Raw genomic sequence first — 288,358 nt, 5'->3', positions numbered from 1 at the left:
TGCTCAGTTCACCCAGTGAGATAGGCCTGGGCCTCTTTTTTTCCCTTTTGTAGTTTATGTCTCAACCAAGCGATGTGGTTGGGCACTAGCTGTAGTTCAGGCCCAAGCCAAGATAGGCCTGACCTTTCCTCTGAGCTCTTTTGCAGCTTTCTGCTGAGCAGAGCTGGGATTGGGACTAGGAATTTTGGGGTGCGGTGTGCTGACAAAAGCTGCAGTTAAGCCTTCAAAGCCACCATGAGGAAGTGGAAGTCAGTGCTCTACCACTTTTCCAGGAGCAATGGAGCCCCTTTCAATGCAGAAGGACCCACATTCTTGATCAGCTCCCTGCAGCTCAGAGAAACCAAGGAAGAGAACAGGGCTCTCCAGTGTGGGCCCCACTCTCCAGCCCATTGTTGAAGGGAAGGTATAGAGGTGAAGGCCCCTAGAACTACCCGTTGGGGAACCCCAAGTCCCAGATGGCCTAGCTATGGTTGAAGCCTCCCCCAAGATGGTACTACCTATAGACTTTGCTCTGTGGTTAGTAGTGCTTTAAATTACATTTGGGTTTTCCTCAGTTTTCTGTAATAAATTTGTTTTTTGTATTTACACGTCTTTCAAGGAGGGGATTTTTGTTTATGTGGGACACCTTAGTAATTCATTTAGCATTTCCCAGGTGGCCTGGGTCGGGGCTTGAGGCAAGGTAAAATATATTAAGTACTCCAAAATTGATCCCAGGCCTTGTTGCTCCCAACCAGTGCCTGGCAGAAGGGTTACAAAAATTAGGGGGGAAAATTTCAATATATTATTCATTTGAATTTAAGTCAGGGGAAAGTGTTAGTATCCAATGGCAAATGAATCAGATCTAACACTTCTTGCAACACATAATTGATTTTTCCAAAAAATGATAAAGGAAGGAAAAGAGCAGTTCCCATATATAGGGATTTTAAATACTCATCACTTTTAATAAGAGAAACAATACTTCTATAGTGACTCTTTACTCAGTCATCCCCTCAGCCAGAAAAAAAAAATCTTAGCATGGATAGATAGGGAACATTCATTACCTGCATATACACTGAAGCAAATGTCACCATCATTTTTTTTCAGTAGTTCCTGAATTTCTCGGCACAGGACATCCAGGTTCCATTTTCAAAATCTCCTTTCTCCCTCATCAGCTCCCAGGGTATTTACCAAAATCTTGCTGGACAATAACCATATTATAGCTGTACCCACATTTAGAAATTTACTTTTCACAGTAGAGGCAATCTCTAATTAAGCATGTCATGGCTTAAGGAACATATCTGGACTTGACTAGACTAAGGGTATTTTGTCTTTCCCGTGGTCAGTAGGGCTATGCATACATGATTTCTAGAGTAAGCCAGAGACCATTGCCAGGAAATAAGCCTCCTTCCCTTTCATCTTTGCTATGTACCCATGACCCTGCAAACTAGGCAAGTGTAAATGACTCAGCAGGGGGCCTGAGTAACTCAGAGTAATTCTCAGCATGTGGCTAGTACTCAGGGCTGCTCTGAGCCACTCAAGCCTACTCCTAAAATGGCTACACTGATTTATAGGCTTGTAGGCTCAGCCATATACAAGGCAGATAGGACTTTTTTCCTTAGATTATTCTGGAGGCCACATAGATATAATCTAGATTGGGGCAGCCAATTTGCAGCATAGATGCCTACAAGTGGGATGTGGCAGATTGGGAAGGGGACAAGCAGTGCAGTGGTAGATAAGGCAGGAATCAGAAAGCAGAGCAGCAGGTTGATAAGGGAGCAGGGAGCAAGAAGCTATGTAGCAGATCAGATAAGGGAAAGGGATCATAGTTGTACCTGGGGAGGGTGCTGGCCTAAATTGTGGCATACCTACCAATGAGTCAAAAGAGAAGCAGGGGGTAAATGCAACATGCTCTAAAGCTGTTCTAAATCATAACAGGGGCTAGGCAGGCCCCTGAATGACCTCAGAATATGAAGATGGTTTAAAGCTGTGTTTTCCTTTCCTGCTCCCAGCTCTTCATCTTTGCACCAAATACAAGAATGGTCTGACTGATCAGGGTTTCATATTCCTCTACTAGACCACATTCCTCAGACTGGATGTATTGAGACTTATCTTCCACTCATCCCAAGATATGCATATCAGGAGTATATTCCTATCCTAGCAAGGAAGCACTGTGCTCTCCTGTTGTTTCAGTGGGACTTTTTTCTACCTGATGAAGAACATAGCTTTTCACTTTTTCATTGGATAGCCTTAGCACAGGCTTAGGAATATATTGTGTTAGGACCTAGCTGGCTAAGAGGGGAGGTGCCTATTGGGATACAGTTCCTCAGAGGGCAGACTCTATCTGAATCGCTTCATCTAATTGATGGAGAGAAGTACTGACTCAACAGGGAAGGATCTTTCACTGCTCACCTTGGCCATATCCACACATTGTGTGGACCTTTGGTTTCCCAGAGATAACTAGCGGTGGTGTGCCTTGCGCTGCTGCTGCTTATCCTCGGGGAATGCCCGTGTCATGCACTCTCTGGCATGCATCAAGTTACCCCAGGAATGGTAGGTGAGGCTGAGGCTAGCACTGGCCTGGCCTCAGCAGCCTTGGCTGAGATCCTAGGGGCCTCCCAGGGCTGCAGCAGTGGCAATTCTGCCACACAGAGACTGGCGGGCAGCCACAGTAGGGCTGCTGCCAGCCAGGCTCCTGTTTTGAGCAGCGCAGGCTGCCCCTATGTGTGCTGTTCCACTTTTTTTTGCTGCAGGTTTTTTCTACCCCTGGATCGTGGCCAAGGTGAGCAGTGCAAGATTCTTCCCTGTTGAGTTAGTACTTCTCTCCATCAATTAGATATCCAGGAGTTAACCCTCCCTCCCCTCCTCCGTGTTTTTCCCTTGCACTGCATAGAACAATTGAATGTGCGGTATGTGGTGCCACAGATGTGTCTGTGGCACAACATACTGCATGGCCGCACTCATCTGGACACAGCCAAAAGCCTAGTGTCCAAAATCCTTATGTCCAAAAGCCTAGTTGTTAAAAGCACTTGCCTAGTGAAAGATCTGGATTCTAGGTGACCCTCAGCCTTAGGATTCAACCTACATCTCAGGTTTTCTTGGTGGATACCTTAACTATCAGGTAACAGCCTAAGTAGGGCTAATTGCACTGCGTGCAATTCTGGGCGCCACACTTCAAGAAGGATGCGGATAACCTGGAGAGGGTCCAGAGAAGGGCCACTCGTATGGTTAAGGGCCTACAGACCAAGCCCTACGAGGAGAGACTAGAGAAACTGGACCTTTTCAGCCTCCGCAAGAGAAGGTTGAGAGGTGACCTTGTGGCTGCCTATAAGTTTATCACGGGGGCACAGAAGGGAATTGGTGAGTATTTATTCACCAAGGCGCCCCCGGGGGTTACAAGAACTAATGGCCACAAGCTAGCAGACAGCAGATTTAGATTGGACATTAGGAAGAACTTCTTCACCGTTAGAGTGGCCAAGGTCTGGAACGGGCTCCCAAGGGAGGTGGTGCTATCCCCTACCCTGGGGGTCTTCAAGAGGAGGTTAGATGAGTATCTAGCTGGGGTCATCTAGACCCAGCACTCTTTCCTGCTTATGCAGGGGGTTGGACTCGATGATCTATTGAGGTCCCTTCCAACCCTAACATCTATGAATCTATGAATCTATAAGAGCATCCTCTACTTCTCCAGTGGAAGCCAAGAGTGAAAGACTCATGGGTCCAGGAAAGCAAGCAAGAGAGCCTAAATCTGGGCTCCACTGAGGTGGTCACTGCTCTAAGAGTGAAGGACCTCTGAACTCTGGCCCCCATTCATAATACATCAACAGCAAAGGGAATTCAGGGCAGTTCAAAAAGTGGATTTAGTCTAAGACAGCCATTCTGCATCTTTTCATCTACATAAGGATTTGAGGATTTATGTAGGTTTTGTGTTTTCCCCAGACATAATAGGATTACAGCAGACCGTAGGGGAAGGTATGTGCTCAGGTGGCTGTTCTAGATCACTTCTGAGCCTGCACAGTAGATGATGTGTCTTATCACTGTAGATAAGATCACATAGGGATCTTATGCTAGATATTCTTCCCATTGAACAACCTTTCCAAAAATATCAAATGATATGAGATTGCACCTATCTGATGTTTATGGGTATTGTCATATCACAAATTATGATTCTGGTGTAAACATGTACCTGATGATGGTATAGAACAGTGGTTTTCAAACTTGTGCAGGAGTACCCCCAAGGATATATGGCAGTTTGTCAAGGGATATGTGCCTAAATTATACCAATGGAAGATCTAGAATCTATAATATAGTAGTTTCACTTGCCTTTTTCACAGATGCATCTGGTCAGAAACTAATATACTTCCAGGTAAGCTACATTTAGTGGTAACCAATTTAGTTTGGAAGAATGAAGTCAGAGGGCATATAGATCCACAGAATAAGGCAGGGTGGTGACATTGCCAACAATGAGTGTCTTATAATGGGCAATAAAAATCTGGTAATAGAGCTTCTGATTGGTCAACATGTGGTGAGTAATAGTATTGCTACATATTGGAATCATTGTTGACACATCCTAAACAATGAATATACAGGGATGTATAAAAAAAAAGTTTGAAAACCACTGCTTTAGGGCACAATATGCCTAACCTCTGTACATGTGCACAAAGAGAAAAAAAGGCAAATTTAGCCCTAGGGTGCATTCAGATGAGTGTCGATATTTGATTCCTTGGGGACAAGTGGCGTGGGCGCACCTTGCACTGCTGCTACTTGTCCCTGGAAACACTCGTGCCACATGTGCTTTGGCACGCAGCAAGTTACCCCAGGTTAGGTAGGGGAGGCTGGGGCCAGCACTGGGTTGGATCCAGAAACCTTACCTGGGATCCTGGGGCCCTCCTGGGGCTGCAGCAGCAGCAATTCTGCCATACAGAGCATGGCCAGCAGCCAGGGCATGCCAAGGATTTCATCATTTGCATCTATTTCTAGCAAAAGCACAATACAACTCAACATCTTAAGACACAAGCAGGCTATTTGCCCTCCCTGTGATTGCATGATGTAGTCAGCCTCCTTTATACACAAGTTCTGTATTTTTTTTTTAATTTATTGCATGTCCTATCTTCACTTAGAAAGAATAAAAGGGAGCAGGAACAAATGACAAAAACAAAAAACAGGGATAGCAAAGATTCTCAAGTAGAGCCATATGTGCTGAAGGAGCAGAGTATCAATCCACAGCCTCTAGTCAATGTCTGTGGTCAAATACTGCTCACCATACCATTATTCTCTTTGGTCCCAAGTATGATGACTTTTGTGGTCTGCCACAAGTCCTATCTGTTTTTCTCAGCTTTTCTAGAAAGAGGGACAAATCACTGAATGATGACCAAGAGGATGATTGGGAAAGATGTGCTAGAACATGTTATTAAAAGTAGGGCTGACTAGGAGAATTAACCTTTTTTTCTGTAATTTCAAGAAACAGTGGAGCCACTCTCATAAATGTAGAATATCTAAATGGCAGAAGAATGTCCATTTTTAGTTGTGAAAGGTATGGTTCTTTATGGGTGAACTAATTAAGAATGCCTTCTATTCAAAAGCTTGTTTAACTATCTCAAGCATGTAGTTAGTCTTATAAAAGATATCACTCACAAAGACCCTTGCCTCTCTCATAATTCCTGGACCATCACAGCTACAACACCACTCTGACACTCGTAAAATGTGGAAGGTATCAAAATGCATCATTTATATTAAGTTACTGATTTGCACTTCTAAAATCCGTTTGCACAGAATCTAAAAGGTTGTATGAACACTTTGGGAATATAAAGAAAAGGATTATCATAAATAACTTATCTAGTCATTTGCATATAACGTGTTCTGAGTTAGATATTGATTCTCTCCAACCAGGTAAAAACTTGGCATGAAAAGACCTCAGGACTGTCTTTTAGTATTTGCTATGACTATGCTCAGACTATTCAAACTACTCTGAGGGCTCTTAAAAAAAAGTGGTTTATGAGTTTTGGTTTTTTTCAATCAACTCCTCTCCTAAAATTAAAAAATAAATTAATTGAAGAGCAGCTCGCAGGCCTTTGGAGCATTCACAAATGAGGGACAGCTTCTGAGAAGTGCTTAAAGCACCCTCATAGGAAGTGCCCAGTACACTGCAAGATTCTTTTCTTTGTCTACAAATTGACTGATTTACAAATAAAAAAAAAAATAGACTGCTAAATTGGCCACACTACTGCAATTTTGAAAACAGCTTTTAAAATATACCTGTCAAATCAAGTTCAAAATAAAAAATACAGAGCTTTTAACCTTCTCTCTGAACTGTCCCTGACGCATCATTTCCTGATCACTGTAAACAACCTCACCATCCTGCCCATCCCCAAAGCCCTAAGTCTGGATGACATCTTACTGTTAGTATGCTCTTTAAGTCCACACATCAAAACTGTGCCTAAATATTGCATATTTCCTTTATAGGTGGAAACCCTTCTCTGCTTATGTCTGCATAGAGTCTTTAAGGTGCATCCTCTTCTATCCATCCATGGAACTAAGACTCTTGCTTAGGCATTTGTCATCTTATATTTTGATTATTGCAACATCCTTTATTCATCTTTGTCAAGTATTCTTTGTCAACTATCTTCTATTCGTCTTTGTCAACTATTCTTTTCCCAGTAATATCTATCCAGAAGATCGCTAGCATCTTGTTTGACTGTGTTACTCTATCCCTTTGTTTTTGTTACTCCACTATTTCCTTTGAATTCTCCCCATTCTCTGCATCAAATATATTTGTTTTTACTTTCAAGGTCCTTCATAACTTGTCTTTCTAGATTGATTCTTTATCCCAATCATCCATAAATGAGTGATTCCATTTGCCATTTGGCATTTGCTAGATTTTCAAACACATTCATGCTTTCTATGATTCTGTAAAAATATTCCATTGATCTCCTCCAAATCTCTTCTCAAAACTTTATTTTGCTAGTATATCTACTGAACGCTGGACTGGTATCCTAGGTTTAGATTAGAATGCTAAAAGTTGTTAGTAGGAACTCCCCCCATCAAACAATTCATAGAAATGAAGGAACATTAACCTGGAAATCTCTTATTCAAATGCAAGCACCTTGCATAATATGTTGGATTCCAAAACAAAAAGATTTTCATCCAGGTAAACTGGTTGCCAAGCAATGGATTATCTGAAAAAGGACCTGAACTGTTTTTCTATGATCACCTGATAAAGGATGCTTCAACTTTTCAAAAGGAAGTCTCTCTCATTGGCCTTCCTGAGACAGGAAGGAGGATAGAACTAGTGGAAAGAACGCTACAAAATCCAATGTGAGCAAAAGCACCTGCCTCATCCTGGGTAAGCTCAAGGACCTGTTGTTCCTGGGATTTTCTGTCCCTCAGGAGGGGGTAAAAATCCTTGGGGTAGAGTTTGGCGCAGAGCTGATGGGGCAGAGGTCATGGGAAAAGATGGAAGCCAAGACCAGATAGAGACTGGAACTATGGCAATCACGCTGCCTATCAATGGGGGGAGGGGGATGCGTGGTATTGATGAAGGCAGTGCTCTTGCCAGTGCTGCTACACACCACTCTAGTCTCCCCCCCTCCCCCCCAGATCAATGGAAATCAAGGTAAAAAAAGTCAAGAAGGTCATTGGTGCATGACATGAGTCATTCACTTGCTGATGAGCATGAGCCCATCCCTGCAATATGATGAGTCATCATATAGGGACTACTAAAAGGACTGAGCAAACCAAAGAACTTTTGGAAGGGTGAGAATGGTGGAGAGAGAGTTTGAAATAAAGATTGTTATTTTTTGATTAATCTGTACCTCCTATACTTTCTTTCCCAGTAAACTGTATTTGAGTTTGCAGATTCCTTTGCACTGTCTGTTACTAGCTTACACTTTCAAGCAGAGTTCAAAGAAGAAAACGGTAAACCAGAGGGTCCACAGTTTCAGCAGAACTCAGGAAAAATGCAGCATTGGCTCAAAAGACTTGGATAAGTCACCATTACTTTCACAGCTTAAGCTATAGAACTCTTCTGCTTCCTGAAAAAAAGTAAGTCAGACCTGGAATCTGCACGTAAAGTTGTCTCTAAGCTATATAAAGAGTCATGGGCACAATATAAGATATTCACCAACAACCTAGTGAGTCAAGAAGAACCCAGGCTGCAATCTTGGGTCCAGAAAGGGGAACTAAAATCAGGTTGTAACATCTCTGGATAGTGCTGGACTGCCTGAGTCATGAGGAACATCCAACCTTCACAAAAAAAAGCAGATGAACGTACACATTAAAAAATGATTGTAATAAGCATGTTTCGCCATCACTGTTAACACTTCATTCCAAATCACAATAACTGTGTTGCTGCTGCATTGTGCGAAAATTGTGTTGACTAAGGAATTTTTGTAAAACCACAAAACCACTTGGAAGTTCAATCGAAAGAAAGCCTTTGTGTTCTGGCTGACAACATTCCGGTAATGAAAGGTTTGTATCCTGTGTATTCTGTCTGAGGTCTGTGACTCAGAAGGGCCTAGTATAAAATACAATGGGCTTAAAAGAAACCATAAGCTGCATCTGCTTTTCAAACAAAAATAAAAAAACAACTAAAAAAAACCCCAAACCACTTTGCAAATACCACCACAGTTTTCCTAAGTTAAACAGAGTTTACCTGGGTCAGCTGTATGATTTATGTAGGTAAATATGTCATATTCACAAAGCAGGCTGCAATGCTGAGCAGCGTGTACTAGTCACAACACAAAAAACCACACGCATATAATAGCAAGAACATAATCATATTAAAACATGAAGAACTAGATTCCCTCTGCTGGTAGAACTCTTCTTAGAACAAGCAGGGATGAGGGGTTCCAGTTTTCTCAAGGACTGCTCTAACACCACATAGACACATGGATGTGAAATGCGCCACATTGTAGCAAGGCAACTTCATGCCCTGGGCAGCAGTGGCTGCCCCATTCCCCACTTCCCCAACACAGTTATACTGGAAAATATGGCTTTGCTCTGGCATGATTTCCCCCCACCTGCTTCTTTTTTCCTCCTTGTCATGGCCTCTGTTCTAGATACAGGGACAGGTTGGAACAAACTTTACAGGATTAACTTTTTCTCCATTTCACGATTTTTTTTTGCTGGGTATTTATGGCAACCTTACTTACTACACAGGACATTGTAACAGGTGATCATTCTGTCCAACAGATGATAACTATAACAAATTGATGTTTGTATTAGAGATCAGATCTAATCAGATCTACCTCTAATCAGTGCAGTGCAGTGGGTTTTTTCCCCATATTCTGATCTAGGAAGAGGAAAAACAATAATTAGCTTTCATAAAGCAATCTTCATCCATGGCCCTCAAATTGCTTTAGGAAGGTAAGCAAACATTATCCTTCTTCAAATAGGGAAAGTGAGACACAAAGATCTTTATCCCAGGCTCCCCATGCACTGGCAATAAGGCATACTGGGATCTGATGCTAGATCCCACAGTCATGCCTCTGGCCATGCACATGTGGTGTGGCAGGAAGCACGACTGCGAGGATCATGTATCAGATCCCATCATGCCAAGATCTAAAAGACGTGAAATGACTTTCCAAGTGTAACAACCCCACACACATGGGTTGTATATGGCAGTGTGCACTTCTGGTTGTTGTGCATTGTGGGGTTTTTGTGGGTTTTGTATGTGGGCAAGATGGCCCCTGTTGTTCCAGCCATGTGCTCTGGACATGGAAAACTGGGGTCTGTATCTGGGCAAAATATGTAAAAATCCTCTGGCCTGATTGGCCAGAGGGAGCAAAGACTTTTCAGGCAGATTAGTTAAGAGAAAGATTGGAGTGTGGCACTCCCTGACTGGACAAGGCCAGAGTGATGTCACGTGGAGGGACATAAGGTGAACTAGGCTGGTGTGGGGAGGGGGAGAAGTTGGTAGGGGCTGCTGAAGAGTGAAGTCTCCTTCAAGGGAGAAGAAACTTGCAGATAGCAAAAGGGGAAACTTGGGTAAAGGATGTGTTATTCTCAAAAGACCAAAGAGTTAAACTTCTAGAACGATAAAGCTTGTTTATTCAGAAAGCCTTCTTAGCCTACTGACCTGCTGTTCTCTCCTGTTCCCTCCTGCAATCCCTGGGCCAATGTAACAACTTATACATAATACTCGTAAAGGTATCCACACATCTTCCCCGTTTACATGTAATATATCCCCATGTAATACTAACATTGGAAGTTTTGTTCAACCCACTGTTAACAGGTCTATATTACTCTTTGTGTTGGCTTTTTAGCTCTATGTAACCTTGTCACTTTGTCTGCATTCTCAATCCTTATTGGTTCAGTTGTTTGGTTTCCTTGTTCAGATGTCTCTATTTCTGTCATTTTCAATCTTTGTCATTTCTTGTTGCTGTGTTGCTAGCTGTGTTTCCTTTGGTGAATCTCATGATGCTGCTTCTTTTCTCTCCTTTATGAGCTACAAGTAGTGTTGTCTGTTCCTTCTTAAGACCTGTCCTTCCAGTGTGCTACTTGATAGGATCTGGGAGCTACTTGATGAGAAACAAGTGTTTTTTGTTACCATGTTTGTCCATCAGAAATAAGCACCATATCTTTGTTGTGCAGTTGTGGTAACTGCCTGGAACGCCTGCCATAGTACCATTTTTGTTTGAGTTTATCGAATTTCTAAAATGTTTTCATGTTTTGCTGTTCATTCTGAAGAGCATCATCCACAAGATTTGGCAGCCTGGTTCTGAGTTTCTGTTAAACAGTATTTCTGCTGCAGACAATCCATGTTTCATGGGTGTTGCCCTGTAATTTAAGAGTGACAAGTAAATATCAGTATGTGAATTTGTAGCTTTTTCCAACAATGTCTTTACTATTTGCACTCCATTTTCCACCAGACCATTAGATTATGGATATTTACGACTTGTAGTGTTGTAATAGAATCCATATTTATTTGCAAACTCTTTAAAATCAAGACACTTGAATTGAGGTCCATTGTCTGTTCTCACAATTTGTGGAATTCCATGTCTAAAAAAAAAAATGATCTGAGGTGAGTTATGACATGGTTTGCTGTTGTGCTTTCGAGCAATACAGTTTCAGGATAGTGAGAATAATAATCCAGCACTAATACATATTTTTTTCCTGCATGTATGACTATGTCAAAGCCTACTTGATACCACAGAGCTATGGGCTCTTCCATGACTATCATGAGTTCTTTTCTTTGTGCCATCTGTACTTTAGGCACATTGTATAAGCCTTTACAGCATCTTCTATGTCACTGTTTATGTTGGGCCAATATAGAGCATCCCTTGCACTGCTGAAACAACAAGTCATTATACACTGAACAAAATGCCATCCCCTACTGACAGCTTTTCCTAGAACTGACACTAGGGGCTAGGTGTATGTTTTTCAGGCCAACCAGCACAAACAGCTGTTATAGCTTTTTGCAGTGTGGTATCCTGAGCAGTAGCTTCTGCAATTAGTACCCACATTTTATCTGTGGCAGGAATCACTCTTTTAATTAGATCAGAGATTCCCAACCACCAGGCCACAGCTTGGTATTGGGCTGTGAAGGGTTGGCTGTCGGCCACAGCACAAGCTTTAACCAGCTCCCAGCAGTGACGGCTCAGCCCTCACTTGCTCAGGTGCACTCCTCAGGTGTGCATCACCCCTGGCTGCATCCCCTGCCCCGGCCCGGCCCCATGACCCCTGGCTCCCTCCCAGCTCCACTGCCAGTCCACAGTATAAAAAAGGTTGGGAACCACTGAATTAGATTAACATGTACTATGTCTGAGTCTGAAATTCTGTCATTTTCTGTTGTGTTGTATGTTCTGGACAACATATTTGCAATAACCAGCTGTTTCTTTGCGTGTACTGTATATCTGGATCATACATTTGAAGCTGAAAAAAAAGTCTCTGTAATCTGGGTAGCATGTCTGATAACCCTTTCTTTGCTATAGTTACCAAAGGTTTATCATCAGTTTCATCTACCACAGGTTTCCCATAGATGAATATATACAATTTCTTACAGCCATATACCAGAGATAAAATTTCTTTCTCAATCTGTGTACACGGTCACTTTGACTTACAGAGTGCCCCAGATACATATGCTAACGGTCTCGAGCTATCCCCATGCTTTTGAAGCCAAGCTGTTCCAGTGTGTGCTTTAGAAGCATCTGTTGACAATTTAATGGGCCAGTTAGGGTCATAGTATTTTAGTACCAGAGCTTTCATTATTTTTTCCTTCAATTTTTTAAACTCAGTCTTGTGTTCATGTTCCCATATCCACTGACCATTCTTTTTGTAGGAATGATCTAATAAGGTGTTTGATCTGCTCTGCTAAGATAGGTCAATATTTCCCTACAAAATTGATCCTTCCCAGGAATCTTTGCACTCCTTCCTTATCTGTAGGGGTGGCATATTTGTAATGGCTTTAACCCTTGTAGGATTCATTTGTACCCCTTTCTATGAGAGCTTTTTCTCCCAGATATGCTATTTCTTTAACCCTGAATTTGCATTTTTTTCTTCAGTTTCAAACCTGCTCTGTAAACTCTTTCTAGTGCCTTTCTTAGCCTCAAGTCATGTTCTTCTCTAGTATTTCCTCAAAGTAATACATCATCAATATAAACCATAGTTCCATTAAGATCTTCAAAAATTGTTGCACCTTTCTGTGAAATACTTCAGATGCAGAGCAGTCCATGAAAGCAATACCTTCTGAAGGGTGTATTGAAAGTGCATAATCTAGTGCTATTCCTTTCTAGGGGAACTTGCCAAAACCTAGAAAAGGCATCCAAAGTGCAGAAATATTTAGCTTCTGCCACATTGCCAGAAACCTCTTCTCTGATGGGAATGAGAAAATGCTCCCTTTTGATGTACCTGTTCATTTGCTTAGGATCCAGACACAATCTCAAGGATCAATCTTTTTTTGCTATTATGACCAGTGAATGAACCCAATCAGTTGGTTGCTCAACTTGTTTTATTATGTCCATGTTAAGTAATTTATCTAATTCATTTTTCAGTTTCTCCCTTAGTACAAGGGGAACATTTCTTGGAGCATGTAAGATAGGAGTATTTGGTTCTCTTAATTCTATCTTGTACTCAGTTGACAGTTTCCCTATGCCTTGAAAACATCATAAAACTCTTTTTTCTATGTTTTTGCTTTCTAGTCTTTTAATGGCATCCATTCTCTTAATCAAACTTAGCATTTTACACATTTACAATTGGCACTAGCTTTCCTGGGACTGTTGCAAACTGAACTTTTATGTATTTCCTTTGGCTGTGTCCACATATGCGTGGATGTTGGATTCCCTGGGGACAACTAGCAGTAGCACACTTTGTGCTGTTGCTATGTGTCCCTGGGGAATGCCTATTAGGGCGGTGCAAAGCTTTGGGTGCTGACTTGATTTGGAGGAGATTTGGCCCAAATCAGAGGACCAATTAAAAGGTCCAAATTTATTTGAAGCTTTCTGAATTAATTTGGAAAAGATTTGGAGAGCTTCAGTGATTCAGGCAGTCCCCACCGGCTGCAGCAGGGAGCTGGACCCAGACTCCATGCTGGTAAGTAGGGGGCAGGGGAGGGGAAGCTGAAGGAGGGGGGAGGGGACCATGGGGGGGACCCCTGTCAGGCCCCATCCCCTGCCTGCTTTCCCAGTCCCCCCAAGCACCTCCCAGCCCCTGCCCACTCTCCCAGTCCCCTCCCCATGGCTGCCCTGCCCAGCCCCAACTCCTGGTTGTTTAAAAAAACCCACACTCACCAGGTGTTGCCAGGTGGAGGGGCAATCCCCGCTGCCCCCCACTGCATGAGGGGCTCTGCCACAAGCCTCCCAACCCCCACCCGCTCTCCCAGCCCCGCCATGGCTGCCCCACCTGCCCCAGCTCCCGGATCTTAAAAAAAAACAAACAAAACCCTGGTCTCACTGGCTGCTACAGCATCCTTGGGTCTTCTGGGGGCTTGTGGAAGAGCCCCCCCATGCAGTGTGGGGTAGTGGGGGGCAGCAGGGATCATCCCCCTGCTGGGCAGGATCCAGTGAGTCCAGAGTTTTTTGTTTTTCTTTTTAAAGGGCCGGGAGCTGGGCAGCAGGGCAACCATGGGGGGGCTGGGAGAGCGGGTGGGAGTCAGGGGGCTCACAGCAGAGCCCCACCACATGGCGTGGGGCAGTGGGGGGCAGCAGGGATTGCCCCCTGGCTGAATCAATTCGGGACAGTGATTTGAATCACCCAGTTGAATCAATGTCCCCCGAATTGGACAAATCCAAATCCAAAGCAGATACTAGCTGCTTTGCACACGCCTAATGCCTATGCTTCATGCGGTCTGGCAGATGGCAGTTACCCTGGGTGGATTAGAGGAGGCTGGGGCCAGCACTGGGCTGGCCCCAGAAGCCTTACCTGAGGTCCTGGGGGCCTCCTGGGGCTGCAGCAGCCATGATCCTGCCACATGGAGCCTGGCTGGCAGCTGGAGCACAGTTCTAGACGGCTCAGCTCCAGTTTTGAGCAGTGCATGCTGCCCCCACATGTGCTACTCTGCTTTTTTTTGTGCGGGTTTTTTTTTTTTCCCTTGGATATCTGGGGGCCAACCCCACCTTCCCCTGCGCTGCTCCCGTGCAGCAGGGAAAACCACTGAATGTGTGATATGTGGCACCACAGATGTGTCATACCGTGTGGCCGTGCTTGTCTGGATGTGGCTCTTGTGTCTAACATGAAGTGTAGAAACATCCTTGGTTGCAGTCATGTTCCTATTATATGCTCTAAATTTCCCTTTCTTATTTTCATAGTACACAGGTTTAGTTTTCATTTTTTGAATAATGTATTCCTGTATTAGATTGACCTGTGCCCCTGTATCTAATTTAAAATTTACAATTAGTCCACTGGTGTCCAAGGTGATTGTCCAATCTTCACAAGAATGAACTTCTTCTTCTTGCATTGTGCCAATGAAGAATTATTCCTCTTCCTTGTTGTATAGAGCATTCACCTGCTGTTTCTTGTGTGGTGTGTCCTGCTTCTTTCTGCAAACTCTTGGAAAGTGACTGAATCTTTTGCATTTGTTGCAGGACTTACTAAATGCAAGGCATTGCATGGGTTTGTGGTAACCCGTAAAGCATCTGCAGATGACCATTCTTTCTTCAAGAAATTCTCTTTGGCCTCTGCTTGCCTGCTTCATAGTGAAGTCGTCTTTTCTGTATTGTTTGTCTGCTAACTTAGGTTTTTGCAGTCTTGTAATCCTGTCTAGTTCAGCTTATTCTGCTTTTTCCTCCCACTTCTATAGCCTGGCATTTGTTACCTGAGCCACTTGGCACATTCTAGCTACCTTTTCCAAATTAAGCTCAGGATTGTCTAGCAGTCTCTTCCTGAGGCTTGTATCCCTTATACCTTTAGTCTCTGATCATGGACTCGTTTAGGTCTCCAAAACTGCATGTCCGGCCCAACAATCTGAAGTCTTTGACAAACTCCTTTGTTGTCTCATATTCTTTCTGCTGTCTCATGTGGAAATTATACCATTCAAAGGTTTCATTTTGTTTGGGTATACAATATTTTTCAAACTTTTTTATTACTGTGCCACAACTTTTCTGCTTTGTTTCTTACAGGTGTAGGCTATTATAAAGAGACAGAGCTTCTGGGCCTGATATATTTAAAAAAAAAAAAAAAAAGCTATCTTGAGTGGATTTTCCTTCTCTGTAGCTCCACTGGCCAACATATATATGGTGAAGCGCTGCTTAAATTTCTTCCAGTTTTCTGATGCCTTGTTCGACAACTTTAACTGCTTTGGAATCATGAGATGCTCCATTTTTCTGCCTTTCTTCACAACCCACTCCCAGTTCCATGTGTTATTCTCAAAAGACCAATGAGTTAAATTTATAGAATTATAAAGCGTGTTTATTCAGCAAGCCTTCTTAGCCTACTGATCTGCTGTTCTCTCCTGTTCCCTCCTACATTCCCTGGGCCAATGTAACAACTATACATAACACACGTAAAGGTATCCACATGGAGAAGAGAAAGAGGGAGAATCATTCGAGTGTCTAGGAACTCCTCTCTCCTCCTTTTCTCCCCCCCCCCCCCTTTTATGAGGTTTTAAGAGATTAATACTAGGTAGGAGGATATTGATTCTTTGGCCTGTCTGGCCAGGAATTAGGCCTGGCAGTTCTAAACAGGGTTGAAACTTGGGTGTTTCTAATACTGCCAGCTTTGGACCAGGGATGAGGTTTGCAACTTCTTGCACCCAGTAGAGCTGTGTGACCCAAACTACCTGCAGCCCAGGCCTAGAGGGTAGGTCTGGCTTTTCCCCTTTGTTTCTTTTGATGGTCCTTTGCACCAGCCAAGCTGTGTGGTTGGGCAAGCTGTAGCCAGTAATCAGCCTGGCTCCCTTTTGAGTTTGTCTTGCAATTTCTGTTTCAGCAGGCCATATAATCCATCCCAGAAGTTCTGGGGTGCGTGCAGGTTGGCTGGAGCCACAGTCACCCCCATTTCTGTCCCCATACAACATAGCCTCTCCATGGGAGCAAAGATCAACACACTACCACTTCTCCAGGAGGCATGTTGCTCTCTATGTGAAAGAGCAGTACATTTCCTTGGAGGCTTACATCAGTTCCAAAAATGGACAGCTTGAAACCCTATGGGTCAAGTTGCAGGGGATGGGGCATGGTGAGAGAGACCTAGCTGTAGGTGTATACTACAGACCACCAAACCAGGGTAAGCAACTTGATTTGGAGTTCACCTGAGAATTGATTGAGCTCACACATGCATGTGACATGGTCATCATGCCTGATTTTAATTCTCCAGACATTTCCTGGGAGGAACACTCGGCCAAGTTGGATTGGTTGCAGTTCTTCCTGACCTATGTTGAGGAGCTCTTCCTGACTCAGGAGGTGCATGGGCCAGATAGAGGTGACACCCTGCTAGACTTGGTCCTGGCCAAAGGGAACAACCTGGTGACCAACCTAGAGGGAAGTCTGGGCAACAGCAACCATGAAACCATCATGTTCATTCCGACATAAGGCAGACAAAATGGGTATCAGTATTGAAGTTTTGGACTTTAAAAATGCAAATTTCAATAAGCTTATGTCACTAATAGGGCAAGTGCTGTGGGATCAGGGACTGAAGGTGAAAGATGTGCACAAAGAGTGGTTGTTCCTTAAGGACATGATCCTTGAAGCACAAAGGAAATCCATTCCCATGTAGAGGAAAGGTAACAGAAGGGCTGGGCAGCCCTCTTGGCTAAACAGGGAAATCACGGTTCTCTTAAGAAAGAGGAAAAAGGTTTATAAACAATGGAAGCTCAGGGTGGGCCCCAAGGAGGACTATTACAAAATGGCCCATATTTGCAGGGAACAGATAAGACAGGCTAAATCAGTGACTGAACTTAGATTAGCAATGGGACTCAAGGACAACGAGAAGTCTCTCTTTAGGTACATAGGGAACAGGAGAAAAACAAATGGGAGGGTGGGGCTATTGCTCAACAACTCAGGAGAGCTGGTTACTGGTACCCAGGAGAAAGCTGAACTCCTGAATTAGCCTCCTGAATCTGGTCTTTCACCAGACCAAGGGGAAAATCATGCCAGGTAGAGTAGAGGATGAGCACAGTAGGAATAATTGCCTTCCTGCTATTGGTGTAAAATTAGTGTATGACCAATTAAAAAAAAAAATAGATGTATGCAAGCCAGCAGGACTGGATGATCTTTATCCAATAGTGTTGAAGGAGCCGGCTGAAGTCATTGCGGATTGTGGTCTTAACTCCAAGACAGTCAGGTGGGTGAGAAACTGGCTGCAGGATAGAACCCAGAGACTTATAGTGAATGGATCTGTGTCATCCTGGTGGGCAGCCGTGTCCTGCAGGGTTCGGTGCTCAGTCCAGTACTTTTCAACATTTTTATTAATGATTTGAATATGGGGGTGAAGAGCTCACTGGCCAAGTTTGTGGATGACACCAGGTTATGGGGGAGAGTGCTCATGCTTGAAGATAGGCTACAGCTACAGGTAGGCCTAGACAGCCTAGCAAGTTGGGCAGATTGGAATCTGATGAAGTTCAATGTCAAGAAATATAAAGTGCTCCATGTCAGGATGAGCAACCCCCAACACACCTACAGACTTGGTGTCACCAAGCTGACTAGCACCATGAATGAAAGGGACCTGGGGGGGTAATAATAGACCACAGTATGAATATGAGCCAGCAGTGTGATGCTGTAGCTGGTAGGGCAAATAATACTCTGGCATGCATTAATCGATGTATCTCTAGAAAAACCAAGGACGTGATTCTTCTGTGCTACTCAGCACTGGGGAGACCACAGCTGGAGTACTGAATCCAGTTCTGGGCACCACACTTTAACAAAGACATGGACAAGCTTGAAAAAGTCCAAAGACAAGCCACCCATATGATCAGAGTCTTATATGGCAAGCCATATGAGGAAAGGCTGAGGGATCTGGGACTTTTCAGCCTGAGGAAAAGAAGGCTGAGAGGGGACCTGGCAGCAGCTTACTGCTACACCAGGGGAGTACATCAGTGGCTTGGTGAGCAACTGTTCACCAGGGCATTCAAGGTGAAAACCAGGAGTAATGGCCACAAACTCCTGGAAGATTGATTCAGGGTCAACATTAGGAAAAATGTCTTCATAGTCAGGGTGTCCAGACTGGAATAAGCTTCCTCCAGAGGTGGTACAATCGCCCACCCTGGAAATCTTCAAGAGAAGACTAAATAGTCACCTTGCTGGGTTCACCTGACCCCCAGTTCTCTTTCCTGCTTGGTGAAGGGGGCTGGACCCATGATCTTCTGCAGTCCGTTCTGGCCTTACAATCTATGAATCTATGAAACAGAACCCCTTGTAATGCAGAAGGACCTACCCTCTTGAGCAGCTCCCCACAGTGCAGTGAATCCAAGGAGCAGCTCATAGGAGTCTCCAGTGTGGGACCCCCTCTCCAGCCCATTGCTGAAGGGCAGGTATAGGGGTGCAGGCCCCCAGACCCAATGGGAAACCTCAAGTCCTAGACGGCCTGGACATCGGTGAAGCCTTCCCCAAGAAGGTGCCACCTATAGGCTCTGCTTTGTAGTTAATAGAGTTTTAAAATTCTATTTAGTGTTTTCTTTTGTTTGGTTTTTTTGTTTGGTTTTTATTCTCTGTAATAATTTTTGTGTGTTTATACTGCCTGCAAGGAGGGGATTTTATTTATATGGGATGCACCAGTAAACTTAGCGTTCCCAGATTTCTGGGTGGGAGGCTCGAGCCACTGGTATAATTTCCCAAAATGTGAACCTGGCCCTTCTTGCTGCTGACTGGTGCCTGATAGAAGGGATACACACGATTACAGCATAAGTCAATGGCAGAATTGAAGATACAGCCTTTTTTTTCAGAGTAAGGAAATAAGCAAACAGCAATTACGGTGAGATAAAAAGGAGAGGAACTTACTGTGAAACAACTGATGCATAATAACTGTTCTTATTCCCATTCTCATCTTTCTTCCCTTAAATGAAAGCAAAATGATGGTAGCTTAGCCCCGTTTCATTAAGCAGCATGATTTTACTAACCATGAGTAAGAGGGGGAACACAGCCAGTTATCATAGAGTGGATGATACACTGTAGATTCTCAGATACTTTTAACTCTCAGTAAACTGTTTGTCTATATCCTCATTTCAATGGTTTACTGGCAATCTAAGTTCTGTGACTCAGGTATTTCCCTATAATATGCCAAACCAAAAAGCCAAATGGAGACATTTTCAAGCCTTGTGGAAGTTCATATTTGGATCTGATTATTAACCCAAATCTTGTGCTTAGGCAGGTACTAAATTCTAGTAATATAAACATGAATAAGAACAAGACAGTGAAGTAAAATAGCTGCAGTTACTATGCTGAAGGTACCAGATATCAATACACATAAGCAAGGGCATGAAAAATTAAGCCACCTAACTATTATAGTGCAAAACTACCCTACAGCACAGACTGCATACCGTCTTGACTTCCCCATATGGAAGCAAGGCTTGAAAAAAGCCCTTTTTACAAAACTATTTCCTCCAGCAACAACACTACATGTCAGTCTTCCTTCAATTTTGTACAATTTCTATTCCCCATATTATGCCGTCTTTAACCTTTCCCTTTTTTTCTTTGGTGTAGCAATTTGGTTAAGCAACCTTAAGTATTTCACAGCCATGATTGTTTGTGTTAATTTCCTTAGTTTTTAGACATTCAGATATTGGATGTCCCAGTGACATTCACACTCACATAGTTTCACTTTTATTTTTACCTTTGGCCTGCTCCATCCTTAGAATAGTAGTTAAATGACCCATGGGATGTCATAGGGTCAACTCACCTTTCTGGATCCATCTATATGTAACAACCTACAAGATGACTGATTTGTTTAATAAGAAATCAGGAGAGCCAAGGAAACCTAGAAAGTGTAAAATCCTTTGTATTGCTGCATTGTATAAATCCATACTTGAGTAACCTTAAATTCAAAATGTATTTGGATTTTGCCCTAAGCTACAAAAAAGTGTAAGTCTGTTTTGGGAGGGGGGGTGTTGTTTGTTTTTTAGATTTGTACATATAAATAAAAGCAGAATATTGCTGGTGTCCTTATAAAATATCTGCCAGTTATAGTTTTATTTCATCTTGTACACAATAAAAGTATTGATCTCTTTCATTTAAACTAAAGCATGCATTTCCAGTGGTGCTCAACAATACAATATTGTTAAAAAGTCGCCTAGGGCAAAAATATTACTAAAGTGCCACAAACCACATACTACTCACTTTGTTCAGGAATGTCATCCAATTCTTTTGAATGGAAGTATCCAGATACATAAAAGGGCCTGGTTCCACTTCAATGCATTATTTATTTGATGAAAAAAGTCAGGTGATAGATATGAAGGTTTGAGTTTTGTTAACAAAATTTCTGAGTCTTTAAAGCTATATTTTGACCACTTACCATTTAGTAACTTGAATTATTTTTTTTTCTTTTAAACATATCTAGATAGAGATACAAAGAGCTATGATTCTAAAAAAGAATAGGGATATGTTTAAAGTCTATTTATTGTCTCCTGTAGTTGAAAAGTGAGCACAGCAACAGGGTTTTTGGATTAACTCAACATGTATATAATAATGTCATTGAAGATATACCCTTTCAAAAATGTAGTGGCATAATGAAGAATGACGATTAGTGTTGTGTGGAAGGTTAACGTATTCCAGAGCAATGCTGATGTGGAAGTAAAGAAGGGAGGATGCATAGCAGGAGAAGGTATGTTAAAAACTGGCAGCATAAGATAAGAATTTTTCCAGGAAATCCTGATTCCATTAACATTAATTTATGGCACAGTTTATCTACTGCACATGTTCATGATTCCTTTCTCAGTCAACCAAATCAATATCACATGTGATTTCTATCTTCTTATACATGTTATTGTCTCAACTATAAAATCAAGACTGTTATAAATTGGACAGCTGCAATAAGTATGATAGATCATAATTTCACAACAAAAAATCACCTTTTAAAAAAGAGTCTGCCTGCCTTGTCAGGTTTTTTTATATTGTTTTGGTTCAAACAGTCAAAAGTTTCATTGTGGCCACATCTACATGAGTTGCTCACTGCACAGTTGTTACTGTACTTTCATTTAATACTTGCATACACAAGTACTAAATGACTGCTCAGTAACCAGTGTTGCTGTGCAGTAGCATCCCCGCATCGCTTCTTGGTGATGTTGACTGCACAGTAGCTTGGTGCTACTGCACAGTAGCTCGTTACTATTGCACAGTAGTAATAATGAGCTACTCTGCAGTCATCATCTCATGGCCATGGCTAGTATCTATTTACGCATAACTTCTTTTAACAAAACCAACTTTATTTTATGTAGAGAGCTAGGCACCATGGAACCTGTTGTTTTACTTTTAAAAAATAAGTCTTTCTTTTTTTATTTTAAAAAAGCACTTCTATTTTGAACCACTCTTTTGTACCACTGGGCTTTTTATTCATGTCAGAATAAGAGACTGGGGGAAACAGCTTCATATTGCTATCTTTTTTTTTCTGTGTCAAGAAGCTCCCTGGTGGCCCAGCAGTTCCATGATTACCTTGTTATGAAACAGTTAGCAGACTGAAAATCTGACTGATAAGCCAGCAAGCTTTCTGTTGGCAACACGGTTAGCTTCACATTTGCATAATTTCCTTAAAAGAGACAGCCTTCAAAGATGGATGGAAAAATACTGGCAGTATACACATTCAAATCATCTGAGAAAAATCTCCTGGGTTTGCTCTCCTTGTAGAAAAAACTTACAAAGAGACATCTGAACAGACATTCAAATCTGAGCATCTGAGTAGCAGAGAGCTTAAAGTGCTGACACACAGCCAAGGTAGGGGACTGTGTACATAATTTAGCATGCTCTTCAGGCTCCATCAGTCTACCTGGAGAGAAAATGGCAGCAGTGCACAGGGCCGCCCTGACCGTCTGACCCAGACTGACCGTCTGACCCAGACTGACCCTGACCCTGACCCAGAGACAGGGTCAACCTGTCTCTCCCTGCAGCACAATGTAGGGTCATGAAAGGGGGGAGGTGTTTTGCTTCCTCCTTGGCTGGAGTAATAGAGTCCAGCAAGTGACACAGTCTCCCTAGGGGAGGCAGGGGATGAGGGGAGGAAGCACCCTGAGGTGCTGGAGTAATGTACTGTGGTTTCTGTCAGAAGAAAACGTGTACAGACATTCAAACTCCCAGGAGGAACTCTTGGGAGTGATTTAACCCTTGCTGTTCCTAGGTTATTTTTCTCCCAAGGAGGTCATTTTTACTCTGGGAGAAAAATCCTGAACATCTGTACACTCATGATTTCTCCAGGGAGAGCAGTCACTCTTCCAGGAGAAACTCAATATCTGTACAATGCCACTGTTCATAACTTAGATATCCAATTAATGTAACATACTCTAAAACAGTCAAATGCCTTTTTTCTCCATCAACTAGAAAGTATTTGAGATGCAGAAACTTATCCTAGGCACTTGGATTATCCTTGTTTTAGAATATTTACTAGTGAGAGGAAAATATGAAGTCACTTTTTCTTAGATACATAGAATCCATTCTTATGGGCTATTTTAAGGTCTATCCTGTCATTATTTCCTCACTGTAAGTTTGTGTTTTGTTCAGAGACACATTCAGATCTAAATGAAAACCATTTTCTTAGTTTCTTTTTAGCAGCTTTTCATGAAGCCTCATTGTACAACAGTGCTATCCACAATTTTAATGATGACATCTCATGTTGAACAGGCATGAGTTGAATCCCAATGAATAAATTCATGAAGCTTAACCTCTCTGTGACCCCATTTCCACCAGTTTTTGATCTAGTCCCACCCCAGCTCATTAGCTCTCTTGACAAAGACAGCCATAAAGCTTCACATCTGATCTCACCCATCCTTAAAAAAAAGAGAGAGAAAGGTGGAGAAGAGCATTGTGTTCAGTCTGGAAACAATCTGCTGTGTTTTTGAAAACAAGCCATTTTTTACTGAAAAAGAGACATGCCAGGATTTTTAAACTGAATAATGCATCCTGGATTGGCAACTACAATGACATTATAATTATGCTCAGGCCTAATTATTATTATTTTTTTAAATGCACTGTCAGTTCAGTCAAGCTTATTAAGATGCAGACTCTGTCTCAAGGACATCCTGAAGATACTGAGTAAGCCAATGTGTGTCATGCTCCCATTTTCAGATGTGCTTTCACTGTCAATATTAACACATTATTCAGTGCCCCAAAAAATAAAACAGCCAGTTTTATAATCCCTTTGGCATTCTGCCAACTTTTGGTCCCAAAGCCAAACCATTTTGAGATGCCCCCTGTTTTTACTTGCATTCATGCTGACATTTGTGTTTGTGCAGGTAATTTCTTTGCCCTTTTAGCTCTAACCAAGATTAATACTGTCTGTATTAACCACAAAGCAGGGAAAGCATAGTCTAAAATTCACTGAAGACAGTAAAAGTTTCTCCACTAGTAGCCTATGGATCAGGCCTGTGGATGCTGATGTAATTGGCACAATGAAAAAGCAGAAGGCAGGGTAGATTTGCATTTTATAAACGAACTGTATCAGAGATGCATAAGCTTTCATAAATAGCAGCTTACTTCATGATATCAGATGAAGTAAGCTTCTGCTTACAAAATCTTATGCATTTCTGATTTAGTTAGTTTATAAGGGGCAAATCACAAGAACATGGCTACCTCTCTCTTTCTATCTCCTCCACCCCTCCTCCTAACAATGCAAATGCTCGGATAGACTGATTTCTCAGCTACTATCACAGCCTATGCAATGGTGGTTCCCAGGGTGAAAACATTTTATTATCTGTAAGGGCTTGTTGGTCATCCTGACATGCTCAGTTGAGTCCTAAAAACCCTGTGTTAAGCATGACATTTTCTCTTCATTTTCTTTTACACTATGCTTTCCCCTCATACAGAAACAAACAAACAAACAATAATCCAGGACAATTATCTTTTTTTCTAACAGCTGTAAAACCTATATCCTAAAACTAATATTTAATAATGTGGGAGATAGTTAAGTATCTCATGAAATAAGCTTTGAATAACCAATCATTATATTAGTTTCATGTGTTTTGTAGTAATTAGATTTATTAAGTCAAATTAATATCTATTGTAACTGGAATTACTACAATGAACTAAAAAAAATGGAATTCTGATAATGCTTATTGATGCACAAATTCTGCCTTGTAACATATAAACTCCTAATTCTGTGGCAAGAGAATAGGAATTTTTCTTGTTGGAAGAGTAAGAATTTTTCTTGTCCTGTATCAGGAAGTAGATATGAAAGGAATAAAGGAAATGGGGTGTTTGTTGATTCTGGTTGAATTTATAGTGAAATACTACGACATTAAATTTGTTTACAGGAGGTATATCCTGTTTACAAAGTGATTTTTGTGGGAAGTATTCAATTTGTATTCAGACCATGTGAATTATAAAGGAAATCCCTCCCAGCCATGCAAAACAAAAAGATATGAAAAATATAACATATCTTCAGGCTGTTTCTGATTAATTGTAGAAGATTTAGAGGTCTATGCTTTGAGAAAAAAAATCAAGACTAAAATAACACTCACCAAGCTGTGGAAAGATTTCACACAGAAAAAGATTATCCCATTGTTAGTTTGTTTCTTTTTCTCTCCTTGCAAAAGTAACCTGTATATAATGAACAACTACAAAAGACTGAGGCACACTTTTTTTTTCCATCTTATGGTAGCTGCTTCATCTGATTCCTGTCCTCAGGCAACTTCTGTCATATATCTTAATAGGGAAGATGAATTCTGTAGCAGCCTAATGGAATCTGACTGCGAGCAGCCCCTCCTAAAGATCTGCTCTGATTTAGTAACATGTCCTTAGGTTTTCTAATAAGACAACAGAAGAATCACAGACATGAAAAAATAGGGCATCTTACTTCAGGGTATGTCTTGAATTTGCAACAGTAGGTTTTAGGAACCTATTCTGTAGCTCTAGGCCTCAACAATCCATACATCAAAACACTGGCTCTTTGTCTTTTGTGGCTCTAAATGGGATTCCCAATAGGGATTCAATGACCTCTTGGCAATCGAGACAGCATTTGCGATACTGTAGCTTCAGGTCTGATTCCCTTTACAGGGTATAATAGGTGTTATTTGTGTGTGTGTCGAGATAGGGGAACTATCAGTAAAGGAGTTTTCAGTGAAATAAAGGGAATTAGAAATCCAGTCATGCAGCAATGTATTTCAGGAGACCACTAGCTCTGCTATAGTGACGATTGAGAAGTCCCGTCTATAAAGGTAGACTGATCCGAATGCTTTAAAAATCAGTGTGTTTACGTGCATTGCCTTGAATTTGTTGTGGCTCATGAAAGCAGAAAGGAGGGCCAGGGATCTAAATTTGGTGTTTTTCAAGCAGCCCCTAACTATAATGGCATTTTCTTAAGGGTCATGGATTCTAATATCTTTCTCTCCTTAAACCTAGTGCTCAAATTGTGGTTCTTTCTAAACTTGATCTCAGTCATTTAACATGTATCCCATTTAGTGCATGACACCTACAGCTCCCTTGGGGAAGTAATATTGAAAATATTATTGAAGGAAGAGCACAGAGCTCCTTAGATTTCAATGTGCTAAATACTCGAGCACCACACAAATTGTAGTATTCATGGTTAGAAAATGTATCCATAGGAATTTAAGGCTGGAAAGTGTGCGGGCCGGGAGTAGTCCGAGGCCCTTTTTTTCGCGCGGTGGGCTGTGGCCAGCAGCCCGGACACGCCGGGTCGGGGAAGGCAGGTGGCACGCTAGAATTAGGCACGGACACTTAATGGTTGTTTAAGATTGTTTACTTACACCGTAGATGGTCGCGGTGCAGGCTGGAAAACTTCCAGGAATACTTCGCTTAAGTCCCAGTTTAAGGACTCAGACAGAGCTCTGGATTCACTCACACGAAGTTTGCTAGGCTCCATTGAACTTGCGCGCAGGGAAGGGTACGTCGAGGGATCATTCGGTGACGGGGAGAGGCGAGAGGCTGATCAGACCCCTGTTGCTTTCTTGATATTCACGCTGGGTCAAATAGGCTCCGCAGCGCTTAGAGATCTTCACGAGATGTGAAGTTTCCTCCTCCTGATGTTTGTGGAGTCCTCCAACTTGGGCGGAAACCACTCAAGCCTCTTATACGGCTAGCAAGCCAATCGCTAGCCGCCATGTAGGAATAATTTAGAACTGACCAATAGTGGGGCACGAATCTGAATACAAATGGCGGGAACTCCTTGCAATGTGCATTTCTGTGTTGCAACGTAGAAATGCACCCTGCAAAGAAAGCTACAAACGGCGGGAAAATAATTTAGCAGTGCCGAAGCGCACACACACAAAAATCACACCCTTGGGTTGTGACATCCCCCCTTGCTGAAGGCATAGCTAAATTATGTTACACGCTCGTCACTCAAGTAATCAAGAGCTCTTATCACAGGTCGCTGAACAAAACGGGTAAACACAAAATCCACCAACATAAGAAGTTCGTCCTCAAGGGATCGAACCAAATAATAACCAACACAAATACATATACACATAATTAGATTCATAACAAAAAACTGCATGATCAGGGCTTCAGTGGGCGTCATGGCGAAGTTGCGTGTCAGGCCCTCACTTCTTCTGATGATGTTATCCTTCTTGGGGATTCTCTTCACCACGCACTCTAAATTCCGGATCTGTAAACAAAACTCTCAAAAAATAAGTTAACTTATCTCAAAATATTTACAAAAATTCTTACACAACAAGGCGGTTAGTCAAACTCGAACTCCATGGACATGAGTTCCAGCCATGAGCCTATAGCCTCATCAGACTCCATTTCAGATTCTCTGTACAGCTCCTGTAACTCTGTCCAAGCATGAATGCGACTGGTGGTGGCATCTTGTGCATCAGTCACTGGGTTGATCGTTGTTACAGGACGAGCTGCTTTTTTTGGAGTCGATGTTGTTACAGGCTGAACTATTGCTGCGGGAGTCATTGCTGCTGTTATTGTTTCAGGCAGGAGGGGCGGAAGCACTCCTCCGCTTGATTCTCCCTTCCGTCGGCAAGAAGGCATGGTCGCCGGAAGCGACTCTGCGTCGGTGGGCAGAGTCGCTGACCGAACTTTCGCAGGTTCCTCCGAAGCTCCACCCTTCTCTTCCAGTTCTTCCACGCGGTCTCCCTCTTGCTCGGCGCCATCTTGTCGTGGCGTTTCAGAATTCTCTTTCGCAGCCACTTCTTTGACCGCTCGAACGGCCAAACGCAGCTGGGCTTTCAAACTTAAATTCTTATGCATTAGATCGGTTACAGTACGAAAAGTTGCAGTTAACACTCCCCCCTTGTGGTATTGTGGGGCCACCCTCTCATCCGCGGTGCGTTCCTCCGTCTCCAGATCTTCGCAGAGCTCGGATGGAAGCTCGCAACCCCTTAATCTAGATGCCAGCATAAAGGGGGCGAACCGGTCGATCGGCACCAGTTCTTCACTCTCCCGAGCACATCTTAGGCAACGGGCACACTCCTGGGTGAGGGTCGGGTTTACTTCACCCGCCGGGTTGACTCTGGAGAGGGACACAGTGTTGAGGGGCCTGAACAGGACCCGCTCATCACTCATTATACACCCGAATGCCGCAGGGTGAAAATACACTTCCCTCTCTTTCGGGGCTCTGTCTTCGGAAGCTCTCTCTTCTCCCTTCAGCGAAAGGCGTCCGCTGATAAACCTCTCACCCGTTCCACCTGCCTGGTGGTAAGCGATATGCGCCTCCAGTTCCATAAAGCTTTCTACTTGGCGTTTTCCACTGTGCCAAAGGCAGTTCTTAACTAATTCTAGCTCCAGCGTGCTTTCCCCTGATCCCATCCTCATCGCCATGTGCGGGCCAGGAGTAGTCCGAGGCCCTTTTTTTCGCACAGCGGGTTGTGGCCAACAGCCCGGACATGCCGAATCGGGGAAGGCAGGTGGCATGCTAGAATTAGGCACGGACACTTAATGGTTGTTTAAGATTGTTTACTTACACCGTAGATGGTCGCGGTGCAGGCTGGAAAACTTCCTGGAATACTTTGCTTAAGTCCCAGTTTAAGGACTCGGACAGAGCTCTGGATTCACTCACATGAAGTTTGCTAGGCTCTGTGGAACTTTGCGTGCAGGGAAGGGTACGTCGAGGGATCGTTCGGCAATGGGGAGAGGTGAGAGGCTGATCAGACCCCTGTTGCCTTCTTGATATTCACGCTGGGTCCAATAGGCTGCGCAGCACTTAGAGATCTTCACGAGACGTGAAGTTTCCTCCTCCTGATGTTCGTGGAGTCCTCCAACTTGGGCGGAAACCACTCAAGCCTCTTATACGGCTAACGAGCCAATCGCTAGCCTCCATGTAGGAATAATTTAGAACTGACCAATAGTGGAGCATGAATCTGAATACAAATGGTGGGAACTCCTTGCAACGTGCATTTCTGTGTTGCAACGAAGAAATGCACCGTGCAAAGAAAGCTACAAACGGCGGGAAAATAATTTAGCAGTGCCGAAGCACACACAAACAAAAAATCACACCCTTGGGTTGTGACAGAAAGGACCTCCCAGGTCATTGAACCCAGTTCCCTGTGATCACAAGTAGTTATATCATAAACATTTACCCAGAAAGACCCATGAGAACTTCCACTAAAACTATTCCAGGCAGCACACAAAGGTGTCCAAAGGAAAAATTAGGATGTTTAGTATGAAGAAAGAAAAAACCCTATAATGTGCCACAGAAAGTGAGCAGGAGAGATAGGGGCACAGCCAATGGGGTTTGCAGCCAGTTAGTTTTCATGTGATTTAGGTGTCTTATGGGAACGTGTTATAGCCATTGGACCTTTGTTATACAATATACTAAAATGTGTGCACATGTACTATATTTTGGTGGGCCCTCTTCCTCCTATTCCACTATACACAAGCTAGGATCCAGGGGACTTACAGCTTACAGGTAAAACAAATTAAAATTCTGTCAAGCAAGAAATGCAAAGAGAAGATACACAGCCTTTTATAGCGGAAGCAAAAAATAGTATGAAGCCTCTCTTAAAGGTGTAACAGGGCACCTAACCCATTACTAGGGAGACTGAATGGTTTCGGGTTTGCTCTCCCTGCTGCCCCCCTCTTTTCCGCCCATCATTTTCATCTCCATTTCTCTCCCAGTACACACACATGCTCTATCCCTTGACCTTAACACGTGGTCTGAGTTGGTGGGTCTGTGGGTACTGCCACAGTTTGCACACAGGCTGAGCACGTGAAACAAGATGATCACCAACTCCAGGTGCGGACAGAGACCAATGACCCAGGAGGTAGAAGTGAAGCGACAGGTAGCCCAGAGCCTGCTACATAAGCCCAAGCCTGGGCCAGAGAGGGATAGTCTGCCTGGGGAAGCTGCCAAGGGCAGAAACACAGACTGTGGCAGGAGAAAGCAGCAGCTGGTACCAGAGGAGGAGAGCCTCCTAGGAGTTGCAGCAGGCAGGGGGCATTCACCCCTCACAGAAGAGTGGAAGCGGTGCCTGCTGAAGTATGATGGGAAATGTCATGCAGAGGAGCAAGCGACGTTTCCAGACTTGTGTTTGTTTCCTTTACTTTTGATGAGACTCAGGTGCAATTGCATTGGGTGGAGTGAAACATAGTGGAGTACATGTGCCCCAAATCAGGCAGAGGGGGAGGAGAGAGGCCCAGAGAATAGCTGAGAGACGCTGGCACACACTGGGGCAGTGGGACCAAGGACTGGCTCTGAGCAAAGTACCTGCTGAGCTGCGTAAACAGCAAACCTGCCCAACATGGTAGCTAGAAGCCTGGGATGAATTATGCTGGCTCTGAAGCCTGTGGCCTTGAATAGTGGGCCCAGAGCTACAAGACACAGAAGAAGTAACAATGGATGGGGGCAGTCAATGTGGACCCTTGTCCAGACAAGGGCCAAGTACCCCAGAGCCTATTCTGCCAGGGAGACTGTCATTGTCAGCATATTCCATCAAGCCATGTTGGACAACACCTCTGACAGCTGCAAGTCCATGGTTGATGTGAGGTGGCTGATGTAGAAGGGCCTAGAGGGTCAGCACACAAGCCTCTGCATGCAAGTGAGGGTACAGCAGGATGGTGAACTGGATGAGCCAGGTGCATAGTTTGGGAGGTCAAGCCCAAGAAAGGGTAGAGAATTCAACTGGAGGAAGCATGCAAAGGCTTTATTTGGTTTGTTCAGCTGAGGCATAGAAATGTGTTATCCTATACCATGTTGCTGCTTTTGATAGGGGTAGCATTAGACATGAAGGAACAACTTTTAACATACATCTAAAATGGTTAATGGGTCAGGAAGGAGAGGATTTCCTGAACAGTTTGGCAGAAGAGGGTTATATATTGTAGGGGTTTGTGAGGCAAGGAAGTAGAGAGATCTACCAGTATACTTTTGTGTGTTAAGTTCCTGTAACTGCCAAGTAAAATAAAATTTTAGATTTTTCAAGGTAGGCCATGTATATGATTTCTCTCATTTCTCTGATTTCTATCAGGAACTGAACCTTACAACTATTGCTAAATGTGACCATTAACTTCTTCCTAATAAATAAAAGGGACCACAAGAAAAAAAAAAAGTACTCAGAAATTATATAATATCTTTAATCTTTAGCAAGACATAGTGATAACTGAACTGTATGCCTATGTAAGAATCACAGTCATGTGATCAAATGATCAGTAACATATTGTAGTGCTTCTGGTGCTGGGGCAAAGTCATCCCCTGATGCTTCCTGGACCCTGCCTTGTTTGCCCCCTTGGGCCTTCCAGGTTCCCACCTCTTTGTCTCATCATGCCATGCCTTTGATGTTATGATTGGACAGGGAGGCTGCCCCTTGTGGGTAGGTGTTAGGCTTTTGTCTGGGTTAAGGCTCCCTGGCCTCGGCCCAATTTACTCCAGTTGGGCCCCTCCAAAACCTCCACTTGAGGTTCACTGTTTCAGGACCAAAGGCTTATGGGCTCCCGAGCCCCTTGGCTTACACTTGCAGGCTCCTGGACTTTGCTGTCTGACATCACAGTCCTGCTAACAGCAGCACCAGATCCTGGAAAAGATCTAGGGCCTGGGGTGCTCTTGGCATGCTTTTTGATGGCCTCTTCCACATCTACAGCCACAACCTAGTCCTCTGGTATTTTAGACACAAATGAAAAGACGTGAGCGTCTACTCTCAAACAAAAGGTTCCCCATCCTGCATTAACACCACACCTCGGTAAAACTACCATGCAAGGCCCCAAAATACTTCTTTGGCTGCCTGGCAGTGCAGAATGGCTTATGCTTTTCTGGAACACAGAGATCAACAATATTTGAAGATAGTACAGAATATTTGGGAAGTAGTTTACGTGACTACTATGGCACAGATTCTAAGGCTTTCCCTCCAGAAAGGGACAGCATGTATTTAGGTAAATTGTACAGATTAGGAGCCAGTTGAATTTATTCTATACTCTAATGCTGAACTTATACCCAAGGAACAACTGAGAATTAGTTCAATTTTAGAACTGCCAATGCCCCTTACAGGATCCTATCTGATATTATTCTTTCACTTATTCATCTACTTTACTACTACTTTACTACTTTACATCCACATTTACTTGATATCCTACCTCCCCATTGTTAGTCCCCAGGGCAATGAGATCTCAGTGCACTGTTGTAGACAAAACCTATGGAACTTGACTCTGAAATGAGACACTGGATCTCTTAATGTACACATATACATTTTTCCTTTAACCATACACATGGGACAGGGGTTATGCATGAAAAACAGTAGTACTGCAATGAAAAATGTTCAATTTTTGGAACTTTTTGCTTTTTTGCACAAACAGATTAGAAGAACTGAAAACAAATTCAGAAAATATTTTGAAATCTGAAAAAATGGCAGCAAAGTTTTCATTTAGTTCTACTTCCAGCTTACTCCCAGATCTCTACATCTGCAATTATAACTCTGACAAGCTACTCTGTCTTATCCTGACGGTATTCAATTTAGCTTGATAACACATTGCATACAGATCACTTCTAGTAGATATTACCCACCACAAGAGGGCAAAGTTAAGGTTGCACAGTCATGGATCTTTTATTTCCTCATTTTTAGAGGTTTGAATTTTTCTGAAGTCAGTTCTCTAGAAGGGCACAAGATAATATAGGCAATCTTTATTCTGTGTTAAAGTATTTTTGCCATTGAATAAACTTGTATTTATCTTTGGGACTGGAGTACAACTAACATCTATGGGCCAGGTTCAGATTCCTTCAGTTCACCACCCATGGGAAAAGGCACCACTCAGTGTATGGGTATCAGAAAGAGCAAAAGACTAATTGTTAGGCTGTGCGCACCATAATAGTTGTAATGATATAGTCTATTAGAGAGTTTATCTTCCAATTCAGGGGTAAGCAAATGATAGAAAGAAAACTGGCAGATGATAAAATTCAAACAGGAAAAATGGGGAGTGAGGAGATGTAGAGGGAAAGGAAATAGGGAAAACTCTGTTGGAGTTTAGAGTGAGCCAGCCAATAGGAAGGATAGATGCATGATATTCCTCAATCCTGACCTCTTTTTAGAAGTTTCTGATCCTTATAAATTCATGTATGAGTCCTATCTTGCTCTGGATATCAAACAGGAGTTGTGCATATGAGCCATAGGCAGAACATGACCCTAATTCAACAATGTGGATAGCGAAACAAAACAAAACACTGCCACCACCAACAAAACGAAATATTGTAAGGAACATGGTTAATGTTATACCCTGTGCATGTCAAATTAAGAAGTGGTAAACCTTGCTTTTGCAAAAAAAATGGCTGGCCCAATGTAACTTATTTTACCTGAGGAGGTGCACCAAGTAGATTGGGCTAACTCGTGCCTGATTTAACCGAACATGTATATGCCTTTGGAGTGCAGCCTGAGGGCTGGGAAAGCCCAGCTGCTCATCCCAGCTCTGAGGCTGCACTTTTCTTCCCTTCCTTCCCCCCCTGGTTCTTTTTAGCCCTCTGACCCTTCCACCCCTGGCAGGACAACGCCCCCCCCCCCCCCGCATACACCCAGCAGACCCACCAACCCTCCACCATAGGCTTGCCAGCCCCCCTGATCTCACCAACCCTCATGAAGCTCCCAAGCTCCCTCATGGACCCACTAGCTCCCTACAATTCCTCCGCTCCTGCCCTGGTCACAACTTTACTTGGATCTCATTTCTGGTGTATCTCCTGGAACTGGCTAACATCTGTATAAGTGAGACCTGATCTATAATCATGCAACTTAAAGGAAAGTGTGTGATCATTGACTGGGTCCCATGAATGTTTGCATATGCCCTATGTCAATGCATTGTTGCCATTTAGATCCTGGTATATATTTAAATCAGCTACAAAAAAAAGGTTTCCTTCCAAAGGAAAAAGTAGTGTTCAGGCACAAAAAACCTTGATAGGTAATCAGAATATGCCACTGCAGGAACTGTAAGCTGATATCAGATATAACTATCCTTTTGGGACTGATATGTTTGGTATTACAAAGGCCAGATGCCCAGAGAAAGTGTCACGTTCCAAGTAACCACAGCAACAGAATATTGATAGAAAAGGAGCAAACCTAATGACTGCACTTTTTAGAGATTAGGTCAGTTAAAACATTTCAAAGTTGTATATCTGAGAAAGCAATAAATACAGGAGCAAGTCCTTAAGTCCTTGATCCATCAAAACAATGTCAACTGAAATTGGAGTTTTGACAAAGTAAGAGCTGAGCAAGAATAGCTGATTTAGGTTCATATGTGGTAGAATGAGTATTTTGTTGGCTTATGTTGTTTTACCTCCTTTGGATGTTGTGACTTTTAAGCTGTCTGTCTCAAATTAAGGGTGCTCTGCTAAAGATATTATTACTATCACATGAGCAACAGTATTTAATAGCAACCAGATTCATGGCAATTTAAAGGATTTTAGGGCCATGGAAATTCTTTTCTTCATTCTATTTTTTCATCAGTGCTCAAAATATGTCAAGTGAATCCAAGAATAAAATTCAATTCCCCAGAACACAATCAAAACCAAAAATTATTACAGACTTTCTTATGTTAATAGCTATCCACTGCTGGAATATCCCATCCCACAGAACTATGACATAAAGCTATCAAAAACAAATGCAGGTCAAGGGAGAAAGCCTAATGCCATTGGGGCCAAAGGCAATTCTCTTCTTTTCTTTGGTGGAGTTAAGATTTCATCCCAACCCTCTCCCTTTGTTCACATTAGAGTCTAAATTTAAATCTAACCCTGAATTTTGCAAGTGACATTTCCTTTCCAAAGACAGAAAGGCTGTTCAAAATCTTAAACTGAAACTGCATAGCTCCAACTCAGAGTTTATAATTATGGAAATATTTGCAGTGACAAATGAGTGAACTGTTTTCAGCATCTATGAAGAACATGTAAACCTGAATCTCTTTTGCTGGGCAATTTGACTCAGGGCAAAAAGCCAGAGGCAATCCAGGGGTTCGGGAGCCAGAGTCACAAATAATAAGCAGGAATCAAACAAGCATCAGGAGAGAAAAAATCAGGAATCAAGAGACAGAAGCCAGGAGCAAAACAATCAAACTGCAAGTCGTAGCTATTAAGCACCCTGGAGACCATTGTCACAGGTGTGCGCAAATAGGGCTCTGTTGCTCTTTTCACACAGTCAACTGACACACCTCAGCTGGCCAGGAAGACTGAGTAGAATGAACTGTTAGGACTCATGATTCAGAGTCTTTGACTAATACGTTAATTTGGAGGTCAGATTAAATGAGAAATGTGATTAGTCAGAAGTTCTTCATAGCAGCTGTCCCAAACAATGTAGTGTTACAGTGCTGGTGACCTCATCTCTCCAAGAGGTTATGTTAGGAGCACTTCTCTCCTAGAAGTGAATGGATTAAGAAGTGTGGTAGTCAAGGCTTTCTGTTTTAGTTCAGTTATTATTGATTCAGAGACACTGATAGAGCAGGGGAGTGGTGACCAGCAGCAAACCATGTTTCCAGTAGAAGCGTTTTGGAAGGAGGGAAAGGAAAGTTTGTGGTAGCACCTGTTTATTTTCCAGTCTTCTTGTGCATGTTAGATTAAGAAAAGAGACTATAACCTTTGTACTGAGCAGCGAGACACTTTTGCAGGAGATCTTATTCCACTGAGGCACTTTTCCTCCTTATTGTGCTTGTTCTCTCTCATATCATCTGCAATTAAATTTTTCACTTGGTATTGAAACCAAGAGCCCTGACATTGGGGTCTACTAGATATTTGAGCTGAAAGTTTATTAAGCGGGGAGACAATTCTTATTATTAAGAATTGAGGGGAGAGTGGTGATAGGAGCAGGGGAAAAAAAGAAAGGGCACAACTAAAGTAAGAGCAATGATTACAAAGCAGCAGCATCCCACACTAGAGAGAAAGATTAGGACAGGATATGACTGTTGTTGTCAGAGGAGAACACCATTCACATATAAACTCCTTCTATGAAACAGTCCTCTGTGGGGGAATGGCCAGAAACTAGTTACTGGGTATTTGGAAAACTCTATGGCCATTTCCATTGGGAATCATGCCCATTTTATTTCAGGAGAAAGATCTGGAGATCTTTTTCTGACTTTTTCATTCAGGAGGCTGGAGGCCAAATGTCTACTAAATTTAAATATCAGCACCCATGATGGGTGACAGGTGGCAGCAATATGAAAGAAAACTTGCTTGCTGTGCAGATAAGAGGTCATGATTTAGAATGGCTTGAAAAGGGTGGGAGGACTTGAATAGCTAACATCCACTAATATAATGCTTGCTAGCATGTAGAAGTAGGCCTTGAACATGGGACTTTCCTTGATTGAAGCAAGACCAGCATTACAAGAGTAGGTCTAGACATTGGGTACTTGTGTACAAGTACTCATGGAAACACAATCATGCATATTCAGGTGTGTACAAAGGCACATACATACAGACATATGGAAATTGCATTAGGGTAGAGCAACTTACAGGTTACAGAGAGACCTTGTTTGGTCCTATTCTCATATATTGCCAGCTCTTAAACCTCCCTCCTTTTAAAATTCATAATGTAATTCTGTCTTATGCTTCTTTTCATGACTCTCAACTCCTACTTCTGACCTTCCTTAAGATCCTTTATCTTCTGCCACTCCCCTTAATCTCATCCTCTTCTCTTCACATTACCCCTCAGTCCAATCAGACTACATTTCCCTTTCCTCCCTGCTACCTACATCCAGCAGGTTTGTATTTAGAGGACAGAAGAAACAATCTTTCTGCTCTCTATGCTTACACACAGTTACATAGAGGAAGTGAAGTCCTCCTTGGTCTCTTTAGACTCAAGGTGGAGTGAACACAGTTCAGTTCATTTAAAACTGGGTAGATTATTTTGTGAAGGACAACACATACATGCATGGATGCTATGATGATTCTGCTGTCAACTTTCAAGCCCCTACTTCAAAGTATGGAAGCAATAAATTTTTTCAACAAATAACGTGCAAAATTATGGTTTTTTATCATGACAAAGCAATATATTTTTTGCTAACATAAAGTCTCACAAACCATTGAAATGTTTGGGCAAAAGCCTTTAAAACAAATAAATAAACCTACTCCAAGGTGGATGCCCTGCATGTAAAATTGCAACATTAAAGGATTAAAATTTTGAGCAATTGAAGAGTAAATGGAAATATATATTTTTAATGGAAAATAGCAGGTGACTTTAACTACAGATGTTGCTAACTCTGACACTTAACAAGCATTTTAGGAAGCATACTAAATTGAAGAATGTTTAGATGCACCATCTTGAAGAATACTAGGGGCCATAATGATCATAGTTTGATCTCCTGAATAACAAACATGGGTCATTTTCCACCCATAATACCTGCACTGAGCTATAACACTAAGCATTTATGGGATAGAGATTCCATATAAAAATAACTCCTCCTGTACTCCTAAAGAGTTGAGTGAACCCTGCAGATATTTTAGGAAAGACGTCTACAAAATCAAAACTGGTCTAGTTTCCTCTGCCTTGAGATAACTAAAATACTTCCTTTGGCTCTAGATTGCTTTTTGCACCTTTTTTCTTGGCTTTGTGCCTGACTGCTTTTCTTCAGTGTGGCTGGCAATTCTGTTTACTTGTTCTTTTTAGTTTCCTATTTACACTGAGAGTCTTTAGTTATTTTAAGGGTAACTTTTACAATTAGCATTCAGCTGTACAACAAAACACACACAAATCTAAATATTGTGAGAAATTAGAAACAAATGCATGACTAGACAGGCCCTGTTGCTTAACAAAGGTCATTCTTGGGAAAAAAATAAGGACACCAATTTTTCAACTATGCTGTTTGTTTCTTTTTCTATTAATGTCCAGAGAGTTCTGAGAAGCAGCCTTCTTCTATTGCAGCAAAACAATGAAGGCTACATTTTGTCTGAAGGCTGCTGCCACAGCATGTTACCCGACCAATTTAGGTACTAATCCAATGGCCAATTCCACCTGACATCAGTAACCCAGGCTCAAGTCCTTTCTCTGGCCCTTTCTAACTTGGTTGAAGTAAGTTTTAAGAATGATTTTGGTACCCTTTGTTCTTAAAACAGTGTTTCTGAGGACCAGACTCCCCCTATATAAGCTCCCTTTCTTCAGTAACAGCCTTCCTTGGCTAGGAGTAATCTCCACGTACTGACCAGGTAGGCAATACATGAAATGAATAAAGTATCAAAGTAGCTTAATCTTTATTTTCTAAATAGCAGCATAACTACAAATCTCAATTAATTTTTTTTACACAGCCCTTTCTTCCCCCTGTACCCTCATCATTTTCATTGCTAAGGAAAATTTAAAATTTCAACTTTTCACTTGGTATAGATTAGAAAATAAAAGTATATCTGCTAGCTGTTAGCAATATCCAGCATCTTTACTATTCCACACATTTTAAAGCATCCCAGAACCAATAACTGACAGCTCGGCCTCAAAACTGTATAAAATACAATCACAGAATTAATAAGGTGGCCACATTGTTATTAATAATTAATATTTAGAGAAACTAGTGTATATATTACTTAGGTATTTTGTTCCTTTCTTTTTTCCCATTGAGAGAACTCAAGATTTTTGTTCAGTCTGATAAGGACTGAAAAAAAGTAAATAAAAAAGTCTCAGATATAGCCTATATACAGATTCAAAAGTAGATAAGGTACTTCTTAAACGGCAGTTTACTGGAAGGTTTAATTTTAATATTCTGTTCAAGGCCAACTGTTATTCCCAGTGAAGCTGATTTCAAATGATCCATTGACATGAACAAACACCTTGTTCACCACCTATGAAATGGTAGCCTAGGCACATAGATTATGTCATTATTTGTTTATTACTGAGGAAATTCATGTGAATGCATGTTTTTAAGGTTTAAAATATCAGACTATGAACACAGTATTAGCTTTTCTAGGGGGTCTTCATAGGGAAAATGGACAGAGTTAAGACAAATACAGAGTTAATAATAAATTAAGTTCACTATTTCCTCTCGGACACGCTCTTCTACGTAAATTTGGCAGTATGTCAAATGTCTTTGGGTCTATTGATAAATCTGATGCCTAGGTTCTAAGTGGAAATCTGATGGATACCTTTAGCATTTGGGGAAATGCCTAACACAGCTAAGATGTGACAAGATTGAAGTAGTTTATTATTTATAAATATTTTCCAGAGCTGGTGCCTTATGCAAATTTTTGACTTTCAGTCTTCCAGAACTCCTTTTCTCTACCTCTATTTTTTCTTGACCATTTTTTACTCTTAAATATCTTGTCTCAACTAACCATATTCCACTGCATTTTGTGTCTTGTTTTCCTTAAAATGCCATAGTCTCATATATTAAGCTCCCATGCATTTAAAAATGGCCGCAGGATCCTTTAATTAAAGCTCATTCAATGAGCTAGATGCTCTAGCAATCTTTGAATTTTCCTTTGCCTGATGAAGGGTGTTTGGACCAGACGCTTGCAAAGAAGGAAATTCTTTTGCTACTTTTTAGTCGGTTTAATAAAAGATATTGCCTCTAACCCAAGAGTTTTGTCTGCCTCTGCTATTTAGACCAACATGGCTAAAACCTAAATCCCTAGCAATGTTAGAGCATTCTAATTAAAACATGGAGTAGACTTGCAAGCTCAATTAATTAAGTCTGCTCCAACACATTCTAATTAGAATGCATCAGAGTACATGTACAGGCACCCTCAAATTATGTTGTTTTTTCTTACATGACTCCCTTAGTATTAGCAACATGAGAAATAGAATAACAGAAATAGAATTTCATGACTATGCATGTGAGAGAATATATATCTTTTTAGATTAGATTTTGGGGGCTGAGGTTTTGGGCTTTGAATAGGAATAAAACTATTTCTGGATTCCGTTTTGGCCTATTGTATCCTCCGGTTTGAGAGAATTATCTAGGCTTCCTATCCAATGTGGGAAGAAAAAGAAATCCAGTGGGATCCACAAAACTTGCATGTTGCACAATGCCCAAGTTAGTTGATAAGAAACTGCAAAGGGAATTTACAGGAGTTGAGCCTTATTCTATGCTGCAAGAAGATGCCTATATCTGATCAAGGGGATTCATGCCCCCTAAAGTCTAGCATAGAGTTGTGTGCCTATTGTGGCCCTTGCTCACAAAATGCAGGCAGAAAATGAGATGGTGCTCACCTTTTGATCTAAAACCCAGTGGGGGTTAAAGTACTCAGGTTCAGTCCCCTTCTCTGCCTTCAAGAAGAATGACCTAAAATCACTACAGTGCACGTTATTCTAGGGAAAGGCCAGGTGGCTCTCAGTTCTATTCCATATTGTCCAAAAACAATACATTGGACTACAGACAGCAAAAGCAAACACAACCCTATAGCTTAATGATTAGGGCATTTACATGGGAAACGGGAAACCTGGGGTCTAGTCCCTGTTAGGGTGACAATATTTGGATCTTGGGAAGCATTGGATTTGCAGCTGAATAAAAGGCTGTAACTGTGGTCAGCAAAGCTGCTGACCACAAGGCAGAATGATATATTAAACATAATATTGCAAGATCCTTAAGCAAGCATTTTCTTAACAATATAGTAGTGTTTTATATATATATATATATATATATATATATATATATATATATATATATATATATGTATCACTAGGAGTGATACATATATTATGTATCATTATGTATCACTAGGAGGTAAGGCAGATTTTGCTTATGAATGCTTATGTTAAGCCAGCCATTTGCTTATGCTAAGTAACCATTTTAACTGTGCCAACCATTTTCTGAGAAAAAGCGGCAAGTGAGTCTGTGTATGTTTGTGTGCTGTGAATGAGGTAAAGTCTTAGGAATGTGGAAGATGGTACAACAGGGGACTGAAAAACAGACTGGAATGTGAAAAACAACATGTAACTCTTAACAGAATCCAGGATAAACTTATGCAAAAAGGTGAATGGTGATTGGTGAAGAAGCTTCCAGGTTTTGGTCAAAGTCCGCCCAGTGACTGAAGAAGTGGAGTCAAGGCCTTGGACATGCGTTCATAGCAAAAAGACATGTAAATAAGTTAAATGCATAGGAAATTTCATGCTAATGAAGTAAACAGTAAGCAGAGGCGGAGCTTGAAATAGGAGGTAATATGGGTGGAACAAAGGCAGGGCAAAGGTGGAGTAAATGCTAATGAGTATAACCCAAAGTGTATAAATATGGAAAAAACCTAATGTTCACTGCATGTCCCTGGTTTGTTGGACCTTCGCTGGAAGCTGTCTCCATTCTGAATAAAGCTGTTGGCTAGCAATGTGTGCTGGTGTTTGCTCCCTGCTTGCTCCCTGAGCAACTGGATCCATGAGCGATTGGATTGTCATCTCCCTAGTCATTGGGCACTGCATTGAGTTGGGGTCTAACAGTCCCCACACAAATATTAGTGGCAGCTGAGTGGAAGTTTTGAGAATCTAAATTTTGGGTTCAGTTGTGTCAATGATAGGTGCTATATGGCTTTGGTCCTTGGTGTGTTGATGTTTTCCCTATCTGTTTGAGGGCTAGAGAGGTATGACAATTACCTCCTGCAGCCCCTCCCTGATGTTGTATGGTTCCTGCCATGCCTTTGATGTTTCAGATTATTATTATTGTTGGGAGATAGTTCAAACAGGGAGAAACACCTGAGACCACCTATAGAGTCAAGTCCATGTGGCTCCGCCTCCCCTTCAACCCCAGCTAGACCAAGCCTTCATTGTTAAGTCAGTCAAAATAAAGGAAATGAAGGTCGGGGTGTCTTCCCCAACCGGGCCGTCTGAAAACTCTGCCTGGCCAATGTTCTGCAGTCCAATCCAGAGCCCTCAAACTGACCCCACTCGGGCCACCAGCCAAAAAGAAAAAAAAAGCAATAGAAAATCAAACATAACCCTTCTTACTCCACAGAGCAGTCTTATCCACACTAGGGCTGAAACAGAGCCTCTGCTGGCTCCAAAGAGCCATCCTGCCCTCACTAGGCTGACTGTATTGGCACTTCCCTTCCCCCTTTTACCATCTACTTCTGATCCTGGCTCCGGTCCGACCAGTCTTGCCATTCCCATCTCTTCATGCAGTACTTCCTTACCCAGAGTTCCTCTAATGTTCTTTGCCTGCTACTCATAGCTATGCACCTGCTTTTCTGGCAGCAGTCTGGCATCCAAGGGAGAGCTCCCCAGCATCTCTAGCTCCTTCATGTCGGGAGGACTCTGACTGCTGCTCCTCTGGGGCTGGAAGTATTTGGCATCACTCACCCTGCAACAGTCCAGAGCGAGTACTCATTCCAGAAGTGAGGTTTCTTGATGTGCACACCTTCAAGGATATTCCAGTAGTCTGAGGTGAGTACTGGCAGGTAACCACTGTGTTCAAGAGGTTTCCTCACTTTAACTTTTTAACCCTGACACATTGATTGACACAATAGATGCATAATCCCCCTAAATCCTATGTGGATCTAGCCATTAGCAGCTAAGCTAGGAAGCACTTTTTATAAAACACTCTTAGGGCCTTGTTACATGCTATGCTGTGAGCCATGCAAATATTGATCAGTGGTACTGCTGGCTCAGGTATGGAGCAGTCACACGTTCAGGCCAGCAGGGGCCTGGAGGACTGAAAGGTAAGAATCTCCCCCCCTTTCCAGGCTTTCTCCCTGCCCCACACCCCTGGAGCTATCCTCAGGTTTCCAGGTTTCCCTCTTGCCCCTTGGTGTTCCCCCTCTCTGCCTCCTGCATCACCCCACCCCCAGGGCATTACTTACTTGTGGCTGCCTATGCTCTCTGTGTAACAACACTGGCAATGTCAGGACAGACCCCTTCCCAGCCTGCTCCCCTGGGACAGACAGCATGGGCAACCACAAGTAAGTGGGGTAGAAGGGCTTGGGGGTAGTGTACAGGGATCTGGCATGCCAGGAAAGGGCAGTGGGCCTAATCTGGGCCATCGGGTGGGGTGGGGGGGAGGAGGGAGTGTTTACACTAAGGTGTAGCCTGGAGGGGCTACACCTTAATGTAATGCAAGCTGGGTAACACGGATCAGAGATAATCCTGCCCTTGAGTGGCATAACTTTGAGCTGCATAATGCATGTTTAAAACCAATTTCAGGTGTTAATGTGCAGACAATCCAGGGGTTAAGAGGTCCAGGAACTGCCCAAAATTATAATATAACAAGGCCCTTACCTAATATGGATTTTCAGTTCCCCTTATGATATTTATCTCCATCCTCTTCACCCCTAAATTACCACCTGAATTACCCAAATATCCAAGCTTCTACCAAAAGTTCAATGTTAATAAATGTTTTTATGCTTAGGATTTTGTATCCTATCTGAAAAAACACTTAGATGTATCAGGTTATTAAAGACAGTTGTATATTAAAGTAACATTGTCCTTTATTAGTGTAATGTCATACCAGATAAATATTAGAAAATGACCCATTTTGAAACCTCATGATTCTTGGAAACAAACTCATGCACAAGTACGTTACTCAAATAACACTTAACAGTTAAGGGCTTTACAAACTGATCAGTTAAGATACTGTAATTTAAAAGGTGTGAAGTAAAATTAAACATACTTCTATATTTTGATGAACTACTCTGTATGTATTGTTACTTCTCTGCCAAAAAATCCCAATGCCAAGCAAAATAAATTCCAAGATGTCAGTTTGAGTCTGGAATGCGAAACAACTAAGTTCTGGCATACACAAACCATTTTCTTTTATAAAAATAACAAATTATTTATTCCTTCATCAGCTTCAGCATATAGACAGTCTCCTAGATACTATTAATCATTTTGTGCACAGGACAGCGCCAGCAATGAGAAAAGTTTCCTCACACCACCCCATGGGTGTACTCTAAGAACATTTTGGATGGATCACTGATAGGCATCATGAAATAATTTGTTCTCCATGCCTATTCAATCCTTGACTACTGTGCTGCTGAGGCTGCAATTGTAGCTGGAATATTTATGATGCTCCTGGGAACATCAGCTCTTTAACACAGACCTTTTTACAGCCACCACAAGTATCTACCAATCTATGATGAATTCACTAATGTAGCATAGGAGGAGCATACATCGAATAGCCAAGTTTCTTGAGCCATCAAGCTCCCTTTAAACCGACTTTTGTAACTACAGAGCTACTGACAGAATAGCATTCAGTTATTGCTTAGTGTCCATCTAAAGTGCTTGGATTTTAGTTAGTTCTTTGTACAGAATAAATTGTTTCTAGACCCTGCTAAGGGCCTGCTTTTGTTAAAATAAACAACAAGAAAAGAAAAAAAAAAAGGTGTTCAGGATCAGGGGTTTAATTTCCTTTCTCTAAACTGGCCTAAAAGATCCATTTTTAACATTCAACAGGTTACTCCCTCGCAGATACAAGGGACTGGGAGAATGATATCATTAAGGATAATAAGGACCTAAGAGCTTGCATCAGAGAGCCTTTATAAATGATTTAGTAATGGAAAGAAAAGGAAGAACTACTTTTGCAGCATATGGTCTTCAGTGAAAGCAGGCTTCTTACCTAAGCATTAGGGAAAGATATTTTTTCCCCCCTGTTGTTCCTTTGTTCCATTGTTCTCTATGAATTTAGGCCAGTGGGATTAACATTGTTGTTGAAGTCTCTTCAACTCAAATTCCTGTGAATATGAATGAAAAGAGAAAATCCCTCTGTGAACCACCTGGTCCAGCTCCCTGAACCTGTTGGTTTGTATCACCTTTCTATGGTTGTGAGCACTTATCCAGATGTCTACTTAACGCTTGGAATAGATTTTTACAATAGGGCTTAGTCTAAGACAATGGTTTTAACATGCAGTGTACAATGAATCATCCATTTGTACTGTTGGGGCTCCACTCCTAGACTAGCTGCTAACCAGGGTTAAATAGCCCAGTTACCTATCATGGATTAGCCTTCCTTTGCTCCAGCAGCTCCCGAGGCCAAGCTGATTTCAAACACACTGACACCTATCTTTCCTTAGGATTAAACCAGCAAGGCTGACGGGGGCAGTGGTGTGTAGACAGCTCAGTTTTTCCATATACACTGCCCAGGCTTTTGTGCCCTGAGGAGGTCACTCCAGCTTTGCTTTATCTTTCAAGCAAGGATTATGTTCAGTGAGTGGATGTTTCACTTGGTGTAATTCTATTGTCTAGTGAGACAGACAGATGCTTACTATTATGGTTGCTTCATTTTCCACGTTTTCATTCTGCCCAGCCTCCGCTCAGGGAAAAGAACAAGTGTTGGCAGGGTACCCACATCAGCTCTTACAAATGTGATAATCAATTAACTTGAACCTAAGAAGACCATTGTAATTATTCTGTGAATTAGTACACTAGGTTTTAATCCATCAATTGGCTGAAACAGGGGGGACAGCATCTGCTTAGTCTATGAAACCTAACAGGGCCCTTTAATTTAGCATCATGTAAAACTTGATTTATCTAATACAGGCATGACAACCTCACCTGCATCCCTGGGCTGGATCCAGGCCATGGGGCTGGATCCAGACAACAAGAAGCCTCCTGGGTTGGATCCAGACCCAGCAGTTATAATGGGATGAATGACAGAACGGTGGCTAATAAAGTCATTGCTTGCCTCCTGCCTCTGACCATTGTCCCCAACAGGGGTCCGTAGCAGACTCCACCCCTACTTGTCCCACCTTTGAATTGCCTCTAGGAGCCCTGTGGGCCAGGGGAAATGGTCTGATACCCCTGAACCAATAATTTTCTTTTTCTTGCCTTCATAACATGAGCATGCCCTATCTTCCTTTCAGTGTTTTGTCACCATTTTGTCAGATGCCTTTGAAGCACAAGTCAAGGTCAATGGACAAAAAAAGTTGTAATATATTTACTCCATCTTTTCTTTTTATTTCTGAAATATCATGTGTCATTCAGACTAAATAAGGTTTGGATAGATTCTTAAAAAATTGTCAGGTTTACAGAAGTAGCTCTCAAATATCTTTTGAAATACATTTCCTCCCTATTTATCCCTTTAAAATGTTGGCATCTTGTGCAGGGTTACCAGAACAGCTTTGGCAATTATTTTGGATTCATTGTGTTAATAGATGGATGAGATTACCATATGACAATTCCTGTTGTTGAAAATCTTTTTATTTTGAACTGCCAAAATGCAGTGTTAAACTGAAAAGATGCATCATTAAATTATGCAGTGACAGTGATGAACAAAAATACATTTCAAACCTTCTTCAAACTTCATTGTCAAACAAATGTAATATTGGCAATGCTGCTCAATTTGTCATTTGAGGGGAGTAACATAAAGCCAGCCTTCTGTCAACTTCTCCTGTGGTTGATAATTAAGCATCATGTTGTTTTTTTTAACTGAAGTAAAAGACTATTCCATTTTCATTGCTACAACATATAAGTTTACAGAAGTAAAAAAAAAAAACCAACAGCCAATGTTTGTAAATGTATTTACTGCTACTAACTGATATTTTCAGTTTGTCTGTTAGGATGGAATTAGTAAAATTATTTCTTATTTTTATTGTGTTTAGTGAGATACATTTCACTGAAGAACTATTAATGAAAAATGAATATCTTGATTTTATTAGTATTAAGGAAAAATAATACACAGTACACTGAATATAGTATAGAAATGATACCACATACTGTTTAAGGAATTCATACGAGTATAAAGCAAAATAATCTGTTTATAAAAATTCCAAAGATTAATGCACCTATGGGACTTGTCAAATGATAGTTCAACAGATTATTTTCTTTTGTAGATACCATACCAATTGTCAAGACTTGGGCAGGATTCCACCATACCATGCATTGTAGTACTGGAAAATTGGCAGAAAAAGTGACATAAACAAGGAATCTTTTCTGAGTGGCTTTGTTTCTATTGGAGTCCCACAGGCATTTTGATTTGGCTCTTAGCTACCAACTTAACACTTTTTATTAATCATTTTTGTTTTTTCTTCAAGTAATCATATTGCTGATAAAAGTTTCACATGACAAAAAGGCTTGAACAATGGTTAGTGAAGAGGATAAATTGCTAATATAAAATAATTGGATTGTTTTATAAGATGGCTTCAATCAAGGATTTATATTCCAGTGGGCATGTCTTCAGAAGATGCTACTGCACAGCAGCTTGTTGCTACTGTGCAGTAGCATTGGCAAGCACTAACCATGATGCAACACTCCTGCGCAGTGGTAACAAGCTACTATGCAGTGGATCCTATATAACTAAGGGGATATCAGTGGGAATATACAGGTTACAGAACCCTGGACACTAAAATCCCTATCTATGCTTCTGCTTATTGGAAATAGAAATGTGATATTCCAAGGGATTTCAACCTATTAGAGAGACTAGAAAATTAACCACATAATGGTTACTAAGCACTAGAACTACTTCCTAGTGTTGTGGTAGATTGTCAAACAACTGGATTTTTTTTTAATTAAAAAAACATGAAACTGGTTGACTTAGGTGAAGTAAACTGTTGGACTTTAAGCAAGGAGTAAAGCAAGGCAGTTTTATGGCCTTTGCTCTGTGAGAGGTCAGACTTGATGACCACTCTGGTCCCTTGTCATCTTAAAATATATGTATCGGTGATACTGATTTTTCTGTGAATCAAAAATAAACACCTTAATCATGTAGGTGTAGTCAAGCAAGACCAGGACTTAAGTGTACTAAGTTAAAACTCGTTTATTTTGGCCACATAGATATTTTTTGTTTCATAGAGCATTTCACTCAAATGTTAATCCAGCAGGTGAAATATTATCTGACCACTGGATATATTCCTCTCTGTTTAGCCCCCCAAAAACAGTAATACTTTGTGTGATAATCGTGTACATATGTTTCCAATTTCATATTTGAAACATTATATCTAATTTGTAAAAGCAACAAAAACACATTCTATTTAAGCTTACTAAAATGGATGGATATACATGTGAATGTATATTCTGATGAATAAGAACTGAACATCTATATGTTTCTATGCACATAGAAATGCAATCTGTGATGTGTGGGAAGAATCCTGCATTAACTTGTCCCCCAAAAAAGTCTTTCATTCCTTTTTAAGAAACAGTGTAGCTTCAACAGGAGAGATAGAGAATGTCCTTAGCATTACCCAGCCCATAGCCTAATCACACTGATCATGGAATAGTACAGAAAAAAAGTCATGGAAGTCAACTAGGGATCACACTGCCTGCTACAAGTCCCTCAAAAGATTCTTATTTCACAAAAAAAAAAAAAAAAAAAAAAAAAAAAAAATTATAGGCTCAAATTATTTTAAACAGTGAGGATAATTAATCCAAGGGCTGTGATGGATTCTTCATCTCTAAAAGTTTAAGCTGGCTATTAGACTTGAAGTCTAGTCCTTTGGCTAGTTTTATTATCCATACAAACAGAATTGATGATATATTGGTAAGAAATTGTTTTTAATCTAAGTGAATTAATCTAAGGAAGGTAAAATGAGCATTTCAGGAGCAATACTGCATTAAGCCCTGAAAATATTAATGAGTAGCAAGTGGTAAAAATGGCTTTTATGGTGATATCAAATATATACAGGAATATCATCATTCTTCAGGGAAAAGCTTAAAAATATATATAGGAATATCATCATTCTTCAGGGAAAAGCTTCAACATATTTAAGACACTAATGGCCACAAGAGAAAAAGAAAACACTGCAATGTACCAGTTTGTCTGGGACTCTTCTTTAATTTGCTGTAAAACAAACGTGTATTCAAACTAACAAAAAGCTCCAAGAAAAAAAAAAAGCCCCCAACTCAGCAGTTTGTTACCCTGCTGCACATTCAAGGTAAAGCTGGACATAAACCAACTATAGAGTTTTACACATTTTCAAGCACTAACTTTATAGCTAGTTAGCTTGTTTTATAGCTGGACAGTCATTTTTATCATGTGATAATTACTTGGCACATGTGGCTGATCTAAATTTATTGTGTGATTAAATCAGTTAATTGTGTTATAATTACTTTGCACTTGTGGCTGGTCTAAATTAATTGCTAGATTAACTATTTAATTGTGTAATACATGTCACATGTAGCAGGAGCCTTAGAGTCTAGGTTAGTCACCTGGTATGCAGCTCTTTTTACTATCATATAAATGACTCAGGTTTGATTCTTAAGTATAGATTCACCCAATCCTCCTATGTTGAGTAGCTTCCTATTATGAAGCACCTTGGAGAGTGATGAGTGAAGGAGGGGAGAAATAGCAGAAGTCAGGAAAGCGATTGTGTGAGAAGGACAGCAAATATTAGTAAATAGAAGGAAAAATAGGAATAGTTGGTAAAATAAAAACATGACTTGAAACTCTTGGCATACAGTTTTTGGGTGAATATATTTTTTATTAGACCAACTTAAACAGTTAGAAAAAAAAATTATAGCAAGCTTTCGAGTTTAAAAACCCTTCTTTTCTAACTTAAATAGTTGGAAACCCCCCTCAAACTTTTCCAACTATTTAAGTTGGTCTAATAAAAGAGATCATATTCACCCAATGCACCTTGTCTGCCTGTGTCCTTAGACCAACATGGCTACAACCTACACCCTTGAAACTCTTCTGCATTCTTATTTATAAAGAAACTGTCTTACAGCTTATGTTGTGCTGGTTTTTTTTTTAAAGAAAGGATTTATTAAGACAGACATTTACTGGTTTGACTTTGAGATTTTCCATACACTCTGTCTCACAGGTTCTCAATGAGATGGAGATCCCATACCATTATTTTCAAGGGCAGGAAGAAATAAATGAAGACGGTGATTCCAATATTTGCATTTATCAAGACAAATTGATTAAATGCTATTTCATTTCTCTCTGACTTGCATTTTATTCCAAACTTGTTTAGTGGGAAAACACGACGAAACTTTTCTGGAATTGTCCAAAATAGAAAATGTGACAGATGGCAATAAAAAACATAATGGGTCCTATTTTGTTTTATTTTATTAGACCAAGGTTATTGCTACAGTTATGATCTTAAACTGTTTTATTTTTATAGCGATGATGGTAGTTTACATTGCCTTTGCTTAGCCAGCTGCCTGTACTGAATCAAATGTCCTTGGCTGCTTAGTGCAGTCAAGCAGTGGAGCAAATAATATGGTTATTGCTCCACTGCTGGTTCAAAATCAGAAAGGGAAATAGACTGAATTTATTTTTTAAATATCAGGGAACAAAAAAGTGACAGATACTGAATGGGTTCTTTGAAAAGCATATTGAATTGACAGAATTATTTACATCAGAAATCAATATTAGTGAAAATGAGGGGATTTTCTGTGTGTAGTGTTCTTTTCCTATAGAAGAAATGGAACAAAATATTTGAGACTGTTAAATGAAAGGCAAGTCAAGGGAGACAAGCTAATTGTTATGTCCTCATGACAAAGACATCTATTCATATTAATAGATGAACATTCTTCTTTTTATGTTTCTGCACTACATTTGACCATTTTTGTAACACATGCTTGTGCTCATTTATTGTACTTTGCAAGATCTTTCATTGTACATGTGCCTGCAAGCAGCAGGCATTGCAGCAAGTGTTGCATAGTATGAGGCTCTGTGCCTCAGTCACAGGTGGTTGAACCAATGGTATAGCCCCATCACTTTAGTTCCTTGGAGCATCTGACTCCAAGGTGCATAAGCAGTTGAGACATTGCCACCTTTGCTGTGGTTCATCAGCCACTAGATGAATATTATTAATGGCATAATAGATTAATATTATTCATGGATAATAACATTATAAGACTCCACATATACTACATTATAAAGCTACCTACGAGGTCTTTATAACATGTGAAATGATCATTTACAGATGGAGGCAATACTTAAACACTTCTAAGAAAAGCCACTGTAGATGCCACAATAAATATATTAATTCTTTAATATATTAACATCTTTCCTTTTCTTTTGATATACAACTAGCATCCTATTGTGCAATTAGATGTTACTGTGATGTTGCTACCACATTTCAGCAGATGTCCTGATTATCTGAGACTATAAAACATATCATAGTAAAATTAGATAATTAACAGATTACAGAGGCATAATAAACTATTGATCATTTTCCTTCATTATGCTTCAAGAAGGACAGTATACTTGTTAGATATACCTACCATTATGTTGTTGTTCTTCAGCTATTTTGGTCCTGTCCAACATAATTCACTCATGCCATCTTGATTCTATTTGGATACAGACTCACATTGTTACCTGTGCTATGCGTGCAGTCTCTGAGTGGTGCAATCTGGAAGAAATATGTTGTTATAGATACTGGAAACAAGATAGTACTTCACCACTGACTAACTCTGCCTACTTCACGAACAGAATAGAGCAAGAAGAATGCGATGCTTTGTCTTAGTACTTGACCATGGTGAGCTGCTGATAGGAATTGCTTCAGTTTTTATCTCGCTTTTTACAGAAAACAGCCTTTGCTAAGTTTCCTGTTAGTTCCTCTCAAAGCCACTGTGAGGTCTTTTCTTCATCTTTTCCTCCATAAGGAGCACATGCAGATGAGTGTGGGTGTGCAGCATGTGGCGCTGCAGAGCCATCTCCGGCACTGCACACCACACGTGCCGCACATGCAGGCATTCCCTGCATTGCTGATTTGTAGCCAGTGGGGGGGGGAGTGGTTTTTGACTGGGAGATCCTGGTATCAAAAAACCCCTATGCCTTAAAAAAACGGGGTGGCTTGTGTAGCAGCAGCATGCACCATCAGAACCTGGCTGGCCAGAGCCATGCTCCAGCTGCTGGCCAAGCTCCATGCTGCTGGATTGCTATAGGTAACAATCCAGTTGTTAGGACAACAATCTAACAAGTTGTTAGGACGCCAAGTCCTAACAACTTGGCGTGTTGAGGACTCAAAGGTCCTCAACACGCCAAGTAAGGCTACTGGGGCCAGTTCAGGTGCTTGCTCCAGTCTTCTCAGCCCCACCCAGAGCAATGTGCCAGAGAGCGTGTGCATGGACGTTTCCTGGGGACAAGCAGCAGTGGCACATATTGTGTGAAATGCACAGTCCTGCTCGTGGGGACCTGCCGAAGGTAGGTAAAACTTATTGCCCATAATGCCCTTTTCAATTTTTTGAAAAGTCTTTTTATATTGATTTTTTTTTTAAATTCATGATCACATAACTCATAATGCCAGGAGCTTTGCTCCAATAACTCTAGCAAATCAAGATATTTTGCCCATGTTGAGCTGAGCCCTTCAATGTAGAATACAGCATCTGAAAATCTCATGCAAGAGAAGGATACAGTTTGGCAGAAGTTTCACATTTGAAATAACTGAAGCTTATGGCAAGTAAAATGAGGGGGATATATTACTATTTTATAAGGTGTAGAAATCTCTCTCCTTGACAGAAATTTCTATTTACCAAGTTTAACGAGGCTCAGCTCTGCAATAAGGTATTTCATGTATGTTATTATGGACACCACACATACATTTCACAAATTGCTAGTGGCAACCCATATAAATAATTTTAGGCAGTGTCCTATAACTTCAAACTAATTATGCAGCATGTGAAGACACATGACACAAACAGTCATAACTTCAAATAAGTCAAGCCATTTCCATCTCACTGCGCACAGATTTAAAAAAAAAAAATTGCAGAGACATTCTCTAAGAGCTTCTCAATCCCCATTGTTCAAATTGTCACCTTTTCATTTTCCATGCAAAAATACCTATCAGTCTGAATCAGTAAAAACTAAATGTTGGCAAAAGTAGGAATGGATATGTAATTCTATCCCCTGAACACTCAGACAAGCAATTTTCCTATCCCTGTGAACAATTCTTAGCATCAGAGCTCTTGTATTCTTTGTGGTGATGCAGTCTATTAATTGGTTTTTGTTCCCTGCATTCTTGGTTGAATCTCTGCATCAAAATTTCGATTGCAGAACTGTTTCCCTCAAGTTCTCTTTAAGTGATTAAATTTCAAAACATTTATGAATTAATGAATACTTAATGAAAGTTTTGCACCTTTCATCTTGCTATTTGAAAACATTTCTCCTAATATTAATGAAACTTCACCCCCCACTCTGTAAGGTGAGTAGTAATACTTTTTTCATTTTACAATCTGGAAATGTGACAAGTAGAGTGAGGTGGTCTCCAGTAAAGAAAAAGTTCATTCCAAGTCAGGTATCCTTAGTTTGGAGCAAGTAATCACAAGAAGGGCTGCTTGAAATATTGTATTACTGCATGCAATGCAATAAGCCCAAACAGGTGATTTTTCCTTCAGTCGACCCTATTCTGGAAAAAAATTAAGTTTTGTTGAACCCAGTTGCTGATTACACAAATTGCAAATGAAATGGTCTTTTTGAGATGGGGGGCAATATGTCCTGTGAGTTATAGGGCAGAATCCAAAAATGTCTGTTTCCAGTACACAAATGTTTGCTCCTCTCTGAGTGTAATAGCATTAGTATAATTTCATCTCACTGAAGGAAAATTAATTTCAGCATGTAAGTTCAAATCACATTTAGTTTTTTTCATAAGCAATTAAACCAGATGTTAGCACCTGTCTTATATAACCCATATATTTTTAAATTGGAAATAAACCACAGAAAGCAATAAAAGAAGTAAATTTAAAATGCTGTTCTCCTTTCTGTTGGTTATGAATGATCTTTGTATACATTTAGACAGGAATGCAGACCCATAACTCTACTAGGCAGATCAAATTTTATATTACCTTAAAATAAGTTAGCATATGGTAAATTAGTATCAGCTTAATGAACACTGTGCTGTTGTGGTGCACTGAACTCAGTAGCACTAGTCTGCATCATGAAAGTTCATTCCATTGGTTATGTGTGTAGGCTGGAGTTAATAGGATATAAAATAAATGTTTAAAGAATATCTTGTTCTTAGTAATGGCAAAACTAACTTTGGTATGAAAGGGACAAAAAATAAAATAAAATAAAATAAACCTGACTTGAGAGAGTGGCCAAACAGAATGGAGCAATTTGTATGTGTGTGTTAGGAAACCCCCAAAGCAAAATTAATTTGATTTAAAGAACTGTCTGTCTAGAGCCACACTAAAGAGTGTGGTAAGCCCTGCTCCCTTTGTTCCCAGGAGGTGGAATATAATCAAAGGTGGGGAAACTATTTAAGTTTGGAGGGAAGGAACAAAGGGCACAAATGAGCTACAGTGTAAAAATTGATGTGGGTGGTCAGGGGAAAATAATTCAGGTGGCCTGATGGACATTGTGAAAACCTGAAAATCATATAACTGAGCATTATGAAAAGTAGAGGTAGAGATGTTGTCTTGGGAAAGGGCATCAGAACCAGGCTAGCGACTTGAGAAATGAAGATGGAATTGAAAAGTCAGGAACAGGGAAATATAGATTGTGAAATAGAATATGTTCAGACAAAGAAAAATGGGGAGGGAAGGAGAAAGAAAACATATAAAGGTTGGAGAATAAAAAGTGTTTGCTGTAGTTAATTTTAGAAACAGTGTTTTAAGGTTAAGAAGGCAATTTTGAATCTTTCTCCTTAAACACATTGAACCACAATTGCTCTGATTCTCTCTTCTCTATATCAGTTTTAGAGCTAGACTAACTTGTCAGCTCTGGCCCTGGGCTTATATGCTTCCAAGGCCCTGCCCAATTCTGGTCAGGAGGCTACCCTGTCCTCCTGAGGTTCTGGTTGAATTTCACCCCCCACATTTTTGTTTTTGATCACCCCATCCATGGCCCCACCAAGTCCTGGGACCTCATGGTCAACTTCCTCCTGGCCCTGGCCCTGGCCAAGTGGGCCCTGTAATTGGCCAGGAAGGTGCCCAGAAACTGTGGGGCCACTTTCCTCTCACTTGTCTGTGCGTGGCGTTTGGGGGCACCGACCCTGGCGCCAGACAGGGTGCAGCGACAAGAGGCTGAATTATAACAAGGCCTAGGCAAGACAATGTCAATACCATCTGCAAGGCTTGGGGCATGGTAAAGGAGCGGTTAGAGCCATGCATATAGCCCATAAGGCTGGGGTGTCTCAGAGCACCTATTTTGAAATGGGACCCGCAGGGTTCAGGAAAATCCATCGAGTCCATGTCCAACAGGACATGAAGGCAGCCTCTCTGTATTATAAAAATCCATCAGGATGTGGCAGGTGAGAATAGAAGGTGCCCATTGGCCCAAATTGGCATGGTCGAGGGGCCTTAGGAGACCCCATCCCATGACATGCAGCAAAGGTGTAACAGGGCAGCTTCACTACACAGGGAAGTGCCAGCTGCCAGCAGCAGTGGCACAGTCAGCCACCAGCTGCAGCAGCAACTATTTCTGCTCTCCAACCTTCCCCCAAAAGCAGTGCCAGGGGCTACTGCCTCAGTTGCCCAAGCTCAGTTATGCTACTGATGTGCAGCATTTGGAGAACAATGTTCTGGAAAAATGAGGGAACCACAATAAGCTCTTCTCAACTAAGAGCGTACAAAAATTGAGATTTATGGTGTAAAGTCTGTGATGGGAGAATATTTTCATAGGGCACGTCCACACATGCAAGCACATGCACTTGCAGCTCAAATAGAAGCGGTGCAAATTTGAGCTGGGGCTTTTTGCTTCAGCGCACATGCTCGGACATGCACTTTGTTGTGGAGCTATATGTGCCACTGCTGCTTGTCCCCAGGCAACATCCATGCAAACGTGCTCTGGCACATTGCTCTGGGTGGGGCTGGGAAGACTGGAGCAAGCACCTGAGCTGGTCCCAATAGCCTTACATAGGGTGTTGAGGGCCTTTGGAAGCTGCAGCTATAGCAATCTAGCAACATGGAGCTTGACTGGCAGCTGGAGCATGGCTCTGGCCAGCCAGGTTCCGATGGTGCATGCTGCTGCTACATAAGCCACCCTACTTTTTTAAGGCATAGGGTTTTTTTGATACCAGGATATTCCAGTGTCAAACAGCACTCCCCCACCGGCTACAAATCAGCAATGCAGGGAATGCCTGCATGTGCGGCACGTGTGGTGTGCAGTGCCAGAGATGGCTCTGCAGCACCACATGCTGCACATCTGCAATCATCTGCATGTGCTCCTTATGGTGGATGCGCCCATAGAGTTTGCAATGCTGACAAGAGTTTACAGTGCTAGGGCCAATGTGCGAATTGCACTCCATTTAAACCTGACTGAAAGGTATGTTGGAGTATAACTCTCTTGAAAAGGTGTCTTAATCAACCATTTGACAAGAAATTCTGAAAAACATTTCAGGTATAGTTTTATCAGTATAAATTATCTAAAGCTCCAATGACTACAATTGATGCCATATGTTATCAGTACCCTGAACTAGTCAATCTATTAACTTTTATAACTTTTTGAGATTGGAATAGATTATGGGGCTGGCCCAATCCATACTGAAATCATTGGTCAATGACTGCAGTGGATCTTGAATCATATTCTAAGTGAACCAAGCTGTGATTAATCTGGAATTTATTAAAATCATTTTTAAAAGTGATATTTTTTTTTACAAGGAAAGAAAAATATCTATATTTTGCCTTTATCATCTTCTTCTCATTTTTCCTTTTTTTCTTTTGGATTTCATCTTTTATATATAATTTTTGTATTTATATTTATAAAATATGCAATATAAGTATACATTATATGATTGTACGCATATTTTGTGTGTATAGTTTTACACATACATTTCTATAGTATAATAATATATATTCATATATAACAACATATAATATCATTACATATCTATATTAGCAAAGCATGTTTGTGTGTGATATATTTTAAAACAAACCAGAAAATTTAAAAATCAAATCACTTGGGGATAAATGCATCAATGACATTTGAAGAACTTGAGTTCATGCATTGGGCTTGATTATATGTTAGAAATAAAACACAAAGTACTCAAATATAAGTGCATGTGAGTAGTGTGAGTTTTCAGTCTTAAGTCATGAATAAAAATTACCTTAACTTGCTGATATCCTTGATTTGAAATGGTGGCATTTGTGGGATTTTTGCTTGTTTAATATTATTATTTTCCTTTTGGTAGCTTTAAACATTTATAAGGATACATAATATAGTTGAATGTTAAACAATTGCTGAATGTTGTTAAAGATGTAAAATAACAACTGTTGAATGAAAATGTGCATATGAATGGAAAAAAAACCCAATATTACACAATGCCTTAACTGTCTCAAGCCATGCCTACATAGCAAATGTATGGTGCTAGACAGCAGTACCCTCACTGTAGGTCTTGTGGCAGTTCCCACCTAAATTAGAAGTAGTGTGGAAGTATGGGTTGTGTAGAAGTAGTGTAGCTGCATTTGTAAGGTGGACTGATTAGCTCATTGGCACCATGACTCAGTAGTTAACTAATTACTGTAACTCACCAGAAGCATTGCAGATGGGATTATATTACTTATCAGTTAGGTGGCTGCATATGAGGCATAATGTTCTTGAGCATTTAGCTGCCTACCATGGTAAATTTGCTATGCAGACATATAAATATGAGGTTCTTTCAGAAAGTAATGGCAATTTTGAAATAAAAACCACTTTGTGCAATGATCATTTACCCAACCACATCATTTCTCTACATAGTGGTAAACAATGGGTGTGTTTGATAATGGCACCATCAGTGTTCCCTACTGCTGTGTAGTTTCTCACTCACACACACAAAATAGTTTTATTTTGAAATTGCCATTATTTTCTGAAATCCCCTCATAAGTTATCTTGACAGCTTTGTGTGTTTGTATGTAGATAAAGGGTTAGGTACACTGAATATACAGCTTCTCTGCATAAAGACATTTAGTGTGAAATCCTCACCCCTATGAAGTCAATACGAGTTTTACCAATGAACTCAACAAATTCTTTCACCCATAAAGAGGCAAGTCTATATTTTGTTTAGCAGTGAAGCCATTATTCTAAATGAAGTGAAACCAGGCTATAACAGGGACATGGACCTGAGGCTAGATATGAACTCTTGAGTACCCAATATTTCAATTTATGAATGACATGTTTTATTCTAAAAGGACAAAGTTACGGGGCACAGTCTAACAGAGACATTATTTTTCAAATGACTTTATAAAAATGATGAATAAATGACTGTGCTTGAAATCTGCCACATCGACTAATGGTTTACTGAAAATAGTTATAATAATATAATTGACTCACTTCTAAAAAAGGCACATGGGTTCCATAGGGATATGAATTATGGATGAAAAAGGCCAATGAATGAAAGGGAGAGAGAGAGAGATTGAGAAAAGCTCCAAATTAGCTGAATTGTGGTACGTGACCTACCCATTATTCCTTTCACTCCTTTTGCTAATCCCTCACTTTTGTAGCAGAAAGAAATAGGCAACATGGTCCCACAAGGCTCTGGGGGCTTTGCTCATCACTTTGCTGTTTGCTTAAAAAGATCATTTGTGGCTCTCTACATTCTATCCACATGCAACATACAATTTCTATGCCTGTTTAAAATCTTAGGTGCTACCCTGTTTTATATAGAATGGATTAAAAAAACTCAATAAATGGTTGTGATCTGTACTTTGATGGCAAACTTGTAATGGAAGGGGTCACTTGTTCTTTGCTTACACAGCCCAATGGGGGTCTTTTAAGCACTACCACAGAACAAGCAGTAGTATTTATTTATTATTAGATATATATCTGGTCCTATCTGAAAGACTCAAGAGCAGTTTATAATAAAACAAACTGCTCACAGATAGGATTCACCAAACACCCCAAAACCTGAACACTCCAATTCCCCCTTTTCCCCTACCCACCATCTCCTTGTCTAAACTCCTATACAAACACCCTCCCCCACTAATTCCAACCACACCTCTAACCCACATCAAGACACAAACATCTCTTTCAAACCAACCCCCATATCCTTCCTATCTACCCCTACTTCAGCCCCAGGTGATCGTTTCCCTCTCTCCCCTCCATCAGTATCTCCTTCAAGGATGGACTCCCCTCTCCTACAGAAGGGCTATAGCTGTCACTCCCCTCTCCCCCTAAAATGCAACTAGCTCCTTCTCCTCCTAAAAAAAAAAAATATAGCACACAAATTCACCAAAACGCCAATAAGAAAGTAAAATAAAAAAAAACACCCTTAGTCATCACCAAAGGGCATTCCAGGTTGGCACCTACCTAAACAGACCTGCTGGTCTTATGGGACGCGCAGGCTGGCAAGGTTCATCTTCCTCTTTTAGGTGGCTGCAATGGTGCATACGCTGTATACATAATATACATACATATTTAAGAAACAAACAAAAATCTTGCCATACGTGTAGATATTAACATTTGTGCACCAACACATTGAAAAAGTAACATTATTATAAATACTGATTTTTCAAAAATGATTTAGGCACCTAAGAAACTAATGGCATAATACAGGTTGGTCCCTTTGTTGCCTACAATTAAGGCATCACAGTGCTTAAGATTTAGGTTCTTGGTCCCAGGAGGATGATTAAAAAAGCAGGGTTAGGTGCCTAGATTTACTCATCAGTCAATATGGATATTGAGGTGCCATCAAAGGGCAATTAAGACAGCCCAGATCCTGAGTAGGGAGCTGCCTACAGCCATCCGATGGGAAATGCTGAATGCAGGGGTATGTCTGAATCTCCACCACACCTCCATCCATTCAGGATCCAGAGCCAAGAGTTGCCTCTTGAATGAACAGCAGCGGTACTCCCTTTTTGCATAATAGTCCAGGGTGTTATCAATGTGCTCTGATGTGTTCTGATTAGATTAATTGAATCTGCTGAAGCATTCTAATCAGAATGCTCCTGCATGCTACAGAGTTTCATGTATGCATTGTCTCCTGTTTCAGAATGGCAGTAGGCGCTCTTTAACTAAAGCTCATTGAATGAGCTTTATCTAACGTGCCCTCACCACCCTTTTCATAGATTTCATAGACATTAGGGCTGGAAGGGACCTTGGAAGATCATTGAGTCCAGGTCCCTGCCCCAGGGGCAGGAAGTCAGCTGGGGTCATAGGATCCCAGCAAGATAAGCATCCAAATTTCTCTTGAAGGCATTCAAAGTAGGTGCTTGAACTACCTCTGGTGGCAGGCTATTCCAAATCTTGGGGGCTCGGACCGTAAAGAAATTCTTCCTTATGTCCAGCCTGAAACAGTCCTCGAAGAGTTTGTGACTGACCTCGTCATCCTTGAGGTGCTCTGGTGAACAGACATTCCCCCAGATCCTGGTGAGCACCCCTGATAAACTTATAGGCGGCTACCAGACCACCCCTGAGCCTGTGCTTTTTCAGGCTGAAGTCCCATAGCTCTCAGCCTCTCATCATAAGGTCTATTTTCCTGACCTCTGATCATGCATGTGGCTCTCCTCTGAACTCTCTCAAGCTTCTCCATATCCTTTTTGAATTGCAGAGCCAAAACTGGATGCAGTACTCCAGCTGCAGCCTCATCAAGGCTGAGTACAATGGGAGAATGACATCCTGGGAATGGCTCGAGAAGCATCTATGCATGCTAGCCAGTGTTTTGCTTGCTTTACTGGCTGCAGCATCACATTGAAGGTTCATGTTCATCTTGTGGTGAATGATGACCCCCAAGTTCTTTTCGTCCATCGTGCTAGCCAGTGTAGCACTGCCAAGCCCATAAGCATGCTACAGGCGTTTCTTCCCAAGGTGGAGAACCTTGCATTTTTCAGTGCTAAACACCATCAGGTTCTTGTTCGCCCACTTCCTGAGCCTGTCAAGGTCAGCCTGGATTATCCTTCCGTCCTCAGATGTGGATGCTTTATCCCAAAGTTTGGTGTCATCAGCGAACTTGGCCGGTCTGCTTCTGATACCACTGTTCACATCATTAATGAAGATGTTGAATAGTGTTGGCCCAAGGACAGAGCCTTGAGGGACCCCACTGGTCACAGCACACCATGATAATTGACTTCTGTCAACCGCCACCCTCTGGGTCTGACCACGGAGCCAATTCCCCTGCCAGTGGATCATGGTGAAGCCAAGGTCACAGTTGGCCAGTTTTGCTAAGAGGTGATCATGGGATACCAGATTGAAGGCTTTTTTAAAGTCAAGATATATGACATCAATCTCTTCTTCCTGGTCATAAAAGAAAATAAGATTGCTCAAGCAAGACCTACCCAGAACAAACCCATGCTGGCTATCCCTCAGGATGTTGCCATCAGCCAGTCTGTTAAGAATGGTCTCTTTGGTAATCTTTTCTAAGACCTTCCCTGGGATAGAGGTCAGGCTGATGGGCCTGTAGTTTGCCAGATCCACATTCCTCCCTTTCTTGAAGATAGGCACCATATTGGCTTTCTTCCAATCTTTGGGCACTTCAGAGTGCCAAGAGTTCTCGAAGATCCGTGCCAGGGGCTGAGCTATGATGCTAACCAACTCCTTGAGTACCCTGGGGTGTAAACTGTCAGGGCCAGCTGACTTGAAGGTGTCCAGCCTCTCAAGGTGTTCCTTTACAAGGTCAGCATTGATGGAGGGTAAAGAATCGCCCTCACTCAAGTGTTCCCATCCTGTAATGGGCAGGACCATCCCTTGGGACTGGTGAAAAACCAACACAAAGTACCCATTTAGCAAGTTGGCTTTTTCCTGGGAGTCAGTTGTCAGTTGTCCCATCTGGTTTAGCAGGGGTCCAATGTTGCCCTTGCTTTTTGTCCAGCTCCCCACATATCTAAAAAAGGACTTTTTATTGTCCTTGATACTCAAAGCTAGTTGGAGTTCAGTCGCCGCCTTGGCTTTCCTGGTTCACTCCCTGCAGGTCCAGACCAGTGCAGAATATTCCTCCTTGGAGGTAGATCCAGTCCTCCATTCTTTGTTGGTGTTTCTTTTCAGACACAGGAGGTTCGCTAGTTCCCTGCACAGTCAAGGGGGCTGCTGTGCCCTTTTGCTGCCTTTCCTCCAAGACAGAATAGACTTAAGCTTGTGCATCCAGGATTACTCGCTTGAGGAGCAACCACTCATCCTGAATTCCCTTACCCTTTGGGTCATGGTCCCTTAGGGCCTCTTTGACAAGCCTTCTGAGCTTGTCAAAGTCAGCTTTCCTGAAGTTGTGGACTTCTGTATTGCTGGCTGACTTGCCAGCTTTACAGTGCCAGCGTGTCCACGCAGAGTACCGCCTAAATCCCTTGGGTCTTGCCTGCCATGACTGATCTTATTAAAGAACTAGGGAGGGAAGAGATGTTACCCTGGTTAATACCCATGGAAGGACCACGCTTGGTTAAAATATAATCTAGGTGCTTTATTATTCTGACTCTTACAGGAAAGCCCGGAGGAGCAGCAGTTTGTCAGAATCATCTCTGGGATCACCCTCCACGCTCCGAAGAGGATCCTTGCCAACTTAATTGGAATGGTAAGTGTGGAGGAGTGTCTCAACTCCCCGTTGCTGATTATCTTGTTAGCGGCTTGTTATGGGCTACGCCCATTCTCTCCTGCCGTGCTGTGTGCTGGCGTGCAGAGCCAGGAGTTTATTCTCTCTTTATCCCAACTCCCCTTTTCCTCCCAGTTCGGAGTGATGGGTCCCTGCCTCTCCAGGGGCTGGGCAGGTGGCCTTCACCCCACTTTGGCTCCCGAGTTGCTTCGCTGCTTCCCAGCGTGAAGCCACGGCATTTCCACCCCCGCTGCGGCTCCGTTCCCCTCTGACTCACCGCCAGCAGCCATGGGCTCCAGGTATCTAGCAAGGATAGGCTACAGGTTCTGGGTTCTGTTGTCGCTTGGCCCATATTGACCCTTGTGCCTGGGATCCTTTCTCTGGATCCTTCTTAAGCAAGGGTCCTTAGCGGTGCTTCTTTCTCTCGTGGTGCCTGAAGGCACCCTTCCTCAGAACTCCTCCTCCTCTTATCCCTAGGTGCCACGTCCCATTGGCTCTCAGCGGGTGTGAGGAGTCTCCTCTCCAGTAGAGCTAATTACTGTGCAGTAAGGGTCTGTGTCTACACACATAGACACTTATTGAGCAGTAGTTGGCTCTAATCATGAGTAATTTTGGTACCTGCAAATGCAAGTATCAGATTTACTTGTGATTAGTAACTGCACAGTAGTAAATGTGCTCCCGGTCAGCTGGGCATTAGGGGGCAGGAGATTGCTCCCTTCTTGCAGGAGCTGCCTGCTGCCAGGGTGGGCTCTGCCACTGGAGCCCGGGCAGGGACAATGTCCCCCTGCCCCAGCAGCAGGGAGTTGCCAGCCCCGACTCTGCAATCCTAATTTCCCAGCCTAAGTCCCACAGTCACAGGGCCTGGGCTGGGAGATCCTTATTTCCTAGCTCCAGCTCTGTGGTTTCGGGGCTGGTACTGGAAGAACCTTCTCGCTCAGCACCAGCTCCACTGTTGTGGGGCTTGGGCTGGTAGATAAGGATCTCCCAGCCTGGGCCCTGGAGCTTCAGAGTGGGTGCAGGGGGGCACTATCCATGAAGCCTACCCCAGCAGCAGGCAGCTCTTGGGTCAGGGAGCAATACCCCAGCCCCTGCCTGGAGATAACTGTTTCCTGGCCCCTGGCCTAGCACCAGGGCTTACAGGGCCACACGGAGTAAGAGTAGTCTGCTGCTAAGAGCAGCAAATCTGCTCCTGCATCCCTGCACATGTAAACACATGCCTGGGAGAGTTTACTCTCGAGAAGTTCACTTGACAATAAGCTGCTCCTGGATTATTTGCATGTGTAGACACACCCTACAATACAAAAGCTAAAGTGATTTGTCCTAAAATATCTACACATTTGACGGAGCTTAAACTCCTCAGTTATTAGCAGTGTTTCACATGCTAACATGTACCTCTTTCATCTTCCAAACAAAATCATGAAAACAGGGAAACTGAATGGGGAAAAATGAGAGGGAAAAGAAATACAATGGTCTTTGTAGCTACAATCAATCCTTCATTCCACCTCTTTCCTACATGAAGCAAATGGCATTGTCACTCTGTATTTGGTTCAGTAGTATAACAAACTGCAGCTGCAGATATTTAGTACACAAGTGTTTCAATCTGTATTTCCAAGCATTGGCTAAAAGCAGAGAAGGGAAGTCTCTGTTGTTCAGCTTCATTTGAAAGAAACAATATTATGCAGCAGATCAAATTTGTCTCCTGTCTTCTCTCAATGATGTCTTTATGTTTTCCTTTAGAGCTATTTTCCTGCCATCTGTAAGGTCCTGCAATAAAAGCTATTTCATATTTTCTCATATTTTTAACTGACTTTTTTTAAGGTCCTTTAAGGTATAGCACTGTAACTAAGGAGAGGAGATTTTAAGCCACTATCTTGATTGATTTAATAAATAAACTAATTCCATAGGCAAAGATGAATATATACACAAATATGTATAACTCACGATACATTGTGCGATAGTAATACTATCCTTAGAAGAAAAAAACCCAGACATACACACACAAGAAAAAGATCCTCTTGTTTTTTTGAAAATACAGAATCCTGTTTATCCAAGGGAGCACGATGGCAGATTGTGGCTGGTCTCTAGTGGATATCAGAAAAGATGGAGAGTACAAGAAACCTTTCCACCAGTCTACTATATTCTCCTACTTAGACATGATTTCAATGTCCAATAACCTTGAATGCCAGTGGGACTTCTAGCCCCTTCAGGGCTTTCAGATAGTATACTACTGATCATAAACAAGAAACACTGTCCATTCCTAAATGGATAGCAGATAGCTTACATCTGGGCTCACAACTGTTACCTTAAATCTGTATTGTAGAACTGACAAGAATCAACATACCATAAAATTTTAAATACCAAAAAGATCTTTCCTGTCCCAGAGAACATTTTTTTGTACTTTATACAGCCCACAGCATGGGGTACAGCACAAGAAACCTTCCTTTTTGCTTACTCTGGCAAGATCTATATAAAGACTAGCTAGAATTACAGCCTGTAGACTTTGAGACCATTTTTTCCTACAGCTCGCTTTACATCTCAAAGGCACGTTCTATTCCTGAACTTTCAATTTTGAACCAGGTGCATTCATGAAACAAGGATAATGACACCTGTAAACCTACCAGTATGTGGTAACCAGCCTAATATATTCTCAGGCTATAAAGAACACATTATTTTTAATACCTAAACTATCTGATATGCATAAGGAAGTCTGTAAGAAGAAACAACTGTAAAATAAAAGCAAAAACTTAGGGGGACATTACATTTTTGTCATTTCTGGGCAGAATTATTTCCAGGTATCTGTGGGAAGCAAAAATGAAACATTTCAAAATTAAAATTCAGAGCCTCTGGTATATAGGACCTGTAGGATGAAGGAGAGACCTCTATCATTCCCATATTCTGGTCTTATAGCTGGCTCTCCCAAATAGGTCTCTTTCTGAATGGGATAAAAATGGGGTAAAAAGAGAAAATCACTGTAGTATTTATGCATCCAGAGATATTCACCTCTAAGGGCAGCCTTAACTAACATTTGCTTTATACGTTATATTCAAGTATTCACTCTTATTGATTAATCCAAGAAAATTCAAAGTCCAAGGATAGTTTTGACCCAATGCTTTACAAACCATACATACCATGCACCCTTTAATATACTCCTCATATGCATACAAAAATTAGGGAATACATGGAAATGATTTTCCATGCAAATATTGTTGTTTAAACTGGGTTTGGATACATTCAGAACAGTTAAATTAAACTCATGTTGTTAGTCCTCTCAAGTGTAAAGTCTTTTGCTTTGGTGCTGTCAGAGCTTCATCAAGCTCTTCTCCAACACACTGAAGCTGAGCCTCAAGGCAGCACTGAATTAAAAAACCTTGACAGTCAAGACCTCAGGATGGAAAAAATAAATTTAATTCAATTCACCATAGAAACTCTGTAACATGTGGCCATCTTTATCCATTTGAGAAGAGATTTTAGGGATTGACATGCAATAGTAACCCATTTAGATTGTGAAGGATGAGTGGCTCTTGATGTTGAACTGCATCGCTTTCTTCAACTGGCAACCAGTGACACATTACAATGGATGCTTTATTTCCACATTTTACCTGTTTGAAGATAACCAGCCTGCTAGGCTTCTGACTACTCATGAATTAATTTCAAGTTTTGCAAATAGTCATGTGTATAAATTACCAAGGGAGAAAGATTCCTCAAAATGCTTTTTAAATTATATGTGAAGATTGCTGCCTTCCCAAACACACTAACTTTCACAATTAGGTGTCCTTTATTGGTCATATTTATTTTTCTCTTCGCTGCATTTTCTCCTATCTCTTATTAGGGAGTTTCTGTTTACACTGTTGAAGGTAAGATACATGCTTGCAGTAGGCCTTAATCATTTCCTTGATCCAGATGTTGGACATGTGTAAATCAGTATAGCTTCCATGAAGATCTGCTGCTTCAAGTTTTACAAAGATAGGAGTTCTTGGAAAATGTGTAATTTCAAGTTAATTTTAAACAAAAATTAAATATGTTTCTTAGTCTTTGTTTTTTAAATGTATTCAAAGGAGATTTTTTTTTTCATGAGCATGAGAGGCAGTGATATAGGGTTCCTGTGTCAGCTCTACTGAAGCTTTATATCCCTTATATGCCTTCAAGGCTCTAGTACTAGGCCAATAGATGGTTAAATCATATTAAATTCCACTACCGTATATGACATTTTTTTATTAGGAACAAGTAGAAAGAGACCAACACAAACATTTTTCACATATAATATGATCTAAGTTTAGAATCTGAACCCAGATTGCCAGAGTAAAAGGCTAAATATCCATTGCCCTATCTTACAGTGTTTATTCTCTACCAGGTTAGAGTGTGTTATTTGTATGGCACTTTGCATGCTTTCAAAACACTTTACAAGAGAAACAGCATTTATAGAATGAGCTAAACCATGAACCTTAGATATGCAGCTAGAATGGAGAGTTTAAGAGGGAAATGAATTGCTTAGAAAAAACCCACACTTTGGAAAGCAAAGGTAGGGTTTTTTTCTTTTTTCTTTTTTTGGAGTTCAAGGCAGTAGCAGAAGACCAATGGCAACCTAAAGGAGTAGATAATGCACAGCAAACTCAGAGGATGATCAATAAGTTATCAAGCCTGGAATGTAATAACCTATCAGGATGGTAATACTTTATCAGGTCAGTGCAAAAAAAGAAACAGTAGAGTAGCCAGAAGATGTAAGAAAACTTGAATAAGACGACTTTGATCTGAACTCTGTGATGACAGAACTCAGGATTTTATGCCTGGATGAGTCAGTACTGAAGTGAGACTTCTGGACTTGTTAGACTGTCAACTCTCAGAAGTTACTCTGGAATCAGTTACTGCGGAATTGCATACTGCTCTGACAGGCAGGGAGCCACCGGCTACCTCCTTAGCGCTGCAGTTGCAGGAGTGTGTGAAAGAGAGAAAGCATATTTTGTGTAGTATTCTGCATGTTGAAACTCAGGTATGTATAGATAGCATGCATCTTGGGAGATATAAAAGCAGAGGACATAGTATGTGAGGATGTTATCATTAGATCAACCTAACTAGGTAGATCTATGTCCTGATCTGTCAGACATTAGGGGAGGATGGAATGGCCCAAACATAGCTGACCTGATGTAACTTAGTTTACCAGAGGGGGTTTACTAATTTAGATTGGGAATGGGTGAGCCAGATCTAGCAAATATTTGTACATATTTGGAGTACAGCTCCCGGGAAAACCCAGCCACTTGCCCCAGCTCCAGGGCTGTATTTTTCCAGCCCCTCCCAACCTGGCTGGGCTATTTTTAACCCCCTGATCCTTCCACCCTGGACAGACAACCCTTCCTCCAGACCTACCAGCCCTTCCCTCCCTCCCAGCATCTTGCCAATCCCCCCAATTCCTTCAGTAGACTCAATAGCCCCCTTCCTCACCCACCACCCTTCCCTCCCCTCCATTGGCTTACTTACATTGCATTCCCAGTGTGGATCCCAGCACTAGTAAACATGTACATAGGCAGGACCCAATTTACAGTCACACAGTTTAAAGTAAGCCGTGTAATCATAGATCATATCCCAGGAATATCTACACCTACCTATCCTTAGTTACAGCTTGTTGAAAGCATCCTAGGGTATTTGGATATGTTTCAATAACGTACTGCAAAGTATATGCTACTTAAGTACAGTCGCTGTGCACAGCTCAAAACATGAAGCTCCAAGAAAAAGAGAAAATAGTGGCTTCTTACGCACAGCTCAAGGTTTTTTTCCACTTAGTAGGATGATGATCAAAAGGATCTTCAGCATTGGATGAGGTGCTGATGTACCTCTGAGTAAATGGATATGATTTCTGTTACAACTTAGCAGAGCTGCCACACACACGCTAAGAATTCACAAATGCTTATGAAGTTTATTTTGATTGAAATGCTGCTGTTTTCAAACTTTAGAAAATGTTGCAGAATAAAGTATAAAATAACACTCAGGACAATATTATGTATGCTAATCAATTTCTCTGAGTCCTAACTTACCCAGCTGTAACCAAATCATCATTTAATATTTTCAGTCTTTTGTTTGTTTCCCCCAAAATATCAAAGGTGAATGGGATGACTGCTTGGGATTTTTAGCACAATATTGATAATTTGGTGAGTCAGTTTTTCAGTTCCATAAACCCTGTCTATTGGCCTGAGGAAGTAACGGTATATTTTTTACCATTATATTAACTGCTGCTTCCAATTCTCTTGATGTTTTTTGTCAGTGGAAATGACATTTGAGCATAGTGGGGTGGCAGAGGTAAAGAGGCCATTTCTGAGCACTGAAGAAATGTCTGCCAGTAATAAGGGATTACTACTAGTAAATCAGTTAGTACCAAGCCAAAGCTAGCCCTTTTCAAGGTTCAAAAGTTTAGCCAGCTTTAATATTCATTTTTGCAAAAGCTTGCATGTCCAAGTTCCAAAACTAGTTGTTGTGGAAAACGATGTGCTGAAAAATGTTTTGCCTGTCCAGAAGAGAGAAGTATTAGAACATGTTACTCTAAGCAGTCCCTTCATAGCATATGATGAAGGAAGCTGCTGCTTATGAAAGCGTATGCATCTCTGATTTAGTTAGTCTATAAGGTGCAAATCTACCTTGCCTTCTGCCTGGCTTCAGAATAATGTAGCTAACTATTTCTCTCTGGTCTAGGAAGACTGACAGCCCAATTTTGTTGACTCAGGAGGTTTGGATAAGATTCAGATAAGCATTGGATTCTTATCCAAACATACCCTTTAAACCTTCTGAAGTTCATTTATCCCTATAGCTAAACTGACTAGTTTAATTAGCTCCGAAGATTCAGATCAGGTGTTCACTGCTTACCTCTACTACCCACAATGTTCTCATTTGAAATTCAAGGTTCAGATTATATTTAATAAATGGTAACTCTTTCAGTGCAAGTGAACAGGGGTGACCAGTTTATAGAGGTTATGAAAGGGCATATTTTTTACTTTTTGTGTCCATCACTCTTGCTTTTCCATTTTTTTTTTTTTAAACAATTACTACCAACCCATCTGACTATGGATTTAATCATAGTGGCCTGTGCCTCATCGGCATCCCATAATTCAGCACATTAATGCTGTGCTAGACTTCAGTAGCTCATCCTTTCAAGGGGTCAGTGGTTTACATGCAAAGAAATTGAGTTCATGCATTCTACTTTTCATAGGAGAATCTGAGTCTTTTACTAACAAAAGAGCAGCAAGTAGCAACATAGTTTCCAGGATGAAAGAGAAAGTGGCAAAGGGAAAAGACCCAGGGCTAGATAATATACTCAAACTGTGTATATACTTTTGAATGTATGCAAACCATGACCGGTATGCATGCAAGTACAAGTAGCATGGGTAGTAGGCCTGCTTGCATGTATGTGTACATAACCCAAATGCCAAAAAAAAAAAAAAAAAGGCAGGGGGGAGGGAGCAGCCCTGTAGATTTTTCCTGTAATGTTGTATATTAATTTAATGAAAAGGAAACTAAATGAAAAGGGACCTTTTCCTCTGTTCTTGATTCTGACTAATTCCCCCTCTTCCTCCATAGAGTCTGCCACATTCTCCGTACAGGCTTGTGCTGCCCTTTTGCTGCAGACTGCCTCTGGCTTGTTTATTCCACCAGTATTTGTTCCTCTTCTCCCCATTTGTTTGCTTGGCTGCCTATGCTTTAACTCTGCTCTCCGAATGGGGGATGTCTGGAAAACACACAGCAGTGAGGAAGCACTCTGGGCAATAAGCAACAGCTGAAACAGGAGTGAGCACCGTAAATAAATAGGCAACATGGTTGGGTGTTTGTACCGCATAACATTGGAATATGCATCTAACAAGAATAAAAATCTTTTAAAATTACCAACCTTGATAGGAAGGGGTCACTTTTATAGGTAATGGGGTGAGCTCAGTTTCCATACCTATTCAATCATTTGTCTTTTCCTAAAATGGCAGGTTAATATTTAATGCTGAGTTGATTTTGAGGGCATGGATTCTCCTCCATTCAGGACTGGATCGAGGCCATCAACACATTTCACACAGGGCAGAGGACAAACAGTGATACTTTTCCATCACAACCAAGTGGATTTTTGACACAGGTTTATTAATCCCTATCCTCGACTAGTCACGGGTGCCAGCATACTGGCCTCTTTTCTCTCTGTCTCTGAGAGTAGGTGTGATAAAGGTTTAGGGATTCCTCTTCTCATTTCTGACAAGACTGTCTATACTTTTTTTAGTAATGCAAAACTCCAGAACTCCTGGTTCAGAGATTATACCTTTTATTAAACCAACCTTTTTATATTTTTTGAACATTTTCATTAGGCATATGGTGAAGTGAATGCTTTCTATTGAAGGAAAACCTCATTCCTTATAATCAGAATCATACAAGCCCACACAGATGTTCTCCCTCCACCCCCCCAACACATACTTCCTTCTGTTCAGAAATGTTTCTCAAGTAGCATATTATCTTTTTTTTAACCATTTCACTTGAAATGTATTAAATGGTACCATAGGCAAAGCTTGTCAGTCTGAACACTTATTCATGACACTCTGTAAACTATAAAGTAAAACTGTACAGTGAAACTTGAACAAGGTATTATTTTTATTATGCTATCTTGTGTTTTAAGATGCTGACATCTCTGGCTATATGCTGGGTACAAATCTGCTTCACTTTTATCATAGGACTTGACCAGTTTTGGTTTGCTTCAGTCCTGTAAAAAGTGTCACTCTTTGTTCCTTTGTTACTCACACACATCTAGAATTAAGTGAACAGCTTCAATCAACCTGAACAGTATATAAAAAAGCAATATTGATTTTTGTGAGCATATGTACCAGTCTTGGCCTTTCTCTGCATGCCAGTAGAGAATCACCTTGCATTTAATGCATGCACTTCGGTAGGTAGAGTGGAAAACTACTCCCCACACAAATACCTCATCCCTTAAGCAGCTCATTAAAGCTCTTTTCATGGATTTCACAGACTTACTATCATTTCAGATAGCAGAAAATGATCCTGGAATTTTCTTTTTAAAACTTAAATGATGTAAACTTCAAAATACAATGACTTAGAAGGAATGAAGTGTAGTTGTGGCCTACACTTATCAACAGAGTTTACTTCTCTAAATCACTTGTCATGGTGGGGGAGGAAGCAGGGGGGAATAGGTTCTAGGATAGAGAGGGTAATTCACAAAAAAACAAAAAAATTCAGGAGTGCAGGGAAAATTTCTAAAAGAGACCATCTCTGGAGGAAAATGATATTGCCTGAATTATTTCTACAGAATTCCACCCAGCATTCATCCTTGATGCAAAACAAGTGTTTCACTTCTTTTTTTCTGTAGTATAAGCACACATGTATCATATTACTGATCAGCAAGGCCTGAAAGTTCAGTTATTTCAATGAGCTGGAAGCAGCCCTCATTTAAGGAAATGTATCTCATAACAAGAAGCACCATACACCCATATTTTCCATACTAATGGTATGAAAAGCTTTTCCCTTTATGTCTTGGCTGGCTATATACAGATCAATAAAGCATGTCTACTTGTTTGATTGAATCTGAGACTTATGGGGTTGTTTTCCTGCTGTAAACATGTGTCTCTTCATGGGCTTGACTCTGCAAAGAGCAGAACCTGAGAGCACGGGATGTAATCGGCACTTGAAAGAGTAGGCCCTCCCATCTGTTTAAGAGTGAAACATTTCAGGAAAACATTCATTCTTTCCTCCAACTACCAAGCCAGTGATTTGTTTTAGGGAACTTGCATTTAAATTACTTCTGCATTAAAATGCCAACATGAGGAGAATGATGATTTAAATTATTCTGATAGAGGAGTCATGTTCCTTCAGGAACAATCATATAGTGAGTAACTTTGTTTTGTAAATCTGATGGAGTATGTCAGCCTTACCTAAAGGGGCAGGATGGAAATGGTTTCTTTTTAATTTCTTTCAAGCAAGACAAACTGTACTGCTGCCTTACTCTTTTCTTCATTGGTCTAGGTGGAATTCTGAGAGGAAGATAAGATTCTCCCTGTAGATGTAATTCTGAAATGTGCATCTTTGCATTTGAAAAAAAATTATGATGGTGGACTTGCCTACATTTCAGAGGCCCTGTGTTTTAGTACATAGGACATCTGACTGTGGATAAGGACAGCTGAAATCTACGCCTGTCTTTACAATAACTTTGAGTAACCTTACCAATATCTTAAGTGTGATCTGAACAATGGTCATGCAGGGAAAGGAATGGTAATGATCCACAGTTACGCATGTTGTATAACAATCTATATTATATAAGACTAGGGATAAATTCAGGAGGTTGCCATTGTCTTGTGTTTAAGCAGATCTCGTGGTTAGTTCCCAGGCAGAATCTCTTTGTATAGCTTTAAATACAGTCAAAACATTTCCATACTAGGTCCCTCCTCATGTCCTACTTAATGATTTTCATATATTTTGGTACCTCTCAATTGTATCTTCTTCTTTAAAATCTTCAGTGGCTTATTCAAATTCTCCATCAGAGAACAGACACTGTGACATTGGACCAACCAAAACAGCCTGATTGCCTGTAATAAAACAGTCAATGACCTATTCTTAGTCAGTTTGAAGAGTAAAAACATTACACAAAATAATCTGAGTAGTGAATGCATTCTGGATAATCATGATCTGGTGACAAGCTTTGGGTGGGCAGAAACAGAAACTTAATTCATTGACTACATTATGTGCTGTAATTTATTTTCTCATTTCTGTTTCTAAGAGTAAAATCAATTGTCCTTGACCTAAGTTTTCACAGAAGTCTCAGTGCTTGGTCCATTTCAAGTTTGACTAGAGAAAACTATAGTATGTCTGTAGAGAGCAGTGCTGTATTAGCAGGAAGAGCAAAGAAGTAGATTAGATGAGCCACTGCAGAGGGTCTTTTCCATTTTTGCATGCTCTGTACAATTCATAAGTGGTTTAGCAGGGAACTTCAGTGAGCTAAAACACAAAAAGGAAGCTTACAAGAAATGGCAAACAACTAGAGAGGAGTATAAAACTATTACTTGGGCAAGAAGGGATGAAACCAGGGAGGCCAATACGCAACTGGAGTTGCAACTAGCAAGGGGCATGAAGGGTAAGAAGGGTTTCTACAAGTATGTCAGCAACAAGAGGAAGATAGGGGAAAGTATGGGTCCCTTACTGAATGGGGGAGGCAACCTAGCAACACAGATGTGTCACAACCCAAGGGTGTGATTTTGTGTGCGCGCGCTTCGGCACTGCTAAATTATTTCCCGCCACGAGGAGCTTTCTTTGCAGGATGCATTTCTTAGTTGCAAAGAGAAATGCACGGTGCAAAGGAGTTCCCACCACCCCCGCATGCAAATTTGTGTCCCACTATTGACCAGTTCTAAATTATTCCCACGTGGCGGCTAGCGATTGGCTTGCTAGCCGTATAAGGGGCTTGAGCGGTTTCCGCCCAAGTTGGAGGACTCCACAACTATCAGGAGGAGGAGAACTTCACGTCTCGTGAAGATCTCTAAGCGCTGCAGAGCCTATTGGACCCAGCGTGTACCTTGAGAAGGCTATAGGGGTCTGATCAAACTCTGGCCTCTCCCCGTCGCTGAATGATCCCTCAACGAACCCCTTCCCTGCGCGCAAGTTCCACGGAGCCTAGCAAACTTCGTGTGAGTGTATCCAGAGCTCTTTCTCCGAGTTGTTTTCTTTGATTGACACAACAGGCTCGCATGTTTAGAGCCTTCAACTGGATTGGGCTACAGGTTTGCATGGAAGGAACACTTGTCCGCTTCTCTTCTTTTCTGTCTGTAACTGCAACTCAAGCAAGTTTTCCTGCCTACACTGCGACCATCTTCGGTGTAAGTAAAATAATCTTTAATCAACCGCTAAGCGTCCGTGCCTAATTCTAGTCCGCTGGCCTGTATTCCCCGACCTGCGTGTCAGAGCTGCTGGCCACAGCCTGTCGCGCAGCCCCGAGAACCTCGGACCGCTCCCGGCCCGCACATGGCGACGAGGATGGGATCATGGGAAGGCATGCCGGAGCTAGAATTAGTTAAGAACTGCCCTTGGCGCAGTGGAAAATGCCAAATAGAAAGCTTTATGGAACTGGAGGCGCATATCACTTACCACCAGGTGGGCGGAATGGGTGAGAGGTTTATCAGTGGATGCCTTTTGCTGAAGGGAGAAGAGGGAGCTTCTGAAGACGGAGCCCCGAAAGAAAGGGAAGTGTATCTGCACCCCGCGGCATTCGGGTGTATAATGGGTGATAAGCGGGTCCTGTTCAGGCCCCTCGACACTGTGTCCCTCACCAGAGTCAACCCAGCGGGCGCAGTAAACCTGACCCTCACCCGGGAGCGTGCCCGTTGCATAAGATGTGCTCGGGAGAGTGAAGAACCAGTGCCGATCGACCGGTTCGCCCCCTTTATGCTGGCGTCTAGATTAAGGGGTCGCGAGCTTTCATCCGAGCTCCGCGAAGATCTGGAGACGGAGGAACGCACCGCGGATGAGAGGGTGGCCCCACAATACGACAAGAGGGGAGTGTTAACTGCAACTTTTCGCACTGTAACTGATCTAATGCAGAAGAATTTAAGTTTAAAAGCCCAGCTGCGTATGGCCGTTCAAGCGGTCCAAGAAGCAGCTGCAAAAGAGAATCCTGAAACGCCACGACAAGATGGCGCTGAGCAAGAGGGAGACCACGTGGAAGAACCGGAAGAGAAGGGTGGAGCTTTGGAGGAACCCGCGAGAGTTCAGCCAGCAACCCTGCCCACCGACGCAGCGTCGCTTCCGGCGACCACGCCTTCATGCGGATGGAAGGAAGAATCGAGCGGAGGAGTGCATCCGCCCCTCCTGCCTGAAGTAATAACAGCAGCAATGACTCCCGCAGCAGTAGTTCAGCCTGTAACAACAACTAACCAAGTTGCTACTGCCTATTACGCTCGCACCAGAACTGAACTACAGGATTTGTGCAGAGAATCAAGAATCCAACCTGAAGAAACTCTAGCTGTATGGTTGGGGCGTTTGGTCGTGGAACTTGGATCTGACCTGCTGAACTAGGAAGAAGCAAGCTTCTTGGTCAGACAAGCTTCGTGGAGTAAAGGACGTGTCACTGACATCGACATGGTGGCATTTAACGTTCACTGGCCTATTCCACTGCCAGCGCTTGTTGCAGGACTGATCGGTCAGAAAGCCTGCGCATGGCATGACGGATGGCCAGAACATACTGGTGCAGAGCAACTTATGCTAGCAATCATCGGAGTCTCGTACTGTGCCTGGAACCACAGAGCACGTGCGCTGGGACTGACATCACTCCAGCGAATAAGACCATGGCCTCACCATCATCTACGAGATCCTGGAACCGTTCCAGTAACCATTCACAGCATAGATAGTTGTCTTGAGGTTTATGGGTGAAAGAACATCGTTGTCCTCCGGATTCTGCTTAACCCAATGGTGAACCAACCCGCGAGTAATCTTCTGCGTCAGTTGTCACGACTGCGTATCCTGATGGAGCCAAGATTATCCAGCGATTGGGAACGTCGACACCCGACCGAGATTCAAGGCACAAGACACCGCGAATCCGACCTTGCATCATTGCCACAGAGAACACCAGAGGAGAGATACATGTTTGGATTTCTCCTACAGCATTCTGGACTCAATAAGTGGCAACTTCGGATTTTAGGGGACGCAGGCCAATGGCAACTGGCCTATGAGTTAGGTTTCCATTATCTAGAAGAACTAGACGATGGCTCCTCGACGATCTCATCTAGTTGAGTGTGCAAGAGAGGGTAGTTCAAAGTTGCAAACACCTGTATTATATGTTTTAAAAATGATAGTGTAGTTCCATGGAAACTTTGTAAATATTTTGTTATATGTTAACTTATTTTTTGAGAGTTTTGTTCACAGATCTGGAATTCAGAGTGTGTGGCGGAGAGAAGCCCCAAGAAGGATAACATCATTGGCAGCAGTGAGGGCTTGATGCGTGACTTTGCCATGATGTCCACTGAAGCCCTGATCGTGCAGTTCTTTGTTATGAATCTGATTATGTGTATATGTATTTGTGCTGGTTATTATTTGATTCGATCCCTGGAGGACGAACTTCTTATGTTAGCGAATTTTGTGTTTACCCGTTTAGTTCAGCAACCCGTGGTAAGAGCTCTTGATCACCCAAGTGACGAGCGCGTGGTATAATTCAGCTGTGCCTTCAGCAAGGGGGGATGTCACAACCCAAGGGTGTGATTTTGTGTGTGCACGCTTCGGCACTGCTAAATTATTTCCCGCCACGAGGAGCTTTCTTTGCAGGGTGCGTTTCTCAGTTATAAAGAGAAATGCACGGTGCAAAGGAGTTCCCACCACCCGCGTGCAAATTTGTGTCCCACTATTGGCCAGTTCTAAATTATTCCCACATGGCAGATAGCGATTGGCTTGCTAGCTGTATAAGAGGCTTGAGTGGTTTCTGCCCAAGTTGGAGGACTCCACAACTATCAGGAGGAGGAGAACTTCACGTCTTGTGAAGATCTCTAAGCGCTGTGGAGTCTATTGGACCCAGCGTGTACCTTGAGAAGGCTATAGGGGTCTGATCAAACTCTGGCCTCTCCCCGTCGCCGAATGATCCCTCAATGAACCCCTTCCCTGCGCACAAGTTCCACGGAGCCTAGCAAACTTCGTGTGAGTGTATCCAGAGCTCTTTCTCCGAGTTGTTTTCTTTGGTTGACACGACGGGCTTGCGTGTTTAGAGCCTTCAACCGGATTGGACTAGAGGTTTGCGTGGAAGGAACTCTTGTCCGCTTCTCTTCTTTTCTGTCTGTAACTGCAACTCAAGCAAGTTTTCCTGCCTACACCGCGACCATCTTCGGTGTAAGTAAAATAATCTTTAATCAACTGCTAAGCGTCCGTGCCTAATTATAGTCCGCCGGCCTGCATTCCCCGACCCGCTTGCCAGGGCTGCTGGCCACAGCCCGCCGCGCGCCCCCGAGAATCTTGGACCGCTCCCGGCCCACACAAGATGATGTGGAAAAGGCTGAAGTACTCAATGCCTTCTCCATCTAAGTCTTTACAGCTGAAGTCAGCTCCATGACTACTGCACCTGACAACACAGTCTGGGGAGTATGTGAGCAGCCAACAGTGGCAAAAAAACCAGGTTAGGGATTATTTAGAAAAGCTGGATATGTACAAGTCCATGGGGCCGGGCATGATGCACCTGAGGATGCTGAGGGAGTTGGCTGATGTGACTGCATAGCCACCAGCCATTATCTTTCAAAACTTGTGGTGATCAAGGGAGGTCCCTGACAACTGGAGAAAGACAAATATAGTGCCCATATTTAAGAAAGGGAAGAAGAAAGATCCAAGTATCTACATACTGGTCAGCCCACCTCAGTCCCTGGAAAAATCATGGAAGAGATCCTCAAAGAATCCATTTACAAGTACTTCGAGGAGAAGAAGGTGATTAGGAACAGTCAGCATGGATTTACCAAGAACAAGTCATGCCTGACCAACCTGATTGCCTTCCATGATGAGATGACTGGCTCTGTGGATGCGGGGAGAGCAGTAGATATGAAACCTTAACTTTAGCAATACTTTTGATACAGTCTTTCACAACATTCTTGCAAGCAAGCCAAGTAAGTACAGGTTGAATGAAGGGACTGTAAGGTGGAAAGAAAACTGGCTGCAGCATTGGGCTCAAAGGGTAGCAACCAATGGCTCAATCTCTAGTTGGCAGCTGGTATCAAGGGGTCAATCCTAGGGCTGGTTTTCTTCAATATCTTCATCAACAAGCTGGAAGATGGGATGATACCAAACTGGGGGCTGGAGAGAGGGAGCAGATAGCAGATATACTGGAAGGTAGGGCTAGGATTCAGATAAACCCTCAACGAATTGGAGGAGTGAACCAAAAGAAATCTCATGAGGTTCAATAAGGACAAGTGCAAATCCCTACACTTAGGATAGAATAATCCCATGTACAAATACAGGCTGTAGAATGACTGGCTAAACAGCAGGTCTGCAGAAAATGACCTGCAGGTTACAGTGGACAATAAGCTGAATATGGGCCAACAGCGTGCCCTTGTTGTGTAGAAGGCTAATGGACTACTGGGATATATTAGTAGGCATGTTGCCAGCAGATCAAGGGAAGTGATTATTCCCCTCCATTCAGCACTGATGAGGCTACATCTGAAATACTGTGTCCACTGTCAGTCCTGCCACTAAAAGTATGTAAACAAATTGGAGAGAGTCTAGCAGAGGGCAATGAAAATGGTTAAGGGGTGGGGCACATGACTTCTAAGGAGAGGCTGAGGAAACTGAGCTTTAGTCAGGAAACAGAAGACTGAGAGGGGATTTAATAGCAACTTTCAACTACCTGAAGGGTGGTTCCAAAGAGGATGGGACTAGACTGTTCTCAGTGGTGACAGATGAATAAACAAGAAGGAATGGTCTCAAGTTGCAGGAGGGGATATTTAGGTTAGATAGTAGGAAAATCTCTTACAAGGAGGGGGTAGTAAAGCACTGGACCAGGTTACCCAGAGAGGTTGTGGACTCTCCATCCTTGGAAGTTTTTAAGACCTGGATAGACAAAGCCTTGGCTGGCATGATATAATGGGTGATGGTCCTAGTTGGATCAGGGGGTTGGACTAGATGACCTCCTGAGGTCCTTTCCATTCTAATTTTCTATGATTCTGTGATTCTAGGGCAGAGTATGAGGATAACATAGAGGTAGAAGGTGAGACCAACAGGGACTGGAATTAATTATATTATACGGAATTCAGTTGATAGGATTGATTTTAATTTTTAATCCTCCCCAGGTGTAATATGGCCATAATGCTTGGAATAATAGCGTTATTTAAAATATATATATGGTGAAAACACTAACTTAGATTCAGACATACTATGTCAGGATTTATTGATTTATCTGCACCTGGTAATATACACATATATACCTCATCTTCCTCCCAGATATTCAGGAAAAACTGATTTATTAGAAATAGTTTTCCTCATTCCAAGTCAGAGCTAGACTAATAACCTTGCTCAGTTTGAACAATATGGTACCAAAAGAGTAGTTGCTGTTTATGGTGTTAAGTACCTTTTAATGTAAACCGAACTATAACAACTGGGCCATGATTGATTTAATTTGACCTTTATGAATTTTTCTCCACAATGCTTATTCTGATCACGATCTATCACTGCACATAATTTTATAAAGTTCAGGTATGAGGGGAAAACATCTCTTAGCAAGTATTTATAATTTAATATAGTTTCAATATTGAAAGAAAATTAGGCTTGTGCATTGGAAAATTACAGTTTTCTCATTCACACTGAAGAAGTCCTGCTATACTGCTAGTTTGGGAATCTTCCTCTCTTTTCCTTATTCTGCAAAGGAGCTGGTGTAATTACTTTGTGAAAAGAGAATAGCATTTGCAGCCAATCCCAATATCTATGGGCTTCCCTTCTTTTCCAGTACAGCAATGTACTTCTGCAGATTCACTCGGCATTGTTTGTCCCCCTGTGCCTGTGGGACTCCATCCAAAATAAACACAAATATAAATCAAAATGCTTTTTTAAGCTTAATAAAGATGGGGGGCCCTTTAAAAGGTGATATAATATTAATAACCAGTGCTTTTTGTGCACCCTCCCTAGTGCAACGTTACATTTCTACAACACTTGCTAATTCGGATAAATAATCCTGAAAGTCAAGTCATGTATCATTTTATCCAAAGTAACCTTGTCCTTTGCTTGAGGCGAGTTTCCTGGAATTTAGTGTGGTTATCTGACTAGGTGCAAGAGCCCTTCGTGCACAGAAATTCTTCTAAATGGTGAGCATGTCTTTTCTCAATGGAAGCCAAGAATTCCATTGTAATTCAGTAGCACTGTACAGTATAATACATGCGAGACACTTAATTTCACTCAGACAAGGGGAATAAACAACAGAAGAATTCACAAAATGCATAAGCAAATAACTGAGCAAGATGGAATGATACTGAGCTGTGTCAATGCATGCTGCATTAATAAGCATAGTTTACTTCCTGAAACAGACACTTTATTTAAAGCAGAGCTGTTGCTTTGATTTGTGTGGTAGCTGGAAACTGATCTTAATTTTCAGCAGCTTTATCATGCACCTCAAAGTTTCAAACTGATGAGGCATTTGCATATATATTAGGGAAGATAACACAATGGCTCTTTTATAAGTACATCCTAGTATTTTATTATATACTACAGGTGATCATTTTGAAGAGAAAAATGAGTCCGCTATCACATTTCTGAAGATATGTCCTAGAATACATTACAAATCCTAATTGAGACCATTATTTTCAAATGCCCACAGACTCGGGTTGCTTTATAGACCTATTAAAGCAATTTATTACATAGCCAAACTTAATTTCAGAGGGAAATTTTTATTTCTATCTGATAGGCTGGATTACAGCTACTGCCTGTTACAAGTTGAGAGAGAGGACAGAAGAGGGAAATAAGAAAAGGTATAAGTCTGAGGGCTTAGAGGGAAAAGAAATCTATTACAAGGTGAGGGTGATACTCAAGATTCAGTCTGTTAAGTCTGGTTCTTTATTCACATTCACATTTAAGTAAATTCATTTTTTCAGTCAGGTAACATGGGACTTGAAGGAAGGCTTTTCGGTGAAAACAAAAAACAACATGAGGATTTCTATTCAGTGTTCAAGAAAAATGTAGCTAATCATTTCCATGTATCATGCAAGATATTTGTTCCTCAGATCATTTGTTTAGCTAAATTCAACATACTTCTATGGCTGAAAATAAATATTTTAGATGTGAAATACTACCACTTTTTCAAATCTACATTTGACAACTTTGTCTCCAAGCTCCCATAAAAGTCCAAGAATATACCCATTATTCTCAATTCCTTTGTGCATTTTAACCAAAGAAAAGAATTTTAATATTTGCTCTGGGAAATCTGTTTTTGTCTCCTGTAACTGATTGCCAGTTATAACCATGTCACTCTGCAAGTGGAAGACACATGTACATTTAGTGGATAAAATAGGTTTTTGATCTATAAATAATGAGTACTACCCGGTCATTTAAGTGTCCCCCAAGGAGATTCTGAGGCTTGGCGTAATTACCATTATGTGAAAATGAAATATGTGGTTGTACCAGTTGATTTAATGGCACGTAGTTATTCAAAGGGCTATAAGTATTCCTACTGTAGTTCAGGCCAACACATACATTAGGCAATAAAATGCATTTTATATAACATTGCTACATAGCTATGCTTATATGCACTTATACTTAGGATGATTCAACAGTTTGGGCTTTTTTCAAGTTAGAAAATATGCAGTCATCGATTATAAGAGATCTGTGTACTTACAGGTTATTTCTTTTTCTGGTTTCATACTTATTATTAAAGACAGTAAATTGCTAAATACATCCTGGATAAGATGGGATTTAAATGTGCATGTTAATAAACAAGACAACATCATCATTTAAGATTGCAAATCCTTGGGATGGACCATCTCTCAGCATATGTCCCATATATTCTCAGCTTGCCTAACTTAATGGGACAGTGGTTTCAGGTGAACTATGTAAGTGTTACTTTAAATAATAGATAAATAATAATAGTACCAAAAAAGGATCAAAAGTGAGTTTCAAGTACATCTACCTGAGCCTTTTTGTTCATTTTCCATGAACGATCAAGTCCTTGAGTTTTATTAGCATCAATATTCACAAAAGCTGAATTAAATGAGTAAAGCCCAAATGCTTGAATAGTCTCCAAGAGTAAACTTCAAATGTCATATTAGCTTGTGAAATTAGCAATTTCCAGTGCAACTTACCAGGTAGTTGTATAACTCATCTGATCATATATCACAAATGTATGAAATACTGAGCTATATCACCCTCTCTCTTTCTTATGGTGTCAGATATCAGCTTCCAAATCTGTGACTGCCTGGTATTATCACTCAATGTTCAGAGTCCCTCTAACACATCTGGGCATTTGTAAAGATTGCAGCTTTTGATTAAGTGCTGTGCTGTTTGTTGAACACTACATTCACGCAGGCTAAGGACAGAAATGACATGTAAACCTGTATAAGTGATTGGAAACCAGTTCAAATCTATAGTACAACAAAAGTTCAGTGCATATAAACAGCTTCAAAATGGCCCAAACCAGTTTGGATGTAGTATCAGACTTAACTGATGTAGGTTACATTGATTTATTGAAGTTCTGTCCCAGATCCCCTCCAGATTCAAGTTAACCCACCGTTTTCCCAGCATCCCAGGATGCTTTGAACCTTCCTTGCAAAACCCTCTCCACCACCTTGCTGGGTGGGTGAGTTAGCCTTGGCCCAAATTGTCTGCTCCAGTCAAGCAGGGAGGCGTGCTTTAATGCCCCTCAGCTTCTGGCCTAGGCCACTGCAGGCATATGGCTGAATGTTCAGGATCAAAACTGAATGTCTGTTCACTTGCTGATCAGGTCAATCTATGCAGCTTAGACTAACCTGCTAAGATTGAATCAATTCAGCCTCAGACTTTTTTGACTCTCTGTACTTAGTCACAGTGACTACCTTCTGGTGGTGCCTCCTGTGAGCAGCTGTAAGGTGAACCTTAAAGTCAGTACCAAGCCAATCAGACTTTCAATTTTTCCAATGTTGATACACTATACTTTCCAATTTGGCTATGTAACCCAGTTTTATATAACATATGGGTTGTATATCATGACATATGGACTATATTACCCTATATAATTATACAATTCACCTATTAAGAACGGCCTCTTGAATACGCTTCATGTCCTTCCATAATGCCACACGTAGGCCATATGCAGACAAAATGAGGGGCGTGTGTGTATAACATTTTAAAGTGGGCTAAATACTTTTGAACTGCTTTAATGGTGTCAGTGTTTGCATGCCTTAGCAGCATACTGTGCATTAATTCCAGCCACTGTAGGAAATTTGGTGGTGTAATGCTCCTTGAATGACTTGGGGTGCGGCAAACTAAAACTTTAGTTTGCCCCTACAGCCGCGGAGTGAAGCACTGGGCTCTGTGCAGATCAGGGGCCCTGCAGGAAGCCCTGCAGGCAGCCTGACAGCAGCCTGGGAAAGCAGCTCCACTCAAGAGAAGCGGCGAGCCTGATTTCCCCACCCCACCCCTGCGCCTTGGAGCCTGCCTGAGCTGTGTGGGGGCTTGGTGCTTCCCTCCATGACTGCAGTGCTCCACAGGACCACCCAAGTCAGGTGTCTGCAGGCGGGTGCCGCCTGGGGGGCCACTGCTGCTACAGAGGGAAGCACCAGCCGTCCCCCTCCCCATTCCCCCCCCACAGCCCAGGGACCACTACACCTGCTGGCAGCTCTCCCTCCCCTCCCCGCCCCTGGAGAGGCAGGTAAATGCGGGTGTGCGTATGACACAGGGTTTAAAGGGTTCTAAATTGAAGTGGTGGGTTTAAAAACCCACCACTTCAATTTAGGGCCCCCATTTCTTCTACACACACCCTTCAACTCACTCCTCTCTTTACAATCCAACTTCAGAACTAACAATACTTCTCACTTATCCCTTCACATTTTCTCTGAAATATTCTCTTGCTCTCAACCAGCAATTTAACAGTGGATCACTGACTGAGACAGAGACTATTTTTTATTATTATACCCCCTACCAACAGAAGCCTTCATCTATATTTCCTTTCTATCTTAAGACACCTCCAAACTGTCTAATTCATTCTTTGGAGTTATCTGCCTCTCTCCATAATCTGTGTAGAGTACCTATATGCCTAAGCTAGAACTGTTCTTTGGAGATGCTGAAGCAAACCTAGGTACCAACCCAGTCTCACTGAATTGTCCTTCTGGGGAAAGGCATCTAATACTTAGATGTTCCTAGACCTGGCTTCTAGACCTTGCTCACTCATTGAAAATTTAAACCCATATCTCTTACTCTCCAGGAAGATGTCTTAACTAACAGCCTGTGGGATAGAACAAGTGAAGTCACCCCTGCTGTGGAACCTGGGGCATGGTGTGGCTGAAAATGTATATCATTGGGCTAGAAGGAGAACAAGCAGGAGTGACCATGCATCTGTAATCTGCTAGGAAATGTTCATTCCCTAACAAGAAATTCCCTAAGCTCTGGTCCCTGCTGATAGTGTTACTTGTTTCTAACAAATGACCATTTCAGGTAAAACTCATAAAAGCCCTGGGAAGCAGGGACTGGAATTCAGGACTTCTCTCTTCTAAGGGTATGCTATGATCACTAGGACACCGAAGCATGCTGTTTCATATACCCCTAGGACTTTTTATGCATTTTGTATTAGAGTGTTGTTTCTTAAAAAACCTACTGAAATAAATCTGTCAGGAGGGACCAGATGCAAAGGAATACTAGCTTGCATAGCCAATTTGATAGTGTAGTGGTAAGGGGGTACACTTTGGGAAATGAGTCTCTCTGGAAAAGTGGGAAGTGTCCCTGGAACAAGCATGGAGCAGATCCTCAAGAAATCCACTTCTAAGCACTTGGAGGTGATTAAGAATGGGCAGCATGGATTCACCAAGGGAAAGTCACGCCTGACCAACCTGATAGCCTTCCATGAGATGACTGGCTTTGTGGATGTAGGGAGATCAGTGGACCAGTGGAGACTTGACTTAAGTAATGCTTTTGATATGGTCTCCCAGACATTCTTGCAGGCAAGCTAAGAAAGTGTAGCTCAGATGAATGGACTCTAAGGTGGTTAGAAAACTGGCTTGATCATTGGGATCAGAGGGTAGTAGTCAATGGCTTGATGTCTAGTTGGCAGCCGGTATCTAGTAAAGTGCCACCAAGCTGGGGAGAATAGTGATACACTGGAGGGTGGAGCTGGGATTCAGAAAGGTGATCTGGTTGGTCAGATAAATTGGAGGATTGGACCAAAATGAATCTCATGAAGTTTAATTTGGACAAATGCAAATTCCTATACTTAGGATGGAACAATCGCATGCACTGGTATAGGCTGGGGTCCAACTAGCTAAGCAGCAACTCTTCAGAAAAGGACCTGGGAGTTACAGTGGACAATCAGCTGAATATGACCCATCAGTGTGCCCTTGTTGGAAAGAAGGCTAACAGCATACTGGACTGCATTGGTAGAAGTGTTGCCAGCAGATTGAAGAAAGTGATTCTTTTCCTCTATTTGGCACTTGTGAGGCTACATCTGGAGTACTGTGTCGTTTGGGGCCCTCCACTACAGAAAGGATGCAGACAAATTGGAGAGAGTGCAGCAGAGGGCAATGAAAATGGTTAGGGGGCTGGGGCACAGGAATTATGAGGAGAGGCTGAAGAAACTGGGCTTATTTAGTCCGGAGAAGAAAAGAGTGAGGGGATATTTAATAGCAGCCTTCAACTACCTGAAGGTTGGTTACAAAAAGGATGGAGCCAGACTGTTCTTAGTGGTAGCAGATGAAAAACAAGAAGGAATGGACTGAATTTGTACCAAGGGAAGTTTAGGTTAGATATTAAGAAAATCTCTCTCACTAGGAGGGTAGTAAAGCACTGGAACAGGTTACCCAGAGAGGTCTTGGACTCTCCATCCTTGGAGGCTTTTAAGACCTGGATAGACCAAGTCTTGGCAGGGATGATACAGTGCAGAATGGTCCTGCTTTTGTAGGGGTTGGACTAGATGACCTCCTGAGGTCTCTTCCAACCCTAGTTTTCTATCATTCTGTGAGGATTCAAATCCAATCAGCATGTGGAAGTCTTAATCCATGTCTTCCATTTCCTGGGTAAGTATTCTAAACACTAGGCTATTATGGGAAAGGTAGTCGGCCCCACTGCGTTGCCTGCCTCAGAAACAAGACTAGACAGAATGCACCAAGAGTGAACAGAAGTGCCTGATGTTCAGATAGATTCAGGTACAGAGAACTTCCACAGGCATGCTAAATACCTGGAAATACTGAAAATGTTTGAGGGTTGTCCCCAGCAGCTGCTGTCAAACATGTTGCAAGTTGAAGTCTCAAGAGCAATCTTAAGTAGGTACCTGGCCACATGATAGTTGAGTTAATGGAATGATAAAACAAGGAATAAGCTTCAAAGTTATTACACAAAATATGTGTAATAACTTTATGGCTGGTTGCTTTCATGCCATGAGTTGAATGTGTGGCCAGGCTGACTGGGGCTCTAATGGGCCTCTGGCACTGGGAGCTACAATTAGCTGCTGCTCCCAGCTGCAGGAGCACAGTGGAGCTCTTGACTTTGATATGCTTCTTTGGTGGGGAGGAGTGGCAGAGCGGGGCTCTTAACCTTGGGGCAGAGCTGGAGTGAAGGGGTCTACTGCACCTCCCGTGGCTGGAAGCCCTGTAAGCTGATCTGGGCTTCTAGCTGTGGGGGACATGGTGGATCTTGATTTTGATCCCAGGCTTCCTCTGACCAGCAATATGGTGTGAAGGGATCTAATGCTTGATCCTGCAAACATACTTGTTGCTGTGCATGTGTGGCATGGCAGGAAGTGTGATTGTCTGGATTGTCCATCAAATCCCACAGCACCTTTAACTGCATGTCTGTCAGGAGCCTTAGAGAGATACCCCAGAATATATTCACTGACATATTTGTAGTTTGAAGTATGCAAACAAGAGTAGGTAGGCAGGGCACGCTCAAGACCAGGCCAGCGAGGCATGCTGTTATTACAGTTTAAACATGCCTTAAGTCTCCCAGTAGCTGTAAAGGAGAGTAGGTACCAAAACCAAAATCATTCTCCTGAGCAAAATGCCTTGATTTTAGGCATGCAGACACTTAAACATAGGTATGCAAGTCCCTCTGAGACTAAATTGGATATAGTTTCTAATCTGAAACCAGTATGCATGGGGGTACAATTTTTCCCCAGGCATTGACAGGCTACATTCATGTATTTGAACATTCACGGGCAGATCTAAAATATGCAAAAGCAACCTCCATCTGTAGTAATTTAGAACACACAATTCTGTATATTCAGGAAGGAAAAAAAAAAAACTATGGTTAACATGCTAGTGAGCTGTTGTCTTTGGAATATAGGTGTCCTTGTGTGAGTCTTGATTTCCACAACATGCAGGATGCAAACAAAAGGCATTGGCAGATGACCTTTTTTCCTGCTTTGTGATAGATTTGGGTGGTGTGACAGGTCGACATGCTGGGCCACCCTCAGTGTGGCCCACGCACCTGTCTCTGGGCAACCGCCCGCCTTGTCTCACCTTCTGGGGCTTGCCATGCCCAACTTGGGCGTCTTGATAAGATGGCCCCCTTCTTGGGGCCCGCCATGCCCACACTTGGGCTTCTTAAAATGCTGCCCCCTGTCTGAGGCTCTCCGCACCTACACTTGGGCTTCTCCTTAGTGTTGCCCCCTTTCTGGGGCTTGCCATGCCCAACTTGGGCTTCTCAGTCATGTGACCCCCCTCTCTGGGTCTCGCTGTGCCCACACTTGGGCCTCTCAATAAGGTGGCCCCCTTTCTGGGGCTCACTGTGCCTAACTTGGGCTCCTCTGTAGTGCCCCCTTTCTGAGGCTCACCACACCCACACTGGGCTTCTCAGTAGTTGCCCCCTTCTGGGGCTCTCCACGGTGCTGCCCCCTTCTCTGGGGCTTGCTACGTCCACCTTGGGCTCTTCAAACGCCCCTCTCCGGGGCTGGGGTCTAAGCACCCCATTTGCTCTTTCATCTTTTCTACTTCTTGCCATCGAGCCCGCAACTCTACACACTCCGTTACCAGGGACTGTGTCTGTTCCTGCAACGTTTTAATTTCTTCCTCCAAGGCCAGAACCTGTTGCCTTGAGGTTTGCATTTGCTGCTGGGACTGTTCCCTCTCCATGTTGGTCACTGCCTCTTTAGCAGCGCTCTCTTCTAGGAGGGCTTTAAGGCCCTGTACCTGATTTCTCAGGCAGTCTTTTTCCGCTTCCGCAGTCTGCAGCTGGGACTGCAACCTCTCGTGCTCTCTCGCTCTGTCCTCTACCTGCCTTTCAAGGGACTGGTTTTGCTCACCCAGTGCCTCATAATTAGCCATGTATGCCTTTACCTTTGTCATCTCCCGGGCAATTATCTTCCCGTTTTCTTCAGTCTGAGCCTGATTCTCACACAATTTGTCCTGCAGCTCTTGAGCAAATTGCTCTACCCGTAAATACTTCTGTCGCCAGGCCTCCACCTCATCTTGCAAATCCTCTGTGTGTCCTTCCTGACCACGGACCCCTCTCTGCAGGGCACCTATTAGGCCTCTTGGCATTCCCCTCTGCATCTTCCTTAAGGTCACTTCCCCTTGCAGGTCTGTGTTGCCGTTGCCTTCCTCTTTACCTCTCTCAGTTTTTGTTTTAGCCCTAGGGTTCGTCTTTTCCCTCCTCGGGCAATTTGCTTCCGCACTTGTACACGGCCTTACTGTTCCTGGCCAATGCACCAATGTGACAGGTCGACACGCTGGGCTGCCCTCAATGTGGCCCACGCACCTGTCTCTGGGCAACTGCCTGCCTCGTCTCGCCTGCCACATCTTGGTCTTAATTAATTAATTTAATCAATTGAGCAGGAGGCTGCCCTTGTCCTGCCCCGCCACTAGGGGGCGCTGTCTGTGGCTCCTTTCCTCCCCAATACCACAGCCCAAGCCTTGCAGATGTAATCACTGTTGTCTTAATTCTATTCCCTCGCTATATGGCCCCTTACCGCTCTCCCTGGGCCTTCTTTCCTGTGCTGCCCCCTCCTGGGGCTTTCTGGTGCCCAACTTGGGCCTCCCTACCATGTGGCCCCCTATCAGGTGCTCCCAGTGCCCAAACTTGGGCCTCGCAATAATACTGCCCCCTATCTGAGGCTCTCCGCGCCCCCACTTGGGCTTCTCACTAAGATGGCCCCCTTCCTAGGGCTTGCCATGCCCCCACTTGGGCTTCTCGGTCATGCGACTCCTTTCTGGGGCCCGCCGTGCCCAACTTGGGCATCTTGATAAGATGGCCCCCTTCCTGGGGCCCGCCGTGCCCAACTTGGGCATCTTGATAAGATGGCCCCCTTCCTGGGGCCCGCCGTGCCCACACTTGGACTTCTTAAAATGCTGCCCCCTGTCTGAGGCTCTCCACGCCTACACTTGGGCTTCTCCTTAGTGCTGCCCCCTTTCTGGGGCTCACCGTGCCCAACTTGGGCCTCTCAATAAGGTGGCCCCCTTTCTTGGGGCTCGCTGTGCCCAACTTGGGCTCCTCTGTAGTGCCCCCTTTCTGGGGCTCACTACACCTGCACTAGGCTTCTCAGTAGTTGCCCCCTTCCTGGGGCTCTCTGCAGTGCCACCCCCTTCTCTGGGGCTTGCTACATCCACCTTGGGCTCTTCAAACACCCCTCTCTGGGGCTGGGGTCTAAGCACCCCATAAACTGCACCCTTACTGGCACCTGGATCCCCACGCTATTGTGGGTCTCCTATGAGGCCTCCTCCAACCCCTAATAGCCTCACCCAAACCACCAGTGTTAACAAACAGCAAACACAAACTTGAGCCTCCTGGCTATAACTCAAATGGAAGCCGCCTGGCTACAACAACATTGCTCAACTCCAGTCAAGCAGTACCTGCTGTTAGGCATCTACCTGCACCATTACTCCAGGAGCTCCTGCCTCTCTGGCTGCTAGCAGGGAACTGCCTCAGGCCTCTGCTTCTGGGCTTTATAAGGGCCAGGCCCTGCCCCTTCCGGCCAGCTGACTCTCATTAGTTGCCCCAGCAACCCACAGCTGTGCTCCCCAATCACTGCTAGGGCTCCTTCCCTAGCAGTTTTTCCTCTTCAGGCACAGAGTGCCTCAGTGCTCTGTGACAGGTGGAAAATAAGAGGTGTTAATACAAAACAGAACACTGAAGGATTCCACCAAAGGAGTATATCTTTCCTGTCCTGCTCCCTAATTTTGCAGTACATTTATAGAAGATAAAATTCACCCCAGTAGAGACTGTTCCTATGTATTGTACAGGATATTTATGCATGTTGAATCATAGGTGATGGAGTTGTGCAGAACAATCCATGTTAAATGCATAGACCAGTGAAATGTAATTTTTAAAATGTTTTTGCAATGGCAACTTACTTTGTTTTTTTGCCTCAAAAGGTTTGGGGTTTTTTTTCCCCAGAGAGATTTATTTCTAAGAAAATGTGTATTTTAGTAATAGCATCAAATGTCTGCTGTACTGAATATAGGTGATACTATATATGGAAATGGAATGTCATATGGATTAGGAAGAAATCCATTACAAGAAATGTTTCACCTTGTGAAATATCTTGGAAAGCTCTACACATTCAACAATTTGCAAAGTAAACATTTCTGGTTTGGGATAACTATAACAGCAATTTAGTTTCTCAGTGTTAATGGCCTTGCAACAGGATGACAATATATCCCTTTGAAGGTCATAAATGACAAGGATTGTTGAGCTGCCATACAAAACTGGGCTTCTGAGAAAATAGTAGGAAATTGGGCTCTATTTATACTCTGGAATTTCTGGCATACTTTTACTAACAGTTACTGTACTTGTTCTTTTTTAAAGCTATCCTATTCTAGTCTATGCTTTCCTTTATATGATCTTATTCTTCTTTCATCACCAAAGTATGCAACCATCTTCCAGCAATGCATCAATAAATGTGATTAACAGCTATCACAAGTGGTTCATTCTTTCTTTAATTCTTTTTCAAGGGGATAAATTACGTGTTCAGTATAGTGGGTTTTTTTGACATGGGCTTATTTTTAAATGAATGCGCTCCTGTGCATTTAGGAGAGGAAAGGCAGGTCAAAGAAGATCAACTGACACTCAGTAGAAGGTAAGGTTTTTAATGGTCTTTAAATCTTGTGGCAGTTTGTTCCACAGTTTCCCCAGATTGCTCCATTTCTCAGAAACACAAATCCTTGTGATTGAAGTTCCATTGTGCTTCGTGTGTCTACACGTGTACCCAACTGTGCAATTGTAACTGCACAGTCATTTTGTACTTGCTTTAGCTCCCAGAAAATATTTTAGCTTTAGCAAGTATTAACTGACTGCTCAGTAACCATTACTGTGCAATCCCGTTGACACACTGGTCATTTCTGACCCTGCTGCACAGTGGCAACGAGCTACTGCACAGTAGCGTTGGCATCATGGTTTGTGCACGCTGATGGTATGTCACCATAGCGATGAGCTACATTGCTGTAGCTTATTGCGTCTCATGTAGATGCACACCCTAAGAAATAGAGTTGCTTCCTCCAATCTTTATCTTGGAGCTTTAAGATAGAACAAATGATTTGTAATAGCTACAGTTTGCAAAGATGCTTAGCTTTTATCACACTATGCCAACATTCTGCTGACTTTAACAATAAAGTTTTACAGCCCACTCACCAAATAGAAAAAAGAAAAATGATCAGAAAATAAATAAATTAATAAAAAAATAAATAACTAGTTTAGAATTTTGGATACCATCCAATGAAACTGGAGATGTATACTATGGCAGGGTTGGGGAAGGTGTTTTCTGTTTTTCCCTCATTAATACATATTGTAATGATGTCCACTTTCACAGCCAGATATGGGCATTCACTATTCATTCCATTTATTATATATTTACAATCATTTTAAGAGGGCAACTTGCCTGCTTTTTCCTCAAGCTGATTGTGTGACTCTCATATATATGTTTCATACAAAATGATTGCAGCAAGTGAACTGTGCATCAGGAATATCTGTACTATGTTGGTTGTAATAGCATGAGCTGCAGTGCTCGATTGCAGCTGATATTGTTTCCGTTCCTTAACTGGATGGATTGTGTAAGTAACAAACCCAGGGCCTGATCAAGCCTTCCCTTGAGGTCAATGAAGTCTTTCCCTGAGGTGTGTAAGTTGGATTAGGCCCCAACAGTGCAAATTTAATTTGTATAGTTAAGTATTAAATTCAAAATTTGCAGTTCCCACTGTTGCTTGTTAGTCATGTAATTGGAAATTCCCTTTTGGTAAACATTTAAACTCCAGGAGTTGAGTGTTCGGAGTTTGTTGCTTTTTTATTTTTTTTGTCAGTAATCCCACTAGTAAAGCTTGAATAATTGAATCACTGGGGAAGTGAACATGAAAGCATTGCAAATATGGCTGAATTAGAGTTTTCTTTCAAATCTGAATGAATATACATACATCATTTTTTACATTGTTCACTTACCACTCTTTAGTTGTTCATATTATTGCTGAGTGACCAAAAGGACATCACTTCCTGTGCCTTAGTTTCTCCATCAGAAAAAATGAAGATAATGATGCTTATCTCTGTTCGGTTTTGCTAAATTTATTTAAAGATATGCTTTCTAGCATGGTAAATAATTCATAGAAGCAAATATCCTTTGTCTTTTTCTCTTCTTTCCATTTATTTATTTGGTACCTCATGCAAACTTGCAAGATGGAAATCATGAAACAGTCAATGACTTAATATTCGTGCATGAGTCAGTTTATAAAAGTCTGTTGGCTACTCTGTTCCCTCTTACAAACATAAATGTTTCTTTTTGCCTATCCTGTTTTCAGCTGCAATAACTGAAAGTATCATGCCTAAATTGCCAGAGGTATAGGTTCGTATTTGTCATTCCACTTCTATTTTCTTCTAACATCAGGATTAAATTATGTCAATGTATACATTCAAGCTGCAAAGCCCAGAAAAGAGATTAGATAAGATTGCAGGATATACTTCAGTGGTCTTATTTTTCAGGCAGTAAGAGGCAGGGAGGAAGAAAAACTTTTATTTTCTTGGATATCTGAAGAAGATCCATAGCTTTTAATCTTGCTTCTATTTATATTATGCATTTTTATGACTTCCCCTTTTTTCATTCCCTCAGCTGTCTATCAGAAAGATATTTTTGGACAGGAGAGGGTAGATATGAATTATGATCCTCAAGAGAAGAATGGATAGCAATAAATTTACCAACTCAGCCAGTGTGGCGTTCAATTTCTCAGAACTATAAAGGCCATACTGCTACTCATCTTATATGGTACAAATATGGGGGTTGTGTTTTATAAGCAGGGATTTCACACAGGTTGTATTTCCTTCTGGCCTTAGTTAGTACTGAGAAGTATGATGCAGGTAGGGCTTGGACACAAGGAAATGAGGGTTTTTAGTTTGAGGCATAGAAATCTGGGGGGAGGTTGGCTCCAAATTTCACTCTGAAAAGGTTTAGAAAATCTGTTCTAAAACCACTTCTGATTGCAGTGTCTGAGCTCCTGAGAGCTGAATGCATCCAGAGTCCAGATTTCAAGCCTGAGACTATCATTTAGAAATTCCCTATGCAGAAAGCCCAAAAGACTGGTACAGCAGGTGCTGCAAACAGAAGTGTGTGGTCCTAAACGCTAACACAAGTTCCCAAATAAAGAACAATATGCTTTGGTACCCAAGCCAGAAAAATGAACCTGAGTGCATCTAGATGAATGAGCATGTGCGCCTACCTGGGGAAAACTAGCAGCGGCACATAACTAGCCACAGCTAGTTATGCTCAGGGAGTGCCCCTACATGTGTGCTCTGACATAGGGTAAATTGTCCTGGGTTGGGTGGGGAGGCTGGGGCCAGCACCTGGACTGGCCCAGCAGCCTTACCTGGGGCTTTGGGGGCCTCCAGGGACTGTAGTAGTTGCAATCTGGGCACGCAGAGTCTGGCTGGCAGCTGGAGCTTGGCTCTAGCTGGCCAGGCTCTGGTTTTGGGCAGCGCATGCTGCTGCCATGTGCACCACACTGCTTTTTTCAGTGCACTTTTTTTGATGCTGGGATTTCCTGGTATCTATATTTGGCTCTGCACTGCAAACATGCAGCACAGAGATCCAAATCATGTGTGCAGGTTGCATTTTGCAGCACCTCAAAAGGCTCTGCAAAGCGTACATGCATGCTCATGTTGACGCACCCAGCGTAGTCAAATTCTCCAACAATGTCTCATATGTATAAATAATCCCATTGACTTCTGTGGAAGAGATAACATGAGTGAGAATTGTGAAATTGGGTCCTACATAAGAACTGAAGGCAGCATTATTCTGCCTAGAACTTTTGCTGATAGGTAGACAGTAATTTCCCCACCACCCAGCCTTTCTCCTATGCCACAGATCCATATATATCTTGTGTGACCCACATAAAAGCTGAAAAGAATTGCAGTCTGTCCACTCACAAGGATGCAGGAAATTTCCCCTAACTACCCTGCCCTAATTGGACACATGGTCATGCAGAGGGATTGGCACATGCTGAAGATGCATGGCAAGGTATATCTGTTCTGTGTTTTATTGCTGATTGATTCTGCCACCCTTATTCACAATGATGAACACCTTACTTAGAAAAATAGTGCCACTGATGTGCATGGGGCAGGTAGCTTGTGTAAGATACTGCTGAAACTCTGTAAGGGTAATGTAAGCTGGCTTTGTGTGAGGACCTGGGTGAGTCAGTTTTGTTATTGAACTCTCAGTGAATTTCTGCTTGGCTAGTTAGCATGGGTTCATCACTTCTGCACTACTATCAGCATATGTTGGAAAGCTTAGAATGACAAAAGCCAACTTTTCTCAAATGAAGAGGGTGAACCTAGATAAACCTAGTGGCCAATTTCCATCCTAAATTTCCTTCTGTATTCTTACTGTTGATAAGGAATAATAACTTATTTCCTATAAAGTCAGTTTCTATTTTTTGTTGAAATTATTCACCAAGGAGAAAAACAGTGTAATCACACACTGCCGTGTCTTTCTCCTGTGTTCTAAATTCCTTTAGCTAAAGCTAGGTGATTCATGATTTTGTCCAGTTGTTATAAGAAAGGTCTCTTATCTCTCTCTGAATTAGAACAGGGGCCAACTTCTGCAAGCTATTCATATGTGGAACTGCTATTGAAAAGCAGTCTTGAGCATTCTGGTTTTCATTATGAATATCTGGAAGCATATAATTTGCCTGCAGTGACTTAGAGAAGAATAAGCAAGTTTATATTATCATCTCTGTGTTACATTTAATGACAATATAGTCTCAGCAATCTAATTGTGGTAGCCCATAACAAAAACACACAGAACAAGAGTGTCTGCCCGGGAGAGGTTGAAATCTAAAAAACCAAAGGGAAAAAAAAAAGAAAGGTGATAAAATATACAGGCAATATGGTTAGAGTAGTAAATGGTTGTATATCTACAGAGAAGCTGTGAATCTATAAGGAAAGCCTCTATATTTTTAACTCAGGTGAAATGTTTCCCAGATTTTTTTTGACAATGACCGAAAGTGTTTTATGGTTCATTTCAGCAAATAATGGTCAGCCATAAATAAAGACATGAAACTTTTGACGTCCATAAACTAAGACCAAAGCCTTTTCTATCTGAGTGTATTGATTTAAAGTTTTTGTTGTACCTGTGTGACATAAGGCACTGTGGGTCTCCAAATGTGCACACGTGGTTTTCTGGGGACAGTACATACTCCCCTTAGGAGATGCAAAATGAAGAGGCCTCTATCTCAGCATTCAATCCTGTCTCAGAACTAGGCCTCTTTAACCAACTTTTTTCAGCCTATCTAATGCTTTCTTCAGATTAGTGCCTCATATCTATTGATATCTTTGCACAGTAGAACTCTCAATCTTCTAGTCAAGCAACTAAGTTAGGCACACATTTCCATTTCAATTACACATTGAACCATTTCCTTGTCTTTTAGTACAAGCTTGTTGATGGCCTCTAATTACAGGCATGTACTGGCATGTGTATGCTGAGTTAACTTTTCTGTCAAGTGTGTTCTTTCCATTATACGGAGTTTCCTTTTTTTGTTAGATTAACTTTAGCCCAGAATCTGGTAATTTATAAACCAGCTCAGAGCTTTTCGTCATGCTCTTCTACTGTCTTTGCTCAGATTAACATAACCTTCCTACCCCTCTGTCATCAAAAGTGCATTACCTGTTCCTGTGGCACTTCTCAGGTGATGAACAGAATTCAAATAGCAGTCTTAGGAAACAGGCTGCACAGAAGGTTTCAAATGCGACAGACGCATGCTCTCCTTTTCTAAGGGCACCTTGCGAGCTTTCTGATAATATGGCCACATGTACACATTGCCCTACAGCACCATAGTGATCTCCTACAATGGCATACGGTGTACTACGGCGACATAGCAATCACTTGTGTCTATGCATAAGCGCTAGCTACGTTACCATAATGGCATGCTCCTTGGGTATAGCACAACGCTACAGCGATTGTAGCAGTGAAATCTACCCATGCACTGTGCACACAGTGGAGTAACTGCCTGTAATGCGCAGTGCTTTAGTGCTTCAAAAAGGAAGTAGTAAAGCACGGCACCAAAGCCACATCACCATATGGCAACATGTAGATGAACCCTGTATAAAGCAAAAAAAAAAAAGCCACCAGCCAGTGTCTCTAAGAATTTCTCCTTCTGTAGATGGTAGAAAATAGATCCAGGGCAATGGGTCTAACTAGCTCTTCACTAGCCTCTGCCTTAGGGCAAGAGAAAATTTTCTATGAAAATGAATCAGCCTATTCTGTGTTCTCCTTAGAGTTGCTCAAGTCCCTGGAATAAATCTTCAAACTTCTCCACAATTGCTTTAATCCCTTTCCCATCCAGAAGTGCATGCTCTTGATGAGGTCAAAAGCTCGATGCATTTTTAATACAATAATGTGTTTTTTTTTCCCCCTCTGATGCCATTACAGATTGTACCTTCGCCATTTTGATATTGACCAGATGATTTAACTTCACATATTTCCTTGCCGTGGATATAATCGCCATTGTAAGTCTCCAGCTTCATCTGTTTATGTTCTACTGCAGGTGACTTTACTTTCTATCACTCTTTCTGGCACATTGGCTTGTGTGTCAAAGTCCAATTTAAAAAAAATCCCATTTGTTTTCAGGATAGTAGCCCAGTCATCTTCTGAAGTAACCTTGTCCCTTGTTATAATGTTCTCATGTGGTAAATTCTAATTGTTTGTCAAAGATTAATTCTGGATGTTTCAGACATATATATTAGCCCTATGTCCCAGATCCAAGTCATGACCTGGTCTCTTACCACAGGGACTCAGTTATCTCCCGCAAAATGACAGAAGTGAACCTTCAGCCTTAGAGCAGTGTATCTCAACCTGTGGGTCCCAACTCAAAAGTGGGTCACAAGAATATATGAAAGGATTGCAAACAAACTGAAAATTGATCAACAACATTTAAAAACTGGATTGTCCTTTAAAGGAGAAAAATGTGGGAAACTGTGGCTTTTCCCTTTCAGGCTAGCAGAGTTCCAGCCTGTGAGGGCTGCTTGGGTCCCCTCCTGCCCCACATACCAACCACTTGCCCCATACACTTGGGGGCTGGGGCCTGGGGGTGCTGTACAGCAGTTTCAGATTGAGGGGCACTGGGTCGGGAGTGGCCATCAATGTTTTCAGATGGGTCCTGGTACAAAAAAGGTTGAGAACCACTGCCTTAGAGGAACTCACAATTTTTTCTACCTTTTCACCATCCTGTGGCCTCCTAATTTAAAAGCATTGGCCTCATATTGCATTTTCTAGGGACTGTAGTAGTCCTCACATTTCTGTAATGCAGTTTTACTTTAGCTTTCTCTGCCTGAATTATCTATATTCTATAATCTATCTGTTATCTATAATCACAGATTACTAGGGTTTGACTGCCTTTCTTCTTCCTAGAACCCACTGGTTGCAACTCCCTGCAAAGCACAGAGCCCCAGGCAGGGAAACCATGTGGCTGAGACTTCCCCCTGCTGAAGTGTCTCTCTTGAATAGAGCTGCAGTGGCACCATGTGAGACCATGCAATTAGGCTACATGGTCTCTGCAATTAAACACTGTTCTCTGCCTAGAGGGGGAGGGATATGGGGAGACCACTAGAGATTTGGTGGGTGGGAAGGAGTAGAGCGGTTGGGACCTGTGCATCCTGGGATGCTGGAGGGATGAAAGTAAGACATTTTATTTCCCCAGACCATCCATACAATACCCTGTAACGTCCTGGGCAAATCAAATCAAAGATAAACCTCAGATGTAGTGGCATAACTTTGAAACATGTAAAGGGTACCAAATGTGTAGCGGTGGTATAACACATCTGAACTAATGACTGCTCTCATTTTAAATGCCTTTATGATATTTTTAAGGTAATCTGTGCCAAAGGTATGACAGAAATCTGCCTCACTCAGTGTTTGAATTCAAACCAATAACCTAAGCATAACACGAGTCTTCACACAACACCTTCAGTGATTCCAACTGCCTTATGCAAAAGCCTGCTAAACACAAAGAAGGCAGTAGGATTTTGCAGGGTGTAAATCAGCATATAATTTGGCCCTTAATCATTCGTTTTAATCTGTTTTATCTAATTTCTACAGAGCAAACCTTGTAATCAGACTCTTTCTTTAGTGACTACATTAAATGATTTATTGCTTTCTTGAGCAGGTCACACCAACTAGGAGCTCTGCAGTCAATTTATCTTGCTAAGGTGATTTGCTGTAGCTTGCTATACTGTCATTACTGCTCTTTATAGTATATGCAGACTTTTTTTTCTCTCCTCTCTATGCATACATGAAGATGCGTCCATCATTTTTCTTCATTTGGCTCAGCATTTTAAAACATTTTTCTTTTGCATACTAATGCACCTTGTGACTAGTGCCACACAAAGGGAATTCATTTTTCTCACAGTAAGTGTACTGTACATATGTTCAATACGTTCTCTAGGATGAATTATGCCATTGTGCTCGGCGGTTATGCTCTGTTGCCAAAGAAAGCCATAATATATGTGTGCAATTTGAATTTGTAATCTCAACAAGCAATTAAAAAAAAAGAAAGAAAGAAATCACTTCACAGAATTCCAGAGCAGTTGTTAAAATGCTGGGGAGTTTTCCCAAGATAATACACATTGCCCAGGAAGAATATGGGACTGGCCACGACATGTTGCACATGTAAGCTTTTGATAAAATTAGGAAAACAAAGTTCACAAACTCTACAGTATTTTAAAAATGAATGTACTAGTTGGATAAATGCTTGCCTGATTGTTCTGAAGGCTGACATCTTCTTCTGCTTCCCTGAATGGGCACAACATGGACAGTGATAGCTCAAGTTTCTTCACAAGGTCCTGTTAACACCAGAAACAAAAACAAAAAAAATTGAATTTGTTCTTCAGTCACAGTTCACCTGCTCGTCTGCTGAACTTGGCAACATTGTCTGTGTAAACAGAGGAAGGCAATTTATGCCATCTACTTTCATGAGGCTGTGGCAAAAATGCCCAAATCTCTTTCTACAATATCTAAATGGTTTCTAAAATGTGAGTGACTGCATCAGTGCTGGTAAATAAGAATATTTTTCCATGCTGGCATGTGCCCCAAGTGCTTTGAAACCGTTTTGGAAGAAATAATTACGGAGGAGTTAGCAAAATATTTAACTCTGTGCTGAGGCTAAAAGACAGTGATGCAGATGCAACGTTCAGTGGGAAACTCCTTTTGTAGAAACCACTGAATAGCCACCAGATGGTTTCAACATATAATCCCTGATCCTGCATGCTCTCACACAAGGTAAGGCTACTTTTCCTGCATAAAGTCCCACTGAATTCAACTGAATACCAGGTGGGCCTCACCAGTAGGGTCATCTATATTCAAGAACTTGCAGAATTGGGGTGTTTGTCCATATAATCCTTATGCGTTATATTCCTTTAGCTGATGTTCCTTCTTTTTAAGGCCTTGTTTTTGATAGGGACTGTCCATGTGATTCTTTTAAATAACCAGATACTTTTTAACAGGTCAGCTTGTGTCTGCATTCACTGAAGCAGAAATATTAGTTTTATGAGCAGAAAGATCAAAATACATTGCAAAAGAATTGCCAGCATGAAACCTCACCCCAGAAGACAAGAACCTATAAACTTTTTAGGCATGACTTCTCAATGTATTAAAATAAAAATAAATAAATGAATGAATAAATAAGGCTTCGACAATGCATTGTGGTGCTTTGGCAGCCTGCCTACAACTTCTGGCCAATGCTAATAGGGGCCTATAATCGTTCCTATGTTAAATCACAAAGTCAGTTTGCCCTGACTTGTGTGGGAGAAGGATTAGGACTTTGATGAACTCTTGTAGTAAATACTCTGATGATTAGAGTGGCTATGACCATATAAGTTCTAGCTGCTAATCATGATTGTATTGTTCTTGTTCTGTAGCTGAACTCTGATACACATACAGTCTTTCATACAGCTGTTTTTAAGTGTATTCTCTATATGAGAAAGCATAAAAATAATGAAATAATGTCAACAGTCGTGTCATTTCTAGTTTTCTGGCTGATAAAGAATGCCAAGATGAAAAATGCAGAGCCATAAAGACCCAAGAACAGGACCTATTTTTACTTATGCTAAGAAATCGATTCAGATCTATGTCATTTTGATTTATTTACACAAGATCTCAGATTGCATATCTTTCTTGGAAATCAGTTTCATTCTGTTCACTTTAGTTTCTTCATCTGAAAGTGAAAATGAAGCAAAGTCAAAAAGACACTTTGTCTTTATAAATCATTAGTGCTCTCCATTTGTGTCCAAAAAATATTCTAATTTTTTCTTATCCTGTTTGATCATGCACCTATATTTATACTACCATTGGCAATTCTTTCACTATCATTTTTTTTAAATCACGCTTCTCTGTCAAACCCTGGCACTCCATAGCAGTCTTGAAAGACCTTAAAAGGAGCATATTTTCTATGGTTGGCAGTCTGTAGAAAAATCTGTAAGAATGGACTGCCCATTCCCTGTCCAGGACTGCAGTGACTTATTTCACTGCTGGGTAGGAGGAAGGAATGTAGAGTGCACAAACAGTTTAGTCATTGCATCCAGACTGGTCAATCAGACCAAATCACTTTAAAGCATCATATTTTGAACTAGAGGCTGCATCGTTTTGGTGAATAAATTCTAGTTCGAAAACTTAAACAAGGGATAAGCACTTGGATCAAAGTAAGTAAAATCAAATCCAGGTCCTTCTGATGGACTTACAAGAGTACAAATCATAAAATTCTTATTCAAGGACATGAAAATCTGGAGCGAGATTCATTATACTTAAGACTGTCATGGTCAAAGTGAATTAGCAAATGAATTATTCTAAAAGCCACTAAGATTAAAAAGAGTCTTGCACTTGTCTGGCTTGACACTTAAAGGTTTAGACTGTTTAATATCTATCTCTTGTGTTACCAGGGAAATCCATGCTTTAGTCCTGTTTTAGCCTTCATTTTAATAGGAGAAATTAAAAATGACCTTGATTATTTTCATTCCACAATTATCCATCAATTTTAATGATATTGTGAGGATCTCTTGAATGAAATTATTAATTGCGTTAAAATGTGTCCATAGGTCTGCCATTATACAAATACCTGTCAGAACCTATATACTACAGATATTTGTGAAATGAGTATATTTTCAGGTCCTAGTCAAGGATACTTTTTTAAAGAGTATTATTGTGGTTGTAACAATACCAAAAGGTTCACTCAGTAGGGCTGTGCAAAACAACACTGTTTTGTTTCGACCTCTGTTTCACCATTTTGAAGGGACAGTGTTTCATTTCGTCATTTCATTTTGTTTTGAAGCGCCGTTCCATTTCGTTTAGTCGAAACTGTTTCGCTGTTTTGACGTGTTTCAACATTCTGCCCATAGGCTACAATGGGGAATCACGAAAATGCCTATAACTTATCATTTCTTGCCTGATTCAGATTAAAATTGTAGGCGTGGTAGCCCCATCTGAGGGCATGAAGCCTGCCAAGTTACAAGAAGGTAGGTGTAGGGGCTTCTGGGAAACTGCACCTCAAACTGCTAGAAGGAAAACTCATGTTACTTGCTGGTAGCAGCAGCCTCCTGTCATCCCACACACAGAGCTGGGGGCCTGTACCCCTGGGAGGGCTATGGGGCTGTGCCAGATTCCTCCTCGGGGTGTGGGCTCCTGGATCTGCATGCGGGATGACAAGAGGCTGCTGCTGCCACCTGGAACTGGTGCTGAGGACAGCCCACGCCCAGCACCTGGAAGGCTGGTGCTGCCGCTGGCCCCAGGCAGCAGTGGCAGCCTCCTGTCATCCCATGTGCAGATCTGGGGGCCTGTGCCCCCAGGAGGAGTCCGGCAGCACTGGGAGGGCAGTTTGGAGCTGGCAGAAGGGGTGGGGCTGATGGGTCTGGCAGAGCCACTTGCAGTGTGGCCCTAGCTCTCCTCACCTTCTGCTGCTGGGGTGGACTCCGAGTGGCTCTGCCAGCCCCATGGAGCACAGCTGGACAGCAGGAGGTGGCGGGAGAGACAGTGGCAGAGCTGCTCAGAGTGCAGCCCTGGTGAGCACAGCCCGAACAGCGGGAGGCTCCACAGCCCCACGGAGCTGAGCCTGGTGGCAAGAGTTGGGTGAGAGCCACTGGCCAGGGCTGCACTAGAAGCGGCTCCACTACTGGATCTCCCCTGCCTCCTGCCACCAGGCTGCTTCAAAACTCAAAATGTTTGGAAACATTTGAAATGTTTCAAGTGCCCTCATTTCATTTCGGAGCTGTTCCAAAGCCTTTTGTTTCATTTTGACTGCGCCATTTCAAGCTCGAAATGCATCAAAACATCTTCAAAATGAAACGCTCATCGAAATTTAGCACAGCCCTATCACTGAGTAACTATTTATGAGAAGTTTGTGGACGTGAAGTAGTTAGCAAACAATAGCAGATTTGGACACTCCTTGAATCAAATAAAATCAAACTCAGGTTTGTCAAGGACTATAGATTCATAGATGTTAGGGTCGGAAAGGACCTCAATAGATCATCGAGTCTGACCCCCTGCATAGGCAGGAAAGAGTGCTGGGTCTAGATGACCCCAGCTAGATGCTTATCTAACCTCCTCTTGAAGACCCCCAGGGTAGGGGAGAGCACCACCTCCCTTGGAAGCCTGTTCCAGACCTTGGCCACTGTGAAGAAGTTCTTCCTAATGTCCAATCTAAATCTGCTCTCTGCTAGCTTGTGGCCATTATTTCTTGTAACCCCCGGGGGCGCCTTGGTGAATAAAACCTCACCAATTCCCTTCTGTGCCCCCGTGATGAACTTATAGGCAGCCACAAGGTCGCCTCTCAACCTTCTCTTGCGGAGGCTGAAAAGGTCCAGGTTCTCTAGTCTTTGCTCTTAGGGCTTGGTCTGCAAGCCCTTAACCATACAAGTGGCCCTTCTCTGGACTCTCTCCAGGTTATCCGCATCCCTCTCGAAGTGCGGAGCCCAGAATTGCATGCAGTACTCCAACTGCGGTCTGACCAGCGCCCGATAGAGGGGAAGTATCACCTCCTTGGATCTATTCGTCATGCATCTGCTGATGCACGATAAAGCGCCATTGGCTTTTCTGATGGCTTCGTCACACTGCCGACTCATGTTCATCTTGGAGTCCACTAGGACTCCAAGATCCCTTTCCACTTCCGTGCCACCCAGCAGGTCACTCCCTAGGCTGTAGGTGTGCTGAACATTTTTCCTCCCTAGGTGCAGCACTTTGCGTTTCTCCTTGTTGAACTGCATTCTGTTGTTTTCTGCCCACTTGTCCAACCTGTCCAGGTCTGCCTGCAGCTGTTCCCTGCCCTCCAGCGTGTCCACTTCTCCCCATAGCTTTGTGTCATCTGCAGACTTGGACAGAGTACATTTCACTCCCTCGTCCAAGTCGCTGATGAAGACATTAAAGAGTATCGGTCCAAGGACCGAGCTCTGTGGGACCCCACTGCCCACACCCTTCCAGGTTGAAACCGATCCATCCACCACGACTCTCTGGGTGCGACCCTCTAGCCAATTCGCCACCCACCGGACTGTGTAGTCATCCAAGTCACAGCCTCTTAACTTGTTCACCAGTATGGGGTGGGATACCGTATCGAAGGTCTTCCTGAAGTCTAAGTATACGATATCCACCCCTCCTCCTGTGTCCAGGCATTTTGTAACCTGGTCATAAAAAGGGACTAGATTAGTCAGGCACGATCTGCCTGCTCCGAACCCGTGCTGGTTTCCCCTCAGCATAATTTGTCCTGCTGGGCTCTTGCAAATGTGAGCCTTGATAATTTTTTCAAAGATTTTGCCAAGGATGGAGGTGAGACTGACTGGCCTATAGTTGCCCGGGTCCTCCTTCCTCCCCTTCTTGAAAATGGGGACGACATTGGCCCTTTTCCAGTCCTCCAGGACTGGGCCCATGTGCCACGAGCGTTCAAATATTCCCACCAGTGGCTCTGCAATGATGTCGGCCAGTGCCTTCAGCACCCTTGGATGGAGCTCATCTGGGCCTGCCGACTATGGGAATACTGTGTTCCTCTTCTGTCTTCAAAGCAGAGCTCAGGCCAATCAGAGGTTCCATATAATCCTTGCAAGGAAGAATAATTAAATAGCTCAAGTCAGAAAACTTTTTCAGTCATGTGAATTCTCTCTCTTTCTCCCTTTTCCCCGCTTTTTTTAAAATGAGTCCTATACATCCTGTGAGAATGGATTCAATTTGAGTCAGCACTTGTCATTATTTCTTTATTTGGAGGCTGGTGATTTTTTTACTAAAATTCACTCTGAGCTGAAACTTGACCAAAAAAAATCAGCAAATCAAAGGACTTTGGATATTTCTCTCTCTCTCTCTCTCTCTCTCTCTCTCTCACACACACACACACACACACACACACACACACACACACACACACATGACCCCTCCATAAGACTTTGGACCATATTGTGAAAGAAAAGAGGTGCAGCTTTGCTTGTTGTTCTTAGAAGGCAAATTTGGTCTGCAGAAAAAAAGTGTCTCCGTAGAGGTGCTGAAAAGAACCTGATATTCCAAATATATTTATATACACCCACAATATACAAACACTTTTTCTCTGTGAGTGAAGTATGAAAAAAATACTTGAAAACAAATTTGTTGTTCCCCATGAATTAGGCAAGCACAATGTTTTATCATTAGCATCCTTCAATAAGCAAGTTGCTCAAAATAATTCTAGTTCCACGGTAACAGAACTAAAGTAATTTGAGGTAAAACTGAAGACAGCTACAGAGATGGTAAGTAAGAAGACAAGTAGTGCCTTGATTCCAGCTTATTCACCACCCTACTATATCTTGGCCGAGTATCAGAACTAATGTGGAGGGAGGGATCACTTTTAGATGAATAGAATGAAATAAAAATCAGGGAATGGTTGAACAGCCTATTTCCCTCCTCCCTCCCCGCCCACCCCTCTGAATTCTGTCAATAATTTGGCTAGGAGATTAATATAAATTACCCAACTTGACTGAAATATGAGGTTATTTCTTATTTTGGGGGATTTACTATATAATTCTTGATTAAGATCAAATCAAATTATTATTGCAAATCAAATTAATCACAAATTATGCCTACAGCTATTATAGAGACCAAACATTTAATGGATAATGGCATCATCCACAATTGCTAACCACCTATTAGGTCTGTTTCTGTATTTTCTTGACAAAAATTTGTAGTTTGAGTGACAGAAATGAAGGTTCGTAGTTTGATTTGATAAAATTATGCAGTATGTTTCTATTGTAGCACATCTGCCATAATGCTGTAGAAAATATAACAAAATATGCCCGAAGGGAAATGAAAATGACCATAATCACTATCTAGTTCTGCTTTTTAATGTAAAACCACGAGCTGCTATTTTAATGTATGCTATCTAACATTTTTATTTTAAAGGGTGTTCTTCAGTAGAGGGCAACAATAGCCATTCTATAGTTAACATTACAGTTACTGTCCAGTTATACATTCAGCTTTCAAACTCACTACAATAGCTTCTCAAAATCATTTAACCCATCCTCTGTAAATTGTTGTATGCTGCATCACCTCTCGACATAAAATTAGTCACAGAAGTGTGGAGAGAAATCTAAAAAGGAATTTAAAGGCATCATATGAAATCCTACCTCCAACAATGGGAAAACTCTGCTGTCTTTAATGGGTATATTGTACCCAAATTACTTTAAATATGTGCCTGTCATTGACTCACTGAGAAAATGCTAACATATTTTTTAGCTCATAATATCTCCAATATGGCGTGAGCTGCAAACTTCCACTTTGTTTAGTTTTGCTGGTCTTCCTGAAGTGAAATGTTTTAAATACTTTTGAGCCATGTCCCTGCTGTTTCACCTACCTTGATGCTAGTCAGTCATCTATGTTTAAAAATCTATAAATTATATTTTTTTTAATGTCATGCTCAACCATTTCAGGTAGAAAAGAAAATCACTGTGAACTCTGGAAAGCTGATGAATTGCAAAGGTAATGAATTATTGAATGTAATATAATTTAGTTTTAAATCCTGTATGCAGAGGGTAAATAGTTTTGGAGCAGGCCTGGAACTCAGTGCTTGTAGAAGAGAAAAATGAGGTAAAAGGAACACACAGTAAACAAGATAGATGGGACAGCAAGATTACAGGTTCATGAGAGAAGCCAAGTGAAATATATAGGGAGCAGAATGGAAAGAAAAAGGGACAGCAGATTGCTCATTAAAACTTGAGCAGTTATATTCATATAACTTTAGACACAATTTCCCACTCATCTGAAATAAAAGTGTGAAGAAACGCCATTCATTTCCTAGTGCTATAGTAGCTGTTTGTCCCCTATATTTGTTACATATAGCTTATCAAATGCTTGTCACTGAAAGCACCGCCAGTTCTATAGAAAATGCAGTGTACCATGACTAAGGTTGAAAACTGCTGAGAAAATAAAGAACGCATAAAGTGAATAAGAAAAACCAGGGAAGCTGTTGTGGAGAAATCCTTCGAAAGTGGCTCAGTACAGCACAACAAGATTAATTATTCTCTTGGTAATAAAGTGAAATATACAAATGTGTAAGACCTTTTCAGTCTGTATTAAGTCACAAGCAACAATGTTAAGTAAGTGTGAGATGTCTGCAGGCTTTGGGCCCTTTAATATTCAGGAGTTTTGAAACACAAGACATTTGAAAGTCCACTATGGGGAAATTCTTCATACTACATCCACTGTGATTATCAGGGATATCTAGTTCAAAGAGTCTGACCCCCAACTTAATAGTTCCTGAGATTTGCAGAAACAGAGGCATACGTGCACAACTGTTTCCCTATGCCCCTGACAGTCCTCTAGATCCCCAGCTGCCTTGTTCCAATGGATTCATAGATTGTAGAGTCGGAAGGGACCACAGTGGATCATCGTGTCCGACCCCCTGCCCCTGGCAGGAAAGAGGACCGAGGTCAGATGACCCCAGCCAAGTGACTATCTAGCCTCCTCTTGAAGACCTCCAAGCTAGGTGATAGCACCACCTCTCTTGGAAGCCCATTCCAGATCCTGGCCACCCTTACTGTGAAAAATTTCTTCCTAATATCTAACCTAAATCCACTCTCAACTAGTTTACACCCATTATTCCTAGTCACTCCCTGGGGCGCCTTAGTAAACAGCGCTTCCCCTATTCCCCATTGACCTCTCCTAATAAATTTATAGGTGGCCACAAGACCTCCCCTCAGCCGTCTCTTGTGAAGGCTGAAGAGATTCAGCTCTCTCAACCTCCCCCCATAGGGTCTATCATGAAGGCCACGAATCATGTGATTGGCCCTCCTCTGGACCCTCTCGAGATTCCCCATATCCCTCTTGAAGTGTGGCACCCAAAACTGGACACAGTACTCCAACTGCGGCCTGACCAGTGCCGCATAGAGCGGGAGCATCACCCCCTTTGTTCTATTTAGTCATGCACCTGCTAATGCACGACAAGGTGTGATTGGCCTTGTTGATGGCCTCGTTACACTGCAGGCTCATGTTCATCTTGGAGTCAATTATGACTCCAAGATCCCTCTCTGCCTCTGAGCTTCTGAGAAGGACACTCCCTAACCTATAGGTGTGCTGGGGGTTCCTCCTTCCCAGGTGGAGTACCTTACACTTATCTTTATTAAATTGCATCCTATTTCTCTCTGTCCATTGATCCAACCTGTCCAGGTCAGCCTGAATCTGCTCCCTGCCCTCCAGTGTACTAACTTTGCCCCATAACTTGGTATCATCAACGAACTTGGAGAGGGTGCTCTCCACGCCCTCATCCAAATTGCTGATTAAGATATTGAATAATATTGGTCCAAGGACCAAACCCTGCGGTCACTAAGCCAGTTGGCCACCCATCTGACCATGTAGGCGTCCACTCTGCAGTCTGCTAGCTGGAAACCGAAAATGTTCAGTAACTGCACATGGGCTGGCTGGCGTAGTTGGAGTTGAGGCCCCGGTGAGGGGCTGGAGGAGTAATAATGGCAGTTGAGGCCCAGGCATGTCTAAGGACACCTCTGGTCAAGTTTGGGCCAGAGGCCGAATGCAGCTCAGTTAAGGAGCTGGGGAAGTAATAGTGGGTAGTGATTTTAGATGTCATCTGTGAGACATGGGACATGGTAAAGGAAAGGTCAGAGCTGTGTATTATACCCTTGGCACCAGGGCATTAAATGGGCAGCCTCTTGCAATTTTCCATCTACTCTGGATATGTCAAGGTGAGGCAGGGCAGACAGCCCAAGATAGGTGGGTGGGCCAATGATGAGACTTGGACCTGAGAAGGCCCCCTGTCACACAAAAAAATTAACTGATTGTTGGTCCTAACCTTGGGACCACAGTGGGGTCTTAAACCAGTACTGGTGTAGTCCTGGGACTGGGACTAACAATCAACTGATTGTCATTCCCAGCCCTGGGACCAGGGTGACCACCCATCCCTAATTGGGCAGGACAATCCCAGAATGGGAACTTCAAGTCCTGGTCTCATGCTGCATGACTCTGGGATAGTATTTGTCCCGGATTCACAGTATCCTGCAGGGACTGGGAAACATCAGGTTTTCCCTTGCAAGCCAGCAGCATTCCAGCCTGCAAAGGGGTGCTTGGGGCTGCTGGGAATGGGATGCAAGGGTAGTGCACACATGTCCATGGCTGGGAATACAGCCAGGCAGCCTGGAGAGCAGCTTCCTACAGGTAAGTTTGTGGAAGGGAAGGGCCCAGGGGGGCAGATTGAATCCCCCACAATGAAAGATGGTATGGGGCAGGGGTTGGAGTGGGGGTCTTGCCCAACCAGGGCAATGCATGGTGCCAGGGCCAGGGCAGGGAGCACGATGGGGCCATGAGTGGCTCATTGAGGAGGTGTGTGGGGGAACTCCCCACTGTTGCACACACTTCTGGAGGGACATGGGGGCATGCATGCTCCCCAGATTTGTGCATGGGGTGGATGTAGGCTGCCTGCTGCAGGCTCAGAGCTCTCTGGCCTGCTGTCTTTCCCCAGGAACCCTCCACCAACCATGCACACCCTGCCTGCTGGCAATGGTGGGGGTGATGCACACCCTGTTTGCTGGCAGTTGTGCGGGTGATGGTGGCAGCATGGAGTAGCACCCCCTGCTGCTGCTGCCAAATGGGCAGGGGGCATGTGGCCAGCATGGGGCTCCTGGGGGAGAGGCAGCAGGGTTGGGAGTCCATAGCAGGCAGCCTTCATCCACCCTCACTGTGCTCCACTCTGGCTGTTCCACCACTGGAGAGTGGTTGAGGTTGTGGGGAAAGCGAGGATGTTTCCTGCCTTTCCATTTTGAAAAGGTGGCCACCCTACCTGGGACCACACAGGAGTCTAGAACCAGCTACTCTGCCACAGAATCAATTTCAGGCATTATGGAAGACAGCCATAAAAATATTGCAGATCTTTTGTGAAGTATTTTTCGGGCTGGTTTCCTGCTTTGGTGTGCCATTAATTCATTGAATGTGTGGCGTGATTAACAGGGCAATCATGTCTTAAATAGAATGTTTGTCAGGAGCTTAAGATGCATAATTCTAGATTCTTCATGAATATGAATAAAATGTGCCATATTCCATAATGTCATGGGATAATATTTGTGCTGGAAATTTTGCATTGACCAGCACCCCTTTGCTGATTTCAAAATCCTTTGTGTCAAAGTATACCCTCCTATGCTATTATATTGCACCCAATAGGAAATTCTGTATACAGCCAGTGCAAAACCCTTCCTGGATAATCTGAGAATCTGGGGACCATTACCATAGTGAAACTAGGATAATAGCCATTTTTTGTTATGGGTGGGCTGTGCCATTCGAAGACCTATAATTCAAGTTTCTCCTTTTTATTTTATTCTATTTTATTTTATTTTATTTTTACACAGAGCACAAAATACACATTCCCTAAAATATACAGCTCATCTATAGCTCCCATTCTGAGTCCTAAACCTTGCAGGGATTTTGGTTTACAAATGCATTACAAATTTGTTCTTAAAATTTGCAAAATTTTAATTTTAATTATCAGGTTAAGCCACATTGCAAAGATTAATCAAATGTGGGTTTTTTGTTTTTGTTTTGTTTTAAATGATCAAAGTATATATACTATGGACACTGGTAATGGAAAACCTGTTCTCAAATAACAGTGCAGGAAGCTACTGTACTTTTCCCTGAATAACCCACAGTATCTATGGTATGGAAAGCCATAAATCTGCTAACATATCTAACACAGAACTAACTTCCTTAGTGAGTAGAGTATGAATATAACCATGTAGTATAAAGGGCAAACACACATATCTCTGTTTCATCTGCATCACTTGAAACCATGTTAGCTATTTGGTTTGGAATTACTATTCACCCTTCTAGGGATTTGAAACTGCACCCACTACTGAGACAGAGATTTGATATGGAAATACTTCTTTCCCCTGTTGTTCCTCTAAATTTTATAGGCATCATCAAGGAGGCTTTGGTCAGGTAGACCCAGCTGTTCTTAGACTTTCAAAATTGTTATTTGATAACCAAAGAATGTATCCTGAAAACATTGTAATTGCCTACAGATTGCATCAAGACTCACCACCATTCAGATCCATTACCATACCATACTTGAGAGGAACAAACTCCCACAAAAATATTTGTCCCTAGTGAAATTTCCTTGGCTACAGCAATGAATTTGACTCAAAGGGAGGAGGTTTACAAAAAAAAAAGAAATAAAGGAGAGCATTATGGAAAAAAATGCATTGTTTGTTTCCTTTTAACATTTTTGTGGGTGAAATTAATGCTCATGAAAGCAAATGAATAATAGCAGTGAGCTGAGCCAGCCACAGAGGAGAGAGGCGTTGTGAAAGGTTCCTCATACAGCTCTGCCAAGGATGCTCACCCCTGACCCACAACACACATGCTATTCTAGTCCTGGGCTTCTAGTCAAGAAAGCCTGCCAAAGTGTGCACCAGATTTTTTAAAAGTCATGGACCTGCTGATCTGCCTCAAATCAAGTCCAGATTAAGTAAATTGAAGTGTCCTGAGCAGTGGCACACGGTCAGCAGTGGCACACGGTGCATATTTCTGGCCCATTGTCCTTGCTCCAAAGAACTTTCAATTTAGATAGATGTTATACAAATGCAGGAGAGGCAACTGGAAGTAATAAAACCATATAAACAACTAGTGAAGAGTAGCAGCTTGTGCCTGGGCAACTTCACAAATGTTGTTGGGCTTTATTACTTTAAGAGAGAGCTCTCCAAACAGCTAGCTAACACTTCTCTGAGGGGCAAGTTGTTGTGTTTGCCAACATCTGTGTAGATGTCTGTTTTATGGAATTACATCAGCCTGGGGCAGGATATGGGACTGGGGTATAAGGACACATTTGGGAGAAGGTCCAAAAATGGAAATACGCAGAGGGCATAGAAAGGTGTGTTATCCAAGCACAAAACTGTCAAACTCAAGTGTCTGTGAGCCAGGCCTCAAAAATTATGAGATTAAAGTCATTATGTTTCAATAAACAATTTTAAATGATCTTTTTTTGCTTTCAGGCTTGGCCAGGGTTGAAGGATAGAGTAAGTGTTTAAGGTTTACATTTTAAATCTTTCTCTGCAGTCATTAGCATTATAAACACTTTTTTCTTTAAAAAAAGCAGCTGAGATTCCCCATACAATAATGTGTCTCCTGGGGTCAGATCTTTACAAACAACATCCATCGTAAGACTCATTGTAAAAATAGGACAGATAGATGGCTTGGACAGACCAAAGTCACAAAGAGGGGACCAGAAAGATTTGTGAGCAGAGAGGTAGGTAGCATCCTTCAGCATTTCAGTGGACTGGGTGGTCATCCTCATTGAGGCAATCACAAAAAGATGACCGACAGTTACGTGCCCTGGGGAGAAATGTAATTTACTGTTTGTGATAGGGCACTTAGCGCACTTGTCACTTTACATGGGGAAGACGGTGTGTGAGAAGCAGCCTGCCAGGCCCAATTACAAAGTCACCTGACCAGAGCAGGGCTGGGCTTGTAACGCATAAGCCCAGGGCCTGACTTGGTCAGGCAGTGTAGCCCTAAGAGCTATGGAGAGAGGAGCTCCTGGGTAATATCTGAGTTGGGGTAAGCAATCCTGGTGATTTGTGGAAGGGATTAAGGGGAGACAAGGAGGTCCCAGATAGCCCTGGAGGGAGAGAGGGGCCAGAGAGCCTGGGAGTTTGTAGCCCAAGAGGGTGCAAGCATCAGCAGGACCCAGGAGCCCAGAGATCTGTAGCCCAGGAGGGACAAGTGTAACCTGGGCCAGGGAGCCCAAAGGTCTCAGCTGGCCCAGGAGCAGGGCCAGGCCCCAGAGATGGGCCAAAGGCCAAGGAGGATCACAGTCAGAGATTAGTGGGGTCAGGGGAGCCCAGGGCTCTTGACTGGTCTAGGAGTGGGGCCAGAGCCCAGAGAGAGTCATCAAAGGCCTGCGGTTACAGCTGGAGACCAAGGGGGCCAAGGAGCCCATAGCCTAGGAGGGGTGAAAACTGAGGCTGGGAGCCTACCTTTAGGGACTGAGACAGGGGGAGGTAAGGTGATCTTAGCTTAGAGTGGGGTTATAGCCCAAAATATAGGGGCTAAGGCTAAAGAGCAGGGCCACAGCCCAGTGAGGAGAAGGGGAGATGTCTCAAAGAGAGCCAAGTTGACAAGGGCTGAGGGGGCTGCGTCATGGCCACCCATGGAGATGAACCCTGTTATACTGTTTTGTTGTCTGACTTCCTAGGTGCGTTCACCAGGTGAATATATGCTGTTGGTTTACTTCTGCATTGCTTAGTGGAATAGACTTTTTTTTTTTTCTTGCTCACTTGTTAAGGTTAGCCTGTACCTGCTGCTTGTTCTTTCCCTATCACATTCCTATATGAAGAGAGCTTTACTTTCCTCTATAACAGAGCCATTTTTCTATGTGGCAGCAATTCCTTTGCCATTGCTACAAACATTTTTATGATATAGGATATGCTTCCACCGTAGTATAACTATTTCTTATTCGGGAGAAGTCTTGAGCACCACAACCTGCCCATTCCCTGCTCCATTTCTAGTCCCTGCTGTAGTTGAGAATAGCCAATGGGAATGAAAGTGGAGTGGCTTCAGGTGTGGAGTGTCCCTGTTTCCAGGTGTGGAGCATGCATGCAGAAGCAGATGGGCAGGCATTGCTCAGGAACATCCTGGCCAGGACAGTTCACTGTTGCAATTGCTCTCACTTCCCAAGTGCACCACAGAATGTAGGGGACAATCGTTTTATAAGACTATCTGCTCTTCCCACCAACTAGCCAGTAGATTTTTTTAGCCAGTATTAAATAGGGACGCTGGCCTGCAAGGATCTAATGCAATGCCAGGGGAAACAAAACTAGAGCCACAAATAACATATTTCTCCTTCAGTCTGTCATGAGTTTGTTATTAGTCCAACCTATGAGTTTGGGGTGAAATAAAATCCATTAATAGGCCACCCTTCATAATTTGTCTTTGCTATTTGATTTTTAAAGAATGGCAAGTAGTATGAGGGGGCATACTGTTGAAGAAAGGGTTTATAGTCTGGTAGACGCAATTGGACCCACCTTGCTACACCTGCAGAAAGTGTCAGATATAGAAAGGGGAGATACAAAGAACAAACCTAGTTCTCTTGGGGGCTGTGAAGGAAAGCAGAGCTTGCACCTTATTTTTCTACCCTGCATATCTAGGAAGGCTGCTTATAGGTAGACGACTTGGAGCTCTTGGGTTGGGTGAAGCTTGTGTGAGCTTCAAGGAGGAAAGGAGACCTAGATTCAGGGTGTGACTGTTAGGAGACAGACCTGAAGCACAAGGGTACTGATCTCACTCCTAGTCCCTGTATTTTGAATAGCAGCTCTATTTTGGAGACCTCTAATACCATAAAAAAGTGCAGAGGCCAGACCACTGCCTTAGGTATTAGTAAGGACAATGACTGAGCTGACAGAGGAAGTGATAAGGGCCCAGTTAGTACCACTGAAGAACTGGTTTTTAATAGCTTTTACCTGTTTCTTTACTTCTCAGATGAAAGAAGCTGGAAACAATAGGGAATCCAAACTCCTCATAGTCCTGAAAAAGCTGTAATTATGCTTCTAGGCCTGATCACCAAGCAGACTATTTTATGGAGCCCATATGCAAAAGTGAATGCAGCTGTGGAACAGCTCATCAGAAGGATCAATGGCAGGTGTGTGGTACAACCAGTATAGGGGTTTTAGTGTAAGGGCTTGAATATAATGGTGGTGTTGGATCACAGTTACACATGGGAAACTGTCTAGTGCTATCAGGACCTAATCATATGTGTCAAATAGTAGATGGCATATAAAATAGAAATAACAAGTACCACATTCAGCTTTATTTTGGTCTCCTTCAGTTAAGAATCAGGAGACCACTGCTAACACTTATAGTCCCTTATGATTTTTGCATGTGAGCATAGACATAATGGGTAACCCTACTTCTGTTAAATCTTATTTTCTAGTGTTTAACTCTTCTGGAAACACTCTTTTTTCTCAGTAGTAAGGAATCAGCAATGATAATCTGTCACCAATTGTTTAGTGTTACAAAAATAATAGGATCTTTAGCCTTTTGCTGGGAATGTCAAGACTTGATTCTGAAGAAGAACATCTTGTCTTGCATTCAGAAGCTGATCTAACTCTATCCCAACTATGCAGTTAGTCTAATAAAAGAGCTTGCCCTAAGGAATACTTGCCTCAAAGAATTCCTGGACCATTGCAGCTACAGCATCACTCTGACACTGCCAAGGTTTGAATCAGCATTATATTAATAACAAGTTTGGATTCAACTGAACTCTCTTTTAATAGCAGGACTTTTTTTCCCTTCTGTAGAATAAGCTGAAATAGTTCTGGTAGTTGGACCTCTAATTCAGGACTGCAGTGAAGTACATGCTTCTGTGCCTCCCTGTGTTGGACCTTGAAAGATTTTCAGGTCTTGGCATGTCTTTGTGGTATGGTTGCTGATTTTTTGTGTGTATAACTAACACACCTGCGCTCTTTAAGGACTTTCCATGAAGCGTTTATTGTGACAGACAACTCTGCTGGATATGCAGAAGATCACAGCTGTTTACAAGTGCATGTGCATAGCTTCCATTTTCTCTGTCTTCCTAGCAGAAGACAGTTTCAAAGAGGGCCATGAAGGTGTTGACAGGGCTCAGATTTTTGTTGTTCTTTCCTGAACCGAACGTGAGTGGCTCTGATTAAAAGCTGTGTGATAAATGTGATGCAGAACATTGCAAGCAATTTGCTTTTAGTTGGAAGGCAAAGGAGAGCTGCATTATTTCATTTATTTATTTAGCACAGTTCCTTTTATGACCTGTCTTCCTTGTCTAGTGGAGGTTGCAGTTTCTTTTTTGTAAGTGTCTTTTATGTTGATATCCTCAATAAAGACGTCCAGATCTGAACTATTTTCCCCCAGGATGAAGCAAGAAATGCTGACTCAGAAGCATAAAAATCCTCTCCTGCAATTGGAAAACAATCCCAAAACAATTCAGACGACAGGATAAAGTGACCTTCACAGGGCCTATGAATAATTTGAAAAATTTCCTGTAACCTATCAGGAATCATCTGTGGAGAAGTTATTAAAGAAACTTCAATGTTACTGCTACTCTGTCTCCTTGGGATGAAACTAGCTACACTACAGTCAGTTCCTGTTGAACCTCTTCTCTTTAGTATCCATTGTCTTGTATACTGCATCTGTATCTTGTATCTGTAGATGAGATGACATGGTAAGCAAAATGTGCTTTCCTAGGGACTTTTAGCTTGGTTTAATCTATATCTGTTTTATGATGTGGTGACAGCTGTCTCTGCTTATGAAATTAATTATTTAAACATAATTTCAGAGGTAGAACTGCCCTGAGGGTGTCCTGAATTGCAAAGGGAACCATCATGAGTTCACTGGCAAAACAGGTGTTTAACTGAATTTATATAAAATATTTAGACTGAAGGAGGAAAGAAAACTGTAGTTGTATATAAAGTTCAGATGATTGTATCTAATTGAAATTAGAGGCTGAGGTTCTAGATTTATTGCATGCAGTGTATGAGAAGATTTTTTTTCTTAACATCAGTAATCCTCTTTTTATCCTTTTAAAAATCAGTGACTGAATCCACTGTTTTAAACTTGTTCAGGCACTGACCTCACTCATGAGTGGTGAAAAATCCCCGAAACACAAACAAAAGTCTATCTTGACACACAATTTGTAATGGGTTCAGTTTAATAAACACCATGTCAAGTTTGTTTTTTGTGTTCCATGATCCTGAAAAAAAAAGAGTGAAAAGAATAAAGCAATAAAGTTTTGACTGGACAGTCATTAGCCTACTCCTGTTTTACAACTAATATCCATTTTTTTCCTAAAACATGAACAGAAAAAAATAAGGAAAACTTATTCAAGTACTGACTAAACCTACTTGTACAAGGAATGAAAGTTATTTGGAAAAATCAGTGAAAAACTGCAATTACATTTTAAAGACTGAGAATTTTTCTATAGCATTTTGAGACAAAGGGTAAAAAAAATCACAGATGATTCTTAAAATCTAACTCTATTTGCTATTCATCAGTGAGAAAACTGACCAAAATTTCACAATCTTATCAGCTTGCTTACACCACTTCTCTTGAAAACTGTGAAGTTGTATAGACATAAAGTGCCTGAGCTTACATTTTAAATAAATAGGAATTTGGGGTACTCAGCCCCTTGTTTGACTGAGCCCTTTAAAGAAATTAGTGAAATTCAACCTCTCTCATAGGATAAATGAGATTGCCCAATTAGTGCAAAACATTGTATACAAAAATACAAGCCTGATGATAATATAAATGATGCTTGAAAATCATACTCCCTAATTTAAAAGGGCATAACAAGTAAGGGGATCAGCTCCATAAGGACTTCTATGCATATGGTATTTCATTATGAATGATGAGTAGCCCAATTAACTTCAATGGGACTCCTCACAGGGTAACATGCTCGTTTTATTGAGGTCAATGGTGAAATTCCCATTGGCTATAATAAAGGTGAAGATTTCTTCCATCAGATACAAAGTGAACTGCAGGCAGTACTTTTGAAGAATAGTAATATCACATTTTAGATGAAGTTATATTACTGCCCCCATGCCCTCTTTTGAAGTGTCATTAGCTGAGCTAAAGTTTGTCTTGCCTCAAAGTCTACCCTTTGCATAATACTGGATTTTCTTTCACCAGGGGGGAAAAACAGTTATTTTTTCTCTTTAAAAGGGTCTAAAGGGAACAATAGCTTTAAAATCTTTGAAGGCTGTATTGGAGGTTTTGTGAAACCAGAAGTGAGACTGGAGTTTCAGCCACATGATCTAAATGTCAAAAAAGTAAACAGAGTCTCACAAGGCTTTCCAGTGAGATTCAGGTCTAGACTTCTCCGTGGAGGTAACTTCTGCAGTCTGCATACAAAATTTCTGCTGTGAAAACAATGGTTTGTGTTGAACAGCTTGCTTCAGCAAATGACTATAGTGATAATGAAGTATGCTCTGACTTTTGGTAATCAGTTTTACCATACAAAAAGTAATTTAATGGTGCTTTGCTGTGCTGAAGGAAGTCAGTCATCCAAACTTGTATCTTTTTCTCCTTCCCCAAGGTCATAGGTATAAATATGTATAAAAACAGAGCAGCAAGGCCCAGGTTCTTAAAAACATACGGGTCCCAAAAGGTGATGTGACACCTGAGTGTCCTGGACGGTAGTGACATGGGCAGGGCAGTGTTACTGGCTGTGAGGCCAGTGGCAGTGGCAGTGGCTGGTCTGCTAATATAGCTGCTTCATATTTTTTCATGCCTGCACTTCAGAGTTAGTGCCCAGTTGCCCCCTCCCCCCTCCCTTTTTCTTTTTTGTTACACTACTGCTAACTCCTTTAGTAAGCACGTGCATGTAGGAAGCTATTACTGTCCAGATGAGGCATTTTGAATCCCTACTTGCCCTTTCTATGGGCCTTTTTCCATAGGAACCCCACATTGATATCTGAGTTGGTACTTTTTGCCTCGTAAGTACACTGGGAAATAAAAGAGGTATTACAGAAACCAGTATGTTGTAGCTATTGATAGATTACCTCTAATGGAAAGTACCGAAGTCTTTATATGTGACAGTAATCCATGCCTTCATGAAGATTTCGAGTTCCTATATATTCTTACATTAGCAAGAAATCTAGTAAGCCTCAGTTTCAGTGAGTCCATTTAATCTTCATCAGTTGTGACAGCTTCATCAGTTCCAGTGGCTTCCCTCTCATTCTTGAAGAATTATATTTAACTGTCCTGGGGGCAACAAAATACTAAAGCAAGTGGGCAATAAACAGGATAGTAAAGCAAAAACGCTGCAGGGAGTTAATACACAAATAACATCTACTTTCGCTTTCACTCTTTCCAATAATCATTGATTTAGGGAAAAAGGAAAGAAATCCTACTGATGCATTAAAATTGCATCTAGTTTTTAAATTCAAAACCTGTAGAAATAAGAATGGCTTTTCCATATCTCTAAAGATCAGAGACTGGAACTGTGATAATGGGCTAGGATAGCACTATGCTGAGCATGAAGTTTAGGGATCAGTATGAAGGCAGCTGGCATAGAGGTCCAAATGCCAATCCTGTTCTTTTGCTTTCATGATTTACCCTTCTTTTCACTTTTTTTTCAAGATCATGGCACTGGAGCAACAAGTTCTGATACATTTTTCTGTAGCATTACAAGACAGCAATAAAAGGACAGTTGAGGAGAAGGGTTGTGATGGGGCTGCTTAAGCAAAGTGAGCATTAACAATCCTAAATGTAACATGGAAGGAGGCACCTTTCTGATTTCAGCACTTCATTGGAAATCTTTCAAGAAACTACCAACACACAGTTTGTCTGTTCATTTGTTTTTATTTTTTTAAGTACTTAAGTGTTTTTCCAGGAGCTCCCAATTCTGCTGTAGCTATATCCTGCTCATCTTCTCCACTAGAGTTCTTAATATTAAAGGCAAGAGATTGGAAAATATACTCCTCTTACTCCATTCAATTTGATGATAAATTAAATAGTTGTGGGAGGGGGAGGGAAACATAGGCTGTATTCTTATTAGTTTACCTAACTTCTGAGGGCTGCACTCAGAGCTATCCTATTGGACAGATTATATGAATTGAAGGCTCTTTGTATTCAGAGACGAAAGAGGAAAGAAACTAAAGGTGGATATTCAAAGCTTACTGACACCTTGAAAGTATCAAGATGACTGAAAAATCACCTTAAAATTCTGGTGGAATTTCTCAAACTTCCTGCTTCCAGTGGGAGCGGTCTTCCTTGTGCTTATTAAGCAGGTTGGTTTCCAGAAACCAGAAATAGAGGGGAAAATGAAAAATCAAATACTAAAGATTTTTTCCCCTTTCACGGATTAGCTTAATTCAAGTATTAGACAAAATTCTATGTCATACCGAACTATGTATGTATGTTCTGAGAAGTGTAATAGAAATCATGTCATATGCAGTCACCCTATTTGGGCCTTGTTACCTCATTAATTTTAGGAGGCTCCTGGAGGTCTTAACCCCTGGATTGTCCACACATTAACACATGCAACTAGTTCTAAGCACACTTCAGGCAGGTTAAAGTTAGTCTGCTCCAGGCTAGGTTTATCTCTGATCTGTGTTACTCAGCTTGTGATACACTGACATGTAGCCCCTATAGGCTACCTGTTAGTGTAAACACCCTACCCACATCCCTTTACCCTGCTGGTCTGGATCAGGCCCATAACTCCAGCTACCCCCCACCCCACAACCAAGCCACACTCCCTGCCAGCCCCTGCCCCCACCCCACGCACATACAAGATTGGGTCCATTATCCCCCATTCCCTGTATTCCCCACCCCCCCTCGCCCTCTGACTTACTTTTGACTGCCAAAACTGTCCCAGGGGAGTGCACAGGGAAGAGGAACCTGACTTTTTGGTGACCCCTCTGGGCTGGACTCAGCCTGGAGAAGAGCAGCAGCCCAGCAGCAGCCATGCAGGTGGTGAAGTCTGAGCAGGTGGGTTCCCTTTCCCTTTCTGCTCCCCTGGGGCAGTGCCAGCAGTCAAAAGTAAGCTGAGGGGGAGCCCCAATACGCGGGGGAACCATCAGCCTGGACTGGACTGCCAGTCCCCTCTTGCCCCACCACTTCCAGTTGGGACCTGATGTCCTCCACCCACCCCCTAGCACCCCAGGTCCCATCTCACCTCTCCTTTCCCATCCTCCCCCCCACCTCACTTTCTCTGACTTACTTTAGGCTGCCAGCACAGTCTCAGGGGAGTAGACAGGGAAGGGGAACCTGTCTCTCTGGCTGCCGTCCCCACCACTGCTGCTGCTTTCTGGGCTGGGCAGGTGGCCACAAGTAAGCTGGGAGACATTGGGTGTTTGTAAGTGGTGAGGGATGGGGGGAGCAGGGAGGCCTGGGGTTAGGAGGGTCAGGGGGAACCTGAGGGGTGGGGGGAATAGAGGCAGGGGGGATGCCCAGAATGAGAGGGGAGGGGAAGGGGTGGGATTCTTATCTTTCAGTCCTCAAGGCCCCTGCTGCCGTGACCTTGTCACTGCTCCAAGCTCCAGCTAGTACTAACACAGATCAACATTTGAGAAGCTCAACGTGCAACATGTAGCAAGGTTGCTTCGGTCTTATTTCTACTCTCTTCTTCACATAGCTCTGAGCTTTTTATCGCTTGTCCTCACCTACAGAAACACTGAAACTGTTCAGCTTATTAGCAGTGTTTGGAGGACAGAAGTTATTACCCTCAATTTTTTTTAAGCTATGTTCTGTGGAGGAAAACAACTTCTGTGCTTTCATGGATAATGTGATCAGGCCACATATAACTGGTGACCAGAAGGAGGAAAAAAATGTCTGAAATGACTAAGGTTGTCATTCAAACACCTTTATCTAAGAGCAAATTTAACTTCAATATAAAATTAAGGAAGAAGACAGGAGAGCCTTAAGAAATAGCTATACAATCATGTTTTATTTTGTGACAGTGTTCTAATTTTTGAAGTTGGAGCACAAATGCTATCAGACAGGATGCATCTGTGTGAGACATTTACTGCTGAGCTGCTTAATTAGTGCTACACTAAACATAGATTCATAAATGCTAGGGTCAGAAGTGACCTCAACAGATCATCAAGTCCAACCCCCTGCCTAGGCAGGAAAGTGTGCTGGGGTCAAATGACCCCAGCCAGATGCCTATCCAGCCTTCTCTTAAAGACCCCCAAGGTAGTCTTGTAAGCCCATTCCAAATTTTGGCCACCCTTACCATGAAGAAGTTTTTCCTGATATTTAGCCTAAATCTGCTCTCTGTCAGTTTGTGACCATTGTTCCTTGTTACCCCAAGAGGCGCCCTGGTGAACAGAGCATCTCCAATCCCTTGCTGCGTCCCCCTAATGAATTTGTAGGTGGGCACAAAATCACCTCTCAGCCTTCTCTTGCGGAAGCTGAAGAGGTCCAGGTCCCTCAGTCTCTCTTCATAGAGCTTGTCCTGTAAGGCCCTAACGATATGAGTGGCCCGCCTCTGGATCCTCTCAAGTCTATCAACATCCTTCTTGAAGTGAGGCGCCCAAAACTGAATGCAGTACTCAAACTGTGGTCTGACCAATGCCGCATAGAGGGGAAGTATCACCTCCTTGGTTCTATTCGTCATATATCTGCTGATGCACGATAAAGTGCGGTTAGCTTTGCTGATGATTTTGTCACACTGACGACTCATGTTCATCTTGGAGTCCACTATGACTCCCAAATCCCTTTCTGCTTCTGTGCTGCTGAGAGGGTTACTTCCCAGCCAGTAGGTGTGCTGGATATTTTGGCACCCTAAGTACAGAACTCTGCACTTGTCCTTGTTGTACTGCATCCTGTTCTGTACTGCCCACTTTTCTAACCTGCCCAGGTCTGCCTGCAATCGTTCTCTACCCTCCAGGGTGTTCACTTTGACCCACAATTTAGTATCATCCACAAACTTGGACAGAGTATACTTCACACCCACATCCAAGTCACTGATGAAGATACTGAAGAGTACAGGTCCAAGGACTGAACCCTGCAGGACCCCACTACCCACATCCTTCTGGGCGATACCAACCCATTTACTACCACTCTCTGGGTGTGACTGGTAAGCCAATTTGCCACCCACTGGACTGTGTAAACATCTATGTCACAGCTTCTTAATTTATTTATGAGATTAAGATGAGATACTGTATCGAAGGCCTTGCTAAAGTCCAAGAAAACAACATCCACCTCTACTCCTGTGTCTAAGCATTTTGTGACCCGGTCCTAAAACAAAATCAGATTGGTCAGGCATGTTATACCTGCTACAAATCCATGCTGGTTTCCCTGCTGCGTTATTTTTCCCGCTGGACTCCCACAAATGTGATCCGTCATAATCTTTTCAAAGACTTTTCCAAGGATGGAGGTGAGACTGACTGGTCTATAATTACTCAGATCCTCCTTCCTCCCCTCCTTGGAAACAGGGACCACATTGGCCCTTTTCCAGTCCTCTGGGACCTGACCCAAGTGCCACAAGTGCTCAAACAGCCATGCCAGTGATTCTGTTATGACACCGGCCAGTTCCTTCAGCGCCTTCAAATGCAGCTCATCCAGGTCTGCTGACATGAACACATCCAGCCCATCCAAGTGACATCTCAGTGTCTACACATGCGCCCCTATTAGGCCACAGTGAACTAATAAACTCTGCAGCAGGGCACTTTTAAACACAACTTGTAAATGCACGTACTACCCTGTTGTGGAGTTTTTTCATGAGCAGCAATACATGTATAGATGCTGACCCAGCTGCCTGGAGTATGAGGGTGCTTCAGTGCGGTGGGCTACCTGCAGACTAACCCCACACTGGAGCACCCTTGTACCCCAACAAACCCCTCTGCAGCACCCTAAGCTGAGTTGGAACAGCTCTGGGCCGGCTGACTCCCCAGGCCTCCTGCCACTTCGGGCTGCTCCAACCCAGTTCAACGTGCTGCAGTCCCAGGTTCACATGTAAACGTGGCACCTGGGAGCAATAAACTCCAGCACCATATGCTCTGGAGTTTATTGCTTCACATTAATATGCACATGTAGATGTGCCCATAGTGAGATTCCTACTAAGAACTTAGAGAGGGATCTTATGTGTAAGCAGTTTGAGAAATAGATATTTAACCTCAGGATTCATTTTAGATAAAGAATGCCTCTTTTCTCAATTTAAATACAGTTAAACTGTGGTGATCATTGCAGGGTAGATGTGGAATATACAATTACATTATTTATGGGTGTAAAACAAGTAAAGGACAGAAAGAAATGTGCTGATCAGAAACGCTAGCTGCCATCCCATTTGTGAAATACATACTAGTAACAGGCTCTTTCTGCAGGGAAAACATTGTGGCAAAACAATTGGGGGCTTCGTGAAATTACATAGTAGCTTTGTGACAGTTTGACAGGAGCAGAAGACTGCTGGGGACTGCCGTAGCAGGGTGTGGTGGGTCAGGGCTGAGGTGCATGCTTGGCAACATTCATGATCCTTACAAGTGCTATCAATTTTTCCCTGTCACAATCCTTTATTTTTAGCTCAGCCTGAAGTCATGGGCTCAATGCAGGAATCGATTGGTAAAATGGTATGGTCTGTGTAAACAGGAGGTTGGGCTATAGGATTGTAATGGATGCTTTTGCTTTTAAATCTATAATGGTTCAAAGGCTCATAACAGACTCTAAGCTGCACACTAATACAGTGGTGGCCAACATTTTTGTATGGTGTGGCACAAATCAGCACTGCACACTTCCCAAGTACCACTTTGATCCCCATTCCATACCGAATCATCACTTTGCTTTGTGCTTCCTGCCCTGTCTGCCGCTGTGCTGCCTGTTCCCTACCTGATCTGCTGTGTGACACATACAGTGACTGCCCATGCTATTCGTGGAGCATATGCCCTGGGTTGCATTAAAAGGTTAACCTTCAGTGTGTATTCCAGGTTGCTGCCTCTACCTTCTAAATTATTTTTTCCAATCATTTTTTGTGTGTATTGAAAGTTTTACCAGGAAAACAGACAAGAGCTGGATCCTTGTCCAGCATCAGTGGAGCTATACAGATTTCAGTGGATGAATTGTCCAGGATGGATGAATAGCCCACTGGCTTGCAGGTGGGCATATTCAATGTGGTTATCAACAGCTTTTCACTCTCTCTGTTAAGTGAGCTAACAGTCCTCCAGGTTTATTCTTGAGTTAAAAAAAAAGAATCTCATTTCTGCTGTATAGTACATTGAGTTTTTGTACATGTATCAGATTTCTTGACCTATCTTAACATGACTTGGCCTTTCTGTTTTTGAAGGACATATGCAAGAGACCAGAGAATCTGGTCTTAGCCACAGGGTTGTTAAAGAAACAAAGGAAGAATGAACTGGGGAAGATCATTACCAAATCAGTCAGCTTCACAAGGGGCCCACTTCCTTAATGAGCCTGACAGCATGCAGTGCCACCTCTCTCTTCATATGTAAAGTTAATCCTCTTGCCCTTTCTGACAGCCTGTATTTACATTTGCAAATGAATCAATCTTCCCATATTGTCTATGTTCATTGGGGGATGGAGGACGTGCAGTGAACAGGCAAAGAGTCAGCTTGCATCATCCCCTAGACGAACTGTACAGTTCTCCAAGGGAAGCATCTGCCTCAGTTGTCAAGGTGTCAATCATCCTGAGAGGTTGAGGAATACAAACCTTACTGACAGGAATGCAAATGCAGCCTTCATCTAAACTGTCTGGATCTAAGATGGACAAATAAATTAAAACACATACGCATGTGTATATGTGCATGGTTTATAATTTGCATCCCTTGAACATCTGAACTTCCACTGCAGTCAGCTTAAATTTGGGCTGTGCCCAGAACAAAGGAGTGGATCCAGAACACAATAATAACACTTACAGCTTGGTTGTTCCTAACCATATAAGCAAGCACAAAGGGGAGAGAAAGGATTCAAGCTGACCTGCCATCATTGCATGGGAGCTGTGCACAATCCTACAGTTAAAAAATGGAGGCATTCTTGGTGATAGCATTCTTAAAGAGGAAAGGGACTGCACGTAGTTAAGAGGTTGCGGAGCAATAACACGGCCCTCTCATCCACACCACCTGCTTCAGCCTACAGAGTTAGCCTGCCATGGAGAAGAGGATAATAGTAGGCTTGCATAGATTAGCAAAGCCACAGCTGCTGTCTGTACTTCACAAATTCTAGGAGGAATTTGGGCTGAATTAGTCATAACTCTCCTTAGTTTCCTGTTGTATCACAGCCCTTCCTCTCCCTCTTCAGAAGATACATTCAGGCATTTAACATCTGGTCCTTCTGAGTCTCAGACACAACCAACACTAATCCTTGCATATACAGCAACATCAAACTCACACTTAGCTGGAAAGCCACATGAGAAAGAGACAAAGGATTGGCTTGGAAACATGCCTTTGGTTTCTCACTTTGATTAATACATTTTCCCTTGTCTTAAGATTTCCTTTAAATTGGGCTTTCCAAAGCTCTAAGATATCATCTCTACTACGAGTCCTGATTGTTGACACTGGTGAGGTACTGCAGTCCTGAACAGGCTCCCATGGAAAGCCACATGCAAAATTTGTCAAGTTTAGGTAGTAAAATAAATGGGGGCTTTCATGTCCAAATTGACTAGGGGTCAGAACTGGACAGAGAACCTCTTAAACAAGTACATAACATTAAAATCAATGGATGGAAGTGAACTCCCACATCTTTCTATGTAAATATCTTACTAGCTCACATACAATGGAAACAGAAATTCTCCTTCCAAATTCAATGAGATGTAATGTAATAATTATGATGCTGATCACACTTAACAATATTGTATGTGTTCAGAGTGCTTTACAAACAGTCTGTAATTTCAATACCTACAATACTTACCCTTATCAGCTGTCAAATATCACATATTCAAGGCCTCACACAACCATGCCTGAAAACCACATCTCTCTGCTTTCAAACCTATGCACTGCTTGCCAGAGCATGTTGCTTTTTGGGTATTTTCTAACCAGATTTATCTAGTATTCAATCTGTATTTTTATGGTGCCATTATCTAGGATAATAAGACCTCATGATATATTCAGCTCTAATGGCAATAGGTCACTTCTGCAATTTTTTCTCTCCAGAAGGGGAAAAAAGGCAAACCCTGCCCCCTGCCCCCTTTCCAGTACTTCTTAACAATTGCTAAATGTGCAGAACTGATAAACCAGGAACGTGAGCAATGTATTATTTTTTCTTTGATGACTAAAATTAAATAACACGTGAGACTAAAGCTGATGAGAAAACAGCAGAGACAACAGTGTGTTTTCCAGAACACAGCAGGCAGCATTCATGATCCATTTAAGTGTGTGTCTCCCCCAAACAGGGGCTTGTTCTGCTGAGATGCCAGTCTTTCCTAGAGGTTATTCTCTAAATAGAATATATAAATAACACTGCAGTAGGGACTGGGCTCTAGCAAATGCTTGTTTTGATTTCAGTCACTAGGCAGCAGGGAGCTAGACGCCTTTGTTCTTTAGGTCATACTGCTAGCAATTGCAAATATTTATACACACGGATGTAATTTTCATTTTCTTATGTTTCTTGTTACCCGCTACTGCTATGACACTTTGTTTTTAGTGCCCTTGTTTGAAAAGCTCTTCTTTTCCTTGGATGTTTCCTGACATTGATTGCAGTATCTGATGATGGCTAGGAACAAAATGGCAAGACTGTAGGGGGATGTTTCAGTGTGACAGCTGCTATGTTAAATGAGTTGGTGGTCTCAGCCTACTATATTAAGGGCAAGTGTGACACTAATTAGCATCAATAATGAGTTAAACAAAACAGGGGGTATGCAAAGAAACTGAATTACCTCATTTCAGCGCAGTGATGAAAAAAGTGGTTTGGTACCGCATGAAGATACCGTAGCTATTTATGCTATACCTGTTCTGTAATCAAAAAGAATTTCGTTATCCAGGATTAAAAAACACTTGGAGAAAAAAAAAGATGACAAGACCTATAGCATGTAACATTTTTGTCTATGTAGATGCACCTCTAAAATTGGTTTTCCTTTAATACAGACTTTATCTGACACAAATTATTTCTTCTGCCAGAATTATGGGAAACTACCATGTCCATTGTTCCAATGATAAATTCACAAATTCATAGCCAGTGCCACATAATTCAACTCCTCAAAATAAAACAATCGGTGAGGAAGAAAAGTAACTTTATTTATATTCAGCATAGACTTATATTCTGCAAAGGCTGCGTGGCTTATGCAAAAATGAAACAGGAAGCTAATAGAAACAGACAATACAAATCATCTGTGTTGTGCTGGGATCACAGATTTATAAAAAGGTATTGTATTTTCAATTAGCTATCATGGAAAAACAGGAAACTATGTATTAACAATCCAGCAAGCAGTTGCAATACCATATATATACAGTACAAGGTAGGGATTGCTTTTAGCAATTGCTATCCATTCAGAACACACTGAATTTTCTATTAAATCAGCAAGTTTATTTCATATTACAATAAAATTCTAAAGCTCAGTAACTTCTCAGTCTATCAAGAGACAACCATGTTCAATAGGAACTGTGACGAAATAAATCATTTGCATACTATGCTACTGATTATGTGAGTAATATACCTTATTTCTCTCCATATTTATTGCTCCCATGTTTCTATCAGATGACTGGATAGTAGAAAAATGGCAAAATATTCCTTAGATAGACCCAGCCTATGTAGATACTCTCACATACCCTAACACTTTGAATCCCTGAAATTATGTAGTGACATTTTTGTCTGACATCCAAGAATGGGCTGAAGAATAAATAGTAGTTTGTGACTGGCCTATAATTAGCTATCTTTTATTTGAGAGTCCAGCGTTACTGTTTTCAAAACTTTGGCATCCACATTGCAGGTACAGACGTTAGGTTCTTGATTCTGTAGGCCTTCTCACTGAATACCATCTTGCACTCTAAATTGTGCTATTCATTTCAATCAGACTATTTATGCAATAAAATAGTACTCAGCATGTTGCCCTAAGGAATCATCCTACTTCATTTGGGGTTAATCCATTGGGATAGTAGGTTAGAAAAAAAAGCAAAACTGTGAAAGAAAGCAAACCACACTTGTCAAACAAACTAAAATGCATCTCAATACTACCAAGTTTTTGCACTGACTTGCTTCTGACCTCAGATGGTAAACCTAGCCATGCATCCCACAGAGACTTTTATGTTAAATTTTGTTAGTTTAATGATATGAGCCTCTGGGACCAAATGAGACCAACAACTTTTCACTAACGACCTTAAGCCATACACTAAACTCAGGTTTAAGTGGCAAAAGGAAATATAGTTAATCCAATGAATGATCTGATTTTCAAATGTAACACCTCGTACACAATAGATCAGGGTAAGTATTCACCTACTGGATGTGCCTTCATTTTACCATGGGTCTTCTGTACATGTATGATGTTGGGACACTTGCAGTGAACAGAAATTACGTTAACCAGGAACTGGTAACATTCTCTCTTATCACTGCCACAGCTACATAAACTATTCCTTTTATTGGTTATCATTTATTATGTATTTAGCTTCTTTTATAGTAAATGAATCATCTGTGAACTCATCAAGATGGAATACTTTCAAAGAGTAACTATGATACGACTAGTTTATGTGGATAGCTATGCAGTTGCATATATATGACTCACTTGTTATATGTTGTGTGATTGGCCACATAAATCATACAGTGCTAACATTCCTTGTTGGGGTGTGTGAAACATCTGAAAGGAGAACAATGAACTCTGAATTATAAATATGTTCTAATGTGAACATTTTAACTAATAATTATTTATGCCAAACTTCATGCAATTTTTAGGATTCAGAAACCAGCTATTACTAGAATGACAAATAGGGTTACAATTTCTGTTTGTGAATATATTCATCAGTTAAAGTGTGTGTGTGAGAGAGACCACTTTTAATCCTCTGGTGACTGTCAATCTGTGTAACTGAATTTATCTAAATGTATAACTAAGCAAAGAGATTTGGGAAACGAGCATGCATTCTTTCCACTTTACTGGGAAAGGAATGTTATTTCTAACAGACTCAACATTGGACTAATTCATCAAAAGGTCAGTATCCTCTAACTGCCAACAGTACCCAGGGGCAACTTTCTAATGTCAAAATGTATCTGGTTCAACAGCATCTATTTCTGTTGATGCTTCAGATGCTGCCATTTTGTGTGCCTGACAAAACACTGTCTTTAACATTTACAGTGGCTATCTATTTTCTCCTGTTTTCTCCATCCATACTCTTTACCTCAGCTTCACTCCCCCTTGGCCTTTCCCTTTTTCTTTTTACTCTTCTTTCCATATAATTTAACCTAAACCTACCCAGAAAAATAGTGACACTAACATGAGGTTTGCTGATCTCTCATCGTTCACGCTGATTGCATACGATACCATTTTCCGAGTCTTGTGTATATGTTGTCTATTTATATTTAAAGTTCTTTAGACCAGGGGCCCTCTCTTACTCTGTGACATAAACTGTCTAAGACAAAGTCAACTCATTCTTAGGTCATCATTAGGCACTAGTATAATAAGCATAATTAGAAAGAATTCTTCTAAAGTAGGGATCTAAAATACTGCCATATACACAACGCTTGGGACATTTTTTCTTCAGGATACATTAGTATCCTCAAAGACTTCTGTGCCATAGTAATTTTAGTCTTGACCATATCTTTTAGAAAACTCCCTAGTCCTGGGACCTCTCTAGGTGAGCGCCAGGTTCATTTTTGTCCTGCTGGTTGTTCTTGTTGGCACATGCTGGCAAAGGAAATGATTGTGGACCACTGAGAAGCACTGCTTCTGGAGAGTAGAAGCAAGCCTGGCATCTGCTGTGCTGGAGTGCTCCCAGGGTGAAGATACCCCTATTGCTATCAACTACTTGTGGTGGTGGTGGTGGCAGTGGGAGACATTATGAAACATTTCCCTGTTTGTTTTTCTCCTTTTACTCTCTCTCCATTTGATCCATTTCCTTTCCTCTGTCTTCCATTTTTGAAGTTCTGCCAGAGAAGTAACAATGCACCTGATGCCTGGGGCAGCTATGACACACAGGGGCAGCAGCAACTTTTGGCTGCTGCCATACTGCCAGCATGATTTGTATGACTGGTAGCTGTGGTTCCCCCTCTGCCCTCAGGTCAGCGCCTGGGGTAGCGGCCCCAACCATGCCACCCTAATTACGCTACTTTGTTTTGAACTCCATCTGTACGATTAGCAAATAGAGTAAAAAGGGAGTTAAGAAGTTAAGATATCTGCAAAACCTCTCTAGGAAGTAGATATTTTTATAGTGTGGAAGGTGTAGGCATATGCAGAGAAGCGTGCCATGAAACTCAGCTGGTTCTGAAAATCTGATCAGATGCTAATGACACTGTACGTTTCTCTCTCATGTAACCATGTATTTGGGTCCTACATGTCTCCCATTAGCAGCATGTATCTAATGACAAAGAACTTTATATGCATATTAAACTTTCTTCATATTAAATAATATCTATCATATTCCATCATATTGGTCCATGCTCCAGAGTGCTGTTCGAATAATTTGTTTTTCCAGCATTTGTTTTCTACCATTATATTTCTGCACACATTCTGTTTAGGCTAGATGAAAAAAAAGTAACCCCCAAACTCATCCAAGTCTGTCCCTTTGACCTTTGGATCCGAAAGCCCATTCATCATTTTGAGAGATGATAGTGAGAAAAGTACCAGTAGCAGTGTTACAACCATAGCCCCAAATGATCCTAATCAATTTTAAGGACTATAATCTATAAAACCGTAATCTGATAAAATCTTCTATACCATGGCAGGAGGATGAATAAATGGAGCAGTTTAAATTCAGCAAAGAGATAAAAAGGGCAAGTGATATCTCCAGGAAGTTTGCTTTGATTATCAGAGGAAAAGATAACTTGCCAGCTAAAAACATTTTCATCAAAAAACAAAAGGGGAAAAAGCTGAAAGTAATATAAAATGCAGAGCCAGATCTGTGTTCAGCACCTTGTTTTCTTTACTGGAATTAAAGGTTTGAATTATTTATCAAATAGATTAACAGTATGTATATGTATATTTAATGTGAAAATTGTCACTAGTTCACAGCAGTTCTTGCTTGCTTGCTAAATCTAATTGATAGAAATTGCCCATTTCTATCTTTGAACTCGGTTCTAATTTCAAGTTCCTGCTTCAGTTTCCAGGTTTGTAAGGGCCTAGTCCAAAGCCCATTAATGCCATGGGGCAAAATATCTGCAACACTATGGAGTTATTGAAGACAAACCATGAGGGTGAGGTTGGGGCAACAAAAAACAATAACGTGTGTTCCCTGAACACCAGTATTTTGCACACCCCTGTTCTGAGGTAGCCAGCGTTGTGGTAGGGGCAGGATAGGCCAAGAAAGGATCAGGTGTGTCACCAGAAAAGCCTCTAGCTATATAAACCCACAGGGCAAAAGCATCTTCATAGCAGTGCAGCGTACAGGAGCAACAGCTGCTACTAGAGCCCAAGGCATAAGCAAAGGTGAAGACTCAGTTCCTTCAGCTCGCTCAGATTTTCTGAGCAAGCTTCTGTTACTTGGTTTTTGTTGAGAGGTGGGATAAGAATGATCTTACAAATACTACACAAAATAATTGAATGAGTGTTACTGTCCAGAGTAGTCTGCACAAACCTAGGAAAAAACTTTCAAATACATTTAAAAGCAGCTTATTTTGTTGTCCACCATATGCAAGTGTAAGATCAAGCCATCATTCTCATCCTGGGTGACAAACTGATTAGATACGGCCATATTCAGGCACCTAAATAAGTACAATAGCCTATTTTTTTCTCAAAGAGCCTTAGTTCCCAGCCACTGAAGGCAAATGCTGAACTTCTCAAAGCAGTGTCAGAGATGACCTATACACTCAGATGCCATTCACTTAAATGGAAGAGGTGTCCAAATCACTGAGGCCACTGACAGTAAGGAAAAAAAAGAAAGAAACCAGCACTTTACTTTCAGCATGGCACACCCCTGCGCCAAGTGCAGTGCAAGCCCAGAAGAGGAAGCACATCAGTTTGCCAGGCTAGCCCAGCATCTGTATAGATCGCACACGCCAGTGTGGCTTTTTGGTGCTTTTATCTAATAGCTATTGCCTATTAGATAAAAGAGCCAAAAAGCCCTGCTGAAGCATGCAATCTATACAGATGCTGGGCTAGCCGTGTCAAACTGACGCGCTTCCTCTTTCGGTAAAGCACTGGGTTGTTTTTTTCCCCCCTCCCCGTGTCTGTCAGTGGCCTGAGTTGCTTTGAAGATCTTAGCCAATATTCAATCCCAATTTCCTAATAATATTAGAGGCATATTTTGGCATCTAAAGAGGCTTGATTTTTTTTTTTAACTGTCATTGAAAATCAGGCCATGTAGGGCCATAGCAATGAAGTTTGGTGCCCAGGGCAAAGCCCAGAGTGGCAGCCTGCCCTCGCCCTGTGCACAGATCTGGGGGACACACATCCCCCCATGCTTGCCTGGGAGTGCACATGACAGTGGGAGGTGCCCTTCCCCCCGTCCCCATGCCTCCCCAAACAAGCCACTTGTGGCTCTGTCCCATGCCTCACCCCAGCAGGGCAGCACCTGTTGGCACCCCTTCACTTTGGTGCCTGGGGCAGGTGCCCCACTCGCTCCCCCTTCCCCCCTTGCTACAGCACTGAGGCCATGACTTCCATTTGGTGGAGGAGTCTAAATTATGCCACCCACATTTAAACATTTGGCTGTGTTTGCAATTGTTTGCAATTTGTTATGGTTTCTGCTAAGAGAAAGATCAGGCTTTTCATTACTTAACCTAGTGTCCCAAAGCTCAAAAAGAGGTAATCATTTGCATAGTTATTCCCCACAACTTGATTATCAAACCCTGGCTTCCATGTCCATCGAGAATGAAATGTCTTGAAGTCTGTTAAAGGAAGGAAATGATTCTCTGGTTCTAATGCTTATTTTGAGTTGCTCTGGCCAGGTCTCAGAATGGAGAAAAATAGCAAGAACGTTATGCTTGTGTATGGCTTGATTTTTTTGTGGCTACACGAAAGGTGTAGGTATTGTAATTAGGTTTAAAAAATCTGTAGGAAATTCTCGGCACTGACTGCTTAAACTGGGGCTTCTCTGTCAAAGTATGTTGGTGAAGACAGGCTATAAAGGTCATTTTTCCACCACCATTCCTGGCTGGAGGCGAGAAACAAGATGGTGTGCTCTAAGAACAAATCAGGGAGGCCAGCCAGGCAATAACACCATTAAAGGGCCTATAGTCTCACTCCTTTCTATAATAGCAAGTGCCAGAAGGGTGTAGCAAATGCTGCTGCCTAGCTAATCCCACCTCCCACCCAGCACCAAGCAGTCATTATGCCTCAAGTAACTTAATCTTTCCTTCCAAAGCACTGGGACAATGAAGACTCTCTCCCCTTTCCCAGCCCCCTGCACTCTCTGGCTCTCAAAACCTGTAATTTAGCTTACACTGTCTATTGCCGTTAGAGTGAAAACTGAGCCAGGTTAAAAGAGATGTTGTTTTTTACCAATGACCTGTGTGCACTTCATTGTTTTTGCATGAACTGACAAATCTGCTTTAAATTCTTCAGGGATCCAAAATGATCTGCTTATCTAATCCATATCCTTGGAAAACTTTCATCTGAGGATCAAAAATGTGCTGGTACATTAACAATAATGAATTTGCCTCGTAGGATAGTGTCTTCTAATCCTTCACTGTGCTGCTTTTCTCATAGTTATAAGCCACGGGGGCCTTTAAGCAATGACAAAACGAAAGAGTAGATTTTCCTCTGCATTAATGTACACACATATTAGCACTAATTGCTTAGTCTCCCTGTAATCCATCTAAATGAATAATACCCATTTTCCATTTAAAATTACAAATGAATCATTAAATGAAGAGATCTATTAATTGGTAGTTTTTAAATGTTCATATGATAGGCAAAAAGATTTCAGTCTGTGGTAAATTTTCTGTGCATTACAAATGTTGACAAACATATGCTTCAAGATTGAATTTACATGCATGGATGCCCTGCCTATATTTCCCTTTTTTCCCTCTGTTCTTTCTCCTTTAAAAACAGAACTTAGATAATATTTAGTCTTGGAAATTAATATCTTGAGCATTTATGTCTACTGCATGTGTGTGAATTTTCTAATCCAATGCAATGGAGCAGGATTCATAATGGTTCATGTATGAAACAGGTTAATAGAAAGCATGTCCTGCCAGTCTTTACAATTAGCAATAAATATCTTCTGGTTTGTTGGTACCAAGCCATTAGGGGGGTGTGTGTGTGTGTGTGTGTGTGTGTGTGTGTGCACATGCGCATATGTATATATGTATTCACTCATTGTGCATGCTCTCTTGATAACTGCTTTTTTATCCATTTTTGGTTCTCAATTACCAGATGGATGGGAATAGACAGGAAAACTTAAAATATTTCACTTTCTGACTTAACACTCCAGACAAGAAATTGTCCACTATGCCAAAAGAACATATCATATGAGAATAATTCAAACAGTCTTACATCCATGCACCTCACCATTTCCTCACCTTTCTCACTTTCAGCTACCTCAAGATTTTTTTTTTTTTTGTCCACTGTCTTAAGACTAGTCCTTCATGTAGCAGAAGATTTACACTAATATAAGTATTAGGAGCTTGTTTGGTTTAAACAACATACAGAGGTGGTTAGCTATGTTTATCTGTAGTCAGGCAGAAAGTAGGGCATGCTGGCACCTTAAAGACCAACAGGTTCACGGAGTTTTCACAGGCAATGTCCTACTTGTCAGATATACACAGGGAGATTCTTGAGGCATCACAATTTTTGAGGCATTTTCTGGATAAGGACAGGGAGTTTCCATTGCAGTATTAAGATGTTCAGACACATTCATCTTCTCAGAAAGAGACTCTGATACCAATGTGTTTGTACAATCGGACACTTAGGCCTGACTATACAAAACCTGAACACAGAGGGGTAGGTTCCTTAGGGTAGGGACAGACATTACACACAAACTGTTTTAAGTGATCAGAAATTGGTTTAAACCTGTAACAGAACAGATGTTCAGTGCATATAAACCAGTTTGAAAATGCCTGAAACTGGTTTGAGATAAACCTGGTTGACTCTAGTATCAGACTTAATTGATTTGGGTCAAACCAGTTTATGCAATGTCTGTCCCAGACCCCTTCCTGGTTTAAGTTAAACAAGACTCCTCCCACATCGCATCATGCTCTCTGGGCTGGGCTCTGTGCTCTTCAGCAGACCTGGCTCCTACCCTGGGCTCCCTGGCTGGAGCTCCAGCAGAGACTGCTCCCTGCTCCATGTCCCTCTCCCCACTCCCTGCAGGGATTTTCCCCCCTTCCTTTCTGCCTTACACAGACCCCTCTCAGCATTAGCTAGTATACCACATGCTGGCTATGGTCTGCGCTGTGGGAGGCCGGACTGAGGCAGACAGCACTGTGTCCATTTAGGGCTTTTGGAGCTAATCAATGGGTAGCTGGTGACATTCTTCCATTCCTTCCTTGGGAAAAAAAGTTAAGAAGAGCTTGAACTAAGGGAGAGAAGCTCTTGTTTTCTTAATGGGCTGATAAACACTGAGTTAGGGGTGATGAACATTGTGTTATCAACTGTTTGCTGGGCTGCTGGGTGGGGGCTTCCCTAATTAGAATGTCCTGCTGGGGCCTGGCCATGCCTCCCCACCTCAGCTTAGCACTATGGAAGGGAAGAGAGGGCTGCTGTAGCACCCTCAGACTTCTAGCCTGAGCTACTATAGGCACATGCCTGAATTTCTGAGATATCTGAGCGGTTACAAACCGATCTATCCTAGCCAGGTTAGACTAACCTGCAAAAATTGAATCAATGCAGGCATTTTGAATGTCTGTCCCTAGCCTTAAGAAAAACAACTCAGACTCATACCACAAGTCAGGAAATTGAAGGGTTTCCTAATTCTAATTCTGCTTCAATGGAACAACAATTTTCAGTTCTCCAATTCAATACTAACTCACTGTAGTCTAAACAGAAAAAAGAGCCACAACTTTCAGGGACAAGAGAGGCATTTTCCAAACCACAACCATTTCTGAATTTTTCTTTTCTGATGAGTTAGTGGGGATTATTTTCAACTAAAGACATGAAAATGCAGAGTAGCCACATCTATGATGGCCAGCTCTCACCAACAGAGAAAATTATATGAAAATCCACTGACAGTCAAGATGTTTTCAAATACCAACACTGGGTAATTTTTAGATGAAGGAGAAAGGAGAGGGGATAAAAATTTCAGGTAGGGTGGAAGTGGTCTCTCAAAAGATAACAGAAAAATTATCAACTTTAAACATTTTATTCTTTGGAAATGCCAGTGCATATAATTAGGGTTACTGGGAATGATTGACAGTTTAGTGGGAGTAGCTAAGTGCTCTTTATTATAAATGGGTCCCAGGAGATTTCAGCCAAATCCTAAACCATTAAATGCTTTCTTAAAAACAAAATATTTCTAAAGTTCAAAATGGTTTGAGAAACAATTAAAAAATGGTCATATCTAAACATACTCACTTCACTATGCCAATGTATACTGGAAATACAAAACTTTTCTAAATGGTTATAAGAGGTAGGGCCAATAAAAATAATACTGGAGCTCTCAGTTGCTCCAAGAGAACTGATATAATTATTGAGGATGATAGTTTTAGCTCTCTCTTGAGAGCCGTTGGGAGATGACTGGTATATCTGGATGAGAAGGAAATTATAGGAGTCAGAGGAGCTACCATCATTCAGTCTGTAAACAATGAACTCTCACTATTTAAAAGCTCTGGGGAGTGTGATAAATAGGGAGAATCCTCTGCTTTGTCCTTTGAGAAAATCACCATAAAGTAAACAACAAAGACGTTAGAAAAAGAGAAAAAAATGTGTCACATACATGTCAGGAGGTATCTCAACATCCTTATGGAGTCCTCTTCAGCATTAGAATCAGAACTGAAAATTGAAATCCAAATTCCATTGCCTCCAAATGTATGTTTGTTCACATGAAATGTGTGTGCTTCTGTGCTTTTGCGTGTTCCTGCTTAGGTAGGAAGAGGTGAGCTGTCATTGGCACCTTTGTTGACAGGTTCAAATGGCAAAGTTGTATTACAGGAAAAATGCATTTTCCCCACTTTTGTTAGAGAGGAGCTATCAGAACCAATAGAAAGAAAAGGAAATCACAATTTCATTAAAACATAGAAGAAAATAAAAATATGCTGTTGAACCAAATTCCTTCTGATGTTTTCCAGAAATACATGCACCAGAGAGATATTGGTGAGTTCCTGATTATTTATATTGTTATCCTGGTTATTTATAATGGGAATATATTGGCATATTTGAAGATGACAAAGCTAATAGTCTGGATGTGTTGGTATTGGAAAAGTCCCTAAATAACTCATGAACAGGAATTCTGTTGCCTGATAGGAATTCAGACAGCAGTAACATAGCTGGAGGAGGGAACAGCAACCAGCTGAAGCAACCAGCCTGACAATGATACAGGAAATTTCAGTACATAAAGGACTATATGTGCTAACAATTTATATTCCAGAGAGGCAAATGATAAATTTACCTGAAGCTGCCTGATCATATGCCATTTATTAATTATGTTTGATAATATTAATATTCTAGATCTTTATGCCCTGATGGTTGTCTTTTATGTACTCTTGCAACAAACCTTTTATGTTAAGAGGACTGACGCCAGTGGCCAGTGCTAATTTCTTCAGCAATGACTTGGAGTTAGGGGGAACAAGATCTGTGTGTAGTCTTCTCAGTTACAGAGGCATGAAGAGCTGTTAACAACTGAATGCTCTAGCAGAAAAAGGAGGTAGTTTACAAGCTGTTCTCTCTAGATACTTGGAGAGGAATGAGGGAAATCTCCCAAAAGGGGAAAAGAGACAGGTGTTAGTGCAGGGCCTTTGCAAATACTGAGAGACAAAATGGCACACTACCTGAGTGAGCCTTTGATTTTCTCACCATCCCCAGTTAAGAGAAGTTGCCTGTAAGAATCAAGGAGATGCCATCATCCAGAGGAACAGTCTGAACTAGAGAACTTCAGTACATACTATGTGTGCCTATAGACATGCTGTTTCATGTTGGAATTAGAACATGTTGAAGCATACTCGATTAATCAAGTCTGCTCTGTGTTCTAGTTAGCATGCTCCAGCATCACCTCGCTGCCACTTGTATTAAGCCTCTGCTCATTTGAGCTTTACATAAAGCATCCTGAAGCCATTTTGAAACACTGTGAGGCTTAATACACATGACATTGAGCTATTTGAATTAGAGTGGCTGTCTGGGAACTGCTCTAATTAAAATGTCTCCACCCCAACTCTGAGCATATGCAGCCTAATAAGAGACCTGTTACTCTGAAGTGTCAGAGTTTTAAATGTCTAAGAAGCTAGACCCATGAGAAAACCTAGTTAGAGAATATTGTACAGGTGGTTTTGCTATGTATTATTTTGCCAAGATGTGTGAATCTCTTGTGCTATCTAAATCAGAATGCTCACCTTACATAAAATTTGTGTCTTATTTGTTGCAATTGTTGCACAGTATTGGCATCTTAAATTGTAATTGGGAGTACCCACTAGTGAGTACCCACTAGCTCTGGGAAAGTTGCTGTTAACCTACTGGGGGTCTGGGATATAGCACTATCCTTGGGTTCCTGGGCAGATGGTGCATAGAGTTGGAAGGATCTTTGAGGACTGCACTTACAAGAATGGGGTACTAGACAGGGACTCTTTGCTCTGGGAATGGGGTTAGTGCCTGGAGCCTGCCATGGGAGATTAAATGTAGCTGTTGAAATGCTGTGATACAAACAAAGCCACCTAATAATTGTCCAACCCAGGGTACTCAGCCAGGGCTGTGTCATTGCCCTCAGGAGAATTTGAAAAAGCATAATGGGAAAGTAAACAGCCTCCTGAAACTGAACCATTGGGCTTTCTGTACAAAGCCTATTAAAATAAAAAGCTGCAGTACTTTACACCACACAACAAATCCTAATAGTACTCCAGTTACATAAATTCCTGGTCAAACTCTATTCCAGAGTTTGACCCCTTTGCAGTACTGAAACAGGGCAAAGATTTTATTAAGATGTTTTACCTGAAGAGTTGAAGAGATCCTGTAGTTTCTTGGCTCTCCTACTGGGACTCTTACAGCCTAAGGAATGTGTTAGGAGTAGAAAGGGACATAGCCAAAGAATACTGTTCAAAATGCTTGTGATGCTTGTGATCCTTAGACAGCATAACAGCTCCTAAGGGACCATTGTAAACCAGTATAAATGAGAGTATTATTAAGGCTGCCCTAATTTATGCCACTAGCAATCAAGTTTCTGGGTACCCTGAGGACCAGAGGAGTTCAAAGGTGACATATTGCATCCTTTGTCTCCACTCTTCCCTTGGGTCCTGTCTCTGGAAGATGGAGCTGGTTTTGCCCTGCAAAACCAACACTCTGTCAGTGCAACACTCAGTTAAGGCTCAGCTCAGCAAAACAAGGGGGCATTGGATCCAACTCCCATATTACTTGAGGGTCTGGACCACTTGGATTATCTAGCTAGAGCAGCCAGACACTACTTGAGAAGTCAAAAATGTAATTCATTACTCTGCAAGGAAAATAGCTGGCTGTCCAACCTTACTGTTAACTTCTTGGAAGACATACCCTGTCAAGGACCAAAGATTGCTTGATTATAAACACAGAACTGTGGAAAACTGCCATGTAGTTGATACAAATTCCTAGCAATTAAATAGTATTTCATGTTAGAATTGCTTAACATTAATGGTATCCCTCTATATCCTTGTGAGAATATAGGTAGAGGGTGACACATGAAGACAGTGAAGACTCACAGAAGGTCCCACACTAAGAGCCAGACCTTATTCTACCTATTAGGTGCATTAGTGGACTTTGACATCCAAGATCTTATTCCACTCTGCACAAGTCCCTGAAAAACCAAAAAAATACAAAAGGTAAGTGGATCCTTTCTTCCTCCTCCTTCCAGGACTTGACCGTGGTAGATGAGAATCACACAGAGGTGTCTAAGTTAACTTAGAGACCTCATAGGTTGAATAGAATCTTGCCTTAAATCAGTCATGAAGCCTGCACTTGGACGCAGATTTCATTACTCCCAGCCTAGAGAGAAGCTTTTCACCTTGGTGTGTATAAGCTAGATCCAATAAAGTTCGGTGCCTTCTTTCCTGGTGTAGTATCCAAAACCTGGAACTAGGCATGATTCTGGCACTCAGAGTAGCAAAACCTGAGGTGCCTAAAGTATTTTCGTGTCAAGCAAGTCAGGTTAAAAAAATCTGGTTTTAGGTGCCTAAAATCCACCTAAGCTTCCTAAGTCCCTTTTTTTGATAGGGCCCTTTGTGCAAAATGTACATGAGTAGCATAACTTTTATTAGTCAGTGATGTGAGGAATCAGCTCACATATCAGTAGTTTTTCATAACAAATAAGTTCCTATGCTCATTAATTAACATATGCTTCAGAGTACAGCACTTAGTTTGATATTAGCCAAAAAAAACCAGAGGCAGTAGCTACGCAACAGATTTCATTTTCTATAACAATGCAAACCCAATTTCTTTCTCTAAAACAATATTTACATGATCCTGACCTTACCTTAGGGTACTGGGCTTTTTAAACAGCTTTTACTGTTCTTTTAAAAATGAAAAGCAGAGCATTGCCATTTAAAAGAAAATGCAACAGGAATAACATTTTTATGGATCTTAAATATAAATCAGTGAGTCTGCGTGTGTTGATCTGTTTTTGTAAGCATATGTTCTGAACACAGGAATTTATTTTAAACTTTTCTTCAGAAAAAACAGAACCTAATAACAATTGAAAAAGAAAACAATTAAAAAAAATTTTTTTTTTTTTAGTTATAAAATTTAACCCTGCTGTTAGTGGCATCTGTTGGCTAGTTTATAAGGTGCAAATCTACCCTGCCTTCTGCCTAACATGGCTAACTACTTCTTTCTGTTTATCAATGTCATTTCATTCTATACCCCATTTTGCATACGCACTGAATAGATAACTTCTTTGCAAGTTTCAGTGTAGATGAATTAAAAGTAGGTACCAGATTTTCAGCTAGTATGAATCACCAGATGATGCAGTATATCTGGGGATGAGATGGAAGTATAAAATTCCTTTTTTACCTCAGTCTTCAAAGGCAAGGTGAGCTACCAGACTAGTGAACCTGGCAGCACCATTTGGGGAGGAGATAAGTAGCCAACAGTGGTGAAAGAGCAGGTTAAGGGCTATTTAGGACATGTACAAGTCCATGGGGCTGGACATGATGCACCTGAGGGTGCTGGTGGAATTGGCTGATGTGATTGTAGAGCTGCTGACCACTATCTTTCAAAATTTGTGGCAGTCAGGAAAGGTCCTAGATGATTGGAAAAAGGCAAATGTATTGTTCATCTTTAAGAAAGGGAGACAGAGGATCCAGGAATTTAAAGGGTGGTCAATCTCACCTCAGTCCTTGAAAAAATAGTTTCATAGTTTCATAGTTGGTAGGGTCGGAAGGGACCTGAGCAGATCATCAAGTCCGACCCCTTGCCATGGCAGGAAAGAGTACTGGGGTCAAACAACCCCAGCAAGGTGTTCATCCAGACTCCTCTTAAAGACCCCCAGGGTAGGAGCCAGCACGACTTCTCTTGGAAGTTAGTTCCAGATCCTAGCCCCCCTGATAGTGCAGTAGCGCCTCCTGATGTCTAGCCTGAATCTACCCTCTGCCAGCTTGTGACCGTTATTTCTTGTCATTCCTGGTAGTGCTCGGGGGAACAGGGACTCCCCCAATGTCTGCTGGTCCCCTCTGACTAGTTTGTAAAATGCCTGCTGGTCTTCCTTCAGCCTTCTCTTGTGGAGGCTGAACAGGTTCAGGTCCCTTAGCCTCTCCTCGTGGGACCTGCCCTGCTGACTCCTGATCATGTGGGTGGCCCTGCTCTGGACCCTCTCCATGTTGTCCACACCCCTTCTGAAGTGCGGTGCCCAGAACTGGACACAGTACTCCAACTGCGGCCTGACCAGTGTCACATAGAGGGGGAGGATCACCTCATTGGCCCTGCTTGAGATGCATCTGTGGATGCATGACAGGGTGTGGTTGGCCTTTCTGACCGTGTCCCCACCCTGTCAGCCCATGTTCATTTTGGCATCAATAATGACTCCAAGATTCTTTTCTGCCTCTGCACTGATGAGAAGGGAGTTCCCCAGCCTGTAGGTATGCTGCTGGTTCTTCCTCCCCAGGTGCAGCACCTTGCACTTGTCAGTGTTGAAACCCATCCTGTTCTCATCTGCCCACCCCTGTAACCTGTCTAGGTCTGAATGCAGCCTATTGCTCCCTTCTAGCATGCCCACTCCTCCCCACATCTTAGTGTCATCTGCGAATTTGAACAGGGTGCTTTTTACCCCCTTGTCCAAGTCGCTGATGAAGATGTTGAACAGTGCAGGCCTGAGGACCGAGCCCTGTGGAAACCCACTGCCCACATCCCTCCAGGTCAAACAAGACCCATCCACCACCACTCTCTGGGTGCAGCCCTCCAGCCAACTAGTGACCCATTTGACTGTGTAGGTGTTGACGTCACAGTCCCCTAGTTTTTTAATGAGAATGGGGTGAGAGACAGTGTCGAAGGCCTTCCTGAAGTCCAGAAAGACTACGTCCACTGTTACACCTGCATCTAAGGATTTTGTGACCTGGTCATAGAAGGCCACTGGGTTGGTCTGACAGGACCTGCCTCTAGTGAACCCGTGTTGGTTGCCCCTAAGCATAATCTCCCCTGCTGGCCCCTCATGGACATGCGCCAGGATAATTCTCTCAAAGAACTTACCCAGGATCGAGGTAAGACTGACTGGCCTATAGTTTCCTGGGTCCTTCTTCCTCCCTTTTTTGAAAATGGGAACCACATTGGCCCTTTTCCAGTCCTCTGGCACCATGCCAGAGCACCATGAGTGCTCGTAAAGCCATGCCAGGGGTCCCACAATGACCTCTGCTAATTCCCTCAGCACTCTGGGGTGGAGATTGTCAGGACCAGCTGATTTAAATATGTCCAGTCCCTCCAGAAGTTCCCTGACTAGGTCCTCACTGACCCTAGGCCTGGGTGCACCTCCCCTGTGGCCCTATGGGGGTCCTGGTTGGGGGGGTGACCCAGTCCCTGCTCAGAAAAATGGAGGCAAAGAAATTGTTAAATAGGTTAGCTTTGCTGTCTGGTGCGACGACCGGATTTCCTAGCATGTCCTGCAGATGCCCCACGTTACCCAGTACCTTCTTTTTACCCCCTTTGTATTTAAATCATGGAGCAGGTCCTATAGGAAGAGAAGTTGATTAGGAAGAGTCAGCATAGATTCACCAAAGGAAAGTTATTCCTGACCAACCAGATAGCATTCTATGATGAGATGACTGACTCTGTGGATGCAGGAAAAGCAGTGAACATTACATACCTTGACTTCTACAAGGCTTTTGATATAGTCTCCCACCACACTCTTGCAAGCAAGCTAAGGAAGTATGGGTTGGATGAATGAACTGTAAGGTGGATAGAAAACTGGTTGGATCATCAAACTGAAAAGATTGCGATCAATAGCTCAAAGTCTAATTGGCAGCTAGTATCAGGTGGAGTGCCCAGGGGTTCGTCCTGGGCTAGTTTTGTTCAATAATTTCATCAATGACTTGGAAGATGGGATAGAGTGCACTCCCAGTAACTTTGTAGGTGGCACCAAGATGGGGGGGGGTGTAGTAAATACATTGGAAATTAGGGCTAGGATTCAGAAGGACCTAGACAAACTGGAGGATTGAACCAAAAGAAATCTAATTAAGTCTATCATTTTTTTCTGCTGTTTGCAGCTAGTGAAAGCAGCAAGAACAAAAACACTGTTCTCTTTTAGCTGTTCATATTAATTAATATGGGGGAGATATAAAAAGACAGTGAAACTAATGCTACTTAAAAGCAGCACTCTTTTCATTTAATGTGGTTTATTAGGTGCTTTTGAATTAGTTGGAGTATTGGTATGAGTTTGGCCCTGCTTCTCCATTAAATAAATCATGACTATCACTAGGAAGTACAGCCATCCAAGTATTTAAGTACTGATAGTTTTGGCCATCAATTAATGCACAACAGTCCATATGATTAATGAGTCCTTTTTGATTATTTTAGCTTCTAATCAAGGCAATAATTCTGCAAGTACTGTTGTGCCCTTGAACCTGAGGTCTCTCAAGAGAACATACCTCTCCTCTAAGGGAAGCTCATGTGAAACAAATTAAAGAAAAGAACCCCGCCCCCCTGCAGTTCTGGCAAAACAACATCTTCTGTTCTGTAGGGGTGACAAACTTATTGATGTCCATGAAACCTGATGATATGCACTGGTAAAGGGCAATTCAGATCAGATCAGTTTTAATGGTTCACAAACATTCCCACTCTACTGCCAAATGAAAACAAAAACTGGGTAAAAGCAGCACTTGTACATCTGGGGATGAGGGAGAAAATATTTTGCCATCAGCTGCCTTCCCTCACTCTGAATATGGGGACTATGGGCCATTTACTCTAAGATTCAATTTAGAGCAACCTCAAGGTCCTTTAATTTGCAGCAGAAGTTTGGGGTCCAGGAAGACACATTTTTCTGGGCACCCTTGCATGCCATACTTCTCCCATCATCCCAGGAAGCATGGTCTTATTATTGCCATAACACTATGGAATTCAATGAGCATCTCCAGGTACCTACATCAGCCATCTTAAGACCCTCCTTGGACTTCTTCATACCACAGAAGTAGTGGGCTCCTGCAAGCACAAGCTCAGCACACCCCATCCAACCTTCTTCTACCTATGCCTGCTCATGTGATACAGCCCAAAAAGCTAATCAGGGAAGCTGCTTCAGGTTTGTCCCTCATCATTGCTCTAAGGCATACCAGAGTCTGATGCTGGCAAAGGGCCTAGAGAAGCTTCACTGGTAAATTTCTGGTCTGGAGTGTTCCTGAGGGTTCTGGTGGGCCAGGTATGTTCAGTCTGTAACGGAGTTAGATCAGGCTCTCTTACAGCCTGGTCTCTGTCTGGTTGGGCTTATGCTTCAACCTGTTGCAACAAGGGAAGTTCAGGGTGATTGGACCATTTAACCCAGACTTCTGATTGGATTAGTCATGATCCACAGATGTGGCACAAGGAGATTGGAGAATTAACTCCAAATTCCTGACTGGATGAGCTGCTTTCTGTGGGTGTGGCCCCCTGAGGGGATAAAAGAAGGCATGTGCTTCAGTCGTGGGGAGAGAAGCATAAGGGCATTGAAAAGCTGGGGTGAACTGACCCTGCAGGGTAGTCAAATGAGCCCCAGAAGATCCTGAAGTCAGCAGAACAAGGCTGCAGTGAGGGAAGGATGGCAGAGACTGACGCGCTGCTCCAAGGGCCAGCAGGATTTGGGAGACAGAGCAAGACGATGCCTGTCAGGTCCAGATGGGGCTGTCATATCCAAACAAAGGATATCCTTTGTTTGTTATAGGGGAGGGAATTATAGCCCCAGAGGGGCCCTCCCTGGGTGCTTGCAGCCTGCCCATGAGCGGGAGGTGGGGAGAGTCACCCGTTCCACACAGGGGAGAGTGCCCCATTGAATTCTGAGCACTAGAGAGAGATTGCAGGTGAGGATCGCAACACTGCAGGTTTTAACCAAGATGTGGAATGGGACATAAACCCCTTTCAGGGGTACAGGAATCGGGTGCTTGCCAGAGCCCCTGCTGAAGGGGAGGAGCCAGGTTCTGGCCATAGGAGGTTGTCTTCACCCACCCTACAGGAGGGGTGATTGCTACAAGACTGACCCAGGGTGGATCTGACTGCTACACTCTAGAGTATAAGACTCTGAAGGGGCTTACCCATATGGGTGAGTCAGAACTTTGCTGCCTCTCCTGTGGAGGGTACACAGTGTGTATAAAAGACTGGGTTGTTATTTGCACTTAGGACCAGTGCGACATTCATCTCTGGGGACTTGTACAATGTCATTACAAGCAACGTATGGTGAAACTCATCTAGGAACTGACCTGAGAGTTGAGTGTAACGAATTCTCACCGATCCCTCACCCTTCCCCAGAGCCTGCTCCCAAATTTCCAGAAGACGAGGCAGTTTGAGGTTTCATACTGCTGTAGCATATGTATAATAGTTAGTTATTAGTATATAATAATTATTAGTATCTTTTTTGGTGTATGTGTTAATTTTTATGGTATTTTCTACCTCCCCTTTTCTCCCTATGTAAATAAATTCTATACAGGTTTCCCCTGCTTTATGCTGTACATGGATTCCTGGAAAATGGCTCATAACTTGAATTCGCATAAAGGGAACCCACTTTATAATGTAACAAATAGGGATACATTCTAAGATGTCAACTGTAATGACCCCCAAAACCATTTCTACGAATTTACAAGATGATTTTGGTACTCACCAACAGCAGACAGTACACACAAGCACAGGGCACTATCATAATGGGATGGCAACTACAGAAATATGCATTACAAGCAACAAGTGGGGTGCACAGATCCACACAGGAGTCTATATTTTGATGTGCATCATTCCTACAATGCACCGCACAAAGCAGCTGACTGAGGGCTTCCACCAAACTGATCGCATAAGAGTGAATTTCCCTCGCATATAATGAAGTTTTGATATAAAAAGGATCATCACATAAGAGCAAATTTGCACATACAGAATGTGCATAAAGCGAGGGGAACCTGTATATTTAAGTACTGAGTGTTGTTTGAGCGAAGGTTTCGAGGCTCCAGGTGTTCTTCTGTAGGGAGACTCTCCACACTCTAAATTAGAAGGAGGGCTCCAACGCAGAGACCCCAGAGATCCATGATTGGCTCCAGCTGGCAGGTAGCTCCACCTCCCGGATTACAAGTTTTATCTTTACTGGAACCTGCAGGTGTAACTATGGACAATTCATGTAGTGAAACAAAAAAGACCCATTGTTAAAAATAGAATATTAAACGCTAACATTAAAAATATATCAACTTCATTTGATTTTTAACAACAGGCTTCCTATGCTAGAAGATTGAAAAATATATAGAAAGGAATATGTGTCATATTTTACCAGGTTTTCCTCATTTATCCCTGCTGGATATGAAAGGTATAAAAATGGAACCTTAATATATTAAGTAAGGAGATAGCAGGGGCCCTTTTTTAACCATAGAATCTACCCAAGAACTACTCTCGTTCCACTAGCAGCTCACTTAGGAGTCAACTTGATTTATTTTGATTACACAGTATTGCTTTATAATAGAAAACACACCATAACATAAGGGATCACACAGCTAATGCAGTGCTGTAACTTACTGAGGGAAACTATCTTTGAATAACATTTCTGTATCAGAGCAATTACTTACTATTTTACTGCATAAAATTCTCAGTTTGATTCTACTTAGGTACTAAAAACTGAAAACCAAGAGGCCAGATGACAACTATTTCCTGTTTTCCCTCCATCATTCCCAAGCAGATGTATGTTAAGATTGGCTGAGCACGTGTCTATGCTGAAGTCCAAAAGTGTACTGCCCAAAGCTTCACCTTGTGTAGCTATACCTGAACTAGTTTTAAATTAGTAATCTTGGGCTGCTTGTACATGTGACAGGAGTTTAGTCCCCTAAATTGAAGCGGTGGGTTTTTAATTGAGATGATTAAAAACCCACTGTTTCAATTTAGGGGCTTCAATCACCATTACGGTGGGGGGCCCAATCCTTTTTTTTTCTTTCTTTTTCCCCAGCAGAGCTTGCCTGCTTCTCCCACAGCCAGGGGATGAACTGTCAGTGGGATGAATGGCTCCTGAGCTGTGGGCCCCCCGCAGTCCTTCCTTCCACAGTGGTGGTGCCTGCCAGGGCACCTGGGTGGGCTGCTAGTAGATGGGTGCTGCCCAGAGGGCACCACTGCCATGGGGGGAAGGTCTGGGGCCCCTTGCAGCTCGGAGCTCACCAGCAGTTTACCCACTGGCCATAGGAGGAGGCAGGCAGACTACGGAAAAAGAAAAAAAAACAAGGATCACCCCCCCCCCAACCCTTGCTGCTTTTTCCCCTCCCTCCATCAGTGCAACATGCCTGGATGAGCAGGGGTCATGCAGTCCCTGAATTGTGGGGTGGGGCGGAGGCCTGATCCTTCTTCTCCCCGCCCCAGGAGACTGCCCGTCTCTCCCGTGGCCAGGGGGTGAGCTGCTGGCAATCCCTGAGCTGTGGGGAGGCCTAGACCTTCTCGCCATGGTGGCAACACCCCCTGGGGCCACCCTGGTGGGTGGCTAGTGGAAGGATTCTGCCTCAGCTTGCAGGCAGCACCCAGCCTGATCTAACTGTTCCTCACTGAGAATCACTGATCTAGTTCCATAGCATGAAACAAAACTACTACAATTCAATTACTCCATCTCTAGCACAAAAACTCATCTTTTTTTTTTCATCAAAATGTCATTTATGGTAGAAAGAGCCAGTTGTCTAAAAGAAAGGTGTATCTCTGGTGATGACTAACCCCCTGCTTCAGGATCTCTTAAATAATATTACTTTCAGTAATAAGGCTTTCATCACATTACTCCATTTGCTACAGGTTTTATAATAAATATAAATTACAGAAGTTTTGCTGTAAATCCCGAAGTCTCTTGTTGACTTTTTCATCTAGCTGACTGGTACTCATTCATATTCTAAGGCCACCTCCTGAGTGTTTCACGTTTGTCTCTCCCAGTATTCACTGATGCGCATAAGACATGGGAATACTTCTTTACGGTAGCAAACAACTTGTTTCTGTTTCCAGTGGAATCAAGTTTAGCAATATTTACAGCAAGATGGTGGAAACACCAACTGCCACTGTAGTTGGAAATACCAAGTGCCACTCTTTATGTTTTCTTTTTTCTCAGTATAAGTGTAAATTATAAGAATGTTCTTTTAGTCTGTTTATGGCAGTAAATTTGGAAACACCAACTAGTTTAGTGTTGGTTCCTTGAATGCCATAAGCTAAATCATACATACAGCACTTTAGAAACTGAATTTATTAATGAAAAGATTGAGGAGACAGGTTCTTATTTTCTCCAAACTCTTCTAATAGCTTCCTCCCTAAGCATTCTACCATTTTTAGATAACATGTTACTGAGTTTTTCCAAAATCTTTGGTTAATTTCCTCCTCTGCACCCCAATGCTGGTTTCCTGTCATAACCAGCAGTGATAAGCTATGCAGATACTTTATGATGTATTTCTCTTCTGATCAGAAATAAAAGGTATGGTCCCCTTAGTCCCCTGTTATGAGGTTTCTAACTTAGTTTTACAGTACAATTTTTTCTGATAATTTAGAATAGAATTGGTAGATCCAAATCTATAGCAATTAATATTAGCTGTCATGGATTCATTGGGATCCATGGAGCCATGAAAAATGATATTTGCTGAAGTTCTGTTCTCTGGATGATTATCCAAATAGCACTTGAATCCAGAGCCCTTTGTTACTTGCTCATTATCTGCTATATCTCAGAATAGCTCTGAAAATATAAGTTACTGTCCAGGAGAAATTATGGCTAGGTAAAGATGTTACATTTATCAGGCATTAAGGGCTCAGAAAGCACTTTACAGCTGTAGCAGACCAGACATTCAAAGCACATAAAACACTTTAAAAATGGGGAATCCTGCTCTAAGTTAACTCTAGATGGATGTGGTATTAGACAATCACTTTTGGTTACAGTGCTTTATCAAATGTCTGTACCACATCCCATCCTGAGTCAAGGTACGTCTCATGCCTCCGGCATCACAGGGGTCCCTTGCTGGGCAGCTTGCTTGCCTAGACCGGTGCTCCTCTCCTCCAGGTGAACACCAGCCTAGCCCTGTCCCCAGGCTGTCACAGAGAGGAGAGGAGACAGAAAAAACTCTGTCTACTTTCTACATGGCTGGGCAGAAGGTGGGGGAATGGCAACACCTTGCCATGTAGGCCCCAACCAGATTGCTGGGTCAGGTCTTGGGAGGAGCTGGGTTTGGTCTGCATGGCAGGAAAGGTTCCCTTTCCCCATACCCAGTTGCCAGTATGACCAAAAGTCAGGTCACACAGTCTCGTGCTGCAGCTGTCAAGAGGCTATACCAGGGAAAGGGGTGGGAGCAGCCCCCCCAAAGACCTGGACCAACCCTCACAAAGACCTGACCCAGTAATCTGGGAGGCTTGCATGGCACGGGGACTCCCTCCTCCCCCTCTCCCCCCCTGCCACTGCTGACAGCTGGTGGGAGGACAGGACTTGGGAGAGGGGCTATTCTGGAAGCCTCCTGGGAGATGTGTAGGAATACCCACTACCTGCTGGCCTTGGATAGTGCAGGCAGGCTCTAATCCCCCCTCTCCCCACTGAACAGCAAATGTCTGTTGGGTTTGCTCCCACCCTAACTTACAGTGTTTAAGCAAAGCATGATAGAGTGATTGTGCCAGGGGCTTTTTGAACTTCTGTACTTAGCCTATGTTTAATTTTAGTGAATAGGCATCATATCTATAGGCAGATGTTGCTACCAATGGTATTGTCTCTGATTAACATTTGCACAAGCTTCAGCTTTCTAATGTTGTATAAGTTTACCATATTCCCAGTATCAAAAAAAGGATACCTGTGGAGGAGGGGAGTGGAAGAAGAAGGGGCAAGAGGAGGAAAAGGAGAGGGGGAAGAGGAGGGGAGGCTTGTGTTGCCCCCCACCCTGGGCTGGGGTACTGTGCTGCACCAGGAGAACTGGCCGCAGTTCCCCTTACCCCACTACATCTCCTGGCTGCTCTGCCCCTGCGAGCACGGGCACCGGCCACTTGGTGATGGAGTTCCCCACTTCCCTCAAAAGGCTTCCGCACCCCATTCCCTTGCTGGAGGGGCAGGCAACCCCTCCTCCTGTCCTGCCCCAGCCCCAGTGCCCAACCCAAACTTACCTGTCTACAGCTCCTGGAGTGCACACAGACACACGTGGTGCTCCCTGCCTAGAATTGTCTCTTCTCCTGCTCCCACCAGTGGAGCAAAGCTCAGACATTTGATCAGATTTGAAAAACCTGTCCAGACAGAGATTGGAAGACTAAAAAAGGGGGCATGTCCAGAAAAATCTGGACGTAGGGTAACACTATATTTGCCCCAAATTACATAGAGTCATGTTACATAAACCATAAAGCAAAACAAACCTGGATGCAAGTTGCACAAATATCACAATAGGGTACCATTGCTTGTATATCTTAGAATATTGTGGATTTTCTGTTTAGGCCTTCTGTGGGATGAGGTCATTTTCCAAACACTTCCATGTCAACCCATGAATAAATGCAATCCAATAAAATATGCAGGTTCCATGAGCCAATACCTCTAAGGTGTCAGCACATATAATTGAAATTGATGTAATTTTTGTAAACCACCTACTTATATAGGATACGTATGGAGATTTAACTCAGATATATTAAATAGGACATGTGACCTCAGATGACTCTCATTTCATAGACTTAAATTCAGTATGGAAGAAATTAATTGATTCATAGAACAAATTAATATAAAGTTATCTCTAAATCTCATGTAATGACACTTAAATAGATGAAACTCAATAAAAATGACTGATGACGTTTTGATGCCCTGTGATGGAGAGGTCAAATTTGGAATTCTTTCTCTACTTAAAAACTCATAAAGAATCACTGAACAACATATACATCATATTTCATAATAATGTAGCTTAACAGAGCCCTGGGCATTAATTGGGTCAGTAACCCTACAGATGACTTTGCATCTGAATTGTGTGAGATGCAGACAAATTTAAGACATAGTTGAATATATAGAAATATAGCAATTCTCTATGACTGTGTCCAAGGGGAATTAAATTTTGTTTCAGGCTGGCCAGCAATTCAGCTAGGAAACAAAGGAATGTCACGAGATGAAAGGCAAAGAGAGATGTCACTCCCAGCCACAGCAGGGGGATGATTATTGTGCAGAAAGTTACCAGACAACACCTAAGTGTTGTGTATCTGTGTATTCACCCCACATTCTTTTGATATGTGTAAATAAACTTTGATCTGACAGGGAAGGGTTGCCTTCAGTTTGTGTATTGGCATCATTTTTAAGAATGCAGACCATCTAAAAGAATAATGCTACTCTGTTAGAAGTATGACATTGTTTCTAAGTGTTAATGAGGAGGTTCAACACATGAACTTCAAAGGCTCTTCAAATTATAAGCTAAAGGACACAGACCAAATTAGAGAGGTGAACAATAGAAGATGATGTGTCACACCATCCCAAGAGATTCCATGAACACATGCTACTGGGAGAAGAGTTTCTGCATGAAGAGCTAGCAGGCATGAGAAGTAAAATTTCTGTTAAGGCAAGATTCTAATTCTGTATATGCTGATACAAATAGGCAAAGGCTGGGACATCCAGCATAAGAAAAGCATAGAACTGGTGTATACACCTCCTCCAATTCCTGGAACCAGAAGCATAAGGACATGTCAGAAACGGGACTGGGGGCAAGAGAGGGGGAATGTCATTGGTGAGAAAGAGTGCAAACTTAGTGCCTTCAGTGCAACTAAATGGGCCATGAAGAAATCAGAATTGATGATATTTAAATTCACTTTTACCACCTTATAAAAAGCTCAGCAGAAAATCTAGCCCTACAGCTTTAAAAGTTGTTCTAGCTAGTAAGGATTTTAGGCATTATACTTAATATGATATTGCTTTATTTTCTTGGAGAATGAAAACTGCTGTATGTCATCCCTAAGAGATGTATATCAAGGCTACTTTACCGCCATGCATACTGGTCATGTCCAAAACCTTCTACTTCTTCCTAACTTTTTCAAAATATTACCTTTTCTTTTAATCCAGATACATTATTTTGTTTAGGCCCCCCTCATCCTCTATCTCAATTCCTACCTCTTCTAGTTTGGTTGCCTGAGATGTACACATTCTGCTGTCATCCATTCAAAATTTATTTAGTGAAGTCATCTTTTTAGCCCATGAAGCTGTCTACCTATCTGACTCTCACTGACTCTCCAGTCTTCATTTCAACACTTGTTCTCACTCCATAACCAAAAAACTTTCTCCTGCCAATTTATCTGATTAAAAGTTACTCTTATCAGGTCACCTTCAATGATATGACTTTTGAGGCTTGTGAGATTTATTCTGGGGTTTCTTATATGTGATGTGTGATGCCCTTTAAATTATATAATCTTGTATTCCGTCCACTTCATACCACAAGCTTCGGAAGCTCTCCTCCTTTTGGCAAATGTTGCATTCTTTTTTATGATGGCCAGAACTGTAAACCAGTTGTGTTCAATCTCTGACATGATAGCCAGATTCAGCCCACAGAGGCGTGTCATCCTTCGTGGGTTTGGCTGGCATACATGGCAGGATCTGGCGGGTATGCTTGGTCTTAGATGTTTGGTTGGACCCAGCATAAGGAATTGAGCTGGTGCATGTGGCTGGACCTGGTGTCTGGGGTTGAGCTTGTAGCAAGATCTAGGACTCTGGACTGTACCTTCAGATTGACCCTGCAAAGAATCCAGCCCACAGATAACCCCACTACAGTTGTCCAGCCCGCAGGTCTGGAAGGTTGGGCACCATTGCTGTACACTTTTCTCATTTTTTACAAAAAATCAAAATTGTATTTGCAGAAGAACACAAACTGCAACATTTTCTTTAATGGCTTACCTAATATCTGTAATAATGGTTTTAGAACATTTTTATATTCTCATTACCAAGATGTCCCAGAATGATCTGTTGGTCAAATTGCCAGAAATACAGATAGTAAAAATGCATTTAAAATACAGTATAATTTAGAAGCTCTTCAGGTGACTAGTGGTGAAGCTGACCTAGCTATAAACTCAAATACAGCTATAATATTTCTTTTGAATTTACAAAGTGGGATTGTCGGCCACATTTTACTGTCACAACTACAAATGCACATACATGTCTGCACGTACGTATCTAATCTGCAGTCTCAACACAAACCCCAGGGATGAAACCCTGACTCCCTTGTTGCCATGGCAAAAATTCCTTTGACTGCAGTAGGGCCAGAATTTATTCCCAGATGTGCACAAACCATGAGCATATGACTATGGGAGTGTTTTGTGTGTGGGCAAATACATCATTTATCTTGCACAGTATTTCAGCCATAAATTAGGGAACCGTGCAGCTTCAACAATATTTTAAATCTTTAGTAATATAGCTTTGTTTGAATTTTCTTGGATTTTTATGGCACTCTTCACCATAACTTCTGAAACCCTTGCATATATTTATTCTCACAGCAGCCATGCAAGTTAAGGAGGAAGCAAATGGGGCACCCATAATCTGTAGTTTAAACTATATCAGAGAAATTTAACTGCCATATTTGCTTGATTACAAGATGAAGTTTTTGCCCCAATCCCCTCGTTTTATATTCAGATGCAAGAAAACCTCATTAAATACATTGTCTATTTTTGAACTGCTACTAAAACAGTATTTACTCAGTAAAGGAAACCAACTGTGAATTTGATTAAATGCAGCTAACACTAAGCATGTCTATAAAGACTGATTTTATTATTCTTTGTATTTTCTTCATAAAACAGAAAATTAAACTTTATGCATGCATACACACAATCATTTATGAAAAATATAATTTTTCATCCTAAAAAAATGAAAAATTTGAGCTAGTTATACCTATACAATTCTCTCAGATCATGGGGGATTTTGTGCACTGTAACATCATTTTATAATGATTATGCTCCCAGAATAAACATGGAAATAGAGTTGTGGAGAAATCTCCATGCTTCATTTCTTTATAATGATGTACACCTGTCCTCCAGGTGCTTCTGTTTTTGATACTCTATCTCACTTTCCCTCTTTGAAGTGTAATAAGAGGTTTGAAACATACAGAACTTTATTTTGTGTGTTTTGATACCCACAGAAAAGCTATATACTTCTCTCTTGCCCGTCGCAAAAGTGCATTGGTTGGGATCAATTTACACATCAAATGGTGTGTAGTCAATTATTTGTCTGATGATCATCAGATTATTCAATTTAAATTATGAGGTTTGACCTCCACAGGGAAAATTTATCTGAAGAAAAAAGAGGAGGAAAGGAGTGAAGAAAACAGGAGTCTAAGATTTATGATGTGTCTAAGATGAGAAACAAGCACCCAAGAATTACAGAAAGTGCTGCTGTCATGCTGCCCTTACTGATGAACCCAGCCACACACAGTACTTCTTTGAGTTGCTATACATCCCATATAAACTGTTACTTGTTAGAGCTGTAATAGTTTGTTAAACTAGACCTCTTATTCTTTAAAAATATAATTTTTAAATCATAGCCTTTATTCTGTTAAAATGAATATAAAAGTTTTAAAACATGTCTTTAAAATCCAATTTTAACCTTGCTCTATGCAACATGTCAATCTAGAGCTAATTGAACATTGCAGAATAATATACTTGAACATTGGGATAATGTATAGTGTTTCCTTTAATTGAATTCACCTTCTTGTTTTGGCTTTTTTGTGAATATTGATGTAAATGACATTTGTTCACAAAAAGGGGGAGTATTTGTCATGAATGTGCTAGTGAGTTTGGGTCTCAGAAACAGCCATATCGAATATCTTTTTCTACCTGCCTGGATGCCCACCAAATCTAGAGAAACAGTACTGTGAACAGCAAATAGTTTTTGTGCCCCTTCATAGGCTGAAATATAACAATATAAACCATTCACAAAATATTTATGAATTTTAAAAATATAAATAAAGCTTGTTCAGAGATAATCTGTTAACAGAAATGGGCTAAAGTCAGTAACATTTTGTATACATACTTAACTAAACTGTGCCTGAGAAAGTGTCAAATATTAATCTCTAAAATAGCCTCCACAGAGCTTGTGAAACTTTCAATTTCAGATACTTATCCAAATCTTTTCCAAACTGTCTGAATCTAAATCTATTTTCATATATCCTAATGTCATGAATTTATTTATGAATGTAGAGCTCAACAAACTGTGTCTGAAAAAAATTAACATGCCATCTTCCTACAATTTCTTAGTATTTCTTCAGTTCCTCTCCTAGTCCAGACTTTGCAGACAAATTGCAGAGCTGAAACTAGTGGAAGAAACCAAAGAGTTTTGGGTTCTGTAGGGTTAGATTTTCAGCTGAACCAATTAATTATCACTACATAAATAATTTTGCTCTTGTCATCTGTTGGCTTTTTGGGACAAGCAAAAAAAGTTTGGATTACCATGGGTTGCTTGTGATACAGTATGAGCTATGCCTGGCATGTAAATTTGTTCTGAGCAATCAGCTTTTCCTGGACTTTTTATTAATTTCAAATACGCTACTACTTTGCCACAGTAAAAATAAACCTCAGATTAAAATCACTCAGAGCACGCATGCTCAAAGGCGGAAAGAGAGGGGGGAGGGGTGAAAATCTCTGTGGAGGTCCTGTTGCCACAACTCTGCTAAAGTCCTACAAACATTTAACACAGCCCTAGAAGTGGGTAGCCCTGACTGAGGAGGGAGCATGTGAAAGAAAGGTAAAAGATGGACTGACATAGCACTATAGTACCCTTCATAAGGGAGTAAAATTGATTGCCTTGACAAAAAACTTACTCAAGGGGGGCATTATTTGCCCTTACCAAGACTGAATCTATCCATAGGCAAGGAAACCTTTAGGCTACAGACAGAGATTACACATAAACCAGTATAAGTAACTGGAATGGGTTCAAATCTGTAACACAACAGAAGTTCAGTGCACATAAGCTGTTTTTAAAATAGCTGAAACTGGTAAACATGGATGGATGTCGTATCAGACTTAACTGATTTAGGTTAATTTGGTTTATTGAACTTCTGTCCCAGATCTGCTCCAGATTCAAGCTGTTTGCTCCAGCTGAGCAGCAAAGCATGCTCTAGCACCTCCCCCTGCTCCCTGCACCAGCTTCTGGCCTGGGCCACTGCAGGCATTTGGCACCATTTCCAGAATCAAAAGTGAATGTCTGTTCACTTGTTTATCAGTTCAATCTCTGAAGTTTAAACTAACCTGCAAAGATTAAATTGATTCTGCTTCAGGCTTTTTGACTGTCTGTACCTAGCCTTAGTGATACAGGGAACTTCTGCTTACATATTGCATTGGCAGTAAGTTACATTCATTGTATGCCAGTGTACCTAAATGAACAAGTTGCAAGGCAGTAGAGACTCAAATTTGTGACACCTTATATAAATGCCAACCCATTTTTATTGTTGAAAAGCTTATATTATTTTCTCTCATTGTTTTTCAGTTCTGTGTTGCTATGTTTTATCTTGGGCTGAAGACATCCAAATACTTCAAGCCAGTGTTTTGTGTTTTGTTTTGTTGTTTTCCCCTGGTTTATTTCTGTCCTGATTAAAATCAGGAAGAACCATGAACCTTACAAAATGTCCAGCCCAATTTCCTCACTAAAGAGATTCACAAAAAGTTGGCTGAACTTCAGATAGTTTGGGATGTTCACTAGCACATTCATGACAAAATATATATCTGAGCCAATTATCCATCGCTAATTTTGGAAGCAATCTATTACAAGGATTTCTTTCATAGATTCATAGATGTTAGGGTCGGAAGGGACCTCAATAGATCATCGAGTCCGACCCCCTGCATAAGCAGGAAAGAGTGCTGGGTCTAGATGACCCCAGCTAGATACTCATCTAACCTCCTCTTGAAGACCCCCAGGGTAGGGGAGAGCACCACCTCCCTTGGGAGCCCGTTCCAGACCTTGGCCACTTGAACTGTGAAGAAGTTCTTCCTAATGTCCAATCTAAATCTGCTCTCTGCTAGCTTGTGGCCATTGTTTCTTGTAACCCCCGGGGGCACCCTGGTGAATAAATACTCACCAATTCCCTTCTGTGCCCCCGTGATGAACTTATAGGCAGCCACAAGGTCGCCTCTCAACCTTCTCTTGCAGAGGCTGAAAAGGTCCAGTTTCTCTAGTCTCTCCTCGTAGGGCTTGGTCTGCAGGCCCTTGACCATACGAGTTGCCCTTCTCTGGACCCTCTCCAGGTTATCCGCATCCTTTTTGAAGTGTGGCGCCCAGAATTGCACGCAGTACTCCAACTGCGGTCTGATCAGCGCCCGATAGAGGGGAAGTATCACCTCCTTGGACCTATTCATCATGCATCTGCTGATGCACGATAAAGTGCCATTGGCTTTTCTGATGGCTTCATCACACTGCTGACTCATGTTCATCTTGGAGTCCACTAGGACTCCAAGATTCTTTATTCAGGTCTTCCTGTCCCTATATTACAAACAACTCTGTATCTACAAATATTTGAAAATACTAGTTCTGCTACACCTTTGTCTTCTTCTGATGTACGAACATGAATGATATGTTGTATATCTACCTACAGTAGCTCTCATTCTATAATTGGCACAGTGGAGCAGGTTCTTGAGCACAGCTAGATATAGGTACAGACATATGCAACAGTTGAACCATTTCATTGATTTCATAGACATTGGGGCTGGAAGGGATCTCACAAGATCAATGGGTCCAGTCCCCTGCCCAAGAGGCAGGAAGTTAGATGGGGTTAAAGGATCCCAGAAAGACAGGCATCCAAATGTTTCTTGAAAGGGTTCAGAGTAGGTACTTGCACCACCTCTTGGGGGAGTCTATTGCATGCCCTGGGTACTCGGACAATGAAGAAGTTTTCCTTATGTCCAATCTAAATCAGTCTTCCTGGAGTTTGTAACCATTAGACCTTGTCTCCCCTTGGGGTGCCCTGGTGAACAGAAGTTTTCCCAGTTCCTGATGCACACCCTTTATGTAGTTATAGGCTGCTTCCAAGTCACCCCTTAGCCTACACTTCTCCAGGCTGAACAGTCCCATGGCTCTCAGCCTCTCTTCATATGGCCTGATCTCTTGCCCTCTGATTATGTGCGTCTCTCTCCTCTGGACTCTTTCAAGATTCTCCACATCTGTTCTGAATTGTGGAGCTCAGAACTGGATGCAGTACTCCAGCTGCGGCCTCACCAAGGCCGAGTACAGCAGGAGGATGACTTCCTAGGTCTTGCTTGAGATGCATCGGTAAATGCAAGCCAGAGTTGTGTTTGCTTTACCAGCTGTGGTTTTGCATTGGTAGCTCATGTTTGTCTGGTGGTCAGTCATGACCCCTAAGTCTCTTTCAGTCATGGTGCTAGCGAGGGTAGCACTGCTGAGCCTATAAGTATGATGTGAGTTTCTTCTCTCAAGGTGGAGCACCTTGCATTTATGCATTTCCAAATGTCATTGATTGGGAACCAGTTCACAATTGTGTATGACGTGCTGAGGCTCCAATACGAGGAGTGGGGAGTGAGCGCACAGACCTCATGGTCACTAATTGTGTATGGGGGGAGGGGAGGGGAGGAATGCTTGCACCCATGCTTTGAGGGTCCAAAAAAATTGGGTGACTTGTGGTTGGGGATATTTTCTCTTCTTTTCTCCCCTAAACAGGAGTTTAATAAACAATAGCCTGCCATTGACCAAAGTCTGCATTGTGCCTGCCTAGCTTTGGAAGGAGGGGGAGAGAGTGCTTGGACCTAAGTTTTGGGGGTCCCAGGGGCTGACGAGGACATAATGAGGAGCCATTATCAAACAAGGAGGAAGGGCAATGTTGATTGTTACTTTCTCTTGAACAATTAGTCTTGAACATCAAGTCCAACCCCCTGCCCTGGGCAGGAGAGAATACTGGGCTCATATGATCCCAGCTAGGTAATTGTCAAGCCTCCTCTTAAAGACCCCCAAGGTAGGAGCCAGCACTGTTTCCCTATTTATTGGAAGTTGGTTCCAGACCCTAGTTGCCCTGACTGTGAAGTAGTGTCTTCTAATGTGCAGCCTGAACCTACTTTCAAACAACTTATGGCCATTATTCCTTGTTACTCCAGGAGGTGCGCAGGTGAACAGGGTCTCTCCTATTACCCACTGGTCCTCCCTGGTAAGTTTGTAGATGGCCACCAAATCCCTTCTCAGCCTTCTCTTGTGAAGGCTGAAGAGCTTCAGGTCCCATAGCCTCTCCTCATAGGGTCTGCCCTGCTGTCCCCAGATCATGCGAGTGGCCCTCCTCTGGACCCTCTCGATGCTGGCCACATAAAGTGCGGTGCCCAGAACTGGATGCAGTACTCCAACTGTGGCCTGACCAGTGTCACATAGAGGGGGAGGATCACCTCCTTGGCCCTGCTTGTGATGCATCTGTGGATGCATGATAAGGTATGGTGTTCTCAGATTGGTGGCCCATGTTCATTTTGGAATTGATAATGACTCCAGGATCTCTTTCTGCCACTCTGCTTTCAAGAAGGGAGTTCCCCAGCCTATAGGTATGCTGCTGGTTCTTACCGCCCAAGTGTAGTACCCTGCAGTTGTCAGTATTGAATCCCATCCTATTCTCATTCGCCCACCCCTGTAACCTGTCCAGGTCCAGCTGTATCCTGTCCCTCCCTTCTAGCGTGCCCATGTCACCCCAGATCTTGGTGTCGTCAGCAAATTTGAAAAGGATTCTTTTCACCCCCTCGTCCAAGTCACTAGTAAATAGATTAAACAGGACTGAGCCTTGGGGGACCCCACTGCCCACATCCTTCAAGGTTGAATATGACCCATCCACCACCACTCTCTGGGTGTGGTCCCTCAGCCAATTTGCAACCCATCTGACTGTGTAGGCATTAATGCCATAGTCACCTAGCTTTTTAATGAGAATGTGGTGGGAGACAGTGTCAAAGGCCTTTCTGAAGTCCAGAAAGACTACATCCACCGCAACACCTGCATTCATTGATTTTGTGACCTGATCATAGAAGGTAATCAGGTTGGTCTGACAGGACCTGCACCTAATGAACCCATGCTGGTTGGCCCTGAGCATCATCCCCGCTGCCAGTCCTTCCCAGATGTGCTCCTGGATAATCTTCTCAAAGAGCTTCCCCAGGATTGAAGTAAGACTAACGGGCCTATAGTTGCCCGGGTCCTCCCTCCTCCCTTTTTTTTAAAATGGAGACCATATTGGCCCTCTTCCAGTCATCTGGCACCTGGCCAGAGCACCATGAGTGTTTGTAAAGCCATGCTAGGGGCCCCTGGATAACCCCTGCCAATTCCCTCAGCACCCTGGGGTGGAGAGCATCTGGACCTGCTGATTTGAACATGTCCAGCCCCTCCAGAAGTTCCCTAACTCAGTCCTCCCTGACCCTAGGCCTGTCAGAGTCACTCCTGAATCCATCCTGAATCTCAGTGGGGGAGTCCTGGTCCCTGAACAAAAAAATGGAGGCAAAGAAATTGTTAAAAAGGTCTGCCTTTTCCTCTGGTGCAACCATCAGATTGCCTAGCGTAACCCGCAGGGGCCCCACATTACCCAGTGCTTTCTTCATACTCCCTATGTATTTAAAAAAGGATTTTTTGTTGTCCTTGATGCTAGCCCGAGTTCTGTATCTGCCTTAGCTTTCCTAACAGCCCCCCTACAAGCCTGAGCAATCCAGGTATACTCCTCTTTGGTGATAGCCCCTCCCTTCCACTAGGTATACACTACTTTTTTGGCTTTCAGGCATTCCTGAATGCCTTTGGTGAGCCAGGGGGGCTTTTGAGCACTCTTGCCCCCCTTGATTCTTGTTAGGACTGTCACCCCTTGGGCACAGAGGATCATCTCCTTAAGGAATGACCACTCATCTTGGACACCCAGTTCCCCAACTCTCCAGGACCCCAGTGCCTCTCCTACCAATCTCCTCAACTCGTTGAAGTTGGCCCTCTTGAAGTCAACGGCTACTGCCTTACTGCAGGTCCTTGACACCCTGCACTGTATGGTGAATTCCAGTAGGTGATGATCACTGTCACCCAGGTGGTCAAGTCCCCTCACCAGGTCATCACCTGTGGCCAGGACCAGGTCCAGCAGAGCATTCCCCCTGGTGGGACCGTGCACCTCCTGGAGGTCCTGTATCTCAGCAAGGAACTTTCATGAGCAGTCCGACCTGGCTGACTGCTCCTCCCAGCAGATGTCCAGGTAATTTAGATCACCCATAATGACTACATCCCTTGTCTTAAGTGCCTCCACAAGCTGGCCCAAGAATTCACGGTCCAGCTCTTCCCCTTGGTTGAGTGGTCTGTAGTAGACCCCCCACTGTTAAGTCCCTTTCCCCATGACCCCCCTGTATTCTGACCGAGAACACTTCAGCCTGCGCCTCCTCTGACCCCATCCTGTTAGTTGAGGATGTGTATTGCTCTCTGACATAGAGCACTACACTCCTACCTTTCCTTCCCATTCTATCCTGCCTGTATAGTCTATAGCCCCTAATGTTAACCGCCCAGTAGTGGGATGAATCCCACCAGGTTTCTGTGAGTCTTACTATGTCTAGGTTTGTACCAGCTATCTGGAGGATGAGTTCTCCTCCTACTTATTTCTCGCTACGAGCATTAGCATAGAGGCATTTAAGGCCTTGTATTGGTGCATGTACCACCCCCCAATTCTTAAGACTATCCGGACCCCTGTCACTTACCTGGGTACTTCTTGTGCTCATCACCCATCTTGGTTGGGAGGTGTCCTCCTGTCTTCCTGTGGTCCCATCCCCCAGCACAGCTAGTTTAAAGCATGCCGTATGAGATCAGCCAACCTGGAAGAAAAGACATGCTTGCCTTTAGGGGAGAGATGTAGCCCATCCCTCCCAAGCATGTCCCCTGTGTGAAAGCGTGGGTCATTGTCCAGGAACCCAAGGCCTGCCTGGCCATGCCAGATCCATAGCCGCCAGTTAACCTTGCCAATGCAGGCCTCGTGTCGCCGTCCACATCTACTTACCAGGAAAATAGATGAGAATACCACCTGTGCCCCCGTCTCCTTGAGCTTGGCCCCCAAGGCCTTGAAGTCCTTCATGATGCAGTCTGGTTTGCCCCTGGCCACAACACTTGTTTCCACATGGATAAGAACCATGGGGTACTGGTCTGAGGGTCGAATGAAGGCCAGGATCCTCTCTTTGATGTCTTGGATCTGAGCCCCAGGCATGTAGGAGACCTTGTGTGCCATGGGGTTGGGTCAGCAGATGGAACCCTCCATTCCCCTTAGGATGGAACCCCGATGACAAAGGCCCGGCATTTCTTCCTCCTTGTGCTCCCACTCTGTGCTGTCTGTGTCGTGCATGGAGTGGCACCTTCCCCTCTGGAGGCATCCCCTTTGTCCTTCTCCTCCAGAGCTGCCAGATCCTCATATCTGTTCCTGAGTTGTACCTGGGGAGCCTCAACCATGCTAGCCCGAGCAGCCCTGGTTCTGGTGGGTACCTTCCACCACACCTCTGTTGTGCGCCTCTCCTGGGGGGTCTGTACACTGGTCACCTGGTCCTTCAGTGAACAGAAATAGGTGTCAATCTCATCCTCTGCAGCCCTGATCCCCTGCAGCCTGCTCACCTCAGTCTGGAGCTCCCTCACCTGCCCCTCCAGGGCCCTAAGCCAGGCACAGGAGGGACAGTCAAGGGAACCACCTGACCCCTCCCCTACCACCAGCCACTGGGTCCCCACCAGGCCACCCCCACAGACAGGAGGGCAGGGGGCCGCTGAACCCAAGCTCCACCATGAGCTCCATCCCCCACCATGAGCTCCATCCCCACCATGAGTTCCATCAGGGTGGAGTCCCCAGAGGAGCCCAGGGCAGGCGATGCCACCAGGGTGGGGCCTCTAGCAGCTGTGTTCCACATCTGTACAATGTCCATGGAGCTGTGAGTCTACCTCCCTCACCTGTTGGAGGCCCCTTGTGGACCACTGCTGTGCGCCCGCCTTGTGCGAATGCCGGCGCAAAAGCCAGTGTGGCCTTACAAAGTGCGCCTGTTTGTGAGCACTGTTCATGCGTGGCCTGGGAGCGCAGCTCCTCAGCTGACCTAAATGGGATCCGGGGGCTTCCCCTCTGGATCCACCTCAGCTGTGCCGGCTCCCTCTGCCCTCTACCCACTTACCTTAGGGGGACCAGCTGCTGCTGCTCCCGCCGCTGCCTCTGCTGGTGCTGCCACCACTGCCGCCACCAGTGAGGTAAGGTGGAACATGTGTGTGGGGGGACACACGTGTGCCCGGCTCCCTCCTCACACTGCTCTAATACAGGTCAGATTCATTGGCCCTATTTATTGTTTTATTTACCTGTTCATATTGTTTGGGACCATAATGCTTACTGTTTGTATTTGGGTGTGTAGATAGTTATAGTTATATGCATTTAAAACCTGTAAATACTCACTTTAGTTCATTACCTTTGTATATTAACCTATATTAAATTTTGTACCTGGTTAAGACGTTGCTTTCTGTCCCTCCTCTATTGAAACACGGTAGGTGGGAACTGCAGTGACTGCAGTTTCCATGCCAGCATGTGTTCCCTGCTGGCTTTCCCTTTCTATTGTTGAGGGGGACACTCATTTTGGGGACACCCAGCTAACACTATCATGGAGTTGACTTCAGTTCCACAACTTTTTGGCAGCATTTCCTCCACCATGAGTTGGACTAGTACCCCCTCTAAAGTGCTCTTCTGCACAAAGCCACTAGCAGCCTAGAGGTCACCAGGTTATTTAAGTGCCACCCAGCACTCAGTGTTAATAGTTACAGGTAGTATTATTTACTGTAAGTTATGGTAACAGGTGAATCTGACCTGTATTAGAACCAGAACAGTGTTTTTAATTCCCTGAGAGTGAGGCTTTAGTATGTATTTAACTATCTCTGTATATCCTTGCTAATACCTTTATTGTTCTAGGATGTTTGTATAGCAACAAAATGGCTTGATATGCTTACTTTCCTAAGACCTTTGGAGAACTCTTCTTCAGAATCTACTCTTTAGATAATTAAGAGAAATAGGATAACAAAAAAACTGGTTAGACTATTCATAGATTCATAGACGTTAGGGTTGGAAGGGACCTCAATAGATCATCGAGTCCGACCCCCTGCATAAGCAGGAAAGAGTGCTGGGTCTAGATGACCCCAGCTAGATACTCATCTAACCTCCTCTTGAAGACCCCCAGGGTAGGGGAGAGCACCACCTCCCTTGGAAGCCCGTTCCAGACCCTGGCCACTCTAACTGTGAAGAAGTTCTTCCTAATGTCCAATCTAAATCTGCTCTCTGCTAGCTTGTGGCCATTATTTCTTGTAACCCCCGGGGGCGCCTTGGTGAATAAAACCTCACCAATTCCCTTCTGTGCCCCCGTGATGAACTTATAGGCAGCCACAAGGTCGCCTCTCAACCTTCTCTTGCGGAGGCTGAAAAGATCCAGTTTCTCTAGTCTCTCCTCATAGGGCTTGGTCTGCAGGCCCTTAACCATACGAGTGGCCCTTCTCTGGACCCTTTCCAGGTTATCCTCATCCTTCTTGAAGTGCAGCGCCCAGAATTGCACGCAGTACTCCAACTGCGGTCTGACCAGCGCCCGATAGAGGGGAAGTATCACTTCCTTGGACCTATTCGTCATGCATCTGCTGATGCACGATAAAGTGCCATTGGCTTTTTTGGTGGCTTTGTCACACGGCTGACTCATGTTCATCCTGGAGTCCACTAGGACTCCAAGATCCCTTTCTACTTCCGTGCCACCCAGCAGGTCATTCCCTAGGCTGTAGGTGTCCTGGACATTTTTCCTCCCTAGGTGCAGCACTTTGCATTTCTCCTTGTTGAACTGCATTCTGTTGTTTTCTGCTCACTTGTCTAACCTGTCCAGGTCTGCTTGCAGCTGTTCCCTGCCCTCCGGCATGTTCACATCTCCCCATAGCTTTGTGTCATCTGCAAACTTGGACAGAGTACTTTTCACTCCCTCGTCCAAGTCACTGATGAAGACATTAAAGAGTATCGGTCCAAGGACCAAGCCCTGCGGGACCCCACTGCCCACACCCTTCCAGGTCAAAACTGACCCATCCACCACGACTCTCTGGGTGTGACCCTCCAGCCAATTCGCCACCCACGGGACTGTGTAGTCATCCACGTCACAGCCTCTTAACTTGTTCACCAGTATGGGGTGGGATACCGTATCGAAGGCCTTCCTGAAGTCTAAGTATACGACATCCACCCCTCCTCCTGTGTCCAGGCGTTTCGTAACCTGGTCATAAAAAGAAACTAGATTGGTCAGGCACAATCTGCCTGCTACGAACCCGTGCTGGTTTCCCCTCAGCATAATTTGTCCTGCCGGGCTCTCACAAATGTGAGCCTTGATAATTTTTTCAAAGACTTTACCAAGGATGGAGGTGAGACTGACTGGCCTATAGTTGCCCAGGTCCTCCTTCCTCCCCTTTTTGAAAATGGGGACCATGTTGGCCCTTTTCCAGTCCTCCGGGACTTGGCCCATGTGCCACGAGCTTTCAAATATTCCCACCAGTGGCTCTGCAATGATGTCGGCCAGTGCCTTCAGCACCCTCGGATGGAGCTTATCCGGGCCTGCCGACTTAAAGGCATCCAGTTCTTCCAAATGACTCTGCACCATCTCAGGGTCTACGCATGGTAGTCTGGCGCCTTGCTGCTGCCTCTCTACAACCCCAGTGAGAGACTTGTCGTGCCCCTCACTTAGGAACACTGAGGCAAAGAACTTGTTGAGGAGTTCAGCCTTGTCCCCTCTGTCCGTCACCAATTTCTGCCCATTTAGCAGGGGTCCTATTCCTCCCTGGGCCTTCCTTTTACTCCCTATATATCTAAAAAAAAATTTCTTGTTGTCTTTTACTTGGAATGCCATCCTCAGCTCCATGGTAGCTTTGGCCCATCTAACTGCCTCCCTACAAGCACGAGCAGAGGAGGTATATTCATCTTTGATGCTCTCTCCCTGTTTCCACTTTTTATGTGCTCCCCTTTTGTCCCTTAGGCTACCCTGGATTTCTCTGGTCAGCCAGGAAAGCCTCCTGGCCCCTTTCCCTCTTTTGCCTCGCTCGGGGATCGTCTTGCTTTGTGCCCGAAGGATCACTTCCTTAAGGCACAGCCACCCTTCTTGAGCTCCCATCACTTCAAATCTCCTACTCTGCAGTGCGTCCTTGACTAATCGCCTGAGTTCATTGAAATCAGCTTTCCTAAAGTCTAGCACTTTCACCCTACTAGTTACCTTACCCACTCGACGTCTTATGGTGAATTCTATTATTAGGTGATCACTGTCCCCCAGATGGCTACCGATCTGGAGGTCCCCTACCATGTCATCCCCCATTGCCAATACCAGATCCAGTATGGCATTCCCCCTAGTGGGACCGTGTACCTCCTGTGTCAGGTGGAGGTCCCGTACACAGGTTAGAAACCTGCGTGAGCAGTGGGACTTTGCTGTCTGTGACTCCCAGCAGATGTCTGGGTAGTTTAGGTCCCCCATGACTACCGCCTCTTTAGCTTTTATGGTCTCCAAGAGTTGCCTCAGGAGCCTCCAATCTCTTTCTTCCCCTTGGTGTGGGGGTCTGTAGCAGACCCCTACCACCAAATCCCTTTCTCCTTGCCCCCCATGTAGCCTAACCCACAATCCTTCTACTTCCTTATCCTTGGATTCCGTCTTGATGAAGGTTGATGTATATTGCTCACTGACATAGAGCGCAACCCCTCCCCCTTTCTTCCCCACCCTGTCCTTTCTGTACAATCTATAGCCCTCAATATGTACCGCCCAGTCATGGGATGAATCCCACCAGGTTTCCGTTAGCCCCACTAAGTCATAGGTGTTTAGATAGTTTATGTATCAATGATGAACTGCTTGCTGTGGTCATATTTACTTTAAAGAGCTAAATCTTAATTTTGATAAGGACATGTGGACTGGCTCTAGAGAAAATGTTCTCACAGAGTTCTATGAGATGATGCTTCCTGGTCAAAGGAGTTGACAAGTGACTACCATTCCTCTTGATATCCTTGTTCCCACAAAATGTAAATTATAAATATCGTTGTTATTGAAATCAATATATTACAAAACCATGCATTATCACCAAACCTTTCTCTTTCTTTCATAGAATTCCAGACAGAGTTTTCACATTTCCTTTGATGTGATTCTAACCATCACCTTTCACAAAATGCATAGAAAATGTTGATGATTTGCATTATGCATTCATTTTGTGTGCCAGCCATCCCAAAATTATTTTTTTTTTGTTTGACTAAAGGCTCATTCTGACCAAAATGGGCATGAGTCTTCCTGAAAAATATTGTAACAGATAAAAAGCTTCACATTTTAAGTAGTTTTTAATTTTGAAATTAATCACCCCATTCTTTACCTTGTTAATATCTTGCACAGTCCCATGTCAAAAGGTCTTAGGCTTGCTTGAATAATTAAACTATAAAGGTCAAATTCTCCCTTCAGTGACACAGTAATTCTAACAAACATCAGAACTTAATGTGTCCCAGGTACATGTGTCCAGAATACTGCAAGCAATGTTGTTTTTTATACTGCATTTATTTGTTTCTTTCTCTTCTCTGCAGATACAATGGGATACACTAATATGCATTTCCAGTCATTAATATGTTAATACTCTAAAGTTAAATGTAAATAAGTAAGATGGTAGGGTGGAAAAGGGCCCTCCAGCTATCTAGACTTGCAGCCATGATCTGTTTTTATTTCCATTTCCAAACATGTTGCTAGAATTTTGACTTGCTAAAATAGCATAAAATAACTCCTGAAGAAAAAAACAGGATACAATGGCCTAAAAATGGAGAGAGAATTACAAATCAGACATACATATCTTAGTTCCTGTATCATTCACATGATGGAGCTGTCACAAGGTATTTTTGTCTGACCAAGATGAGATTTTATTACTGTAGGTGTGGTTCTTTGCTTTTAATTTAGACTTTTTAAAATATTTTTTTCAAGTCCTGTGTTACGTTGTGATACATTAATATTCCAGTCCTTCAATGAGCTGTAGGTTCCTATAGCTTTCCCATGAAAAGTTCAGTGCAGAAATTAACTCTCCATTGTTTTCCTGAGCATCTAAAACTGGAAATGAAATATAAATCCAATAACATCCCATGATTACTTTGATACATAATTACAAAGAGAAAGTCAAGGTGTGATTTTTTTTCAAATTCAGACTAAATGGGACAGCAACCTGCTTAATACAAAATCACACACATTGTAAATGGAAAAAAGAAATAGAAGCCAATAGTTATCAGGAGCCTAATTCTTTCCTTGCAAATCTCAGTTGAAGTCAATAGTGTTATATTAGCAGAGAGTCTGGCTCTAGCTTTTTTTCTCTCTAACTATCTAAGGCTTCAAAGTGTAGGAGTAATTTCTCCTTCTTAATTAAACTTGTAGTCTTTGTGAAAGTGAAAGACTTTTCTAACAGAAGCTCAAAGCAGGCTGTATAAACTCCTTCACATATCTCTGTCAGCATACCTAAAATTTGATAAAAGGCATCTCTGCCTTTTTTTTGGTCTCAAACACCTTTGAGGGATAGACTGGAAATTCTGCCAAACTTTGTAATGTGTATTTTACCACTGTAAAATAAGGAGTGATGGGCTACTCAACCCCTAAGATGGGTTAACTTTGCCCAGTCTGCAATGAATTACCCATGAAAAAATCAGGAATAAGATTTTACTAGTGTAAGGCCCCATCTACATGCACAGGTAAAGGTGCAATTAAATTTGTGTGATCCACATAGTTCTGTCTGTTGCCATGCCATGCCCCACGTGCATGGCAGGAGGCATGATTGTGGGATCACACATTAGAGCCAATCATATCTATTGCCGGGGAAGAGGGAACCCAATCCTGGGGTCCACCTAACATCAGCAAAAAGTAGACTCCCAAGGCTAGTAGCCCCCTTTGCTGAAGGGGCTCCTAGTCATGGGTGCCAGATACAGCTGGGGCCATGTGCAGCTGGAACCAAGAGCACCGTCAAATGTAGGGATCCTCAGTCCTGGCTGCATGTGTGGGCTCAGCATTTTCATGCACCCCCATACCTTGGAGACTGTGGCAGCCTGGGATTGGGTATTTCATGCTGAGCAAAGGGAACTCCAGCCTCAGGAGAGACCTTGCTACATGTGTAAATTAAAGCTGGATAGCAACCAGCTATAAAGTTAATACACATTGTCGAAGTCTAACTTTATAGTGGTTGGAGTTTTTTCTCATGTGATAGCTACTTTCGATGTTTAACTGTTCTTAAAGTAATTGTGCAATTAAGCAGTTAAATGCATGATACCTGTAACGTGTAGAAGGGACCTAAGTTGCATCAATTTAGTTTTCATCTGTCCAAGTCCATCTCAGGGTAGCCATTTGCTTCCTCCCTTTTTCATGTCCTTGTGACAAGGCATTAATAGAATTTGTAAGTGCACCATAATAGCTACTATTCTGTGAACTACCCCAGAATAGCTGATACTGGGGACATTGGCATTGATATACACAACTGGTGTAAATTACACTGGACTATGTGTATGTCTGTCCATGCTGGTGTCTGACCTTCGAAAGGACTGTCCTAACCACAAATCTATAGGGCCATTACTCCTTTGCCCAACAGATATTTGATTATTTCATGCAAAGTGAAACCCTTTCAAGTGGAGAGAATGAGAACAACCCACCCTACAGTATCTTATGTCTTGATGCATAGTTATAAGTTTTACCTTGGGATGTGTACAGGTGGGTTCAAGTTCCTCAAACCAGGGTTTGGCTGACTGCACGCAGCATGTAGAAGCCTGACACGGCTCTGAGCATCTGATTAAGTTAACTTTGGTTCGTGAAAGCTAGTTCTCCCTGCTGCTCAGTGTTGCCCCCTATGGCAGATGCTGCTCCCCCTTACTGCTAAATTTTCCCCTTTCCAGTGCCCCTGGGAACAAGAATTAGTGGCACTTGGTGTGGATGGTGGAGACAGTTGTGCATGGCACAGGTGGAAACAGGTGGCTTGGGTGCTGAGGAGGCAACCCCCAGAATAGCAGACAGCCCCTTGGTGAGGGGCAGCCCCCTTCAACCAATAGCAGTGAGGGGTGGAAGCACTGCCTTGGCCAATCAGCAGTAAGGGGTGGGACCACTGACCACCTCCCTCCCTGGCTGACTTGGAACCCCTCTCCTCCTGGTTGTGCACTGCCCTAGCTCTAGGCAGAGCCAATAGAATCATGAGGACAAATGATTGAAATGTATTTCCACCACTTAATTAAAAACCAGGAGTTTTTGCTGTTTGTTCCTAGTTCAGGAACAGACAGGGTACAAAGGGTTTAAAAACTGGATGGTCCGGTATAAAACAAGACCAATGTCCGCCCTAGACTGAAGGAGGGCAAGAGAAGTCAGTGTCCTGTGGTAGAGGTAGTTGGGTCACAAGCAATGTTCTGCCTCTCATAACAGGGTCCCAACCCCTAATGTAGGCTGAGAAGGGCTTGAATTTTTGGTGTTTTTTAGCTTTACTGGGTTCCTTAATCACTTGGCTGTTTAATAAAGGGCTTTGACAACCACAACCACTATTATTTTGGGAATCTAGGCCAGGGGTGTCAAAGATATGGCCTGCAGGCTGGATTTGGCCCACAGAGCCTCCTCATCCTGCCCACAGTGTTGCTCCTGGCCTGCAGTTGACCCAAGCTTCACACCCAGAGCCTGTCTTGGCTGGCCCAGGACCTATTCTGCACATCTGGCCTATGCACCAACCCTGCACCTATTAGCTGGTCCCACAGACACTTGTTTGTCACCTCTGATCTAAGTCAAGAAAATTTTCAGCCAAAACTATTCGATGAATTGGAGTCACTTTTTAAAAATATTTTGTGGCCAAGCCTCCAAAAGTAAGACTTCTGTAATAAGCTGTCATGTCACTCATCATTCTACTTACAAAATGTTATTTTTGTATTCTTGTTTTATTACCATCTTTTAAGAACAGATATATATAACTACACAATTTAGGAAAGGCATGTGATATATAATCCTCCAAAGAAAAAATAGAAAAAGAAAGAATAGATTATTTTTAAGACAGTCAAAACATTTCCTTGCAGTTTTCCTAATAGCTTGTCACCTGCTGCTAGCAATCTAGTTTGAATATAGATAATAAGACTCAATTAGAAGGCAAAAGGTAGGAGACAGACAGACAGAGGCTCAGGAGAAAGACTTAGATTCTTCCTCAGGGGACTTTCTCAAACTCTATCAAATTGACAGTATCTCGCAAGAGGCCACTGTTCACTTTTTCTGCTGAACACAAAAGGTGACAAGTAGTACCTCATTTCACCTGAATATGGTAAAGCAGCAGAAGTTTTTGCCACAAGCTGTCTTTCTCCCAACATAAAGATTTTATTACTATGGGTAAATACAGACAGTCAAAAAGCCCAAGGCTGAATTGATTTAATCTTTGCAGGTTAGTCTAAACTGCATAGATTGAACCAATAAGCAAGGGAACAGACATTGATTTTTGATTCTGGAAATGCAGCCATGTACCTGCAGTGGCTTAGGCCAGAAGCTGTGGAGAGCAGGTAGCAGGGGCAGTAGAGGACACCTCCCTGCTAGGATGGGTTTGCAGGGGAAGTGCAAAGTGTCCTGGAATGCTAGGGAACTGTGAGTTAACTTGGAGGGGAATCTGAGACACAAGTTCAATAAACTGATTTAACCTAAATCAGTTGTCTGATAGTACATCCATTCAGGTTTATCTTAAACCAGCTGTGCCCATTTTGAAGGCAGTTTATGTGTATTGAACTTCTGTTGTGTTGCAGATTTAAACCAGTCTCTGATCACTTATACTGGTTTATGTGTAACTTCTATCCTAAGCCTTTGTGTACATCTAAGTTATTATCCTCATGCATTACAAACACAGTAGGATGACTATTCCTTCTCTACTGTAATAGTTCTTTCTATAAGTTCCTGTAAATAATGAAATACTGTTTCCCTGCTCCAAGCCTTATCAAGATACTACAGACTTCATGAAGCAGCTCACTTGTCCTGAGTCATCTCAATTGCTGCTTCTGGCATAAGCTGTGGTGCCCAGTCAGTAGTGGCTATGAGAAGGTTAACAATTGATCCTGCTTGCTGAGCCAGAAATAGGAGACAGCCATTTTGATAGTCATTGGAACATAGCATCTCTCTGCTTCTATACCAGCAAAGACAAATCAATTTCCCTATTTAAGAAATGCACCCCAATTTTGGAGAGCTGATTTTAGGGTAAAAGTGCATGTGGTTTGTGAGTAAATATGGTATGTGCATTCCACAACCTAGAAGATTAAACTGTTAGGAATTGGTAAGCCTGAAAATATTGTAAAGATTTAAGTAAGTCCCAAGAACCTCCATCATAGCTACTGAAATCATGCCACTTATTTAAGCAATCAAATGTAAATTTAGGGGCATTTATACACATACCTTTTTGTCCTGTAACATGCTGGAGATCCAGTTAGAGATCCACGCTGGAGATCCAGAGTTCAGTGCACAGAGATTCAGTGCACATAGACTGCTTTCAAAATGGACAAAACTGGTTTAAGATAAATCTGAATGGATATACTGTCAGACTTAACTGATTTAGGTTAAATTAGTTTATTGAAATTCTGTCTCAGATTCCCTTCCAAGTTAACACAGTTCCCCAGAATCCTAGGATGCTTCGCACCTTCTCTGCAAACCCCCACTCACAGGGTAGGTGAGCTAGCCTTGGCCCAATCTGTCTGCTCCAATCCGTGAGCTCTACTAGCCCCCTCTTTCCCTCCAGCTTCTGGCCTAAGCCACTGCAGGTAAGCCTGAAAATATTGTAAAGATTTAAATAAGTCCCAAGAACCTGCATTGTAGCTACTGAAATTGTGCCACTTATTTAAGATTTAAAGGCATGTATACACATACCTTTTTTCCTGTGACACACTGGAGATCCAGCGGGTCAGAGCATACTCAATTAATCGAGTCAGCTCTGCACATGAGTTGATACACACTGTGCTGATTTGCGTGCAGTTGTATAAGTGGTGAAATGCACGTCAGGACACAGAAAATGGTGGTGGTGTGCTTTTGAACTAAAACACCTCTGATGTGTTTTAGATCAAAAGCTCGCTGCCTCTATTTTCTCAGTGCTGACACCCATTTCACTGCTTATACAGCGTCATGTGCCACACTGCCAGGTGCTTTTAAAAGCACCCAGTGCTAAGGTGCAAGCATGTGTACAAATGCCCTAAGTGCCTAAATTTAGGAACCCATTTGAAATACTGACTGTTTATTTTCCCTTATATAATATCATGTGTAAGTATTGCTCAGGATAACTAAAGATGGGGAGAAAACCCCTTTAGAGATTACTGTTTATGTAACCCTTCTGCTGAGCACCTGTCAGCAGCAACAAGGGCTAAGTTCAAGTTTGGGGCACCAAATATATTTTACCTTGGCTCAAGCCCCAACCCAGTCTACCTTGGAAACACTAGATAAATCACTAGGTTGGCCAATAAAACCAATCACCCTTCCCTTACAAGCAGTATAAACACAACCCCCTGACTTATTACTAAGACGAACACCCATACACAGCATAAGGTAAAGCAAAAAAATAAATAAATAAGGAAACACTGTCCCGGTTCAAAATATACCCTGTACCACCCGCACCCCTTCTAGGGAGCCTTCAACCCCAGGCTCGGCAGCCCAAGAGTGGGGGAGTCTCAGCCCAAAAGGGGTTAGTCCCTGGGGATTTGGGTATGTAGTCTTCCTCACTGCCACTGTCTACTGGGGATGCCAGTTCCCTCTGCATTGCAAAGGCCCCTTTCGTGAGTTGATGTAGCTCTGCCAAGTTGCTGGGGAGTGCCGATCTCTTCTTCTGCCCTGGATTCCCATTGATGTGACTCCACAGAGTTGCTGTGGAGTGCCAATCTCTGCTCCTTCCTGAGTGGCTGTGGGGGTGGGCTACCAGATCCTGCCCTGGACTCCCAGTCCAAAACCCCACAGGTCTACTGCACTTGAAAAAACCCTGGCTCTCTGTAGAACTGGGCCTCAGTCTGCAACCATGGTTCCAGCCTTCCTCCTCGTCTTTCCAGTGGAAAAACAAAGAAAGAGCCCCCCAGTCCATGTGGCCTCAACCTTAAATAACTGTTCTGACCTCGTCACAGGCCCCCAGGCAAGAAGCAGCCTCACTAGAACACTGCTAATGCAGACTAATCAATTCAAAGGGAGTTGGCACTCCAGGATTTGGCCAGAGTCACTCAACTGGTTTTACAGGTGCTGGTGAGGAATCTTACGGCAGTGGTCTGGGGGGGATGGGAGGTGGTCCTCTCCAGTCCTAGAGGAGGCACAATATGCAACAATACACAAAAACATGATCATACTTTACAGCCAAACAGGATACACAGTGACATAAACACTAGATAAATCACTAGGTTGGCCAATAAAACCAACCACCCTTCCCTCATAAGCAATATAAACACAACTCCCTGACTTATAACTAAAATGAACACCCATACACAGCATAAGGTAAAGCAAAAAAAAAAAAAAAAAAAAAGGAAACACTGTCCCGGTTCAAAATATACCCTGTATCACCTTCAACCCCAGGCTCTCAATACACTTTATAGCACAAAGTGACTTGTATGTTTTGGGTGTGCTACATTTATGTTTGCATTTACTCGTTAGAAAAGGTATGTACTAATACTTTCTAACTAGTACCTTATTCCACATCAAGTCCTGCAGGAGGGAAATAAGGTGCTATGGATATTTATACCAGAAACACTTTTAATTTGATTTCTAAATTTGCTAACAAAGCAGAAAAATATAAATATTACATAATATTACATATTACATATTACTATTAATACTGAGACTCTAGTTTAAAAATAATAAGATGAGACTGGAGAAAACTTTTGTGTCATCTAATTAGGTTATATGTAACATGGTAATGAGGTTATAGCAATTAATTTGATGACCTTTCACTTTAAATGGCCATCAATTAATTCGTAATTAATTCCAACATTACTCAGAAGTATCACATTTGAGTTTTACATGGAAACGAGATTAGTTCATTATGTTTCATATTAGATTTGATTGTTGATTAAATTACTGTACCTGGACAATTTCCAAACTATCTTCATGGTTTGTTTGTTTGTTAATTAGATAATGAGTATATCTTCTCCCCTAGCTTCCTACCTAGCTTTTATGTATGATTATTAAAAGCAAAATTATTTAACAATTATTGGAACATAAACCAGACTTGCCCAAGAGTTCCTGAAGTAAATTAACTTAACAAAGCTGGGCTCTGACCTGTCTGATGCTTAGATACCATTATGGAAGAAAGAGATATGTAACACAGGACAATGATTTGATAATGTAGGGCCTCATCAAAAGTTTACTAAAGTCAATGGAATAATTCCCAGAGACTTTCCTTGTCTTAGGTAAACACTTTCTAGCAAATGAAGGCTTGTCTAAACTTGAAAGCTACTGCAAAATAAAGCGGTGTGAATCTGAAGTACAAAAGCTATTGTTCACTAACTCCTCTACAGGAACAATTGGTGCTCAGAATTGCACATATTGATGAGATTAATGCCTATTGAAACAATTAGGCAAAATTACGGTTTACCTCAAAATATTCACAATAAAACTGACAGTTACAATTGTGGTGGTCGTCAGTTTACTCTTCAGGACTTAGGTTACTAAACATCCCTGAATTTCATTAAATCATCAGTGTTGTTTGGATAGCTTCAGTCATTTTTTAATTGTTCTTGTTTTCTCAGTCCCTTTTTTATCTAAGCCAAAACACTGCAAAAGTGATGTGTGTAAGTATTTGTTTGCATGGCTGTTAAAAAAAAAATCCCTTTCATTTCAGATGCAATCCTGTTTACATAATTTTAGTGGCAGCAGTAAAGAAAATGGATTTTCCCCCTCAATGCATTTGAACAATTTTGATTGGGTGAATATTAAAAAGTGCAGTGACTAGATTTGATGCAGACTCTGGAGTCATTAAATTAAAATATGGGGTGATTTTGGCACAATGACTTAAAATGGATTTGAAAGTGGCACATCCTGACCTGTATTAATGAAGGAAATGGCATGATTAATTGTTTCATAGAAGAGAAAAAACTCATTAATGATAATCAATATATATAAATGCTTAAACCATGGATTTTGGTAAATAGCAGCTCAGTGTCTTGCTAGTCTCTTTGGGCTGGAATGCTTACAAGTTGAAGAATTTGAGAAGGTGGATGTGATGGAGAGAGAGAGGACATGAAAGAAATGGGCCTGCTCTCATTTTTGTAGGAGGTTATATTTCTTTTATATAAACAGTATCCTTTTCCCTTTTGTGTTTGCTATAAGCAAAGTAAAGCAACAAAGGAAAAGTGAGGGAGTGGCAGAAGAACATAGAAATGCAAGAAGCAGAAGAGGTGAATAGAAGAGGAAGATAAAAATAAGTGAAATCATATGAATGAAAGTAAAGGTTAACTCCAACTTGCAAGGAGAGTATAATGGGACATGTGAAAGGAGCACCGAACAAAGGATTAAACTTGCATAGCAGATTGAAAGTCAGAAACCAATAAGATCAAATTAGTAGGATGATTTGAAGAATGGCAGTTTGTACCCAACTATGAAATTGGTCTAATAAAAGGTAACACCAAAAACCTTGCTTTTTGCATATTTCCTGGCCCATTGTGGCTACAGTGGTCCAACTCCAACAGATTAAATTAGTGAGCTGGAACAGAAGCAGTTCTGGATGTTTCATGGATAAGAATGACAGAAAAGAATACAAAAATCTTGAGTGAGACAATCTCATCCTCTTCCTCCTTCTGGGATGGAGGATATCAATTTGATCCTTAGCTCAAGTCCAAGAAGACATTTTGTCCTTTTTTGGTAGAAGCACTATCATTTATTTTGTGCTTGTACACTGCTTAGCATAGTGGGGCCTCTACCTGGTTGGGATCTGGTGGTCCTTCCATTACCATAACATATGGCAGGATTTTGCTTCTGGGGCACTAGATGATAATGAATCCTTACTTTCTGACTATTCAGTTAATGCTCAAATTTGCATTTTCTGAACAATCAATGCCACTTCCTCAGAACCCAAACTATAATTTTTTTCAGTCATAAACAGATAGGAGAAAATCTCTCCATGAAAAGTGGTTTTAAAATTGACATTCTGGGGTTTTATATTTATTGTCTGATTGCCTAATCATAATTACTCAGTTTACAAATTATGCTTTCAATCTGCAAACATTTATGAGTAGCAGCTTTCTTCATGTCAAGAGTTTAATTTAATTGATATCAGGAGATGAGAAAATGAAATTGTTTTCCTTCAGCTTTGTAAATGCAGCTGGGGAACTGAAAGTCAAATTCTGTTCTGTCTTACAATAAACAAATTGCAGAATTGGCCTGTAGTTAACAACGAGTCTGACTGATTGATGGAAAGCACCTGAAAATAAAACATGAAACAACAGCAACAACAGTTGGAGTCCGAGGTGCCACTACAGTGCCTTATATGAGTGGTAGTTCAGGTGCTCCATTTTCATTAACCATCATGGCCCAGGTTTCTTGGATGGACTACATGAGGCACTGTGTACTCAATGAGAGGGAGAGCTTATCACATGAAGGGAGACAATGCTGATGACACCCCAGGGAGAGAAGGGGGAGGCACAGAACATCCAAAATACAATGCTACTACTCATCCATAAGCCACTACTGCAACATTTTTGTGTTGTTTTTTTTTACTCTTTGGCTGAAATATTTGGGTTTTGATTTGTTATTGAGAAATCAAAAATTTCTGTGGAAAACCTTTCCCACTTTTTGACTCAATTTAGACTGAATGCAGACATTTGAGGAAGTTCAGGGGAAGTTAAATTGGGTTAAAAATGGATACCCAATCTAACTTAGTTTGCCCAGGCACAGACCTTACACTTAGACCTGGTCTCAGTGCTCAGAAATAAATCTAAACCCATAACTACAGAAGTTTGTGCACATGGACCAGTCTAAAAATGGCAGAACCAAGTGTAAAATAGACCTGAATCAATGTACGCTCAAATTTAATTGATCTAGGTTAGATTGGGGAATGGAATTGCTGTACAGTTGCCTGTGCATTCCCAGGGTTTGGACAACCTATCTGCTTGCCCAAGGCCCAGGGCTGTGCCTACAAGCTGCCTGGCATTAGGCTATTTTTAGCCCCTTGACCCTGTCCCCCTCTCCCCCCCCCACCAGCCAGTCCCCCTAAACATCCCATCCTGCAAGCTATCTCCAGTGCTGGTTTTATTAGCATTCACCACTGCTAGGAGCTGAGGAAGTAGGTATCAATGGGAAGTGGGGTGAATGGGATGGAGATAGGTTCACCAGGGGAGTTGGGGGGCTAAAAATAGCACCTGGTGCCCCCAAAGTCCCCCCCAAAGAACCTGCAACCCCTTAATCCTGTCAAGTTCTCCAAGACCCCAGAAACCTCCTGTAGTCCCCACTTCCTGATCACACCTGCGGGTCCCACTTGCTCTCCATTCCCCCTGAAGACCTCTCTGCCTCCCCAACACCACCCAAATGCTCCTGCAGATCCTGCCTCCCCCCGATCTCCCCCCATGCTTCCAATCTGCCCCCCACATCCCCCTGATCACTTCTGTGGATGCTGCCTGCCTCTCCCCCAAACCTTGTGGTCACTCCCACAGGTCCCACCTGCCCTCCCCATCTTCCCATTTCTCCTGCAGACACATTTTGCCCTTCCATCCACCCAATCCTTCCTTTGGGTGCCACCTGCCCCCTCCAATCCCCCTGTGGACCTCTGATCCCCCCCAAGCTTGATTGCCCCCCCATCCCCCAACTCCCTGCTCACCCCCTCATTCCGACTTACCTTAGATTGGGCCGCCATTTTTAATGAAATCCAACCCTCCCAAACCTCTCCCCACAAATGTCTGTACTTAGCCTTAGTGAACTACCACATGAACATGCATGAATCTTATCAAAATCCAGCTCTCTTCTCCATAGCTATCTCAATGGAAAATAGAAATAAAAAACAATAAAGTGTACTGCCAAATGCTGTGATCTTTAGCTGAAAAATAAGATATTCCATTGAAGGTGCCACGCATGACTGATGAATTGTAAATTTTACATTTTCAGAAATGGCTGCTTGAAAAATTTAAGTATGCTATCTACTAGCATAAACTATACATAGATATTTTGAGATTTGCATATGCAAATTAGTAAAAATGGGCCACATACAAATTTTACTCAAAATTAAGAGCGGAAAATAGGGAAGAAAAAAATGCTGTGAAAATTTCCTCATTCGTTTCAAAATTTTAAAAAATTAACAAACTCCTGACTAGTTCTATAGTTGGCCAAAAAATAAGACATTTTAGCTTAAAGTTTTAAATATTTTTTATGTTGTATTTAGTAGCTTCATCAACATTTGAAAAAGAATATTTTCAAGATTAAGGAATTAACATTTATATTTGAACACATTTCTGGAGACTGAAGAGTTGTTTAAAAAAAATGATATTTACTCAAACAGAAAACTCCACCATTTCAAAATGTCCTCAGATCTTTTTCTATACCAGTGCAGCTGTGTCAGGAAAATGAATAAAGTTTACCTTGAGATGAGGACTAAGGATTTTTTTTCCATCTTTAAATGTTATGACCTTATTTCTAGAGTGATTTTAATTCAAAGTGTGGTACATTTGGATAAAAACTCAATCCTCTATTGCACTATATCACCATTTCCCTTTCCTTTGATCTCTTTCAAGTTGGTTGCAGTGAGAGGAAATACAGCTGTTTACAAACAGAGAAACTAATGTATCTTTTATAAATTCATGCATTTGGAATCATCCAAATGCATTAAGAGAATATACATACTAACATGCTTCCGGAGTCAGATATATTTAATATTAGGTATTTACAGAAATCAATGCATTTTTACCAAAATTGCTGAGGTTTATCCTTTAATATATGCTATTATATAGATATTTCAAAAGCATAATTTTAGTAGCTGAAGTCTGGCTGAAAACCCAGTATATATATTTATAGACTTTAATCAACATCAGTGAAGTTGCATGAGGCACAATCAACAAAAAGGCTGACTTATGAAAAAAGCATATGTTTTGAAATGGAGCAGTTATGTTCTGAAGTGACTCAGAGTCATGGCATGATGTCCAGAAGAGAACCCTTTGGTCAACTATTTTAAAAATCCTAAACAAACCAAACATATGGTAATTTATTTTTTAAAATAAACTACTATGTAATACATTTAATCAAGAAGCCAAGATATGAAATGAAGCCCAGACAAACTCTTTATTCAAAAAGCACATGCAAAGCCAAATTGCCTCCTATTCCCACTTGAAACCAAGGACCAGGAAATAAGCAGAGGTTTGATTTAATGACCCTCTCTATAATGTGCTAGGCAGTACTGCAGAGCCAGTTTATAGAAGCTGATGGTAGAGATCATCACCAGATTACTACTACATTGAAGCATAGAGTGAACACGGGGTCTGGGGAGAAGGCACAATGCATTCCTGAGGTGGTCAATTTGTGCTGATGGGTGACAGAAAAGCAATGATTTCTAATTGAAGCATATTTTACACATTTCTATTACTTTGAACGTCTTTCACGTTGTTTTGATTCTAATTATCAGTGAGTATCCTTCACTTCTCTTTCCATACATTTGCATGTAACTACACATTATACAACCATACACCAATGCTGGTTTTTGATTGCACCAGTTATATCACTTATTTATGCAAAAGCTAGGATCTGGTATCTAGAAGTATAAATGATTGTTCATTTATCAAAAGTGAAGGTACAGATTTGCATGCACAAAGGTTGAGATTAAGTCCCTTTAAAACAATTAGACAAGGTTCCTTGGGTGAATTTGATATCTTTTATTAGACCAGCCCAAATAGTTGGAGAAAAGTTATTAAGCAAGCTTTCAGGTTCAAAAACCCTTCGTCAGGCTAAGGAAGTTTCAGCAGTTGGTGTGTGCTCTTCCTGGATGGAATGAAAGTAAAGAAGCCAGGGGCTGGGCTGGGGAGTCAGTTGCCAGGCAGATTATAATGTATCAAAAATCCAATGTCTATTTTTAATCCCTGATCTCTAGTATCCAGGAGGCTGATGAAATGGAGCTCATAGGCTCGTCTCTGGGAAGTGTTGTGTAAGTTTCCCTTGAGGATCAGGACTGAGAGATTGAAGAGAGAGTGGCCCTCCTGTGAGAAATGTGCCCCCACCGGTAGTTGGGTATTTCTGTCTTTGATAGATTTCCAGTGTGTGTTCATTCTGGTGTGCAGTTGTTGTTTGGTCTCTCCTACATATTTTCCATCAGGGCATTTGGTGCATTGGATGAGGTATATTACATTTCTGGAGGTGCAGCTGTAAGATCCTGGGATGCTGATGGCTCTGTTGTGGGGTGTAGTAATTGTGGGGGTGGTGGAGATGTGTTGGCAGGTTTTGCATTTCTTGTCCTGGCATAGTCTGGATCCTTTGGGTGTGTTTTGGGCTTGAGGAAGTTTGCTTCTGGTCATGAGGTTGGCAAGGTTCGGTGCTTGTTTAAAGGCTAGGATGGGTGGCTCTGGCAAGATCTTTTTAAGAATAGGGTCTTTGGCTAGTATGGGTTGCAAATTTTTGAGGATTTTCCGTACAGGTTCAAGGGAGGGGTGATACGTCATAACCAGCGGTGTGCGATTTGTGGGGGGTTTTCTTCTGTACTGCAGCAGTTCTTCACATGCTTAATAACTTTTGGGTTGGTCTAATAAAAGATATCAAATTCACCCAAGGAACCTTGTCTGCCTATGTCCTTAGACCAACACGGCTACAACCTAAACCCCTTTAAAACAATCAGGCACTTACTCGAAGTTGCGTTGAAAAAACCATATAGGCACTTCCTTTTTCCCTCTTATCTTACTCTGGGAGACTCAGAGTAGAAACAGCCATTGCCTTTTGTCACCTTTGGGCTGCCATAAAATAATTTTACGGTGACACAAAGGCCAAGCAAACAGACATCCATATCCCTTGTCACACCACAAATACCCAAAGCCTGTCTGTGATGGAGGTATTATCAATCGATGTCACTGTTTAGTGGCCAGTGTGAAAGCACAGGCAATGAGGAGCTGTCCAGGCTTTCCAGTTGCCTCAGGCAGATGCTCTGGGGGTTGAGATGACTGGTCCTTCAGCCCCTGAGAATTCCTGTACAGGATCAGGCCCCCCAAGCTCTGAGAGTGTCTGCCTGAACTTTTCCAACTTACCAAGACATGCCCCTGGGATCTCCAGGGCCTGTCTCAATATGCAACTTTCCCTGCTTGCTAAGGTGAGTCCCAGAGATCCCATGGTGCATCTTTGTATGTAGAGAAACCCTAACTTTTTCTACATTTGGTGATATGCCTAGAAGATCCTGAGGGTGTGCCTCTGTAAGTAGAGAAATCATGGCAGGATGCCCCATAACTTGAGGGGCCTGATCCTGTATGGGAATCCCAGGGTGCACAGAACTGGGTTCTTCAAGCCCTGGGAGAACACATCACTCATTGTCCCACAGCATCAATGGGTGGGACAACAAGCAATGTGTGTTTTGCCCAATGGAGCAGACCACTTCTGCCAAGAGATAGCCTGAGCTAGTTGTCTTACCTTATTTTTGGCAACATCTATTTCTAGCCTCAGCTCCTAGAGTATTTTCTTGCTGGAGGAAATCAGATGGATCATCATATGAGTGAACTAATTTGCTATCTGAATTCATTTGTGGGGGTGGAGGGTGCTACCCATTTTTATAAAGTGGTTTGCTTGCTTTTCACAAGTAGTACCATAATATTGAAATTAAGTGAAAGGTTTCCATTTAAATACAGATCCTTGGAAGGGCAGAAGAACTGGAGGATGTCACTAGTGTTACTGTGATTTAGTTAATGAATGCCAGTCTATTATTCCACATGTTCCCAGCTCCCTTCATTACTATTCCCTTTGTGCTCTTTCTTTCTTTGTTCTCTCCTGCTGCTACTAATACCGAACATCAAATTCAGACCTAATGTAAATAAGTGCCATTCTATATAACTTGTCTCTCAACCTCCCCTGAGGCCTAAACAATAATAATAAAAAACACCTTAAAACAGTGGTGGAATTATTCTCTTTCATAGTAAACAACTCTGTCCATAACCCTAGTGCTATTATTCTCCATTTCTGCTGCAAACATGTGTCAGTATTGAAAGTAGAATGATATTATATTTGTTACATGGTGGTGACACAAGTGTTTATTGTCTCTCTCTTTAAGGGACACATAGAGCTATGCCATCTACATTACTGGAACCACACTCCTTCACAGTTGAGCTGAATTAGGCAGAAAAAAGGGAATAAGCTGCAAAATTTCTGCTTTCCTCTACTACCAGGGTACAAGAAACAGGAATTTTACAATAATGGCCAGATGCTACCATGAGTAAATTGAGGATTGAGTAGTATTTACTATTGTATTTCATCATGCACTCTGATAAGTACTACTGAAGTGCTGAATGCCCATAAAATAAAGAAAGCTCCCACTCAGAACCTTGTACAATTTTAGGATATGATGAAAGTACACAGGAGAATAAAAAGGGAAGGAGGAGGTGTGACAGAAAGAACAGGGGGAAAAGAAGAATTATCATATTAAAATCATAACTGAGGTTGATGGGGCTACTAATGAGATATGTGTGAGAGCAAAGTGGGTGAAATATTAACAGATGAAGATAAAGACCCTCAAAGAATCCAGTGAACTGCAAATGGTGCACTCTTTCCTTTCAGCTAAAACAGGCCCTGCCTAATTTAATCACATAATTTAAATTTTAACATGTGTGGAACTGGTAAAACATTCTATCTTATTCCAGTGATCTTGAACTAAAGTTTATGGGGTCAGTGCCATTCAGGCATAACTGCCTTGCTGTCAGTGATGTTAGACTTGAGAGGAGCATGGTTCCTTTTAGATTGCATTTCTTTTTATTCATGTTCATGAACAGATTGTACTTTAAAATGCTTATTGCTTTTTCAAGTTTTAAGGCAAGTGGAAGTAGCAAAAAAAGCTGGTTGTGTGAGCAACCAGCTTTTCACTAATTTTCATAGTAAGAGAATCTGAATGTTATCATTTCTTGCTATAAAAGCACTCTTCAAAGACCAAAGACCAAAAGGGAATAACTGGAGAGACATGGTGGTTTAAATTTACAAACGGGAATTTTGGGTGCTTTCCTCATCCCCTGAAGATCAGGCTCCTTCAAGGCATTTCAAACTAGGCATCCAAAAATGGAAGCACACCAAAAAAAAAAATCACTCATTTGAAACCGAAGCCTAATAAACTAAGAAACAGGACAGGGACCTCATCGCAAGAATGATCAACATTCATACAGAGCAGTGAGATCACCTACCTGATGCATGCAGTTTACCTGCTATTCTTGCAAAGACTTTCTTTTTTAAAAGAAAAAAAAATTACATATTTCTAAATAATAGAGATACAGGCATGGAATCATTCTTTTTGTTACCTTCTATGACTTTTGTGACTTCCTGGGAAATGCCCACGTGTTATGGCACATTTCAGTGGTAAATATAGTCGTTTTGTTATTCAGTTTATTACCCTAAGGTTTATAGTATGAAATAAAAAATTCATACTTGGATTCCAATTACATCTGCCATGCATAATGCAAACTGAACAATCATTTCATAAAATAAATCAAATTCCAGTTGGAGGTATGTATTTATACACGGTTGAATTCACAGTATTTCTGCTCTTTTTAACATTAAAATTAAATAGAAAAGTGTTTCACAGAGCTACAGCAGCTCCTGGGAAGATAGAGTTACAGTTTCTTTAAATACAGTGTTAATAGTCAATCATGTGGAATGCAGCTGTGTGTGAAACAATGGGTCCAGCATATGCAAACATCATTTGTATTATTAATAATCTTATTGTCGACAATCCGTGATTGCTTTATCTGTGGATCTGAAGACAGCTGATGAAGCCAATCCAGGCATGACAGGCTGTGTTGCAACTCAAACCCATGTGTGGTGGGTGACTCTGGATTCTTGATTCCATCTCCTGTTGTCATCATAAGATTTCAAAGAACTTAGATCCTTGCAGCAGACTCTTTCTCCATTTGGAGCAATCCTCCACAATTGTCTCCCACAAGTTCATATTGATGTCACATTTTTTTTCAAATTGGCCTTGAGGACATCCTTGAAATGCTTTTTCTGCCCTCCTTTTGAACTTACACCTTGACTGAGCTGGGATAATAAAACTTGCTTTAGAAGTCTGGAATCAGATATCCTGATGATGTGGCCAGGCCAGTGGAGTTGGTGTCAGATGACCACCTCGATGCTCAGGGTGTTTGCTTGTGAGAGGATGCTAATGTTAGGGCATCTTTTTTCCCACTGGATTGAAGGATCTTCTGCAGGCAGCACTAATGGTACTTCTCCAGTGACTTGAGATGTCTCCTGTATGCTGTTCACATCTCAGCTCCATACAGTAAGGTCAGGATCACGGCTGCTTGATAAACAATCAGCTTGGCTTTGGATCTGATGTTGTAATCTTCAAATACCTGTTTCCTCAGGCATCCAAAGACTGCACTTGGACTTTTAAGGTGATGCTGGTTTTCTTTGTCAAAGTCAGCCTTCTGCAAGAGATGGCTTCAGAGGTACAGGAATACTCAACATTCTCCAGAGATAACTCAAGAGTCTACGTGACCTTCTTTGACCTCACAAAAGCCTTCGACTCCATCAACCAAGAAGCGTTATGGAGAATCGTACTGAAGTACGGATGCCCACCAAAATTTGTCACCATTCTTTGCCTGCTCCATGATAATATGCAAGTGGCAGTTCTCAGTAACGGATATATCACAGATCCCTTCTGCATAGTCTGTACCATGATGCTACATCTGACCGCCAACAAGCTTCCAGTTGGAGGGGAGTTTAATTAGAAAATGGATCGTGTCACGGCGTGGGGTCCCCAGGGATGGCCGTGATACCCCTTGGGCTCCTTGACTATGCCAATCCTGCCCCACGGGCACCCTCTTTCTTGCCTGCAACATTTTACTGGTAGTTCTAATAAATCGGAAGGCTGCCCTCAAGTTTGTATTCTGGATATGGTCTTGGTGGACCCCACTGAACCCTGTGGGTTCTTAGACCCCTTTTGGGTCCCGCTTAAAAATGGATGCCTCACAGGACACCCTCAGCCTTATGGGCTAGATGCGTGGCTCCAAAACTACCCCTTTACCACCCCAAGCCTCACAGAAGGTATTTAAATGCTGTCTCTCCTGGGGCCTTGCTATAGCTCGGCCTCTTGTCCTCACTGGGCTCTCCACAGCCCTGTCTCTACACCCCACACTGGCGCTGGGCTCTCTGCAGCCCTGTCTCTGCTCTCCACACTGGCACTGGGGTCTGTTCACCCCCTTGTTACTGTGCCCTTCTCTGGCATTGAGGTTCCCACACCATAGTGGGCCCCCAGTGAGGCCTCCTCCTTCCCCAGTAGCCTCAGCCTGATCCACCGGTGTATAAACAGCAACTAAAATATGAGCCCCATGGCTATAACATAATAGCAGTGGATGCCCAGTAGAAGTGCCTGTTCTACTCCTTGATAGCTTGATAGCTGGCAGGCTTCGTGGCCACAGCAGGGCCTAGCAGGCAGGCCTGCAGTAGTTTCTCCTCCCCCGCTCCAAGACAGACACAGTTGCACAAGCACCCATGTCACGAGTTTTGCCTGTTAGCAGCCAGAGGTGCCCGGCCCCAGAACCCAGATTCCTTCTGCACCTATCTCCTTGATAGCTGGCAGGCTTTGTGTCTGCAGCAGGGACTAGCAGGCCTGCAGTTTTCACCCCCTGTGCTTAACACACACACAGTGTCACCTATGTCATGAGTTTTGCTTGTCAGCAGTTCGAGGTACAGTTTCCCAGAAACCCCTACACCTATCTTCTTGAAATGTGGCAGGCTTTGTGGCCTCTGCAGGCTACTGCCCCTGCAGTTTTTTCCCCACTGTGGCTTAACACACACATGACATTAGTTTTGCTTTCAGAACATTGAGGTATAGTTTCCCAGAAACCCCTGCATCTATCACCCTGAAACTTGGAAGACTTTTATTCCCTGGGAAGAAGCTACCACCCCTGCAAGCTTCATCTGAATCAGACAAAAAACAAAAAAAGTTATAGATATTTCATTGATTCCCCATTATACTCTATGGCCAAATTTCTGAACCTCTCTGAATTGGCTCCAAATCTTCCAAAGCTGATTCGGCTGAATCGAATCGGAAAAGCGATTTGAATCTCCTAATCAAATCACTGGCATCTGAATTGGCCGAATCCAAATCGAATAGTTCCCTATTCGTACAGGCCTACTTGTCAAAGTGTTCGTCAAGAACCCAGGTATTAAAGAGGTCTTTGGGGACAACACTCACCATTATACGCAGATCCCCCTGGATTTGTATGCCAAACTACATGGTTTTCAAACCTTAAGTTGTTATTGTTATGAATAATGATAATAGTATCATTGTTAAAAATAAAATATCCACTGATATCTAAATTTATTGTTGCTGTTATTAACAACAACAACAGTATTATCATTGCTGACAAAAATAATAATATCAACAACAAAAATTGTACGTTTTATCCTGTGTGGAACACAAGCCAATATGAAACATTGCAAAAGCTCCAATGTCTCTGAAGTCTGACTCAAGCTGACTCAAACCCTTTAAAGAATTTCTACCCAAAGCGTTCTATGTCACAGGGCGTAGAGTCAGTTTAGGTGGTCATAAAACTCCATAGATACAAGGTGTTTCAAAAAGTAACAGCAGTCTCAAAATAAAACCATTCTGTGTGCAATGATCACTTTCTGGATCACATCACTTCTCTACATAGTCATGAACAATGGATGCATTCGACCATGCCGTCATCAGTGTTCCTGCTGCTGTGTAGATTCCCATTCATTGCGCATAGCACAGTTTTATTGAAAAGGTGCTGTTACACCTTTCTGAAACACCCTTGTATAGTTATATGAAACCGTTTATGAGCTATGAAGTCACTAAGAACATCTCAATATAAAATAATTTATCTAAGGATAGCACTCACTGAATCAGAAAGCAAAGGCCACTAAAATCAAGGAAGGTGCCTATTTCAACTTCACAGAGGTTTGGATAAGGCTCTAGGTTTTTCAGTTCTGTTCTACTGCATTAGGCCTTAAGTACTGCGGTTTCAGGTGCACGCTTTGTGTTCCACACCATATATCTCCACATATGTCACCTTCACTGAAACATATTGCACACAACTGTACACCAGATACCTGTTCATTGCTGTGCATTTCATAAAAATGTGGGTTCCATTCCAAGACCAGATCTATGCCACAGTAGAGATCTAGGACCTGAAATATCCTTGAGTTTTGTTTGGGGAAGAAATAGCTTAGGAGGATTTGAGGGTAATTTAAAGTGGATGGAGACTAGAGGTACGTGGCCCAGGAGATGTTCTAGTAGTGATCCTGATGGGCTGCAGTGCCCAGAAAGTACTAACAAACAGAGTTCCTGCAGAGGTCCAATACCATGTACTAATCCTTCATGATCTACTGGTATGAGGAAGACCTTAAGTGTTGTTCTGTGAAGGAAGGGATAACTCCCAGTACCTCACTCCAATTATATGAACCTGTGTCATCCTTCCTTTTACCCTTACCAGCAGGGTTTTCTGTGGGAGTTGAAATCAGCCTGAGAGAAACAGGTATTTCCTTTTATTACCAGCAAGAGCCTGTAGAAATGACTGCTGTTGGAGGTCATAGGGTTGAGATTTTAAAAAGAGCTAGATCATTTCAAAATATAGTAGCTTTGATAGTTATACTTGCTGGGGAGAACAGATCAGGCATTCCTCCTAGGGGAGTCAGCAGATTGCTACAGGGCTCAGGAAAGCATGTTTTCACAATTGTTATATACCACTTTGCACAGTTGACCAGGTGCATTGTGGAGATTCCTCCCTTCCCCAAGCATCTTAGCTGTTGTGTAAGACATTTGTTTTATTACAATAAAACTTGAATTTCTATGCTGAGACCTCACCCCTGTTGTCACATTGGCAAGCACATAATGGTTCCCCTTTATCCTCTGAAATCGGTGACTGGGTTCAGAAACATGGTATGTGAAAGGTTAAGCAGAAGGACTTTGGAAAATGCCTGCCTTCTCTTTCAGGGAAAGAAAGGTTTACAGAATAAATGTTTCAAAACCCACAAGAACTTGGAGGGGCAAAGTCTATGCTTATCTCACCAAAAATCCTACAATCAATAAGAGTTCATTTGGCAGGAGGTGTCCCATAACATTTAATTCAACCGCTTAACCAACTTATCAGTTGATCTTCCTGAATTGCTCTTGACAGCCTAAAAGAAAAAAAAAGGAAAGAAATTATGTATTCCTAGAGTCCCTGTAAGCAAAAACCAGTGTTAACATAGTGTTTTGTTGTTAAGTCTGTACTAGAGCAGCTTTACCAAGACTTGGAGACTCTGGGTCAGATTGTGCCTGCCCATTATAGAAAAGCCAGTAGGAAGCGTTCTCCTGCTCTCTTAAACTTAGCTGTGGCCCCTATGGTCAAGAAAACAAAGATACCTCAGTACTTTTACAATGGAGCAGAGGACCCCTCATGCAGAACCAGAGAACAAAGGAAGTCTGCTTCCCAGAACCGCAGATGCAATCCTGCTGCAATCCAGGCAAGTCATGAAGACAGGGCATCAACCCAGGCCCGTGACTTAACAGCACCATGAAGTCTCTGGCATTTTGAATCATTTGTTTCAGAGGTAAGAAGGATATGCAATGCATATATTCATGTGGCATATGCATGCATATATTCACATTGCTATATGGGTAGAACTATCTCTGTGTGAATGGAGTTTGTCCCTATCTACATATACATACTTACCTACATATAGACATCCATAATTAAATAAAAACGTTCCAGCAAGAAAATAACCTAATGTTATGTTTAATATACTAATTGTACAAAGTCCAGAAAACCAATATTTCTACAAGAGCAGTCTGAATTCTGCCTGCTTGCACATATGTTCTACCATGCTTACCTGTTTCAAGATTACCCACTCGATACAGAGTAATCCAAAATGTTCCACATATTTATCTTGTGTTACAGCAAAAAATATGTACTTTAAATATTATCCAAGAATTAATAACTGAGCTTATTCATTGGCAGTTTCAGAGCCTAATTATGAAATGGTAACATAAATTCTGTGTTTGGAGGCGCACTCCAGGAGTTCCTACAGAAATTAATAGAAGCAGCAGGCACATATATAGTGGCAGAATTTGGCCTGATTTGCACACTTATCTATAAGTACTCAGGCACTGCACATGCAGAACCACATCTTCACTTAAAAGCATCAGATGCAAATTGGGAAAAAAAAAACAAGAGTTTTGTAAGATCTGAGGTGTTGGGTAGTATAATTTTCATGGTGCTCTGTATATCTTATAACCAAAATGATGGAGGAATCATGTCTTCTTCCTGCTCTAGAAAGAAGGAACAGGCCACTCAGTCACATATACCATGGGTTAGCTTACAGGGGATACGACCAGACAGGGGATACGAGCAGAAGACTGAGACAGTCAGTTGTGAGCGACTGACTTACTCTGCCACAAGTGGATAAAAATTGAAACAGGAGAAGGACCATTTTCTCAAAATGTTTGATTCAGGTATGGTGGATGGGGACGGACTGCATTTTTGCAGCCAGTTCGTTCAACCCTATCATCTAATAATCCACGAATAGGTCTGCATATATTGCTAGGACTCAGCTTGTAATGGTTTGGGAATTACTTGGTATTAGTTCTAAGAAAGGACTAGAAGATAAGCACTGCAACATCTAACTTCTAGGTGCCTGGCTCCTAAAGCCGAATCCAAAGCAGTAGATGGGGAAAGGTAGGCACTTGAGAATGAGATCCAAAACAGCTAGGACACTGATTAGGGAGGTTCCTACACTTAATTCCTTTACCGTGCAGCTCCTTAGAGTTAGATAATAGACAAACTAAAGACAGAAAATTCCACCCTCCCAGGAACCTAAGTCATGGTTCAAGTGCTTTAGGTGACTGCCCACTCAGGATCTGAGGACTAGAGCCTCCTCCCAAAGGCAGGCAGCCTTTAAAAAAAAACAACAAAAAACCAGCTGCTGCTACAACAGCCGTTTCTTGTATAATTGGCCAGTGGTCACACAGAGTGTACGTGTACACAAGATGCAATGGTTACTGTTCATTGATATAATACTTGGATAATCAAGTACTAACTAAACACGCATTAACTGAAGTTATTGTGCAGTAGCACTAGTGAATGCCTTTTAAGTGACACTACTGCACAGTAGCCTAATAATACCGCACAGGAGTATATTAGCACTTTTGTGCTGTGATGCACTACTGCACTGTATTATTCAGCTATTGTGCAGTCAGCATGTCATGCAGCTGTACCCAAGGAGTATATCTACATGGGCACTGCAGTAAAGTGTCACAGTCTTCACTATTGTGTATGCTGGTATAAGGGGGCAGTAGGTTAATTAACTCCGCCATAAGATAGTATTGTCAGGGACTTAAGTGAGATTAAATGCACATGTAGGCTGCGACAGGAGCAGGCTGGGGCATGGGGGTGCTAAAGTGCAGGGGCTGCCTTTTGGCTAGTCCTGCACTGCAGCACCCTCATGCCCCAGCCAGTCCCTCTGGGGCTGACCCCCCAAGTCCCCTAGCAGCCTGGGGCTGCTGCCCCCTGCTTAACGTGCTGCAGTCCCAGGTGCAAATGCAAATGCTGCACCCATAGCATTACCATATGTCCAGGTTTTCCCAGACATGTCCTCTTTTTTGGCCCCTGTCCTCATGTCTGGGCAGGTTTTTTAAATGAGAGCAAATGTCCAGGTTTTCATGCTTCCCCTGCTTTCCTAGGCTGGCTGCTTGGGGCTAGAAGTAGCGGACAAAGTGATTGGCTGTCAGGGATCACGTGCGCCCTGTGTGAGCCCTGGCAAGCTGCTCCCAGGTAAAGAGACACTGTGTATGTGTGTGTGTGTGTGTGTGTGTGTGTGTGTGTGTGTGTCCTGACTCAGTGCCCCTTGCTCCTGATCTGCTACCCTGTGCCTCCAGGCCCCAGCCCCGCAGTATGTGGGGTAGGGAGTGGTTGTGTGGGGCAGAAGGGGTGTCTGTGGAAAATGGGAGGTCCCAAGCATCCCCTTGCAGGTTGGAACCCAGCCAGCCTGCAAGGGAAAAGCCACAGTTTCCCATGTTTTTCTCTTTTAAAGGAGAATGTCTTTTTAAAGCTTGATCCATTTTTTAAGTTTATTCGCGACCCTTTCATATATTCTTGCAACCCACTTTTGGGTTGTGACCCACAGGTTGAGAAATGCTGGTCTAGGGAACCCGATTGTGTTGGTGTGTTGGACATGCTCTCAGAGTACTTACTAAACCAGGGCTCTCGGAGGACTAAGGCAGAAGGATTCCTCATCTCTATATCCCAGTCACACAACAGGTTAAGCTGGGCACCCAGCAGCTTCCCCCTGTCAAAACCAGGAGGCTTCTGGACACACAAGTACCTAAGAAATGTTTGGCCCCTAACTATGTCACCTGTGGAATTTAGGCACTTTTCCAGGTAGGTGACAGCAAAGTGATGCTATTCAGGCTCTCATTTTAGTTTTCAGCACTTCAATTCAGCCTAAGCCCCATGTTAGGTACTTGAGTTCTTTTTCATTGTTCCTTGGTATTTTTAGATCAGGAATTTCCCAGATGTTTTTATCTTGAACTTAGTTTGCATTTGCCTACATTCAACAGGATTCTGCTGGACAGACAATTCAGCTGCTCTGAGTCTCAAATTAATAGCTTACCCAGCTCAATTCAAGCATGTAATTAAAGGTCCCCATTTAAAAGCTCCTTTTCAATTGATTCATAACATAAGATCCTTTCTTCCCTATCCCTAGCACCACATATTAATAGGCCATATCATTGAGCCTTCATGTTATTCCTCTTTTCTCTTTCATTAACGAAGTGCAAGACTTGCCTGATTTTTAAAAGAGAAACAGGAATGAAATCCTGCTTCAAAATTAGTGGCAGGTTAATTGTCTGCTTCTCTTGATTAGTAGTTTTAAAGGGACATCGATCGCTTCAGGTACTTTGTCTATGTTATGTATGATAGGAACATGTTTATGTTTCTCAGGCTGTGCCAGAGTGAGCAGCACCTGACCTTTCATTAATCATGGTGCATCTGCCACATACAGATGCATGGAAGGGAATGTGTGAGTGTGTGTACAATGCTATTTGCCCCTGGCAGGCCTGGTGTATTTCTCCAGCCAGTCTTTCCTGTATGTTATCTTTCTCACTCGGGAGGCTTGTGAAAGCTAAATGTGTTGTGAAGAAACCTGTCAGCACAAATCACAGTCGGAATGTGTAAGGCAACTTGGACCAAACCTTACACAGTCCCTTCAATGTAATCTTCAAGCAACTTGGCCCTACAGGCACTGAGAGTGAAGCTGTCAGGCCAGGCCAGTGTCTTTGCAATAACAGGTTGCAGGTTAACCCTGCATGACTGGGGGGAAAAAAATCACACAGTAATGAAGGAATCAAAAGAGGAAGAGGAGATATATATCAGAGATTAGACAAACATCTATTCACCAAAGTGCTCCAGGGGAAAACCAGGAGCAATGTTCATAAACTCCTAGAAGAAGGTTTCAGACTGGATAGAAGGAAAAAACTTCTTCAGAGTTCATGTGACCAGACTCTGCAATAGACTTGATCTCATGAGGTTCCTTCCAGCCCTAAACTTCTGGGAACCTGTGACTCTTTTATTAGACGGACTAGATATTTGCAAACAAATTTATTTTATTTATTTGCAAGCCTTCAAGCACACACACCCTTCATCAGGCATAGGAGAGAGCAGAGATTGTAAAAATTCTCCTAGGTGGAAACGTCCACGTTTCAGTTCCTTTTGCCTCTAGACCAATGCAGCTACAACCTGGATACCTGACACAGTAATGAAGACAGCTCTGTGGATTTCCATGGAAAGAATTAGGTTCTTTGTTGCTAGTTTAGAGAGGTAAGGCTTTAACTATCCCTATGACCATTCTATTGCTATAGTTCTACTGCAGGAAAAGACCCATTCATGAAGATATTATGGGATCGCAGGAGTACCATATGCTACCAGTTCCCGATAAGTCAGCAGTGACCTGCAGTGCCTAGGCTGAAAGATAGGGTATTCTGCTGAAACTTTCTTCAAACTGTTCTCTTGACTTTACCCATTAGTAACATTTGAAATCTGCTCACAGACAAATTGCGAACAGAAAAAGGTGTTGCATTCAAATAAATGATTTGCTAGGAATAGCCGAGGTGTGTAGAGCAGGAACATTTGTCAGGAAGTCAGACTCTTCCTTTCCTAAATCAAGTCTTTGAATTAGGAACCAGAATACCTTGGTGCTATTCTTATCTTCATTACATGACTCAACCATGACATGGATGTGTAACAGTTACCTACTTCTTAAGGTGGAGGTGTTCTGAGTCATATATAATGAATGCTTATGACAGCCTGTGAAATATTAGAATGAAAGATGCTACAGAAGCACAGGCCATTGTTGCTTATTTCTCTAGTCTTGTAGAACTCAGTGGCTCTTCAGATTTAACAAGAATCTTCCTGTTGGAACGGCATTCTGTTTTTCATAGCATCCTTCAAAGAAAACATGTTCATGCTGTTCCTTTAGGCTTGTTATTGTTGTTGCGACTTGCTATATTTTTTCTGATGATAACCCCTACAAAAACCCAACAGCACGGGGCAGGATATAATTAAAAAGTAGAAATACAGGTTGCAAAATTCCCACTGCACTTCACTTGTAATCTGCTGCTAAGGTCAAGCTGCTACCTCTGCCTTTATGGCAGGCATTTAACGCAGGCATCCTACACAAACATGACTTTGAGTGGAAGAAAAATCTTCCCTGGGTGATAAACAAAAGAGGCTGCTGAGTATACTTGTTCTCAGGGTTTGAATTACATTTTGACTTGTGGGGAGGAGGGGTGTGAAAAAAAAAATAAACTGGTTTATTGGAAGGAGACCATCCCCGCCTCCCCCCACCCCCCATTATGATTTTCACATCTTAAAGGCAGTCTCTCATCTCTTATGGGGGGGGGGGGGGCTGAACCCCCCCCCCCCAGCTCCCCCATAATTCACAGCCTGCTTGTTCTACAAATAGATGGGTAATGCTGGAAGGTTGTCCATGCCTAGATCATAACATCCTTATTGAAAAAATATGTCATTCTCATGTAATTATTTTGCTTTACACTCTGGTGCTTTCAACAGCAGTGCCCTTAAGGTGTTCTCAGTGTTTACTGCTGTGTGGAAAGCCAACAACTGACTCTAAGGTGGAAGAAAGAGGAGGAGGACTCAGCCTAGATACCAAATGATCTCAAAAGAAATTAAATGAAAACTAAAAGGAAACTGTAGTTCTGCATGATTTAGTAAGTGGGAAGGAGCAGAAACAAAAAAGAAAATGTATAGGATGAACCACTACATGCAGAGAGATTCCTTATGACATCTGGGTATTCACTGCTTTCTAGAGGAATATAATTAGGGCACTATGCTACATTGCGTTAATGTGCCACCTAGATGAAGTGAGTTTTAGAACAGCAGCAACAGAAGTTGCTGCTTCTTCCAGACAGTACCAAGTATTCGTCTGACAAATGCACCTAAAAACCAGCAGTCTGGAAAGCTGCAACACTCTTATCTTGGACCCAGTTGGACCCAGTCTCTACTGCCTCACGCTTCATGTACTAATTTACTCCTGTGTATAATAAGTATGATCCACTATCACATAAGAACTGTAGTGCTTTCCACCCACTATACACAGATGCAAGATGTTGAATATAAGTTCCCTTATAATTTATTCAGCATAGATCCCACATTATTCTTGTTTCTGTACAGTTCACCCACACAAAGACTGAATCTCAGGGATAATTGAGCATTTTGCACCTCTCTAGTAGGGTATAAAAGTAATAAGTTTGCTTTGTGAGGGCCCTTTATATTGACTAAGCACTGTAAACAACTTTAGTAGAAAAGAGCATCAGGCCCTAAGTAATTTGCCAAGGACAATTGTCAATACATATTGATTAGTAAACCACATAATGATGGTGCCAGCACTGTACAGATGCATGCTGATGCTTATAAAGCACCCCTGGGGAAACTTACTTGTACTTTTTAGGTGCATATATAGTCAAATGTGTAAATTTTAGAAATAAAAATAAATGGTGTGTGCAAACATTTAAGCCTTTTGACTGCTTAGCATTTGATCAAGAATAATCCACAGATATTCTCAATCTTGTTATCTTTTCCTTCAAGAAAAAAAAGTAACAACTATAAGCCTCTTTAGTTGGCTGCAAATGTAGTTTATTCCCATTTTAAGTACTCTTTACATTGACAGAGAGGCATAACATGGCCTTGAGTAAATGAGAATAAATTATCTGCCTTTCCCTGTGCTGTGAAAGGTCATGTACAGCCATGCAAGAAACAAATGAAAATAAATATAGAAAAGAAGCCAATGACCCCTTAAAATGATATCTGCTATGATCAACATGCATTTTACCAGCACTTCTGTTTTCCAAATCCTGCTTCACTTCCCCATCTAATTCTTTCAAATATGTGCCACAGTTGCTGAATTGCCAGTTAGGGTAACACTAAGCAATGCAATAATGACTGTTGCTGCTACAACAGTATAGTAAAAGGGAGATTTGGTCTATTTCATTCTTTCACTTCAGCTTTAAGGAAGTCTATTCCTGTGACCTATACATGATGGAAATGACCCAAACTATTTCAGTGCAGGCACATCCATTCATATCAGTTAAGGCTTTTCCCTTGTCTGATTACCACTCATTGCCTGAAAATCACCAAAGCAGGAAGACATGTAGGAAAATATGATTTTCTAAAGCAGTAGTAATGTAAAGTAATAAAAGGTAACCTCAACAACAACAACAAAAAGAGGACATAGAAAAACAAAAGAGTAGAGAGGGAAAAAATGAAAGAATTAATTTGTTTCTTGTCATTTAATATTTTAAAGATTTTGCCTAACACCTTAAAAATGGGCGCAAAAAATCCAACCCACTATAAATTAAGCACAATGGCAATTCACAAGGAGTGATGTGTCCTTTGTGTTGAATAAAAAATAATGTTTGACTGGCCTACTGGAAGTGGAAGGCAAAATGAATAAAAGAAAATAAGGGAGGTGTTACAGATTATCTTTAAACTGTCCTAAAAGCACTTAAAATGTGAGCATTCGCTTATTAAAGCCATTATCCTGTGCTAAGAACCCTCAAAACATTTTAAAACTCAGCCAACTGAAGTGAGGGTTATCTTTGATCTCTCTTACCCAAGGTTATTCCAGGCTGTTGTTAGGTAACTCTGGGGAGATAGAATGCTTAATTTGCAGTCCTCCACCATCCCAGGATGCATAGTTCCCAGCCCCTCTTCCACCCAAACCTCTACTTCCCCTTCCTCCATCCACACTGAGAGCAGCTGCTCTGAACAGCTTAAGGATGGGGAGACTGGGGAAATATTGTTTCTCAGGCTCCCTGGTCTCGCTGGGGGTCAACTCCAAAAAGCTATGCTCTCAGTGCAAAGCCACCACACTGTTTACAATGAGATCAGGAAGCTGGGGAAGCTCCCCAGTCTCACTGCAGTTATTGCACCAGCTCCATTCTGAGAGCAGCTCACTTCCAGCAGCTCTGTTCTCAGCATGGAGCTGCCGCCTTAATTAATCTCATCCAGTGATTCTCAGCTAGGGTGCCATAACGTTCCACAGAATTAAAATGTTTTTAAAGGAAACCCATAACAGCACCCTAAGAGCAATGGCAAAAGTGAAGAAAGTAGGAGTTAAAAAAAATGGGGACAGGGAAGGAGCAAAGGCCAAATAGCATATCTGATAATTATGATTTGAAAAATTGCTGAAAAAATGCTTAGGAAAATCTTTTGATTGCAAGACCCTTTTTCAGTAGCTTTGAAAGGAATTTCTGTTATAATGTGAATAGAGGCTATTTTCATATTCATTTGTCTATAGAAGGTTGACAAATTTCTCAGTAGGGCCCAGAGCAAAATTGTTTGCATGTACAAGGAGATACTTGCTGTTTTGACTTACCTGAGAGAGATGAATCTACCACAAAATAAGTTTTACAGTCTACTCACCAAGTGTGCTCTCTTATATTGTTCCCAAGTGGACACCCTCTACCAAAGAGGTTTTTCTAATTTTTTGGAATGCTTTCATTAATTACAGAGGAATTAATGGAAAAAATAGATATAGTCAGATAAAAGAAATCTGAAACAAAAACAGTGATATCTATGAAAAATGCTTTTCTTCTCTTCCATGTGTCAGTACAAATACTTCCTTTCATAACAAACTTCCACAGTATAGCCTAACGAGAACAATTGCTGAGTTCCTACATACAATGTGTCTACGTATAGATATGCCTTTTTGGATCTAGCTTTATTTTTCCCATTAAATAAGAATGTGATTGGTAAAGAAAGTATTGTATGTGTAATTCAATAGGAACCTGGCATAACCTCCTGTCCCTGCTGGCAAGCTATTAATATATTTCCCAATAACCTTCTAGATTTTCTGCAACATTTGGGCCCATAATGCTTATGGTCAGTCTTAAGAAATACTTGGCAGCTGCAAAACCTAGATAGCAAGCTGTGAGATGTGCATGTATTCAACACCAACCGTGTCAGATTGGCTTCTGCTCTAAGGTTTTGACTTGCATTTCCTTTGTTCTCTTATTCTGTATGTGTGAGAGAGAGGGAGAAAGAGAGATTATAACACATCCACCCAGTAATCCTCCCAGACTATATCCCACTATTTTCTTCCATACATTAGTCTGCAACATCATTTTATAGATGTGGCTTGCTTAGCAGTGTTTTGAAACTTGCTAGATCTGTGCAGTTTCTTTTTCAAGTATATGTTATGGTTCCAGTTTATAACCTACATTAATTGGTGGAAACTAGGAATTACGGGCATCCTAGAAAGCAGATATGAAAAAGGCAGATACCGTAACAATTTTTGCAGTCACTGTCTTCTGCCTTTGATATTCTTTTTTGATGGTAATGCTGTGCAGCTTTGTTTTCCAGCATCATCTAAAGTTTCAGTACAAGTTGTCTATTATTTTCAGTTTACTTATCTGGAAGCAGCCTGATGTCCCCTAAGGCACAAACTCTATTGACTACAATTTTTGTTGTGGACATTGTTTGTCATATAGGCTCTAGAAAATTCATCAATGCACCTTCAGCTTTGAAGGGAAAAAATGAATAGGAAGAAAAAAGACAAAACAACTGGCACTTGGCCAAGTCAATAGTGCCCACTTAATAAATAAACTATACGCAGAAGGAGACCTAGCTCCCCAGCCAAATAGCACTTTTGGAATTCTAGGAAAAAAACCCAGAGTCATCACCATGATATATAATAGTGTTATAAAAAATATGGTCTAATCCCATCTTTGTTCTAAATATCAGCTGCTTTAGACAGCAAGAACATGGGCTATATTCCTAGATTCAAAACAATTTGTGGGTTCACTTGTGCGTCTGCAGGAACTTCATATGTTCAAAGGTAGAATTTGACTACTTTATTATTTTTCCTTCTTATGAAAATATTTTAGTGAGCTGATAAAATGGTGCCAGAGTGATGGCAAAGTTTCCTTGCAGTAAAAAAGACTGTAACAGAGTGGGATACAGGGTTATTTTTGTTAGAGCCTAAATTAATCTTTAACTGCTTTGCTGAAGTGAATTTTAGTACAGATAAGTAACCCTTTAATATTAATTAGGTATCTGTTCTGAATTTTCTTCCATATAACTGCTGCCTGATATATTTAGGTTATGTAAAGGAGATGCTTTCTCCTTTATTGCTAAACTTTTGAAACAATCATGGATATCATGCATTTAGAATTAATTTCTACTGGAATACTGTCAGAGGCACAGGTGATTCACAGAAGCCTATGCCTTATAGCAGTGACTCCCAACCTTGAGTCATGACCCAAATCAAGGTCACGGGGGAGTCCACCTCTCACTCTGCCCCTCCCTGCTGGACTCTCCTGGCACATGGTCCGCACAGCTCTCACCACTGCTGCCTCCCGCGATCCTGGCCCAGGCATGAGTGAGTTGGTGGTGGGGACAGGGGTCACAACCCAAATTTAGGGTTGCAGCAAAAAAAGGTTGGGAGCCACAGCCTTATAGACTGATTCTCAACCCTTACACCACAACAGCTTCACTGAAAAGTACTATAATTTCCTTCCTGCCATCCACCAGTTCCCAACAACTCAGCCTGGGGATGATGTTCCTTTCCTGGTGGGGGAAAACTGTAAATTAATACTGATCAAGCCAACTTTAAGTTACTTGGCTGTTCTCTATACGTCTACATGAGATGTTTACTGTGGAGCTGCCTAATTAGCTCCTCAATGGGCATGTCTATACGTGCATTGATGCACCATAATTATAGCACATTAAGTTTACTACCTGTAATAACAGGTATTAACTTAATGTGCTGTAATTGGCAGTGCTGCGCAGTAGCGCTGGCGCATGTCTTTTATGTGATAGTAATGCACAGTAGGCCAATCCTACTGCGCATTAGTGCATTAGCACAGCAGATGCATGACGAATAGGTCCAGGGAGGTGATACTTCCCCTCTATAGGGTGTTGGTCAGACCGCAGTTGGAGTACTGCGTGCAATTCTGGGCGCCACACTTCAAGAAGGATGCGGATAACCTGGAGAGGGTACAGAGAAGGGCAACTCGTATGGTCAAGGGCCTGCAGACCAAGCCCTATGAGGAGAGACTAGAGAAACTGGACCTTTTCAGCCTCCGCAAGAGAAGGTTGAGAGGCGACCTTGTGGCTGCCTATAAGTTCATCACGGGGGCACAGAAGGGAATTGGTGAGGATTTATTCACCAAGGCACCCCCGGGGGTTACAAGAAACAATGGCCACAAGCTAGCAGAGAGCAGATTTAGATTGGACATTAGGAAGAACTTCTTCACAGTTCGAGTGGCCAAGGTCTGGAACGGGCTCCCAAGGGAGGTGGTGCTCTCCCCTACCCTGGGGGTCTTCAAGAGGAGGTTAGACGAGTATCTAGCTGGGGTCATCTAGACCCAGCGCTCTTTCCTGCTTATGCAGGGGGTCAGACTTGATGATCTATTGAGGTCCCTTCCGACCCTAACATCTATGAATCTATGAATCTATGGCATGCTAATGTCTACTTGTGCAGCCCTTTTAGGTTATAGTAAACTAATAAACGCTGCCATAGTTTAATATTTGTAAATAAAAGTACTATCCTGTGGCAGCATTATATACTGCACAGCAACGCGTGAAGACACTGACGGGGTTGGTTGGGGCATGAATATGCCAGCTAACCCCTCACTGAAGCACCCTCATGCCCCAGCTAGCCCCTCTGCAGCATGTTGAACTGGTGTGGGGCAGCCCTAGGCTGGCAGGCTGACCCTCTGGACTCCCAGCCAGCCAGGGCTGCTCTGAGACAGCTCAATGTGCTGCAGTCCTGGGCACATTACTTCCCGCCATTTGCAAAAGGAGAGATGGGTGGTTGCTCCTCCAAAATGACTTAAAGATAACACTTCGTTTTTTTTTCAAATTTGCCTGAGTGTGAGACTAGTTCTCCCAGACTAAAAATCTTTTGTCACTTTCGAGTTGCTACTCTATGAGATAATGAACCTCATGCTTTGGCACTATTACAAAGAGCTTCTCCTTTAACAGCATACATGTCTTAATCTTTTTAAACTACCAAGGAAGTGCTAAGGTGTCACCATAATCTTTCTCCATAACAAGTAATACAATAAAAAGTATTTTAAGTCAGTGATTGACTTTCCTAAATGACACCCTTTGGCTATTATGAAGTTGTTGCTTTGAAAACTTTGCATTCTGCTGGTTGGAAACAATCCTATATTACTAACAGATTGAAGAAACAAATCCCTCCCTTTGTACATGCAAACAACCTCAGATTGACTGCATAAATACTGACAACAGAAAAACACACATAGTGGGAAAAGGACATTTATAACCTGGACAGAACTAGCATGTAATATATGTACTTGATACACTAGTTGTGAAGGGGATACAATTTGATCAGAGTAATATTCATACCACGCTTAAGCTTCATAATCATATCACTGCTTTCATCAAGGCAGCACTACTATGACAAGTCTAAGCTGCTATGGCATGTGCTTCTGCAGTTGGCAGATGGGTAAGGCAGATTGCTTAAGTATTTTTAATATTTAGGCCATTTGTATTTTTCTACAGTGGAATGAATGAAGCAGACAGCACAAACAGACTTGGAAAGAGATTGAAAAAACATAGCCTTGAGCAATTTAAAAGAAGGTTCATTGGGGGTTAGATAGCACAGAGAGATGATATAAATAACCTACAAGTCTGAAGTATGGCCAAAATTATATCAGCTTGTCTTTCACATTCTAGTCATGTGGAGAGACATGTTCACATTTACCACCTAATAGAATTGTTCCATGGTAGAGGTTTATGCTTGAAGAAGGAGGCGGAGGAAATTGATTACTGACTTAAGGGAGAACTTTCACAGAACTCGCTGCAGAAATGTGGCTCCTCCTTTCCACTTCAGGATAAATGTTTCATTTTAAAGCTGAAAATAATCGGTTAGAATTCAAGTTGTAATGGAGTCTAGAGCTGCCTCTTTTTTTATATTGTCCTTTTTGTGGGGAATAAATCATTGTATGTATAGTAGGGTTACCATATATCTGGGTTTTCCTGGACATGACCTCTTTTTTGGCTCCCTGTCCCCTCACAAGTGTTCTCTTTTTTGATACTGGAAATATGATAATCCTAATGTACAATCCATGTTATTTAGGCATCTAAGTAACTAATGTAATCAGGAACTTCTCAATAATATCAGTTCCACCCCCAAATGGTCAGTGCAGAATTATACCTCAGTTGTTCTTACCTGTTAAAAGGACTTCAAAAGGAAAGACAATTAAAAAAAAATAGTCTTTATCATTTCTTTTATATATTACTGGTGGATTTACCATATTAATGTAAAATGTGTAGTGAGAAAAGGTCAAAAGAAAGTTAAAAGCAACAATGCAATGTTTCGAGAATTACTTCTTAAAATATTTTTTCCCTCCTGAATAATGACATCTTCTTTGTTTGAAATGATGATTCAAGTGCTTCCCTTCAAATTTATATCCATGGTTGTCAAAGTGATTACTATGACTTTAGAGAGTATTTGTACAACATGCTTATTCACCAAAAGTGTTTATTTTCTATATTGGTGGAAAAACCAGATAAAACACAGAAACCCCACATCAAATGAGTTTCCCTCTCTACCCCTGAACTGGAAGTTTGAGCTCTTTTAAACTCTTCTATAATCAAGGTGCAGTATAAAAAAAAACACATGGATAAAATGTTAATCCAAAAATCACAAAGAAAAGAGGCATTTTGCAGAGTTCAAATTTGCAAATCTATTTGCTGGGAGAAAAATAATCTATTTCAGAAAATACAGGATTCTTTTTTGACTTCCTTAGTTGATAGACATGCAAAATGGAGTGGCATGAAATGAAGAGGCTGGTGCAGCCAGCTGGAATGTCATTGGACCACCAACATTTTAGGGCCAATATTGGCTAGTTCTCCCGTGGAACCGTTACTCAGATGACATACTTATCTAGTAGGGCTCTGCAAAATTTCAATGAGTGTTTCATTTTGAGGCTGTTGTGATGCATTTCGAGCTTGAAACAATGAAAATCAAAATGAAAGGCTTCGAAACAGCTTCGAAATGAAACGAGGGCACTTGAAATGTTTCAAGAGTTTCAAAATGTTTCAAGTTTCGAAGCTGGACTTGCTTGCAGCTAAAGAGAAACTAAGGAAAGGGAGGGGGAAGAGAGGGGAAGGACTGCTCTGATATTGACTGTGTAGCTGGCCAGTGACTGTGATCCTTCCCTGAGGTCCCTTCCAATCCCAGTGCTCTTGGGGAGGGATGGAAAAACACCATAAAAAAGCACTGTTTGAACTGAGCTTTCTCTGTGCCTTGCAGTCAGCTTACTGAGCTGTGTCTTCCAGCAGCTCAACAGCATCAGAAAGGCTATCACTTCCTACTTGCTAGTCTGTTCCTAGCTAGTGGGATACCTTTTCCTTTTCTAATACCCTTTATAGTCATTCCTTTCAGTTTATTCCTCCCCCAAAATCCTGCTTTTGTTTTTATTAGTCTATTTTGATTCTTTTCCCCCAGAAAAGAAATCTGTGCTTTCTCTCACAATGTGCATTCCATTCACTGTGCAGGGAAGCACAGCATATATTGCATACTATAATATAAAATTTATTCAGGAACACATACATATATTTATATATTTTATTTATTAGATAAATACATAAATAAATACACACATTACATAAATACGTACATACAATTATGTACATATATTACATTACAGAAGAACGCACAGATTTCCAGCACACCAAACACACTATGAAGTATGCTGGAAAGGCACCTGGCAAGCCTTCAGGGAGGGTGGAAGAGTGGGTAGAGGGAGAGCTGTAAGTCCCGGTCTCCCCCCAGCCCCAAACTGAGACGCAGCCTCTTTCCTACAACTAGCAGGCATGAGGCTTCTGGTTCTACTGGCAACACGGAGAGGGGAACAGTGACACTGCCTGAGTCTGCACCCCCTCCAATAGCAACAGCTATAACCCCACCCCCACTACCACCATAACAACAAGCAAGACCAGCATGACAGTCTCCTCCACCCCATTTCACTTCTCAGCCTCAGCCTTCCAGTGCCAGAGGAAGAGCTGAAGGATGAGCTGGAGCTAGATCTGAGCGCCATAGTAAAGGAAATTCTGAGAAAGGAGTGGGAACCATCTGAGTTCATGCCCCACACCCCTCAAATTTCTCCTAGAGCCAGGTCTCCTTCCTGAGAAGGCACTTCAGAGGAACTTGAGGTAGAGGTTGTCAAGGCAAGTGGCTCAGGTGAGTCCACTCATACTGTTGCTGTGCCTCTGACAGCTGAGGAGGGGGAAAAGGCAGCATCTGCACATGCACCTGCACCCAAGAAGCAAGGGGGTAGTGTGGTCTGGGATCATTTTCAGCGGTCAGATGATCCTACATATGCTACCTGCCTACACTGCTAAGCCAAAACCAGCTGGGGTAAGGGAACAAAACACATGAGCACCACAGCAATGCTGATGTGTCTCTGCAGGCACCACCCCCTTGCCTTTGCTTCTTCTCAGCCTGGCACCAGTGGGAGCATACCCAAAAAGAAGTCCCCCTCTCATTTGAAAGCCCCCATTTGGCCAAAGCAAAGGCAGGCCACCCTGGAACAGTGGGGGAAAGGTGGGCATACAGGGGAGCGTGTTCCCAGGGTGAGCAAGGTCATCCAGAATATTGAGGAGATGCTTGCTGTGGATGGCCAGACATTCTCCTTTGTTGAGCGGCCAGGGTTCAGGTGGCTCATGGCACTCGCGGCCCCATTTTACAAGGGTCCTGCATGTACCACCTTCAGCAGAATGGTGGTGCCTTCCCTGTATGAGGCATGCAGGGAGTACTTGAGGGAGGAGCTGCCCAAGGCAGAGCTGGAAGTAGCCTTACACTTCACATGAGTTGCTCGGACATCTGGAGTAGCCGAGGTGGAGATCACACCTACCTCTCCCTCATAGGGCACTTGTGTGACCAGTCAGGCCGCCAGTGAGCTCTCCTTCAAGCTGAGGTGATGGATGAGTCCCACATGGTAACCGAGATCATGGGGCCCCTGAACCACTTGGTGCAGGGGTGGCTCGTTGGGCATGGCCAGCTCACCCGTGGGTTTGTGGTCACCAACAATGGGGCCAATATGGTCAAGGCAATCCATGATGTCAACTTTATTGGCATCTGCTGTGTGGCACACAAGTTGCACTTTGTTCTCAGGGATGCCTTGGAGGGGGGCGGGGATGCTGGTGATAGTGCCAGCACCACCAGCAAGTGAATTTCAAAATGCAGGAAGGTGGCAGGTTACTTCCACCGGAGCATCAAGGTGGGCAGGATGCTGTGGGATAAACAAATACAGCTGAACATCCTGCAGCACAAAATCATGCAGGATGTGGAGACTCAGTGGAACTCCACATACCTGATGCTCAAGAGGCTGGTGGAGCAACAGAAGGTCATCCATGAGATGGCCTTGCTCAGGGAGATTAGGATCAGTGGCCCCCCAAACAGAGCTGGGTGGGATACCATCTCCCAGATCTTGGTGGTCCTCAACCCCTTCCTCGATGCCACTGAGACCCTCAGTACTGGCAATGCCCTCCTTAGCCAGGTGATCCCTGTAGTGAGGAAACTTGAGAACCAAATGGAGAAGTTCCAGGGGATCAATGTTCCTGGCTGGGGCAAGCTTCTGTCACCAGACATACAGGCACTGGTGAGGCGCCTAAAGGTGGGGAATCAGGAAATAGCTTGATCCCTTGCAGTCTAGAATGGTCTACATGCTGGCCACTATGTGTGACCTGAGGGAGAAGGGCAGTGTATGCAGCAGCCAAACCCTGGATCAGTGGACAGAGGTGCTGGTGAACAGAGTCAGGGAGGCAGAAGGGCACAGGCAGGGGGATCCACTGTCACATGCCAGCATGCCATCCACCGGCCAGTCTCCTCCTCCACCACAGGCTCTACCAATGTGGGCCAATGGCATGGCTTCCATGGTGGGGTCCAGGGGCACCAGACCCCACCATCAGGCATATAGCACTCAGGCCTTGGTGGGTGCCTATCTCACCAAGGACATGGAGCTACTGCTGTATGACCCCTTGGCCTACTGGGCAAGCCACAGCCGGATGTGGCTGGATCTGGCCCCAGTTGCCCGGGAATACCTGTCCTGTTGACTGACCAGTGTTTGAAGCAACAGAGAGTTCAGCTTTGCTGGTCATGTAATGACACCCCACCACACTGCTTGGATCCTGGTTTGGTGGAGCAGCTGGTGTTCCTGAAGGTTAACCTCCCACTCCTGGGGTTCTTTAAGTTCCATGTGCAGATGGAGTGAGTGCCACCCTCCTCACTCCATCTGCACTTCCTTCTTTTTTTTTTTACCATTGGGTTTCACAACCATTTAGTGCCCCACTCTCAGAGCTGGAGGGAGCACTCACTGTATCACCAGCCAGAAGGGGGAGAACATGTCCCTGCTGAGCTCCCATGCCAGGACAAACTTGGAGGTATGGGAAGGGGCTAGGGGGAAGGCAGAGGCCACAGATCCTGGGCATGACCACTAAAACTGCACCCTGCCAGGGTTGGGAGGCCTGGTGGGACTGCCAGCTGTGCGGCAGCCCCCAAGAAATGCCAGGACCGTGGACCTCCCTGGTGAAAGGGATAAGGAGGTGCCTTATAACCTCCAGCCTGCACACACAGTCCTGGCTAGGGAAAGCCCAGACCTGTCATGTCTTTGACAGGCCTGAGGCATGCTGGTTCCAGTAGAGTTGTGAGGCTCGAAGTGAGCTCAGCTTAACTACCTGGGATGCCAGCTTTTGGGTAGAAAAACCCTTTGTCAGGCTGAGGAAAAACCTGCAATTGGTGCGTGCTCTTTCTGGATGGAAGGAATAGTAAAAAAAAGCCAAAGGCTGGCATGCAATACAGGCAAGAAAGCCAGTCAGTGAAAATGGAAATGGAGGCATCAGGGGGTGTGGGACAGATTGGGATGTAGCAGGTAAAAGTGGACTATTCAGTTGGTCTACTAAGAGCTATCAGATTGACCCAATAACCTTATCTGCCATGTCCTTAGATCAACACAGCTACAACCTACACTCCTAGCATCTGTCCCCAGTCAGGTGACCGGAAGGAGGCAGGGCCCTGGGCACATCTACACCCCAAGGCTGGGGCTGGCAGGGAGACTTCTCTGGCAACTGCTGGAGAAGAAACTGCTGCAGGAAAGGAAAGAAAGGCCCTGTGACAGTTTGGCTGCCTGAGATGTTAGTGGTACTGTGCTGCTTACTTGTTGTTATTTAAAGTGGTGGACCTGGATGAGTCTGAAGGGATGGAGACCTCATTGGGGCACATTATTGTGTTGTGTAGAGGTCCCAGTGCCAGTGAGGGCACAGCAACTGGGGCATAGAGAGTCCAGTGACAATAGAAGGTAGAGTGAGACTGAGACCTCATTACAGGGACGATATTGATATACTATCTGTGAGGCATGGGGCATGGTAAGGGGTGGTTGGAGCCATGCATCTAGCCCATAAGACTTAGGGTGTCCCCTTAAGGTACTGACTTAGAGCAGGTCCCAGCAAAGGGTCCAAGAACCTACACATTTTAGTGGGATCCGTTAGCACCGTGACTGAGATGAAGCTCGAGGGCAGCCTTGGTATCTATTATCTTTTCCAACAAGACGTGGTGGCAGGTGAGAAGAGAAGGCACCCACAGGGCAGAGTTGGTATGGTGACAGGGCCCTAGGGATATCACAGCCACCTCTAGGGACCCTACTCCATGGCAAAGTGCAGTTTTCCAGAAACCCCTGCACCTACCTCCTTGAAACTTGGCAGGCTTCATGGCCTCAGGAGGGGCTACCATGTCTGCTGTTTTAACCCACTCGGCCTTAACACACACACATGACATGAGTTTTGCTTGTCAGCACCTTGAGGTGCAGTTTCCCAGAAACCCCTGCACCTATCTCCCTGAAACTTGGCAGGCTTCATGGCCTCAGCAAGGGCTACCATCCCTTTTGCTGTCACCCCCTGTGCCATCACTCTTACAAGTGACATGAGTTTTTCTCTGAACAGTTTGAGGTACAGTTTCCCAGAAACCCCTGCATCTATCTCCTTGAAACTTGACAGGTTTTGTGGCCTCAGCAGAGGCTATCATCCCTAATGTGTTCATTCAAATCAGGAAAGAAATAACAAAATTATAGGCATTTTCATGATTCCCCATTATAGCCTATGGGCAAAATGTCTAAAGGCATCAGAACATCATTGAAATAGTGAAACAGTTTCAACAAAATGAAACACAACAGTGCTTCAAAACAGTGAAATGAAATACTGTCCCTTTGAAAAGGCAAAACGGAAGTCAAAATGAAATGTTGCTGTTTAACACAGCCTTATTATCTATCCTGTGTATGAAACTGAATTCCCCAGACTCCTGAGTGCTGTAGGTATACCCTCAACTCATGCCTTCTTTCTTCAGCATCTCTTTTACACTAGGTCCTATTAGGAAGGGCCACAGAGCAATTTTTATTATCCCTATACTGATCTTGTCCTGAGGAAACATTCTATGACTCATTGTGGCCCAGATCATCCTAGAAAAGTGAATAGATACAAGACTTTTACCCTCTGGTATTTGAAAAAAGGCAAAATAATGTTAAGAGATTCACAGATAAAGTTCTCTTAATAGTTTCCATATTATATTAGTTGAATTGGAAATTATGAAATATTGGCATAAAGTACCCAGAGAGAAGCCAACTCTTCTCACCCCACCTAAACCTTTAGCAGCCACTAGAAGTATGAAGTTGAAAATATTTCCCAGATACTATAGTATTAAGTAATTTATCAGTTTCCTGGATGCCACATAGTGAACTCCTCACTAACTTCTTTTTGCTAAACCTCTAGCTTGTTTTCATTCACTTATTTAACTTATAAACTGTGTTCATATTACAACACTAAAGGTTTTAAATAACAGAGTAGTAATTTAAATTCAGCTCTTTCATGTTCTCCATGAACAATCTAGGACAGTGGTAATGACTACAAACTGCTTTGACTGAACTGGAACCTTGCACTCAGTTTAGAAGTATGCATTATTTTACCTATTTAAAAGCAGCATCTAATCAAGTACCCATTAACTTGCTCCAAATGGTTAATACTGCAAAAGAATAACAGAGAAATGCATAACATGATCTCAGGATGACAGTAAACATGTAGTAATGGATAAGCATTATTCTTACAGAGTATTATTAAACACATAATCAGTCTCTGTCAGCAATACAGTTTCAGCTGAAATTCAGTTTATCAGCACTAATGTGGCTGAGAGCTAAATGGAATAGACTAGACAGCAATTCCACAACAGTACCACTGCCAGTCTGAAATGAGTGGAGGTTATTCAGAGGAGATTGAGTTTGGAAGCAAATAGCCTATTAAAAAGTGCATTTGTAATTTTATGTAAGGACAACAAAACAAAAGGTGCAAATAAGGAAAGCACAGTATATATTGACCCCTTTGCCCATTCCCTCCCAAGCAGACATTCCCTCATCCCCTTTAGGTTAAGTCTGAATCTTTTTGGTTTATATTGCAGTGGTTAGTAAGCCTTGGATTTGGTTAAATTTGCATAAATTAGGTTAAGGGAAATAGTAAAAAAGGAACTGAGTCACAAGTGACAGTACAATTAAGGAAAGGCTAGTTCAGTTCGATCTTCATCAGTATGCGCCAGGCTGATCACAATATGACACATCATCATCTTTCTGACCATGTTTGCCTTGCTTTTCATTAAGTAATGTTGTAAGACTTTCCTGAGGAGGGGGTTGGTACTCTGTGTTACTCCTGTATCGTTTGCTGAGGTTCCCATCAGCAGATGCTCTGAGGATCCCATTCCTCTTAGAACTTAGTTTGCAATTTTGGGGAAGATCCTCCTAGCAGGATGGTTAACTAGTTAGGAATTTGGCAATTTAAAGATTAAGTGATGTTAAATTATGAAGATATCTTGATTTTGCATAACTGGTATTTAATTACAAGAGCATATATAGATATATTCATGTGATGCATTATTTGTACTGTGTGGTCATAAATTTGCTAGAAATATTTCTGAAAAATTGTAATAATGTGCTGAGTAATCACTCCTTTGGAGAACGTATTTTCTGTTTTAGAATGTACATTAGTTACCCAGGCTTATATCCCTCTGCCTGGTCTGGGGTGATAGCCATACAAAGCATATTTTTAATGCTCCAAACTGTTTGATTAAAAATCAACACATCTACCCACCTGGGAAAACAGTGGAAATGTCCTTATGTGTCCTTTATACCATTTCAAAATTCTGTCTCTTCTCCATATCTTAACTGCATTTCTAGGTCTTCCTGGGAACTTTTTGGCAGGTTTTTTTGAGGATGATCTAACACAATGACATGTTAATCCATTCATTGTCTTCAGGAGATGGTTGCCTCCCTCTTTCAGAATACAGGATCAGTGAATTTCATACATCCACTGAAACATATCCTTGAGAAGGTAACTGGTTATTGATTCAGTTTCCTTGGATATCTTTATGTATATGCCTTCGTAGTAAAGTCAGCCCTAAAACTAACTTGTATGCCTTTTAAGTAGAATTTACCACAAGGAATTAAAGCCAAGCAGCCACAGAAATAAATAAATGTATAAATAAATAAAGTAGAGAGAAAGAGAGAGGGCAAAAGGAAATCAAGACGCTATACTGTGAAATGACAATGACAATTAACAGAATTAAAGCTACTCCAAACACTGTGTTGTCAGCAATGCTTCTCTTAGTTTCCATTCTAATGGTTTTATATTTCCAAGGTGCAACTACATGCTTGTTAATGCGGTTTTGCTATTGCACCTTAAATTTAGTACCTCTAATGTGAGGTACTAAATGCACATTAGACTTCCCTAGTGTGCAGCAGCAGAAGTGCACACCTTTTAAGTGATGCTTAATGCACAGTAGCCTAATTTTACTGCACATTAGCATATTATCATGGTTTTTGCCGCAACACTCTAATGCACAGTAAAATAGGCTACTGCGAATTAAAGTGCATGTGTAGACATGCCCCCTGAGTTTTATTTTGAGTACTTAGATTCAACTGACTCTAAAATTCAAATTCAATTCAATTCAATTAAAACACTTGCATTCTGCATTGTTTGGGGCCCACACTCTAAATTCCTTAGCACTACAGATATGAGGAAGTTTTTCAACAGAATAATTTTTTGTCAGAAAATAATGATTCAGGAATACCAAAACTTCTGACAAAAATGTTTGTTTGGAAAGGTTTCCCGAGCCCTGGATGGCGTTTATGATGAAAATGAGAAAGAGAGAGAGAGTTCTTGTTTTAGCCCATTGGCTGTAAGCAAGGAACACATCTGGGATACAAGAGACCCAGATTTGATTTTCTTTCTGAATCAGACCAAGGACTGTAACCTGGGGGTGCCATATTGCATGTGAGTGCCTTAGCCACTGTACTATATATTTGGATCTCCATCTGGTCCTATGAATAGAATAAATAATTACATAAGTGGAACACATCCAAGAGAAGTTCACCTTAGAAGACATAACCTAGTATTCTCCTAAGATGTAAGAGTATTTCAGTTAAAATCCTTGTTCCAAATTAGAGACAAGTAAAATATGATTTTTTGAGTCTGAGGAAAATTTCAAAAGATTTTAGTTTCACCCTGATAGGACAACAAAGAATTGAAATCTAAAATAGTTTTATGAAAAAGAAAAATGTTCATGCATTTAACCAGTCAAGTTTTCCTGAAAGAAGCTGCATTGTTAATTTTTCCGCAGCTCTACTATCATACTTTTATCCACTGAATAGCCTGCATAGCTAACTGATTAGATCTGTGAAAAGAAAGGTAGAATCAAAGTCAATTTTCGCAACACAGGAATTGTTAATGACCAAGGCCAACTGGTAACAGGAGGTGTCAAGGGCTCTTTTTCTCCATAGTGGAGATAATAACTTACATTATTTGATATACTTCATCTTTAAGTATTCCAGCACACCTTATAGGCTGACACAGTGTACAGTCTATATGTGCTGAATTTTGGTAAGTTATACTGTCATGAATCTAGAGTAATTCTGCTGACTTGGCTAAAATTGAACACTATATATACATATTCTGTATCTCCGACATCCTTTATGTGCATGCCTTATATATAATTTTATAAGAGGAATGCCTAGGCATGTAACACATCTTACTCATAAATATACCGCGATGTCACTCCCAGGTTTGCCACCAGCATGCATATGCCAGAAGAGACTCTATATTTTTCTGAGAAATGTGCCTAGAGGTTCAACCCTATTCTATTAGTAAAATATATAGGAATAATGCAACCCAACCACTTGAGGGATTTGATTTGCATGCCTAAAACCATTTTGTTTCCATCTCAAATTTAAGGCCATCACTCAAAGTGAAATGAGGTCAGTCAGTGTCTTTCTATAGACCTCAGTGAATTTTGGATCAGGTCTTCAGCTAAAAACGGACAATCAACTTGATTAACATTTGAGAGTTTTATCTCTCAGCAAACTCCAGACCTTACAGACAGACAAGCCTTCTGCATTAAATACCTGAGAATTATTTGAATTGACACTTTGCCTCAGAACAATCACAGTAGTTCGAGTTAATTGCCATTTAAGTCTTGTGCATACTCCTCTTTGCTGCGTCTGTTTTGATTCGAGTCATATCCTGGATCAATCAGGACTGCATTAAACTGGCTGTCTGTCTGTAGACTCAGAAACTATGAGAGCTTCTCACTCTTTTTTTACAAACTGCAAATAGACCCATGATGCTGTTTCTGACAGGTCCAATATTAGATGCTTCAGAGAAAAGTACAGGTAAACCTATAGTTCCAGTTGCCATAGGGATATTGTGATTCCCCATTCTCATTAGATTACACCCTGAAAAACTAGAGGGCTTTAGGAGAAAACAGACTGGCAGTCATATTCTCTTGACTGAAGACACCAGATGTGGATCTGCCAGAAGCCTATTAAATATTGAAGAGTGTGTATTCACCAGACATCAGAAAAGCAACATATTGATTGACTCATTGTTTTGCTCCAAGCGGGAAGGCTTCTTTTGCTTTACACGACTGGCAAAAGCCATATGCTTTCCCCTACTTCTGTCTGTTGAAAAACAAATTTGCAGAAGTGGCTCTAATGCAAGCATGCAGTCATGAGACCTATTACAATGGTATTGATCCGTGTGAAATGGGGTCCCTAACATTTGGTGCCAGTGATGTTCTAAGCTTCTTACAGATTGCTCTTGGCAGCCACATTGAAATCAAGTGTTTGAGGCATACAAACAGAAGCTTTGACATTCACTTGGGGACTGTAAGTGGCCCACTGTTAATACAAGAACATCTGCATAGTAAATACACATGGTTCATCTTTTTTCCTTAAGATATTGCAGAGACCAAGAGTCTTTGGGGATGTGAGGGGGAAGGGAAGAGTGATTGGGTTCCATGACTATTCATTATTCCATTGGGTGCCTAATCAACTGTTTGCTGTTATTAGATCTTGACCGTTTGGAAAGTTCATGACCTCTCATGGGTGGAACAGGTTATTCTGGAGCTGATTCTCTAAAAAAGAAATCAGGTAGTGTTTCATTTTGCTAAAAATAAAACCATTCATCACCAACTGGTTAGTAAATGAATTACAACAGAAAATACTGGTTTGACAGTAATGGAAGCTGAATCTGTTATTAAATAGCTTCAGCCCTTATGATCAATCATTTATTGAATTATAATAAATAATGAGTACTGTTTGACTTGTGTTTATTTTTAACAGTAGTAAAGTAATTTTTTTTACATACAAAGTATAATCAAAACCATACTCAATTTATAACCATCAACTTTCCTCAGAAATACACTATTTTTGCATTCTATGGCTTAATTTTTATTTTAACATTGGCAGTCCATTTCCCAATATTTAAAACAATCTGACTCTACTGCTCCATCTTTAAACCTCTTGTAACTTATATGTTAAAGCCATTCAAAATTTACAGTTTGTGCAATTTCTTACTCTTTTCCCTAAATTAAGATTGTAAGTATACCACATTATACCAGTAAAATGCACTTTTAAAAGCAATAAAAGATGGTCCTTAACTTTTACAGCAGCATAATTTTCTAGGCTACTTGGACAGCTCCTTTTAAACATAAGACTATAAAGCATTTTATGTGCAGAAGCAAGCCATCCAACCAGCATATATACCCTTTTCTCTGTTTATTTTAATTTCTTCTGCTTCATTTCTGCTTTCTTTTTTTACTATATCACTTTATTCTGTTCCTTAACCATAAATATCTTCCTATTTTACATTGCTAGTTTCTCTCCATTAACTCTTTTAAGTTGATCTCAAAGAATAGTTCTCAAACTTATTCCATGCCATAGTGTAGGTATGAGAATAACTGTAGGTTTTGTGTGCTTGGCAAGTGGTTCAAACTGGTAGTAATGGTCAGTGGCAGTAATGCCCTCTAAAGTGAGGTTTAAGGGTATGGTTTTGTCTTATACCAAAACTCATATAAAGTTTAATTCTTATTTTTTTTAAAAAGGATTTAATTGATGTAGTAGGGCTGGAGTGTTGTTGTAGCTGTGGTGGTCTAGGAAATATCTGATAGGAAAGGATTTTTTTGTAATATCTTATTAGACAAACTGTAATAGTTGGAAGAGCTGTTGGACAGACTTTCAGACATTAAGTGCCGTTCTTCAGGTTACCAGGTTTCAGGCACTTGATGCCTAAAGGGTTGCCCAACCACAGACATTATTAATCAGTTACTATATTGTATTTTTGAATTGTGATTTTTTTGTTCATTACTGGGACAAATGATTATGACTGTGTTTATAAGGATCACTTACTGAGAAGTTATCATTATCTGCTGTAAGTGCTTTTTGTCTGAATGAGTCACTTGTTATCAATGTCCAGATTTTGCTTTGCTGGTCCAAACATTATGTTTCTACCAAAAGAATCCCACTCTCCCTGTAGAAATTATGAGCATACAAGCATGAGCATTCAATTTCTCCCAGGGGAAATATGCCCCCTCCAAGAGAAAGATCTTGTAGGTATTAACCCGGAAAACCTCCATTGCAATAGAAACTCACTTGTAAGAGGGAATGCCTATATGTTCCCCTCCTGGTAAGGCCAAGGAGGGAAGTAAAAAGTTGGGGCAATCCTCCCCATACTTTCCTAGCCTGGGAACTGGGCAGTCAGAGGAACAGGCAGGGGCATTCTCTCACTGCTTGGGTCTAGGAGAGAAGGGCACATGACCTGTCCAGATAGGGGACTGGAACAACAGGGCAAAGCTGCCACTTTCTCCCCTGACCAGGGCCCCCAATCTGAGTAGTTGGAGGTTACTGCTCTGCTCACTCTGCTTAGCTATTTGCCATGGGGGACTAAGAGGACGATCAGTGATTCCTTGTTCCCAGCTCCCCAGACTGAAGAGCAAGCAGAGGATTTTACCTAGGGTTACCATACGTCCCGGTTTTCCTGGACATGTCCTCTTTTTGGGTCCTCTGATTTCCATCCAGGCAGTTTTCTGAAATATCACCAAATGTCTGCTGTTTTGCTTTGCTCCACTGGTGGGAGCAGGGGAGGGTGTTGAGAGGCAAAGGCATCACATGCGTCTGCATACACACACGCATAGGTGGCCGGCATGCAGTCAGGCAGGGGCGTGGGACCAGCCCCGGCAGGTGGATTCAGTTAAGTGTGTGTGTGTGTGTGTGTGTGTGTGGCAAGGATAGGTGGAAGGGATGTATATGTGAGGCCGAGTGGGTGCCTGATGGAACTGGGGAGTGGTGGCCAGGTGCTGGGGTTGGGACTGGAACTGCAGCAAGGCAAGGCAGTGGGGAAACAGGGTGGGGGAGTCCTTTGACAGCAGTGGGGAACTCTGTGGCTAGGCCAGTAGCACAGGGGCTGGTGCTCGTGCTCCCAGGGGTGAAGCAACCAGGAGACAGTGCCGGGGGAAGGGAGCAATGGCCAGGCTGTCTAATGCAAGCAGGAGCCCCAGCTTGTGCCAAGACCGGGCTTACTCCACCACTGCCTGCACGAGTTGGAGTTGCCACACTGGGCTGGGCAGGGCTGTGGGGAGCATGGGGCTGTGGGCTGAGAGTGAGGGGTACTGGCAGAGCTGGGGGGAATTGCAGGTCGGGGTGAGGAGCACCAGCAGGGATGGGGGCTGCAGGTTGGGAGTGAGGGGCAACAGCATGGCCTGGAAGGGTGAGGGACTGTGGGTCTGGAGTGAGGGGCAGCAGTAGGGATGGGGGTGGAGGGCTGCAGGTTGGGAGTGAGAGGCAGGAGGCTGTGGGTTGGGAGTAAGGTGTCCCCCCGACAGGTGTCCTCTTTTTTGGAACTGAAAATATGGAAACCTTAGTTTTGTCTCACTGCTTCATTCTGTTTCTAGACTGGTCTACAGGAGGGGAGTGGACATCTGGGTATCCCCAGTCTGGGGAAATGTTGGGAGCCTTTTGGTGTTCATGGTGGCTTTTTTGCATCTGATTCTCTTATAATTTTAGAGTTGATACTGAAGAGGCAAAAAAGTAATAGAAGTTTGGCTTTTCAATCAAATACAGAACCTTATATCTGCAGCACAGTAATTGTTGCTTGCCCCAGCCTTGACCTCTAAGTTAGCTGTCTTGACCACCTGTTATTACATACTGGGCCATTTACAGAAAACTGTGTGCATGTGGCAGGGTGGGAGAGGAAGGTGGAGGGAGGAAGACAATACTTTGTTAACCTTGTCAATTGTTAGGTTAATTACTTTAATTATAAAAAATGCAGAGGTTAACTGGAATAATAATTGCAACCACCTTTGTAAACAGTCACGACCTCCAATTAAATATGGTTTATGGAAGAGTTGTTTTTATCTTCATTATTAGCTTATGTAAAATACAGTATAGAGACCTGATCAGTGACCTGATTGTCAGCCTACAATATAGGCATCAGTTTAAATATTAGATATTTAAAAATCAAACAAAAACAATGATTGTGGATCCCATGCTCTTCTCCAGTAAAGGAAACGGAAGAGAGGTATGTCAGATGGATAACAGACTCGGCTGTTCAAGCCAGCCTGTAGAAATCCATTACTCTTTATCTGGACATTGTCATTTTGTGGCTAGGAGGGAACTGAAGCAAGGATTGTTAGAGTCCACAATAAGCAACATTTCACTGACTGTTCCCCTTCTGTACCCAAGGATTTACCAGTACATAGCTAAGGATGAACTTGTTGCTTTAAAGAGAATAGTCTCTTTGGTATTCTCCAAGGCTCATACTACTTTTTCTGCTGTTTTGTTTATACCCTAACTCCACAACTGGTGAATTTTCTATTGAACTGTGGCATACACAATAAAAATCTGCTTTTCCACATTTCTTGTATAGCCACACCCTACCTGCACCAGGTTCCCGTTATTTTCTCACTTTGAAGGGAATATGTTTGTACAAGGCAATGGTGACAAATGTGTGTGAGTGAAAGAGAAAGGGAGAGACAGACAGACAGACCAACCAAGTAATCAGTCTGATTGAGTGCAAAGGAATTGGAAAGCAGCAGCTGAGAGATTCACAATGAGGCTAAATCCTATGTGTGGCATTTTATTGTTTTACACTTGCTGGACTTTTATTTTTAGATCGGACATTTGATAATCAAAGGTAAACTACCTTTAGGTACCTAGGAGTTCAAAAGCAGAAGCACATTTGCAGATTTAAATAAGGAGATGAGCACAGATGTTGTCAGTGCTGAGGATGGACAGTGAAGACCTGATATCTAGGGAGAACTGCATTAAGAGCATCAGGTGCAATTCACAGCAGATAAAATCCTGATCAGTCAAAACAGGAAACCTCAACAAATTTCAGACTGGCCTTAGCAAAGCATCTGGCTGTGCATGCACAACAGCTGATTAGAACATACATAACAATGATATAAGTCAACTGTGCAAGATCCTTTTTGTCTTGGCAAAACAAGAGGAAATGCGGGAACTGCTGGAGTCAGAGTCTTTAATTACATTTAAAACTGTTGAAGTTAGTCACCAAGTCTTTTCACCACATCATAGCTTCCTTGTTTCTTTTCTTATGGTCTTCTATTTTTTACACAATGAATTCTGCTGCTCAGTGAAGACTATGAAGCGTATGCCATCGGTGTCATTTAAAGCCCAGCCATTTTTGAGCTAGCTGCAAAAAAGAAAAAAGAAAAAGACACCTGATAAAATTTCTTGGGACTCAATCGAACCCTCGTTAAAAGCAACCTTAGTAAGAACTGGACCAAAAGTGTAAGAATTAAATTTTTCCTGCTTAGCTTATTCAGAAAATGGCAGCTTCACTTCAATTTTTAATACCCATTCAACTCTAAGCTGAAAAGGCATGTAAAAACAGGATATATAACCACCAAAATTAGGAGGTTTGAGTAAGAGGCAGTTTTCAAATGTATCTCTAGGACTGTAAAAAATACTAAACTAATACACTTACTGGGATATCTGCTGGTATGTTTTTGGGGAAATGATTTTTGCTTTGCCTCAGTATTTAAATGTATTAGGCAAAAAAGAAAAAGAAAAAAAAATCATTGTTCTTAAAAACACTGGGCTAGATTGTACCTGTAAACTCACCCTGGGTGTATAAGGAACAGCACAGGGGTATGCTCACCCCAAAGTAGCCCAAGTAGATGTTATGATTTGGTGAATCCCACTTCCTGTTCTGCTCCATCTTTGTACAACTGAAAGAGTAATTTACTACCTATCCTCTTCTGACCAGCACTGTCCAGGGACTAGGGAAAAATTTTGTTTGATCTTCACCTTCTCCATGTCCACTTCCCTAGAGGTCCTGGGAAGAGAGTAGTTATAATTTGGAACCGCTCCACCCTTTCCTAGACATCAGGGAGGATATGAGGGGAGCGTATTCAGGATCCTGTTCTCCCTATCAAACCTCGGATTGCTGCCTTTTAACAAGCTAGATAATATTACCACAAGCTTTGTACAGTGACTGGAAATAAGAAAACTTAGCTTTTTAAAGTGCTAATGCTGAATTAATGTTGTTTTTATTCCCTCTTGCTTGTCTCGTAAGCAATGACAATTTTCCTCTTTGGTCCTCCTCATACTCACAAATATTTATGTATGCTGAGAAGAGTTTAGATTTCCTCCAAAGTACATGTTGCTCTTCCAGTTTTTTATTCCCCCCTCCCCCCACCCCCTGAAATCTGAGTCTACCAGCATAGTTATGAAGTAGCTTTGAGCTAGAAAAGGATTTGGGAGAATGGCAGGCAAATGACATCTTCAAGCAGCCCATCCCAAAATTTATCAGCATTTCTTAGCAAAAGATAAAAGTACTTTAAGCATTCTTCAAGTATTAGCATTAAGGTTAAGAGGTTTACACCATTCCCCCTTGTGAAGTAACCAGCCTTAATTAGCATGTGTCTGCTATTTCAAATTTGAAAAATGAATACACTATTCATTATCATCATAGCAATTATTCTTCTGTGAGCTTCTGGAAAGAGCAGGCTCTTTTCAGATGAGACCAGGTCACTTTATTCCAGCAGCTGGCTAACATTAAATAATGTATAAATTAGTTTTGTGTTTCAGGATTTTCCTGCTGAGCCTTTGAGAAATAATAGATATCCATAATAGTTGCTGGCCAGATCATCGGATATCTAGCAATATTTTTACCATACAATAGCCATTGCTATCGTCTAAAGGTGTATACTAGAGTTTCATTGTAACAAGTGCTGTAAATCCCCATAGTAAGAGACAATTCCAGTACCAAAAAGAGTGCAAACTAAGGGGACAAGGAAGACACAGTTACTACTACTGTGACATTTTGAAGGGGATATGGAGACACAGTAAGATCTTTAGTCTTGACCAAGCTCACACAGAAGAAATCCATGATATTCTAGCTAGGAATCAAACCCAGATCTTTAGAGTCCTAGTCCATTACTGAAGAATGAAATCTGTCTAGGATTTAGAAGATATGTTTGATTCCCTGTGCTGCCATAGTTTCCCTGTGTGGTCCTGGGAACACCGCTTAGGGCTCAGATTTTTTAAGGTAAATAATTTTCAGTATCTGAGACACAGTACTTCTGAGCCTTAGTTCCCATATACAGAGGATGACTATTACAAACACATTCAAGAGTGTAACTTGGATACAATGATCAAAGTAAGAATAAATAGATTCATAGATGTCAGGGTCGGAAGGGACCTCAATAGATCATCGAGTCTGACCCCCTGCATAGGCAGGAAAGAGTGCTGGGTCTAGATGACCCCAGCTAGATGCTTATCTAACCTTCTCTTGAAGACCCCCAGGGTAGGGGAGAGCACCACCTCCCTTGGGAGCCCATTCCAGACCTGGGCCACTCGAACTGTGAAGAAGTTCTTCCTAATGTCCAGTCTAAATCTGCTCTCTGCTAGCTTGTGGCCATTATTTCTTGTAACCCCCGGGGGCGCCTTGGTGAATAAATCCTCACCAATTCCCTTCTGTGCCCCCGTGATGAACTTATAGGCAGCCACAAGGTCACCTCTCAGCCTTCTCTTGCGGACTTAAGAAAAATCATTTTTCCTTTCTGAGTGTCAGCAAAGATATTTCGTTCACCAAGCCTGCCCATTTTACTAACTCGCCTCACATGCTTAAAATTAATAAGACTTTTGCCATAATGAAAGCTAAATAAGAGCAGCAGCATTTGACCTAGAATGCATACTATTGCCCAAAAGGCATCCTTAGCATTTTTACCTCCTGGTTAAATACCAATTTTAATGCATTTTGTAAATTAAGGTTGTGAAACAAATGTAGAACTATGTAAAATATCTGTTATTTCCCATAACCCATGAATTTAAGGTACTGTGTTTCTAGAGCTATTCTAGCTTAACGTTATGCTGGTAGGCATATTAACTACCTTCACTGAGTTGCCTCTGCATTTGCTTCAAAGACTTTCATTTTTTAGTTAGCCAATTTTTCGACCTTCCTTTGCCTGAGATATCCATCACATCCTCCCACATCGAAACAAATATCTGAAGAAGCACTTTGTTTACAGGGAAGTCTTCTGATTCCATAGTTAGAGAGAGAGAGGAAAAAAACTCAGATACTGGCTATAACACACAGCAAAGACCTGTTCCCTCCCCCCTTCCCCCCCAATACATTTTACTGTTTTTTCAAAAAAGGAAAAAATTGCAGCCATTTTATATATGTACACTACTTCTCTAAGCCAGTTGTAAGCCATCGCAGTACTGGAGGCTTCTGCACTTGACAAAAAGCATTAAAGAAAAAGCAGCTTTGAAAACAAACAGATTTGATAGAAAAGCCATTGTCTATAACATTTGCATTTGATAATTCTACGGTCTATCTGAAAATTGTAGTAGGGAGCTAGTTTCAAATGGTATTCTATATAGTTTCTTAGCAGAGTCACTGCTGATAGGCTGTTGTATAGTTGGAGCTGTTGTACATAGATGCATTTTTGAGTTAAACATGTTCTGGCTCAAGCAGAAATCATGGGATTGATGCAAAAAAAAAAATTATGAAATTCTATAGCCTTATTCAGATAACCACAGTAGATGGTCTTGATGTTCATGCATACAAATTCCAGTCTGGAGACAAGGAGAGACTCTGGGGGAAAGGTGTATCTGGATTACAAATAATAGTTTAGTCCATTCTTCTGACAACAAAACCTTATGTGCATCTTTCTTTTTATGCCTTACACAGACACCTCTCAGCATTAGCTAGCATACCACATGCTGGCTACAGTCCATGCTATGGAAGAGAGGAGGGGGGAATCCCTGCTGGAGCAGGGAGTGGTGGTCAGGGGGAGTCATGGGGAAGCCAGGCAGACCCTGCTGTGCCTGCAAGTCTCTGCCAGAGCTCCAGCTAGGAAGCAGAGAGGTGGGGCCAGCCCTGCTCTGAAGCAGAGCCCTGCCCAGGGCTGCAAAGCATCTGGGATGCTGGGGGACTCTGGTTTAAGTTAAACCAGGAAGGGGTCTGGGAGAGAAATTGCATAAACCAGTTTGACCCAAATCAGTTAAGTTTAATACTACATTCAACCAGGTTTCTCTCAAACCAGTTTCAGTACCCAGCCAAGCCTTCCCAGCAGTTGTTTGCCTCTCCCCCTCTAGCTCCAGTGAACTGGCTGCATTTAAATACTGTAGACAAGGTGCTACTTGAGGCACCCCTTCATAGACTCAAGGCACCTCTCAGTAAATGCCAGCTCTTAATTTTCACTTTTTTTTTTTATACTATAGGAAAATAATAGGTCAATTCTTCTGGTGCAAAGAGCTCAGAAAGACCCCCGCCGAGTGGAAGGCTTTGAACACTGTGGATTCTTATTTGAAATCTCTAGAGATAACTTGTGAATCTTATTTATAAAGTTAACAGTTAGCACACAACAGCTCCACTCTAAGAATGGAGCCACCACAGTAGTTTCAGTGAGACCATGCAGTCAGGAGAAGTATGCTTCCCCCAGCCTCATGGCTCCATTTAATTAAGACCTGACAGCTCCACACTTAACAGACAGTCCTGGGGCAGCAAAACCATGCAGCCAGAGGAAGTACACTTCCCCTGGCCATGGCCTGCCAGCAATAAAGCTTCTCATAGCAGCTGCTCTCAGCATGGAAAGTGGTGGGGGACAGGGAGACCACAAGAGCTTTGGAGGGTGGGAAGGGGTACAGCAGCTGTGAGCTGTGCATCCTGAAGGAATGAAAGTAAAGTGTTTGACCTCCCCTAACCAGTCAAGCAATACCCTGGAATGGCATGGGTAAAATGTTTCAAAGATAAACCTTGTTTTGAGTGGCTTATCTTTAAAATGTTTAGATGGTACTTATAATGGGTTAATATCCTTCAATAGAATGCTCCTGTTTTAACTGCCTATATGACAGTTTAAAGGTAACCTGTCACATGGCCTAATCTGCTATCTAATACTTTTATATATCCATCCTAATCTAGTCTTTCTACAATACTCATCCCTTTGTAACCTGAAGACATTTTGATATTCTTGGCTCATCCACATATATTTCACAGAAACTGAGTAGATAGTATCTTAGCTCTATAAATGTAATTGCCCTCACACATTTGGAGAAAACAAAGAAACACAGTGAGTCAAGCTCTTTCTCTTCCTGTTACAGGCAGGCAGCTCCATTTACTTCACCAGACTTCATTGTGACTGCCCATGCATCTTAAGTGAAGTTGGATTTAGGCCTAATCAAGTTATCATAAACCAAATGGTCTCAGGTAGACAAGCATGCATGGACCCAACTGACTTCAAAAAGAAAACACTAGATATATGCAAAGGAACAACTGCCCTCAAACAATGTTCCTGTCAACTAGTAGTCAAAGTAATTTCACATTCTATGCTGCCCCTGGACATCATATACCTACGAACACTTTCAATCCTTTGCTATTTTTCTGGAGTCTAGAATTTATTCAGCTCTTAAAGCTGGCACAGTGCTCAGGATTCTTTGTTTTAAAATGCATTTTGATTTCTGTAAAAGATTTAAGCACAATGAGAAATGTAGCAGTTCTCAAGTTTCTTACTCATTGGTTTTCTATTCGGTCACCTAACACTGCTCTAACCCCTTGATGAGACTTCAAACATTTTGACCGTGTTAAAGATTCAAAGACATAAAAGCACAATTTATTACAAACTCATTTTCTCAAGGGCAGGTTTGACTGAGATGAGTAAATTATCTGACTCACCAGTGATCCCTAAGGAGGTATACTGGTGCCCATTCTATTCAGAAAAAGACTAATATCGCCACATTTGGTGTTACGTGAATGATTCAGAATTGGTTTGAAACTACTGTTACTGCTCCAAGAGTGATGGGTTTGAGGTCATCAGAAGGTAAGTTCTGAGGAGGTCACAAAATTGTAAGGACTTTGCAAGATTTGTTTAATTTATATTTGAAATTCCATTGTTATCTGCATCTTTATCCTGGGGCTTATACTTGATTTATAGTGCTACCATAAAATCATTAGGAGTCATTTCACTAACAATATATATATATATGATGGGCTGTAGTAGTTACTGTCTATTTAATTATAGTAAAAAATTAGAAAGAGTATTTAATGTTTTAGGTCAGTCTCATGAAGTCTGCATTTGAGTATTTCACCATAAGCTAACTTACTGTGTTTCATTATGAGAAAGAGAGAGAGACAGAGGGAGAACAATGTAATACAAATCCATAAAAATAGCCTTTATCCACAACCTGCAGAGCAGAATTTATGTGCTTTGGGCATTTCTAAATGGATTAATAATTTTATCCAACTATCATTTACAAAATGCTTAAAGTAAAAAAAATATATATTTACATTTCCTCTTTGTACATTAATTCCCAAATACTGTAAGAGAATATGAAATTGATGAAAATGCAAGTGAGCATATTATGGTTTTTAGAGGGAATAGGAGAATTCCTTAGGGAGACGTGTAGGTCTGAAAGGTTATTCTGTTCAACTATTGTAAATATATACATGTATATAAGCACTTGTAAAGGCAAGGTCTGATCCTGAATATCTATAGCTTTCTAAGACATTAACTAGGAGCTTGACATAACTTTAAATTATTCAGTAATTTATGAAAATCCACCACAAATCTCATCTTCCTTAATCAGTACCCCACATTTATCTTTAAAATTCTCTCTTCCCACTACCACCACCATTTTCAAATCCCTGGGGTGTGAGGGTCATTAGTTCCCTGCCACAAATCCAAGGGGAAGGCAGATTTATGGTTCCTCACATATTGGGGGAAGTAAACAGCAATAGCCTAGCACCTGTATTCACCATTTATTTAGTATTTCTAGCTATGAGTGTGTTATACGAATGCATATTTTGCAGATGGAAAATTATAATTTGGATTTTTTTTCATACCTGTCATCATTTTCTTTATGTAATTAAATTGAATTTCAGTTGAGCATATGCCAGTGCAGACTTTATGAAGGGAAATGAAAGGAGGAAGGATAATCTTGGTATGAGTTATCTTGATTTCTATCTAAACCAGACAATCAGAATAATCAAAACTGAAGAAAAAGACCAAAAGAAATAACACCCTACTGCTACTTTCTCTTTAAGACAAATGCTGGAATAAGGATAGAGGAGGGAAAGGCAATTCAGCAAAAAGTTTTGTCCATGCAGAAGCTTTGAGATGGGTAGTTTAATTATCCACCAGCAAAGCAGTTTCGGCTGTCTAAGATTTCTCTTACATAACATAGGTAATGGGCATGAGGTAAGTGTGCAAAGGAAAAGATGCACATACCATTATCCAGTACAGCCTTCCATATTGGTAGGTTATTACATAATTGGTATTGGTGTTGATGAAGACCCAGAAAGACCATCATTTGCTTGTTTGACCTGCTGTAGAAAATCTCTCAAATCATGTTGTATATGTAAAAGAGAGAGAATTTAGAAGTATCAGGGTGAAAAGGACATAACGTGTAAGTTCAGCCTGTAAGCTTGGGTCCATGTCAGATGCAGCATCAATGCATACACGTTTTCACAAAATAGAACATTTAAATTCTACATTCCATAATGCTAACTGGTCAATGGGATGAGGCAGCTTGTTAGGAATCTTGATCCTACCACACATGATACAACCACAGTAAAACTGCAGTCATCCACACTTTCCCTGTAAAACACTTTGACATTATCAGTAGTCTGTTAGAACGGCCAACTCTTGAGGGAAAGACATGAGCATGGATATCCATCTTATTGCTAAGAACTGATCAGATTAGAAAGGGATGAATCAGAAGTGTAAATTGTTCACACGTTAAAGAATATAGAATATATGTTGTTCTATGAGGATCCAGAAAACTCCTTATTAGATGCACATGAGGCTCTGTATAAGGATTATAGATTATAAGAAAGTAGGGTTGAAAGGGACTCACAAGATCACCTAGTCCAGCCCCCTGCTCAATGCAGGATTATCTCTGACTAAACCATCCCAGCAAAGTGTCTGCCTAACCTGCTCTTGAAAATTCCCAAGAATTGAGATTCCACAAGTTCCCTAGGTTGCTGTTCAGAATGCCTGACCATCCTCATAGTCAGAAAATATTGCCTAATCTCCAATCTAATTTACCATGACTGACTTTCATGGCCATTGGTTCTAATCCTGTCCCCTACAGTCAGAGAGTAATGTCCATCTCCATCTTCTATGTAACATCCCTGCAGATGTTTAAATAGTAAAGGATCATAGGCTATAATCATTTGTCTCTTGTAAAAAAACACTTGAAAGACTGTTAGCTTTATGGACAAGGGATTAAAAAGGTATGTATATGAGTGTGTGTCAACACACACACACACACACACAACTATTATCTAGCTATGTATTTATTAGGGCTGTGAGAAATTCACTGGTTGTTTCATTTTGACACTGTTTCAACTCATTTCAAGCTCAAAACAGCAAAATCTAAATGAAATGAAAGCCTTTGAAACAGCCTCAAAACAAAACAAGTCCAGTCGAAATGTTTTGAAAGTTTTGAAATGTTTCAAGTTTTGAAGCAGCAGCCAGGTGGTAGGAGGCAGGGGAGAGCCAGGGCTGCGCTCTGAATGTCTCTGCAGCCCCACGTGACTCAGCCAGGCAGGGAGCACAACCCTGACTCTCCCCACCTCCCAACACTGGGCTGTGCTCTGATCAGCTCCACCAGCCCCATGGAGCCCAGACTGGTGGCAGGAGGCAGGCAGAGCCAGCACTGCACTCTGCCTCTCACCTTTTTAGCAGAGGTAGCCTCCTGTCATCTGGTGCACAGACTCAGGGACCCAAACCCCTGGGAGGAGTTCAGCACAGCCCTGCAACCATCCTGGGGGTACAAGCCCCTGAATCTGTGCGTCAGATGAGAGAAGGCTGCTGCTGCTGGCAAGTGTCAGGAGTTTTGCTTCACCTATCTCTATCTCCGTGATACTTGGCAGGTGTCATGTCCTCAGAAGGGGCTAACATCCCTGCAATCTTCTTTTGAATCACGCTAGAAATGACAAAATTTTAGGCATTTTCATGATTCCCCATTATAGTCTATGGGCAAAACGTTGAAACACGTTGAAACAGAGAAACAGTTTTGACAAAACAAAACAGAACAGTGCTTCAAAATGAAGCAAAATGATGGAATGAAACACTGTCCATTCAAAATGGCAAAATGGAAGTCGAAATGAAATAGTGCTGTTTCACGCAGCCCTACTATACAGTGCTTTCTGCATGCTTATTGCATAGTGAGTGTAACATCTGTACCTAACCTAAGTCTTCAAACTACTACAGAAAGAGAAGACATGAAGAAACATGCAGATATGTCATTGCACTCTGCTGACAGGGCTGAAAAAGACCAGTTATAGACAATAAGGATAGCCATAGGCTGTGAAAGAGTATTATATATACCATATGCTTTCCCCATTTGACTTGTCATTTTCTGTCACTCCAATTGTCATTATGAAATTACACAACTGAAAAGATGCTACATATGCTTAAGTCTCTGTCAAGGCTATTACTAACCTTGGCTCACTAGTTGTAACTCAGCCACGTTCCAAGATGATATTGACTTAAGCAAGAAGCTCCAATTCATTGAGTTCTATTTATCAAATGCTTGGGTGGCTCTTTAAACAACAAAAAGACATGTGTGGCAACATGTGAATTAAACAAAAGGTAGAAACAGCAACTTCAGTTGCCATCTTACTAGCTGTACTTCATTTCTTTTAGACATTGACTTTACAAGTTGAAGCCCAAAGTTTCAAACCTATTTTAAACGCTATATGTAATTGTTGTCTACTGCCATATAGTGCTCTCTGAGGAACGTTGCCACTTAAATGTTTCCTAATCTAAGAAAAACAGGAATGACATAATATAATTGTCCTGAATCAATATTTCCCTTAAAGAGTCCCAAGAGAGTCCTCAGGACACATGCCTTCACCTCTCTCTCATCTCTCTCTAGGAAAGAGATTGAAATTACTGCTGCAGGTGTACACCAATGCATGACAATGCCAAACCCACCAACAGATGCATGATGTGCTTTTGATAACAGTATTATGTTTTAGCCAACAGCTAGTGCTGGCCACATCCTAGTGGAATGATTAACATGTCCAATTGTTAATACAATCAACAGTAGAAACATACATTGAAATCATGCTGCATCAAGGAATTTTTTTTAAGAAACAGCTTAGGACTCTAGGTAATGGATCTGTGATTCTATCAAAATCCCCACTTTTATTACAAAGATGTTTTCATTCCAAGCAAGTGCAAGGAAAAGTTCCAACAGCCCATTTTCCTGTACCAGAGCAGGAGAATGTCTCAAGCTAAGGTGAAAACACAGCTATGGCTCTAGACACAAAAATCTAAGCCCTGTTTTGGTCTTGTGCTGAAGGCTACCCCTGGTGGACCAGTAGTAAAATGAGTATCTGATCATTTAGGCTGGGAAGACAAAGGTGGCCAGATGTGATGCTTGTCATTTTCTTATGTGCCCTTGGTACCACTGTTATGTCTTAACTATGATATCCAGATAAGCATCTGAGCTTGGATAGACCTTTGGAAGGACCAGGTCTTAGGCAAGAGAAGAGTTCATTGGGCATTTTCTTAATGCTTTAGAAAGCAATGAGGAAACTTCTCTGAGTTAGCTATATAAAATAAAGGCAACTCAGAACTATAGCCCTTGTTTACAAGGGGAGCATAGGATTGCTTTTAAGATCCTTCCTGAGGGTACCTGTATCTGGAAAGACCCAATTCCAACTGGTTGCTTTGTTGCACGGAAACTCATGTTCACAGTGCTGTTCAGTTAAAGTAGTGACAGAATAGACAAACATCTCCAGCTGTTTGTCTTTCAGTCATTGTTGAACAATATCTAGTCTTAGGAATAAAACAAACTAAGAAAATATCGTGGTGTGGCAGGGCACCGGTACTGCCTGCCACTTCAAGGACTGGGCCGGGGGGTGGGGGCAGGTGCCTAATGAGGGTGGCCATTTTAAGGCTCATCTCCCTGAGCTGAGGGCAGTTTGTGATCAGCCAGCAGAGGAGAAACATCACTTCACTGAGCTCTGCCAGGAACACCTTGGAGGTAAGGGTGAGGCTATGGGGATGGCCTGGAGGCCTCATTGTTTCTGGGCATGATCTAAAACTGCACCCTGCCAGGGCAGGAAGGCCTGGTGGGGCTGCTGGTAGCGTGGTAGTCCCCATGTAAATGCCAGGAGTGAGTACCTCCCCAGTGTAAGGCGGGTTGGGGCACCTTGACCTCAGCCCCCATCTTTGGGTGGGTTATTTAATGCATGGAAGGCCAGGTAAGCTTATTGAAGCACCTGAGCCTGCTGGGGTGGGTGATCCCATGGGGCCAGGAATGCTTTGTGAAGCACCTGAGCTGGGAATGCAGGACCCCTGAACCCTGTGAGCAGGCATGCAGCTTAGACCCAACTGAAGGGACCCAACTGGTCCATGCTGGGGCCAGGACCCAGAGAGGGGTCAAAAGGGCCAGTGGCCCACCACAAGAGATGACCACAGAGCAAAGAAGCTCAGGATCTCAACTGGACTGAGACAGGGCTAGGGCCTAAGGGGGAGCCGAAGGTCCCAGAGAGGGGACCACAGCTAACAGGTGAAGGGAACAGCTGAGTTTAGCTGCCTGAGATGCCATCTGCAAGGCTTGGGCCACAGTGTAGGGATGGAATGGAGCTGCGGAGACCCCCTAAATATTGGAGTGAAAAATGGGTAGCCTCCTGCCTAACTAACAACCTATTAATTTTCCATCAAGGCATGGCAGAATAGTGAAGTGGGAGGCTGGCTCATAGCCAGGAGGCAGGCCAGTGCTTGCACCAGGCATGAAAGCTTGCCCCTGGCTTCAAGCAGGGTAAAAGCCCCACATAGCTGAAACTGTTCAGAGGTGCAAGGAGAGCTCGAAAATGTTTAAACAGTGCTTTCCTCTGTATTTGAAAACAGTGGCTACCAGGAGAAAGGAAAACAGCCAAAAGCCAGCTTTATTTCTGCCAATTCAGTAAACTCTAGTTAATTAGCCTATTGGATTATTCAGTACTATGACCTAATTTGTTCCTCTAATACTCTACCAGTGCCTGCTACTCTCTCCATTTCCAATTATCACCTCCTAACTATTGGTCACTACTGGATAATTTGCCATTATTTTCATTCCCCTTGGAGTGGCATGCAGACTTTATTGTGGCTGGTTTTGAAGCACCTGATGTTTTTAATGTCTTTTCAGTAAACTTGGGCACAAAATGCTACTGTGATGCTATAATACAGAAATTAGAGGTGTAATACACTCCTCATCAAGATAAAACATACAAGATACATATTTTTAAACAGGTAGTACTAAAATGGTTGAAAACACAGAAGAGCTTGAATTGATCTAAGGCTTCTGAATGGAAGGAAGATGCATATTCTCTTTTCTTTACACTTGTGAGGAGCTTCTGGATGAAATATTTGATTTTATTAAGAGAGAGCACTATGTGCCTACTCTAAGAACCTGAGAGACCTGAGATTTTTATTTTCCACAGTGTGTACATAGAGTTGCCTATTTCTTGAATGATCTGATCATTGCATATTCTTCTTCTTCTTTATTCTGTATTATCTGTATAGTATTGAAAAAATGAATAAAAATTAAAGTTAACAAAAGAAAGATAGTATAAACTGATAGATGCTACAACATAAATACTGAAAGTCTCCATAGTTCTTAGATTTGTAGTAGGGTACAATGCTAATTAAGTAAAATACTTCATGGAGAGGGATAAAAGAGTGTCTTGGCACCACAAAGCTGCATGATTCACCTTTTTAAAGGGAAAGAAACTGAAATCCTAACCTTTAGCAGACATAGCAACAACAAAAAACAGTTTCTTAAATTCTGTGGAAGTACAGCTACTCCTCGCTTAATGTCATAATTATGTTTTTGAAAAATGTGACTTTAAGTGAAACAATGTTAAGCGAATCCAGTCACATCACAGTAGTTGCCTACTAGCAGGCGGTGGCCAAACAATGTTATAACCGAACATTGCATGACTTTAAAAGAGTATGTTCTCTAATAGATCAGCGATGTAATAACAAAACTACATTAACCAGGATGAAGTGAGGAGTACCTGTAAACAGTCCCTGTTAAAATCATGCTACCTCTTTGATTTCTTCCACTTCTGCTCAGTGCATGCCTTGTTCTAGATGGTTAATGACTTGTCCCATTTCTGAGAACATTTAGCCTTCCACTTTCTTATTCTGTTTGATCTGTGATACTAACTTAGTTTTTGAGTATTTTTTTTAGCAAGAAAGTGGTATCTTCAGCACAATCTCTTCTGTGGACTGAATCCCAATTCTCACATGTGTGTTTTTAAATTCTGTATCTTCTCCTTTTTTCAAAACCACCATGGAATTTCTCAGTCTCATTCTTGGTTTCTCTCCTTGATTATTTTATTTGAATCATCTTGTTTTAGAGTGTACATGGGGACATTGCCTCTATGTGGGTAGCATCAGGCATGTATCTCTCAGCTCACTCTGATTCCCATTCCCTGAGCCTGTCTTAATTCTCTCACCCATGGCTTCACAATGACTTTTTGCAACTGAATATTTCAATTGTTAAATTAGCCACCTGGGTAAAAAATACATGTCTTGGCTGGAGCTTTTATATGTTTAAGTTCTGCTTTGGAGAGATCTGCCCTTACTTTCATTGATAGTGTTTATTTCCTTCTTTGTTATATAGCTCCTGTACTTAAACTAAGAATCCAGTGACTCTCAACAGATCTGGCAGCTTCTACGATTTCTCACAGGGAGGCTCTAATATACGAAAATTGTGGGGCACCCTGCATTGTACTAGGGCAGCCTCAGAAATCATGCTGTGATACCATAGCAACCTAGATAGAAATAGAGAAGCTGGTCCAGATCTACTGGGCCCTGAAATCCAAACAGAGGAGATATAGGAAAGCATTTCTTACAAAACTATGAATTGTCTAGCGTATAATTTAAGGCACAGCAGCTCAGGAACTGACGTAAAAGAAAGTCAGGGCTATGGATAATTACCATGAGTTTGGTATATCTGTAAAGCAGAAGCACTAGTTGTATATATCGTGTCTATGGGGTGCAGGTGTAAAACTAGTTTTAGACTCATGGAAGCATCTGTCACTGAAATCCATTACCTTACTGCGTTACACTGTGATCCTAAGAAAAATATAGGCAGGGAGAAAATAGTTTACTCGTGTTTCCTATGTCTTTATCTTCTATCAGTGTGCTAAATTGATTACTCTTTGCTCCCCCCCACCCCAAGAAAGAAAAAAAAACAAACTTGATTACTTGTGCATTGGTACAAAAACAGTCCTGCAGTCCGGATATTTTAACTGGCCCATGCCACTAGGATATAAAAACTGATTCCTTCATTATCTGTTCAGAGCATATATTCTCATGTGATGATGGCATCTCTTTACAAACTAGGAAACTTGGTAGATGTCACTTCTCAAAGTAGAAAAGAGCTCTCACCAGAGGAGTGAGCACCAATAACAGCTGAAGTGCTGCCATGAGAAGGGTGCTGCAGCCAAGGGTTTAGGTATATGTAAGAAGACAGTGCTACTGCAGGCAAAGAGGAGTGATGCTGACTGCTATATACTGGAAAACACTGGGAAAGGGCAAGGCAAAGATGCTTTGGATGGAAATGGGATGATGAGGAGCTTGGGAGCAAGGAATAAACAGACTGAGGGAGAGATACAGGGAGAGAAGTGAAAAAGAAACATATACACAATGGGTAGAGATAGAAAAGAAAGAAGATTGAGAACCAGTGGTTCTTTTTCTTTATTATGTCTTATTTTGGAGATGTAGGTGGTGTAGGAGAAATTCATGGGGAAGGTTGCATTTCAGAATAGAACAGGAGGAGATTGGGATTTGTTTAGTTTTCTGTGGGTTTGTCTGTAAACAGTTACGCCACTGCTGTATTGGGAGACTATCACTTAATTTCAAGCATTAAATATCTATATTATAATGTCTTACATTTTCAGAAGGTAGAAGAGATTTGGAAGCTTCTTGACTTGAAGAGGTCACACAAGAGGTCTATGATAGCAAACCCCATTTCATAGTAGATAACTACTGTGAATAACCTTACAGATAGTATCAGAAATGCCTCTTAAGATGATGAACTAAACCCTCCGATCTTGTAAATCCAGAGTTAAAATCTGCTAAGGTCAGTTACTTATTCAGTGGGCCAGGAGATTCATTCAGCTTTATTTGTGAACCACTTAATGTATTTCAACTTCAAACAATAAGTCTTTCACTGGCCTGGCAGAAAGATTTTATACCAGGTTCTCTGGTTCCCTGAGATGGCACCCGATCCAGATCAGGGATCAACATCAAGGGGTCAGTTATGGCTGCCTAAGACTGACAGTCATCCAGGGGAGCATCTACCTCACATATTGCCCTCTCTCTTCTCTTCCTTTGGGTCTAAGATTGCAGAGGGACAAGCTATATTGGCAGCACCTATTAAGGATTCTCCTTTGTAAGGCAAAGCACTGGCTTGGCATGTTAAATCTTTTGAAAGTCTCTTTGTGTCCACTCAGTAGTCTAAAGAGAGCAAAGACAGAATCTTTTCATTTAATCCAACCTCAGTCTTCTGATATTGCTAACCCACAGATTAAGGAAGTTACTATACTTATTTAGTCCTGTCATTTATGATACTGATAGAGCTGGTATATCAGTTTCCATTTTATGAACTTGCCACACAATTTTTGGCTAGTGAAAACCTTTGCATTATAGCTTGATGTTTTTGTGAAATCCTGAGTAAACTACATAAAATGAGATAAGCCAGTTCTACCTTAATTATGGATTTATACTAATATAACTGAGAACAGAAGTTAATCCTATTTGCCTCATCTTCTCTAATTCAGATAAACTGGCATGAATTTACTGCTCAGAGAATTACTGCATTCTTGAATTCAAATGCTTTGGTGCTGCATTTGCAGGATAAAAATGTAAAATAACTTTCAGAGATTTCTACCTCCATCTTCTGAAGAAACCTAACCACAGCAAAGGGCCTGTAAATATGCACTGCCAGGAAATTCCTGTTGCTATTTGTTCCATATGATCTGTCTGATCTTGTCCCCAGCGGGGAAAAGTGCAAGTGGGAAATGGATTTCTTAACCTACAAAACTTTTCCAGGTTTTGCAGACTCTCCCATTCAACAGTGGGAGGAAACTGTGACCTTCCAACTTTTTCATGAAAAAATGACAGAGATATAAAGAGAAATCAGTTACAATAGACAATGGCTTGGTAGCAGGATCGGGTCCTTACCTGGATATGGGAGACCAAAATGGAGACCCCTACTCTGGATTAGGGAGAACTGGATGAAAAACTGTGTTGGTGAAAAATTGCCAACCAACTTTATCCTTTTGCCATACTATCCCCATTTTCTATATATCAATTTTGCCACAGCTATGAGAGCAGTCCATGGAACATATCATAAAGCATTTCAACTAAGGCCAATGCATGTCATAGAGGTGAATGGCTCCTTAGAACAAGATTTGGTGAATCTTACATGAAAGAAGCCATCTGATATTGATATCATAGGCATTGTTAAGAATAGCTGAGTGTCCATTGCCTTTACTGTTACTAACAGTAATCTACTTGTCACCAACATGATACATGGGGTTGCCTGTGAAACTGCTAGTTGCTGATTGTCTTAATATGTATGACTTATTTCCAAATCCTGGGAACCTGGCTTCATAAGCAGCACGGCCCCTGGCACAGCACATGACATGCATGGTGAAAGTACAGAATGCTCTGTGATGCCTGAAACCTCATCATGTTGTGATGCACTAATAACCATGTGGATCTAATCTATAGCTTCTACGGACAGATGTAATGCCATTATTTGCTGTTGAAGCTCTGGTGGAAAATTAACTAGTTTTCTGTAGAAGTGTTTTTGGGAACTGATTTATCAAGTGGAACTGGATAGTTTTCTAATGCATTAGCTTTAGCATTTTTTTACTCTGTCTTGAAACTTCCAGTATGAAAGCAGTGTATAAAAATGGTGCTCAACCCCTATCCCACAGGCCAAATACAACCCATGGAGCTGTGTGATTCCACCCACAGGGCTCCCCCAAGGGTTTGGAAATGTGGTTAGGAGCGACAGTGACAGTTAAGACTGCTACCACTTCCCCACCACCAAATTTACAAGACCCATTGGCCAGATGACATGGCCCTACATGTAGGCTCCCACTGGTAGACAGGAAGCTGGTGCTGGGCCTGATTTGATACATGTAGGGTCAAGGGCCAGTGGCTTTCCCAGTCCTGGAGCCATGCTGGGAACTTTATAGAAGTTCAATTAGATTGGTCTTTCCAGACCTGATCTAAGTTACTCTATCTGCAAAGATAGGACAGTTAACTTAGATTGGGTTGGCGATTTTTAGACCAGTCTAACCTTACTGAACTTCGGAACAATTCACATATAAATCAACCTAACTAGGGATCTGAGTGTAAGGTCTACACCTGGAGGAGCTAAGTTAGATTGGGTGGCCATTTTTAACATGATCTAACCTCCCCAGGCATCTGTATGTACCCTGTAACAAGGAGTCAGGGGGCTCTTGTTACTTTAAGAGAATGCAGCAGGCTAAACTGGCCATCTAGGGCTGTAGCAGCAGGAGCACAGCCTGGCCCTTTATTAAAAGGGAAAATTACCATGTGTGCCTGCGGAGCCACATGACAGGAAGGGGGGTGGGGCATCATGGCATATAATCCCAGGGTCTGAACCAAAGCAGGCATTCTGGCACTGCATGCTGGAGAGAGAGGAGCTTCTGGGCAAACTGAGTGCAGGAAGCCGGCACATAGACACCCAAGCTACCCATGAGAGTGAGCCTATCACTGGGAAGTATAGCTTGCAGTAGGGTATAGGGTAGACCCACAGTGGGGAAGAACTTTGTGGAAGAAGTTGCTTATATTTCTGTTATGTTGGTGTTTGTGTTTGTTTAGAAATAGAGGGCTGGATTGTGGCTATGGGGGGTGGTTTGGAGGCCACAGGGGTGCTTGAGAGATGCCCAATAAAGAGTGCCCTAGCGAGGGTCAGGAACAGGGGCCAGGGGCCCAGACATGTGGGACGGGGCCAGAGGTCCAGAACGACACAAGTCCAAGACAGGATGGAGCCCAGAAGCTGAGGTCCAGGACAGTGGGGCTAGGGGTCCAAGATAGATCAAAGGGGCTGAAACCAGGAAAGTGGAAGCCCCAAAAAATGTTTGAGGCTTGAATGCAGAATCAGGGCCAAGCTCCCCGCCTCCCCCAAACACTGACTGACATATATGCAAGGCATGGGTATGACTATGGAGATTTCTGGAGGACATGATTATTGCCTTTATGGCACAATTCATAGATTGTAAGGGGCTAAAAGGGACCTTGGAAGATCATTGGGTCTAGCCCCCCTGCACTAGGCAGGAAAGACAACTGATGTCAGGTGACCTCAGCAAGGTGACCGTCCAGTCTCCTCTTGAAGATTTCCAAGGTAGGTGATTGTACCACCTCTGGAGGAAGTTTATTACACAGTCTGGAAACCATAACTGTGAAAACATTTTTTCCTTGTGTTAAGCCTGAAATGGTCTTCCAGGAGTTTACAGCCATTAATCCTGGTTTTCCCCAAGGGTGCCCTGGTGAACAGCTGTTCACCAAGCCCTTGATGTATTCCCCTGATGTAGAGGTAAGCTGCTACCAAGTCCCCTCTCAGCCTTCTCTTTTTTTTAAGGAGGCTCAAGTCCCTCAGCCTTTCCTCGTATGGCTTGTCTTGCAAGTCTCCAGTCATACAGGTGGCTCTTCTCTGGACTCTCTCAAGCTTTTTTACATCCTTGTTGAAGTGTGGCACCTGGAATTGGACACAGTACTCCAGCTGTGGTCTCACCAATGCTGAGTAAAGTGGAAGAATCACTTCCTTGGTTTTGCTTGAATATTGTTTGCTCTGCTGGCTATAGCATCACACAGCTGGCTCACGTTCATACTATGGGCTATTATTACCCTCAGGTCCCTTTCAATCATGGTTGTATTAAAGGGAAAACCCACCCTGTAGTGTTTGGGGGAGAGAAGCCCAGAGGACTGTACACCAAGGAAAGGCACTCAGGGAGAGGCTACCCCAGCCTCTGGAGGCAGCCTCTCCAGTTAAAAGATGAAAAAATCAAGTCATGGCAGATGAGAGAAGGTGCAGGGAGGCTGGGGAGTGTGGGCAGGCAGGTTTGGCCACTAGGGGTTTACCTAAGCCTGCCACCTACCACCATGAGCAACAATCTCCAGGAATTAAACTGTCTAGCCACAGAGATTTCAGAAATTCAACAATATTATCAATCTCACTTTCCCTTATTCAACTGAGAGTTCTGCAAATTAATTATTACACTGCTAGGATATATCCTTTTCATGATCACCCTCAGTTTCTCTTATTGCATACTAATGACTTTATTGCCCTTTTATGAGTTAGCATAACTTTCAGGTCTGCCTAAACCCAGGATTTGGGAAAGAAAAGTGTAGCTTGTGTGGCAGAAGATAGGAACAGAGAGATTGGAGAATAAGTGATGGATTTGGGAAGGAGAAAATGATCTCTTGGGGGTCGGACTCGATGATCTATTGAGGTCCCTTCCGACCCTAACATCTATGAATCTATGAAAAAGTATGGAATTAGAGTATTTTTCAAAGGGAACCAATGGGAGAATAATATGAAACTGATATATTTTATTTTCTTCTTTCCTTGGATTCAGAAAGGAAACAGGAAATGTATCTTCAGAAGGTGTTAGATCATCCATTCACCAGATACTGGAGAAAGTAGCAGGTGCCTACTCTCCCTCCAGATAGTGACCATCTAGATAGCTAGGGAAAAATCATTGTAGGGGGTTGTCACAGGTATAGTTGTCAAGGAGGGAAGGTTTAAAGGGAAACTGTATAGGTCTAGATAGCGCAAAGAAGTCACAAAATTTTGGACACTTAGGGTGCATCCAGAAGAGCCCACATGTGCCTCTTGCCACATCTCAAAGCAGTTTGAGATGTGGCAAGAGGCACCCTGGGAACTAAAAAACATTCCCCGTACTGCATATTTGCAGTGCAGGCTCAAAATTTGATACCTGGATATCCAGGTATCAAAAAAATTTAAAAACACCAGAAAAAAAGCAGGGCAGGCCACCATCCAGGACTCTGCCCTGAGGCAACAGGAGGCTTGGGTGCTCCAAAGAGATGCTCTGGTAGCTGGCCAAAGCACCTCTATGCCTGTCCCTTGCCCTGATGCTGTAGCACACTGCCTGCCTGTGCAGGGCAAGGAGTGGTGCAGGCTGCAGTGACCTGGTTCTGGGCTGCGTTCCAGCCAGGTCCAAGTTTGGTGCTGTGGAGACTGTGGCTTCCAGGTTCCTTCCAGTGACAGCCAAGTGGGAGAGTGCCTATGATGCCTCCTCATGGTGCCTCCTCACGGTGTCCTTCAGGAAGCAGGCAAGAGAGCTATAGGAGAATATGGCAAGGTTCCAAAACATCTTCCATCATGAGGAGCTCATTGATTCAGTGCTAGAGGAGACCTCTAGGACTGTAGAGGAAGGACTGTCAAAGGCAGTCCTAGAGAAGAAAGAGAAGAGGAAGGTAGAAGCTGGAAGCTTGTGATCTCTGGCAGCAAGCAGAAATATTCATTATGGGTATGTGAAGTGGGCAGTATTTGATTCAGATTTGGCCTGATTCAGGGGACAGTGATTTGATTCACTGATTTGGATCACTCTCCCAATTCAGTTCCACCAACTTTGAACCTGAAGATTTTATTCTGATTCAGAGAATCAGTGATTTGGCCATAGACACAGCTTTATATGTTTTTTTTTCTATGTACCTCTAGATACCAGGCACGACTCATGAACACTGAGATGGTGGGGTGGATGAAGCATCCCACAAGAGTGTGAGGGTGTCCCCTGTGCACTCAGTGGCGGACCCCCCGGCTCAGAGATTAGCCACAGGGGGACCCTGGGTGCCCCCCTGGACCCAGGAGGCACTAGTTGCTGAGCCAGCGGTTGGGGGTCTGCCGCCAAGCACGCTGATTGTTCCCCCGCCCTCCCGTGGGATGCTCCATCTGCACCAGCATCTCAACTTTCATGAGCAATATCTAGTACCTTGAGGTATGTCAAAAAAACATATAAAGCTGTATCTATGGCTGAATTAACAAATCTCTCCAATTTGAACTGAAGGCTTCTGATTCGATTTGGGGAGATTAATGGGTCTCCTGATTCGATTCAGATTTGGCCACCAAAATAGGGCCGAATCTCCTCCAAATTGAATCAGTGACCAAAGCTTTGCACAGCCCTAATATTCAACTCTACCTGCAGCAGTTTTCCTGGAAAACAGATATGGACCCCTAGCAACAGAGGAGGAGGAGCATGTTCCATTGGTGAAGGAAGACAGGCCAAGCCTCCCCAAGGTTGGGAAGATCAAGACCACTGCCACCAAGAAGTGATGGGTAGTGGTGGTTGAAGACTCCTTTTTGGGGGGGACAGAAGCATCCATCTGATGTCCTGACCTGTTCTCTCAGGTCTGCTGCTTGCCTGGAACCTGGATCTGAAATGTTGCAGAGGTATTACAAAGATTCATTCAGGCCTCTGACTACTACCCCATGCTGCTCATCCATGTGGGCACCAATAATACTTCTAGGGGAGACCCTGAGCACATCAAAAGTGACTACAGGGCTCTGGGGGGTAGGGGGAAGCTTGGGAGGGGTGGGTCCCCTGCCTGCCCCTGGCAGGGCCCACATTCCCACCCCCCAGGGCTCTGGGTGCAAAGGTGAAGGGGATGGGGGCTCAGGTGGTGTTCTCAATCCTTCCTGTCAAGTGGAAGGGCCCAGGCAGGAGCAAATGTATCCTATAAATCAATGCAGATTGTGTTGCAGGCAGGGCTTTGGATTCTTTGACCACAAGATGTTGTTCCAAGAAGAAGGATTGCTAGGAAGAGATGGGATCCACTTGATGAAGAGAGGGAAGAGCATCTTGTGCAGACAGGCTCACTAACCTAGTGAGGAGGGCTTTAAACTAGGTTTGCCAGGGGATAGAGACCAAAGCCCTGAGGTAAGTGAGGAAGTGGGTGACCCAGAAGAAGTGCAAGCAAGAGAGGGCAGCAGGAGAGGTATTCTCATGCTTCCTAAGAAAGTAGGTCAATCAGCTAGTTACCTCAGGTTCCTCTACATAAATGCATGGAGCCTGGGAAACAAGCAGAAAGAACTGGAAGTTCTCACGTAGTCATAGAACTATGATGTGATAAGAATAACAGAGACTTGGTGGGATAGCTCACATGACTGGAGCACTGTCTTGGATGGCTACAAATGGTTCAGGAAGGATGGGCAAGGGAGAAGAGAAGGACTTGCACTTTATGTAAAAGAGCCATATGATTGCTCAGAGCTCCAGTAGGAAATTGGAGACAGGCCTGTTGAAAGTCTCTGGGTTAGGGTTAGCAGGGAGAGCAACAAGGGTGATGTCATGGTGGGTTTCTGCTATAGACCATCAGACCAGGAGGATGTGGTGGATGAGGCTTTCTTCAAACAGCTAGCAGAAGTTTCCCAATCACAGGCCCTGACTCGTGGTGGACTTCAATCACCCTGATATCTGCTGGGAGACCAATACAGAAGTGCACAGGGAATTCAGGAAGTTTTAGAAGAGTGTTGGGGACAACTATGTTCCCAACAAGTGCTAGAGAGGCCAGCTAGGAGCCATGCTTTGCTTGACCTGCTGCTCGCAAACAGGGAAGAATTGGTGGGGAATGTAGTAGTGGATGGCAACTTGGGCAACAGCAACCATGAAATGATTGAGTTCAAGATCCTGAGGAAAAGAGAGTGGCAGAGTAAGGACCATGGACTTCAGAAAAAGATACTTTAAGTGACTCAGGGAACTCATGGGCAGAATCCCCTGGGAAGCCAGTCTGAGTGGGAGAGGAGTCCAGGAGTGTTGGCTGTACTTTAAAGAACCCTTCCTGAGGATACAGGAACAAGCCATCCCAGTGTGCAGGAAGACTACCAAGTATGGCAGAAGTCCTAAGCACTTGGAGAAGGAGAAGAAGGTGATTAGATACAGTTGGCATGGATTCACTAAGGACAAGTTATGCTTGTACAACCTGATTGTCTTCTCTGACAAGGTAACTGGCTCTGTGGAAGATGGGAGAGCAGTGGATGTGATATACCTTGATTTTAGCAAGGCTTTTGATATGGTCTCCCACAACATTCTTGCAAGCAAGATAAGAAAGTACAGGTTGAATGAATGGAGTGTCAGGTGGACAGAAAATTGCCTAAACCATCAGGCTCAGAGAGTAGTAGTTAATGGCTCAATGTTTAGTAGGCAGCCAGTGTCAAGTGGAGTTCCCCCGAGTTCAGGCTTGGGGCCAGTTTTGTTCAATATTTTCATCAGTGACCTGGAAAATGAGATGGAGTACACCCTCAGCAAGTTTGCAGATGACACCAAGCTGGGGAGGGGGGGGGGAGGAGTAGTAGATACACTGGAAGATAGGCATAGGCTTTAGAAAGACCTTGATAAATTGGACCAAAAGAAATCTCATGAGGTTCAATAAGGAGAAGTGAAAAGTCCTGCACATAGGATAGAACAATCCCATGCACTGATACAGGCTGGGGACCAACTGGCTAAGCAGCAGCTCTACAGAAAATGACCTGGGTGTTACAGTGGACAATAAGCTGAGTATGAACCAACAGTGTGCTCTTGTCACCAAGAAAGCTAATAGCATACTGGGCTGCATTAATAGGAGCATTGCAAGGGGATCAAGAGAAGTGATTCTTCCCCTCTATTTAGCACTGGTGAGGCCATATCTGCAGTGCTGTGTCCAGTTTTGGGCCCCTCGCTACAGAAAAGATGTGGAGAAACTGGAGGTTGTCCAGTGGAGGGCAGAGAAAATGGTTAGATGTTTGGGGCACATGACTTCTGAGGAGAAGTTGAGGGAACTAGGCTTATTTAGTCTGGAGAAGAGAAGACTGAGGGGGGATTAAAGCAGCCTTCAGCTACCTGAAAGGTGGTTCCAAAGAGCATGCAGATAGCCTGTTCCCAGTGGTGGCAAATATCAGAACAGCAATGGTCTCAAGTTGCAACACAGGAAGTTTAGGTTGGATATTAGGAAAAACTTTCTCACTGGGAGGGTAGTAAAGCACTGGGACAGGTTACCCAGAGAGGTTGTAGAATTTTCATCCTTGAAGGTTTTTAAGACCCAGATAGACAAAGCCTTGGTTGGGGTGATATATCTGGGGGTGGTCCTGCTTTGAGCAGGGGATTGGACTAAATGACCTCCTGAGGTCCCTTCCAACTCTGACTTCCTATGACTTTATGATTCTATGAAAAACCTCAGTCATTTACTCCTCCAGCAAAAACAATATGTAGGTGATTAATCATACAGCAAAGCAAATAAACAATTATCTGCTCAACTCATGAGAAAAAGAAGGCTACATTTGCTGAATATATTAGCTGATGGTAATACTTTCCAAGCAGGTCCTCTTTCTTGCAGATCACTCTCCAAGACCATCAGGAAGAGTGTTTGGAGAGTTGCCACCAATTCATTTCCACAAGGCCTGGTTACAATAGCCCTGGTACTTTCCCTTTTTATCTCAGGGGGCAGACTAAACCTGGTAAAGCTAAGCTCTGAAAAAGCCTTCTCATCATGACACAGTGAATTCATGAATAATAATCCAGGTAGAAACAAGGAATAAGAAGAACAAAGGCAGAAAAAAAAGTATCATTTGGATTTCCCTCTTGGACTCCTCAAAGTCAATGAATATATTGATATTCTTTGTAGACATCATCGAATAGTGGAGATCAGTGCAGCTTTATACTTAAGGGAAGATGGACAATGTGTGTTAAATAAATTCAAAATCTGCAGGCAAGATGTGGTCTGCTTTTTTCTTCTATCTGTGCCACAGGAATAGCAATGTAAATAATTTGGGGGAGGGGAGATAACAACAAGAATTCAAAACCACATATCAAGTACCTGTAACTCCATCAAAGCAGAAGTCGGTTTAGCTTAAGAAGCTTATATTACAGGAAGGCCTCTTGTTCCATCTTAACTGCAAACACAGATGCCTATGCTACTGAGATTCCAATCTTACTATACCTACATTATGCACAGCATCCAACCTCAGAAGGGAATTTCTTCATACATTAAACAAATATATTTTCCCTAAAGATTTCCAGATGCTTTATGATGAAAGAAATTTGCCACATGCTGAATAAACAACGAGATGGACTCCTCCAAGGTATTCAGGGTCATCATTCTACTGCCACTTCAGTTCTTTGCAAGTGATGAAGTATAGTAGTACACTCTCAGCATTTGATGATGTACAAAATCTTTGAGATTAATACAAGTCACGGAGAGATTTGGGGTAAAATCTACCTGTGTATTTCACACATCTGACCTATTTGCTAAGAGCTGTGCAGGCTCCTCTCTCTCTTTCTGTCATAGATAAATATTTTGTCCTGGAACATATGCATTCATATTGTTCTCTCTGAAAATTCTGTTTGTTAATATTAAGGAAGAGAAATGAGACACGATGTGTAAAATGCTTAAAAGATAAAGTTGCTTGAGTTGCCTTATCCACTGAGCTGTCAGACCAGTAAGCATACTCTGGAGATCTGTGGGCACATTACACCTATCTTTCAAGGTATGTATGTGGTGTAACTGCTATGAGCCTGAAAGAATGCTAGGATAGTTTTGAATATAAATTGATTTAGTACACTTTCATGTTGACATATAGGCAAAAAGTTTGGCTTCTTATATACCTACTAAGTGGCAAATATTGGAAATGATGAGGACGTGTGTTATCCAACACGCATACTCTGCCAATTCACGAACACATACTAAGATGTTGTCAAGCCTTTAACAAGTTTCAAATGAACCATGGCCAATTTATAATTTTGGATAGAAGCCATACGCAACTCTGTTATTTAAGCTAAGTTTTAGGTTCATCCAAAGTAAAATACAATATAAGCCATGGGAATTCACAGAAGTGTGGAGCTGCACCCAGGACAAAGAGGTGTGAACATATTCACACCCCACAAAATTAGACACTGACAAGCCCTCCTCCCCATTCTGGCCTATTGCAGCAAGGTTTGAACAGGTGTAGCTAATATACTAATCAGTCATCATGCCCCTTTCTTATTCCTGGCATTTTTCTAAGTTTTTTGGAAGTGTTAGCAAAAGCAGGAAAATGTATGTTCACAGAAGAAACATGATGATTTCTCCAAAATTCCTGAAAGATTTTTAAGTACAAAAAATCCTGGAAAATCAATTAGATATTGATCTCTATTATCTTCTGGATAACTCATGGGGTTGGTAACTGGAGTGGAAGTATTTTACTTCTAGGATGCTGGTTAAAATTCAACCCAATGCAGTAATCCTCAAACAGGGCATCAAATGAAAACCAAATGTAATGCAGTTTTAAATGAGTTAGTAGTTTAGTCAGGTCCTTATTGGTACAGGTGTTCATTTCACAAAATACACGCCTGCAAATAGCACCCTGGAGGGCAGTCACTTTTCTGCACTTCTTTAATTTATTAAAATACATTAAATATATGACTATTCATTGGCTGTGTCTACACATGCAAATAAATGCAACTAAATGTAGTATGCATTAAGCTAATACACATTAAGCAATTTTTGGCAGGTGTCTACACGTGAGAGGAGTTGGGATTAAAGTCAGTGCACCTGACACTAAAATTAGTCCCAAGCCCTTTCAGCTCTGCCATGTGCTCCTGTGGCTACCGGGGAGAGCTCCAGCCTCTTACCACATAGCTGCCAGTACTTGGCAGCCATCTTGGGAGCTCTGATCCCTAGCCAGCCCCTTCCCTGCCCAGGAGCCACATGCCCAATGCAGGGGCAGCACGCAGCAAATTTCTTCCTGTCCACCCTGCCTCCCTGCAGCAGGGCTGCCCTTGCTCCTGCTCCTGTCAGTGGTACCCACCACCCAACTGCTCCAGCTTGGCCCCTGCCAGCAATGACTTTCACTGCTGCTATCCATGCTGCGGCTGTGCTGACCCTGGAACCTCCCTCCCCTCCCCCACCCCCAGGCCTCAGTAGAGCTGCACACCTACCAATGGGGGCCAGGGCACTGGCTGCAGGAGGCCCTGCCCAACCCCCTCCTCCTGGACTCCCCACTCCAGCCTACCTGCCCCACTGCCCACATACCCCTACCACCCAGCCCCAGCACCACTCTCAGGACATGCACATGTGTGAAACAAAAAAAGAAGTTATTGCCCTCACAACCCTCACCCCCGTACCTCCTCCCTTGACAAACAGTGACCTCCACCACTCTCCCTACCCACCCACAATAAAAACCTGCTTATAAGAGGCAAACTATATACATATTGAAAACTATTTACAATATTTTGGCTTTTCAAGCCCAGAGTGCAGGGTTGGGAGGTGGCCAGGGGGGGTTGGGATCCTTCAACAGAGTCCTGGAGAAGGTGCCCAGCATCCCAGCCCTTGGATGTTCCCACATGGGTCCAGGGGCTGCAGTGACCCCAGCACATGGCAGCCTCATGAGGGGCTGGGTCTTCAGCTCTGTGGTGTGGGGGAGAGTGGCAGGGCCAGCAATGACTTGCACTGCTGCTACCCATGGTGCAGCTGTGCTGGGCCAGGCACAGATGAGTGGCAGCAGGTCTGGGGCATGGGCCAAGCTAGGGTGTCTGGCAGGTAGGAGGAACCCTAGGACCTCTTTCCAGGGCCAGGCAGTGGCCTGATGTGGGGCAGCAGGCACAATCAGTGGGGCCTGCAGGGCCATGTGTGGGGTCTGGGAAGCAGGGGACATATATGTGGCTACCAGGGCCAAGACAGTAGCCATGGTCTGGTGGTTGGTATCCCCCTGCTGATGGAGCTGCTCCAGGCACTCCTGCTCCAGGGCCTCCATGTGGGCTCAGTGGTCCTGCTGCACCCAGTCCTGTGCCTCCAACAGGTGATGTCCTTTGCCTCCCAGGCCTGCTCCCATGCCTCCCACACCTTCTGTGCCTGCTCCCATGCCTCCTGCTCCTCTATCACTGCCACTAGCCACTGAAGCAGCAGGGTCTGGTCCCTGATGTGCTGCTGGCACAGCTGTCACATCTGGACTGCTGCAACAGTAGGTGGTGGTGACCCAGAGGCGGCATCCCCGATAGGGCTGATGAGCTCTTCCCTGCATCTAGATGTTGGCCCTGAAGAAGCAAGAGACAGATGACTTTTGTGAGAGTTTGCAATATTTCAGAGATAACATGCTCTACATCAGGGACTGTGCACTGCCCAGCCTCAGACTGGGGGTTAGCTATGCATAGGTGTCCAGGGACCATGGTAAGTTGGCCAGACAGGTCTGGAACCTGGAGGCCACTGGTTGAGCCCCCTTTACCCCCTTGCTCCTCTGGGGCCAGTGGCCTTCTGTGTCCAGCTGCAGGAAGCCTGCCTCCCCCACCCGCTTCCCAGGGCAGGTCAAACCAGGCTGCTGGCACCAACTGCTGCAGCAGTTCCAGACCCTACTTCCCCCCTCTCTCTCTCTGAAGGCCAGCCACTGTGCTGCACTGCTGCTCAGCCCACATTCAGGGTGTCCAGGGCTCCTGGATAACTGGGCTGAGGGGCTGGCCACACCCGTGCTATCCCTACAGGGGGCCTCTCTGGGGAGGCACCCCAGAGCCAGCCCCTTCCCATGCCATCACTGCACCCCAAGCATGCCCCTGCTGCATGTGCCCTGGGTGGTGCTCGATAAGCTGTTTGTGCAGGCTGAGGGGTGACTGAGTCACTATGCCCTGCTGCTGTTGCTTCTGCTGATGCCCCAGGTGGCTGGCAGCAGCCTTCCCCCCACCATCCATTATTCTTGGCACTAGCAGTGTGGCAGCAGCAATTAATCTCACTGCCCTGCTCCGCCCTCCCACACTGAGTCCCACCCACTGGGTCACGGAGGTGGCTTCTGCCAGTCCAGCCAGGGTGCAGCCCCATGCCCACTGTGGGTGCACAAATTTGGGGGGCACATGCCCCCCTCATGCCTCATACCCCCACCCCTGCCCCACTGGGGAGTTGGACCTGGGGGCAGCAGGTTGGGAGTGAGGGGCATCAGCAGGGGTGGGGGGCACTAGAAGGGCTAGGGGGCTGCTTAAACTATTTACTGGGTGGGGACTGGCCATCAATGTTTACAAATGGGTCCTGGTACAAGAAAGGTTGAGAACCACTGCTCTAAGTCATACTCCCTCCCCTGGTAGCCATAATACTAACATGCAAAATAGGGTATCTTCAAAAGGAAGGGTGCAGAGTTGCTCCACTATAGAATCCCCTGTAGTCCAGTGGTTAGACACTCTCCAACTAGCTCCTCTGATTGTATGTAAGCCTAATACAATAAGCAATTTCAGAGTATGCCTGATAGACCAGTCAGATCATTTGAGAAAAGCAAGAAAATGCCTAAATTTCTGGGTTCCAAAGCACCTGAGCATGAAATATGAAAGCAGCTTTTAATATTGAGAAACTTCAGATTATGAACAGAAGCAGAACTTTAAGATGAAGTACTCAGGATCCTTTGGCTATTAGGCAGCAGCTGAATTGTGGTTTCAGAATCTTGGATTTTGATATCTAGAATTCCTCCTTTTCTCTTTAGCAATTCAACCAACAACAACAAATATATTATCCTTAATCCTGGCTTTCTCTTTAAACTTAATTGTGCCTCAGGGTTCTCCAAAGGGATTCTAGAGCCAAGTTCTCACTAATCCATGAAGTCACTCCTACCTCATTTATAGCTATGGAAGCTTTAACAAGTCACACCTGCCACAGTGAGTCGGCGAGAGTTGGTCAGCATTTCCCTGTGTGGCTTGAGTAAAGTGTGGCCAAAGAAAAATTCTGTCATTTTTTTACAAGACTGTACATAAAAGCAGACCACTTCAAAAGCTATTCAACATAACTTAAGAGTGTGTGAGGTAAGCTGAGCTTCCTGTTATTCTGTATGATCTAAGGATTTCTAACTTAACTTGCAGAATATCATTTTCAACATCTAAATATATCCTAAGGGGAATGTAAATGTTTTACGGAAAGCTGCTAGTTACATCCTTCTAAGGTTGAGATGTGTAAGTGAGCTCCTCTAAACACTCTTGCAATGAAAAATTTGGAGATAATATATCAAGAAACATATCTCTGAAGCCTTCTATTTCACTCTCTAGTTTAGCTTCTTAATAAAAAAAAATTGAGAGAGAAAATGCTCTGCTCCTCCACAAATTCTTTTTGCTGTAAATGAGTAGTTTTGACTTCTTTTTATAACACAGATTGGAGAAACACTTTCATGCTGTATATGGTAATCTAAATTATACATTACATATACTGTAAACTGGTCAGAAAAATGCAAATAGAATATTATCCTTGAACTTGCACTGGAAACTTTTATTTTCATGTCAGTAGTACTTATAGAAAAGATGTGGCTCTGACTTTTAGGTGCATAAATTAACACCTAAAATACTTCTATGTATACTATAATTAATGGGCAGGGATGGGGAGATACAAATCTATGAAGCTAACAGAGCAAAAAGTGGCAAATGGTCTCTCTTAAATTGCTAAGAAGTCCGCTTAGCCATTTAAAACTGGCTTTCTGGTGTAAAAGCTAAACTAGGAGCTCTGAAGTGAGGCAAAAGGGGTTAATGGAGTTCAAACAGCTATTGAAAAAATATCTAAATGTTTTGGGAAAGAAGGGTGTGGGTATAAGACATTCAAATATTCCAGGGGGCATTATAAAACAGAAATAGCGAGAGAGAGGGTTAGAAAAAATATTCCGCATAGTTGAGAACCTTCATAAACACTTCTTTCAACACTTCAGTAGGTGCCATCTCCCTTACCTAAAGGAAATGAATACTAAAACTTAAAAGATTAACTGTAAACCTAAGAAGATATTTTAACATGGCCATTAGTAAGGGACTACTATGCTCCTCGGGTAACTGAAGCCCAAAGGCCTGAAGTGTGCAACACCTTACTAATGCATACCATATCATGGATTATTGCTCTACTCAGGTACTCCTAGAAGAGAGAAATAGGGCTGGTTTGGGCTGTATTAAATGGAGTACACCTGGCAAGTCAGCTCTGTATAATCTTAAAATCATCAAACAAGAACTGAAGTCTGGCTGTGGACACTGATTGCATAAACTCCTTTGATTAATCCACTCGAGCCACTTTATGTCCCAGACATAAAGTATTCTACTCCCACTGGTGCACAACTGGGACTTCATCAAACACATGCTTATTATATTTCATCTCCCCCTAAATTTTCTGCTTAGGGTTTCCTAGATGTCCGAGTTGAAACTAAAAGGTTCAAGATCCCTTCTACCTTCACAAGATTCTTATTTTAAAAAAAGGGGGAGGGCAGGATTTTACAGTAATTGTACTGTGATCTTGCAGTATCACAATTGTAACTAGTGTTTTTAATCAAAGCTGTTTAAACCTCCAGTACTTTTGAGTCATGAGAGAGAGTGAAGAGTATGGGAGCACAAAAGATAGACTGGAGTAGGAATTCTGAAGGATGAGTTGCACTGGCAAAAAGGAGAGAGCATCTGCATCAGAAGTGTTTATATTCTGTCCTTAAACTTCCCTGCATGAGTTTACACACTCTTCCTGACAGTCGCATCCATCTGATGAAGATGATTTGTGATACAGAATAGGAGATGATAATAGGTTTATTTTTTCTCCACCTTTGATCTTGTGAATAGTAAGTTGGGGTTTTGGCAACAGTTACGTCTCTTCAGGAGCTTCTCTTAATATGTTTGTGACTGAAGCAGCACCTGTAGTGGACTGAATCAGGGAGATTCAATATATTTACCATAAGAAATAGTATAAAAAAAATACTAAACATTATTGCCTTTATTCAATCAGTTTCTGGAAGCATAAATGTCCTGTTTTGTTTTGTTTTTAACTGTTCACAGTACTATTTCTTTCCAGTTACTTCAATGACAACTGAATCATCCCCTGCTCCTCCCTACATTTTTTAATGTAGTTTTATTGGTTAATGCAGTTCAAAAGATCATAAAATAAGAGGCTGACTTATAGCCTGTCTGCATTATAAATCAGGTTAAGTCCTTAAGAGTGTGTCTGGGCCTGAGTGTCTTGTGTGTATGAATTGGGTCTCAATCTGGGGAAAGTACAAAGGACCTGTGTCCAAAAAATGCATTCAATGGGAAATCTGTAAACCCATTCCATAATCCTTTATGGTAATATTATCCACATATAAAAACACTTCAGGCTCTTCATCTGCGTGCAGTGCCAGACACATATGTCCCACTTCAATTACAAATGGCACTTGAAGAGTCCCAGTAATAACCTGGGACCAGTCAATAGGACTGATCTTGCACACTGACCACGTACAGTGTCAAAGCATCATTGACAAGTTGCTGAGAGGGTGGGAGGGGGTAGGCCACAGTAGCATGGGTCCTTAAAATACATATATGTGGGGAAATAACTGAAGAAAGGAGCTCTTGACCACCTTCCAATAGGTAGTGGTGGAAGTGAAAAAACTTTTAAAAAAAGATGCAACTAAACTTTTTAAAAAGCAAATGTGATTCTAAATATATTTCTCAGAGTCTGTGTAACTACGTAGGATGATGGCCTGCCAGGAAGAAGAGTGAAACCCAAACTATTCATGTCTTTCTGCCCATTTTTGGTTATATTTACGCACATTAAAGAGGTTTTCAAAAGTACACACTTTTTTTGAGAGTGAGTTTTCTATTATTTTTCCCCCCTTATAACAAGAGAACAAGGCCAGCATGAAATGGATTTAGACTATTTGGCATTTTCATGAGGAAAAACGTTTTTCAGTCCAATAAAACATCTCGGATTAAAATTTGATCGATCCTGTTTAACACGTTAAAATGATCTCCTCACTGCACCGCATCATGCTTAGCCTATGTAAACTGTAGCTATCACTTCCATGTACAGTATGCTTACACTTATTTTATTAGCCTTTTCTGGTCCTGCCAAGAACAGCAGAACAGCTGTTATAATTCAATATTATATCTGAATGGTGGTGATGAATTGCATAAATAGTGGCACTATTCCAGAAAGATGCATAAACTGATAATGTGCTTCAATAGAAACGGATTCGAGCCTGATTGTCTTTTCTATGGGTTTCAATTGGAAGTAACACTATCTAAATCCATGCATTAATAAAAATTTTAATAAATATGTAGATATAGCCCAGCATTGTAAAAAATGACCATTAGAAGGCTATAACAAAGCTTTAGTGTAAACAAGACCCTAATGTTTGTAGAGTTCCTAATCTTATGGTTAGCAAAGTTTATACAGGTGTTAAATTGGATCATTTACACATGGTCACATTTAGTGGCAGGACTAAAACTGTGTTATTTTTAGCTCTGTTCTTTGTATGAGTGCTGAATGTTGTTATGCTGGTCTGCTGCCTCAAAGTCATTTAGAGGAGTCAATGTGTTGATGACAGCCATTTGCTGGTTTGAATTTAAATCTACCTTTGTCCTGCATCATTTAAGACACAACAGCCATTGACAGCCAGCGGTCACAGCAAGGAAGTGGGGGAGCAATTCTGAACCCTCTACAAGCAACTAAATAGGGATGATGGGGGAAGGGGGAGGGGAGAACCATAACTGTAACAGAAACTGAAAAAGAACACAAGTATAAATGTAATTGAGTAAAATGCTTACATGCTAGTTGCTTCCAAAAACACTATTCTGCATTTTATTTTTATGTTCAATGAACTGAACTCTAGCACAAAGATGTCCACATATCACCATTATGATGGCCATTAGAGAAGTAATACCCATTTGATGTACAGAGGCACACAATGTTTCATTGTTCAATAGACAAGACCACTTGGGAAAGCTATTTCTTCTGTTATAAAGGAATTCAGACTGAAAATGTAGGAGGAAAACTAAGCCCAACCCTGGGTAACAGGAAAGAGAGAAAGATGGCATCATGTTGCCACCTCAGCAGGCATGCACAGTAATGACAAGTAGATACCTGGTATTAAACCCCAAACAAAGAATATGCCTCCATCCTAGGTGAGTCAGACCCACATGTAAGACACTTAGAAAGATGGGAAGTCTGTCTTCATACTTTCCCCCCAGAATTTGGTGACAGTTGTCTAGTTTGTCATGCCAATTGTAGGATTGTCCTGGAGTTGCAGTGTTAGTCTCTACATTTTATATATTTTTAAAAACCTGAATTGCTATAGGATTAGTGGGAAGTTTCTTTTGTTGACTGAGAGCTGGTTAAAACATAGGTCTAAATAGCCACTGTACAGAACTGAGGGAGATCAAAATTGGGGTCCTGCAGGGATCTATGATCCTCATGTTGTTCAACATTTTCATGAATGACCTGGAAACAGTGGTATCCAATGAAATATTCAGGTTTGCAAGTGGTACTACATTGTAGTCAAATCCCATGCTAAAAGAGGAGCTACAGAAAGATCTCACCAAGGTGAGTGAAAAAAAGTGTCAGATAAACTTCAGTGTTGACAAATGCAAGGTAATGTGCATGTGGAAAAATAACCTCAATTGTGCCTACATAATGCTGAATTTTGAACTGGCTGTTATGACTCAGGAAAGGGACCATGGAGTCCTTGTAGATAATTCCTTAAAAACACCAGCTCAGTGTTTTGGCAGCGGTGGCTAACAATGCTAATAATATTGGGCATCATTAAGGAGGGAATTGAAAGTGAAACAGAAAATATCATCATGCCACTATAGAAATCCATGTTGTACCCACATCTTGAACACTGCACAGTTCTGCTCTCTGCATCCCAAAAAGGATGTAATAGAATTAGAAAAGGTACAAAGATGTACCAAGGTGATTAAGGTTATAGAGCAGTTGTCATAGAAATCATAGAGAAGGAGGGTTAGAAGGGACCTCCAGAGGTCATCTAGTCCAACACACTGCCTGAGGCAGGATCATCCTTATCCTAACCACCATATACAATCTATAATCTAAACTCTTCATAAAACTACCATCAACCCTGACACAATACAAACATAGCACCCTAACCTGCTAAAGGTAAAGAAAGGAAGAACCATGGAAGCCTATGTCCTGCTTCTATAAAAGTTTGTTAAAATATGCTTGATATCCAAGATAGAGGGCCACACCTCCCACTACAGAGGAAAGAAACTACCATTTCCCTTCTCCCCCCACAAATCCATACCAATCTGACCATGGGGTAAAATTCCTTCTTGACCTCAAAAATGTTTATTGGTCTGACCCTGAGTGTAAGGGCAAGACCCTCTAGCTAGGAATCTCTGGCTTTGGTCACAGCAGAAGCATTGGCCTACCCCAGCCAAAATCCCTGGCCTTGAAAACAGCCAACACCAAATGCCTCCGAGGAAGGTTAAAAATACCCTGACACATGTAGCAGAAAGTGGGGGTGGGGACAACCACCAAAGCCCAGATGCATGGGAAATACTCATAATAGAAAATTTGGAATAGCTATTTCTTTATTGTCATACCAGGAAAGATTAAAAAGGTTAGGACTCCTTAGATTGAAAAAGAGAAGGCTGAGGGTAGAAATATGATAGAAGTCTATTAAAAATGAATAATATAGACAACACAAATAGAGAACTGTTATTCACCAAGTCCTAGAAATTGGAATTAGGCAAGTTTGTAAATCTTACAAGAGACAGGACTTTTTAAATCAGCATGTAATTAACTTGTGGAACACACTGTCACAGGAGGTTGTAAAGACAGATAGTATAGGTAGTTGCATAATGGCATTATTATTTAAATATATTCTTGGGCCCCCTCTACATGTGCAGGTAAAGGCACAATGTGATCTAATGCACAGTTTCCACAATTGCACCTTCTGCCATGCCACACGTGCATGGCAGGAAGTCCAGTTGTGGGATTGCACATTAAATCCCATTATGTCTTATTGCCAGTGCAGAGGAAGCTCAATTATGGGCTCCCCCTGCACCAGCAGAAGCCAGTCCTCACAAATGGAAACCCCCTCAGCTAAAGGGCTTCCAGCCACAGGGGCACCCCACACACCCCTACAGCTGAGAGATGCAACTGCCGAGATTCCTCAGCCCCAAAGTACATGAAGCCCCTGGGGTGGAGAGATCATGGCTGCTGCGATCTCCCAGCCTCAGAAGTGTGTGAAACCCCCAGGGCAGAGAGATCACTACACCAGTGTTCTCCCCACCCTGGGGGATTTATGTACCCCTGGGACTGAGAGATCAGACATGCCCTGTGGCTGCTGGGACCCCAGCACTGAGAGGCATGCTGCCAGGACCCAGAGTCCACAGCAGCTCTGTGACTTGCAGCCCTGGCTGGGCAAGGTACAGTCCTGTGGTGGGGAGCCCACAGCTGATGGGATCCCAGCTGCAGGGGGGGACTTACCATATGTACAAATTAAAGCTGGCTAGCAACCAGCTATAAATTTAGTACATATTTTTGAGACCTAACTTTATAAACTGGTTGGAGTTTTTTCTGGCATGATAGCTGCTTTGCACATGGTAACTGTATAACGAACCAGTTGATTGTGTGATACCCGTAACATGCGGTGAGGGCCCTGGTTGCTCAAATAGGTATTTACGTACAACCATGTATGGAGGACTTAGCATTTGGATGTCACCTCTGTTTGAAAATTGGTCCTTATATCAGATACATGAATGAAGCTCTGGGAATATTAAAGTGATTCTGTTGTAATAGCTTTTGCACTCTAATTGATTCATATAAGAATGTGCCCTAGTCGCATCTTATTTCCAGGAAACAACAGGACGCTGTCGTATTGTTAATATTTTTCAAAAACAAAGGACATTTCCTCCCTGATTCTCATATTGGATTTTATTGTAAGTCTGTTTCCTTCTCCTGCATAGATCTTTGGTGCTAGCATAGAAATGAGAATATTGTACTTTAAAAACCAAATCCAAAGATGAGCAATTCTGCACTTAGTGCACCAGCATTTGGTGCCTGGGATTGGAAGAGGCTATAAACCCCTTTGCTGATATTGGTTCCAAAGAGCGAATTAGAGCCATTTCAAGGCTGCATTACCATAGCTGACATAAATTAAATATATTGCAGCTTGGGGCCATTAGACTTCAGAGGCATTCTAGCCATCTTCCCTTTTTCTCCTCCTCCTCTTCTGTTGAGAGGAGGTTTGTTATGAAGGAGGGATAGCACAGAGGTAACTCAATGTCACTATAGACTCTCCCTATCCAAAAGAAATTCTCAACCAGTCATTTAAAACCCTTAATTTTCTTTGTACTGTCAGAACTATGCAGAGCAGACTTAATGCAGCTGAGGATTTGGTCCACGAACTGCCATGCAGATCTGAGAGGGGAACTTGGCTCTTCTCATGAAAAGGATGTTGTGGTTACAAGGCTGCTGCATATCTGATATTACAGTTTTTTATGTAATGATAATGAACATATCTGTATATCGTTCTTTGCTCAGAAACAAGAATTAATAACTCTAAGTGCAAAAATTCATATTCTAGATACAAATGTCATAAATAAAGAAATTGCAGCTTAATAAAAAATTGCACTAGCTGCTTTCAGCAATTCAGTAACTTTATTAGCAAGGTAATTGCCTGTCTTTCTTCCCTAAGACAGAAATAATAGCTTGGCACTAACCTTCCTTGTCTTGTTGCAAAGACTGCCCTGATCAGACAGCCTTCAGACAGCTCCTGCCAGCTCTCTTGTCCTCTGCTCCTTTCTAATATAGTTTTGGAATTGAGCATCCAATCCAGACTATGGATTAGACTTTTTTCAGTATTATTATTTTCCTTCCTCTTCTCTGGTAGTCTTTGGAGACAGGAAAAGTTGACAGAGTGGTTTAGGGAGAGAATGAGAAGGAAAAGGAATGAAATGCTGACAATCAGGCTTTATTCCAACATGTTGTGTGGCTTAACAGTGTGTATTTATAGTTAACTTTCAACAGATACTTATTATAGAGAACTTGGATGTCTATAAACTATATCTGGAATTGCTGTAGCAAGAAAATTCTAATATTGAAATTGCAGTCTACTGTAAACAGTGACTTTTTTCTCTCTCTCATTAAAATTACCAATATAAATTTAAGGTTCTTCACCACACTGTGTTTTCTGGGATTTTCTTCCATTGCCTATTATTATGAGCTTCATCACTGCAATAGATTAATATAATTTACATTCCTCCTTTCCAGCACCCACCCCATCCTGACTGACAGAGAAAGGGGCTTTTCTCTCCCCATGGGACACACATTGGAATTGCATCAGTATAAAGGTTTTTATTTTTAAAGAGAAACATATCTAGACGTGGAGAAATAATAATTTCTCTAGAAGAAAGGGAACTGCCTTGCCTTTTTTTACCTCTTGTGCAAATGCCATGTTTTCTGTAACAAAAAGAATATGCTCCTCTGACAGCGGTGCCACAATGGTGACTCATTGCTATTTATATTTGATCTGGTCTACTGTCACGTTTGTCAGGCTTTCTCTTGCCCCTCCCCCACCCCCTTTATAGCCTGCTTCAATGCTGATTATTCCACAAATGGCAATGCGAAGGTGTGTGCTCCACGATAGCAGAGAGAATTGAAGTGCTTAATAAATTGCCTGTGCCACTACAGGATGCCTTTCAGTAAGATCATTTCTGAGATGTCACAATAGCAAATCTGCCTTGCCCAGAGACTACGATGTATGCTGGGGAAAAGGGAGATGTAGGTACTTGACTGCAGGCCTTAGACAACACAAAGCATTCAAGACACTGCAAATTCTGTGATTGTAGGTACTATTAGCCATTGAATAAATAGGTTTCTGGTGATCAGAACTGCCATTAAAGGACAATATTCTCCATATATATGTACTTACTGAGTTTTCTACCAAAATTTAAGATATATATATCCACAACATATTCACCAGCTATGTAGTATAAGGAAAAACATTAAAATGACTTAAGGAATATCACTGAAATTCTTGTCATTGATGTTTTTACTAATATATCAGCTCTGCTGTCAGGATAGCCCTACCATAGGCTGTTTTCCAGAAAAGTTCAGGAAATACCAGAATAATAAACTCTGTTGTTTTGTTTTGTTTTTTAAATGACACCTTTTTGGAGAGCATGTTTGTCTACTTATATGCTATGACAGGGCTGTCCAAATGGCGGCCAGCCCATGAGCATTTAATGTGTGATCTGCAGGCCACTTCAGCCATCTCACCCACTGCCAAATGGCAGGGAGGGTCTGGGGGCAGCATGTGCAGCTCCCTTCTGTGCCAAAGTTGGACAGCCCCACTCTATGTATTCCCTTCCCTTAGGTGACTAGAAAGAGTCAACATTAGACATAAGCTCTTGTAACCTACTTTCCATATCACTCTGTCAGAAAGACAAAACTTCCAGGATCCAGTGAAGCCAACTTAGCAGTCACTTAAACTCTGTGGGTATCTATACACATGCAATAAGGTGGTGGTGGTTGTGGGGGTGTTTTTAATTAAAGCAGCTCCCGGACAGTCACTCTAATTAAAACGCTGCAGTCTCACATGTATTCAGCATCCCACACTTCAGAGGGGCCACAAGGGTGCTTTAACTAAAACTCGTATGACAAGTTTTACTTAAAGTGCCCCCGCTGCCATTTTGAGATGTGGGATGCTGAATACATGGAAGAGTGAGGCATGCTTGAGCATTCTAACTGGAACAAGATTAACAGAGTCTGCTCTGATGTGTTCTAATTAGCACACAGCAGAGCATGTGTATAAGCACCCTAGGATTCTAACCTTGCGCTCCAGTAACAACTACAGAGCTGTTTCTTTTCCCCATATCTTTGTTTACTTGCTATGTGGCTATGTAAACGGGCTCATTGAGTGTTGACAGTATACTTGGAACAGTAAAAACAATGAAGAGTTTGTGTATATAAGCAAATAAAGAGAACAGCAACTGGAGCTTCCCTCAGAATAGGCACATGATCTGTGTCCACACAGCTCATCACATGTGGTTCCACATAATTAAGATCTATCCAAGAAACAAATTGTTCTTTGAGCCACATATCTATAAAGCAACTGGATGACTTATTGAGACCCCCTGGAAGTAGATATGGGGGGTCAACTGCTATGTATAACATTCATTACTGTCCACCCTCAATCCAGACCTACCATCTCTACTTATTTATCTACCATCACTCTGCAGACCTAGAAATCTACATAACTTGTCTGATTCTTTTTACACTGTTACAAGAGAAGCCACTATATTTATGCCCTCAATAAGAGATGGGAGCAACAAAGATGTTCAACTGTTACAAGCCAAAGGTCTGTAACTGTTTCCACATTGTCTATAATAATGTAGTCCCCTCTCCCCCAAGGCATGATCTAGGACAGCATTTCTCAATCAGTGTGCCGTCAGGCATGTCCAGGTGTGCTGCAGCATTTTGGGCTGGAGCCATGCTCCCTGCCTGCTGCTGCTGCGGGCAGACAGACAGATAGGGGAGGGATGTGGCTCCAGCCAGTGATTCAAATGCCATTCCATCCACTTCCCACCGCTCTGTGGCATTCCGCTGCTCACTAACGCGGCCCACCCCCCGGGTCTGCAGCATTCAGCTGCTTGCCACTCCCTCTCCCCCTACTTGGCCAGTGTGCCATGGGGTGGGGGAGACCATGTAAGTGTACCACAGGGTGAAAAAGGTTGGGAAATGCTGATCTAGGAGACAGGATGGGAATTGACACATCTAGGGGGCAGGCAGAAGTGAAGCTCCCAGCTGTAAATGAGAACACTTTGCAGGAAGTGTTCTGAGTTGCAACAATCTCCTGGACCAAACAGAAGTTCACTGTTGGTTCCAGGGGGGAGGGGTATATAGCTGTTGGCTGCCAGTTAGTTTCCCCTAGCAACAGCCCCTCCTCTTTCCCAACCTGTCCCTGGCTCTGAATGGGAGGGGGGGAAATGGAGCAGAGAGAGCTTGTTCTAGGGGTTCCTTAGCTGCTGCTGGATGGTGGAGTGGATGAATTGGAGCCCCTCCACACTCTGGGGGAGGAGGGGGCTCCAATACACCTACCCCACCCTCCACCAGGGGCTGAAAACCCCCCGGACCAAACTTCCTCTGCTCCATTTCCCCTCTTTCATTCTGAAAACAGCTTGAGGCTGGCAGGCAATGCAGACAAGTTACAGAAGATGCTCTGTTTTGAAACATCTTCATCTGACCCCCTCATTGCATGAGGGGGACAGATTTTCACCAGATCAACCATTTTTAAGCTTCCTGCAGCTATGCCCATGTTTGGCCATGGCTATAAACTACTTTCTGTGGCCAGATCAGGCAAAAATTGTCACTTCTGTCTGCACTCCTAGTTCCTGCTAGTCCTTAGCTCCTGCACCTAAGAGGACACATTGCTGATACTTTCACACCTCCTTTTCCCTGCACCCCCATCTCCATTTCTTTATGTCAGTGAGCCAGTAGAAGGCCTCCAGGTGAAAATTATGTGGGAGAGTCAGAATTATAAAGGTGACTACATATTCCCTGTGAGTCAGGTTCCATAAAATAAAACAACATGGTATTAACCTCTTTTAAAGGGCATTGCATTTTCAATCAAGTGTGGAAGGCTTGGGTCAGTTAACTCTGGTCCACTGTGGCCTGTTTGCACTACTGTCATGGTACAAAGGGACTATAAAGCCAATTTACTTAACTTCCTAAGGATTTCCTCATCTTGGGTAGATTAGAACTAGCTGCACCAGTTCAATAGAAGCCCCTACCCCACAGATTAGCACCTGCCAAAGGGGACCTAGCCAGAGAAACTGAATCGGAGCCAGAATACTACCAATCACAAGAAACTCCTAGATGTCAGAACAATACATTGGTGTATAAGCACACAGACATAATTTACAGAAGTCTCAAGGCAACTTTGAGTTATTTCAGAGCCAAATTCCAAGTCAGCATCAAGACCAGGGAACCCAAGCACTACCTTTCCTCTCTGCTGGTTTACTGCTGACTCATCTTAAAATGTTAAAGAAATTATTATGCAAACAGAAGGGATTAAAATTTACAATACTGTATTAACTCAAATCTAAAACAAGGTATTTCCCTGCCCCCCTTCAAAGTGTATGGGGGGAAGGGAGGAGAGGGAAGTCCCTCATCTTGGATCTGAATACAAGGTTGGTGGGCCAGGTGGCTCCTGAGGCTCTGGCTCCTGCCCTGACCTGCTTGGAGTTGGATTCAGAGCCTCAGCTCCTGTGCTGACATTCTGCACCTGAGATGGTGCAGAGTCACTTGGAAGAACTAGATGCCTTTAAGTCAGCAGGCCTGGATGAGCTCCATCTGAGGGTGCTGAAGGCACTGGCCGACATCATCGCAGAGCCACTGGCGGGAATATTTGAACGCTCGTGGTGCACAGGCCAAGTCCCGGAGGACTGGAAAAGGGCCAACATGGCCCCCATTTTCAAGAAGGGGAGGAAGGAGGACCCGGGCAACTATAGGCCAGTCAGTCTCACTTCCATCCTTGGCAAAGTCTTTGAAAAAATTATCAAGGCTCACATTTGCGAGAGCCCGGCAGGACAAATTATGCTGAGGGGAAACCAGCACAGGTTCGTGGCAGGCAGATCATGCCTGACCAATCTAGTCTCTTTTTATGACCAGGTTATGAAACACCTGGACACAGGAGGAGGGGTGGATGTCCAGGTCTGCTGGACAAGGAGAAATGCAAAGTGCTGCACCTAGGGAGGAAAAATGTCCAGCACACCTACAGCCTAGGGAATGACCTGCTGGGTGGCACGGAAGTGGAAAGGGATCTTGGAGTCCTAGCGGACTCCAAGATGAACATGAGTCGGCAGTGTGACAAAGCCATCAGAAAAGCTAACGGCACTTTATCGTGCATCAGCAGATGCATGACGAATAGATCCAAGGAGGTGATACTTCCCCTTTATCGGGCTCTGGTCAGACCGCAGTTGGAGTACTGCGTGCAATTCTGGGAGCCGCAATTCAAGAGGGATGCGGATAACCTGGAGAGGGTCCAGAGAAGGGTTACTCATATGGTTAAGGGCCTATAGACCAAGCCATATGAGGAGAGACTAGAGAACCTGGACCTTTTCAGCCTCCGCAAGAGAAGGTTGAGAGGCGACCTTGTGGCTGCCTATAAGTTCATCACGGGGGCACAGAAGGGAATTGGTGAGGTTTTATTCACCAAGGCGCCCCCGGGGGTTACAAGAAATAATGGCCACAAGCTAGCAGAGAGCAGATTTAGACTGGACATTAGGAAGAACTTCTTCACAGTTCGAGTGGCCAAGGTCTGGAACGGGCTCCCAAGGGAGGTTTTGCTCTCCCCTACCCTGGGGGTCTTCAAGAGGAGGTTAGATAAGCATCTAGATGGGGTCATCTAGACCCAGCACTCTTTCCTGCATATGCAGGGGGTCAGACTCGATGATCTATTGAGGTCCCTTCCGACCCTAACATCTATGAATCTCTCTCCCACCACCACAACTTGCCTTCAGTCACTGAGCATGGAGCACATAGTGGTTCTGGCGTCTTCATGGCCAGGTAGCAGTGGTTGTGTCAGCAGCAGCCCTGGCCCTGGTCCTGATTCAGTCCTAGGTCCAGAGCTGCCACCACAACTGCTGCTGCCTGGCCAGTGCCACCATGTGTTGCATACCTCAGCTTGGAGCAGGGACAGAGCTGGAGCTGCAGCTGAGGGTAAGCATTGGCCAGGGGAGAAATGGTGGAGGACCAGGCAGTGAGCGAGGGGTAGTTGTGGCCAGGACAGGTAGCAAGGTATGGGGCGTGGAGTGGAGCTAAGAAGTGGGGGGTCAGGATATTTGACTCCCTCTGGTTTCTGTACTGCAGCAGTGCAGGGGGACAAATTTAAGATGGCCCTCCAATAATTAGATTCTGTACATAGAATCATAGAAAATTAGGGTTGGAAGGGACCTCAGAAGGTCATCTTGTCCCCTGCTCAAAGCAGGAACATCTTCAACTAGATCATGTCAGCCAAAGCTTTGTCTAGGCAGGTTTTGAAAACATCCAAGGATGCAGCTTCTACCACTTCTCTGCGTAACCTGTTCCAGTGCTTTACTACCCTCCTAGTGGGAAATTCTTAATATCTAACCTCAACTTGCCTTGCTGCAACTTGAGACCTTTGCTCCCTGTTCTGTCATCTGCCACCACCAAAAACAGTCTATCTCCATTCTCTTTCGAACCCTCTCCTACTTCAGGTAGTTGAAGGCTGCCATTACATCTCTTCTCAGTCTCCTCTCATCTAGACTGACTGAGCCAAGTTCCCTCAGCCTCTCCTCATAAGTCATGTCCCCAAACCCCCCTCATATTTTTGTTACGCTCCACTGGACCCTCTCCAGTGTGTCTACAAATTTATCCACAATTTGTCCACATGGAAAAATTATAACACATTTATACATTTACTATGTCTAGAGTCTAATTATTGGGAATCATCCTGAGTCTTAAATCAGAAGTCATCTTGGAGGCAGGTAAATATGTTGGATCATAAGAATGTTTTAATTTATTTTTTAAATCAAAGATTTCTAACAAGGTTATAAATGTCAAATAAAATGATAAAAAAAATAATGACTCAATGTACTCCTTGTTTCTGTGTACTTTTTCATATAAACCAGATGTGGCTTGTTCTTCATGTTTCTGTGAAAACTAGTCTTCAGATAACTTTAATTCTAAATATAAATAAAAATGAGGTCATAAGAGTTAGAAAAGGGAGAAGATAAGAGAAGAGTCAGCCTGATAAAGGAGTTAGTAATTCCAAAATGGCATAAAGATGAGCCAGACATTAATAACCTTTTGAAGAATTTTGGCAACCCAAATCAAGTCATTGTTATATGCAGCCAAAAGTGGCTGCCACAGAAGACTTCTGATGAAAATAAAGCTCAAAACAGTCTTTACAAACTTAAAACCATCTAGAGTAAATCATGGAAATTAGACAGAAGGGAACTATTAGGTCATCTACTCCTTACCTCTGACAGTAGAGAAATGTTCCATACACCACATGTGCCTTGTTCACTCCCATTTTAAATAAGCCATAAGCACTGTGACTTCTTCTCTTGGATAATAGCCCATAGTCAATTAGCATTTCCTTTTAGGAAATGTTTATTGCTACTTAGCCAAAAAAAACCCCAACTTTGATAAATTTAATTGCGTTACTCCTAATTATATTTCCTTGTAATACCCTAAATATTCATCTCCTACACCAGTAAAATAATTGTACTCACTTATCAACACACCCTTTAAATTTCATTTAGCCAAGTTCTACACATTCACCATTTTGTCTTTTCCTACAAATCAAATCCTTGAGAATTTCTCATGATTGTCTCTTGCCCTAGATTCCTTAGCACACACTTAATCATTTAGTTTCATACTTCTGGTGGCTTTGTAGCCACAAGATCTTGGGTAGCTGGTCTTGCTGTGGATTTGTTTTGGTGGAAAAGACAGACTTTATTTAAGACACCAAAGTGGCTGTTAGGGGATATGGGCATTATAATCAGAGGGTTGGAAAAGACCTCAAGGGTCATTTAGTCCAAGTTTTCCAGAAGGATACCTATCAAATCCCTTCTTAAAAACCACCAGTGAAGGAGATTTCTCCAACTTCACAACACGGCTTGGTACATTGTCCTACTGTTCTTATTGTTAGAATATTTTTCCTGAGACTTGTTCTAAATCTGCTTTGCTGAAGTCCAAATCCATTATTCCATGTCCTTCTCTCTGTGGCAAAGCAGAACAGATATTCTTACACTTCTATATGGCAATCTTTGTATTTGAAATGTTTCCTACTGTGCATCCCCACCCCCCCAATCTCTGCCACCTTTTCTGTTACCTTAATCTCTTTTTCAGATAAACTTACTTAGTTCTCCCACTCTTTACTTACAGAGTTTGCATTCCAGATCTCTTATAATTTATGACACTCACACTTCTCTCAAATCTTCTTTCTCACGGTATGTCAAAGGCCTTAACAAACTAGTCTTCTAGTAGTAGTTTAGTTGCTATAGTGCAGAGCTCTGCATATGCTAATCTATCCTGATCAGGAGCTAGTTTGCATAACTATCTCCACACTGCAGAGTTTGGACATGTGCCTGCTTTATTGTCCCTCACATATTGTGTTATGACTGAAGGTAATCTCTTTAATTTGGTTTGCTTCTATTTCCTCATCCATACAATAGTAGTGTTAATACATTACAAGAATGTTACAAGGTTGGTGATATGTAAATGCTTTCTGAATAGAGATTGTTAGGTAAGCCTCAGTGCAGTACATATTAGTTTTTATTCTTACTTTTTGTGTACATTTACTATTTGGACATAATACAAGCTGAGGTAAAACAAAACAAAGCGAAAAAACCCAAACAACCTGCATGTTGTTGTACTGCTTGTTACCATTCCCTAACCCAATGCATAGATGCCAAGAATAAAGGGGTAAACAAGTAAAACTGAAGGACCTTCAACTAGAATACAGTAGGGGGGGAAAGAATTTGAGATTCCGTATTTTTAGGCCTTGTAACATTGTCTTGCACTCTGTGGATACATAAAGATATTCAGGGAGTTTAGATCACATTGAAAATTGCCACCTAATCTAATTTTAATTCACCCAGGTATGGACCTTACACTTGGATCCCTAGTTAGGTCAATCTAAATGCAAATTATACAGAAGTTCAGGACAGTTAGATGAGTCTAAAAATGGCCAACCCAATCTAAGTTAACCCTACCTCTGAGGTAATCTAACTTATTTTAGCTAAGAGTTCAGAGAAGAGCCACATGCATGATCAGAGGGCAGGAAAACAGGCCTTATGATGAGAGGCTGAGAGCCATGGGACTCTTCAGCCTGGAGAAGCTCAGGCTCAGGGGTGACGTGGTGGCAACCTATAAGAATATATGAGGTGTACATCAGGATCTGGGGGAACACCTGTTCACCAGAGCACCCCAAGGGATGACAAGATGAAACAGTCACAAACTCCTCCGAGACCATTTCAGGCTCGACATAAAGAAGAACTTCTTTACTGTCTGAGCCTTTAAGGCCTGGAACAGACTACCTTCAGAGGTGGTGCAAGCACCTACTCTGTACTCCTTTAAGAAACATTTGGATGTTTATCTTGCTGTTTATCCTTTGACCCCAGTTAACTTCCTGCCCCTGGGGTAGGGACTGGACTCAATCTTCCGAGGTCCCTTCCAGCCCTAATGTCTATGAAATCTATAACTGTCCTGAACTTCCATATATTTCCCAGTGTATCTCTGGGGCTGGAAAAGCCAAGCCAGTGGATCCAGCCCCAGGGTTCCACTTCACCGACCCTCTGCTCCCAGTGCCAATTTTATCAGTGTTTGTCCATGCCAGGTGCCAAGGATGTAGGTTACTTTGGAGGCAGGGGCAAGTGGGATAGGGAGATTTGGTTCACCAGTGGGTTTGTTCATCTGAGGATGGGGTGGGTCTGGGGACTAAAAATAGCCCCTGGTCCAAGGAGGCTGGGGAGAGATCCCCTCATTGCCAACCCCTCCCCCCCGCAAACGTCACAAGACCCCCTGACCTTGCCAAACCCTCCTGGACCCCACCAAACCCCAGTATGACCTGTATGCCCCCCTGATTTCCTCCCCCCATCCCCCACAACACTGCCTGCCCTCCCAATCCCCCACACAGACCCAGTTGCCCCCTGAGCCCCCCATGGACTCTGCTTGCCCCCTAATATTCCCCCAACCCCCTGTCAGACCCCCCTATCCTGACTTACTTTAGGGCAGCCATTTTAACTCAATCTAACCTCCCTGGATGTCTGTACACAGCCTGTGTTCATTCATTAAACATATCTATAATATAAATAATTACAACACTAAAATGTGGATACATGTGTATGTATGTGGAGAGATGTATTGGTTTTGATAGTAAGCTGTATGTAGCAGAGGAAACAAACTCTAAAAGAAGAGCCTTTATTAATTATATGATCATCTTCTGAAACTGCACTACAGTAAACATGCACCTAACCAGAAATTGTCACACCAACTATAATAACACCACCTGCTGACTGCCAGAATAACAGGGTTCCTTATCTACACAATTTTTTGCAGATTAGACTAGATGATGTGGGAGCTGATAATGAGCTAAGGAGCCTATAATTTCTATTGCACCACTCCAACCTGGCTCTAGTTGGCAGTGGCCAAAAGACATTAATATCTGATGATTGTTTTTTGGCCTCAGACTCATTCCTAGGGTTTGATCTTGCTCCCAATGCAGTCAGTGATGAGACTTCCAATGACTTCATTGGCACAATATCAAGGGTTATTGCAAGATTGGCATAGCAGTATTAAACGATGGTTCATCTACTCTGTATGCATTATGAAGGCATACATCAAGGTTACAGTGGCAAGTGGAGGTTTTTTGTTTGTCTGTTTACCTTAACTGGCAATCAATGTATGCCATTAAATATGGTGATTGGTAGCTTGTGTGATACTATTTAATGTAGATACAAAAATTGTTCTTAGTCATATCATGATTAATGCTAACTTGTTAAATTCTGCTAATGTATTTGCCTGAACTGCAAATGTTGAAGTGATATCTTTTATAAAGAAATATTTCTTTATACATTAATTGCTTCAATGTAACAGTTTCCTATTAAATAACATAGGAATCCACAAGCTGTTCTTTTCCCATACCCCGCTTTATTTTATGTATGTCTATTAATTTTGTCGTCTTACCAAATTCTGTTAATATTAATACTTGATATTGCTCCTAATATAGAGAACCCCCATGTCTTAAATCATGTTCCTAATACATTTCAAGATCTATTGAAAAATCTGTTCTCAAAAGAGAGAGAGCATGCCTTCAATTTTCAATGTGGTATTTAAAATGAAAATGTACCAATGACTTGTCATATGTAGTAATATTCAATTCTCTCCTTTATGCATAATAGCCTATTTGCCTGTTTGACTTTTGTTGTATATTAAGCAGAAGTTATCCTCAAAACTGTTATAATTAAACTATTATAATCAAAACCATCACAGAAACTAGAACTGCAGCTGATGCTGGACTAGGCCACTTGACCACCACCATTTCATCTTCCTCTGGCTGTGTTTTAAAGGAGAACGCAAAAAGTGGACCCTCAGGAGAGTTGTCTTTGAATTGCTAGTGGAGCAAGCCGCCTGCAAGTCACCAGGCAGGGTCAGGCAAAATACAACCCACAGGCTGGATCTGGCCCACATCTGGGCTTTGTCCAGCCTGCAGTGAGTCCCTTGGTCCCACCTGGCCCAGGCACTGTCAGGCAGTGGCACATCCTGCTGCCTCCTAGGCATGCAGTGGGGCTGGGGCCACTCCACAGATGGACTACTTTTCTAGTCAGACCAGGTAGCAGCAGCTTCTTGTATCTGCTGCTGCCACCATTGGTACCAGTGGGGACCCATGCCCTGTGCCTGCTCTAAACTCACTTGCTCACACAGCTCTGGCCAGGCACAAATTGCTGTCCAGAGTAGGGGAAAAGTGGGCCTTCCCCCTCACTGCTGCCTGGCACTCCTGGCTACAGCTGCCTGGAGCCTGCACAGGGCTGCTGTGTGGCTCAGCCGCCATCACCACCACCTCCCCACTGCCCCACAGGGCAGCAGCGGCAGCACAGAGGAGTCATAGGGCAGGCTCCAGGCAGGCTGTGCGGGCTCCAGACAGCTTTAGCAGAAAGCACTAGGCAGCAGCAAGGGAGAAGGGCTGTGGCTGCACACATTTGGTGGTGGGGAGGTGCCACAGGGCATGCAGGCTCTGGGCTGTTGCAGGGTGGTGGCGGGGGCAGATGCTGACCAGTTCAGGGGGGCACATGCAGGGGGCTCCTATGCATACCCCCAACATAAACAAACCCTCTCCCACCCACCCACACACCTCACAAATACCACACCCACCTACACCCTCCCCCACATGTCTGTTCACCTTTGGGGGGAGCCCCACTTACTGCTACATGCACACAACCCACCACATTCCTCCCCACATCCCCCCATGCACACCCCACCCCCACCCCACAAACCCTCCATACCCACCCATATCCACACACACACCTCATACATGCACATTCACACATCCTCACACACCCATCCACACACCCCACAATATACAAGAGTAAGACTTCATTTTGAGCTATTATACAATCCCCTCTATATACACGGTCCAAACATACACAAATCAGGACAAAAATATATTTTTTTAAATAAAATTAAGATTCATTATTGTGACTGTTTAATTTGGGTTTTTTTCCAGTTCCAAGATGGCAAACACCCCTCCCAAATGAAGTACTTCCAGTGGCAAAGGTCATGGGTTAGAAGGCGGGACTTCCTGTCCCAAAATGGCGACTGGGGGATGGGGCACCTGTCAAGGGGTAGGGCTACCCTTGCAACCCTCCACAGCTGACCAAAACTCATTAAGCCACCCTACTGCCAAAATAATTGCCCACCCCTGTCACCATGATTCAGCCATGTAAGCTCCAAAGAGGGGGTAATCATTTAGATGCAGCCCAGGGTCCAGCATTTCCCACTAGCTATGCTGTAGGCCAGTGGTGCTTAACCTTCTGGCCCCGTGGCCCAAATGAGTAGTACAGGGCCATTCTGTGGGCTGAATCAGACTCCACATACCATGATTGGGCACTGCATAGACTCACTTGGCCCCCACATTCTGGGAACCTTGTGCCATCTCCATCTGGCCCTGTGTACTGTGATCAGGCCCCAAACCAGTCTGTACACCCAGTGTAGTGCACAGGGCCCCAGCCTGCAGAGCTCCCCACAGACTCATGGGAAACCCCACGGACTGGATGACAACACCAGAGGCCAGATCTGGCTTGTGGGCAATAGTTGAGCATCCCTGCTGTAGGCAGCTCCCCATTCAGTATCTCTCTTTGTGGATTGCCCTTCTGAAGTGCTTAACTAGATATATAGAATCTAAGTACCTAATTTTGTATTTTGGATTCTGTGCTGGGGACAATCAAAAACCTAGAAGTTAGGTGCTGCAGTGTCCATCTTGTAGATTATGTGTTTGTCTTTGATCTAGCTATCACTATCATACATTTAACAAAAAGCATATTTACACAAAGTTTTTAAAGATACTACATCAATATGCCTAAGGAACAGAAGCTTTTCTACTATAAGGCTTCTGAGCCCCTGAGCCTTTTAAAGAAGCTTACCATTAAACACATCTTAGTCTGAATGATAAAAGCATGTTTCCTTTTCTTTGCAACTATAATAAATTGCTGGCAGCTGCACTACATTTTTGAGACTATCTTGTCCACCACTGAAAAATGAATGGTGGTTCTGGTTTATTTCATTAGTGATTTTGAGACTATGCAAAGATTGTTTCTAACAAACGTGGGCCAAAAAATGTGTTGAAGTCAAATAGGGTGCTTGCAGAAAAAAAATTAAAATAAATAAATAAAGTGTTTTAAACTTGATGCGTTCCTGCACCAAGCTCCGTGCCTGCCCAAGAGGCATCGGCTCGGCTTGCCCAACATCTGTAAGATTGGGTGGCTTTTTGGCACTTTCACTTAATACCTGATTGAATCAGCTTGAGCTAAAAGTACCAAAAATGCCTGCTGAGTGCCTGATCTTTTACACATGCTACAGAGCTGGGTTGAAGTAGCGCACTGCTTCTTCTGAAAAAGTGTGTGTGTGGGGGGGGGTCGTTTGTTTGTTTTTTGTTTGTTTTTTAACTGTCGGCAAGCAGCCATAGTTTGTTATTTTAGCAGCTGGTATTCAACTGTGGGTGCATCTACACCTGCGTTTAGCACAGAGCAACAAACTCTGGTGCAGCTAGCACTGGAGTTTATTGCTCCTGGGCATACAGTTTGAACATGTGTCTGGGACTACAGCATATTGAGCCAGGTTGGAGCAGCCCCACCTGGCCAGGGGCCCACAGGGGTCAATCTGCTGACCCAGGGCTGCTCTGACATGGCTCAACATCATGCACAGGGGTTGGCTGGGGCACAAGGGTGCTTCAGAGCGCAGGTAGCTGGCAGGCAGCCACTGCACTGAAGCACCCTCATGCCCCAGCCAGTGCCATTAGCATGTACATGTGTGTTGCTGCACAGTAAATAACTGCCACAGGATGCTACTAACATACTAACCTACAGCGGCATTTCTTGGTCTTCTGTGTCCTAATACAGGTGCACATATAGATACTGAGACATTTACTGCAGAGCTAATTAGGCAACTCCACAGTAAATGTCTCGTGATTAGTTCAATACATGTACAAAATGATCAGTGTATCCACATTCCAAGTTTCCATTCCAGTATAGGAACTGATGCAGAGATAGTCACAAGGAAGCTAAATGCTCCAATTATACAAAAACCACTTTAGAAGGCTCTTGTTTTATGTTGATTCCAGAGCATATTCTGGCAAAGCTATGAGGGTTTCCAGGGGGAGGATCCCTTTTGGTTTACTTGATGCACATATAAGGTGGGAGCCCAGCCACACAAAGGCAGACTTTTAATTTAAAACACTACTGTTGTATTTGACTACCAGATTATAGGTAAGCATTCATGTGGTAAGAAAGCCAAACATGTTGCAGACTGTTTGTTTGCATTTTGTTCTGTTTTGTTTCTTTGCCTCTCCCTATTACTTTTTTCTTGTTATTTTATAAGCCACTTGTATTTTATTTAGTTATTGTGCCTGTAACTGGATTAAATCAAAGATATTAGAGTGGTACTATGTGACTTTTCTCATAGTTTTCTAGGCTTTTTCTTATGTAACTGTAAAATCTTTAGGGAAGTGGTTTTCAACCTGTGATCTGTGGACCCCCAAGTGTAAGGGGTCCATGAAAGAAGACTATGATCAATCAAAAGTGTGTGAATATCCACACTTACTGTTCAAAGGGTCCACACCTCCATTGCAAATTTTTTAGGGGCCTGAAAATGAAAAGCTTGAAACCCACTGCTTTAGGTTAAAGGTGGTGTTATCTTGCTCATATAGATATACATATCTAAGCATCTAGACTGTTGTGGACAGTGCACAGTTCATACACCTTTCTCTGTCTTTCACATGAGTCTACTGTCACTAGATATGAAGGGGAGAAAAAGGGTATGCTCACATGGATCTTACGGGAGAAATGGGACCTTAGAAAACAATTAGTAGCAAAATTATTTTCAAAGCAACCTTCTAGAAAATGAATATTGGTTCTGAGGGTGTATCTATATGTGCACTTTAAGGCACAGTAGACCAGTAGTTCCCAAACTTTTGTACACATACCTCCAGTGGTACTCAGACAACCTATCAGTGGTACACAGCAGCAGCAGGCAGGAGCACTCAGGGCACTTGTGCCCGGTGCAGGCACCCAGCAGGGCGCAGCTCTGGCCAGTGCTGTACATCACAGCAAGTGGCTCAGCCTCTGCTGGACCAGATGTATCGCCAGTGCTGCCAACGTGCATGTGCAGCTCTTGTACTTGCTGGACACGGGAGGGAAACCCTGCATGCTGGAGCCAGCTGCCCTCCCCACTGGGGCTGCATGGTGTGGGAGGGGAAACCTCAGGTGACTTCCCCTGTGGGGTAGGGAAGACAGCTGGCTCCAGTGCATGGTGCTTCCCTCTCATGCCCAGTGAGTGCAAGGAATGCCAGTGATACAGACTGCCCAATGGAGGATGTGCAGTGTAGCCCAGAGCAGTGTCCCACTGAGCACCCTGAGCAACCCCACTTGCTGCTGCACTATAGGAGGAGTGCAGGGGGTCCCCCCTACCCCTCCACCCTCATTCACACCCCACACACCCACACCCTGCCCCCACAACCTTGCAACATACCCTATGCTCCCACACATACACAGCCACACCCCTCTACACACCTTGCCCCGCCCCACACACACACACACTTATACCCCACCTGGTGGTACTTAAGGTTGTATTGTTTTAAATTGGTGGTGTGCAGTCTGTCAGAGTTTGGGAACTGCTGCAATAAACCATTTTACTGCGCATTAAAGCAATACGTAAAAAAGGTGACATTAGACTAATATGTAGTATAATAATCTACTGTGCATTAAGCATCACTAAAAAAGTGTGCAAATGCTCTACTGCTCAGTAGTGCAGCCTAATGCACATTAATTTAGTACCTCATGTTGAAGGGCACCTTTACATGAGTGCAGAGGCTGCTCTAACTTCCTGGAATTCCAGTGCCTTGGAGCAGACTCAAATAAGAGAGTCTGCTGGAACGTAGCAATTGCTATGTTCCAGCAGCCTCCTGCGTCTCATGTATCAGCATCCCCACATTTAAAAATGGTGGTGGGAGCACTTGAACTAAAGCTCATCAAACAAGCTTTAGTTCATGCATCCTTGCCACCGTTTTTAAGCATGGGGATGCTTATATCTAACATGCGGTGGCACTTTAGTTAGAGTGGCTCTCAGAGCTGCTTTAATTAAAGCACTGCTCTCACACCCCCAGAGCACATGCAAAAGTACCAGAAGTAATAATTTTAATGTGCATTTTAAAAGGTGCATTAATGCATGTGTAGATGTGCCCTGAGATTACATCATCACATTTGGAAGTATTTATTGAAGTGTTTGCAGGTTACCTGTAAAGAAATATGGGCAGCTGACAAAAATCTGCTTCTTACAGATTTGTATTCAGTTAGCTCCAGTTCTGAGAGGAATTCTGACTTAACTTCTCTGAGTCTTTAACTAATGGTGGTAACTTAAACATACTTAATAAAACAAACATAACTTAATAAAATTTTATGAGAAGAGGAATATATTTCTATGATTAGTACAAGTGGCATAGTTCATGGGTTAACTTTAAATAGTATGCTAAGTACAACCCCAAACTTATTGACATCTAATAAATCAAACGGATGCTTCAACATGTACAGATTTTAATACCTACCATATATGCATGGGCTATGATCTTACAGATCTTTTTATGAAAGGAATTTAAAAAGACTGGGCAGAAGGGGTAAAACTTTAATAGAGCCAGGGCAGTGTTTCTCCCTTAACATTTCAGCTACTTCTAAAGATTAACATTATTTTTCTGACAGTAGTTTCAAGAGGCTCCAACAGATTAAATTAGGACTCTGTCATGCTATCAATTGAACAAACTTATATTGAGAGACAACCCTGCTCTGAAAATGGTACTGTCTAATTAAATAAGACAAATAAATGGTATAAGGGGAAGTATAGGGATGAAGAAGTGACTTGTCAAAGATCACACAGATATTCAGTGGAAGAGATGGGAGTAAAACACAGATCTGCTAACTTCAGATAGGGTTTTATCCAATATATTTCTGGGAAGTGCCCGGAAAATGCAAGATCAACTGTGGTATGACATATATCCCTGGTTTTTCACCACATGGTTAAATAGTTCTAGGAAGTACAGGTTGAAAGCTCAGGTATAATGGCCTGAATTTACTCTTATGAAGTCAGGATGTTACTGTCACCAACTGACTTCTCCTCTGTCTCTCTGTCAACTGTATTGATTGCTCAGAATTGTTTAAATTTACCAGTAGTTTAGAGACCCCAGTGAAGATGAAGGCCTTCTTGGCTAGGAACTGGTGATCAAATAATAATATTTATCGAAGTAATAGTCAACAAGTAGGCCTATTATTATTGTTCTATCACTTTTACACCAATCTAACTCTAGGTAGTCCAAAGATGTTAGACTGGTGTGGTTATAGATATTTTTTTAACTATATAGGCATTGTAGGTAGGAGTGGAAATTTTGTTTTTTAAGGCTTCTTTTTTCTTTTTTTATTTGTACAGGGTCCCATAAAACTTCTAGTTTTCAGTGTGTATTGGAGAGAGTAATGGTTAACTTTAAATTCATTTAGAATGGAAAGTATTTTTAACATGCAAATGTCTTGGGTGGAAAACCTTCTTTTGATTGTTGGAATTTACCTAACACACTATGATTACCACTCAAGAAATAATAATAATACGAAATTAATTTTTCAACTGTCAGGTAGATTTTTCACAATTTACTCCAACTATTCATCAAATATCTGCTTGCTAACAGAACAGCACCTCTCTTAACAGATTTTTCTTGGTCACATATTCATTCTGACTAGATGAGCTTGTTTGAAAATGTTTCTTTACAGTAGTGTTATAATTTGCATTTCTGCTGAAAGATCGGGGTCTTACTGTGTCAACCAACAGATTTTCATGATTCTGGGCAATATTTTCTGGAAATACCAGAAAGGGACGTCTAACTTTCAAATTCTTATTGGAGGGGTACTATAAATAAAATAAAAGATAATCATCAGCAAATGAAACCTTTTTATTCTTCAATCCTTATGTTTCTAAGGTTGCATAATGAGAAAGTCCACTCAGTTCCAGACAATCTGTCTTTATTCTGAAATTGCCAAGTAACTACAGAAGTACCAAAAGGCAGAGACTTACTAAAGCTAGTAACATTTTTCCTTCATATTCCTTATGCAAGTGGAATTGTTGAAATGCAATTATAATTAGTTTTGCCTCCTTTAAATAGCATATTAAATTATGCAGTCTTCAGACTCCAGCAGATCTCAAACCAAAAAATAATTAGTTTTTTTGTGTCAAATTGGAAGCAGGGACCCTAGTGAATGTATCTCTATAGAAAATACTTTATTGTGGTTGAAACTAAAGTCATTAGTAAAAAAACAAAACAAAAAATCCAGTATAGTTAATTTGGTGCTAAAAGTTAAGATCTTGATTTAGGATCAATTACTCAAGCCCAGTGACTGCACACTATATAGTTTTTATTGGCACTGGGAGTTCAATCAGTGACTTCTCTCACTCCAGCTTCACTTTAGTAGGAGAGACTCAAATTATCTGAGTTTCTCCTACTAGCGTCTTTCATTCATTCCATTTAATTCAGTTACTTATTGCTGTAGAAAAATCTCAAGCTGTCAGAAAATAAGACTGGTAAATTCCATTCTTGTTGAGAAAATGAATATGTAAATTGCTCCCCTTTGAGTACTAGAATAGCTTGCTTTTTAGGCTATCACCAAGCTGTAGCTGACTTCCCAGTGTGACTAAGGACATCTTGGTGGCCTGGGATGACTGCCTCCTTAATAGGGCAGCCGCAGTATATTCTCCCCCTCTCACAGTTAAAAGTGCTTTGGTCCCTACTCAGTCTCTGCTGTCATGACTTTGATGGAACATGTCAGGAGGTGATGTTCAGTCTAGAGCAGTCTAACCATCTAAGGGAAAAACACTGACACCACCAGTCTCTTATACAGCTGAACTCTCTGAATCAGCTATGAGTCCTGAATAAGAGCTCTTCCAGCCCCTATGGTCCCACCTCAAACCTTTGTTTGTATATACTTCATAGAATCTCAGACCTTCATAAGGAGTTTGCAGCCACTCAGTGTCAAGCCAAAGTCTTATTCGCACCCAGTCTTGTAGCTGAAGGTGCCAGGCTTTGCCCCAGGGATACCTAGCAGTCAGTTTTGGATGAATACAATAAAAGGTGAGCAGCTAAGCTGCTCCTCACCCATCCACCACTCTGCATTCTCTACCATCTATTCCCCATTGTGCCTCAGTTCCAGGGGCTTCTTAAGGGCTCCACCTGGCCCCCTTCTCCAATCAAGGCCTGCCTCTGGTACACAGCTGGGGCTCGCAGTCTCTGCCAAGGCAATAACTGGGCCTGCAGTAGCCAACCAACTGCCCAGCATTATAGCTGACACAGCTTTCCGGCTCCATTCCCAAACTAGGAACCTGTCTGCACCAGACAGCATCTCCACCACCTGCTCCTGGCTGGACTGGCCCCTCCAGCATGTCCAGAAGTGGGGAACAGCCTTCGTCTAGCTTGCTTGGCTCCCAGAGAGGAACCACAATCTAGGAGGATCCTGGACACACCACAAGTAAGGGAGGGGACATGAGTGGGGCTCTTTCCCCTCTTCCTGGCTGCTCTGCCTCACAGACACTGCTACTGGTAACTTTAAACACTGAGAGAATAATATCTGATAAGTCTTGTGTTTGAGATACAGCCATGAAAACTGACATTTGGTTTTGTATTAATGAAGTGGGTTTTTTTGGTATGTGACACATTTTTTTTTGTTTGTTTTCTTAGCCATCTTAACTTCATTTTCACTTCAGCAGCAAAAACAATAATCTCCTCAGTAAAACGTCATTATTCTTGCTTTCCCAAATCTTACTGATCCATTTCTGCATGTGGACAATGATGCTGTTTTGAAGAATTTGGTTTCGTGCTCAGGTTTCACAGAGTTTAGAAACAAAGGAGTTAAATAATTGTATTAAATGCAATTTGGAAAACCAACATGTTTGTCTTAATGCTTTCAGGCCCTGATTTGGCAAAGTCATTGAGCAGATCTGGATCTTTAAACACTTGAATATGTCCACTAACTTCAGTGGGATGCCACACTCAGAATTGCAGGGGTTTAGGTTGTAGCCGTGTTGGTCTAAGGACATAGGCAGACAAGGTTCCTTGGGTGAATTTGATATCTTTTATTAGACCAACCCAAATAGTTGGAGAATATTTATTAAGCAAGCTTTCGGGTTCAAAAACCCTTCGTCAGGCTAAGGAAGTTTCAGCAGTTGGTGTGTGCTCTTCCTGGATGGAATTGTACACTTGCACATATGTACCTACCAGCATTGAAACCAAAAGACATTTGTGCTTAAATATAGCCAATGTGTTGGCCGTGGGCCATATTTTAGACTATATGGTGATGAAGGGTATCATCAAAGGGGGTTATGTTCATTAGAGGAGGGTGCCTAAGACAGTGTAACCCCTTGAATGAGATTTAGTAGCTTTTTGTCTTAACTGAAACTTAAACTGCTTTGCAAGTCTGTTATAACACACAAAGTATAATCATGGCCATACTAACCTATTATGGTATGTACAGACATTATGCTTAGATCAACCTAACTACTGTTAGATCTATCTAACCAGGTGCCAATCAGTACAGGTGTTTAGGAATCTTAGATCAGGCAAAAAATGGCTTGCTTGCTCTAACTTGGTTCATGTGAGGTGGTGTGCTAAATTCGATCAGTAACAGGTTAGCCTGACCAATCAAACTTCTGTACACATTCAATGTACAGCCTCAGGGCTGGGAAAGCCCAGACACTCACCCCCACCTAGAGGCTGCAGGTTTCCCCCCTCTACCCTGGCCAGATTACATTTAACTCCTGGATAGACAGTCTCCCCTTTCCTCTCTAACAGACCCAGCAGCCCCCGCCCCATCCTACCAACCCCTCCCCACACACCTGCTAGCCCCTATCCCATTTTGCCTGCTCCTCCCCCTACCCCAACTTACTTAGATCAGGTTCACAGCATGGCTTCCAGCACTAGCTAATGTATGTACATGCTGCACCCAATCTAAGATCACACAGCTTAAAGCAAGCCATGTGATTGCAGAATGAGTACGGTGAACATTTGCATGTCCCCTTAGTATGTATTGTTGTTGCTGTACAAGAACATTCAATTGTTTATCTGGTGAAGAAATGAATTCACCTATATTGTACAGCTGTCTTCCGGTGACAGATTGTACACTTGCAATGAAATATACACTTGTCTGTGTATATTTTTAACTACATGCTTACACAATGATTATGATAGGTGCTGGATTTTACATTATCTTCAGTTGTGTTTTCTGTGCTGTACAGATTCCAGTTGGTGTTTGCAAGGCAGCCAGAAAATTACCGCAACTGCATGAAATTATTGTGATTTAAACACAAATACTCCCATCCCCCTCTGTGAGTTCTTTGTATTGGAGAAATAAAGCAATCTGCTGTTTTAGCACCCAGTAAGACAAACTAGGTTTTTCTTTTTTGGCTATTAACTATAGAAATAGAATGAATTCTGCTGATTATTACAGTGCTGGTAGGAGAGATGTTGTTAATACTAATTTGGCCTTTATTCAGAACCTTGATTTTTGCCATTATGATGTCTTGTTTAGGTGCCTGAATTAGTCAAACCAGATAATGTAAGTATAAGTTGGGTTTTTAAATCCAAATATGAAAATGAAAGTGAGTAATTTCACATATATTATTTTGCAGTTTGATCTGAGGGAAAGAGGCTTTTAGCATCCCAATGCCCTAAGAGTTTTATTAAACAAATATTATTATTTTAATAGTAATGTTCATGAGTAGTCTCATTAGAAATAATATGCTAACCAATATGTAAACATTCAAGAAGACTTATGCTGCAAAGTATAAGGCCTTACTTTGCCTCAGTTTTCTTAACAAAGCATATAAATTGAATGAACGAATGAATACAGAGCCATCGCTGTTTTGTACTGCTTTAGGGGAGGAAATAGTTTAGAAGTGTTTGAACAAAAGAAGTAATGCACTTCATAGCATATATTAACTACAGTATAATTTAACCAGATCGGATACAATATAGGTGAATTCAATTCTTCATCAGATTAAACAATTATTCTTGTACAGCAACAACAATTTAATACAAATTTATGTGCTCTGGCATTACAAATTTTATACTGTCTATATTTTCACATGTGTGATTGAATTTGCCCCTGTAGATACTAATGATTGCGTTTAACTTTTATTATTTTGGGATCATTCCTATAGTTCCTTGCTAGAGAACTTTCTCAGACTGATTGTCTTAACAAACCAGTTACAATAGGTGTTTCTTTGCATTTCTAATATGATTTTCTGCTTTAATATTTTAGTTCAGAAGAGCAATATTTTGCATTACAGGAAACCCTTGCTATTCGTGGGCATGGCATTTGTGGTTTCAAATATTCACGAATGCCAAACCTGCATCTTAAATACACTTACAGGAGCTCCTTAGGAGCTCTGTTCATGCTGCTGCTGGGCTCCTGCTGCCGGGCTCCTGCCATCACCAGCGCAGCCATGTTCCGCCCCCCCCCCCCCCCCCCCCCCAGCCACCAGGGGCACTGCATTCATGACATTCATGAACACAGTGCCATATTCACAGATTTCACCATTCACGGGGGGCTCAAGAACGTATCCCCTGCAAATGGCAAGGGTCACCTGTATACTTACTGTAACAGGAAAGTATCCTAATCCAAATACTGGGAAACCAAACATGCAAGAAATCTAAAGATAAAAATTTTGTCAAAATAAGAATAAATTTTGCATGTAAAACTATGAGACAGATTCTGAGTTAAAACCAAACCTTGGCCCCACAGCTGTGTATACTAGTTTAAAAGGCAACCAAAAGGTATGCAAGAAAATTTTCTGATGTGGAACAACAGCTACTACCACATCATAATATTAAAAAAGAGTACAGACCTTAAATTCAGCATGAGTTTTCATTATTATTATTTTGTAGTTTGTCTCTGTAAACTCCCCCTTCACATTTTTATTTCTATTTTAACTTTCTAAAGAAAAAAAGGGTTAGCAAGAACAGAAATGAACCACAACCTGTCTGTTAACTTCATTTTCAAAAGCTGAGCACACTGGTGCTCTGCTTAATATCAACCAAAGGCATTATCACTGCAGTGCTGAACCCCCACCTGCAGCCCATCCAGGATATCTTTACAAAGATGCTATGACAGAAAGAAGCAATAATATGAGGAGGAGGTAAAAAGGAAAATGAGGGAAACAAACATGTCATATGTAATGCATGTTGAATGATGTAATCTCTACTAATTCCAGTTAATTATTGTGACACAATTTGTAGCACAAATTATACTACATTAAACATTATACTTACTCCCACACATTTCTAGAAAAGATATAGTTTTACTGCATACTTGACTCTGTTTTATAGTAGAATGCCATTGTATATAAGTATATATTATGCTAGATACGATGCTAATTTTTCTTTATTATAGCAACTGGAGACTTCTGTTATATCTTATAATTAAACTAAATGTTCTTATTCTTTATAAGTAGAGGTAGACAAAACAATCTTTAACAAAAGAAAAGAAAAAAAATAACATACCTAAAATTGCTTTTCTCTTCTGCCTGCCCCTCAAAAAAAAAAAAAAAAAGCACATATAGCCCTTGTGCACATTTTGAATTATTATTTATCCCCAGCGCTAATGATGTTCTGGGCATCTGACAGAGCATGTTGACTTGAATTCAGCAAACCAATTAAACACAGGCTTAAATTCCATTGATTTCAGTAAGAGACACTTCCATGTCATGATGTTAGGAAGGCTTTACATTAAGAATACCTTTCATTTTCTGGTATGATTTGTGCCTAGGAACTCTCTTAATTATGTTTTTATTTAATAGATTTTATTTGGGGGATACTTAAGTGCTTTGCTGAACCAAGATCCTGAACATATGGTCTCTGAAAATTGCTTATACTGATGGGAGGCACAATCAGAAAGTCAAAGTTGCGGAGACTACGGGAGGGCCTAGTGGAAGAGTGGTTATTTTCCTGTAGACCTGAGTCTGAGCCTTGTTTTGGACTTGTTCCAGGGGCTGTTCCCAGTCAGCCCAGTTATGGATCAACCTGTTAATCAGGCTAGGGAACTGAAAGCAGCTTGACATGATGCTGGTCACATTCCTTTTTGGTGTACCTTAGCTACACTAACCTGTTAGGCCATTTAGGCTGGGGAGAAGGAAGGGAAATGAGGCTTAGGCAAATTAAGGTTATAGATTATGAAATTATTTAGTGTTTGGTCCAAGCCCAGGGGAGACTTTTCTAATCTATTTAACTTCATTGGGCCTTGCATCTCCAACCCTTAGATGCAAGCTTTTTGCACCATATTATGAACAAAATTAGAGCAGCATGTTTAACTTTCTTTCACCTTCCTCCCCTCAGATTTGTGCCAAGCATAACACTGCCAATCCCCAGCACTCAACCCATTCTTTTTTCAGCCTCTTATTTCATGCACACTGTTCCTTATTTCTGTTCATAAAAGGAGAAAAACCCTTTAAAATGCTGCATTGAATTTATTTTAATGGATCACCATGAAAGACAATATTAGTACAGTTTATTTTGTAGCAAAATCCATCAAAAACAGACACCCACAATCAGCTCAATTACATGGGTGAAATTCCTGCAACTAAGTGCAGAATGTAGCATACACTTTCCAACTTAAGGGTCCTACCAAACTAGGACATAGATTTGAGGTCTAATCCTAAATTTGATTCTCTGTGTTGGCACTCCAAAAATAACCTCCAGGCCACATCTCTGGTTCAGATGAATGCTATATTGTCTCTTTCAGTTGTTTAGTTATGCCAAAAGACCAAATGGATTCCATTTGTTCAGTGTGAAACTCTAGAAGAATGTAATGCCAACACTTTATTGCACCCTGTATATTACTTGGCAGTGGCAGAATTAAAACATAGTCACAATGCTTTGAAGTTCAGTTTTGAGTCTAACCAGCTGAAAGCATGCCAGAAAGAACTACTGAGTTGGTGTTATGGTATAAAACAGATATCTGTGTAGGCATTAGTTGGCATAGTTAAGAATACTGCTATCTGTTTATGTGTTTATGATATTATACTTTGTTGTGTATCTGAAGTCAATTTAGGGAACACATATTGTGTTAAAATATTGATTTTTTTTCTTTAATTTGGAAAACAGTTGGAAAGAAAATAAGATGATGTAAAAGGCAATGTAAGGCAATGTAAATTAGGCAGTGTGAGGAAGATTAACTTACCAGCATACTGCATTTATAATTCATAAGAGAAACTCTATGTCCAAAGTAGAAATATAAATGCATGTTAAAATCATAACACAGAATATCTGCCTTTATTCAGGCTCATGCTGCTGAAGTGAAAGAGCACTAAGAAGCTAACCTACAGACATCTAAAACATATTAGCAATATAGCAAAAATGCTCAGTGATTCTGCTTCCAAATTTAATGGATTTATTAACTGCCAAAAGTTGGCATGCTACTATAAAAGGGGGAAAATAGACATACTGCCTCTTATAACACAGATTTATAGCTATAGCTCAATTATGATCATCAAGGATGACAAAAAAGAGATTTTTGCATTAAATATACCATTTTCATTCTCTTTAATAAACTCAACTTTTTTCAATGTATCACCAGAGCATCCTATTTTTACGCTGCCACCATAGTTCACAGTGAAATTAATATTTTGAAGAAATCAAAACTTTGAGATCTAATAAGGCTCAAACTCAGCACTAGGATTATATCTGTTCCATGTCCTCAGTGGTCCCAAGGAAGACCACTCTCAGACACACCCCATCCACCCACTGCTGTTCATGCTTGTCTAGGAAGGAGGACTTCTGGCTTCTCATCCCTACTTTCAGGGCTGTTCCTTCATTTTCTATTAAACAACCTTCAGATAAAATATAGAAGTAGTTCTGGATGCAGGGACCAGAGCCTAGGACTCTCAAAGTGAGTGACCTAGGCTATGAGCATATGTTACACTTAATGCACTTCAAATGCGCAGAAAACACTTTACAGATATAACAGACCAGGCATTCATGGTACATAAAGCACTTCAAAAATGGTGGTTCAAACTCTGAATTAACCCTTGATAGATGCGTACAAACCTAAAGCACTTTTTGTTAGAGTGTTTATCAAATGTCTGTACCAGATCCTATGGAGGGTTAACTTAGAGCACGACATCTGCCATCCCAGGCACCATTGTGCAGGGCTGCTCTAGCCTCAGGCAGAACTCCTGTGCTCTGCCCAAGCACTGGGCCAGTCCTACCCCATCAGCTGTCACTGACTCAAGTCAGTGATAGCCTCTGATCCCGGCCCCATGCACTGGATGGGCGGTGATGAGCAAGAAGCGGAGGTTTCTGTCCACAAAGACTGCCCTGATCCATGGCATATTGCAGCCTGGCTGTTGGGGAAAGAGTCTGGGGTCCCTCTCCTGAAAGTTGCCCCAGCTAGACTGCATGTGCTGCTGCTTGGCCAGGGGTGGGGTGGCAGCGGGTACAGAAAACCCCTTTAAAATCATAGAATCATAGAAAATTAGGGTTGGAAGGGATCTCAGAAGGTCATCTAGTCCAACCCCCTGTTCAAAGCAGGACCATCCCCAACTGAGTCATCCCAGACAAGACTTTGCCCAGCTGGATTTGAAAACCTTAAAAAATGGAGTTTCAAACACCTCTCTGGGTAACTTGCTTCTGTGTTTTACTACCCTCCTAGTGAGAAAGTTCTTCCTAATATCTAAACTAAACTACCCATGCTGCAACTTGAGACCATTGCTCCTTGTTCTGTAACCTGCCTCCACTGAGATGATGAGGCAGATGAGAACAGGATGGGTTTCAACACTGACAAGTGCAAGGTGCTGCACCTGGGGAGGAAGAACCAGCAGCATACCTACAGGCTGGGGAACTCCCTTCTCAACAGTGCAGAGGCAGAAAAGGATCTTGGAGTCATTATTGATGCCAAAATGAACATGGGCCAACAGTGTGGGGACGCAGTCAGGAAGGCCAAAAACACTTTGTCATGCAGCCACAGATTCATCTCAAGCAGGTCCAAGGAGGTGATCCTTCCCCTCTATGCGACACTGGTCAGGCCGCACTTGGTGTACTGTATCCAGTTCTGGGCGCCGCACTTCAGGAGGGATGTGGACAATATGGAGAGGGTCCAGAGGATGGCCACTCGCATGAACAGGGGGCAGCAGGGCAGGCCCTATGAGGAGAGGCTAAGGGACCTGAACCTGTTCAGCCTCCACAAGAGAAGGCTGAGGGGGGATCTAGTGGCCTGTTACAAACTAGTCAGTGGGGACCAGCAGGCATTGGGGGAGTCCCTGTTCCCCCGAGCACTACCAAGACTGACTAGAAATAATGTTCACAAGCTGGCAGAGGGTAGATTCAGGCTAGACATCAGGAGGTGCTACTTCACTGTCAGGGCAGCTAGGATCTGGAACCAACTTCCAAGCAAAGTGGTGCTGGCTCCTACCCTGGGGGTCTTTAAGAGAATGCTAGATGAACACCTTGCTGAGGTCGTTTGACCCCAGTACTCTTTCCTGCCATGGCAGGGGGTCGGGCTTGATGATCTGCTCAGGTCCCTTCCAACCCTACCAACTATGAAACTATGAGAACAGTCCAGCTCCATCCTCTTTCAAACTCCCCTTCATGTATTTGAAGGCTGCTATTAAGTCTGCTCTCAGTCTCCTCTTCTCTTGCTTAAATAAACCCAGTTTCCTGTCTTTCCTATTAAGTCATGTGCTCCATCCCCCTCACCATTTTTGGTTGCCCTCCACTGGACTCTCTCCAATTTGTCCACATCCTTTCTGTATTGGGGTGCCCAAAACTAAACACAGTACTCCAGATTTGGCCCCACCAGTGCCCAATAGAGGTGAATAATCACCATATCAAAAGTCTTGCTTAAATAAAGGAACACCACCAAAATCAAAGTCTCACTGCATCACAAATTCAGTCACATTGTCATAGAAAGTAATCAGGTTGGTCAGGCATGACATCCCTGGTGAAGCCATGCTGACTGTTCCTAATCACAGTTTTTTCTCCTCCAAGTGCTTAGAAATGGATTCTTTGAGGATCTGCTCCATGATTTTTCCAGGGACTGAGGTGAGACTGGCCAGTCTGTAGTTCCTTAGATCCTACTTTTTCCTTTTCTTAAATATGGGCATTATGTTTGCCCTTTTCCCATCATCCATGACCTCTCCTGATCGCCATGAGTTTTCAAAGATGATGGCCAATGACTCTGCAATGACATGAGCCAACACCCTCATTACCCTCAGGTGCATCCCATCCAGCCCCATGGACTTGTACACATCCATCTTTTCTAAGTAGTCCCTAACCTGTTCTTCCACCACTGAGGGCTTCTCACCTCCTCCCCAAACTGTGCTGCCCAGTGCAGCATTGTGAGAGCTGACCTTGCCTGTGAAGACTGAGGCAAAAAAGGCATTGAGCACTTCAGTCTTTTCTGCATCCTTTGTTCCAAGGTTGCCTCCCCCATTCAGTAAGGGACCTACACTTTCCCTGATCCTCCTCTTGCTACTGACAGACTTGTAGAAACCCTTGTTGTTACCTTTCATATCCCTTGCTAGCTGAAACTCCAATTGTGCTTTGGCCTTCCTGACTTTATCCCTGCATGCCCAGGCAATGGTCTTATACTCTTCCCTAGTTACTTGTCCAAGTTTCCACTTCTTCTAAGCTTTCTTTTTGTGATTTGGTATACTGAAGAGTTCCCTGCTAAGTGAAGCTGGTTTCTGCCATACTTGCTAGTCTTCCTGTGCATCGGGATGGTTTGTTCCTGCACTACCACTTTGAAGTACAGCCAGCTCTCCTGGACTCCTCTCCTCCTCAGTTTGGCTTCCCAGGACCTCCTGCCCAAATCCAAGTCTGCTTTTTCGAAGTCTAGGGTCCTTATTCTGCTGCTTTCCTTCCTTCCTTTCCTCAGGATCATGAATTCTATCTTCTCATGGTCACTGCTGCCCAAGTTGCCGCCCACTACTACATTCCCCACCAATACTTCCCTGTTCATGAGCAGCAGGCCAAGAAAAGCATGGCTCCTAGCTGGCCTCTCTAGCATTTGTTGGGGACAAAGTTGCCCCCAACACTCTGCAAAAACTTCCTGGATTGCCTGTGCACTTCTGTATTGCTCTCCCAGCAGATAGGGTGACTGAATTCCACCATGAGAGCCAGGGCCAGTGATTGGGAAACTTCTGCTAGCTGTTTGAAGAAAGCCTCATTCACCACATCCTCCTGGTCTGATGGTCTATAGCAGAAACCCACCATGACATCACTCTTGTTTCTCTTCCCACTAATGCTAACCCAGAGAATTTCAACAGGCCTATCTCCAGTTTCTTACTGGATCTCTAAGCAATCATATGGCTCTTTTACATAAAGCGCAACTCCTCCTCCTCTTCTCCCCTGCTCTTCCCCCCCTCCTGCCCCCCCCCCCCCATGATCCCAGCCAGTAAGTTGTGAGGGGGCCTTTTTGGCAGGGAAGCTTCATTCCCCTCTCTTCATTCCCCCATCCACTATTGACTGTCCCCAGGTGGTGGGGAGTGGGGCTTGGGAAAAGAGCTGCTTTGGCAGCCTCCTGGAAGGTGTGTGGTAGCCCCAGTGGTTAGTATGAGCAGGCTGTGAGTCCCTCCCCACCAAACAACAAACATCTGTTTAGTTGTCTCCCATTTTAACTTACAGCCCTTTGAATAAATCAGGATAAATTAAAGTACTTCCATGGGGGGCTTTTTGAACATCTCTACTTAGCTGCTATCGCTGGACTACAAAATCAGGCTCCCTCTTGAGCTCTCTCCTTCCCACCCCATAAATCTTGAATTCCTTCCTGCCCAGTGGCCTTGTTTCAGTGGAAAGAGCAGAAAGTTTCACCACTTTCAAATGCCTAAGTAAGGCCTCTAGTTAGGCATGCCAAATACATGGATTCTTTCAGGGTAGGCAGCAGCTAAGACAGGGGCTGAGGAAAGGTGGGGGTAGGCTTTGGATCACAACTTTAGACTTAAGACACCTAAATTTTTTTTTTCAGCATAACTCTTGATGGACTCATGCTGTCTGTTGGTTTGATGTGAAATGTTTACAATTTAGTAAGACTGTTTCCTTGCAAAGATCATATTTCTGTTTATTTCTGTTAGACACGTTGAATAATATTCTTATGCCCTTTAGATGCCAGAGAGCCATATTACAGTGCTTATTAAAGAAAAAGGTTAAAATTCTCAAATAGGTCTTTTTATGGAGCTAGACATCTTGTATGATCTATCACTCTTCAATGGACTATTTTAAGCACTAGTGAATTTTAAAAATAGGACTTTGTAGCTAAACCCAGGGCACCACAGAACAGACAAACTGCAATTAAAACCATGTAACTTACAGCCCAAAATGCATATGAAGACTACCATATTAAATGAATGCACATGGTCATATAGGGTTGTTCCTTGGCTTTCTTAGAATAGTTATGGCTTGCTTGAGTTCACAAAGTAAGAAAAATCTGGAACTAATCAATTTGATCATCTCCTTGAGGTTAGAAGGAGAGAGCACTTCAAGAATATCTTTTCATGATTACATGGCTTCATGGCTGTACTTCTGGCATCTATGTATTAAAGTGTATGAGAGGGAGGAAGGATGGTCTGTGGTTAAGGACCTAGCTGGGATCTCATGAGAATCCTTTCCTAGCTCTATCACAGTCTGTGTGGCCTTGGACAAGTTATTTAGACTGAGACTGCCAAAAATTATGAGTGATATTGGTTACTTCAAACCATGTTAGATGTTCTAACTTGATGCACTTTAAAGGGGCCTGATTTTGAAAAAGCATTGAACGAACACTAGCTTCCTCAAAATCAGGTTCCTCTTAAAATACCTCCAGTTAGGCAGGCCATATTTGTGGATTCTAAATTCTATTCACATCTGAATATCTTAGCCAATGTCTTTTGGCCTGAGTTCCCTATCTATAGAAAAGGTAATCCTATTTTCTGCTTTTATCCAGTCCATTTACTTTTGAAGCACAGTCTTATCTCAGTTGAAAATCTTATTTATTATGTGGAACTATGGTTGGTGGAAGTGGCAATCCCTCACGGATAATCACTCCCACCAGCCAAAAAAGGGTTGTAAATGAGTCCATTAATGGCTAAGGCAGTTGATCCTAGGGCCACAGACTCTCTGGCAGACGCTACAGGTGGTGGTTAAAGTAAGGGTCAGA

At 42.4% G+C, this 288,358-nt stretch overlaps 1 long non-coding RNA gene across 1 annotated transcript; it reads right to left on the bottom strand.

The window, feature by feature from the left end:
* Positions 1 to 214,983: 214,983 nt before the first annotated feature.
* On the bottom strand, positions 214,984 to 222,227 carry LOC132248586 (uncharacterized). The gene is made up of 2 exons (XR_009459842.1): positions 222,084 to 222,227; positions 214,984 to 219,379 (listed from the first exon to the last, which is right to left on the bottom strand). It is a non-coding gene; the product is annotated as an uncharacterized LOC132248586 (long non-coding RNA).
* Positions 222,228 to 288,358: the final 66,131 nt, after the last annotated feature.

The sequence above is a fragment of the Alligator mississippiensis genome, chromosome 2 (genome assembly GCF_030867095.1).
Source record: "Alligator mississippiensis isolate rAllMis1 chromosome 2, rAllMis1, whole genome shotgun sequence".
NCBI lineage: Eukaryota > Metazoa > Chordata > Crocodylia > Alligatoridae > Alligator > Alligator mississippiensis.
The sequence above is the reverse complement of the archived record's forward strand: the minus strand, read 5'-3'. Positions and strand labels throughout refer to the sequence as shown.